Source organism: Hemiscyllium ocellatum, chromosome 48, assembly GCF_020745735.1.
Source record: "Hemiscyllium ocellatum isolate sHemOce1 chromosome 48, sHemOce1.pat.X.cur, whole genome shotgun sequence".
NCBI classification, from domain to species: domain Eukaryota; kingdom Metazoa; phylum Chordata; class Chondrichthyes; order Orectolobiformes; family Hemiscylliidae; genus Hemiscyllium; species Hemiscyllium ocellatum.
The window spans coordinates 9,391,777-9,680,134 of NC_083448.1; the positions used below are offsets into that span (position 1 = coordinate 9,391,777).

General features: G+C 40.8%; 2 protein-coding genes across 3 annotated transcripts; one reads left to right on the forward strand and one right to left on the reverse strand.

Moving 5' to 3' along the window:
- Positions 1–575: 575 nt before the first annotated feature.
- Positions 576–31,366, reverse strand: golga7 (golgin A7). The gene is made up of 6 exons (XM_060856373.1): positions 31,321–31,366; positions 20,149–20,274; positions 18,088–18,240; positions 14,964–15,065; positions 7,778–7,842; positions 576–4,910 (listed from the first exon to the last, which is right to left on the reverse strand). Exons 1-5 carry the CDS (start codon positions 31,327–31,329, stop codon positions 7,795–7,797), a joined length of 438 nt encoding a protein of 145 aa, XP_060712356.1. The 5' UTR covers positions 31,330–31,366; the 3' UTR covers positions 576–4,910; positions 7,778–7,794.
- Positions 31,367–106,986: 75,620 nt separating this feature from the next.
- LOC132836861 (secreted frizzled-related protein 1-like) lies at positions 106,987–214,514 on the forward strand. Of its 2 annotated transcripts, none has more exons than XM_060856406.1 (3): positions 106,987–107,925; positions 123,887–123,964; positions 212,771–214,514. In XM_060856406.1, the coding sequence occupies exons 1-3, from the start codon at positions 107,397–107,399 to the stop codon at positions 213,094–213,096; spliced, it is 933 nt and encodes a 310-aa protein (XP_060712389.1). In that variant the 5' UTR covers positions 106,987–107,396; the 3' UTR covers positions 213,097–214,514. The 2 variants fall into 2 exon arrangements, with proteins under 2 accessions (XP_060712389.1, XP_060712388.1); XM_060856405.1 differs by having other exon boundaries at positions 106,988–107,925; positions 123,884–123,964.
- Positions 214,515–288,358: the final 73,844 nt, after the last annotated feature.

A 288,358-nucleotide genomic window follows, 5' to 3' on the forward strand; every position in this document is an offset into this window, starting at 1 on the left:
CTTATATCTTGTGAGATTGAAAATATATGCATCTGGCCAAAGTTCATGAAAAACAAAACAGGAGGCACAGGCTGTGAAAAATGAAACAAATATTTAAGAAGTCATTCAAGATCCAACAAGTGTACGTGGTTATGAAATTCACAAAATGCAAGGTTAGACCAATATTTAGGCATTTGTTTTGGGTCATTCGATCTACCCAGTGTTGGGCACCATACCTATATGGTAAAATTCAAAAAGGATGCAAATTGATGTGCACATTAAGTAAACATTGAATTGAAATTAACACAAACTCCTCAGTGCATAGCTTGCAGTATAGTCAGTTGCCATTCTAAGTCCTTTGCTTTGTACTATAGTGTCTTTATTATTGACCTGAACACTGAGGCAAACATGTCTCAAAAGAAACTGTAGATGCAAAAACCCCTCCACCACCAGATTGAAACTAAGCAGTGTTTGAAGGAAACGCAATGAGCTTTTGTTGTAATCTTCCTCACCACCAACCCCAAATCAAAAAAAATTGTGGGAAACAGCGAAAGTGACAAGAAGCATTCTTTGTGTCGAAGCTTTTTTATTTCTTTTAATCAATAAAGATAGAAAACAAAAAAACAATATTAACAAGCACGTGAATTTGTATCAAAGGACAGGTTTTAAAAACAGCTTGTTTGACTCCAGCATACAGTAATAAAATAGGTTCCAAAACATTTGAGAGACAGCACACAATATAAAGAGAGATTCTTAGAATAATGGTAGGTTTCAGAAGGTGTTGCACTAATTTTACCCAAGTCATTGAATAAGTGTCGAAGATTTGACAGAGCATTTTCATACACCATAGTTATTCCACGTCAGTATAAATTCAATGCCAGCTGAAGGGGCATCCGTACGGATTATGTTGTATAAATAAATATGATTTTGCTTCCTTGTTTCTGTTAAAATGGTGTCCACTAATCTTTCTTTCAAAACCCCCAAAGCTTCCTCTCTTGATTGGCTTGCCTCTATAACCACCATCCTAGAATCAGGGCTTCAAATCGAACCTGCACTTAAGAAAATTGCTCCCCTATTTTACATTGGTTTCCATTAAAAGCTCCTAGGAATTAGTCCCATCAACTCGTACACGCGATGGATATAAAAATCTGCAATCAGCACATCTGGCTTGGTTGTGTAACTCAAACTGAAGTACTGTCAACTTACCACGTTAACATAAGTGAAGATTACACTTGAACTGAAGCACAAGTTGACAGTGGCCTATTTCTGGAACTGTAATTGTCACCTCCCCTCCTTGGGAAACAAGTTTCAGGTGTGCCCCACAAACAGGTCAAGACAGCAAGCTTTTAAAAAAAAAGGTCCATTTCTCAAAAAAAAGACTAAGCAATAATTTATTGCCCTTTCTCCCATAAGGAGCAGCCCAACAGATTCTAGACAGTGCTAACATCCTCAAAAATAGGAAGTCAGAAATCAGAACAGAGGTTTAAAGTCAGATGTGTTTCAATTTCCAGACCACCACAAGATCAGAAAAAATATCTGTGAAGTTAACTATTTCTGGACTTCTTCAAAGCCAGTATGGTTTCAGACCCGTCGGACATATTAAATCCTGCATGCAGTTTTAATATCTTTGCTGCTTGCTGCTGTCACTTATGGAATGAGTTGCAAGCTGCTTCAATTCTTCTGGGTTCCCTAAAAGACAGTTTGCCTTTTCTTTAATTGAAGAGCCATGACTCGAGGGTAGTAAATTTTAAATGTAGATACACATTAACACCATAACTTGTAAAGGTTCCTGTGAACAACATTCAATATTATCACTGGCAGCTACACCATTTAGCTTACATAAATAGACCAAAGCACGTCAGAAATGCAAAAACTAAGCTTCACATTATTTGATTGTGCACTTCTGAAAATGCTCCCAAAGACTTAAAACAAGTGCCCAAAGACACGCAGCCTTCAACTCCTATGGAACACCATCTTTCAAAAATTGATGTGTCAGGATAAACAGGCTAAATACAAATGAGCCATCAATTCGGCCATGATGTTTGTACTTTATTTTCAGTGAACTTTCTTTTGTAATAAAGAAGGTTTAAAAGCATAAGGGATATCAGTTATGTAGAGGAAAGTTAGTCTTCCAGATATATTTTCCCAAGTTCCCAAGCTGAGGTAATGAAAACATTCTGACACACTAGCCACAAACCAAGTCCCATCATCCTCAAAGTAGTGCAGAGATTTCTACTTCCCACATCACCTCCGCTCTCCTCTGGGTCGTCACTAAGACGAGACTTTGTCAAAGATCAAATTTTCCACCAGCCAACACTAGTAGCCTAAGTTAAACCATTTTATGAAATAACAAAACCTGATAAGACTTTTGTTAATAGTATTTCCAGAGTCAAAACATGTTAGGGTTGGGGCAAATAATTCATAGCAATCATCAAATGCCTGGGAAGTTATGAAAAGCTCAAACAAAGTCAAAACTGAATCCAGATCATTATTTAGTGGGAAAAATAATTAACACAGTGAGTAATGGCTGCTTTGGCTCTTTCACTAGGTTATATAACATTTTTGAAAATAAGAACGTGAAAAAGAGTACACACCAATGGGGAGTTAAATTGAAAAGTCCTGTAGAATTTTAAACAAAAATCTCCTGTTGATTTCTGCTGACCCTGCCTGTGGCCTCTCAGAGTGAGATTGCCCAATTAGTGCCAGTCAAATTACAGCCAGTTTTGTACTGTGGACATGTGTCCACTGGGAACAAGATCCACACCATCCCCCCTCAACCAAACTAGCTTCCCCTTCACAGTCACCCTGAAGAGACCTCCAGTCTGCCTGTCTGAGCTGGATTGAAATGCAGGTTTGTGCAACCACAAAGGTCAACATTTTGTTCGTTCTACTCCACTGCACAACTCAAACCTCTTCCCTTTTGCGCTCCTGAGGTCATACAAGGTCAGATTTAGTGTCAGACATGATTGACAGCGAATTGTCTCAGATTCTGTTTAAATTATTTGCCCGGGATCAAGGTCAGGCTTTGTATTTTTCTTTAGATGCACTAACAAGCAGCAAAACTGCTCAGAACTGCCTGCACGACGCAGAACAGTTCGGTTTGTGACAAAGCACAACTCACATTTTCGCACTTCTTACATTCTCTGAAAAACCTAAATGACTGTTTAAAAAAAAGTCATTAATATCAAATGTTTATAAACTCAGTAGATTTAGAAGTTGTTGAAATTGTCACATACTACATTATTTTATTGCAAGAGAAACACAAGGACACTAACATGGAAATTAGCTAATCTTACAAAAGCCACAAGGGAACCCTGGGAAATAAGCCCAAGTAGCCAAAAGCTACACATAATGACAGTGCACGGCGAAGTTATTAACCACTAAGAGTACTGAATTCTCCTTTCTCAAATTTTTGAAATGCATCTGTGTGGTTCTGTGACTGCCCTTGGTCAGCAAAACTCCACTTTGTGATGATCTTGCAAATTGCTGCTGGAATCCCTCGTTGTTTTGGCCATGAGCATGATCGATGGTGGTCGGGAGGTGATCAGGGACATGAGGAGCAAAATATCTTGCTCAGCAAAGTAAAATTCGAGCTGCCAAAGTGTCTGTTTCTGCAGTAAAGCTTTCAACTTTTCATTTCATAGACACAGTCAAGTTTGAAAATCGTCAGTAAAGCATTATTTCTCTGTAAACTCATACTTTCCTAGCACTGCACCCATATCAGCCAACCTAATCATGTAATGCAAAAGCCCCTTGTGGTGGTGTCGCTAGCATTTGCCAACATGGAATCTTATATTAAGAACACTCCCAGAATGTTTTATTTTAAAAATCTGAATTGCATGCATCACTAAAGAAACCACAACTGGGGTCTGTGCCAACACGATTTTGGTGACTGAAGATATTGCTGAACATTTTATATTTGTAGTTGGGATGCTGCTTGAATACTTTTATTGTCTTCGCTGTTTTAAAGCATGCTCCTTCCCAGTTTCTACTTGGACTGAACAACGTACTGTTACAAATATCCTGAAGTAACCCAAATTCTCTTTTTTTTTTCCCCAATCGTATAAGGCACCTTCTTTCACTTGCTGCTGTCTTCAGTCTGTTCCGTGCACTTCTCAGCAGGCTTCACCTCACGCTCAACCATAGGATCACTGAGCTCAGTTGCTAAATGTTGCAAGGCTTTCATCATCTCTCAAATTAACCTGATCTGATCCAAAACTTGGACAAGCAGGTCCATCAGGGACAGAGATCCAGGAATCCAAACCAACTAACATTGGATACTGCTTTCTGCCCCTACTGAAGCCTCAGCTGCAACTCCCCAGATATCCCGAGACCTCCTAGATTTGACAGCATGATATACATGGCAGTGACACTGTCTATCAAGCCAATTGGACATAGCTTGGTGGAATTAAACATCAGGTAAACCAAATGAGAGTTTTGATTTAGGCATCAAAAATCTCCAGTACTCTTAGGGCTAAATGTATTGTGCTGGCACATTCACTTGTCCCAACACAGCAAGAAACAAAAGCATCTTCAATTCGTCCTGGAAAAATATCCAAGGCTTCTGACAGCAATTAACTTATGCTCCCAGAGAGTATCATGACCATATACCTCTAAACATTTCCTTCAACTCTTTCTTGTGGTCTTCTAGTGATGTTAATTTAGAAATTCTTTTGATTTTTTTTGAAGAAAACATTTCAGAAAGAAAATACTAATTTGATCACAATAGTTAGTTGCTTACCCCCACCTACCCCTCACATAGCATACATTATTTGAGGATACAGCAGATTACAAAACATCCAATGTTTAAAGTGGCACCAAGGTCCTCAAGAGTTTGTGGAATGATAGTCCAGAGACGAGGTAGGGTACTTGTTTGGTACAGAAATGATACCCAGCAGAATTGGCCTGTATCCTTTACAGCCTTGGTCCCACTGTAAATAAAACAAAATAAAATGAAATTTATTAGAATTTGCCTGAACATCATAACACAATTCTGGTCCATGGTGAGGAGTAATATGCATGGACTAGATTAATAAGTGGAAGAAACTGAGCTATTTGGACACTTTGGATTAAAGAAAGATCTTTAAATCACTATTTCTTGGAAATGAAGTCAACACCTTAATGTGTGCTATGATCAACTTGCTGATTACATAAAATCAAACTACTTTGGAAAAAGAAAAACAAGTCTTTTCAGGAGACAAGAGATGATTTGACTGAACTTCTGCAAAAGCTGTCTTTTGAACAGATTATGGGGATCTCTCTGCTGATGGTTGTTTAGCAATCCTTTCTGGATTTGATTTGGGTGTTCAGAAAACTAGGTAAGCATAAAGGAAGAAAATCCAGAACCCTCTTCGCAGACTTGGAAATATGACAGTGTTGAACTATGACAAGTTTCCAAATCTTGGGCCCAGCTTGATTTTCATCCAAGCCAAAGATCCTCCCCATCTGTCTATCGGTGTCAGTAATCTGACTTTGTCAACAAGAAACACAGTGGGTTATGAGTTTTCATCCAATCATTTATTATAAGCAAAAGGTCATCTCTGCACAGTTTGTTGGATTGTGTTGCATGATTATGTCTATTTTGGAGTAAAAGGAGAGCATTTGTAATTCAATTTAGATGCTAGCCACTTCATTTTGGAGGGAGCTTTGCTTTCTAAAAACAGATTAAGTCCATTTAAAAAGCATGGTGTAAGTTTGTGCATTCAAGACAGTAAAAGAAAAATTGAAGTTGGCCATTTTGGTGATTCAAACGGAACACTTATACTGATGGTGCAACTGGTGATTGTCAGCCTGTCATTATTTTCCTTTTTCCAACAGAGTTAATCCCAAAACACATGATCAATAGCTGCAATATCCTTCTGGGTAGGGTAGAGTATCAATGCTCGCAGGAACTGTTGGGCTAAGTGGCTCTTTTCTGTGTTGTGTATTCGATGAAAGAGAATAAAATATCCATACATTTTTCTGAATGGAATAGCAAAGCAATGAAGGGCCTTACTCATCTGTAATTACCCTGTGAAACTAAGTCCAAGTTTCTGCGAAATGCAGGCACAAATCATAATTTGTTCAAAGCGCAATGCACAAACCCATTAAGCAATGCTTGTAAAACAAGGAGCCACCTTTTCATACCCTGTATAAATGTAATTACTTAATCACGTTTGCAAATCTCACTGTGTTGCTGAGCCAAACTATCAGAAGGATATATCAGCACTTGGTGAAGCAGTCTAAAGTCCCTGTGAATACACTTCCAAATCAAACAATGGAACAGTGAGTGGGCTGAATGTTAAGAAAAACCTAGAACAGCAGACTTCAACACAATCACGCTGAAAACAGATTAGACAGAATTAGTGGTGTTAAACTGAGTCATTGCAACACATGAGAAAATATTACGGAGCCAGCTGCAACTTAAAACAAATTTAAAAGCAGCACGCAAAGGAATTCATGTTCTGCAGGTGTGCTAATCGCTTTCTCTGCCTATGTGCGAATAGGGCGAAAGCACATCTGATGCATCTCTACAAGTTTTTTCCATAAAACACTTTTGTACTCCATGTCTCTTCCCTCAATCCCTCATCTTATCACCATACATCAAATCCTTTCATGGAAAAGGTCTGCATCAACATTCAATGCTACTTCCAAGCTTCAGGCTATACAGATTCCCCCAAGCCCAGCCTCAACCTAAACAGAAGGCCAAGTAGTGCACCTGACAGTTGGACACAAAGATCCCCAAGGCACGTGAACTAATAATCTTGGAGAATGGAGCTGCAACAGGATTTCACCAGTCTTAAAATTAACCTTATAAACTGCAGATGCTCTAGATCAGAAACTAGAACTGAAGTTGCTGGAAAAGCTCGGCAGATCCAGCAGCATCTGTGAAGAGAAATCAGAGTTAACGTTTCTGGTCCGGTGACCCTTCCTCAGACCCGAAACGTTAACTCTGATTTCACTTTGCAGATGCTGCCAGACCAGCTGAGCCTTTCCAGCAACTTCGATTCTTGCTTAAAATAAACTTTATAATTCCAAGACCCAATCACCAACCCAGCACAAGCTGATGGGCTACAAGCCTGGCATCTCACACAGTAACATGGGCTTTTGAGATTCCAAAATGTGATCAGTGACTGATTTCACAGCACCACAACACAAACATCTAAGCTGTGTCATTCAGGGGTCACAAAAATGACACTGCCAGCAGCAGAGTATGCCCTTCTGATTCTGGGGGCTAAGGTTGAACACTGGGGAGAAGGAAGCAGAAATATGAGTAAACAAAAAGAACATGTGTTTACTTGCCCATAGAAAAACTGAAGTTGAGAGACAATAGGCAAATACTGCTTGTATCTATCACTTTATTAAACTCAAAAGTGGTTTGGGTATAGAAATCCAAATTTCTGGTCATTCAGATTTCAAACAGGGTACAGGTTCTATATTGTAGATCGAAGCTAGTGTGAAATCTCATCTCATTGAGGCACATTTTAAGTACTTGAATTTTTCTTTTCACTGTTGTACACTGAAGACGCTTGCTTTTCTTCCCCCTAATTACCAGCCTGAACAATTTATAACAATCAAGATAAATGGAATTTGACAACAGATGAAACGAAACGGATTCTGTTTTGTATCGCTTCTATACTATATCAAGTGGCTTTTCAAAAATCCGTGGGAGAGATACTCCATATTTGATCATGAAATGACAGGTTGATGTTGGCAATGTTCCATGATCATGGAGCTTCCGGGATCTTTAATGAGAAATTAGTATCCTACGTGTTGCTGCTTCAGACAGAGATGTGACCACAGTCCAGCAAGTTCATACCTTAGCTTCTCTGCACATCATCTTCCACTGCTGAAATTTCTGTCTTCATAAATGGAGATCTCAATCTGTCGAATCAGAGTTAAGTACAAAACATGCAATTCAAAGCATCTCTGACATGGTGTAACACATTTCCTTTGCAGACATTTGTGTAAATACATAAACACATGACAATTTGTTGGTAAAGATATGAATGAACTTTGTCATTTAATCAGTATATGCTAGCCCTGGTTCAGACCATAATTCTAGCTTTTCTACTTGTCCTAACCACAGACCTCAAAAGACAACTAATTGCTTGCTACCTCCCTAAAACATAAATGATAAGGATAATTGATTTAAAGAACGGCCGAATCTATTCTCCGCTCTCAGAAGTTATGTGCACCAATTAAGTGTTAATGATACAAATCAGCAATTCAGTGCCTGATCAATGATTAGGTGCAGTTTCAATACTTTCTCAGCAAGAACACAAAAAACATCCCAGGGCCCTAACAATGACAATGATCACTTGAGGATGCTGGGTGAGGACTGAAGTCTTTGACAATGGAATTCCCCATTGATCCAAACAGAAAAACCATTTGAATGAAGCATCAAGGACTGCAGATACAAGGTGAACTACCTGCCAATTCATTCAGTACCTCAACAGGTTGGCAAAAGTGAAATGCTAACAAATAAATGCACTCCACATAAATTAGTGTAACTGTGACCACAGACATTTCCTGCAGAGTGCGATTCTTCAGATTATCAAGCATTTTTCAAATATTGAAGGACAACAGACATTCAAAAATAAAATTTGGATGTCAACAAAACTTTACCCAGAAAATTATAATTGATTCAATTATGCTTTTTTCACAAACTTAAAAAAGCCAGTAAATATGAGACTGCCTGGGAATACCAGATGCAGAATGCATCTCCTCCTCGCTCTTGTAGCACTGTGGTAGTCTCCCTAGCTCTGAACCAGGAAGACTGGGTTCAACTCCCACATGATCCAGTGGTGTGTCATAATCTCTGTGAAAAGACTGATTAGTAAATATCCAACTGCTCAGTTGGCTGTAGAATGTACCGATTAAGAGAAAGAGCCCCAAGTCGAGTCTGATTTCCTAAGCAGTTTTGCATTTGTATGCTTCTTACTGACAGCTGCAAATAGTGGGTAACCCATGTGGTTAGGCCAAAGTAACTGACAAAATCCTGTGCTCTTCACTGCAGATAGAAATAAAGCCAACAAACACACAACTACAGAAGTTATGACAGCGAGGAGGAGAGACAGAGCGAGGAGGAGAGAGATCATATTTCAAACCAAACACTGTCCACAAGGTAAAACTTGAATTCTGGTGTCACTCTACAGATGCTCACAAATCTGCTTTAAAATGAGCATGACTAAGAGCAAATAAGTGAAGTCAACGGACACAAAATTAGGTAGTTTCAGGTAAGGAGATACTCGTAAACTTAAGCTTCTAGCAAGAAACATGTACTAACCCTCTCCAAACCTGTGCAAACACAATTAACTCCAGATGCAGAACAAAACTAACTCAAAGGATATATCATCACTTTTTAAAGTCTGCAGACAATTGCCTCTGAACTTGCCTTTTAAGTTGTGCTGATAAAAGCATTAGGTCACAATGGAAAACAGGCAGACTAACTGAGTGGATGAAACAATGGCATTTGAGAAAAATGGCAAGATCTTTCAATCAATAAACGCAAGGTCAACAATTTTCCTAATTGGTGAGACATCAGAAATTATTCACAAGCCAAGGGATTTAGCTCACCATGTACACAACTTGCAATGATAAGCAGTCATTAAACTTGTGAGCATCAAGTTGAGCTTTAGGTTTTGCATCTTGGAATGGTACAGATTTTGCAGCAGTGTAATGAGGTGGAAGGGTCAAATGTGACACCAATTCTGATTGATTTTACATTTGGTGTGCACAAAAGCAACCTAATCAAAATCTCCAACATGACCTTAAGACTCTAAGGGAGACAACACATGCAGAAGAAAAATCAGATGAACTTATTCCAATAAAAAAAAACCTAAACCAAGTGTGAATTTCTCTTCTCCATTCAGCCTTTCCGCATTAGTTACCTCACTGTCAACCAGAGACGAAACTGGGTTCCTAATGATATAATTAAAGTGCAAAAGAATAGCATGTAAAGCCTTCTACAACACATCAAATTCAAGAACAACACAGGCATTTAGATGGTACTCTTTCCACAAACTCAAACACTTCACAACCATATTTTTTTTAAGTTCTTCAAACTTTTGTAATGCTGGATAAACATCAGTCAATTTGCACCAAATCAAGTCCCAAAATAACATTGTATTAAGGACCAGATCATTTCTTTTCTAGCTGCTATTGTAGGGATGAATTTAGGCCTGGACACCAGGAAGGCCGTTTTAAATGGGTCCATTTCATTTTGTTTAGTTTTGAAGTAGGAACAGACGGGACCTCCCTTTTGAAAACTGACACCTCTGACAATGCAGCATTGAAATTCCCAAATCCCTGGATCTTCTAACTCAAGCAAAACTGTGACCTACCAAGCCATGGCTAACAATCTAAACGAAAGGAAGGGTACTTTTTTCCCCACTTCCATTGACAGCTGATCACAATTCAAGCAAAGTTGAGACCTGAATGCCCGAGGTGCAAAGCTCTCCCATTTTTATGAAACGCACCTACATCAATAAAATGCCACCATCAATTACATCAGCCCATTACCCTCAAGAGGTTCTTCTTGCAAATTGCTCAGCTTTTCAGCTAGTTTCTCATTCCTCCTGTATCCGTTGTGCTGTACACGCCCATAACTCAAAACACACCAAGTGAAAGAGCAGAGACCATGAAATTGCTGTGGTATTTTAGTTAAATATTAAATAAATACAATGTGTTGAATGTGTCCCAAGCATCAATCAGCCTGTGCTAACATCTGTGTGACATACACACGCACATACAACACATTTTCATATTCTGACAGCATAAGGCAAACATTTGAATCTAAACCACAAGATGATCCAATTGCTTCAGTCACTTTTCTAACCGTGTCTAATTCAAGTCCAAGAAAATTGAAATTAAAATCCCTGTAGTTACAGGCACATTGCCATAAGTAATTGGCATATCTCAACAAGACCAGCAGGGGCTGCAGAGGTAACTAACCATAGTAAATGCAACAAGTCCATTTCACCAACAATATTTAAAACCACTTACAAAAATCTGCCATTTACAAAAAAAAAAAACGACTAACCTAGATTCTCAGAGGATAAGTCTGAGAATTGAACATTCCTGAACTACAGAGCTTACGAAAGGTCCACTGGGCTGATCACAACCGAGGCTTCACTGCAGCAGACAAAGTAAATGAGTACGAACTTTCTGAAGACAATCAGACTTAACAGTCTTATGTTAACATACAGGACAAAAAATGGTTATTTGAGAAACATCCAGAAGACTTGCTAGCAACTTCACAGAAGTCCAGAGTTTCAGTAATCATCCCCACAAGAGAGTTTTTTTTGAGAGTTGAGCACAGGGGGCAGCAATTTGCTTTTCAAAGTTAGTGAATGGGAAGCTCTTATCTACAACCACGCGAAGACCCTGCAACTCAGAAATCAAAGAGTGATGCCCCCCCTCACTCAGAAACCTCTCTTCAACCATTCCTTTGGTTTCATGCCTTAATTTCTACCCACGTCCTTATTTCATATCAAAAGAAAGGGGTCTCAAAGAGAAAATCCTTCTTCAGGAAAGGAGCAATAAGTTAATAAGTAGTTTCATTGCAGTGCGTGAACACTTTCAAACCAAGGAATTCCAAAAAAAAGGTTAATTTTTTATTATGTTCTCAGGTTTTTAAAGTTACCTTTGGAACATGAATGAAGCAAAGGTACAATTTTAAAAACAACGCTGCTCTTCAGATGGAGGCCAAAACAAGTCACACTTGCTTGTACCTGAGGAACTCTTCCCTAAAACTCACTGTGGGGTATGACAGAAAATGACAGTGAGTTCCATCCCTCTAACACGGTGTTCCTTTTGTAGTACAAAGGCAGTCCATTCACACACTGTAGACAATTGCCTCTTCAATCTAAACATGGAAATCATACATCAGCATAAAAGTGCTCATCTCTGTGCTTCTTTTTACTATAATGATAACGTGACACAGATGGCACAAGCTCTGAGAAAATGACTGATTGTTTTCATTAAGATTGTCAGCACCAAAATAGACAACTGAATTTCATAATGGCTTTTCTGCTTTCTTTAGCGTTGTAGGATTTCCTGGCAGAGTTTTAAAACATTACGTTGAGTCAAGTACAATTCAATTATTACTGAATCCCAGTGGGGTCTAAACTTCTTGCACGACGTTTCATCTGACAGCAATAGCAGTGAGCCCTGTCACTGAACTACATGATCATTTTTAACTCAGGCTGAGTCCCAGAATCCCAGCATTGCACGAATACACCCGCATCCATGAGAGACGAGTGCCACTCTGAATTAATATCCATCAAGAGGATGGACAACAATGTTCGAGAAACAATACATGGTAAAAATCAGGCACCATGGGGGGGGGGGCTTAGCACAAAACTTACATTTTAATCAGGAATCACCCAATGACATTGCAGATCATGGAATACAGACGACCTGCTGAGATCTCCTGTGGTACTTAATGATGCGACTCTGTCTAACAATCGATTCAGAAACCTCAAGAGGGCTTAAATTCAGTTCAGAAGAGCAATTGCAGATAGCTATGCTTTACCACTCGCTTAATCAAAGCAGGGCATCATGAAATTCCCAGACAGGAAGCCAACATTCACACAAGACTACGGTATATTCCACTTATTATCATGAGTACACATACATTTAGCACAACTATTGCTAATTTTATAATTGAGGTTGATCGTTTTTCCATCACATTTACCAGAAGGACTCTCACAGTTCAAGTGATCAAACCAGACAAATGCTTCGATAAGTTTCTGACCACTTATCACACCAAGACTGCTTGTCATTGTAGCAGGTGGTCTGACTGAGCTTTAACTTATAAATAGGTCATTGTATTCAGGCACATTGAAAGGAATTTGATAACTTATTACTTACAGGGTGCCAACAAAGTAATCGACTTAGATTCCCAAATTAATCTTTCACAAAAAACTTCAACAGTGGTTAAAAACAGAGTAGCCAGGGATTTTCGCGTACAATTGCTTCAATACGTGCCAAATTTTTACAGCCGTGCTTTGTCACTTCAATGAACTTGACAAACATAAGATGAAGTTTCTCTCCTTTCAGAGAGACACTTTATACCTTGGCATGTAGGTCACTGAAGGGTACAAATAAACGAGTTTACTGAAGGCTGAGCTTAGTGAAACCAAGAAAGAAAGGAAGAAACAGGAGCAGTTTCTTTATATTCTCCAAAACATTCAAACTGTTGTTCTGCAATGCAGGATGTGGCAACTGAGTGTCAATGTTTGGGTCAGTAATGCGGAGACCCAGGGTCATTCTTTGTGGTCATGGGGCTGGTGGAATTTAAATCGTCTCAGTGAGGGTGATCACAGAACCACCAGTGACAGGAGTTGAACTCCACTTGGTTCTCACACATGTCCTTCAGGGAAGCAAAGCTGTCATTCTTACCCTGTGATGCCAGGACCACAGCAAGTGAGTGGCCAAGCAGACCATTCAGTTCAAGGACAATTTGGAATGGGCAACAATAGTCAGCCATGAAATCAATGCCCACATCCCAGAAAAGATAAAGAAAGAAAATCCAAGACAAGAACAAAAGCACCTTAATGTCCACAAGAAACAGGATCAGTCCCTCAAACCGTTAACATTCAGTAACTAAACTACCACCTCAATTCCACTTTCCCAATGATTACAAATTTGGGACAATTCCCATTTTGAATATACTGCAATATATTTTCAAAGATCCATAACACTCTGAGTGAACATATTTTTCACATCTCAGTGTTAAAAGGCTAAAATTTGATCATTAGATGACTGGTCATTAACCAAAGACTATTTAAGCTGGGCAGACAGCACACTCCACAATAGCGAGGTGGATCAAGCAGGGTGTTCATCTGCTCTCTCAAGAAAACAGTAACTAATGCACAGGGGTTCAACTGGGGAAAATAAGATTTGGAGCAATTAACATGACTTTTGAACTGCTGAAATAACAAAACCAGATACATTCTGTATTCACAAAATTCTAGAGATGATTTTCAGAAGAAAACTTTCAACTTTCTCCAGATCACGTTCAAGACGGAGTAGAACGCTTGAACTGAAGTTAAAATTACAGCAGGAGAGGCAATATTTTTGAGTTCACAACATGCTGGAGGCAGCTTTGTTACAATATTATGAAGCTAAAAATCACACAACACCAGATTATAGTCCAACAGGTTTATTTGGAAGTACAGTAAAACCCCAATTATCTGAACAAGATCTCAAGGTCCTGTAAAAATGCTATCCATTTCCTGAACAATCCGTGATCAAACTCTCAGTTCTGAAGAAAATACTCTCCGCCCGTCTATTTCAGATAATCGAGGTTGTTCTGTATAGCTTTTACAGCGCTGATCCCTCATCAGGTACAAGTCTATAGGATAAATTTGCATTTGCAGAATTGTAATTGCGCATTCTATTTTGGTCAAAAAACACACAATCTGCAGGCAGTCTATCCATGTAACATTTTATAAATTCCTACTTTAGAAATAGAACCAGTCCGACTCAACATTGGGATACAGACAGACTCTAACCTCATGTTTTTGATGCATTGTCTGAGCTGAGAGGTCACTTATTTTTTTGTAAAACCTTAAGTTATCTTGAGAATGTGACTTCGAAGTAGTTCTGGGATTTACACAATAATGAACTGAAACCTGGAATCCATTCTAAAGATGGGAGACTTAACAGCAATCTATGTTTGTTCAATATATCATATTCGTTGCGTGACACTGATCTTTTGCTTTAAATTCTGTGTCTTATCATTCTGCTCCACAGCTAGCTGAAGAAGGAACAGCGCTCCGAAAGCTGGTACTTCCAAATAAACCTGATGGACTATAACCTAGTGTTGGGAGATTTTTAACTTTGTCCACTCCAGTCCAACACCTCCACAAAAATATTATGAAGTCTTGAAGTCTCTTCATATATGGCTACGTGAAGAAGATGGGCAGCATGCAAAGCAGCTAAGCAGATGGATTGAAAAACGGGAGACGTGAAACCAGAGAAAGCAAAAAGGATACAACTCTCAATCCTCTTTCAATTGGATCGACTATAACGAGGCCTCGTGGAGCATAAGTCTTCTCATTCTGTTCCTGGATGTATTTGGCAATCTTTTTCAACACCTGCAGTCAAAATCAAAAGCGGTGATAACATATTAGAGGGCCGATGTCCAGAATTGATTTATTCACATAGATCTCTATAAGCACAATGAATGACCAAACAAAAGTGACCATGCAACACAACTGCAACTACTGACATTTTTATTAATTCTTTCATGAAACGTGGGTTTTGCTGTCAAGCTAGTAACTGTTGCTCATCTTCAAGTCCCTTGAGAAGGCAATAGCAAAAGCATTGGGAACTAAAGACTAAAACAATCAGGAGTGATGTTCTCTCAAATTGTTCAGGATTGGGAAAATGCAAAAACTAGAATCGGGTTCCCAGCAGAGGACAGCATCAGGTGAAGGAAGAAAGAAAACTGCTTAATACAAATCCTGTTGCACATTCTATGTCCAATCATTTGCTCAAAAAAAAAAGTGATTTTCTTTTGTGGTCCAGCTCTATCATCAAACACAAAATATAAAGGACTACACAAATCAACTAATTTAACCCATTTATTTTAGAAATGATGGATACAAAAGGTGGGGCTAATGGACCAAGCATTCACAGCAAACGTTTAAACTTTATTATCTCTTCACTGGTGAAGTAGTGATGGACAGCAAATGATAGAAAAGCAACAGTATCAATTTCTTTCAACTCTCCTCCATATCCTAGATGTGTCAAAAGTGAAACAGAATTGTAGAAATTCTGGTGTGAAAGCAGGCCAATCGGTCCATCATGTCCTCACCAACCCTCCGATACGCCTCCCACCCAGACCCACACCCATCCCTGTAACCCTGCACTTCCCATGGCTAATCTACCTCACCTGCATATTCCAGGACACCATGGACAATTTAGCATGTCCAATCCACCTAACTGCACATCTTTGCACTGTGGAAGGAAATCGACACAGACACAGGGAGAACATGTAAACTTCACACAGACAGTTACCCAAGGGTGAAACCAAACCTGGCTCTCTGGCACTATGAAGCAGCAACGCTAACTACTGAGCTATCTTTAAAATGGTAGAAGCTGGACCATTTTTCAAAATCAATTTGTGATATTCTCGGAGAAGATTATGCCCTGTACACACTCACCAGCTGATAAAGGGAATCTGCATCTCCTATTAAGATCCTGCATATCATTTCACATAATAGGAGATGAGTACCATCAGTCAAGAGCTGCAGCATTCCCAATAATTTTCCAATAACAGTGGAAAACTTATTTTCCATCATGAACCAGAAATTTTAGAAAAAGACAATTTCCATAGATTTCCCATTATAAAAAGAAATGCTTCAGTAACTAACGTTACATTTTCTGGGAAAAACAAAACTTGCATGATAACCAGTAAACTGAGGGACAAGAGAGGTTTTTTTTGAGCACTAGAATGTGAACCGGTTTCACATACAAGAATAGAATATTTCAACTACTGAATGCACTTGAAAACTGCATGCAAAGGCTTTGTTCAAGGCCCGGACCACAGTCACAGACCATCCAACAAACTGATGCAACAAAGCGTGCCCAGAAGTTCTTAAACAGCTATTTTAGTACCACTGACCCACACCATGTGAAGTTAACACAACAAACAAGCCACTGTCTTGGAGCACAACCAGAAGGGTCGGTGAACAACAGATGATAGAAAACACAAACACTAGAACTATATTGCAAGGAGAGAAAACCTGCAGCAGATTAGGCAGAATCTGCAGCGATCAGACTGGCGATTGTTTTTGGTCTGCAACCAAATGTAATCTCTATTTTTTGTTCTCTTTTCATAAATGCAAATAAATTCAACATATACTTACACCTTATCAAATTTATTTTGAAAAGCACAAGTTGGAAGTGACCCAGTTTTCAGTCAACTCAATTAATGATAAGGCTGTAATATTATTACACAACCACCTCTCGTGTAAACAGTAGGTTTTGAAAAAATGTAGACCTGATACAGCAGTTTTCTGACAGGAACACTGCTTTGATAAGCTGCTTATTCAATAATTTAAAAAAATACTGGTGGCTCTGCATTCCAGGCATGAAACATATCTTATCATCTGACCTTACAACCTCTACAATCAATGCCATGGGGCAAGTGGACTTGATACATGCACAATGCAACCTAAATATTTTCCAAGTGCAGAATTAGAATATTTTGATGAATATACTGAATAAATTAAAAACGCAATCCATGACACCAAGAACACATGCAATTATATTTCAAACAATGATGAGACAGAGTACACGAAAGAGAAAGACGGCTTAGTAGCATTTTGACAAGACACCAATCTCTACCTCAATGTTAGGAAAACTAAGGAGCTGGTCATCGACTACAGAAAGCAGAGTGGAGGACATGTTCCTGTCCGTATCGATGGTGTTGAGGTGGAGGTGGTCAAGAGCTTCAAGTTCCTATGAGTTAATATCACAAACCATCTATCCTGACCCAGGACTCTTACCATTTTAACAGATGCACCTTGGAAAGCATCCCATCTCGATGCATCGCAGCATGATATGCTAAGTGCTCTGCCCATGATCGTAAGAAATTAGATTTATATTTGCTGCCCAATCCATCATGTAAACTAACCTTCCTTCCACTGTCTGCCTACACTTTCCATTGCCTCAGTAAAGAAGCCAACTCTGTTGGAGTTCATCTTTCGCTGCACTTCCTCTGCAGCTGTTAACACTATATTCCACATTCTATTGTTTAACCCTGTACAGTATGACTTGTCTGGTTAGCACACAGAACAATACTTTACACTATCTCATCGTACATGTGACAATAATACATCAAATCAAACCTTATAACTGGATCAAATAGGAGAGAATTCAAGTCTTTGAGATTGCTCGCCTCTCTTTCCACCATCCATCATTGCAGCCAATATTTTAAGGATCACTGACATTTCCAGTATGTACTACAACCATAACTGGATGTTGGAATGTCAAAATAAAAGGTTCTAGATTACAACTCCATTCTTGTCATATAAATTGGAGGAGTAAAGTACTGTAATTTGCTGGAAGCAGTCTTATCTTTTTGTGGAGCTATGCTGAAAATCTACTCACCTTCTCGTAATGTGTCTCCATGCACAAGAAGATGGTGTACGCAGTCAAGCATGCCAAACAGCCCTCCACATAGGACTGTCCCCCAACCTTCTCAGCCTCTGCATAAAGGTTGTTTAGTACCCTGATGGTTTCTTCAAACTGCTGCCGATCAATCTGTGGAGATGACAGTGTTTACATGAAAGATCATATGCAATATGATAAAGGCAACTTTTATTCAAGCTCAGCTCCATAACAGGCTGGAAACTGATGCAGATGAAGTGGAGTTCACAGGTTTCTCCCTCAGAATTTACCTCACAAGTAAAACCAGAACCAAAACCCTTATTGCCAAATCCATCACAAAGAAAATAATCAGGAAAAATCAACCAAGTACAGCCGATTTTTCTCATGATACAGGAAGCATTGTGTGCGCGCGTGCGTAATTCTCACTTCTACAAGACTGGATGATTACCAGCATTTGGGAAAAAGCTCACATTGCAGACTCACAACTAGCCCCACATCTGTGACCAGAGAACCAAGTGAAGCAGCCTTTGAAAGTACCACGAGCACACAGCAGAAGACCCACGTGTAAACAGAAATGTTCAGATGGTGAGAGATTGGTATTAATATGCCAGCTCATTCTGTCAATATTATCAAAGCCGATTTCACCATCCAGTGTCAGACCTTATAAAGCAGAATTTTTTAAAAAAAATCAATTCAGCACTATAAACACAGGGAACCAAGGCACTTACGACCCTGAACCAAAAATATTGACCCTGACGAAGCACTATTCATTCCAAATTTTCCCCCCACTACTTCCTAAATTATTCATTCAGTTTGCTATAGTAAGACTGTGTTAAGAGTTGAGAGCTATCCTGAACCTACTGTGTCCACACCCACCTCTGTAGCCTGTGGGGACTAACGAGTGAGTAGGAGAGCCTAGAATTGTCTAAATTGTACTTTGTGGCATAACTACTTTGTTTAGGAGCTGGCAGAAGGCAACAGCACCAAATATTGCCATTTGATTTTACTATTAACAGAAAGCAAGGTATGCTAAGAATGATCCTTACTAGAGAGGGATCAGTTTCCCCAAATAGTATTTCATGCAGCTGCGAAAAATATTCCTGTTTGCACACAAGTGAAACATTTGAATGAGGAAAAACGCAAATACGAAATTGGAACTGAAAACAAGAAACTCAGCAGGAATTCTGACAAAACTTCACACACATGAAATGCTATCGTTTTTTTCTCAGCAGGTGCCACTCAATCTGTTAAGTATTTCCAGCAATTTCTATTCTTACAACTAATCAAGATACGAACTGTGGAGATGAGTGGGACAGTGCAAACACTACCGCTAACTACAATCCTCAGCTGTGACATAGATGTATCTCTACCAGGTCTTGGTAGCCTCCCTCTTCCAGTGCATGGACATTGATTTAGTCATGTCATTAAAGCAGCACGGTTAGTCCACAGGAAGTTAATTTTTCCTGCAAAAGACATGACCAGTTTTTCATTAAGTCGTCAAAGTCATACTACAGCACAGTTCAACTGCATACCAATCCTATTGGTTTAGTTGTCTTTATAAAGTAAAACAACAATATTTGGCACCACACAGGACACACACTGTCTCTCAGATTTAAATACCTACAATTTTTGCAACCTCTATTTTAGTACATTCTTCCAACTACCTTTCTACTAAATACAAGTAGAATGGTTTGCAGCCTTTGCATACAGTAGGCAGAGGGGAAAAATGCTTATCATCAAGAGAGCATGATGAATATAAAATAGTTGTGTTGGTCACCATGGAAAAAGTTTTGGGTTCCAGTGAAGACAGATTAATGAATGAGAACATTATTTTGACATAACTTTCTCCAAAAACCAAGCTAAAACAGATTTAGAGCACAAGATGACAGGAACAAAAGGAAGGTACAAGACCTAACACAATAGAAACAAAAGAGATAACAGAAATTTCACAGGAGAGTAGTGATCAAGAAATAGGAAAATAAAAGCTATGGGCTTTACTGTGGCCCGCACCTATTGTGAAACATCAATGTATCTTGAAACAAAGTTATGGTTCCAGCTTACCCTGTTCTCCAACTCCGAAGGGAATTTAGTCTGAAACTGGCACACGGTCCCACTGGAGTAGTCTCTCTGAATGAAGACTTTCGATGTCAATGCTGTGTTCTGTCTCAGGTCTTGCAAGCAGTGGGTCTACAAAGCAGCAAACAGAGTTATGGAACAACAGATTAGGTCTGTAAACTCCATAAAAATAAGCCATTTCAAAAATATGACTAAGCCCCAAAACAGAGACGTAATGCTTTCACAAAATCAGGTACCATTCTTGAAGTAGCACACAAAGAAATAACGCATCTTGTCTCACAGACTTTCACATTCCCAGCAGTCCTCAAGTTTGTCAGCTGGACATTTTGACTAGCTCGATAGTAATCAGTTAGAAAATTACCCAACACCAGATTACAGTCCAACAGGTTTATTTGGAAGCACTAGTTTTTGGAGTGCTGTCCTTCATCTCCACATCCACCTGATGAAGGAGCAGCACTCCGAAAACTAGCGCTTCCAAATAAACCTGTTAACTATAATCTGGTTGTTGGATGATTTTTAACTTGGTACACCCTGGTCCGACACCGACACCTCCAATTCATCGACAGTAATCAACATGTATAGCCTCACAATGAAAACAAGAAATGGCTAGGTTGGTTGATGTTGCTCGAGTTATTCAAAATTGATACAAGAAAAAAGCTAACAACAAGAGTGAACTCTGTAGCATTTGTATGTGGTATCATTGAAGGCTGAACTTGCTATGAAATGCAACCCAACCGACCACACAAACTCATACATCACATCAAAGAAATATTTGCATCCTTGTACATTTTGTACGCAGATTAAATCTAAACTTTGCTACTTGCAGAACACTCAGTTATGTCCAGGGTTTGAAGATGACCAACTCCTGCCAACTTACATGATGAAAATAATAGTGCAACGCAAGATCAGCAGGTTCCACTGGAACTTGAAGTCAATGGACATTTAGGGCAAGAGAACTGAACTCCTGTGGTCCACAAGCTGATAACACCACATGAAGTGCAGAATGTGCCCTTTTCCCACAGGCAATTGGCACATACAACTGCGGCCTTGCCAGAGATGAATACAAGTTTGCAGTGCCCCACAAAATCACCTTAACCAAATTCTTTGCAAATGCACTTTCGTACCATTTCTGATTTGATCACATCGATACTTCTGTGCTAAATTCCCTTCACGATGGCAAATTTGTATCCACTTGAAATTGGAACACAGGGTGCAAACCAACCAATTCTCAGAACCAAAAGGGATATTTCCAGTCCATAATTTTTCTACAAGTCACATGAAGTTCACTGAACCCAGAGGCGGCACATGTTAGTTTCACAAGCCTACTTCCAAATTCTGCAGAGATCGCTTGCACTTCAGAAAATCAAAGTTCAGCCGTGTTATTGCTTTAAATTCACGAAGGTGTAGTCAGTGCAACCAAGAGACTGAAATTTACACTAACAGATCCAGTCACAATTCCTGACCTTTTACCTGACCCGCTAGGGCCACTTACAGTATAGAAATACTAAAAGCTTCAGGGAGGCTACCTCCCTACTATTGAGCTCAACCGCCAGAAGCAATGTTTGCCTCACGCTGGCTAAACAGGGAGTTCTGCATTGAATGCAAAAGTGTCATATGTGAAATTTACTCAAATTAGAATGTTTTCTCAAAGAATGGAATATGAAGCTTCAGGAATCTCAGCTATTCAAAAAGTTCCTCATCTTCTTCAAAGCAATCATTTAGAAAGGTTTCAGTTAAAAATATGAATCTCTGAACAAAGTAAACGAGAAAGTACAAAACTGAAGTAGTAGAAACTTGTGATTGAGATTTCATGGAAATCAATATTTCCAGGAGTTAGGGACACAAACATTTCATTTCGCCAAGTGTCACTGGATTCATACATTCTTGGGACCACAATCCAACACGAGTCTTTCTCAGGCACAGTACAGTGGATAACGCACAGCTGAATAGTTTGATCATGCAATTGCAAATGAATTGTTAATAAGATGACTGTTGTGTAACATAATGTCAACTATCTTCAAATCGGAGGACAAATAATTTCAAAAGAATATCATGTGGACATTATAAGATGGTCGCCACAAGATATCGGCAAACGGGAGCTAAGTATATCTAAAGCAGACGATCCCCAAACCAACATAATCACTCAAATGCAACAAAAATCACCACATTTCATGACAATTCAGATATCAGTGAAAAACCACTAAGTCACATAGTGTCTACTCATACCTAACCCTTCAGCAATAAATGAACACCAAACATATGCATGAAGTTTAAACAAAACATATTCAAAATGTATGATGTAGGCTTCTTTCTTTGATCCATTTCTTACACTGCCAAATGCACAGAACACTCATCTCACCAGGAAGAACTACAATGCAATCAGTTGCTGACATTTGAGGGTGGAAGAGCAGAAAGCACAGGTAATTTCGGGTCAAGTGAGATTTCAAAAATCCATAGATTTTAAATTCAACCCAACCCCACACTCTGAGTTGTAACAGAAGTCAGATTCAGAGCAATTCTGTCATGACATGAATTAGTAGACCACTTGCCTAAGCGAAGGAACGTGATGATTCCAAATGGAGAATTCTCCCTTTGGCAGGTGAATTAGTGACGCGCTATGCTCCCTATCCTTCCCATGCCCCAACTCCAGAACAAAATGATGACACACCAAGTTACAGATTTCCCACCAACGCAAAGTGACCCTTGCAATCTTCCAGACATTAAGCCTGGTACCTTGGTGCCACAGACACTCCCAGGCATCTAACCAATCCAACTGATTGAAAAGCCAATTGAAAAACAAAGAGAAAACACGTGTTAATCAGATTTTGCTGCTAAGCTTAACATTATCAGAGTAACTGATAACTGACAAGCAATTAGATTAAATTAGATTACTTACAGTGTGGAAACAGGCCCTTCGGCCCAACAAGTCCACATCGACCCGCCGAAGCGGAACCCACCATTCCCCTACATTTACCCCTTTACCTAACACTACGGGCAATTTAGCTTGGCCAATTCACCTGACCTGCACATTTTTGGACTGTGGGAGGAAACCAGAACACCCGGAGGAAACCCACGCAGACACGGGGAGAGTATCAGTCGCCTGAGTCGGGAATTGAACCCGGGTCTCTAGCTCTATGAGGCAGCAGTGCTAACCACTGTGCCACCGTGCCGCCCACTAATTGTTAAGCCTCACCAAGACTTGGTATTTGACCTTTGACCATTTGGTTAAAATACCACCCCAGAGAGCTGCCTGGAATGTCAGCACAGGAAGAGAGAACACTCCACAGCAGAGCTATGAAGGGAATGAGGTACATGAGCATCTCATGGTGACTCATGGAAAATTACTATCAGTTATCAATCTGATCCAACAGTGTTAAAGAAAACATTCTATTGTCAATGTACATGGACTCATGATTATTATTTTTTTTAACAGGATAATTGATTGCCTACATTTCAGATTTTATTTTTAATCATCCATGGGATGTGGGCAACCATTTATTGCCGAACCCTAATTCCCCAGAGGGCAGTTCAGAATCAACCATATTGGAGTGATGCATTGGCCAGACTAATTAAGAACAGCAGATGTCCTTCCTTAAAGGACAAAGAACCAGATGGACATTTTCAACAATCGGCAACAGTTTCGTGGTCATGTGAGACTCTCAATTACAGAAATTCCAACATTTGCCGACGCAGGATTTGAACCCACATTCCCAAAACATGACCTGGATCTCTGGGTTAACAGTGGCGTGACCATCACCTCCTCTCGGAAATATAAAACTGAGAAGACGTTTAGCTAGATAAATTACCACTCTAAAAGGCTAAAAGAAATTCATGGAAGAAAGCAGGCTTAAAGTGACCTCATTCTGGATTGTGCAGCCAATTAAACAACAACACAGTTTTGACAGGATTGTTGGGTGCAGTTACAAGAAAGTTATTACAAAATATGTTCTGATGAAACATTCACATTGTCACAGTTGCACAAAGTTAGCATGAGAACAACAGACCAAAAGTAGAAGCCTTCCAGTCAATTCCTTTTTCTTCTTGCCAATAACATACCCAAGGATGATGGGGTCCAATCCCAGATGTGGCCTCTGGTAACAAAAGCAATGTGTTAGCTAGATATTGGAACATGAAGAGATAAAGGGGGGGGGGGGGAGCTCACAGATGACGGCTCCCCACCCTTGGCTTTTTCAGCATGGTCACTGGCTAGTGATCAGGAATCACATCCTTGGCATACTTTCAACTCCTGACTATCCCATCCCATTTGTTGCCTCTGATTGAGTTCAGATAAGAATCAAGCCTGGGGCCTTCTCATCTGCACAGCTTCACCACATGTTGCTTTCGCCAAATTAAACATCCCAAGAGCCCAAGCCAAGGCAAATATTTCTTTCCTCGATTTTTTTTTCAAAAGATAGAACATTTGGACCCACTAGCAGTACTTTCTGCTCTCAGCACTGGAAGGAAGGCCTACCATCATAAAAGATTTCTCATTCAACACAGTTTCATATCATAGTGGCAGAGGTGCACAATTCTGGAACAGCCACAGAACAATTGAATATACAAAGGATTAGGCAGTATCTGTGCAAAAAGGAACTGATGCTTTTTCAGAAATTTCAGAGCCAGGCAAAGGGGTTGAGGTTCAAAGCAATAAAGCGAACGTCCATGATTGATGCCAGGACATTAAGTGACAACAGGGCTGAGGTTTCAACACAAAGGGATTTGATTATGGGACGAATAAAGAAACAAAAGATGGGTCTGGGAAATGTAAACAGGCATAGCTGAATCATACACAGCTGCAATTCATAGAAACCCAAAAACAGAGGTTACAAGCTGTAACTTGAACTGTAAAATGAATTTGCAATTTTCAAAAAGTGTTCCATAATGAGATGAAGTCTCGCCCAAGATTACATCAAGTTTGGTTTAAACAAGGAACATAGAAGGAGGAAGTGTGTTGGGTGGCTAATTAAAATTGTGAGTAACCAGAAGTTCAAGGTCATTCCAACAAACTGAACTGAGGTAAATGGCAATGTATTCACACGGTCTGCATTTCACCTTCTGAATATGGAGGAAAGAACCTATCCTCTCATGGTAGCTTCGCATGTGTGCACTAGAAATACAATGCCCACCATTGTGACCTCTACCCTGCCATCATCCAGGGACCGAAACAGCTCTTACGGGTGACACAGTAATTCATGTGTATTTCTGTACGGCTGCACTGAAGGCTCACAATACAAGTATTGGGTGCAATTAAGGAATAGATTAGGGTGCTGCAGAAGGAAAAGCTCCCACGAAAAACTAAACAGGGAAGGAATGATCTGCTTACATTTGCACATTACCTTGTATCTGTTGCAATACCTTGGTGGGGGAAATCATGGTGTTTTCTTTTCATGAATGCAACTGGGCTGATCACATTGCAAAGAAGTGAAGAAACCTAGTAAAAAACCACTTTCAGGAACTTACTGAACACCCAAATCCCTGTGGAAGTGCAAACGGGCAGCTTCAATAAGTTATCATCTCTGAGAGAGTTGACATGTTGCAGTTTAAAGCAGTGGTTAACACAAGCGACGGAATCCTCCTCCGAACTTGATCACAACTAGTTCATCTTTGTGAATATGTTTAAACCATTTCTCATTGGTTCAAATTTGTAGGAATGGAAGCAGTTTCATTTCCTCCTGTCCACCCTGCCTAAAAGGTGAGACAACCTGTAACTTTGCTTCTGCCAGCAGCTGCTGTCTTGTTGGAGATGATGTTTCTATTGTGTAGGTACCTCAGTGAGAACATCACATTATAAAGTGGGAAAAAGATCAAAATGCTGTTTCACGAATACCAAAACAATTAAAAGTACATTACCGTCTGAGCCAGAGGCTGCAAGCTCAAACCATATGACCAACCTTCAACATATAAACTAAAACTAACACTCCAGTGCAATATGAAGTGAATTTGACATTATTGAAATTGTTACAACAGGAGGTAAACTCTGCTGCTTAAAACTTAAAACCAGCAACACAGAAAAGATTTATCCCGTGCAGTAATGCGTAAAAGTTCGTGTGGTCAAGAACGATTTAAAGTAAAAATTAGCAACTTTATTTCTTAAAGTATAACAAAGAATAATCAACTAACAACTATGTACAAGTCCTTACTCTAATCTATCTTTTACCTCTCCTTCTGTAATATTAATCCGATACAACTCCCAATTAAGATTTACAAAACAAGACATCTCAAAACCAGGCAGCTTTCAGTTCTTCTGCTTGGATCTTCCTAGGTCTTCTTTTCGTCTTAGGGATTCTGCTTCACAGGTTATTGACTAAAAAGTACTTTTTAAAAGAGCTACTTTTCAGGCAGTTTTTTTACCCGCTGGGACCCAACTGTTCAATTTTTCCACGGTCTTCTACCCCACGGCATCGGATTGTGTCATCGGCTTTTATGATCGTCAATATTCTCCTTTCAAACTTGATTGGAAATTGGTATTTTTTCCAGGGCATATTTTAACCTGGCCTGTTTTTTGTCATTTCCAGGCAACCAGCTACTCCAGTCAGTGGAGCACGTTATATTGTGTCTTATTGAGAACACTTGTTGCGGTCACTGTTAGCTTTTAACTCTCTTAAAAGGGATAGTTCACCGACATCTTCAGAACAGAATTAACAGTCTTGCACTTCGTTTTTCCATTTTGCCCATTTGTTCAGTAAACCAAACAAAAATCCTTCAATACTATTCCAAGAAGATCCAAACAGTACTCACTACATCATGACATTATTTATCCCTCAACTGCAACACAAAATTACTTTTTCTTCAGATCGTGGAGTATTATAAACTGGCTGCTGCATTTACTGGAAAAGTAGCAACTATCAAAGTACTCGTTTTTGAGAAGTACTTTGAGATCTGTCAAGGTAAGGTCCCAGGCAGTGTTGCTGAACAAAGAGACCTTGGAGTACAGGTTCATAGCTCCTTGAAAGTAGAGTTGCAGGTAGATTGGATAGTGAAGGTGTTTGGTATACTTCCCTTTATTATTCAGAGTATTGAGTACAGGAGTTGGGAGGTCATGTTGCGGCTGTACAGGACATTAGTTAGACCACTGTTGGAATATTGCGTGCAATTCTGGTGTCCTTCCTATCAGAATGATGTTGTGAAACTTGAAAGGGTTCAGAAAAGATTTACAAGGATGTTGCCAGGGTTGGAGGATTTGAGATATAGGGAGAGGCTAGGGCTGTTTTCCCTGAGCATCGGAGGCTGAGAGTGACCGTATAGAGGTTTACAAAATCATGAGAGGCATGGATAGGATAAATAGACAAAGCCTTTTTCCTGGGGTGGGGGGGGAGTCCAGAACTAGAGAACATGGGTTTATGGTGAGGGGGGAAAGATTTAAAATGGCAACTTTTTCACTCAGAGGTTGGTATATGAATGGAATGAGCTGCCAGAGGAAGTGGTGGAGGCTAGTACATTTTTAAATGTTGCAATTGTATCTGGATGGATAGATGAATAGGAAGGGTTTGGAGGGATATGGGCCAGGTGCTGGCAGGTGGGACTAGATCGGGTTTGGATATCTGGTCGGCATGGAGAAGTTGGACCAAAGGGTCTGTTTCCATGCTGTACGTCTCTATGACTATGTTTCTATCATACAATGCATGAAACATCTCTACTAAATATTGCCTCAAATTGCAATAAAAGTGGACTAAAATCCAAAAGAACTGTACAGCTAGAAATCAGAAGCAAAACCAGAAATTGTTGGAAAAGCTCAGCACATCTGGCAGCATCTGTGGAGAGAAACAGAGTTAACGTTTCAGGTCCATAGAACCTTCCTCAATGTTCCTCAGAACTGTTCTAAGGATGGGGCAGTAGACCTGAAACATTAACTCTGATTTCTCTTCACAGATGTTGCCAGTCCCGCTGATATTTTACAGCGATTTTACTTTTGTTTGCAATAAAAATGGTTTGACTACTCAAGTACGTTCAAAATAATCATGCGTGACAATTTGAACTCCTGAAAATTAGCAGGTGCTATCCATTTTCTCAACACCATGTTTAATTTGAACAAGCAAATGTCAACAGTGGATAGAAGCCAGGAGCTCAACCAAGGTGACATCACAACCTTCAAAAGTGGAACTTCAACAATTTCTTAATGTTTGACAAACACATGAGACTGATTCACGTCCTGCTGATGACTAAATACCATGCTTGATACCAGATCCCCCTCACTCTTCAGCTGCGGCATCTAAGGAAGGAAATGTAGCTAAGGGGAGATAGATGATGTCATAGACCTGATACCCTCCCTCTATTCCCAGTTTGCCCACAGTTCCTTTTGCTTTCTTGGAGGGAAAAAGATACCGGATATCAAATGCAACATACAATGCAGGTAAGAATTGACAGCGGGTCAAGATATCAGCAGAAGAGGGAGGGAAAAAAATTAGAATTTATCGGAATGATTTAAAGGACATCGGCGACTTTAAAACAAGGTTCCCCACTTATTCAATTGAATTATTAAAACAGAACTTGAAAAGGGAGATCATATTTTCTTTTGAAATTCTCTGATTAGTCCAAGTTGAGTCAGGTGGTTTAAAGTGACACCAGATTTTTATGTTATACTGAAGGAGAGGTAACAGAGCTTACCAAGGTAAATAACAATAGCCAGTAGCTATAGGTTTTAGCACATCTAAATATCCTGTGATGCTTCACAGAAATGTCCGATCAAATTTAGCATGGAGCCACATATGGAGATATTAATACTGACAACCAAAAGCTTTGTTGAGGAGGTAGGTTTCAGGAATTGTTTTCAACGAATGGGATTTAAGTAGGTGGAGAAGAATAGAAGTGAATTACAGAACAGACAGCCTCAGGTATTCCAAGTGCCATCATTGAAATGCCAAACACGCAATGTGCAGGAGGGCAGCAATCTAAGAGTTGACAGCTTGGGCAGATGATCACATTACAGAATTAAGCAAACAACAAAATCAAGTCTACAGTACAAGTTCAGACCATTTCCTGTGAACATAGAATGCACTCAAAAGTATCAACACCAAAACATGACTTGGTGGGTGCAGACTACAAAATCTTACAGAGCTGTGGCCTAATATTTCACAAGGTTCCAAGTAATCTTTAGGTGAGTTACTTTAAATCTATGACTGCTGGTATTCACAGTACAGAAGGACCTATGAAGAATGGTGCTATGAACACATTACAAAAACAGTCATGTCTGAAGGCAACAATACCATGATTGTTGACTAGATATACGAAGGATGGCATGCGGCCAGCAAATGAATGCATGCCCAACAAATCTCAGCCTTGAGTGTTTGGTGCGTCTGGCAGTTAAAAGGTCAGAATTCTGCTGGAAGTGAGGGAGAGGGGGGAATGTAGAAATGCAGAAGGGACTGGACAATTACAATTGCACATCCTTTGAGCAGATTATAACATCTGATTCAGTTGCAAGATGCAACACTCTTCAAAACAGGATGCATTGGACCAACAGTCAGTGTTCAAGTGGCATCTGAATCCATCTCTAAATCCAAAGAGAAAGTCAGGAATCCACTTGGGTTAAGATTGAATGAGTCTAAATAATTCAAAGATAAATAAATACATCTAATAAACACATTTTCTGACATGAAGTACAGCATCTTCAGCACAAAACAATTTTTTGAGCAGAAATATGATGGATATAAAACAGGAACAAAATGTAAGTCAAGCTTTTTCGCTAAAAAACCTCTGAATTAAATATCAGCATCTGGAATCCACTGCTGCCAGTGACTGTTGAAACAACTGTAACCTCAAAGTTGATTAACATGAGGAAAACTTCTTGTCTACTTTTCCTTCTGGTGCTCCTATTTTTAAAATTAAAATCTTGTGATATGACACTCAGTGACCTCACACATGTTCCATCCTTATAAATGCATACAAAACAAGAAAGTTACTAATGACGGGGGAAAAAGGCTGGCAGAACGCAAATGTTAGTAGATGAGTAATCCAGACTCCAAGTGAAGAGAGTGGCAACCGGAGGAATTTACCTTCAATGTAAAAAATAAAGATCTGCCATGAAAAGCTCATCTTCAGACTGAAAAAAAAATAAACATGAAGTGTTGTCAAAATCCACCTCATTCATCAACGTCCTTTAGAAAAGGAAATCTACGAATCTCACTCAGTCTGGCCTGGTGATCCCATACCTACAGCAATGTAGTTGTTTCTTAGCTGCCCACTGAATGGCCCAGCAATCCACTCAGTTCAAGAGCAATTAGGGTCTGACAACAAATACTGGCCTTGCCCATAGTACATAAAAGAATTACGTAACAAAAAGGAAAAGAGCGCATTCCACAAACTTGAGCCACTCGTGCCACTTCACAGTCAATGAAGCACTTTCAAAGTGAAGTTATTTCGATAATTCTTAAAATGATACCAGCCAATTTACACACAGCAAGCTTCCAAGGACAACCAAAAAGTAACAAACAGCTATGTTTGCTTTCAAGGAATACTAGCTGAGAGACTAGTGATGTCCGGCTTTATGGGTTCAGGGCTCTACACTTCTTGAACATGTGACCATGGAATGTGGGTTATCCACTGGAAGGCAGTCTCTGGTTTATATCTCAGCCAAAAGGCTTTGGGGGGGGGGGGGGGGAGGGGAGAGAGGAGGAAAGAGTTCAATGCTCAAGTTGTGATGACGGATGTGATTGGAAACACACAGCCCCTCCCCTCAGCGACCTCAAACCAATGTCCAAACATCCCCCCCCGCCACAGACACTCCCCCTTTCTTCCACACCCAACCGAATCCTTTCTGTTCCGCCAAACCCTCTTCCCCTCCCTCGCCCCTTGTCAGTCTCTCCCCTCCCCCCCCCCTCAAAAAGCCCCTGCACCCCGTCCCTTTCCCAGAAAACCCTCGGAATGTATCGGTGAGTGAAGTAAGCAGCCCTGTCCTGTGACAGGCAGACAAGACACAAATAAACAAATCGCCTCCTGGAGGGGGGGGGGGGGCAGTGGAGGCGGACAGGTTTCCCGGGGGAACCACCGGCATCCGAGCGGGCACCAGGTCGCGGCCACCTCCCCGTTCCCAAACAGACAACCCTTTCTCGGCCTCGCCCGGAACCGCTCTCGCCAGCCCCCAGCTCCCAAAGCGCCCCCCTTCCCTCAGTCGCAGAGCCCGAGAAGCCTTTCCTCCGATCCGCCGCCGCCTCCTCCTACCTCCGCCATCTTGTGCCGCCGCCTGCTTCCGGGTTGCTGGGTCCCACGATCCGAGTTCCGCCTGGAACAAAAGGTCCCTCCCCAACCCCCTTCTCTCTCTCTCTCAGAGAACCCACAACCTTTGTGCAGTCTGCACGGTTTAAACCTTCATATCACAAAGTTCATCAATGAGATGGTCGTTCTCACTCTGTCACCTTATTTTATTTACATTTTGTATCAGGAAAATAGTCTGGAGGAAGATAATCACGCAAAACTCTTCAAAAACCTATGCAGCCCATTTTAGAAAACCCTAACCCCCAAACTTTTTGCAGATTATATCATTAACATTGTTCTCAGTTTTCACTCCAGATTGGTACAAATTGTTCAAACATGTTCACTTTCACACACTTTCCTACATGAGTGACAACATACACAACATTTTTCTGAGCAGCACTGAAACAGACCATTCAGCGTGACTGTCTCGAGGGAAAAAAACCTCATGAAAAATAGTTGCATATTGAAGGAAAATTCTTGTTTGTGGAACTGCTTGCTGACATCTCGTTAATATTCAACTTTCTATCTTCTCTAATGCACCATACAATCGAGACATTGAGAAAACATGACATGGAAATCAGAGCAGGTACCTGGTGGATTTTAATCCCTGTTTGCTCCAAAGGGCCTCCAGGTTGCTTATGTAGGAGCATATAAAGTAGGAGGTCATTTGACCATGGAAACCTGCTCCCTCATTTAACATGATCATAGCTGATCATTGAGCTCAACACCTTGATTCCACCTTGCATGTAACCTGTCTAGACCTGTTATAGCCAATCTGCATCTCAGGGCATGATTCACAAGCATCATCCACACCCAAACTTCACCCATGACCACTTACCAACTACCCACAGCCATTAGTGCAACTCCCTCTGAGACACTAGCTGGCACACACTTCCATTGTAAGGTGGACTGGAAACTAGCCTTGCATATCTGCAGCAAGGAAACGTTTGCAGGCATACAGCTCAACAGTTGGACCAGGCTGCATCTCAGGACTGCTTGCTTGCTCTTATTATATCCCATCACTTAGCACCTACCTGCATGCTTGCACCATCATCCCTTGCAGTACCTTGACATTTCCATTATTGTTAGACTGCTTGGTGGTCAGCCAGGACCAAAGGCTGTCAGGACTGCCCTATTGAGGTACTCTAGAGCACACATACATGCACAGAGACAGTTAGTCACACTTACAAGTAGGAAACTAGGGAGGCAGGGGGTTGGGGGCATCTTGATGTATGGCAAACCACGACAGCCATAGTTTTTGCCAGCTGTCTACTTGGTATACATGTGATCCATTTATTCAACCAAAAGATTCTCAGTTCAGTCAAGGAGGGGGTCACTATTGGCCAGTCAGTCAATCAGTCAGTGGCTCAATCCACACACACTCCAGGGGCTCGGGACATTCGCAGTCTTGGAATCTGTCGCAGTACATTTCGGGGAGTGGGCAGCAGTCAGTCCTGTAGGACCATCATGAGCTGTTAGGCACTGTAATTCAGAGAGCTGTAAGGACTGCACTCAGGACCCTGGCTAGTGACATCTCGGAACTGCTAGTTAAAGTTGGTCAGATGTCTGGAGCAACTGAAACCCACGGCATCATTCGTTGATGCTTCAGAAGGGTCTAAGGGGGCTCTGTGGGCTCTGCCAAAAGAAGTGGGAGAGTCAAGGCTAGCAAGGGAAAGCAAAAACACTTATAGTGGTGTGGATGCGGATGCTGATGGGGAAAAACATGAAGTGAATGGTGGGGGAGATGTGGAACAGCATTGGAAGGCAAGGTAGGACAGCAATAATGGCATTGCAAAATGCCAAAACTGTTTGAAGGGGAACAACATACAAAATATTGCTTCATCATCTGTCATGTACGCATAAAAATGTTCTGTACTGGATAGTGAAAAGTTCAATGTTGGATGTCGGTCTGGGATAGATAGCAATGCAAGAGCTCTCTTCCAATGATATTGGGTGCTCACTCAAAAAGTGTGGCATCTTCACCAAGTTGCTAAGCCTGGAGCTGGATGGATGATGGAGATGTATTATCAGAGGGTAGGGAAAATCATGACCAGCCCCACCTCTGTTTCCAGGGATGAGTGAGGCACAGTGTCAACATGGGCTTCATATGTTCCAGGGCATAATAATGGAACTGTGCCAGATGCTGGAGTGGGAACTGAGCAGTATGAGACCACCCTCTCCCACAGGCTGTGAAAGTGACTGCCGCTCTGAACTTCTGTGCGACTGGCTCCTTTCTGGGTTCAACCAGTGAGCTGTGTGGGATCTCTCAGTCGTACACCCACAGCGATGACCGATGCATCTGTGCGAAATCAGAATGGTGCATTTTCTTTCCCAATGACCCCAGGACAGTGCTATAGCCTGTGCAGTCAGATTCAGAGATGTAGCTGGATTTCCCCAGATGTAGGGTGTCATTGACTGTACTGAGAGTGCTGGATCTCAACAATGTGGAATTCATCAGCAGCAAGAAGTCCCATTTGATGTTTGTTCACATCATGTGAACGTTGTCCTTACCTTCTGAGGTATTTGTCCAGGATTCCGACATACTGGAGAACTGTTATGTACCTGGTGCGTTTGAGGATGGTTTGCAAGGCTGGTTACTGGGGAACAAGGGTTACCACTGAGTCCATGGCTCATGATACCATTGCACATTCCTGATGAAGAGCTGACGCTCGAAACATCGACCCTCCTGCTCCTCGAAAGCTGCCTGACTGCTGTGCTTTTCCAGTACACTTTCTGAGTCTGATCTCCAGCATCTGCAGTCCTCACTTTCTCTACCATTGCGCAGTGCCCTGACTGATGTGAAGTACGAATACAGCGCTGCCCATGCCTTGACCAAAGCCATCGATGTAGCAGAGTATCGAACTGTTGAAGAAGTGGTTCCACTGCTTGGCCCCTGTTTTGGTTGGGGAGGGTGGTGTAGGTGTACAGTCAGGACAGAGTGTGTCCACAACATCCTCACTCTGTTCTGTCCTTCACACAACTGGAACTGGCAATAAGTTGTCAGGGAACTGGGATGCAGGGCATGTCATAGAATCAAAAAGTCATAGAGATGTACAGCATCGAAACAGACCCTTTGGTCCAACCCGTCCATGTCGACCAGATATCCCAACCCAATCTAGTCCCACCTGCCAGCACCCGGCCCATATCCCTCCAAACCCTTCCTATTCATATATCCATCCAAATGCCTCTTAAATGTTACAATTGTACCAGTCTCCACCACATCCTCTGGCAGCTCATTCCATACACGTACCACCCTCTGCATGAAAAAGTTGCCCCTTGGGTCTCTTTTATATCTTTCCCCTCTCACCCTAAGCCTAAGCCCTTCAGTTCTGGACTCCCCGACCCCAGCGAAAAGACTTTGTCTATTTTTCCTATCTATGCCCCTCATAATTTTGTAAACCTCTATAAGGTCACCCCTCAGCCTCCGACGCTGTCTACTAAACCTCCAATTTTGGTGTCATCTGCAAACTTATTAACTGTACCTCTTATGCTCGCATCCAAATCATTTATGTACATGACAAAAAGTAGTGGGCCCAGCACCGATCCTTGTGGCACTCTATTAGTCATAGGCCTCCAGTCTGAAAAACAGCCCTCCACCACCACCCTCTGTCTTCTACCTTTGAGCCAGTTCTGTATCCAAATGGCTAGTTCTCCCTGTATTCCATGAGATTTAACCTTGCTAATCAATCAGTGGTGCCAACTGCTACCCATAATATCAACTAATTGTTGATGGTAAATGTGAGCAAGAGAATTGTGGGGTTGTGCGAAATAGGACATCATGTCAACTGTTCTATGCACACCTCGCCCATATTCAGTTTGATCAAAGTCAAATCACGTATTGATTGAACAGTAGTCTGAGCAATAGATGCCCAAGGCGGATTTCTATCCAAATGTCTGTCAACACAGAACTGCTGTAATTAGCTGTGCTCCCATCATTATCAAAGAGCTTGCAAAGTTTGCTGGCTTGGCTAACACAACTGTCCAACTGGACAACATGGCAGAGCTGAGATCCAATGAACCAATGCACACACTGAGACAGCTGCTTCTGGTTGAATTGGATTAGTTCTAATGGAGAAGATATTGCTCCACAATGCAAGGATGACCTTGGACACTCCACAAAAGCTGTAGATTGTTGATGCTGGGAAGGATAGGTTAGTTAACCAGAACACCACATACTGGTTGTTATACTGGCATACTCATGGGCTACCCATTGCAACCCCGTCTCATGACTGCATTGTGTAATTCACTGGCTGATGCAGAGCACAGATTTACATCGGTGTGGCCTTGTTGGGTCAAATAGCCTGGATCCACACTGTTGGTATTGTATAATTCTACATGTCACTTACTATCATGTTGTGTCCTCTGGATGATTGAGAAACAGACAAAATACAGGGTTCCCACTTTACAACATGGACTACATTTGCTATGGAGGGTTGGGTGGGAAAGCAAGGGAACTGGTTCAATTAACAGCTGTATCTAAAAGGTGGCAAAGACACAATGGGCTGAATGACCTCCACTAGGGTGACAAGGTGGCTCAGTTGTTAGCACTGCTGCCTCACAGCATCAGGGTCCCAGGTTTGATTCTAGCCTCAGGTGACTGACTGTGTGGAGTTTGCACATTCTCCCTGTGTCTGAGTGGGTTTCCTCCCACAGTCCAAAAGATGTGCAAGCCAGGTGAATTGGTCATGCCAAATTGTCTATAGTATTAGGTGCATTAGTCAGAGGGAAATGGGTCTGGATGGGTTATTCTTCAGAGGATTGGTTGGGCCGAAGGGCCTGTTTCCACACTGTAGGGAATCTAATCTCATCTTATGATATATAATTCAACCACAACACTTGAAAAAAAATTTGTTTACTGCAAAGTCCTTTGGGATATTCTTAATTCATAAAAGGCACCATCTAAATCCATGTCTTTCTTTCCAAAAACACAAAGGAGTCTATATTAATGATCACTTACATCAGTTTTAAACTTTTGTGGACAACTTAAAATTCATGGAATTTGATCCCTCGACATTAATACAAATTCCTGGCTGTATGTAACAAAAACACAATGTCTTGTTCAGTCACCATGAACCAGTACTTCTGATAATACATTGCATGTGACCTGACACAATACCCCTGTTGTTGTAAAGCAACCTTTCCTCCAGGGCCATTTTAACTTCAGGAGGGAGCAGATGGTGATCATGCATGGGAGCCATGTCCAGCTGATCCCCGTCGATAAATTACAACAAATACTTCATTTATAGCTGTAATCGCAGATCATAAATTGAAATTAAATGAGAAATACACAGGGTAAATTGCTCCAATGCTGATTCACAGGTCTACCATCACAAAGTAGAATGTCCAACATTACAGCAGAAAGAAGGTAAATCAGTGATTTTCAGGCTGCAGCTTCTGACCCCTGGAAATCTGACACAACTCAGTCATCTTTGTGACTTTTTTTTGCTTTGTCCTGTTCGATTTCCATTCAGGTTCGGAAAGGATGCTCTTTCACTTCACTACCTTGGGACAGTTCAAATCATGTACTCGTCCCATTGTACAACAAAGAACAAGACCATTCGGCCCACTGAGCTTTGACTCACAGTTCATTTGCCCATCTCTGTAAACCTGCATTCTCTGATGACAGAACATTCAGCAATTCATTCATGAAGAACTCTTATATTCGACTTTAAACATGAAACTCTGTTTCTTATTCTTCATATGTTGAACACTTTCAGTAATTTCTATTTTTATTTCAGCAATTATAAATTGTATTTTTTACATCTTCTAACTCAACCCTTGCTGACTTTACATGTGTAAAAATACATGCAATTAAAAGGAAAGAATGACAAGATCCTTATTGATTCAATTTTCACTTCCCAAGTCTGGTGGATCACAGGGACTTATGTTTTTGGGGGAACCAGTGTGGTTAATTCATGCAAGGAGAGGTGGGAACTGCACCCAATCCCCCCTACATCAGCTCCTATTATCCAGCAGACTGAACAGTTGATATTGACCTGGGAATCTAATCCATTCTTTTCCCAATTCAATCTAGCTGTCTGCTACTTCAAATTTCAGGTGGCAAGGACACTCACTCCACGTGGTCCTGTGTTAAACTTTGTAGAGGATATCTAATGGAGTCCATTGTGCAATTTTATCCCAAGCCCAGGATGAATCAGAGCATAAAAATGAAGAATCCCTTTTAAGTTGTGGGCACCGCCATGAAATCACATGGTTCCCCAATCCTCACTCTCCAAGGCTTACTGGGTAGCTGGAAAATGTTCCTCCTCAGGTCCTTGGCAGGGTACTCTGGCCTCTGTGATTCCCAGTCCCTACCCACCAGATTAAGCAATAACTCCTGCTGGATCCAGAAGAGATGGGAGGCAGGTGGTGGAAATTGGGGCAAAATGTGTTGAAGTCCAGGTGTGGAAAAGGGCTTGGACTATCTGTCAAAATCTTTCCAGGCCGAAGTGCACACTTTTGTCACTCACACAGCCAACAACCAAAGTCACGCATAGGTTTGGAGGTTCCATTTCACCCATCTCTGTCAAACATTTAAACTAAAACCTCAGTTAAACCAGGAGTGGTTTTTGTTTTATTAAAAAAAAATTGATTCGATATTAAGGTCCAAACTTTTGAAGAGACTTGTAAATGAGACAAGTTGAGCTTGGCTGCATTGAAAATAAAGAGCTTAATGACAGCAAGTTGTCAAAGCAAGCAAGGCCTAAGTAATGATTGCACACACTGGAGCTGACAAAAGGGCATTCATTGATAGCTTCAAATAGCATCATAATTCATTTTGAAGACTCTTCCAACAGCTATTTTATAATTATTATCATTCTCCTCTGTAAAGAATCAACTAGTTTTGCAGCAACTTTGCAATCTCCTTGCTGTTGTGCAATTCCGAGATACCGTCTACACTGCACAGAAAAAGAAGCCCAGCTGACCCATGCCCCCACTGTCTATTCACGAAGTGACTAAGGGCTTGACTGACCCTGGTAATCAAGACACCGTTGTTCCCACGACACCCGTGGGGCCGTGATTGGAAAGCATGTGTCGCACTGTCTGCTTTCCTTTGTCTGTCTGTATATTTTGAAACATTTTTTTCGAAAGAAGTCTGAAGTTGCTGCACATCTCAACTTTTCCAAAAATTTGCTGTTTTACATCCGATAATCTCTCGCTTATATCTGTGTAGGCAGACTTTTCACTTATTCATAGAGCTGAAGATTAGAGGAGCATTTATGCAGGAAAAGGACAGGGGGAGGGGCACAATTTCTTCTGTGATTGAGCAAGTCCTCAACAACAACAGTTTGTAATTATACAGCATCCTCAACACAGTGAAAGAAAATATCCAAGGCACTTCAAAGGAGAAACCTTCAAAGAAAATTAAACATCCAACCCTGTCAGGAATTATTAGGATAGACAGACATAAAGCTTTAGGAAATGAAATTTTATAACTATAAGACGGAGTTTAGCTCTGTGCTGCAGTGTAAAATAGGTAATGGTGAATCATTCAGCTGTTTTATCTCTCTCATTTTTTATTCACATTGCTTTAGATGAATGACTTGCAATTTTGTAGTCCTTTTCATGGCTGAAGACATTTCGAAGTTTTTCACTACCAATGAAGTATGTAGTGAAGGATCTCACTGTTTAAATTCAGGAAAAGCAACAGTCAATTTGCACACACCACACTCCCAGAAACAGCAATCTCACAATTGGCAAATCATCTGCTGTGATGTAGTGAGGGAGAAAGATTGGCTTGGAAGCAGTAGTTGACGTCCCTGGTCTTCTTCAAAATAGCATTATGGGATCTTTTACATCATACAAGAGAATGGAGCCTTCTCTTATCTTAACCAAAGGATGCGCCCAAGACAGGATAACACACAATGTGGTGTGCATGAATCAACCAGAATTACAGTCACAATTTTTAGGGGTGGAACACTGACCCCAGAACCCTACTTATTCGCAGTCAGCTGAGCCATGGCTGAAACCTGTCAAATGAAATAGAAATTAGGAGACATATAGAAAGGGCTATTTTTACGCTATTGAGAAAAGTCAATTTATACTCTGTGTGTTCTTGCATATGACACTCTTGATATGAAACAGCTTATGCTCTGATTCATGGATAGTTCAACTGGGAACCTGTCCATCCTTGAACATGGTCATCCTGAATTTCTGATCTGCTTTTGGAGATGATCTTAAGTCATTTCCTCACTTCTGTTGTATTTTTCTTTGATTAAGAGGAAACCTGTGATATATCCCAGCCTTTGATTGTAAATGTAAAAATCAAGAGTGGAGGTGTGCTTTCTCAGCCTTGAATTTTCAATAATCTGATACTTATGATATTATTCTCATTCAAATAGCCTCTGTGGTAATTTTCCATAAGTTTGGGAATCTGATTTGATGAAAATGGTTTGACCCTTGTCATGTATTTTACCAATGATTTATTTTGTTAATAGACATATCATCAGCACCAACTAATTAACTTCCTGACTCTGTGGGTTCTGTCAGTGCTCAGAGCCCAAAATGCAGCGGAGGTCACTCTGCATGGCAAGTGTGTCAATAGGGGTACACTATTCTGGAAAAAAATAATACCGCTGACAAATTTGAAATACTGTGGCAATAGGAAAACAAGCTAGTGGCTGTTTCCCTGCATAGCTGTATACAATTTTTGTTTCAGTTAATTTATTTACAATTGATCAGAACTGCAGCAAGACACATCCATTACTCTGTTTTAATACTTCTCAGTGACACAGACTGAGTTTAACAAGGCTCTTAAATCACCCAGGCTCCTCCTGAAATCGAAGACTAATATCATGGACATTACTGTGAACAACGTGGAAGGGAAATCATAGGAATTTCTTAAATTACCACTCATCAAAATTATGCTGTCTGTATTTTCCCATTGGTTCCATAGTTCCACACTTTTAAAAAGGGAATAATAATTCAAAGCTTGCAGTTATGTTATGTCTTTCTTGGTCTCAAGATTTCCCAAAGCACTTCACAACCAATAATTTGTCGTCACTGTTGAAATCAGAGAAATACAACAGTCAGTTTGCCATATTCACCAAAGCTCCCACCTACACCACAAATGATAATTACCAAATAAAATGCTTTGTTTGGCTGCAGGTCCCTAACACCTACACCTCCATCGCATCTGCTCCCAGGAGGACCAATTCCACTATGGAATATCCCAGATGGCCTCTTTCTTCAAAGACCACAATTTCCCCTCTCACCCAGTTGAAGATGCCCTCCAATTTATCTCTTCCACTTGCCACACCTCCGTCTTTGAACCCCACCCCTCCAATCGCAACAAGGACTAAACCCCTCCCTGGTCCTCACCTTCCACCCACCAACCTCCAGATACATTGCATCATCTTCCGCCATGTCCGCCACCTACAAACAGACCCCACCACCAGGGATATATTTTCCTCCCCACCCCTATATGTGTTATGGAGAGACCATTCCCTCCATGATTTCCTTGTTAGGTTCACGCCTCCTACCCACACGCCCTCCATTCCTGGCACCTTCCCCTGCCACTGCAAGAATTGTAAAACCAGCACCCACACCTCCCCCCTCACCTCCGTCCAAGGATCCTTCCATATCTGACAAAGATTAACCAGAACTTCCACTGTGTTGGTTGCTCTCGATGTGGTCTCCTCTACATTGGGGAGACAGGACGCCAACTTGCGGAACATTTCAGAGAACACGTCGAAGCCACATGCACGAAACAATACCACCGCCCTGTGGCCGAACACTTTAACTCCCCCTCCCACTCAGCCAAGGACATGGAAGTCCTGGGCCTCCTCCACCACTAAACTCTAGCCACTCGAGCCTGGAGGAAGAGCACCTCATCTTCCACCTTGGGGCCTCCAACCACACAGAATGAATGTGGATTTCAGCAGTTTTCCCTTTTCCTGTTCACCCACCTTATCCCAGATCCAACCCTCCAACTCGGCACCGCCCTCTTGAACTGTCCTACCTGTCCACTTTCTTTCCCATCTATCCACTCCACCCTCCTCTCCGACCTATTACCTTCACCCCCACCTTCGCGTAATTATTGCAATTCCCAGCTACCTTTCCCCCAAGCCCCACCCCCCCCTCCCATTTATCTCTCAGATCCCTTGGGACATCCCCTCATTCCTGACGAAGAGCTTATGCTTGAAACATCGACACTCCTGCTCCTTGGATGCTGCCTACCCAGCTGTGCTTTTCGAGCACCACACTCTTTGAATCAGTGTTAGATATCGACAAAGAAACGAGAGTGAAAAAGAACAACAATTTTTACCTAGTTTGTTGTTAGGATCTGATGTACTGTACAGTGTCTGAAAGAGTTGTGCAAACTGATTGAATAGTATCATTTTAAAGAGCACTGGTTCAATAAATGAAGGAAGAAAACATCACTGGGTGATATGGAAAGAACTGGGAAATGGACAAATTGATCTAAGACAGAGCACAGGCACAATGGACTGAATGCCTTCTTTGCAAACCAGATCATATTTTCATATGAGGGTTTAGATCGTCACTGAATGCCCAGCATCTATGGAACTGATCTGCAATGGTTAGACAATGGAGGGTATAACCAATGATAATTGTCCAAGGTTATCGAACAATTGTGAGACATTGCAACCCTGACCAATCAGACTTTCAACAAGATTAATGGACAGCACCAGAGCAGGAATCATCAGCCCTCCTTTGGCCAGATCAAAGGAGTAAATTACAGCATCTCCGCCATTGTGTAAAAAAAATCTTTTGATCCCATTTTGAATCACTTGAAAATAGGTTTTCTTTGTTGGATAGTACTTCCATCAAAAATTGGCAAGTGATAGGAACAAACCCCTGTAATTTACAAACATAGTTTTGGAAAAAAATGACATTTGGATTACAGTTTATTTGCTCTTGGCAGGTATTTGTCTGAGCCGCTCAGAATGGATTGTTCCTATAATCAACAGCACATTATCACTGGATAAATACAAAGAGATTGTTAAACTTTTGTGTGGGTGTCATTGTGCATCAAATGGACATATCTCCTAATAACTGCTACTAACGCAGAAAATGAAAACACAACAATAGTACCCTGCAGCTTCTAAATGAAGTTCATTCAAACGACATGGTGCTGAGGTAAGAATCTGAAGTTCAGGTTTTGATGACTGATAAATCTGTGTTCTGGTAGTTTATTACCTGGGTATCAAGGTGAGATCACTGCTTTGTAAATACATCCATTGTCATTACTGGTAATTTACAATGAATGAGGCTTTTGTTATTTCACCTTCTGCTTTTTTTAAAGCTTCCTTCATGTCATGTGGGTATTGCTGGCAAGATCAACATTTGTTGCCGTTCCCAATTATCTATTGAGAAATTGGTGATGAGTCACCTTGAAACCACCTCATCTGGTGCAGGTACAGTCACATTGCTGTGAGGAACGGAGTTCTGTGACTTTGATTCAGCAACAGTAAAGGACCAACAAGATATTAGAGTTGTGTGTGGCTTGATAGGAACTTGCAGATGCTGGTGTTGCTCTTTTGTCTGCTGCCCTTATCCTTCTGAGTGGTGGAGGTTACAGATTTGAAATGTTCTGTTCAAGGAGCTTTGCTGAGTTCCTACATTGCATCTTGTATAGATGTACTGTTGCCACTGTGCAACAGTGATGGAGGGATTTTTTTTTAAAGGATTTGAATGGGATACCAATCAATTAATCTGCATCGCCTTGGATGGTGTCAAGCTTCTTGAATGTAGCTGAAGCTGCACTCATTGAGACAAGTGCTGAGTATTCCATCACACTCCTGACCTGTGCCTTATGGATGGCGGACAGGTTTTGGGAGTCAGTAGGTGAGTTCCTTGTTGCTCTTGCAGCCACAATATCCCTTTGGCTGGTCCAAATCAGTTTCTGGTCAGTGGCTACCCGAGGATATTGATGGGACAGGGGGCATAGAGTTAGGGTGATTAGTAGAAGGATGAGCGGGGATGTAAGGAAAAATCTTTCAGGCCCAGTGGCTGGTGGGGTCTGGAACTCACTGCTCAGTTTGGTAGTTGAGACAAAAAAACTGCAGATGCTGGAATCCAGGACCTGAAGAAGGGTTACACCCAAAACTTCGGCTTCTCCACCTCCTGACGCTGCCTGGCCTTCCAGGCTGTGTTCTTCCAGGCTGTGTTCTTATAGGCTTGTTCCTGACTAGTTTGGTGGTTGTGGCAGAAACCTGTTCACTTCAGTGAGGCTGAACACTGCAAAATGCTTGCAAATGTCATGAGAATGGGCAGTGTGCTTATGCAGCCATGATGGGCTGAATGGCCTCTGTTCTGTACTGTAATATTTCCATGGTTATATGAAAAGTTCAGTGTCAATCTGAGAGTTTGCTCAGGGCCCTATTCGTTGTGGCTTCAGAACATCAGAACAGGAAGATGTCATTCAGCTTCTTGACCTTGTTTTGCAAGATTCCTCAAAATCACATTGTGTTGTAATTCCACCTACCTGTCTATGCTCCATAACACTTTATTTTATACCCATGGTTAGCACAAATGCTTCAGTCTTTGATTCAAAATCATTAATTTAACTCACATCAACTACTTTTTGGAGACAGATTTCCACCTTTTTAGCATCTTTTTCTAATTTCTCAATTGAACTACGTGTCTCTGATTTTAAAGTTATATCTTTTATCTTCAGGTTTTCTGATGAGTCAAAGAATATATTTTTGGAACAACCCTATAAACTTATTTTGGAATCTGAAAAGTCTCAATTAAATAATTTCAGAATTATCTGTAAAGGATAAATGTTATGCATTTGTACACAGGTTTTCATGAGCATCATTTGTCTCAAGTGTTTCATTCCAATTTAAGGAGTTGTTTTTTGCTGAGCCGCTGTATAGTTTGACCTAGTACAGCAATAATTTGCACACAGAAAACAAACAACAATGCAATTTGTTTTGTCAAATGAGGAGTAACTACCGTCTTGGAGACAGGAGAATAAGTCCCTTATTTTTCAGGTAAAGAGTACCATCGGATCATTTATAATTACCTGAATGCCATCAGTTAAACATCTCAACAGAAAGACAGCATCTTTTGATATTCATATACTCCCTTTCCAAATGCACTGGATATTTGTAACAATCTCTGGACTGTGGACTTGAACCAAGAACCTTGTAACTTTAACACAGGTGCACTGTCAACTGAGCCCCAAGTGACAAATGAAAATAAGCTCTCCACATAATGTAACCCTTGAAGCCTCAGGTTCGGGAAAGTGTTTATTCACTGGTGTGTTGGAACCCAATAATGTTGGTACAAGGCAGCCATTGTTGCTGGCTGTGTTATATACAGGCATTGGAAGTCTCTTGCTGAAGAAAGAACCATTGAGTGAGCCATTTGTGGCATGTCCCAGTAAAAGGCAGCACTTTCAGGGAGTGGAGAAGTCAGATGCAGGGAAAAATGTGAAGAATGCCAACCATTAAAGTGTGACTTTCACATTTTGTGATCCATTTTAAACAGTGAAAGTGGCTACCTTTTTTAAAATCCTTTTGCTCCAAGCAGAAAAATAATTACAAAGCTTGGTCATCTAATTCATGGAGGGCATGCGCCTTTATTCAATTGCTAAGAATTCCAAATGGACCAGAGAACTGAAAATATTTTTAAGAAAATGGATTGGCCCTAATGTTCTGATTTTAGGAAAGGTAGCCATACCTGGGCATTTGGTTCCATTGACTGGAAACCAACTCAATGGGATTCCAAGCTGTCCCAAGAGGATTTCAAGTCAATAGATCCAAGGAGATCCTGACTATATGTGTTTCGCTGTTGCCATAAGAAAGCCTTGGACTAGTGACTGAAGATAGGTAAGTGATCCTCATGTGGACTTTTAGCCAACTGCTTGCAAAGGAGTGAAGAAACTATATTTTTGTCAATCTTTTCCTGAGTCTCATTCCTAACATCACAGACACAGAGTGTGTTGTGAATATTCTAAAAAGTTGATACAGTATGAACACTCTTGCAAATACAATTCTCCTGTGCAGTCCATTAAAATGACATCCCATCCAAACAACTTAGGTTGGGATTTTCAAAGTAATGTATTGAATGGGGAAAGGCAGCTCTCCTTTGTTCAATTCCAGTTCAAGAATCTTCAGGACATTGATTTCAGGGCACACTTATCCTTCCCTACAAAGGCCGCATTCATGATCTCTCAGTCAGGTCTTGCGTTGTAAAATTTGTTCACTGCAGCTTCCTTCAGAATAAGATACAGATAGCAATTCATTAGGTGCAAACTGTTTGGACACACTCAATGTGTGGAAAGTGATACATAAGCTGAAAATGTGTTGCTGGTTAAAGCACAGCAGGTTAGGCAGCATCTAAGGAACAGGAAATTCGACGTTTCGGGCCAGAGCCCTTCATCAGCATCCTGTTCCTTGGGTGCTGCCTAACCTGCTGTGCTTTAACCAGCAACACATTTTCAGCTCTGATCTCCAGCATCTGCAGACCTCACTTTTTACTCAAAGTGATACATAAGACTAATTTCTTCCTTACTTTTTGCCAAGTGTGCACAGTGTTTAGAAGAGGGTCACTGGACAGGAATCAGGAGTGTGAACTCTGGCCTACCTTCCTCTCCTTGGCTTATGAACGTAAAAGGCTATTGGCTAACACAACCATATTCAGGGTCGGGCATTAATCAAAATCCCTGGGTGCTGCTTGCTTCAGACTAGGAAGCAGCATATTCTCTATTCCTTCATTAAGGTCACAGAATATCCACTGTGGTCAGAGTGCCTGCCAGCAAAGTAAGCTAACACACTGGCTAAAGTGCAAAGTTGACCGTTTTAATCACTTAGTTTATTAAAACAATGCAAACACAGGGTTCATTATAATTCTGTTAATTTGTTCTATTCATAGAGTCATAGAGATATACAGCATGGAAACAGACCCTTCCGTCCAATTCATTCATGCTGACCAGATAGCCCAACCTAATCTAGTCCCACTTGCCAGCACCCAGCCCACATCCCTCCAAACCCTTCCTATTCATACACCCATCCTTTTAAATGTTGCAATCGTACTAGCCTCCAGCACTTCCTCTGGCAGCCCATTCTATACACGCAACACACTCTGCATGAAAACGTTACCCCTTAGGTCTATTTTATATCTTTCCCAACTCACCTTTAACATATTCCCTCTCGTTCTGGACTCACCCACCCCAGGGAAAAGACCTTGTCAATTTACCCTATCATGATTTTATAAACTTTTACAAGGTTACCCCTCACCCTCCAACGCTCCAGGGAAAACAGCCCCACCCTGTTCAGCTGTTAACTATAGCTCAAATCCTCCAACCTTGGCAACATCCTTGGAAATCTTTTCTGAACCCTTTCAAGTTTCACAACACTTTTCCAATAGGAAGGAGACCAGAATTGTATGCAATATTCCAAAAGTGGCCTAACCAATGTCCTGTACAGCCGCAATATGACCTCCAAACTCCTGTTCTTAATACTCTGACCAATAAAGGAAAGCATACCAAACGCCTTTTTCACTATCCTATCTTCCTGCGACTCTACTTTCAAGGAGCTATGAACTTGCACTCCAAGGTCTCTTTGTTCAGCAACACTCCCTAGGACTTTACCATTGAGTGTATAAGTCCGAGTAAGATTTGCTTTCCCACAAAGCAACACCTCGCATTTATCTAAATTAGACTCCATCTGCACTTCTCATCCCATTGGCCCATCTGGTCAAGATCCCATTGTAATCTGAGGTAACCTTCTTTACAGTCCACTACACCTCCAATTTTGGTATCATCTGCAAACTTACTAACTATGCCTTCTATGTTCACATCCAAATCATTTATATATTTGACAAAAAGTAGTGGACCCATAACCATAAAAAATACTGGCCTCCAGTCTGAAAACAATTCTCCACCACCACCTTCTGTCTTCTACCTTTGAGCCAGTTCTGTATCCAAATGGCTAGTTCTGCCTGTATTCCATGAGATCTGATCTTGTTAACCAGTCTTCCATAGGGAACCTTGTCGAATGTCTTCCTGAAGTCCACACAGATCATGTCCACAGCTCTGCCCTGATCAATCTTATTCATTACTTCAAAAAAGTCAATCAACTTGGTGAATCACGATTTCCCATGAACAAAGCCATGTTGACTATTCCTAATCAGCCCTGGCTTTTCCAAATACCTGTAAATCCTGTCCCTCAGGATTCCCTCCAATAACTTGCCCACCACCGATGTCAGGCACATCAGTCTACAGTTCCCTGGCTTGTCCTTACCACCTTTCTCAATAGTGGCACCACGTTTGCCAATCTCCAGTCTTCTGGTACCTCACCTGTGACTATTGATGATAAAAATATCTCAGCAAGGGGCCCAACAATCACTGCCCTCGCTTCGCACAGAGTTCTAGGGTACACCTGATCTGGTCTTGGGGATTTATCCATCTTTATGTGCTTCAAGACATCCAGCATTTCCTCCTCTGTAATGTGGATATTTTCCAAGATGTCACCATCTATTTCCCTACATTCTATATTTTCCAGGTTCTTCTCGACATTAAATACTGACGCAAAGTACTCATTTAGTATCTCCCCCATCTCCTGCAGCTCCACACAAAGGATGCCTTACTGATCTTTGAGGGGCTCTATTCTCTCCCTAGTTACCCTTTTGTCCTTAATATATTTATAAAAACTCTCTGGATTCTCCTTAATCTTATTTGCCAAAGCTATCTCATGTTCCCCTTTTTACCCTCCTGACTTACCTTTTAAAGATACTCTTACTGCCTTTATACTCTTCTAAGGATTCACTAGCTCTCTCCTGTCTATACCTGACATGCTTCCTTCTTTTTCATAACCAAACCCTCAACTTCTTTAGTCATCCAACATTCCCTATACCTACCAGCTTTTCCTTTCACCCTAACAAGAATATACTGTCTCTGAACTCTCGTTATCTCATTTCTGAAGGCTTCCCATTTTCCAGGTATCCCTTTATCTGCGAACATCTTCCCCCAATCAGCTTTTGAAAGTTCTTGCCTAATACCATCAAAATTGGCCTTCCTCCAGTTTAGAACTTCAACTTTTAAATCTGGTCTATGTTTTTCCATCACTATTTTAAAACTAATAGAATTATTATCGCTGGCCCCACTGACACCTCAGTCACCTGCCCTACCTTATTTCCCAAAGCAGGTCAAGTTTTGCACCTTCTCTAGTAGGTACATCCACATACTGAATCAGAAAAGTTTCTTGTATGCACATAACAAATTCACCTCCATCTAAGCCCTTAACACAATGGCAGTCCCAGTCTATGTTTGGAAAGTTAAAACCCCTACCATAATCACCCTATTATTCTTATAGATAACTGAAATCTCCTTATGAACTTGTTTCTCAATTTCCCTCTGACTGTTAGGAGGTCTATAATACAATCCCATTAGGGTGATCATCCCTTTCTTACTTCTCAGTTTTACCCAAATAACTTCCCTGGATGTATTTCTGGGAATACCCCCTCTCAGTACAGCTGTAACGCTATCCTTTACCAAAAACATCATTCCCCCTCCTCTCCTGCCTCCCTTTCTATCCTTCCTGTAGCATTTGTATCCTGGAACATTAAACTGCCAGTCCTGCCCATCCCTGAGCCAGGTTTCTGTAATTGCTATGATATCCCAGTCCCAAGTTCCTAACCATGCCCTGAGTTCATCTGCCTTTCCTGTTAGGCCTCTTGCATTGAAATAAATGCAGTTTAACTTATCAGTCCTACCTTGTTCTCTGCTTTGTCCCTGCCTGCCCTGACTGCTGGACTCACTTCTTTTCCCAAGTGTACCAGTCTCAGATTAATCTCTTTCCTCGCTATCTCCCTGGGCTCCCCTCTCCCAACCTTACTGGTTTAAATCTTCCTGAGGCGCTCTTGGAAATCTCCCTGTCAGTATATTAGTCCCCTTCCAATTCAGGTACAATCCATCTTTCTTGTACAGGTCAGTTCTACCCCAGAAGAGGTTCCAATGATCCAAAAATGATTATCCTTCTCCCGTAAACCAGCTCCTCTGCCATGCATTCATCTGCTCTATCCTCCTATTCCTGCCCTCACTAGCATGTCGCACCAGGAGTAATCCAGAGTAATCCAGGAGTTCCTCGAGGAACTCCTTTTTAAATTCCAGCCAAGCTTTCTATATTCTCCATTCAGAATCTTAACCTTTTCCCTTCCTATGTTGTTGGTTCCAATGTGTACAATGACCTGCTGCTGATCCCTCTCCCCTGTGAGAAGATTCTTCACCCTCTCTGTGACATCCTTGATCCTGGCACCAGGAAGGCAATACACCATTCTGATTTTTTGCTGCTGGCCACAGAAACATCTGTCTGTACGTCTGACGAAAGAGTCCCATAACACATTCAATCACTTGGAACCCAACGTACCCCTCACTACATTATGTCTTGATACCAGAAACTTGTCTGTCTGTGCTACATTCCCCTGAGAATCCACACCCCTACATTTTCTAAAACAGCATACATGTTTGAAATGGGGATAGCCACAGAAGACTCCTGCACTACCTGCCTATCTCTGTTATCTTTCCTGGAGTTAACCCATCGAACTGACTGTATCTGTGGCTTTCCTCCCTTCCTATAACTGCCATCCATCGCACCCCCTTACTCTTGTAAATTCCTCATTGCCTCTCATGCTCCAAAGATCCATCCCATCTGATAGGATTCGCAACTGCATTTGTTGCAGATATAATCCTCACTAACACATAAACTCCCACATCCGACAAGAAGAGCATATCACACTACTAAATACCATTTTTGCTTCTTCCAATCTACAGACCCAGAAAATAGCACCATCCTATTCCTCTACAAAATACTGCTCCAGGTTACTTAACACTTATGACTTCAGAGACATATCTCAATAAAACAGATAATCAATAATGAACCCATTCTATTCACTATTGTCGATTTACAGCAAGGCTATAGTTAAAACCATTCACTTATCTGTTTCTGTGCTGTGACCTCTCCCAAACTGATTCCCCCAAGATCAGTTGTGAATTTTGCAGTTTGTTAGGTTTTCATAATGCACTCTGATGTCCAGCGATGCATGAATTCAAGCAGCAAAGGCAGTAGGTGCGCAGGTTCACTGCTGTGTCAGTCAGCAGTGTGGGTTTTTCTCTCTCTCTGTCTCTCTCTGTCTCTCTTTCCCCCCCTCCCCTGCACTGACCTTGTGCTGCCTTTGTCTGTCCATCTCCTTTTTTAAAAGTGCCGTTATTTTGACTTTCTTTTCTGAAAAGTTCCAAAACAATGCAACAGCATATAACACACTAATTGCTGCTCCTAGAACTCAAGGAAATCATCTCCAACAGCTAACTTAACTCACAAAAGGAACAGCCGGTTACAACCAGAATTTTTTCCTGTCCTCCATTTTGGATTACCCAGAATCCTTTCCTTGATTAAAAGATAATTAATTCTTCTTCAGGAATGCTGTTAAGTTTTAAATCCTTGCTTTAACATAATGTTGACACCTGGAAATTACTGTTTTTTACATCTTTCTGTTTAATGACTAAATGGTGCGTGGAGACATAACAGAAATAAGTGATGTGAGGAAGCCTGGATAAAGACCATTTCTACTTTCCATGGTTCCAGAGCCAGTTCAGGAATGGTGGTAGTAACCTAAGTCAAACTATAAATGGCAATGACCTTGTAATTATGCAATGGAACCCATTTTTCTGGTGAACCGTGCCTATGTTGAGATTTGCCTAAACTTTGCTACAAATGGAAGAGATGAATTGTAAAGTACTGTAATGGAAATCAAAACAGAGAAGGAAAGACCAGTAGTACTCATTAGTTCATGCAGCAGCCTTTACATATATTTGAACAAGGCAATAGCTCAAAGAAGAAAGATTATTCTGCGTCCATGGTGTGTGGTTGGTAGAAGACAAAATTAATCTATATTGTACAGTTGTACAAAAACAATCTCCTCACCTGCTATCTATATGCAAACAATTAATGAATCTAGTCCTGGGCAGTGTTGCTGAACAAAGGAGCCTTGGACTGCAAGTTCATAGGTCCTTGAAAATGGAGTTGCTGGTAGACAGAGCAGGGAAGAAGCCGTTTAATACACTTGCCTTTATTGGTCAGTGTATTGAGCATGGAAGTTGGGAGGTCATGTTTCGGCAATACAGGACATCGGCAATATCGGTTAGGCCATTTCTGGAATACTGTATTCTGTTTTGATCTCCTTGCTACAGGAAATACGTTGTTAAATTTGAAATGGTTCAGAAAAGATTTTCAAGGATGTTGCCAGGTTTTGGAGGGTTTGAACTATCGGGAGAGGCTGAATAGGCTGGGACTACTTTCCCTGGAGTGTCAGAGGCTGAGGGTGACCCTATGAAGGTTTATAAATTTATGAGGGGCATGGATAGGGTGAATAGTCAAGGTCTTTTACCAAACAGGGGAGTTCAAAATGAAAGAGCATTGGTGTAAGGTGAGAGGGACAAGATTTGAAAAGGACCTAAGGGGCAACCTTTTCATGCAGAGGGTGGTGCGTGTCTGGGATGAATTGGGAGGAAGTGATGTAGGCTGGTACAATTGTAACATGTAAAAGGCATCAGGATGGTTATATGAATAGGAAGGGTTTAGTGGAATATGGGTGAAATGCTGGTAACTGGGACTTGATGAATCTAGGATATCATGGTAGACTGAAGGGTCTGTTTCCATGCTGTAAATCTCTTTGACGCTATGACTCTAAGAGAGGAACTCTCCGCCCACAGACATGTAAACAGTGGTTACAGCAGAAACAAATTTGTGTGACATCTTAATATATTCCCAAATCCTCCACAGCCAATGAATTACTTTTGAAATGTCTTGACTGTGGATATGCTGACTAATGTAGAGCCAACTTGTGCACAGCAGATGCCTTGATTCACTTTATTTTTATCACAGTTAGACAACTTCCAGCCTTGAAATGAACATTTACCATCAGACGTAACAAGTTTTGGTCTGTAATAAATTAATCCTGTTCCCAAAGAGCAATTATAACTTTCAACCGAAGTGTAAGTTCTTTCTAAGTCATGAGGAGTTTTATTGAAGCGATAAATAACAATATTGCTGTAGTGGGGGATATTAGACACACAAGCGAAGCAGCTCAGCAACATGATTGAGGGAGAAAACCAGGGATCCTACTGAAACAAATATGCACTAATGAGCTTGCAGTTGCAACAAGATGCCCTGAAGAACTGAATGCAAAGCTATTCGGAATCTCTAGCGTTCATCAATGACAAAAGACGCCTGTTTAAAAAGAGTACACCCCTCTGCTGTCTCAGTTCTATTAGTTCAGTTAGCTGGGTTGCTAGTTTGCAATGTAGAGTAAGACCAGTAGTGTGGGTTTAGTTCCCGTATTGGCTAAAGTTACCATGAAGGATCCTCCTAGTTAACCTCTCCCCTTGCCTGAGGCAGTGTGACCTTCAGGTTAAACCACCACCAGAAATCTCTCTCTAATGAGAGAGCAGCCCTATGGTCCATATTAGATTACGATGACTCTATCTCAGTTCCCCTTTACAACAGTCCACCCGAGATAAAAATATTCTTAAATAAAACAAAAGACCTGAAACAAAAGCATAAATTGCTGGAGAAACTCAGCAGCATCTGTGAAGGGAAAGAAAACACAGTAAATATTTCAAATCCAGTGATCCTTCTTCAGAACAAAAAGCCAGACTTGCTGATTTTCTCTAGAAATTTCTGTGTCTGCATTAAAAATATTATTACCTAAATCAGAAGGTTATGGGAGAAAATCTTATCCCGCAATTTAGCATATAAGCTGGATCAGTGCTGCATTTCTGTGGCAAGGGTGAACCACTAGCTGAGCAAAAGCCAACTTAAAAATTGCTGGAAAAGCTCACAAAGTCTGGCACCCTCTGTGGAGAGAAATCAGAATTCATATTTCGGGTTCTGAATTGTTCTGAGGAAAGTCACTCGACCCAAAACTTAACTCTGATTTCTCTTCATAAATGCTACCCGGTCTCCTGACCTTTTCCAGCAATTTCTATTTTTGTTTCTGACTTACAGCATCTGCAGTTCATTGGTTTTTAACTAATGTTCAAACTATCTGAAACAGGAAGATAGAATCATAGAAATGTACATCATAGAAACAGACCCTTCAATCCAACTCATTCATGCCAACCTGATATACCGAATTAATCTAGTCCCATTTGCCAGCACTTGGCCTATATCCCTCTAAACTCTTCCTATTCATATACCCACCCAAATGCCTTTTAAATGTTGTCATTGTACCAGCCTCAACCATGACAAAGATTTCCTATCATTTTTCAAGAAAGAGGACAGTTGTCTGAATAACATTTTCCCCTCAAAGTACAGCACCATAAACATAATAATTAGCCATTCATCTCATTTCGGTTTTGAGATCTTGCCACAACATAAAATAATTACCCTTTCTGCTCCCATAACAATTTCTGCACATCAAAGCAAATCAATGCATATGAGAAGTTTGCAATGAATAGGGCGGATAAAATAAGATACTATGTATAAGATAGTCCAGTCTGATGATAAATTAATACACCATACAATGGTTCTAATGTTTCTGCAGATACTATCTCCTGGTTTGACTCATTATCCCCACCGCCACTGCCAGTAATGAGCTGACAAAAGGAGTCTGAAACTGAATTTAGAAATTCAGGTGACAGAATTATCAAATGAATCTCACCACTCAGATTACACAGACAGTGCTGGAGTTCATTCAATCTGCTAAATTTTTCTAAAATCCATTATGCTGCACTGAGGTAAGGTTTGCAGGAACGTACTCCTCCACATCTATTTAGCAGGACATAATTTAGCTCTCTGACAGGTGTCTTGGGTCAAAATGAAGGATAAGAAATCAGGGATTTAGATCTTCAAGGGATTGCTACCACTGTTCCCAGTTGTGATATTGTAAGCCCTCATTGCATGGTTAAAAAGCTACATTTAGGATGGAAAATAAATTCTCAAGTTTAATGCAACACAGCCTCTTGACAGTAATCTCTGTGTTTACAAACAACTCATTATTCCATACATAAAGCATTAATGCAAATATTGAAAGTGAATCAATCCACTCTCAAGTCATGTGATGGTCTCACAGATGGATAATGCAGACTGAATGCAGCAGTTACATTTTTCTCAATTCTCAGTATGTGGACATGGCTGGCACTGTTATATAAGTCACTTAATTCTAGGGTGGATCATGACTGAATGTAATCTCTATCTAAGAAGAAAGAAACATATGTACAACATTTCATTAATGAACATGAAAACAAAAAAAAATCATCAGGAACATATTTGCTAGCATGAGGAAAAACGTTCATTCATTCATTCATTCATACATAGGTCACCATGATGAATAAGAGAAAGTCTTTTCAGCAAAATCAATTGCTTAAAAAAAGGCAAAAAGGCACAAAGTTTGTGAACCAGAATCCAATGGAAAAGAGGAAATGTGATGGTTTTCTCACAATTTTCTTTGGCTTTTGTCAATAACATCATATTGGGGAATGAAGATGTACCAGAGGGCTCAAGTAGAGAATCAATTTGTCTAACACAAAGAAACAAAGTTGTGCAATGTCATTGGTCAGTGTAATCTGTAGATCACCCAGAATTGGGAAGGATGTTCCGGAACAAATCTACAAGGAAATTTCAGATTGGGACAAACATTGCAGTGTAGTAATTAAAGGGGATTTGAATTGCCCAAAGATAGACTGGATTAGGGATAGTACATCAGCCAACAAAGGGCAATTGTGTTTCAGAGAATTTATGACAGTAAGGGGAGGTGCTGGATAAGTGATATTATTGCTGGGCTGTTAATCCAGAGACCCAGGTAATGTTCTGTGGACCCGGGTTCGAATCCCAACATGATTTACGGTGGAATTTGAATTCAATCAAAATCTGGAATTAAGAATCTACTGATGACCATGGATCCATTGAAAATTGTCAGAAAAACCCATCTGGTTCACTAATGTCCTTTAGGGAGGGAAACTGCTATCCTCACCTGGTCTGGCTTCAATGTGACTCCAAACCCACAGCAATGTACTGAATCTTAACTGCCAATTAGGGATTGACAATAAATGCTGGCCTACCCAATGATGCCCTCAACTGGTTGTTGGAAATGAAGCGGGCAATGTTGATCATGTCTCAGTGTGAGTTCTTTTAGGGGACAATAAACATTGTATCATCGGGTTAGGACGTTGGTGGAAAACGACAATGAACCATCTTGAGTATGAATAATAAGCTGGCGGAGAGCTGACATCAAACAAGCTCGCACCAAGCTGGGCTAGATAGACTAGGACCAACGGTTGGTGAGAGAATCATTCATTGAGCAACAGATTAAATTCAAAAAGGAGATGGACTGGACAAAGTCAATACCTATTCCTTTGAAAGGAAAAGGTAGGACAATTAAATCCAGAGCTGACTGGATGAGATGGAGATCGAAATTAAAGAAGAAAAATATGCTTGGAACAGATGTCAAGGAAGAAGTACCATGCTGAAGAGAGTAACTTCGGAAGAGACTCACTTCAGAAGCAAAGAAGAGAAATGAGATGGCACTATGGGATTCAACATAAAGATAAATCCCAGTCTTCTATCGGTACAACAATAAGAAAAGAATGGTAAAAAGAAGTAAGGTCGATTAAGGACCAAAAATGGAGGGTTTGTGCATAGAGACGGGAGGCATGAAAAGAATGTTAAATGAATAGTTTGCAGCTGTCTTTATCTGTGAGGTGGCTACTGCCATGCCGTGACGAAGGAGGAGGGAACTCAACTACTAGAAGAACTTAAAATTGCTAATGAAGAGGTGTCGGCTAAACTGTCAGTATTTAAGATTTATAAAGCACCAGATGAAATGCATCCAAAAACATTGAAAAAAGTGAAAGTGGAAATTGCAGAGGCACTGGCAATAATCTTTCAACCTTTCCTGGAATTGGGGTGATGTCAGAGGACTACAGAATTGACAAATAAGACCACAAGAAATATTATGTTTCGTTCAAAAAGATTTGCAAGCAGAGGCCCAACGATTACAAATCAAATAGTTTAACTTTGTTAGTTGGGAGAACTTTGAGAACCAATTATTTGGGACAGAATTAATAACCACACAGAAAAATAGGGATTAATTTGGAAAAGTTAGCATGAATTTGTTCAGAAAAAAAATCATGTCTCACAGACTTGCTGGAGTTTTTTGATGAGGTAACTGAGAGACTAGGTGAGGCTGTTGAAATCCTGATGATGTAATGTACATAGACAGACCAAAGGCATTTGATAAAGTGCCACACGATAGACCTGTTAGGAAACTTATAGATCAATGAATGAAAAAGACATTAGCAGCACAGATACAAAACTGGCTAAGGGATGAAAAAAAGAAAGTCATGTTTCATGAGTATTTTCTCGGCTGGGGAAACTTTGTAGCGGAGTTCTCCACAGGGCAACATTGGACACGCTTTTACTGATGCATGTAAATGATCTAGACTTTAGTGTGCATGGGACAATTTCACAGTTTGTGGATGACTCAAAAATAAGGAGCATTGTACACTTTGAGGAGGGCAGTGCAGATAAGTAGCAGATGAAGTTCAAAGTAGAGAAGTGTGAAGTGGCACATTTTGGTTCAAAAGAACATGGAAAGTCAATATAAAAAAACTGAGTGTATTTGAAAAGTGAGCAGGAGTAGAGAGACCTGGGTTTATACATGCAAAAGCATATAACTATGGTAAAACAGGTTTACAGAGCACAAGACATACAGTATTCTTGGATGCATTAATGAGGCAGGATAGTACAAGAGCATTCTGAACTTGTAATTAACATGAGTTTTAGAATTTGATTTTATTGTCACCGAGTGAAAAGTGTGCAAAGTCACCATTTTCCAGCACCATCTTAGTTGCAAAAGCAGAATTTTTAAAAAAAACCTCAGTTGGATTATTGGGTACAGTTCTAGGTCCTACACTTCTGTAGGATGTGAACACATTGGAGAGAGCACAGAAGGGGTTGACAAGAATGATTCCTGGGATAACAAATTTCAGTTAGGAGAAAGTGAGGATTGCAGATGCTGGAGACCAGAGTTGAAAAATGTGGTGCTGGAAAAGCGCAGCAGGCCAGGCAGCATCCGAGGAGCAGGAGAATCGACGTTTCGGGCATAAGCCCTTCTTCAGGAATGAGGCTCATTCCTGAAGAAGGGCTTATGCCCGAAACATCGATTCTCCTGCTCCTAGGATGCTGCCTGGCCTGCTGTGCTTTTCCAGCACCGCACTTTTCAACTAACAAATTTCAGTCATGAGTAGAGATTAAGGAAGATGGAACCATTTCTCTTTGAGAGAAGAAAGCGAAGGACAGATCTCTGGAAAGGTTTCGAAATCATGAAGGGTCTGGACACACTAGACAAGGGAAAATTTATCCTGCTAGTAAGAAGACTGAGAACCAGAAAGCACAGATTAAATGTGTTTTACAAAAATCCTAAGTGTGAGGGGAGAAAAGCTAGTATTTAGCGACTGATTAGGGTCTGGAATGGAATGCCTGGCAGTATGGTGGAGACTATTCAAGTCAGGTATTTAAGGGGGTATTAAATAATTAAGCTCAGAGAGCTGGAGTGGGCAGGATAGGCCAAATAGCTTCTTTCTGAAGTAAAACAATTCTGCGATGACATTGCAAAATGATTTTATTTGCTGTGTGGCCCTTTGAGACATCCTGAAGTCGTGAAAAGTACGGCACAAAACTAAGTTATTTCTTTCCATCCACAAGCCTTTGCTGGTAGTCCACACACATATACATGTGAAGAAAAAAAAGATTCCTTTGTCATGACACATCATGTAAGGAAAACCACTGAGGTAAAGTGGCAGAAGACCAGAAAAAGCAGCAGTCATCTGGGAGAGCAGCTCAGAGCTAGAACTTTCAAGCAGACAATCATAGGCGCAGCTAGCTGTGATTGCAGGGGAATAAGCTCTGTCTGCCAGCCCTCCTAGAACGTGCCTTTTCAAAGAATCTCTGGAATGAGGTTCAGTGCCTTTTTTTGGGTTAGGTGCTACTTTGGAACTCAGAATCCTATCCTCTATGTGCTGTTCAGGGGACAGGCACCAAGGTGAACATCAATTGACCCTGGTGGATTGTTAACTTTGGTGAAAGACATTCTTCAGTGTGCTCAAAACCTGTTGGTTATGAAGGAAAAAAAATGTCTAAGACTGCCATGCGCCAGTCTGCAACATGCAATGTCTAGGTTGACATGATGAGGGATGCACTAAAGCTTGAGGCAGCTTCTTCAAAGGCTCAGTGGGGAAAGGCTACAATCTAAAATTCTCAATCACCATGACATATGACGGGGCAGAGGATCTGGAACATGTGTAAAACCTCTTGGGCTCTATAAGTTTTTACAACAACAGGACTTCTGCAAAACATCATGACTTCAGTATATTTTTGTGAAAAAATGCTTGGGTACGTCCTGCAGAAGAACAAATTAAGTTAGTAGTGAAAAGATACAGAATGTGGCTGAGCTGCCTAATCCCAGTGTTATTTAACCTCAGTCTTACAGGGACTGAAAAATGAAAACAATAGGAACAGCAATAACATTTCCGGTAATTTAAGAAACCCCGCAAGATATTCATCTAAAACTGAACACATATACATTACACTAGCACGTCACCATGATTCAAGAATTAACTTCAATACAATACGATAATAATTGTATTAAGATATTATTCTGGTATTAATCAGGGGATTTACTATTATTTTCATAAGGTTTGAATGTTTTTCTTGGACTTCGCCTTATTTTCACATTTAATACATAATTATGGCACATAGTTTGTAAGTCTCCGGACTGTTTCTGTTCTGGAGTGCAGCTCCTATATTAAGGGAATGGCACGCTCTTGGAAAATTATTCCCAGAGACTTTTGTTCGCACAGTCTTTAAATGTGGAAGTGCTTAACCTCTTCTCGTAGAGGATGCAGCAATCTGTGCACATTCCACAGTGAGGCACATTTTTTGTTTAGGTTCTGATTTTTACTTGTTGTTGTTCCTATTCTGATCTCTCAAAAAAGACTGACAGTGGAACCAAGCCAGAGACTATTAAATGGCCAGTAACCAAACGGACTACCTCCCAACCTTCACAGGCATGCCCTGCCTGTTTTTCTTGCCTTTTTTACATCAGAAAGCTAAGTGAACAAATTGTTTATCACATTCTTTCTTTTGGCACTCCCTGGCACCTCCATCTGAGTTACTTTATCACCTACCAGCAGATGATGAGGGTTGAAGGGGAAGATTACAAAATCAAAGCCACCCACTCTCCCCCGCCTCCTGACAAAAGCAAGGAGGGGTCTCAGCCAGGGTGGGAGAGGGGGCTGGTGTCTGAGGACAATCGGGAACACCATGACTGACTCTGGGACAGAAGTCAATGAAGTCAGCGCAAGATGCCGATGCTTTTAATCTGGGTGCCCTCAGTGACTGACAGGGCTGGCAAAGTAGCTGCAGCTTGTTGTGGGCTGCAAACATTGCATGTGCAGTGTTGCAGGGGACACATTCATGGCCCCAGTACCAAAAGGACTCATCAAGCAGATTGCTCTCCTTCTGTGCTATTGAGCTTCTGGAATGCTGCTATCCCTGCGCTCATCAAGGCCCATGCTCATTGAGAGTTTTGATGTAAACCATATGGAACCCTGTGGAGGAGTCGTGGGGAGAGTTAATCGTCATGTAGTATTGAATTGGGTGTTGGTGCATAGATTTTATTCAACTTCCAGCAATGGTGGCCATTGGCAAGAATATGAGTGGGAGCTTTGCTGACACATTGGAAAGTGAGGCATTATCACTGGGCTTCATCTTGCTAAAGTCTGTGCATGATGTGCCATGAAAATGACTTGACACTTTTACCTTATTCCAAATTCTGCTCTTTGGGAATGGAACTCCAACCGCATCCTTGATGTTACGGTGAAGGAGGAAAATTGAGAAAGGAAGAACCCGGAGGGCAGGAGTTAGAGATGGGGGGCCATTTCACCAGGATGTCCCATTTATAGAAGAATGCAGAGAGGGTAACGTGTTGCCCGAAAGGCATCAGCAGTGTGACTCAACGTGAACTAAATGGGAATAAGCCACTCCACCAAGATATGTTTGGAAAACTTCAGGGTCCCCTTTAACGAGCAGTCAAAGGAAGCTCACACAAATACAACTTTGCACATCGCAATATCACAAACATGACTGACCAAGCCATCAGTCCTGATGAAGGGCTTATGCCTGAAATGTCGACTCTCCTGCTCCTCAGATGCTGCCTGACCTGCTGTGCTTTTCCAGTGCGACACTCTTCGACTCTGACCAAGCCTGATACCTGACTAACGTATATGATTGAATACAGTATTCCAGCCCAGAGACACATCAGAAACATGTGACAGCTTCCCAAAAAGTTTCCAGTGTGTTGTCATTTTCCAGCTTCATTCCATTCAGGAGATCCTTCCAGTCAGATAGTCCCTGCACTATCTCTCCAGGATTAAGATTCCGTTGGAACTTCTTCCTAAACGTTCAAGAATTTTGTTCCTTCTTTCACGGGCTGCCCATCTGTTTTCACAAGCAGGTGGATAATCAAGGCAAATTTAGACCAAAAGAAAACCTCCCTCTGTAATTAATGAGCAACTTGTAATCAGAGGAATGCACTGCTTCCAGACAGGACTTTTGAGAAGATTGTTTTGTGATCAGGTTTTCATTACAAAGAAACATGCTCGTCTCTCCTGGTTTTCATTAAAACAGTCCACCCCTGTTGTCATTCCGTCCAGCAGTTGGAATCCATTGGTTTTTGTGCTGGCTTCACTTGCTGACTTGCTCAAGTCCAATTCCTCTGTGTCTTGTTTCAGGAAAATGTATTTTAATTGGGTTAAGTGAGAGGATGGTGGCTGGTGACTACTGGAGTTCTGCATGTTGGGACCATAGCTATTCACATTATACATTAGTTATCTGGACGAAGGAACTGAGGACATAGATGCTAAATTTGCCGATGACACAAGATAGGTGGAAGGACAGGTTGGGAGACTGCAGAAAGACTTGGACAGGCTAGTAAAGTGGGCAAGGAAGTGGGAGGTGGAATATAATGTGGGAAGGTGTGAGGTTGTGCACTTTGATAGGAAGAAACGTGTAGATTATTTTCTAAATGGGAAAGAATGCTGAAGAAATCAGAAGCAGAAAGAAACTTAAAATTCCTAGTTCAGGATATTCTTAATGTTAACATGCACGTTTAATGGTCAGTTAGGAAGGTAAGTGCAATGTTTGCATTCATTTCAAGAGGACTCGGATACAAGAATAGGAATGTACTGCTGAGGCTGTGTAAGGCTCTGGTCAGATGGCATTTGGAATATTGTGAGCAGTTTTGGACCTAGTATGGAGAGAAGGATATGCAGAACTTGGAGGGGATCCAGTGGAGATTTCCAAGAATGATCCAGGGGATGAGGGCTTGTCATATGAGAACTCTGGGTCTGTACTGGATGGAGTTTAGAAAAATTAAGGGTGATCCAATTGAAACTTATAGAATATTGAGAGGTGTGGGATGGAGTGAATGTGAAGAAGACCTTTTCACTCATAAAAGAAACAAAGACCCGAGGGGACAGCCTCAGAGAGAAGGAAGGACCTTGTACAACTGAGATGAGGAGGCATTTCATCAGCCAGAGGGTAGGGAATCTGTGGAACTCATTGCTACAGATGGCTGTGGAGGCCAAGTCATCAGTGTATTTAAGACAGAGATAGGTTGGATCTTGACTTGTGAGGAGGTTACCAGGAGAAGGCAGAAGAATGGGGCTCAGAAACATATCAGCCAAGTTGGAGTAGAGAAGCAGATTCAGTGGGACGATGGCAAGAAACACAGCCTACAAAGTAACTGTGTAACTGCAAATGACAGCATTCCAGCTGATTTGTAACACCCATGGGCTGAAACAAAAACCATTTGACTGCAAATCTCACAATCCGGAAATGTGAAATTACAAGGAGACCCTAAAGCGCATGGGACTGTTCACTGAGTCTCTTGACTGACTAGAGACAGGAGTGGGTCTTCTCATTTTCACCCGAACTTCACTCGACCAGCAGTGATTGCAAGTGTTGCTTGTGTGACCTGACAGGCAGAGAGCACAAGATCACACCCTGTACTTATTTTTTCCACAAATGCTGTCAAGGAAAAAGGAAGAAATGAACTGCATCAACACGCCACCAATCGATTTTATTTACAAATAAAACCTCTTGTATACGTTTGCTGAATGCAATATGGAATCCAACAAGAAACTCAATACATATCCTTTACTTACAACATGTTCTCCCACATGGGGGTTCTGCTGCTCCAGAGGAGTATGGTGGTTGTCTTAATCATGCAAGGATGTGAGGAAGCTCTCTGGTTTCCCACCAGTGTCAGCCGAGTGCTTGAGAAAACTGTGCTCACAGAGAAAAACCAATTTGAAACCGCGGAGCATTTTCCAATTCCATGACTGCTGATTGATCTGTGGTGCTATCATGTTTTCTGAGCGTTGACTCAATGCAGCCTCTATATTTCGTGCATCTCTAACCCTGACTCTTGTCCTTTCATTGTGAGTGAAAGGCAAAGAGGCTCTTTTGAGCTGTCAGTCAGGCTGATAGGTTAAGGATTGTGCACGCAATTTTCTGAGCAGCGCAGACAGAAGTCAGTGTATTTTGTTACAAGCAATTGAGGGTGGACGGGCAGTCCTGCTTTAGCCATTATACACACATTTTTCATTGGCAGCTTTCACTACTGTTCACTCCACTCCAAACCTCGTCCATCTTTACCCTTTCATAAGCACTCAGCTTATTACCCGAGACAACTAGATGAGTGAATTGAGCTGGCTTCATTACGGACTGTAGTAACAATGCAGTGCGGCCTATTCAAGGTCAGATGACTAGTGCCCAAGAAGGGCAATAGACTAACTCAATTTTTTTTTTGCATTGATTCTCATTTGATTGTAGAGTCAGTTCGGTGAGGGTAACGAAGCCGAGGCAAAAATATAACATTCATGTGCCAGTGAAAACCATAGGTCTCACCCCTTCCTTTCTGCAGACTTCTGCACAAAATGTAGGCTGATATCCAGAGCACCATGCCACAGTGCTGCATCTGCACCATCAGGCTGCCAGGGATCAGAAACGTCTAGATGTGTTGTGACTGGGAATGTACATGATGTACTTCATGCCAGAGTAAAAGGCACCAACAAACATGGCATCTGCCTTTTGGGGGAGTGATGTGAGCAGGCAGTGAAAACAACTCAATATGGGTTCCATTTGGTCAGGATGCAGAGAGATAGCCAAAATAACTAATTCAAGCAAGCAAGTGTTAACTGTGTGGGAATTAAGACATTTAAAGGCAAAAGGGAATTAAAATCTCTGGCCATGTGAAGTGAGATCATTTGGACTCAAGCAGATTTTGGCTTACTTGTGACATAATAAGAAACTGTTTCTCCTGGGTGGCTGATCAGTCAGCTTCGACAGGTCACAGTGTTAAATTGCTGCTCTCATAGGGAAGAGGAGAGGTACTCTAATGCTAAGGATAGTAAACTGTTCGAAAACAGTTCTGAGACATAAATTTCAATGCAATTATGAATGATGTGGATGAACTTGTACTTTGGCTGACTGATGGTTTCCAAGTGCAGGAGTAGGACTAGTAATTAGAAACTGGGTCATAGAGTCATAGAGATGTACAGCATGGAAACAGACCCTTCAGTCCAACCCATCCATGCCGACCAGGTATCCCAGCACCCGGCCCATATCCCTCCAAAACCTTCCTATTCACATACCCATCCAAATGCCTCTTAAATGTTGCAATTGTACCAGCCTTCACCACATCCTCTGGCAGCTCATTCCATACACGTACCAACCTCTGCGTGAAAAAGTTGCCCCTGAGGTCCCTTTTATACCTTTCCCCTCTCACCCTAAACCTGTGCCCTCTAGTTCTGGACTCCCCGACCCCAGGGAAAAGACTTTGCCTATTTATCCTAAGCATGCCCCTCATAATTTTGTAAACTCTATAAGGTCACCCCTCAGCCTCCGATACTCCAGGGAAAACAGCCCCAGCCTGTTCAGCCTCTCCATGTAGCTGAGATTCACCAACCCTGGCAATATCCTTGTAAATCTTTTCCGAACCCTTTCAAGTTTCACAACATCTTTCCAATAGGAAGGAGACCAGAATTGTACGCAATAGCAACTGTGCACCTTTTCTCTTTCTCTCTCTCTCCTGCACTGTCCTCACCATGTGCTTCCTTTGTCTGCTCTTCTCCCTTTAAAACTGCTGTTGTTTTGACGTTTTTTTCCCAAAGTTCCAAAACAATGCAACAGCATATAAAACAACAATTGCTGCTCCTGGAATTTGAGGAAATCACCTCCAACACCTACAATACCTCAAAAAAGAAGCAGCTCTTACAGCCAGAAATTTTCCCTCCATCTTGGATTACCCAGAATCCTAAGAAAATTACTGCGTGCCCATGTGGTGCTTCTGTATTCACAGACACCTCACACCAAACAGTCAATCTTGACATTGCACTTCTGCAGGTGAGGTAGCCATGTGGTGAGTTATTCCTGGAGTCAGCTGAGTCCAATGTTCTCCTTTGCCTAAATATGAGACAACCAGTGTTTCTGATTCTCACACTAGCCCCCACTTTTGGTCTTTTTGTGTGAAAAATACGGTCTATAGATGGGTAATTTTCCACTGAAGGCTTGCACACAACAGCAGTCTTGTTAGTGCTAACCAAATTAGTGCTATACGACACAAGAGAAAATAATCTGCCAAAGGTTACTGATCATTCTGAGGCACAGTTGATGGCACTTTCGGAAACTCCTACGGCTGTACTGGGGAATGCTGCTGTCTTGGAAGTGCCATCTTTCACTTAAGGTGTTAAGCCAAGGTCTTGTCTGTCCCCTCAGCTGGCTGCAATAGACCTCATTGGAAGAAGAGCCCTCAAGCAACATCTCAAAAACAGGCTAGCTGATCAGTAGCTCATTGCTGTCTGTGGTAACTTGCTAGACATAAAGTGGATGCTGAATTTTCCAAGTTATAATGGTGACTGCAGCTCAAGGTGGACATAATTGGCAGTAGAGTATTTTTGGATGTCCTATGTTATGAAAATTGCTCTATAAATACACTGCTTTCTTTCCAATATTTCAAAGGGTCAACATTCACAACATCTAGTAAATCCTGTTTGCTATCTGTATCTGCTAAGTGCGTGGTTTCTTTCTGGGTTTATGTGATCTAGTGAATTTGAACGTATTCACCTTCAGGTTTAATGTGAAGAGGATTGTAGAGTAAACAGCATGTAGTCTTATACTTCTCTGAGATTATTTAAAGGGAGCATGAATAGGCTCTACATTACTTCAAAGACCATCGGGATTAGCGAGCCTGAGATCTGTCTCTCACATAATGTGAAGTATTCTTTCACAAAGACCTCATGAAACCTTTATAATGGATGCTACTTATTGCTCTAAGTCAAATGTTAACTGTTTCAGACTCTTCCAAACACTTTTAACAAAGTTCTGCATGCTGAACATATCTTGGAGACAATATCTAAACTTCTGCTTGTAGCTTTAAATTGTTCTTATTAGCTCAAAATTACTGGCTGCCATTTTACCCTTTCTTCACAGCTAACCCATGAATTTTCTGTTCAGTAACATAAGTTAAGTAAAAAAGTTGTGGGCTGAGAAATAGGCAATGAGAACATTTCAGACACAATTTGCTTTAGCATCATGTTTGGCATTTATTCTGACTGGGTCCTCAGGGGAGAGTCCACAAATCATTACAACTGGTTCACTCCCAGGTGATAAACTGGCCCCCTTGTTTAACTCCAACCAATGGTTGCCTGCAACAAAGTTTGCTTAATAAAACAATCCTCTCCATGGTGGATCCCTTTCCTGAGCTAAAATGTAAGCTTTAAAAGAAAATAATTCAATCAAGACTTCTTGAGTTAAAGGAAGGTTGAATTTCTTCGTGAGTTAAATGTGAGGGGAAGTTATAAAGTGTGACAATCATACATGCAGATTATAAATGAGAGCTTAGTCCAAAAAGTAAAAGTTAAAGAAAGTACTAATTTGTGGATTATCATTAGATTAGATTAGACTTACAGTGTGGAAACAGGCCCTTCGGCCCAACAAGTCCACACCGACCCGCCGAAGCGCAACCCACCCATACCCTTACATTTACCCCTTACCTAACACTACGGGCAATTTAGCATGGCCAATTCACCTGACCCGCACATCTTTGTGACTGTGGGAGGAAACCGGAGCACCCGGAGGAAACCCACGCAGACACGGGGAGAAAGTGCAAACTCCACACAGTCAGTCGCCTGAGTCGGGAATTGAACCCGGGTCTCTGGTGCTGTGAGGCAGCAGTGCTAACCAGTGTGCCACCGTGCCGCCCTTTTGCCAGAAAGCCAAATAACGATGAATGGTCTCACCGCAGGACTTTGTTTCACAACAGCGATGAAATAACAGTCTCCATTCGGTTCCAGTAAAAACTCAACTTGCCTGCAATGTAAAGCGAGAGTCGAGGCGATCACCATCACGACAGCAGAGAAGCGTTGCAATAGTCAGCACGTTTCCTTACCACAGTAAAACCCCCAGGCACATCCATGCAGCGGGGATCGAAGCAGCATCTTAACAAGTTGACCCGCTGAAACGGGATCCGAACACACGAGTCTTCCGGGACTGGAACCTGGATCCAGCACCTTAGACCGCTCGGTCACACTTCCATCATGATGAATACTTTGTGAAATGTTCTTGCTGTTAAAATGGGTGATTCTTGCAATGCTGAGATGGTCAGTTGAGTTGTTGTGTTGAGGTTCTTGATGATGCAGTTAGCTGAAAGGAGTCTTTCTGTTTTCTTTAACAGCAAGTCTATGGACTTGGCTTGTTTCCAGCACTGAGAAAGAGAGAAAAACTTTATTTCTTTCGGAGCTGTGAGGTCATGTTGTGGCTGTACAGGTCATTGGTTAGGCCACTGTTCGAATATTGCATGCAATTCTGGTCTCCCACCTATCGGAAAAATGTTGTGAAACTTGAAAGGGTTCAGAAAAGATTTACAAGGATGTTGCCAGGGTTGGAGGGTTTGAATCATAGGGAGGCGCTGAACAGGTTGGGGCTGTTTTCCCTGGAGCATCGGAGGCTGAGGGGTGACCTTATAGAGTTTACAAAATTATGAGGGGCATGGATAGGATAAATAGACAAATTCTTTTCCCTCGGTTGAGGGAGTCCAGAACTAGAGGGCATAGGTTTAGGGTGAGAGGGGAAAGATATAAAAGGGACCTAACGGGCAACTTTTTCACGCAGCGAGTGGTACATGTATGGAATGAGCTGCCAGAGGAAGTGGTGGAGGCTGGTACAACGGCAACATTTACAAGGCATTTGGATGGGTATAAGAACAGGAAGGGTTTGGAGGGATATGGGCCGGGTGCTGGCAGGTAGGACCAGATTGAGTTGGGATAACTGGTCGGCATAGACGGGTTGGACCAAAGGGTCTGTGTCTGTGCTGCACATCTCTATGACTCTATGACTTGCACATCCAGGGATTTCCAGTGTAAATTCTCAACTCTGTCCCTTCAGAGCATGCAACAGCAGAGTGGGACTTGAAGCTCAAGCTTGCACATTAGCACAATAAAATTTCAACACATAGATCAGGGATTACAATTGGCTTTCAAGCCCATTTCTTGTGAATTCCTGCAAACACGTCTTCTAGCAATCGCTGCCTTTCTTTCAATTCATACTTTGACTACAGTCTAGAATAAAACCCAAAGTCGGTTTATTTGTTGAGAAGGTGTAGTCAGCTCCTCACGATCTTGGAAGTCTCAAGAGATCACAGATCAAATTGTTTGGATGGAATATGCAGTCAAAAGTTCCTCTTGGAAGTTGATGTAATCCTCAGAGGATTTTTCAGACTGCCACTGAATTTACTTTCTCAGCCATCTATTGGCTCGTATGTCTTTTTTTTTAAAAATACCTATTGTGATTAAAAGGTCAACATATCCCAATGTAATTTATGGTTATGATCCATTGTCATAACAAATCATTAAATTACACAGTGATCTTCTTCTTTGGAACTGGCTGAAACCAAATGTGATTTTCTGCCTCTCTGGAGTGAGCCCCTGCTACCTTGTGGGGTTTGAAGAGATATGTGGGTGGTTTCGTCAAAGTTTGTATGCTGCATTCATTATTTGCACTTGGCCTGTACTTGGGGACAGCACAAATAAAGGCCATTTGATCACGGAAGTCTGAGCTGGTCCTTTCAAAGAAACACCCAGCTGGTGGTACTCTTGCTCTTTGGATTTTCTCTATAACCTGCAGCATTTATTCATTGAATAGTTTATTATTTACTTACTCAATGAATATTTATCTAATTTCCTTTTGAAAGTGAATATCAAATCCATATCACCATGTGATTCGGCAGCTTCTTCCAAGTCATAACTATTCATTGACTCGAACAACCTGAATTATATCATTTAAACCCTTCTTCAAACAATGCAAGCCCAAAGTATCAAATCAATCAATGGTCACAGGATAGGGATCGTGTCTGTTGCCTTAATTAAATGGAGATGAAAACTTGCCTGCTGGAATCAAGATTGTACATTCTGTCAGTTTTTTTTTCATTTGAAAAGAAGTATAGACAGCCAAATTTTCGCAAGCTCACTCATGCCATAATCAGAGAAATTCATATTCTATGGAGTTTCAATTTGCTTTGCATGAAGCAGGTTCAGGTGCAACATTTTCAAATGTATATGGCAGACAATCAACTTGATGTTGTTCTCCCATCTCCATCTGTGCCGTGTCTGAAGCTGAACGTCTGCTCAAACATGTTAAATTTTAGCATGATAAATTATGGGACAGCAGAGATGTGAAAGAGTGGATTTGAATTGCTTAAGAACTTCCCTGCAGTTTTGCTCATTGTCGCACTTATGTGCAGTTGTCACACATTAACAGCTAAATCCAACTTGCTTTGCTGAGGTTTCAAACTTCCACGGCTGCAATTCCAGGATTATTAGGGTTGCCTTGTGTGAATTTTTGTTTTGTTTGGAGGTCATTCAATGTTCAATTGGGAAAGAAGCCTGTTGAGGAAAAGACTCCACAATTCATCTCCCTTCTGTTTCTGAACCAGTCTTTTGCTGTGGCTGATGGGAAACCTGACCACCCTCTCAAACAGCATCAGGATGATTTAGAGTCATAGAGTTATACAGCATGGAAACAGATCCTTTGGTCCACCTTGTCCATGCTGATGAGATAGCCTAAATAAATCGAGTCTCATTTGGCAGTATTTGGTCCATATCCCTCTAAATTCTTCCTATTCATATACCCATCCAAATGCCTTTTAAATATTGCAATTCTATGAGCGTCCACCAATTATTCTGGCAGCTCATTCCATGCATGCACCACCCTCTCAGTGCAAAAGTTGCCCCTCAGGTCGCTTTTCAAACTTTCTCCTCGCACCTTAAACTTATAGCTTCTAGTTTTTGACTCCGCCAGCCCAGGAAAAAGACCTTAACTATTTACCCAATCCATGCCCCTCTTGATTTTATAAACATCTATCAGGTCACCCCTCAGTCTCCGATGCTCCATAGAAAATAGCCTTAGTCTAGTTAGCTTTTCCCAATAGCTGAAACCCTCCAACCCCGGCAACTTCCTTAAAAGTCTTTTCTGAAACCTTTCAAGTTTCACAACATCCTCCCTATAGGAAAGAGACCAGAATTGCACGCGGTAGTCCAATAGTGGCCCAAACAATGTCCTATACAGCTGCAACATGACCTCCCAAATCCTATACTTAGAGCATTGACCAAAAAGGCAAAATATACCAAATGTCTTCTTCACTATCCTATCTCCGTGTGATTCCACTTTCAAGGAACTATGAACTTGCGCGTCAAAATCTCTGTTCAGCAACATTTCCCAGGACCTTACCGTAAGGGTGTAAGTCCTACCCTGATGTGCCTTTCCAAATGCAGCACCTCACATTTATCTACATTAAACTCCATTTGCCATTCCTTGGTCCATTGGCTAATCTGATCAAGATCCCGTTGTACTCTGAGGTAACCTTCTTCGTTGTCCATTACACATTCAATTTTGGTGTCAGCTACAAACTTACTAAGCATACCTCCTTTGTTCACATCCAAATCATTTATATAAATGATGAAAAGCTGTGGACGCAGCACCGATTCTTTACAGGCCTCCAGTCTGAAAAGCAACCCTCCATCACCATCCTCTGTCTACTACCGTCGAGCCAGCATCAACATACCAGATTGAGAGCCGTCTGAACATTCCACACCATATCCTGCTTTCCTTCAAGAACTAAACCCAACTGACTGAAACTGTTTTTCCCAAGGTGAATTTCTGCAGACAGAGCCCTTTTTACTTGAGTGCATGCATGTTCTAGGTTATTTAGAAAAGCAAACATTCATAATTTCACTTGACAAACTCATGAGTTAACCAGTTTTGCAACTTTGTTGAATAAGGCTTTTCCTTTAATTAATCTATAACTTGTTAAGGAAGCCTGGTTAATGGATCATTCTATTTTAAGTCTAATGCAGAGAAAGCATATGGTAAGTCATATTGAAGTCTGGATAAAGCAATTAAAATTATGTTGTGCCCTGTGATATAGTGGGACTGGAGAAAGACAGAGTCCTCCTCATAGCTCAGTCATAACAATGTGAACAAAAAATATTTCTCCAGTAAAGGTATAAAATGTTGCCACTGTGGAAATGTTAATCAATGCTTTCTCCATTATCTTAGCTTACTGTCTATTTACTTTTCTAATGCATTCAATATTAATGGTATACTTCAATGTTTCCATGGCTATAATAGTGGAAGATGTTATAATTCATTCGCCATCACCGTCTGTCCCTCCTGAGGATAAAACAACTATATTTTTATACCTTCAGTTATGGAGTGCATAAAACACACTCCAAGCAAGGCATTGATGAAGTTTTTCTCATTTAACTAATTACAGACATCTCTCACTAACTATAACCATCTCTGATTAGCTGCCAATAAAAGTACTGATTGTACATCATTAAAACTATATGGCGTAAATCTCATCTTAACACATCCAGATATGTTGAGGTTAAAATTGGTATCAGTTTGTACCCAAACCATACAACTGTATGAGTGGGTTGGCCTGTGCCCAGTCTTTGCTGGTGTTGGATTCACTGCTATTCTTGTGGGTCGATTTTGTCAGCAGGACAGTATTGAAAGTTGTCGCTTTGGTGGTTGGAAAGCCTGTCTTCATTCAATACATGGAGGTGCCAGTGTTGGACTGGGGTGTACAAAGTTAAAAATCATGCAACACCAGGTTATAGTCCAACAGGTTTGTTTGGAAGCACTATCTTTCAGAATGCTGCTCCTTCATCAGATAGTTGACAACTTAAAGCTAGTGCTTCCAAATAAATATGCTGGACTATAACCTGGTGTTGCATGATTTTTAACTTCATACAATAGCAATGGCTTCTTGGATTAAGTGTTAGAGAGCCCCTGACAGACATGGACCTGTAACCCATCAAGGAGTTGACACTTTCAAGACAGGAGGGGATGAAGCCAATGTCGGAGTAAATACTCTGGCACAGCATAACAAAGAACACAACCTTTATGGATTCCATCTGGAGTAGCAATGTCACAAAGTTTACAAGACTTTTTTTTTTAAAAAGAGATTTTCCTGTGTTTGCTTATTTAAGACTCCTGATCTGTACTTTCAACAAAAGAAAAATATTTTGAGTAATGCAAGCACTCGGGAGTGTAAAGGGATTAAATAGAGATGGGGTTTGTCAGAGAATCAATACCATCTGGGAGATCATCTTTCAATATTGACTAGGCTAGCATTCAAATCAGTCTAGTGTCAGTTCCCTTCCACTCTGTTTCTCAAATATTGTTACAGTATTTCTGTTTTACGAAACAGTGGTAGAAGAAGATTCAGTAGCTGCTTTCAAAAGGGATTTGGGCATATACTTGAAATATATTACAAGGCAGTGAGAAAAGAGCAGCACTTGAAAATAGCCTAAATAATTCGAGTCTCATTTGGCAGTATTTGGTCCATATCCCTCTAAATTCTTCCTATTCATATACCCATCCAAATGCCTTTTAAATATTGCAATTCTATGAGCGTCCACCAATTACTCTGGCAGCTCATTCCATGCATGCACCACCCTCTCAGTGCAAAAGTTGCCCCTCAGGTCGCTTTTCAAACTTTCTCCTCGCACCTTAAACTTATAGCCTCTAGTTTTTGCTATTCTTTCAAACAAGGGGTTGCACATGGGATTGATGAGCTGTGCAATACAAAACCCTAGCCCACAGACCCACCTCACCAGTATCACACTGAAGTTCAACCTGGACTATCGGCTTTAAGTCCCTCTAGTCAGACTTGAACCTACAACCAGATGACTGAGAAAGTGACAGTACTGTCGTTGAGTCAAGGCTCATGAAAAGCTTCATGTGTAGAACAAGGAAAGTGGCTGAGAGATATTGATCACTTCAACAACACTATGAAAAGAAGCCTTGCTGCTTCGGGTACTACTGTGTGCAAACTAACCCCCACATTTTCTCACTTTGGAGCAATCACAATTGACAACTAATGTGCAGAACATTGCATTTTTCTGAGGGAATACTTTATAAATGCAAACTGTTTCTCAACTATTTCCTTGAGAAACAGGAATAGTTTCTGTTTCAATGAGGAAATCAAGTTCTGAAGCTTTTGAGTGCATTCACTGCAATGTAATGGGAATTAACCCCCATTCAGGAAAAAGCACAAGGAATGGAGAAAGGTCAAATCAACTGTGATGATTATGAGCTACATCAGTAAATTGTCACGAACCTTTAATGCATTTTGTAATTAAATTCATAAAGTATTCCTCAAGAGCAGTGGATCATTGCTGATAACTACAACTCAATATTCTTGAGAAACTTTAAAACTATCAGTGGACTGTCCTAAAACAATTTGCAGAAAAAAAGTCTCACAGCTGAGAGAGAATGGCAGGGTGCCCCAAGTCACCAGCTTCACTTTGCTGGTGGTTGCATGACTCAGAGGAGCCTAATTAATTTATTTTTAATGAACTTCCTAAATAGTGGCCTGCTCACCCTAGCCCTCTTGGCCCCTGACAGTTTGAATCCATTAAAATGTTGTTAAAGTAAGGGGTGCCCTTAATCACTCCTCATCAAATGTTAAGATAAGTGCTTCCAGCCAATCATATGTTAGTTGTTCACTCAAGCATGATGGATTGGTTAATTAGTCACATGTTGTTGCCATGTTAAGATGGGGAAGGAACCTGCAGTTGCAAAACTGCCACTGAAAAGCCTCAAAATGGAGAGAATTACCTTCTGAATTTTGTGATATTCTTCTTAACAAAAATCAAAGTTCATTGCCATTTCAGCACAGACCACAATATTAAAGGTAATGATTGTAGTGTTTGGAATGAGGCCAACCAGCTGAACTTCATAAAAGCCTAACTCCTAGACCGGGGCTGTTAATTTGGTCCAATCAGGGAGCCCTGGATGACAGATAAGAACAGGAGCGTTCCTGTTCACTCTGAGAGCTGGCTCTGAAAAAGCCAGACCAGTGTCAAGTACTATGCACATGTAAATAAAGGGTGGCTTGGTGACAGGATACCGGCCTCATAGAGTTATTTCAATGATGTAATGCAGAAAGGAATTTCTTCCAATTAGGTCAGATTTTATAGCATAATTTCAAGACACTAACACCACTGACACTGTGAAAGAAAGTGCTCTTGATAAATGGTGATACGCAGGCAAAAACCAATGTTTTAGTTTAAGCTATGTGTTGAACTAGAAGCTATTACTAAGCATCATGTCCAGTTTGACATATTTTGTTTAAGTCAGCAAAGAAAAGCCTTTCCCAGTAACTGATGTTACAAGATAAAGGGAATACAGATTCAAAGGTTTTAGGTAAGAGATAGAGGAGGAATACAAGGATGAGATGCTGTATGCAGTGAGTGGTAATAACCAGAAACTCTCTTGCTATGAGTGTGCTGGAAATAAAGAGAATTGATGCTTTCAACAGCGAATTGGAAACTGAATTGTTGGAAATGTATTTGCAAGGCTACAAGAATAGAATAGGGTATCTGATCTTACCGGACAGCTCATCAAACAGCTGGCATGGACACAAAGGACTAAAAGCTATGCTTTTGTGTTATTATAACCACAGGATTGTATAGATGCCCTTCTGTTTTTGAATAACACAGATACATAAGGTCTATCAATAGAACTTCAATCTTAAATCAACTCAGACCATGGTAGGGAATTGAGAAATGGCCTTAGGATCAATAGACCTGGGAAGAGGAAAGAAATCATCTTTAGTTCCTGTTCCTGATTAGTATATGCATGGAACAGAAACCATGTTTGTTACAGGGTTTGATTCAATTGGCTGGGGAATGGAGCGGTTGCAGTCTCATGTTACTCTCAGTTGCTACTTGGATCATTAGCACACAGCAAGCAACATGCCATTCAGGACAGGTTGATTTGTGGGCACTGTTTCTTCACCATGGTATTAGAGAGGAGTCTGATGAGCTCCCAGGGTGCTGACACGATGCAAGAAAATGACCCTGCTGCGAGAAGCATGGCTGGCCATGCTGCTTCCCAATAATATCAGCATTTGGGACAAGATGAAGGTAAAGGAATCTTTTAGGCATGGTCTGGTTTTGATTTTCAGAAAGTAACAAATCAAATACACCCCTTTCAGTTGTGCAGTAGGTTGCAAATGTAATTGTAAACTGAATGTTTAACCTATTCATTACCTATTCAGAAAGACTTGCAATTCTATCATGTCCTCTAATGTCATAGACATCTTGAAGCATTTTACTCTATGTGGAGAATTTGTGTAATCCCCCAGTTACATGTTACTGACGTGTGGGCTGGATTACCTTGTTAACATGTTACTGACATGCATCCATTCAACTCCTCTTTTTGTGGTTCTTTAGAATTTGACTTACAACATGAGAGGCTAACATCAGAATTTGGTTTTGATTTTGTTCTCAATGCTCTTTATTGAGTAAAACGAAAAAAGAGAAAATTTACAGACAGTCTTCAGCTGTACTCACTTTGGCTTGCCCAGTCAGTCTTTCATTGGTGATTGTAGGATTGTAACAAGGTCAGCCAGATGGACCCCATACAATCTGGGTTCCCTAACTAGAGGTGTTAATCTGGTCCAATTGTGGAGCCCTGGCTGACAGATTAAAAACATGAAGGTGGCCATCCGGGTGCTTTCCTATCTTCCTGGTGATGGAAATTGAATAAAGATTCATGCACATTGTGTCTCTCACTGTGTCTCACACCTGCACACACACACCATGTATGCTGGGGTAAAAAAAAGGAAAAAAAAAATAAACAGGAGGGTCAGAGTTAACATTCACTCTGAGAGCTGTTCTGAGGGAGCTGGATCAGTGTGTGCGCAAGGACTCTCCTCCTTGAAGGTGTTAGAACAAATAAAACAAAAAGAAAAAAAAACCCATGAAGGTGGCCACGCGGGTGCTTTCCTATCTTCCTGGTGGTGGAAACTGAATAAAGATTTGTGCACTTTGTGTCTCTCACTGTTTCTCACACCTGCACATACACACCATGGATGCTGGGGAAAAATAAGCACTACCACAGTTAGGTGGTAGTGTGGGGGTTAACTTATTTTATAAAAAAAGAAAAAATAAACAGGGAATTATCACACAGCATTGCCCTTTGATGTGAAGGGCACTGCTTGTCAAAAAAGAAAAAGAAAAAAAATAAATAAAAACATGAAGGTCAGACATCCTGCCACTCTGAGAGCTGGTTCTGAGGGAGCTAGATCAGTGTCAAGGACTTCCACATGTAAATAAAGGGTGACTTGGTGATGTGAAACCAGCCTCTGTGGAGTTATGTCAGTGATCAGCCAAATATCTTTTCCTCCATTTGTTTATAGATCAACTGTATTGTTCCTTCTTCTTCTCATGGTTTAAAGCCACCTTTTGTGTAGTTAGGAGTTTGCGTGACCACGGTTATCTATCCATTTGTGAGTGATCTTGTCCATTGCAGCCAAAATTCAAAGTGATCTAATTAGTTCAATACTTTAGCAATTTATACCCTGGCCTTAAGTTTTGGAGAGGAATGACTATTTAGTATAACACGGTACAGTTTGGCAAAGTTAAATGGATTAGCAATGTCCTTTGCATGTCAAAGTTCCTTCTATAGTTTGCTGAGGTCAACTAAACTGACACCAGATTTAAGTAGTTTATAAACATTGGCATAGGTTCATTGAAAATACAATGCTTTAGATAATGCACACACAATTAATTTAGAAATGTATCAATAGTTTAAGGCAGGTAAAAGGCACTTGTGCATAGTACATCAACAAAACAGAAATGAGATAAAGGATGAATGTTAATTTGTTTTGGATCGTGTTGTTTTCAGATGTTGTACAGCCAAGCCACCAAAAAAGGACCTACTTCATTTGCAACAGGGTCATGGAATCATTAATAATGGATCTATGTGAGAAGGCTTTGGTCAAACACTTTATCTGAAGTACGGCATCTCTGACTGTGCCTCTTGGCAATTCATTGGTATTGTACCCTCAGCCATAGATTATAGTGACAATGTCTTGGAATGGAGTTTCAACCTACAAACCTTCGGACACCAAAGAAGAGGTCCTTTCAACTGTCTCAAGTTAATGTTTGCAAAAGTATTCTTGTTCAGATGCAACCTCATTTAGAAAAGTTACATTATCACAATGAAACATGCTTACGAATTCTATTTTTATTGTGCTCAGCAATAGTCCACATCTGCAGAGTGAAAATGAAAGAAGAACTGCAAATGAGAAATGTTCTTCATTAAGTTTGTTTTGCTTCATTTATGTTTTCACTAGATGGGTACAAGTTGAAGAAAAGCTATTCAGCTCCACTAACTCACTGACCTCGACGCAATGTTCCGCATCTCTAATCTCTTTCTCAAAAGATTTCAAGTCAATTGTCTCATTGTGCTGTCCAATAGTTTGTAAGTGTTAATCATGTGTGATTGATTAGCATTATCAACTTGCCTTGCATTAGTTTGAAGTTGGGCTTCATTAATACATTCTTAGACTTTTAGTTTGAAATCACAATCTCTCTTAGACGCCCTTTTAATAACTATGTTGCTCTTTGCCCCTCTGAGCTGCTTCAAGTTGAAGCTGAATGATAGAAAACTTTTGAGAAAGCATTTTAAAGACAGATTACTTCTACATTGTAATCTCTTTGAGCTGTTAAAATTGCAATGTCCGATATGACAAGACAAAGCTTTTCACTGTGCCTCTGTGCACATGACAATAAATTCAATTCAATTCAATTCAATGATGAAGGAATCTTTTTTTCAATGTGAGCAGTGTCAGGAACTGGCATTGAATCTTTAAATTAGTTCTGTTATTGATTTGTTTTATTACTGGAAATCTATATCTCTTGTTGGAAAATAGTGCATTGTTCTATCTTTGGGAAACGTGAGACTGCTTTTGAGATCCTAAATCAAATCTTTCAGGCCTCAGATTAAGAATGTAAGAATATAAGAACTCGCAGCAGGAGTAAGTCTTCAATATTGAATGACGGAGTAGGCTCAAGAGGCCAGAAGACCTACTGATCAGTGCATGGACTCAGCTCCACTTACCTGCCCTCTCACCATAGCCCTTAATTCCTTTACTGTTCAAAACTCTGTCTATCTTTGCCTTAAAAACATTCAAAAATCTAACCTCAACTGCTTCACAGGGCTGGGAATTCCACAGATTCACAACCCTCTGCATGAAAAAGATCCTCCTCAACTCAGTCCTAAATCTGCTCCCGCCTATTTTGAGGCTATTTCCACGAGTTCTGGTTTCACCTGCCATTGGAAACAAGCTTCCTGCTTCCATTTGATCGATTCCCTTAATAATTTTATATGTTACTATCAGGTCCCCCTCATTCTTCTAAATTCCAATGACTATAGTCCCAGTCTACTCAATCTCTCTTGGTAAGCCAACCTTTCATTTCCAGAATCAACCTAGTGAACCTCCTTTGCACCCACAGCAGTGCCAGTACATCCTTTATCAAGTAAGGAGACCAAAACTGTACAGAGTACTCCAGGTGTTACCTTATCAGCCGCAGAGCAATCTCCCTGTTTTTAAATAACCTTCCTCCCAGAATGAAGGACAACATTCTATTTGCCTTCTGTATTACCTGCTGCAACTGCAAACCAACCTTTAGTGATTTGTGCACAAGGACACTCAGGTCCCTCTGCACAGCAGTCTGCTGCTATTTTTTCACCATTTAAATAATAGTCCATTGATTGATTTCACTCAAGGTGGTGCAGATCACTTGGTGTGAATCATTGTTTTGTATAATTCAACTAAATGGTTTGGGAAATGCTTTTCTGCTCTGATTGGATATCAAATCGGGACTCTCTGAAGATGGTCAGACAGGAAACCTGAGTAAAGTGTGTGTCGTGTCACGTACATAATGGCTGCCACAATCTAAAGTGAAACCATTTGTAAGAGAGGTAGTGGCAGCATGGCTATGGGCAGCCAGTGAGTATCCCATGTACCAGAGCATTTCTCCAAGCATCCCCTTTTCATAAAGTAATCAATGCCTTATCATTTACCATCAAAAATTACCAAAGTTACTCAGCATATGTAGTCAACAAGGAAAAATTATTCATGAACAAAACTGTGATAATTCTAGTCTAATCTTCTTTCGTCAGGCTCTGTGTCTGCTTTTTATCCATTATCTACCTGCAGTTCAAGAACAGTAGTGGTTCAAGAAGGTAGCACATCACCATCTCCTTAAAGGCGACGAGCTACAGGCAATCAACACTGGCCAGCCAGATGTCTATGTCCCACCTGTGAATTTAAAAAAATAAATGCGGCACGGTGGCACAGTGGTTAGCACTGCTGCCTCACAGCGCCAGGGACCCGGATTTAATTCCCGCCTCAGGCGACTGTCTGTGTGGAGTTTGCACATTCTCCCCGTGTCTGCGTGGGTTTCCTTCGGGTGCTCCGGTTTCCTCCCACAGTCCAAAAATGTGCAGGTTAGGTGAATTGGCCATGGTAAATTACCCGTAGTATTCGGTGAACGGGTAAATGTAGGGGAATGGGTCTGGGTGGGTTGCTCTTCGGAGTGTCAGTGTGGGCTTGCTGGGTCGAAGGGCCTGTTTCCACACTGTAAGTAATCTAGCCTAATCATTCGGGTCTTTTAAGGACATATGTGCGAGTTGCTGTTGTCAGTTTGTGCGGTATATGGTCACTCCTGGGATGATGTTCCTTTCCTGGGGAGTGTTGCTTCCATGGTGTTTGTTTAACCAGAGCAAGATTCATTTTCTCTTTTGTGTTGATGACTTCCAGACCATGTCGAGCTGTTGTTGCCACTTTTTGGATTTGAGTGAAAGTTGCTCCTTATTCTGTGAACCAATACTGCTGCAAATCCTTAGCAATGAACCTGTGCAGATGTTCACACACAGATAACAAATTCAGCAACTCTGCCGGATGGTTCATGAATCCAACGAATAATTGTACCATTTTCACATCTATTGGTTGTTACACCTCTGCTACAACTGTTTCCTTGTCAGGATCAGAGCTAAGTCCTTTTGTTGGAAATAGATGACCTACATCTGCTGTTGTGTGATGATTGCCTCTCCTACTTTCACTCGGAGAACAATTTCTCAACCTACTCATCTTTTATCCCCTATGGTTAGGACCTCCTGAGTTATGAAGCCGCCGATTCTTCCAGCTTGACTTCTCAGTTGTAGTCAATGCCAGCTGGAACTCTCCTTGGGTAGGCACTAAGCTTGTCACACTCTGTCATCAACTTTGAAATTCGGTTAATCAGGAAAGCATTCAAGACCTCTAAGAATAATTTTGTAAATGTCTTAGATCTGTTGATCATGAAATGGGTTGGCATGGAAGGTCACTCGCTACTAATCAGTCCAAGCCTGATTGCTGTCTGGGTTTTATTGCAAGTGAACAAGAACTGCCTCAGTACTGGATAAAGTCAGGAATAGTGTCAAACACTCTGCAATGATCAGTAAACATCTCCACATCTGACCATATGATGGAGAAGAGGTCCTTGATGAAGCAATTGAAGATGACTGGGCCGAGGACGTGATCATGAAGAACTCCAGTAGTGGCATTCTCTGTCCTATGCATAACCCCATACAAGTCCACTAACAGTTCACAGAGTTGGAGTATTGAGTTGGCTTGAATTATCTAGGCCAAATTTGATTATTGTATTGGCATTTCCTGTTTGGGCATTTGAGTCCTTTGAAAACAGTTCTTTACTTGCTTCCTGTTTTCAAGTGCAAGATGTTCACACTGCTGTAAATCAGAAGACTCAGTGTCAAGTTTACCCCGAAGGTAACCAGTTGGTTTAAGTTACAGCAGCTCTGGGATTTAAGGCAGCAACTGTTAATCTGGGATGCTTTGCTCTTTGCTTTGCCATTTACGGTCCCCCTTCTGTAATTATGAAGACAACAAGATTCACACAGACTTTTTTTTTAGATTACTTACAGTGTGGAAACAGGCCCTTCAGCCCAACAATTCCACACCGACCCGCCAAAGCGCAACCCACCCAGACCCATTCCCCTACATTTACCCCTTCACCGTGCTGCCCACTGCCACCGTGCCGCCCATTTTCTATGGTGTTTTCAAGTGACTCACAGCAATTAGTTTTCATAGAAGGAGAAGAGGAGATTGGTGATGTTGCTGGCAGTCGGGATGAAAACGAGAACAGAAGGCCAGCAAACAAAATAAACCCAGCAGGCTGGAAAGGTACTAAAGATGTTAAAACCTGAGGAAACAGTGGCGGGGGGAGTAATTATTATTTACAGAAAGCCAGGAGCTTTTTGAACTCAAAGAAAGACAAATTCTCACTTGGAATGTGCCAGCACTCATCCTGTTTATTATCAGGATAAATCACACAAAACAGCCAAGCTTTTATTCACATTACCAGAGGAAGGAACATCACTTAGGGGCGAACCACTGAGGTTGCGCTTTCTTAACCTTGGGGTGCCATCAGCTAGATGTTGGGAATGGCCATATGTTCAAAGTCATTATTCACTGTCTGAATTAATGCTTTTCTGTTTGTGCTTGACCCACTGTTTATTTTAAAACTGTTTATCCATTTAGATTCCTGAAGTCTGTCAGTGCTTGTTTCCCAAACCAAACATTGCTTGTTTTTGAAATTATCATTCATTATAGAAGGTGCTGGGGAGGAGGTTAATGACTTCAGGCTGTGTGAGGATATGTGCTTCTCTAGTGTCCAGTTTCCCACAGTTCAGAAAAGGGCTTCTTCATCTGTGGTATTTTAAGTAGTCCCAGGTTAGGTTAATATTTTAAGGAGCTGTTAATTCCGTCATTCCAAGGTGAGCAATTTCAGGAGAGTAACCTCCAGGAACTGGAAGCCTTACAGTCATTTGGACATGTTCTGCTGATAAATTAGATTGTGAATGATCTGCAAATCACAGATCTATTTACCTGTCTTTGCTCCACATTCCATAACACCCAATAAATATCTGTCAATATCGAGCTTGAAAACTCCAATTGTCCCAGCATTCATGACAGAGACAAGGAAAACTCTCCAAACCAGGCGAATTCTTGATTTCTTCTATCTGTGGCTTTAAGAGCCCCCCACCGTCCACCCGCCCCACTCTTGAATGATTTTGCTCTAACTTCAGAACTAGAGTGTCTCTGCAGTCCGCTCTCACTTTTGCATGTGAGTTTTCAAAGGAATGCCAACTCCATTTTAAAGTCTCACATTCAGCAAATGCACATAAACTTATCATTATGTAACTCTGATAAAAACAATGTCCCTGTTCAGAAGGTGGTATCATCATCCTATATTGTCATGGATTTAAATTTTGCTGTAATAAAAACATTGGGCTTAGTTGTAGAAAAAGAAAGAAATGTATTTTGCAAAGAATCTTTCACACTCTCACTACATCTCACAATGATTTGCAGCTAATAATGTCCTTTTGACTCGCAGTCACTATTACAATGAAGAGTAATGTGACAGTTGCTTTGGTCAGCCCAAGCTCCCAGAAATGGCAAAGCCTTTTAAAATGGTGAGGAATACATTCTGGCCAGAATGTCATGAACAACTCATACACTTCTTCAAAATAGAGCCAGAAGAACTTTATTTTGAAAGACATACTGGAACGGAAGGCCTTGGTTTAATATCTCATCTATAGCCTTGCCTCAATCCAAGAGTGGAACTATCAGGTGAGATAATATGGTAAGCTATCAGGAGTGACACTAAGAACCCACAACATTTTAGCTGAAAGACCATAGTGCTTTACACTGAGTCAGACTGGCTATTTTATACATTTGGCAGATTATATCATGGTACAGATGTAATATTGCGAATGCAGCAATTGTCAGCTGAGAGCACTTCAAAGAGAGGATACAGAGCAGCTTGCCACTGTTGCTGCTGATGCCACCATGTGCAAGCAATCGGTTAGCTTCTGTAGATCCATATTTTGTTTCCCTAATTTCCTTATTGTCACCTCTTGTTTCTTTGCACCATTCTTGACCTACCATTTCATCATCAGCTGCCCTCCAGTAAAAGACCTTTCTGACTTTTTTTTATCTCCACTTCCCTTTTCCCTTGGCTCTGTGCTTACTTTAAAGGTGCTTGTCCCTAAACCTTTTCCAGGTCTGAGGAAAGGTAATTGACTAGTTTAGTTTAGGTTTATGATCAGGAAGGTCTAGTTGGATTGAAGGGTCTGTTTCCGTGCTGTATGGCTCTATGACTCTAACGACATTACCTGCCCGGAGTTGCTTATGCTTCTAATATCTCTCAATCTGACATCTAAAGTTGTGTCATCAATCAACAGAACCAGAAGCACCAATCAATCTTTTTTGAGGCTGAGTGAAAATGCCCATGAATGGACTGACAGGGATATGGTAAAAGGTTAACAAAGATGACCATACAAACTGGTTTCATAGCATTGATTTATTGCTTGCAGCCTCAAGTAGCAATTTGGTTTTACGATGAACAATTTTGAAGGATGCTGAATTTGGGATGTTTACTTCCATGAAAACGTAAACTAGTCTGCCTGGGGAAGTGAAAGCAGACTGATTAGTTTTGAGACACAATGTAGTTTCTCTGCTGATTGCAGTGATTTTTGAAGTCTTGGTATGCGAATACTTTTGCTCCCCCTCAAATACCAGCCGTAAATCTCCTACAACTGAGAGCTGGCAGGAATGCAGGCTTGACTTGGATTAAACTCAGGAGAAAGGAGTATTGTCGCTTATGTCCTGGTACAGCTCGCTCTTTGGTAGAGTTGCTGTGCTATCTGTAGCTGTCTGTTCTTTCAACTTTGTGTCAGGAACACTACTGTTTGGTCTAACTTGTTCTTTGTTTAATTGAACTGAATTTGTTTTTAATGTTGGTTAATGTTGGAAATTGCATTAAATTCACCCAATCTGATAACTGCACGCAGTCTTGGGTGGAGATATTGAAAGAGTTGCTCGGAAAGACAAGGGGACAGATGTATCTCCTGGTAGTCTTAACAAAAAAGACTAACAAGCTAAGGTCTTTTGTACAAATTGCTATCAGGCAATGAATTACATCTTGTTAAGACTACCAGGAGCTTTTTTTTTTCGTTTAGGCTCACTTGTGGCTGTTCCAGTCAGACTATAAGCCAAATCAGCCCTGAGATTCAGTCAAGGGAAGATGAATGGCAACAACATCCTTCTATCCACAAATACCACAAACATTACTTCCAGATTCTTGGTTGCACTCTTCCAATAATTTCATATGTTTTGGTTTTTGCATCCTGGTATTGTACTTCCCAGATTTTGGCCAGCTTAGGCTTTGTGTTAACATGTGAATGCTGAAGTGATGCAATGCAATTGGCCCTTGGAAAACTTGTCTTCTGTCTACTACCTCTGGAAAACACTCCTGTTTGTTTTTTTTAAGCAGTCGAGACCTCATTTTGCAGAAGTTCTCTTTTCCTCAAACAAAAATAAAGAAGAATAGTACTGAATAAATTGGCAGATGAATTTTAGTTATGACCAGGGTATACTATTATACAAGCTGTCTTAAGTAAGTATGTGACATTGTTGCACCTCATACTTTACTGGCAAGCTTTCTGCAACTCTTCACCACTACTGAGTGTTCTGAAAATCCCATGTCACAGTGAATTAACTCATGCGGGGACAGAAAACACTCCAAACCAAACAAAGCTTTTGCACAACAATTGCCTGTTGAACTTGTTTCCTTAACAGAGTTGCAAGATTTACATTCGTTTGAGCCAGATGTATTCAGTGAACAACACAATTCTTACAGACAACTTCTGTGTTTAAGATACGGCGTCTGAGAAAATCTAGATCGTAAGGGACTGTAGTTTGACTGCCTACATTGGAACCCCGTGATCTAACAGTTACTTGAAATGAAAACGTGCCTCTCAACCTTGCCACTTGAGATAGAATACACTTTTCCAGAGTAGGTTAGATAGATGACTGATATGGATATTCATGCAATCTCTCCAAAGCCATAAACTTTGCTTCAGCATTTTCCTAACCAAAGCTCTCACCTTCCTGACTGAACCTTTCCAAATTTGTCTGGTCACAGGCCAGGCACTCTCCACAGCTGGTGGGGATATTTGCTCTCTCAGGGATAACTTGAGAACATCCTTAAAACGGTTCTTGGGAGACTCCTGTCACAATCCAGTTCTGAGTAAGAAACTTGTTTCAGGCGTTTGGTGTTGGACATGCAACCAACATGCCTCACCAACTAAGCTTCTGGTCAGCAGTGACCCCCCCCCCCCCACTAGAATATTGAAAGTGGGTAATTCAGCAATGACAGTGCTGTTGAATGTCAATGGTTAGATTTGTTTCCTGTTGCATATATTTACTGTCCAACCTTTAAGTGGCACAAATGTGACTCGTTACTTGTGAATCCAAACCTCAATGTCCAAGTCTTTCTGAATATGTACATAAACTGCTTCTATATCAAAGGAATCACAAATGGCACTCCACACTGTGCAGTCACCATTAAATATCTCCAATTCTGACTTTACCACAGACAGAACAGTTAAAATGGTTGTGCTTAGAACTCTATGCAGTGGAAGATTTGAGGCATTTGAGGCCACAATGGCAAGGTCTCATCTGCTCCAGACGTGTATCGTAACAAATATGAACAGGTTGATGAGGAAAATATCCACCAAGTGAAATTCCTTATGTGGTGTCCTAGAGAGATGTTTGGCCTGCAATAATCACAGTCATCTGCTTTCAAATGAGGTATGGCTGCAATCAATTTTGTCAATCAATCTGTTTAAGGGAACTCCAAAATCAACTGCAGGAGTCTAAGATGGAGGAGCCCAGTGTCAACATTCTGTTCCTTGTTTTCTGTCTTTCATGGGGAATTATCTATACTCCAGATATTGTCTCTGCTTGAAGGCACAGGCTTCAGCAAAAGCTTAGCTAAAGCTAAAGAAGGTAAAATGATGTGAAAACTGGGTAAAATGGACATGAATATTTTCAGATATCAAAATTCAAGAGCATTTCACAACAAGTACTAAGTGAGACTTTTCATTTAGTTACAATATCCTCAAGCGTTCGGTTCAAGGTTCTTTTTGTGTTCTTCAATGGACTAATCTGATTACGATGTGAATGAAGCAGAGGAGGCATTTGGAATCATATTCTTTTGAGCCCTGACCAAACTGCTCTTGAACTGCTTTTATTGTGCAATTTTTGCTAAAATAACAAACCACCAATCAAGTAGCACATGATGGAATCGGTCAATGGTTTAGTAATGTGGTCATTGGATTCAACTTTGGAAGAAACAGATGTCTGCAATTATTGTTCTTGACTTAATGCTGATAATGACAATTATCATTATCTCATCAATTTATTTGGTATTTTTTCTCAATGTGCTTTTGGCACTTCAGCTGTGAAACTATGTGCCAATTTGTTCACGGAGAAACCTTTCCCCTCTCACATCAAAGTTGAAAGAGTCCTTTAGCCCGTCCAAAGCTTTAAAGATTTAAAGATTATGACACTCAAATTGCATAAGCAACCTCACTCAGCAGTGTACCTCAAGACAAAAAAAAATCTCTTTAATGGTTCTGTGGTTAAAGAGGTTACTCCTAAAATCTGAAAGGGTATCAAGAGAATTAACTTCAAAACAAATTTGCACAAGAGATGGCTGTCAGCAAACTCAGTTCAAGTACAATTGTTGTTATTAGCTGAGTGACAGTTTAATGAATATCGCATGTGTGTCCTAATTTGAAAAATAAGCAAGGAAATTACTGGAGGAGAGAAGATGTGGTGAACAATTGGAAGTCCTTCCTTTGACTGTTTCATGTGTAAATTGTCTGCACGGTATGGTACTGTGCAACAAAATGTTACATTCGAATTTAACAACAGGTGCCAATATGGACAGCAAAGGGAGAAATAAGCATTGGGCTTAACAACATTGATGAAGGGATAGCAAAATCAAAGGAGGTGTTCCCATTTCTCTCAGAGAATTTAAGACTGTGGACTTTGGCTGATGAAAGGATCAAAACTTGACTGCAATGTACATCATGATTGAACTGCTGGTTAACAATCGCATTCAGTTTGACACACTGGAGTATCTGGGAGAAAGTGAGGTCTGCAGATGCTGGAGATCAGAGCTGAAAATGTGTTGCTGGAAAAGCGCAGCAGGTCAGGCAGCATCCAAGGAGAGTCGACGTTGCTGAAACGTCGACTCTCCTGCTCCTTGGATGCTGTCTGACCTGCTGCGTTTTTCCAGCAAGACATTTTCAACACTGGAGTATCTGAGTAAAGTCAGGTTGTCCTTCCTCCTTGTGAGCTCAAGTGGAGACCTCAGGGGCAACAGACTAAAAGCATCTGCATAATTGAATCAATTACTTCAGCAGAACACAAATTTAGAAAGAAAATCAAAGAGCAAAATTGCCAACTGAGCATTAGCTGAAGGGAACAAGGGAGTCTTACTTTGAGAAAGCTGTTGAAACCAATTGCCTTAACATAGGTCATTGTAATCAATAAGCTAGGTGGGTATGAAAACCCCTCTCAAGGTATTATTTGTGATCCTGCAGAGAAAGATGGGATTGTACAACACATGTGACCTGAGCTTATATTCTCTGAATCTGCAGAACAGTGGAATGACAGTAAACAAGCCAAACAAAACAATTCTCTGCTATTAGCTTCCCATACACCCATATAGGTAAAATAAAATACAAACTCCTGCACATAAAACTTCCCTGAAACTGGCTATAAAAGCTGTTGCTATATCCCAATATGAATAAATCATAGACAAGTGTTCCATGCCACGATTAAAATGAAGATGCTGAGTCACATGTATGTGCCTGACTTTGTCCTGACCTCAGCTGGAATAGCAATTCAGGCACACTGACCCTGAGGGGAGCCAGCAATAAGCTTTACTGCAAGTTTGCTCATGGATGTCAGATCTAAGACTTGTCCATGAAGCATTCTGCAGTCAAAACAGTTTGCAAAAGTTAAGAGTGGGTGTGGGTTAGTGGAAAGTATTCATTGCCTATGAGACTGCACCCACACTGAAAAATCCCAGAAGGGAGGCAAGGGGGAGACAAGAGGCAGAAAGAACAGATAGAGAAGTGTCTGTGATGTCAATTTTATTTTTAAAATGACCTTGAGAGTAGTACCTGAGGCATGAGTCTGCAAATGAAAGAGAATGAATTATTTGTAAGGGACAATAGATATTTACTTGTTGGTAACCATCCTCCGCAAGACCTTGACATTCTCCCAAGAATTTAAGACCCAGATTTGGAGACACAATGCCAGTTGGGACCTAACCAGTCATTCATAATGAATGACTTTTATCTTTTTGTCCTCCATGCCTTTATTAATAGACAGGAAAATGGTAAATTGAAAATACAAAGTGATAAGAAAGTGATACATTTCAACATAAACATGAACAGCATATTATACAGAGTGATCCAAGGCAAAATGCATTTGGAGACCTATCCAACATCATCTCAATGCATTTATATATGACTGCCTTATCACATACTCTTCCGGCTCTGCTATCTTCTGTGCGGTACAGAAAAGGAAAATGAGACATGGTTCCCACTACTTCTCACCCTTCATGAGCAAACTCAATGTATTGGCCACTTGGGTAGAAAGAGTGTTCCAAACAGATTCAAGCCGGCAGAGGAGTAATAACAAGCTGGAGGAGGTGGCACCTGAATGCAGGCCTCCTGGCTCTCAGGTTGGGACACTAACACCGCAACACAAGTACCCTTCATAATGTTAAATAAATCTTTAAAACTTTTTTCTAAACAATCTGTTTAGACATGTTATGACATTCCTCTGTGTTAGTTTGGATAGGAACCCAGATTCTCTGGGTGGAGGTAGGGACACGACCCAGATGCTGGAACAGCCCTATAAACAATGGGTTTATTCTCTATTTAAAGGATTTGTGCACCTGGGAAAGGGTCAAATCCTGAAAATTTCTCCTGATAGTGATTTTTTCCTTACAAATCAGTAAGCGTGTGGATGGATATTGGGTCATAATATGGTTTTGCTTCACTGTAACAGGTTCCTTGGTTGAGAACGTTGTCAACACTCTTGTGTGCTCACATGCATAATAGCAACCTGCTTCAGATATCAGAGTCTGAAGGATGGGGCCACAGTCGCCGAGTTGGTGTCAGGACCTGTGGGGACACAGGCAAGTGAGGAGCTGAAAATAAACATAAAACTAAAGGGTCATAAGATCTAGCAGCTGCATTCAAACCTCTGAGGAATTTTTAGATTAAATATGGAGAATCTGTTTCCACTAGCTGCAGGATCAATAACCTGCTGACCATTGGTTTATGATTATTAGCAAAATAAATAGAAGGTGAGAAGAATCTGTTTTTGAAATGTAACAAGTTGTTACTATTTATCATACACTGCCTGAAAAGCTTGTAGAAGCAGATTCAATACTAACTTACAAAAGGGAATTTGATAAAGTGTTGAAAAGGAAGAAAATCTTTGCAGGACAAAGAGGGAAGGAGAAGGGAAGTGGGAACTAATAGGACAGCTCTTTTAAAGAACAGAAGCGTCATAGGCCAAAGGGCTCCCTCTGTGCTCAATGATTCAATGCAGCCTGTTTTGAAGGGAGTTGTGATCTCACTCAGCACTGTACTTGTCTATTTCAATCTTCCATGTCTCAACATTAAAGTATCAAAAAGGTCACACTGATGGGAATTTGAGTATACAGAAAGAAAGTAGAAGATATTGTCATTATTTTTCATGTTGTCACGTGACTACTGCTTACAACAATCATCAGACAATCTATTCTGCAGTCTAGTTACAGACTCCTCAATTAGTGCAACAGGCAGCTGAATAGGAAGGCTTGGTGCATTTTTGCTATGAAAGGGATAACAAAGGTGCCATTTTCTCTGCTAATGTGGCTAGACAAGCAGACTAAAAAAAACATGTGCAGATTTACTGAATAGGGTCAGCGTTGACTGACAGACAATTGAAGTGACAAATTGTTTAATTGTCTTTTGCCAAGAGGGCAGTATTCTGCAATTATGGTGAGCAGAGAAACAAAAGGTTAAAGGTCAGAAGACATGTCTGACCCACCCCACTCCCCGAACCCACCCCCACCCCATGCCTTGTTGCTGAGAACACAGATTTAGCAGAGGCAAACTGAGACATATTGAGGCCCACTAACCACTACACCAACCCCAAGGATTGCATAGTTGAAGACCCAGAGTAAAGTACAATCCATTCTTTCTTTCGAGTTTCATGGTACTCGTGTGAAATGCCCTGGAATATTTTTCCTAAATTGAAGGCTCCAATAAATGCAGATGATTGTTGTGCTGTTGGTGTTACGACTTGCACAGCACATCGGTCCTTTAGTACCTTTGTCTATTTGCAGTCTTTGCAGAAGCTTCAGAGAGACAAGATTCATAGCCACAGGGAATTGGGGCAGGGGGAGGTCCATTAAGTGTGAACAATCCAAAAAAAGAATGGGAGAAAAAAATGCTTTGGCAAGAAGTCCTTCCCCCGCAAGGTGAAAATCATGTCAGATTCTATGATACACCGATCTTTACAGGCCATGGAAAATGGAAGCCTTGATCAACACTGAGCTGAACAGACCTGGCAGCTGTCTATGAGCTGCTTCATTTCCCTAGTAATTCTATTTGTCTCATCATTATGAAGCATTTTGGGATGCTCTGACGATGTGGTAAGCAACCACGTAAATGCATGTGTTCCCTTGACTGAAATTGCTGCCAATTGAAATGTGTTTCAATTCCAATGTATTCAAAGTGCGATATTTTAATGCGTGCATCAGCTTTGTGACAGTGCAGAAGGAGCAAGCACAACAGGGGGTATTTACATAGTGCTATTTTTAGAGATATTATGCAATCTACTTTGAAAAAACTTCTTCAGTTTTTGCTGGCAAGAACAGGAATTCACCTGCCTCTACCACCACCCTGCCCTATGTTTTATTTAGCCCACTGCTCTAAATTGTCAGGAGATTATGTCTTTTGGGTGAGACTTCATAACAAGTCTCTAACTGCCCTGTCAAATTGATGTCAAAGATGCAATGGCACAATTTAATAGAAGAGTAGGCAAGTTATCTCCAGTGTTCTAACCAGTATCTGTCTCTTGATTAACATCACAAAAATAGATTATCTGGTCAGTATCACATTACTATCTGTGGTACCTTCATTGCACAACCTGGCTATTATGGTAAATCATGGATAACAACCCCTGTTGGATACTAAAGTTCTTCTTTGGCTGAGAAATGTTTTGCATACCCTGAGGTTGTGCAAGGTGCTATGTGAATGAAAATCTTTTGTTCTTTTGTTTTCTATAGAAGTGACTGAAAACAACAGGCAGGGTTCTCTGATTCAAGGGATGTATCTAATGCCTGGAATCTCCAATCTATTATTTCCAACAGAAGCGAAAAAAGAAAGATGGAATAAAATTCTGTGTTCTGTTCATGTACAATTATTTCCTCATTATTGGTGGTATAGTGAATTCCACAGAGCGATATCCATGGTGTTCTGAGAGCTGTAGTACAGGGCAACTCAAACAGTGCAGCACTACCTCAGTACTGGAGTGTCAGCCAAGATTTTGTGCTCAAGTCTCTGGAGTGGGAGGGTTGATCCACCATCTCTGATACAAAAGCAAGGATGCTACGCATTAAGTCATGGTTAAAGAGAAAAATTCAACCTTTTGCATCATTTAAAATATGAAAAATCATCATGCAAAACCATACCCAGAAGGATTTCACGGTATTACTCTGCTGTTATACACAATTGTACACTGCCTGAATATTCCAATTCAATACATTCTTTGTGATGATTTCAAAGGCTGATTCTACGTGTTGAAGCTTTTCTGGGCAGTTTCAATTATTAAAACAACCTGATTCCTGAATTCCCTGAGTGTTCTTAATGTTACTAGTTTGCAGGTAGATAAACACTTGCAAAAGCCTTTAAAAATATAAAAGTGTACTGTGTAATTTCCTGCTGTGAATGAAGCTGCTTATTCAACAAATTTGTCACGTCAAATTAGCAAACACACTAGAGTGTTATTATTGCTATACTGCAAACCACCAGGTCTTGAACTGTTCCTTATCAGCTTGGCTGGAGTATGTAACCACATTCTGCTGCAGTTGAATTGTGGGCAAATGGTGACAGAATTGTCCAGACCTTCAAATCTTTTGTGAAGGATGGTGGATTTGACAAGTGATTAAGCAATGTTTACATAACAATGACTTGCTCGCTGACACTCAGCCTGGGTTCTACAAAGGTAACTCCACACCTGACCTGACTAAAATCTTGGACATGGACAAAAGACCTAAGTTCATGATGTGAGGTGTGAGTGATCACCCTTGACATCAAGGCTGCATTTGAATGATTATTTCCAATCAAAGACAGAAGGAAGCAAAACAAAATGAACAATGGGCTCCTCCATCATATACTTTCAGAGTTTATTTGGGAGTCACCTTCAGTGGAGGCAGACAACAGTGGTAGAAGTAATATCTAGCTTGAAGGAAAATTGTTCTGGTTGTTGCAGATCAGTCATCTTAATACCAGAATATCACTACATGAATTCCTGAGGACTGAGTCCATGGCCCAATTATCCTCAGCTATTTTAGCATTGCTTCATCAAAAGTTCAGGAGCGGAGGTATTGGCTAATGATTGCACAATGTCCAGCACCACTCATGACCACTCAAGTTACTGAAGCAATCTGTGTTTGCATGCAGTAAGGCCTGGAGAACATTAAGGCTTGGGCTGATAAGTGGCAGCTCATTATCACAGCAAGAAGTTCCTGGCAATGACCATCTCCAAAAAGGGAGAGGTTACTCATTGCTCCTTGATATTCAACGGTACTACTGTCAGTGAATCTCCCACTAACAATGACCTGAGGGCTACCATTGACCACAATCTAAACTAGATTTTTTTAAATCAATACTGACGCTATAAGAGCAGGTCAGAGGCTAGCATTGAGTAATTCATCTGTCTTCCAAAACCCTTCCCTCAAACTAAGGCAGAAGTTAGGAGTGTGTTGGAATACTCTCCACGTACTTACCTGAATGGGTGCAGTTCCAGCGTCACACACCATCCAAGGCAAAGCTTGTTCATCAAGCTCTCCACAACCTTGAATGCTTCCTCCCTACACCACCACCTCAGCAGAATGTGCGAGATGAATTGCATGAAGTGGAAAACTAGTGAATATAGGTATACGTGAAAATGAATGTGTGACAGTGACTGTGAGAGTGCATTTATTTGGTTTTGTGTGTATATGCATGCGAGTGTGAACTTGAGCGATGTGTACAAGACAACAAGAGAAATCTGAGTCTGGAACTGAACCAGCCCCTTCCTTGTTTCTTCTACCACCTTCCTCAAAAGCTCTTTGTGCACAAACATTCCTATGTGTGCACTTTTACGTAAGAATTAGCTCATTTAAATCAAACATCCATTCTTAAGTCAAGGCAAAGAACCAGAGAGATTTATTTCCAGTGTTCCCTCAGCCTGGTTTGTCAATTTCACATTTAAATGGACTGTAATTGAATCTTCACATTGTAATATCTCAGGCATCATATTCCATTAATCACCAATAGTCACGCAGTTGAGTATGTTGGCAACCTACCAGACAGGGTCTCTGGTGGTCAAGTGGTAGTGCCCTACATCTGAGCCAGAAGATCCGAGCTTCAAATCCTACCTAGTGTCGAGGTGCGTGATAACACATCTGAACAAGTTGATTAAAATCAAAAAAACTGTGATAAATAAGTCAACCTTGCTCACTCTCAGTGGTAAAGGCTAATGTCTTTTACTCAGGGCCAATGTATCAGCTGTAATATTCTAGACTGGGCAGAACTGAACAGACTGGGTCTAACTTTATCTGTTTGGGGACACATCTATTTGTTCTGATACAGGTTAGCAAGATATTTTTAAAAATGATTTTGCTTTTATGCTGCTTTAAAAAAAGAAAGGGAAAGCTTACCCTACCTGAGACAAGGCTTTTCAATAATGATAATCACATATTAGAGCAGACACATAGTCAAATAAGAATAGAATATTAGATATTGGGGAATTAAATTTCTCAAGACAGTTAGCCTTGGATGCAGAGACTGGTTTCAATAAATACCCTTGAAGAAATTTTTTCTCTGTCAGCTTGAAGTTTAGAACAACAAGAAGGTATAAACAAGATAATTTCATATGAGTTCCAAGAGACGAATAACGTAGGAAGGGGGGGCTGAACCAGTTTTGAAACAGGGTCACTAAAACTAATAGAATAACCAACTACCACTTCACGAGTCAGATAAGAGGGAAGCTGTTCCTAAAATTGTTAGGAGAAAGTGAGGACTGCAGATGCTGGAGATCAGAGCTTAAAAATGTGTTACTGGAATCATTCCTGAAGAAGGGCTTATGCCTGAAACGTCGATTTTCCTCTCCTTTAATGCTGTCTGACCTGCTGCGCTTTTCCAGCAACACATTTTTAAACCTAAAATTATTAGCTTTGTCACAGTATCATGGTATTAGATTTAACCATATATAACTTTATGTGGAGCTGATGTTACAAATATTAGAAAATGAACATCCTTTTTAATCTTCTGTACTAAGGTCAGCAAGGGATAGGATTTGCATGACTAAATTTGAAAAGTTATTAGTCATCAGCAAGTAATCAATGTGCCTGGCAAATGTCTAGGAAGAGACACAACACTTGCTGTTGGAATGCGGTCAATAATCATAAGAACGCAAGGACAGGTGATAGGGGATCTGGCAAACATCACGAGATGATGAGTGGACATAGGCGGACCAAGAAGTGTCCATCATTGATCATCTATTCACAGAATTGGATGTGTAGTCCAGAGAAGATGTGGCAAGCACTGATGTCAATGCTACATGTAACCATTGTAAGGCAGTATGAATAAATATCATGTATTTTAATTGGAAAAAGAGAGTGTTACTGACCTTTGATCTGAGCAGTGATTGAAAGCAAGTGGGCCCCAAGTAAAAGCCAGATTCCCAGTGGTCTCTTGCCTCTCCCACACATGTGGTAAAGGAGCTCCCAATAAAAATTGATTTGTGCTGCTGAACACAGGATTCAGACCCCTTTTTTAAAATCCCTCTCCCACAGTTTTGCTGGGATATTAGCCAAACACTAATTGCAATTCTGTAAAACATGGGGTGAATACTTAAAATCTGCTGCAATTTTGGAAGTTAAAATCTAAAGCAAGATGAAATGGTTCCCATTTTACTACATTCTTTCGAACACTTGGAGTCACAGAGTCATAGAGATGTACAGCATGGAAACAGACCCTTCGGTCCAACCTGTCCATGCTGACCAGATATCCCAACCCAATCTAGTCCCACCTGCCAGCACCCAACCCATATCCCTCCAAACCCTTCCTATTCATATACCCATCCAAATGCCTCTTAAATGTTGCAATTGTACCAGCCTCCACCACATCCTCTGGCAGCTCATTCCATACACGTACCACCCTCTGCGTGAAAAAGTTGCCCCTTAGGTCTCTTTTATATCTTTCCCCCCTCACCCTAAACCAATGCCCCCTAGTTCTGGACTCCCTGACCCCAGAGAAAAGACTTTGCCTATTTATCCTATCCATGCCCCTCATAATTTTGTAAATCTCTATCAGCTCACCCCTCAGTCTCTGATGCTCCAGGGAAAACAACCCCAGCCTGTTCAGCCTCTCCCTGTAACTCAAATCCTCCAACCCTGGTAACATCCTTGTAAGTCTTTTCTGAAACCTTTCAAATTTCACAATATCTTTCCTATAGGAAGGAGACCAGAATTGCACGTAATATTCCAACAGTGGCCTAACCAATGTCCTGTACAGCCGCAGCATGACCTCCCAATTCCAGTACTCAATATTCTGACCAATAGAGGAAAGCATACCACCTGCGACTCCACTTTCAAGGAGCTATAAACCTGCACTTCAAGGTCTCTTTGTTCAACAACACTCCCTAGGACCTTACACCTTTAAGTGTATAAGTCCTGCTAAGATTTGCTTTCCCAAAATGCAGCACCTCACATTTATCTGAATTAAACTCAATCTGCCACTTCTCAGCCCATTGGCCAATCTGGTCTAGATCCTGTTGTAATCTGAGGTAACCCCCTTCGCTGTCCACTACATCTCCAATTTTGGTGTCATCTGCAAACTTACTAACTGTACCTCTTACGCTCGCATCAAAATCATTTATGTAAATGACAAAAAGTAGAGGACCCAGCACCAATCCTTGTGGCACTCCACTGGTCACAGGCCTCCAATTTGAAAAACAACCCTCCACCAACAGCCTGTGTGTTCTACCTTTGAGCCAGTTCTGTATTCAAATGGCTGGTTCTCCCTGTATTCAGTGAGATCAAACTTGGCTCATCAGTCTCCCATGGGGAACCTTGTTGAATGCCTTACTGAAGTCCATATAGATCACATCTACCACTCTGCCGTCATCAATCATCTTTGTTACCTCTTCAAAAAACTCAATCAAGTTTGTGAGACATGATTTCCCATGCACAAAGCCATGTTGACTATCCCTAATCAGTCCTTGCCTTTCCAAATACATGTACATCCTGTCCCTCAGGATTCCCTACAACAACTCGTCCACCACCGAGGTCAGGCTCACTGGTCTATAGTTCCCTGGCTTGTCTTTACCGCCCTTCCTAAACAGTGGCACCACGTTTGCCAACCTTCAGTCTTCCGGCACCTCACCTGTGACTATCGCTGATATAAATATCTCAGCAAGAGGCCCAGCAATCACTTCTCTGGCTTCCCACAGAGTTCTCGGGTACACCTGATGAGGTCCTGGGGATTTATCTACCTTTAACCGTTTCAAGACATCCAGTATTTTCTCCTCTGTAATCTGGACATTTTGCAAGATGTCACCATCTATTTCCCTATAGTCTATATCTTCCATATCCTTTTCCACATTAAATACTGATGCAAAATATTCATTTAGAATCTCCCCCATTTTCCATGGCTCCACACAAAGGCCGCCTTGCTGATCTTTGAGGGGCCCTATTCTCTCCCTAGTTACCCTTTCGTCCTTAATATATTTGTAAAAACCCTTTGGATTCTCCTTAATTCCACTTGCCAAAGCTATCTCATGTCCCCTTTTTGCCCTCCTGATTTCCCTCTTAAGTATACTCCGACTTCCTTTATACTCTTCTAAGGATTCACTCGATCTATCCTGTCTATACCTGACATATGCTTCCTTCTTTTTCTTAACCAAACCCTCAATTTCTTTAGTCATCCAGCATTCCCTGTACCTACCAGCCTTCCCTTTCACTCTGACAGGAATATACTTTCTCTGGATTCTTGTTATCTAATTTATGAAGGCTTCCCTTTCCTGGTATTTGTCATGGGTTTCCACAAAGATTTGCCCAACAGTGCTTGTCATTATTTAATCTCATGCTTTGTGAATTCCATGAGAAAGTTTGGCCTCAGGGTTCAACTGACAAGCTCACGTTGCTGACAGAAATCAGCTATTTTAGTCCCAGAACCTTACCATTGCCTTTCTGAGCTGCACACCCCATCAAACTCCTGGCGGGACAGTGGAAGCTGGAAGCTAGGGAGCATGTGGTAGGGAGTTACGGGTAGGATGGTAATCTCAGGTAATTGTATGGAGAGATCCTTCATCATTTATTAGATTATATTACTTACAGTGTGGAAACAGGCCCTTCGGCCTATCAAGTCCACACCGACCCGCCGAAGCGCAACCCACCCAAACCCCTACATTTACCCCTTACCTAACACTACAGGCAATTTAGTGTGGCCAATTTACCTGACCTGCATATCTTTGGACTGTGGGAGGAAACCGGAGCACCCGGAGGAAACCCACGCAGACACGGGGAGAATGTGCAAACTCCACACAGTCGGGAATTGAACCCGGGTCTCAGGCGGGTATTTCTTCTATTCTATTATATTTCTTCTATTCTCACAGCTGAGTAAAGTGACCATCTTCCAGGCCAGAAAGCAAAGGCAAGGGCCTATGAAAGGTAGTGAGGAGGCTCAGTTGACATTCAGGGGGGAAACCAGGAGGGATGGTGGGCCAGAGGTTGGGAGGAATGCAGGGTGCAGAGCCAATCGCAATGGGAGGCAAGTCTGTTCTTCCTTGTTCTGGCCTCACAAGCAGTGCTTTAAAAGGAATACTACATCTGTAATTTACTGCCAAGTTTTCCCAAATCCTGGAAAGCCCAACTGGGAGCAGTTCCATATGAATTGGAATCCCTATTGAATTATAAGTGTTATGGACTTTAATATAATGGTCAATAGAATGGCGACGCTCAAGATCCATATCCATTCCCTTAAAACAGACAGCAGGAGATGGTGCATTGGTTGGGTTTAAAATGTGATCTTGTTTCCATTCCCCTGTCACACTGGAAAATGTCCACCAAAAATTGATTTGGGAAGATGTCCAACACGTTTCGGCTCTCAGCTCCCTCCAAACGTAGAGGTTAACGCGGAAGGATACAAGAGCTGCAGGGAAATCTCAGTTGTTACCTTTCACGCGTTGGCACTTTCACTCTTCAAAGGAACCAGTCAGAAAGACACGCCTGCAATCACTCTTTACTCCTACCAATCACTCCAAAACCCATACAGAAAGGCAAAGCTGGTGGTACTCTCCAGGTAAAAAATGAGGTCTGCAGATGCTGGAGATCACAGCTGCAAATGTGTTGCTGGTCAAAGCACAGCAGGTTAGGCAGCATCTCAGGAATAGAGAATTCGACGTTTCGAGCATAAGCCCTTCATCAGGAAGCCCCAGTCACCGTGCCCCGATCAGTGAGGAACAAAGGGTCTTTTCCCTACACCCTGACATTCATTGTTCAATTTTTCCACACAAAGCAATTATTGTTGGGAGTAATTTCGTTCTCAGAATGAGTATGGATTGAAGTAGCTGCAGGCTTTGGGAGTTAGACTATTCCTGGCAGGGGACTAAACATTTTTTTAAAAAATTTCCTTAAAAATGCAACCTAGCTGACATAATTTAAAATTATGAGCAGTTCTCCTGCAGGTCTTAGTAATGGATTCATATAATTTCTGAAGCGGCGGTTATGTCTATGCGCATTGCAATTCGGGTGTACACGCAACATCTGCTTTGAGTTTAGCCAAAATCCATAGATTTAACAGATTAGAGGTGGCCGAGGCGCAAGAGTTCTATGGAATGACTTCTATTTCCCAAACATCTCCATCAAAACCACTGCTCAAAGCTGCAGTAAAGTTCACCATTTTTGGCCATTGGATTGTGTTCTGAGCGCTTTCACAAAGCAGCGTTCTATCAGCCGCAATTTCATTCAAAAGCGAAAGCGACTTGGCATTCAGTTCCCTCAACGACCTGCAGAGCTTCTGTCCTGAACAGTTCGCTCCCGAAACAAAAGAGGTTGCTGAGTCATGTTCGCCTGCAAAAAAAATCAGCCCATTTTTATTTTACCCCAAAGAGGCTCGTTATATCACCAGACTGCTGACAAGCATCATCCCGTGAGGTGGGCCACACAATACCGCCTCTCTCTTGCTTTCACAAAACCTGCACTGTTTCAGACTGCCAAATCCAAATCACCAATATTAATTTCCAGTGTGATAATGCTGATTGGCCTGTAGAAAGGCTGATGTGAGCTGCTATTGAGAGGCTTAGCTTTATTCACTAGGTTCTGAAGACTGGACTTTTCTCTAAATTACTTATATTTCTTGATTTAATCTGACATGGGAACATCTGGAGTGCAAATTTTGACTGTGAACTGTCTGCTGTGTGACAATGCAATGAAAATGACACAATCAACACAGACTGAGGTCATTTGGCCTGTCAATCTGTGCTGATTCTTTGAAAAAAATCTCTAATTGGTCCCACTGTCAGTTCATTCTCCAAATCTCGGAATTTTACTTTCAAATATACACCTATGGCCTTTTGCAAGTGACTATTAAACCTATTTCCAAACCCAACTTCCCCCCAAGTCAGGAAGCACATCTGAGATCATTAAGGGCGGTTATGTCAAGAACATTTGTTCATTATCTTAATTCTGTATCCTCTTGGTACTCATTCTTTTGCGATTGGAAACAGGTCCTACTTATGACCAAAGCCCTTCATAATTTTTAATATACTGAGCACACCTCCCCTGAACCTCTGAGTTTTTGTGGCTCTTCATTTTTGGTATCCCATCTTTTTCAATATCACTCTGTCAATTTAACCCTTGTTCATGTCACTAACAACTCTACACATTTTCTTTTGAAAGAATATGATGTTGCCATGCAGCAGGCTTGGTATCCCACACCACTGAGTTCAGTCCTTGCTGTCTCACTTTTGTCCAAGGCTGAACTGTTGCCAACTGGGAGATAAGGGCATTCTGAGGGAGTCTCCTTGTCAAGTCCCAGAGTCCTTGAACAGGCAATTCTGTCATTCTGTTCATCGTAGATATAATACAGTCAGGCAGACTAGGAATTATGGAGAAAAGGTGGGAGGAGGAAGTTTGCCTTCACAGCTTAATAGAAGCCATATAGCAGAGAATTCCCACTAAATGACTGCCACCTCTGTTCGCTCCATAATATACTAACAAGACACCAACAATCCTTTCACAACAAACGTACTGTTTTCTCTTTACAGCTCATGTAAGCCAAGCTTGACACATAAACTTGACGGGAGGATTGCTTCAATTATTTTCAAACACACATTATTAAGGTCACACTACTGTCAGATACCCAACTTGCATGATTCATTCTTGAGTTCTAGATGGAAAACACACCTATTGGAAGTGAAGTGAAGTTGAATTCCTGCTGCACACCTGGATGCCAAGCAAGATCTCCATTCAAAATAGATTCAAAACACCTTACCATGTAGTCAGACGCAATTCAGCCCTTCCTGCTGAAGACCTAACCAATTAGTCCTATTCCTCTATTCTTTTACCAGAGGGTTCTATTTTAATTGGACATCAAATGTCCTTTTGAAAGAGGTGGATGTTTTCCTGGCATAAGAGTAATCAAGTTTTTTTTAGGATACTCCCAAGCAAGGCCAGCAGATGGGCTGCAGCAGGGAATTCCAGATATTATGACCTAGGCCAGTGAAGGCATAGCTGGGAATGGTGAGGTAAAACAGACAATGTGAGGGATATGAAGTCTGTCAGGAAATAGAGAATTTGTGGAGGGTTGTGCATGGTTATAGTAACAAAGAATGGATCAAGGAGATCCTCAAAGACAAAAGGTTAGAGAATAACCATGCAGAAATGAGAGAGGTTCAGGTTAGATCCCAATTTACACTCCACCTGATTTTATACTCCACTAAAGTCAATGATGAGTAAATTTGAACAGATTGTAACACAGGCTTCCAACCTGAACCAGGGCCATTCAGGCCAAGATGAATTAAAATTGGTAGCAGATTTCTCTATGTTCTACCCCTATGTCAACAGAGGATTCACAATCAGGTTTTGAGAATTGTCCAACATAAACTTTTGGATGACAGCTATTTGAAATGACAGTCATTTCTGCTGTATTTCAATTCAACATGGACATTTTTTTGCTAATTTACTCACAACATGTTGGCCTCACTGGCTGGGCAGCCTTTATTGGGAATCTCTAATGACCTTGCGAATGTACCTTCTTGAACTGCTGCTACCCATGTGGTACAGATACGACCACAGTGTTGTTAGGAAGTGAGTTCACGTTTTTGACTGAGTGACATTGAAGAGATGGTGATCTTGTTCCAGCAATGGAGAACATATAGCAGACGTATGAGTTGCTTGCTTTACCATAGGTTTCCATTGGGCATTGTACCATATTGTGTGCTATGGTAGAGATGCCCTACATTTGATCGAGATTCTGCTCAGTCTCAGTCGTGTAGGTTTAAACTTTGGAAATCTTTACAGACTAGGGCAAATTGACATATTATTAAAATCAGATTCCGAACAGTAATGAGAAAGTGAGGAGATAATTCTTCACACTGACATACTGAAGACCAGATGTGCAGCATTCAAGTTGGATGTCATAGATTTGTACACAAAATCCAGATATGACCTCTGCAAAGCCATCAGAGATGCCAAGATGCAAGGTTAGAGGCTCAAACCAACCATAGAGATTCCCATCGCCTGTGGCAAGGCCTAAACAAAATTATTGGATACTAAATGAAGCAGAGCAACAGAGTAGACAAAGGCACATTGCTTCCTCATGCGTTCAATGCTTCTGATGCTTGGTTCAAGCAGAATGCCAGTAGCATAGTGTCACCTGCCCTGACAGCCCAGGAAGCACCTGTGCCCATTGCCACCACTGCCAATATCAGGAAAGCGATGGGCCTGGACGGAATCCCCGGCGATGGATTTAGATCCTGTACAGTCCAACTGGCGGAGGTATTCATTGACATCTTCAACCTTTCCCTCCTACAAGTCAAAGTCCCCACCTGCTTCAAGAAGACCACCACCACTGTACCTAATAAAGCACATGCAATGTGCCTTAATGACTACTGCCCAGTGGCTTTGACCTCAGCAATCATAAAGTTCTTTGAGAGGCTGATCATAGCCCACATCAACTCTAATCTCCCAGCTTGCCTCGATCCTCTACAATTGATGACTGATGTCAAAACTCCCAGACCCAGGTCTTGGCTCCACCCTCTGCAACTGGATCCTCAGCTTTCTGACCCACAGACCACAATCAGTGAAGATAGACAACAGCACCTCCTCCAAGATAACTCAACACTGGAGCCCCCCAAGGATGTGTTCTCAGCCCCATATTATACTCCCTGTACTCACGACTGTGCTACCAAATTCCAAACAAACACCATCTACAAGTTTGCTGATGAAATCACCAATGTAGGATGGATATCTAACAATGATAAGTCAGAGTACAGAAAGCAGGTAGACAGTGATGTCATGTAATGAGAACAATCTCTCCCTCAACATCGGAAAACTAAAGAATTGATCATTGACTTTGGAAAGAAAGCAGGAGAACAAGCCTCCATCTACATTAGAGTTGAAGTTGAGAGGGTGGAGAAAGTCAAGTTCCTTAGAGTGATGATAACTGACAAACTGTCCTGGACCACCCATATAGATGTGATGGTCAAGAAGACATAACAATGCCTCTTCTTCCTCAGGTGGCTCAGAAATTTGGCATGTCCACAAGGTTCCTCACCAATTTTTACAGGCACACCATTGAAAGCGTACTGTCTGGGTGCATAATAGCCTGGTATGGCAACTGCTCTGCCCAGGACTGGAAGAAACTACAGAAAGTTGTGTACACAGCCCAGGTGATCACAGAAGACAATCTTCCATCCACAGACTCCATTTACATGGCTCATTGCTATGGAAAGACTGCCAATATCATCAAAGGCACATTGTGCCAAAACAATGCTCTCTTACAGCTTCTTCTGTCAGGCAGAAGATGCAGAAGCTTGAACACAGGCACTAGCAGGTTCAAGAACAATCCCTTTCCTAGATGGATGAATTATTAGACGGATGAATTGATTCACTCACTTCAAAAAATGTTGATCTTGTTAATGTTGATCTTGCCTAGCGCATGCTCTGTGCGATGTAACCTGTATGCCTCTGTCCAAGTATTTTTCACCCTATGATCTGTATGTCTCTGTTTACTATGATCTGCCTGTACAGCTCATAAACAAAGCTTTTCACTTAGGTTCATGCAGCAATATATCATTTCAAATCCAACATCAGACTCTTGTCCACAAAAATCAAATAGTGTTATCTAAATTAATTATTGTATAAATATAGGTTGGCTGGATTATGCGTTAAAAAGAATTGGAGTCAAAGCAGATAAATAGAGTTAGAACACTGATTATTCACCATTCCATTGATTGGTGGAATAGGCTTCTCCCTGTTCCTATGTTTATATCAGTCAAGCTTTCCATTTACATTCGCTTGTCAGGATGTCTTTATGTAGCTGTCAGGCCTGGGGATGGAAACACATCAACCGTACCCATAACATACAGAAGAATAGTTTGCATTTATACAGCACCTTTAATGCCAGAAAACATCCCAAGGTGCTTTGTAGCAAACAAAATTTGACACAAACATATAAGGCAATATGACAACACAGATAAATGAGGAAGTAAAGGTAAAACTGTTTGGTGGGGAGGTTCAGGAGGTTGTTAACAAGTTTAAGGCCTGGGTAACTGAAGGAATGGCCAGCAGTGGTGGCATGTTTAAAATTGGGAATGGGCAAAAAGTCAAAATTAGAGGACCACAGTACTGTTAGATGGTTGTATAGCTGGTGGAAACTAGAGAAATAGGGAGGAGTGAACCAATTGAAACTTGTATTAGCAAGAAAAACTTCTTAAAATTAATGTACTGTTGGACCGACGCCAATGTCAGCGATTGAACACAGGGTTGATGGGTGAACAGGACCTGGTATTGATTAGGATAAAAGCAGCACGATTTTGAATGAAATATCTTTGAGTTTCTTAGTCTTTATCCTCAACCTCAAAGACCAGAGATGCTCAAATCACTAAGTGCACAGAGATTATTCTAGATAAATGCAACTGCTTTATAGGAAAGCAAGACCAAAACTTTAACTTGACACAATTTCTTTTTACAAACAGATACTGTTTCTATTTCCTTATGCTCCCTAATGACTTGTCTGCACTCAATCACAGAAGGGACGAAATATTACACATGGAGTTGCTAGCAGAATCAGAAGTATGTGATAGCTGATATATGTTAGCTAAAATAAGACAAGCAAATGTAATACATAAGTAAAAGCCATGCATACCGCAAAACATTTTAATATATATTCATAGTAAATCTTTGATCAAGGTTCATGAACTGATATAGCAGTGAAAGATTACATCAACACAAAGACATTGAGATCTTTGTCAGCACCCCAACATTCTCCCAATTACTTCTATCTGAAGAAAAGCCTTGAATTGTTACTTGGACTCATTTACATTGTTCATTCCAATAATCTTGCCTAATTGTTCAACAGCTATCCTGTTGTTCAGGTGAAAACTGACAGATACTGCCCATATTTTTCACATGAGTGTTTCTAACTATTGAAACAACTGGAGCCAATTTTGTTCAATGCTTGGCAGATTTTGGCCATCAAGTGTACAGTTGACTGTAGAGCAAATGTTTATCAAATTCTAATTGTGTGTGCTTGGAGTGATTTGCACCCAACCTGAAAAAGGAAAAATGGTAATTGATAAACAATGTGCAAACATGAATGATCATTGAGGGATATAAAGTATTATTTAAACTGATGAGATAAATCCTCATTATCACTTCAATGGAAGCAAGAATGTGTTACTAAAATCCTTAAATGTGAACTTGTGAAAATCAAATTGAGAACAGGTAGATTCAAAAATAACTTCTGTATTTGTCAACTGTGGCTTACTTGGTAGTGCATTCTCCCCTACATCACTGAGCTAAAGGCACACTCCTGGGCTTCAATACAAACACTGGACATTCCAGTGCAGTGTTAAGGAAGTGCTGCACTGTTGAGGTGCGATCTTTGGAATTAGATATTAAGATCAAGGCCCCATATATGATGGTGTAAAAGATTCTATAATATAATTTGAAGGAAGAACAGGAGAGTTTCACCAGGAGCTGATATTTATTGTTATATCCACCAACACAAAAGCACATTATTAGACTCCTATTTGTGAGAGCTGGTGAGAAATTAACTGCAATGGTTCTTAAATTACACCAGAGACTAGATTTTAAAAAGTAATTTACTGGTGCAAAATGATTTGAGAAATCTTCTGGTTATGCAAACTGCTATGCTCCTTTCTTACTCCAAGAATGAGAAATGTTTAGAATGAGCTGACTGACAGGAAAGAGAAATAACATGATATTCAAAATAACATTTGATGAAACACAGGTTCACTGTGGATTGATTAAATCTGCATGAGCAATAATGGGGCCAAATGGCCCTTTCTATTCCATGAATACTCGTTGATTCTTCCAAATGATGGCCACACATCCAGCAGAGAAATATAGCTCTAACAAAAGCAAATATGTTACTGTTCCTTCATTGTCACTGGGCAAATGTCCTGGATATCTCTACCCGACAACAATAAGTGCCAGTATTTCATTGAACCATTGCCAATCCTCAGAACATACGAGTACGTTGCTCCAACAGCCAGTCAGGACTGATCTTCCTGCTTCGAGCCTGGGGTTGACATGGCCACTTTGTGCTGCCCCCTGCTGCCTTCGCTTGGATGGACCGATCCCGAACAGAATTGGAATCAAGAACGGTACTTCTTCTCCTCTTCAGTTTTAGGTTCCGGCTTCGCTTCAGTCTTCCTAGTCAGTAGTCCTAACTAGTGAAGGAGTAGATAAATGTGGCATTGTCTATGTAATAGTTGTTTAGAAGTGAATGATGGCTGTCAGACACTCAGCCGTTATGTTAAGTGAAGCTGCTCACAAGAGTGAGCTTATTCTCAGTTTGTCTGAATACTGCTGACTATTTTAATGACAGTGTTACCGGTGATGCGAGTTGACCTTCCCTGCATTCTGCAACTCACCCAACTACCTGCAAAGTAAAATTTCCTCTCGCCACCCAAACCTGTAGCGTTCATACACACACACACACACACACACACAATAAAGTGATAAAAACATTGACTTTTGCCAGAATCTTGACAGTTGTTTGAGTCGAAGAAAATGGCCCCAATTAAGCTGCTGGCAAGGTACATGGCGTTTCATCGTAACTTTGGCTGCGAAATTCAGGGGTAAGTGAGTCATTCGCCCTAAAGTTGGTCAGAAGTGCAACTTCTGCCAAACAAACTTGGTGACGTTGATTCTGATTTAATCCTTCCTGAAAAAATCCGCACCAACTGTCCTGAGGATGTGTACTTTATGAGAAGTTACCCTTGGCAGTTGGATTTCAGATTTCGGTATTCCTTGACTGCTTCAGAGAGTTGGCTAAGGGGCTGCAGCTCGACCAAGTGCTGAAGTGGACTGTTCCTGTTTTGTTGGGTTTCTGAAACTGGCCTAAAGCTGACAAGTAGGTCATTGGGAAAAGCAAATGCCAGGAATTCAAACTGACGGAAGGAAATGATGTGATACTTTTTCTGAATCGCATGTTAAAACGTGTTTTGCGACTCCTGGGGACTCGAAAAATTCATAAGAAAAAAAAATCTTACTACTCTTTGAAATATTTCTGTTTCGATTGGCAAAACAATCAGAATTTGAAAGGATGAAATGAAAGCTCGGATCTGGCTGAGTGGTGGGGAAGTTGGGGGATGGGGCTGGAGGTGGAGGTGGAGAGACGGGGGGTGGGGGGGGGGGTGGATGTGCCTGTCACTTCCTTCCCAAAAAGCTGATTGGTAAATTAAGGCTGGGACTGACACTTGCAGAGGAGTGTAATAGGGGATGGTCACAGGCTGATTGGTCGGTCTTGCGAGGTTGTGATGAAGACTGAAAGCTGCACATACCCGGCAGAACAAACTTGTGTTCGGAAGCTGGATGCTGAGACCAGTGGGGCCAGTTTCACAAATCAGCCCTCCCTTCAACACATTATGTGCACGGTGGACTGAAAGAGAGGTGGACTGAGTTAGCGAGCGAGCCAGAGAAAAGCCCGGCTCGGCTGGATAATGAAAAAACAGAGACAGGTACTGATATCTTCGAGGCGTTCCTGTTTCTAAAGCAGAGGGCAGAACAAAATCTAATCCCCGCGCTGCTGTTTTCTGCTCAGGCTGATTATCACAGTGAAGCTTAAAGACCAACTGTGCAAACCGAAGGGAAGTAACCTTGCCAGCTCCAGACAGGACTTTGCAGCAACAAAGTAACCAAAGGAAAAATGGGACAGAGAGGTATTTCCGGCAAGACTTACTGGAAGTTTTATACCGTGTTTCTGCCACTCAGCATGGGGCTGTTCGCCTGGTGTGTTGCGATGGAAGTAGAGGAATCCAGCTGGCAAGCGGACAGCCGCTTTTACATTAAGCCACCGCACTGCGTGGATATTCCTTTCGCCTTGAGACTTTGCAACAACGTCGGGTACCACAAGATGAGCTTGCCCAACTTGCTGGACCACGAGACCATGGAGGAGGTGCAGCAACAGGCGAGCAGCTGGGTGCCGCTGCTGAACAAGAACTGTCACCCCAACACCCAGCTCTTTCTCTGCTCACTGTACGCTCCCATCTGCCTGGACAGACCCATCTACCCGTGCCGCTCACTCTGCACGGCAGTGCGGGACGCCTGCACACCTGTTATGGAGTTCTTTGGCTTCCCTTGGCCGGACATGTTAAAGTGCGACAAGTTCCCACTGGACAATGACCTGTGCATCGTCTTTCCCAACCCGAACGCCACTCTCTCGACCAGCTCGCAAGGTAATATTTGCTCTCGGCCCAATTTGAAAATGTAACACACTTAGAAACTTCAGGAGAGGGAGATAACATGACTGACAGCAGAGAAATGGCCCGGACAGGTTTTCCATCGAATGCCCGCTTCACCCCACCGGTTAGGCTTTTGTCTGAAACTTGCTTGAGCTCAATTCTTGTTTGAGCTGTGTTTAGGTAGATGTTCATGGGTGCAGGGAACATAGGAAAACGTCACTTATTCCTCGATCCTTTGAACCGGCGCTAAATTGTGATGCCAATGTCTGCGAACACAAGAACGGCTCAATCAGAAAGAACAGATTGGTCCATTTTTGTTTGTCACTGGGGGGTAAATGAAAATTAGAAGGCGTGGATGTTTGTGTGTGTGTTGAGGTGGTGACGGAGAGTTTGTTGCAGTCAATCTGCTGTGGGTGAGACTGTTCGGGCTCAAGTCGGTCTGAATGGCTTCAACCACCGTTTTTGATGGGTATCTGACAAAGTCGGTCAGACACATCGCTCAGTCCGACAGTTCTTTTCGGGGAGAACTTTAACGCTGCAGTTTCCTCCAAATATTGTCACTGTGCAGAGTTCTCTGGTTTGGAGATACAACTTCTTTCAGCGGTAGAGCAGAAATTGAGCTCCAACGTTCTTCGCTGGCCCCTTCAGGAAGCGAGACACTTTGTGAAATAGATTCTCTCTTAGTATTGGCAATGACTTAATAAGTGGTTTCAAAGTCCTTAAGATCTTGAGCAATCTGTTTGGACAACCTGAAACCTGTGATTATATCAATGCTGTCTGTGAACTTCTCCAAGTCATAGTCAAAATATTTTGCACGCTGTCGATCATTTTATTTGTTAAAGGGACATTAGCATTTGTATGATAAGGGTCGTAAGTCGAAGCAAATTTCTATTTACTCAGTGTAATCATCATTGCAGAATCTTTTTTTATTGGGGTCGTTGTTTCTGGTTGTTGGTTTGAGCTTATTTTATGAACACGTGCAGACAACAAAGTTTGAAGTTGTTATATTTATACCTTGCTCAGTTAGCAGATTTCAGACCATAACAAATTGGAAAAGGGATAGGCTGTTCGGCCCCTCGATCCTGCTTCCCCAGACTAATCCGGGACTTATTGATTTGGTATGATGACTCTCCGTCGCCTTCCCCTGGGACATTCTCAAGGGTGGTGGGTGGGGGAGGCGCACACTGCAGCCGACATTCACTCAAACTAGAGAGAAATTAAGCGGATTTTTATTGAATGAATCGTTGGGTGGAGGAGGAGTTGGGACTGGGAGTATCAAGACAGCTGTTCCTGTCGACAGGGAAATGCATGTTCTTAGTCTTCCCAGCGACATGTGGGCAATGCGAGTTCTCAGTCCAAGTCTATGCCTTCCGGGACGAAAGACTTTGCCGCTGAATATTCAGTGGAACTTGATCAGAAGACCATAAGATATAGGAAGAGGCTTAGACTATTCGGCCCATCGAGTCTGCATAGCCATAGCTGACATGTTTCCCATGCTAATGTCCTGCCTCCTCCCCCGACAATAATGAACAATGAAACGCTGTTGGCTTTCCAATCAGTGCCCCTGCTGGTCAGTGAAAACACTGGCGTTTCCGCCTTGCTGCGCACTTTGCAAAACGTGCAGGAAATTAGGATGTGTGGAAACCCATACGTCTTGGAGGGACAACTGTTGGTACCGGCCTTCATTTAGCTCACAACAAAGTTTATCTGAGCCTGAAAAAAAGAACACACCCAATGAAACGGATGTTTGTTTTGGTTTGGCTTCTCAATAAATGCTGTTGGACAATCGCTGTTCAGTAGTTAGTATTCAATTCAGATTTTCTAACCTTCTCCGTTTTCCCTCTGCTGAAGGTATTGGCTTCTTGCAAGGAGACGGGCTGGACGGCAATTGCATTCACTCCAGCCAAATGCCCATTGTGAGACTGGCTCATATCTATGCAGGCGATTCTGCGTTTGACAGGCGTGCCTTCATTTGCCTAAGCCTGGGAATCCCTGCCTCGCCCCGCTTCTCTCCATTTTTGAGATGCTCTTTCCAACCTAACATTTTCGACCAAACGCTGGCCCACCTGTTCTCATCCCTTAAAGTCTGCCCGATTGCCCTCTGTAAAGCACCGTGGCACTTTCTAATATCAAAGGAGTTGCAAAACTGCTCACGGCACGAATTGGGCGTAGCAAAGTTACCGACTGTAGTTTATTTCCATTGTAATATGCAGTTGGAAAACTGGAATTTAGGTGGCCGACGTTTTAAAGCAAAAAGTAAGTCACGGTCGAGAGCCAAGTTTAAAAAAAACCCTCAATTTGATCTTATGAATTTGGTCTAGTCGAAGTGTAACATTTATACTGAACCAAAATATATTCTTTGCAAGTTTTGTAGAAACCCTGACATGTAATTGAAATTGACGACGGTGATGAAGAATGCGATGGTACAAGATGTCATGCAGTCAGAAGAATGTTGTTTATATTTCACACAAAGTGACAGCTTGAACTGCTTAGCAGTCTGCAAGCGGAATGTTTATCTTGGCCGGGTTATGAAAGACGAATGAATAATTATTTACAGATTAGAATTTGGGTCCGTGAATGGGAGTGATAGCTGTAAATTAAACAGGGGCTTTATTGTTGATGCTTCACAGAACAAACTTTTGTGGGCATTAATGAAAGGGTGGAGTTTCTGAGCTGAATGCAATGGGTGAAGTGGGCGAAAATTACACCTATTTCATAAAATGCTTTTTGGAATGAAACTTTTATTCCAATGAATTTGCATATCAATGAATGCTAAATTGCTGGGAACCAAAACATTTAGGTGGTATTTGAGGAGACCTCTTCATCAATTATTTTTTAGAAGTAACCTTGATGCAATCATGAAGATGAATTGATACCAAAGTGGCTTTATTGCTAAAATAAAGCATTTTAAATCACAATGTCAATTCCGTTCTTGCGAGCAATCTCGTTGTTAAACAACTAAAATGCCTGCTGGAAAGCTGATGATTCCTAATTTTGGAGAATACTTCTCATTTAGAGCCATAGAGCATGGAAACAGCCCCTTCTGGTCAACACGTCCTTGCCGACCAGAAACTCCAATCCAATCTAGTCCCATTTGCCAGCACTTGGCTCATATCCCTCTAAACCCTTCCTATTCATATACCCATCCAAATGCCTTTTAAATGCTGCAATTTTACCAGCCTCTACCACTTCATCTGGCAGCTCATTCCATGCACGCACCACCCTCTGTGTGAAAAAGTTGCCCCTTAGGTCCCTTTTATATCTTTCCCTTCTCACCCTATACCTATACCCTCTAGTTCTGGACTCCCCCACCCCAGGGGAAAGACTTTGTCTCTTTACCCTATCCATTCCCTTCATGATTTTAGAAACCTCTATAAGGTCACCCATCAGCCTCCAACGCTCCAGGGAAAACAGCTCCAGCCTATTCAGCCTCTTCCTATAGCTCAAATTCTCCAACCCTGGCAACATTCTTGTAAATCTTTGCTGAACCCTTTCAAGTTTCACAACATCCTTCCAATAGAAAGGAGGTCAGAACTGCACACAATATTTCAAAAATGGCCTAACAAATGTCCTGTATAGCCGCAACATGACCTCCCAACTCTGTGGCAAGTCTAAGAATATAATTTAAATAAAACTTTTCAAAACATACTGATTAGTATCTTTACATCCAAAAGATTAGTTTTCAAAGCAAGCTCTCAATTCTGATTAGTTATCTTGGGTTGCGAGCACTTTTGGGTTGAGTCAAGCTTTGAGCACAATGCATTTTTAACCTTGTTAACTCCTTTTGACACAAACCCTGTCTGTTTTTCTTTGCATTAAAATTCCCTCCTACATTACATCAGAAGAAACTTGTCTGGAGTTGACGTTTTCTTTTCACTTTTTCCTTTGCAAATGATATCCAGCAAAGAATGCTGAGTTAAAGTTCCATGGAGACTGGGCACTGTTATTCATCTTGGAATATTGCATGCAATTCTGGTCTCATTCCTATCTCAAAGATGTTGTGAAACTTGAAAGGGCTCAGAAAAGATTTACAAGGATGTTGCCAGGGTTGGAGGATTTGAGCTATAGGGAGAAGCTGAACAGGCTGGGGCTGTTTTCCCTAGAGTGTCGGAGGCTGAGGGGTGACCTTATAAAGGTTTACAAATTATGAGGGGCATGGATAGGATAATTAGACAAAGTATTTTCCCTGGGGAATCCAGACCTAGAAGGCATAGGTTTAGGGTGAGGGGGAAAGCTATACAAGAGTCTTAAGGGGCAACCTTTTCACACAGAGGGTGGTACGTGTATGGAATGAGCTGCCAGAGGAAATGGTGGAGGCTGGTACAATTGCAACATTTAAGAGGCATTTGGATGGGTATATGAATAGGAAGGGTATGGAGGGATATGGGCCGGGTGCTGGCAGGTGGGACTAGATTGGGTTGAGATATCTGGTCGGCATTATGGGTTGGACCAAAGGATCTGCTTCCATGCTGTACATATCTATAGCTCCTTGACTCACGTCACATTGGAGGTGCGGAGGTGCGAGAACTGGGGAAATCTGTTTCAATTCTTGAGCTGTCAACTGCATAAGGTACTGAGACCAACTGGAGCTCCATTCCAGTTGAGATCAGACAATGAATAAAAAATGGAGCGCATCTTGAAATGCATAATCTGTAAATTATAGCTCCCCAATGAATTGAACAATTGACAACTGAGCTATTGGGTTTTTCCATTGATACCATGGAAATGGCTGTTTCAGGCTGTCAGTGCCATGTAAAATCCTGAGTTGTGGTTATGGGAAATGGCAAAGGCAGTGATCCAATTATTTGACATTTGTTACTTATTTCCAGATGATGTGAGCCAATCCAGTTGGATTAAATCCTGGTACAAGCTGCTTGAAACATTAAATGAGTTCTCCCTCCTTCACTGGACACCAGCAGCAGTTTCCCAACAAGAAACTGATTATGGTTAAAAATATGACAACAGAGGAACTGTCATCTTCCATTTGCAGACTTGTTCAGTTCAGTGCAAAGTCACAAACAGGGTCAGCTACAACCAAAGCTTTTTTGAAGAAATCAATGAGGAGTCTCAATAAAATTTGGGCTAAGAATCTGTATTTCAAAATCCTTAAAATGTAGAAGTTGAAGTTTGTCTGTTTGCAGGCAGTGAATGCAATTTTTAAACGGGTCAAGGAGAATGAATTGTATTTCTTTTGCTTACTCGTCTTGTTAATTTGTTTATGTGTCACTTTTGATTTGACCAGCATAGCACAGTTTACGCATTAGGCATAAATATGTGTTCACATACATGCTGATGAATATACACTTGTATATTCATTAGCAAAATGTATACAGTACTTATAAAGACATATCCATTCACTAACATAGCAATGAATGTAGATAACATACATATGCACACAGAAAGATCAATCTTATACAAAGACATACAGACACATGTACAGTTGTATAACACATTTGTAATCTATGATTTCCTTGTGTTTCTTTCTCAGCAATGAATATTTTGCATATTCCTTTTTATGATTTCTAAATTACCTATAAAGTACATTGGGGGAAGGGGAATAATTATGTTCAATTTGGGTAGAGAAGGCAGCGTCTTACAGCCATACCACAAAAGTACTAAGGTTCTGGTTTTAATCAAAGTGCAATGAGTGGATGTTCTGTTCATCAACTGACCTGCCTTAAGGTACTGTATAGAAAACAGTCTCACTTCTCAATGATAGTGTGTGGTTTGAAATAAAAACATTTGCAGAGATGTGGAAGCTTGGAGTGAATAGAAGTTAAAAAAAAATGCAAAAGGCAAGTTGGTCTTCAAATTAAGAATCTTGCCCTCGAGTCTATTTTCATAGTTGAATTTCCTGACTCTGGGTTGTTTATTTGTGGAATAGGGAAACAGAGTGTGATTGAAAGGCTAAATGAAAATATGACAAATATACAAGCTCAGTATGGAAGGTGTTTTCAAGGTAGTGGAAACCTGGAACACGTCCCTTGAAAGAATGTGGATTCTGGGACTGTTGGAGTTTTCGAGACTGAGGTAGATTTTTGTACAAGAAAAGTTATTGGGATATGAAGTAATTCTGAGACAATGGAACAAATCAAGTAAGGTCTGGATGAATGGTCAAACTAGTCTCAGGGACTGAATGACCTACTCTTGTTCTTAATGTTCCAGCATTGACAAGTCAGTCTGCTGTGGTGGGTTTGGGTTGGGTCAATGATGTGGTTGCATGCAAGAGAGAGCGCTGCTATGCCCTTGTATTCACTATTGGCAGAGAGTATCTAGTTAGGTGCATCATCTCAAACCTCAGAATCATAGAGATGTACAGAACGAATTCAGTCATTCATATTATTCAAATTGGCTTCTTGTTAAAACATTGCAAGACAGAGTGCACTATATTTGCTGTCACAAAATGGTTATGACAAAAGATGATGAAAGATGAGGTCAGGGTGAGGGAAACGGAGGGAGAAAGATTATAAGTCGAAAGTGTGGTGCTGGAAAAGCACAGCAGGTCAGGCAGCATCCAAGGAGCAGGAAAATCAATGTCTTAGGCATAAGCTCTTCATTAGGAATGGCTTGATCATGGGCTTGATGAAGTCCTGACAAAGGGCTTGTACCTGAGAAGTCAATTCTCCTGCTCCTCGGATACTGCCTGATCTGCTGTGCTTTTCCAGCACCACACTCTTGACTCTGCTTTCCAGCAACTGCAGCCCTCACTTTCTTTTAGGAGAAAGATTATCAGGCAGAGACTGTTGGCGGATAAATCCATCTGAGCGGAAGGGTAAGAAGAGAAATCCTTGTTGCATTGTTGATGATATTTGAGACACAGCATAAATGAACGTTGCTTAGCCCAGGCAGAAGTCATCACCTTCTTGGATTGACTTCTTGTTAAAACATTGCAAGACACAGTTCACTGCATTTGCCCTCACAAAAATATGATCAGAACAGATGAGGAAGATGATGATTGTATCACCAGTTGAGTTCCTTGTGTTGTTATGGAGGCTGTGAAATTTCTGTGCTGTCTGCTCTGGCATAAGCTATCCAAATTAGTTTTGATGATGTTTCATATCTACTTCGAAATAGTTGCAAGATCCTACTGCTGATTTAGACAATGTAATTCCCTTAGACAAGGAGTGTTATTTGTGCACAAGCATTGAAGAATGTGTGATTGACAAACACCAAATTACTTTTACACGCTCTTTTCTTGTTACACTGCACAAATTTCTTCTCTCCTGAACTTTTAACCTCACAGCTCATGTCTGAAGAGTGATGTTAAGATCAGCTCTGAGCATCACTCTTGCCAATTTATGTTTATCAGCTTCTCACCAGCTCACTGAAGGTGAGTCTAATTAGAAAACCTTAAAGTAGGATGACGTGTGGAATACACATCACACCCTTAATGACATAGCATCAGAGGTGGTAAATCTGACAGGTCATCAAACAGAGAAGTAAATGTATCAGCATTCGTGATAAAACGTTGAAATGTGTACTCAGATAGGAAACTACCTACTGAATCTTAGCACCCAAAACAGATGAATTGGGTTAAGTCAGATGTTAACATTCTTGAAATTGCAAACCTGAACCCAATCATTTCTGGCCTCTCACTGCCATGATTAATGGAATTCAGTCAAGGAACTGGAGGAGGTAGAAAGGCTGCTTAAATATTTAAAAAGGTTGGCAGTCACTTATCAGTAATTCACAAACTGTTTCCCAATGTGATGCTATTTTAATGCCTCAGTCATCATACAACATCAGGGTCAAAATTGGGGACGTAATTTTGGCAAGTGGGGAGGCGAGGAGTGTTGGACGATGAGGGCTGTTGAACAGTTTCTAGAATTTTAAAAAATTTATTCATGGGATGTGGGCAGCATTGATAAATTGATGAGCATTTGTTGCCCATCCTACATTTTAATGGAGAAGCAGGTGGTGAGCTGCAATCTTGGACTGTAATAGTCAAGGGTGAGTAGGTATACTTACTATGCTGTCAGGATGCAAGTTCCAGCATTCAGATCCAATGACAGCGAAGGAGTACCAATATTGCACCAAATCAGGATGTTGCAAGTGCTGATGTTCCCAAGCAACTGCTGCCCTTCCATGTTATAGGTTGTAGAGGTCATGGCTTTGGGAGGTCCTGCCACAGGAGCCGTGGTGACTGGTTGCACTGCATTTGCAGTGGGTACACACTACTGCAATTGTGCATCAGTGGTGATGGGAGTAAAAGCTGAAGGTGGTAATAGGGTACTCATCATGCAGGTTGCCTTGTCCTGGATGGTGTTGAGATTCTTGAGTGTTTTTGGAGTTGCACCTGCCAGGCAAGTAGGGAGTATTCCATCGCACTCCTGACTTGTGCCTTATCAATGGTGGATGGGCTTTGGGAGTCAGAAGGTGAGTTACTCACTAAGATTCTTAGCTTCTCACCTGCTCTTGCAGTCACTATAGTTATCTGGCTAGTCCCGTACAGTTTCTGGTAGCTAGAGACCTGTCAACTATGAGTGGGCTTGAGAGTTTCTAACCAGGGTGAATGTTTCAAACTGCTGTGGATGCCTTGAGAAAAAGTGAAGAAACACAATTTTTAAATGTCGTACTTCTAAGTTGAGAGTGTAGTGCTGGAAAAGCATAGCAGATCAGCCAGCATCCAAGAAGCAGGAGAATCAACATGTCAGGCATAAGCACATCAGGAAGGGCTGATGAAAGGCTTATGCCCGAAACATCGATTCTCCTGCTCCTCAGATGCTGCCTGACCTTCTGTGCTTTTCCAGCACCATACTCTCGACTCTGATCCTCAGCATCTGCAGTCCGCACTTTCTCCTATGCTGTGGTTCAAGCAGCAATGGAGCTTCAGAAATTCTCCACAGAATCAAGTCATGTTGACCAGTTGGGGGAGATGAAAAAAATACATTTAAAGAGACCTTAAAGTTGCAAAAACTCTGTCTAAGTTCTAGAGCTGCAATTAATGCAATTCAGTGAGCAGACTGTTGCCTTTTACAGCATTGCAAGATGGCTATGAAGAGAAGAAATTGACCGAGCACAATGGTCAGAGGGCCTCCTTCTGTCCTGTCTGAATCCACAGAAATGTTCAAACAAACTTGTTCAGGAGTGTTATGAAGCATCTCTGAAGCAGCTACTGAAATAATAAGTTTTTAGTTCCTGTTATAATGCACTGAGGAAGCAGAGTAACAGGCAGAGTGATTCAACTCAAGGATTTTATTTTGAAAATTAATTCCTTTGTTTGACCTACAATCTTCCTCACTCAAAGGTCATAGAGATCTGCAGCTCAGACAAAGGCCCTTCGGTCAATCAAGTTTGTAGCTGGTCAAAAACAAGCAACTAACTGTGCTCATTTCATTTTCCAGCACATGTCTCCTTGCTTTGCAAACCTTGGCATTGCAAGTGCACATCTAAATGGCTCTTAAATATTACAAGGGTTTCTGCCCCTACTACACTTATACAGGCAATGAGTTCCAAACATCTACTAGCCTTTGAGTGAAAAAGACTTCTTCATTTCCTCTCTCAGCCTCCTGTCCCTTATCTAAAATGCATGCCCCCAGTCATTGATCTCTATCTCAAGGGGAAAAGTTCCTTCCTGTCAAGGCTATCTATGTCCCTCGTAATTTTAAACAATACTATCATGTCCTCCCTCAGTTCTCTGTTCTAAGGAAAACAACCACTGTGTTTCCAATCTTTCTTCATAATTAAAATTCTTGAGACCAGATACATCCTGGTAAATCTTCTCTCCACCCTTTTCATTTCCATCATTCTCAAATAATGTGGATTCTAGAACTGCAAACAATAGTTTAGCTGTGGCGTAACTAATATTTTACACAATTCCAATGCAACCTGCATGCTCTTAAACTCTATGCCTCAGCTTATAAAGGCCAGTATCGCATGTGCCTTATTTACTACTTTATCCATGTATTCTACTACCTAAAGGACAAGTGTACACAAACAGCAAAGTCCCTCTGATCCTCAGTGCTTCCCAGGGTCCAACTGTTTGTCATTCTATCATATCTTGTTTGTCCTGCTCAAGTGCACCTCCTCTCATTTATCCAGATTGAATCTTATTTGCCACTGATCAGCTCATCTGACCATATCCAGTAAATTAAGGCTATCCTCCTTATTGTTCCACCACCTAACCAATTATAGCATCATTCACAAAGTTACTGATCAGGCCTCCCACAGTCAAGTCTAAATGATTTATACATACCACAAACAGCAAGGGCCACAACTCCAATTTCTGCAGCACCCCACTGGACACAGGGTTCCAGTCACAAAAACAGACTTTGACCATAATCCTCTGATTCCTGCCAACCGCCTCAACCGATCTGATCCAATTCACCAAATTTCCTTTGATTCCCTAGGCTCTTACCTTTGCTCTTAGTCTCCCATGTGAGACCTTATCAAAAGCCTTGCTGACATCCAAGTATGCATTCCCTACATCTACACACCTGGTTACCACTTTGAAAAATTCAATCAAGTTGGAAAACATAATCTCCCCTGAACAAAAACATGCTGACTGCTCCTGATTAATCCCTCTCTCTTTACATGCAGATGAATTCTGTCCCTCAGAATTGTTTTCAAGAGTTTCCCCATCACTGAAGTTAGACTGACTGGCCTGTAGTTTCCTACTCTTCTCTTTGCTGCCTTCCTAAATGTCAGCACCACATTGGCTGTCCTCCAGTCCTCTGGCATCTCTTCTGTGGTCAGAGAGGAATTGAAAATCATGGCCTGTGCCCCTGTTATTTCCTCCCTTGCTTCACTCCACAGCTTCATAGGTGCATTGGGAGAGAAAAAATGGGGAATTGTGCATTTGAAAACATAAGCAGTCATGCACTGTTTCAGACATAACGTGTATTGCCGTAATCTCACGGTGACCATCTGTTTGTTGTAGCATACAAAACAGTTTCATTTCGATGACATTTAATAAGCTGTGGAGTGGAGATGGGTTGCCATAATGAGCAAATGTGCCGTAATGTAAGTGAGTGGGTGGGAAATGGGGATAGTATTTACATATCAAGACATCTTAATGGCCAAAGGATTTGAAATATCTGAAAGTAGAAATACCTTTCATGAAATGAAATTAAATGAGTTTAAATTATGTTCAAAAAATTGACATAACAATTGTATCATAGTTTTAAAAATTACATTCATGGTAAATAATGTCAGAACTATTCTATACATGAATGTCATCCAACATAAGTGACATATGCTAGAGTCCACCACTTGTATAGAAACAAAGCCACCATGTTAGCTGTGAATGAATATGTCAAATAGTAGACTCTGGGGAGTTGACATCGAGTGACCAATCTGATCCGTCGCTTCAGATATTGATTATCCAGCACCAAAGCTGAACAAAAAAAAACTGGAAGAACTGCAGATAATGGAAATTTGAAACAAAAACAGAAATTGCTGGAAAATCTCAGCAGGTGTGACAGCATCTGTGGAGAGAAATCAGGGTTAACATTTTTGTCCAGTGACCCTTCAGGATTCAAAAGCTACACGTTTGTGGATATTAATGATATTTGAACGCCTTAGTTGGTTGAAAGCTTGACAATAGTTCATGGTTTCTAAAAGATGTTTGTGTTGTATCTCAAATTAACCTTCAAACTTCTTCAAAGTGTTGCATATGTTCAACATCTTTCATAATCTCATGACAACGCAAAGCATGATTGAGCTAATGAAGTGACTGTGGTCACTGTTGTAACGTAGATAACTTAGAGGTTGCAATCTACAATTGCAGCATCCATCTTTACAAACTGCAATGATGTTCGCAAATGTGAGCAGCACATCTTGAATGCACTGCAGGGTTTCAGGTTACCTTGTAAATTGTTAAGAATAATTGAAGTACATGAATAATGGTTCAGAGAATGTAAAGCTGCTTTCAATATACATACAAACACAGCCAATATTTGCTTATCATCAGCTACTTTGTAGCCTGTATTTTACTGCCCCTCCTCCCATTCCTGTACACTGGCCTGCAGATGGTGCACCCATCATTTTATAAAGCCAGACTGCACTGCAGGGCTTGTGGTTTTTATGGGTGCAGATTTATGACCCAAGAGAGAGGCAGGTAAAAGAAACTAACATGTACCCTCATCGTACATTCCATGTCATCAGTATAGCCTATAGAGTCTGTCGGCAGGCGAATGGCTTTGATAATAAACCACACTTAAGTAACAAATGTGGCAGCAATATGCAGAGTAAGATATCACATGTGGCATACTGCTAGTGGCCTTATCAAACAAAAAAAAATTGCTTCTAACTTGACAAGTTTTATCTAAAATCTTTTCAGAGATATGGCATTTTAGACTTCCCATAGTTTGTATGACAAAGTACTTCCGCCTTTCATCCCTCAGTGATCTAACTCAAAAACCCCTCCACCACAGGAACTGGTTGAATTTGCTAGGGCGATGACCAAGACATATCATCCTGGCTTCAGATATCCTGGACAAATGTTACATTATGCATGGCAAGCTGCCACAAACAGCAATGAATAACTGACCACATCTTACATTTTTGGTATTATTCAAGAAATTGAATCTTGCAATGATACCAGGCACAACTCTCCCCCTTTTTAAAAAATAACACAATGAGATAACAAAACCCTCTTGAGAATGCAAACAGGTCCTTGGTTTCATGTATTTGCCTGTAACAGGACACAGCTGACAGTGTAGCTTGCCCTTCGTATGGCATGGACTGTCGGCAAAAAATCTTCAAGTGCGCTTCTGAAATTCTACAGTGATTTTGCCATGCAAAACAGAGGTTTGTATTTCCCAGGTGCAAACCATCCTAACCAATGGAAGCAGTCAATAATAGCACATGATAGAAACTGCTCTTTCTGGAAAGGTTTAGGCATTTCTGAGAGACAGAGTAAAGTCTAGATTAAGCCTGTCTTCCACAAGTCTTACACAAGCCTTCCTGATAAACATTCATGTTAACCCAGCAATCTCCAGCTGGCAAAGCAACAGAAATCCTGCACCTCCATTGAAAATGGGCTGTGGCTTATTATTCAAGCAGTTGAGTATATTACTAGTTAATGACAGAACTCATGATAGTAGATGAGGAGCTGGATTAATGCTAAAGGGGTGAAACCTCATGCCACTATCTGTCAGGTCTTTGTGGGAATCCTTATCTGAGACCTAGCAAAATGGAATGTGTGCAAGATTATTTGAAGCACAATGTTTGGAGAGAGGGCTGGCAACTGGACTGACTGCTCACAAAAGAGAAGTTCATCTTTCCCCTTTGTGTCAATTGCTTTGAGCACAACATCCACAGAAACAAAACCACAGGGAATTTCCTCAAGACCAGCACAAACCTGATAGCGGATAAATGTCTTTGCCAGGATTTGCCCCATTTGTCACCTGAGCTTTGGTCAATGAGTGGCACACCTCTCACAGGTTTTCAGCCAACATTATGGTGTGCACTGAAGAAAGAAAGATGTGCATTTAAGTCACACTTGCCATCACAATCAGAATGCTCAAAGCAATTCACCTGAAGTGCTTTTCAGAAATTAAGCCATTTTGAAATGAATGCCAGGTTGCAATCACAGCAGCTAACATGCATCAATCAGGTTCCACTATTAACAATGTGATCGTGATCAGATAACGTTTTAGTAGGATGTTGTTTGGCGATTACATTTTTGCCGAGGATTGGAATGCATTGCCTGGGAGAGTGATGGAAGCAGATTCCATAGGAGATTTAAAAAGGGAGCTGGATGTCCATTTGAAATTGATGAAGTTAGAGGGCAATGGAGATAGGGCTGGGGAGTGGGACTGGCTGGGTGCCTCTTTCAGGAGCCTGTGCAAACATAATGGCCACCATTTGTGGCCACCATTAATTGTAAGATTCCATGATTCTTTGACATCAGGAAAGTTCACCTGCTGTGCTTCAAAAGAAAGATGGAGCCTTGGTTTAACATTACTGCAAAATCATTTCTCCAACACTGGAATTCTCCTGCACTACTGCCAAGCAGTGTCAGTCTGGAGTGTCAGCTTTCTGTATGTTTTGCAACTTGAATCCAATCAGTCTTCTGACTCAGAATTCTAACCCACTGAACCGTATTACCTTACAAATAGCAGACAGGCAAACTGGGTGAAGCTGAGAGCCCAGCATGCAGACATGGATCAGACTCAGTGGAACCACTCTGTTTGACAGGTACGACAAGTGTATACACAGGTGGTTCATACAAGGCTCTGTAATGGCTCCATCAACTGGTGTGTAGTGAAAGATGGATTGTGCTGAAGTGCAGGATTGCAGTTCTTCTGACAGACACTGCTCAGAGTTATTTATGTCACATGCTGATTCAGCAGACCCAGCCTCTCACTGCATGCTGCTGTTTATTTTACTTGTCATGGACAATTTCACACTGAAGAAAGCAAAACTTACTTCAACATTTTTTTAATTCCCCACATCCCCACCAACGCTACCCTTAGGCGATTTTGTTATTTCTATCAACTGATGAAAAACATTTTCTCTTTGGTTTTCTTTTTTCAATGTTTTCAATTTTCCCCAGAATTAGATTGTTTTTCTTTGCCCTTCTCCTATGTATGATGAGGAAAATTCTTCATGATAATTTTCAAAGGATCATTTTAATATGACCAAGCAGACAGAGGGGTTAATAAGCAAAAACAATGAAAGTGAGCCAGGAAAATGGTTCCAGACTAAAATTCCAGGTTTTCCTTGGTTAGGACAAGGGATGGGTGGTTAATACACTCTCAGGTGGTGGGTTAGCAATCCAGCTATGTTTATGAACTGGAAGGCTCAGATTTAAACAGTATTATAAAGACTTAAAACTGTCTAGATTGAATTTCCAACAAATGCAAAAACCCAAAAATCATTGTGTGGCTCCAACATTACAATTCAATTATATCTCACTGGCTGCCAAGTACTTTGAGATGTCCCAGGGTCATGAACAATGCTCACTAAGTGCAAGCCTTTCCATTGTACTCCAGGATGAATGCATCACTATACTGTCCTGAAACATAAATACCAGGAGAATCCTCACTCCCATCATCTACATGTGCTCACTATTCTCCTTCATAAGTGAAGCGGGGAAAGTCACCATAATTGCCTTTGGACTGTTTTGTTTTAATTTGTTCGTGGAATCTGAAATGGCTGGATGTGCCAAGATTGATGCCCATTTTTCATTCCGAGAGGGCACTTAACAATCAACTACATTGCTGTGCATCTGGCATCACGTGGGCCAGACGAGGTAGGGAAGCTAGATTTCATCCTCTGACAGGGGATCAGTGAATGCAATGATTTTTTACAACAAGCAACAGAGATTTCATGGATATTATTAGATGAGCTTTTTACCCTTGATTGTTTTTAGTTAAGTCCAAAGTTTACCATGTGCCTCGGTGGGATTCAAACCCATTCTCCAGAACATGAGCCTGAGGCTCATTAATTATTACTCAAACGACATTACCAGGACACTAATGCCTCCCCAAAGTTTAGGCAGTGATCCTTGTTGAGAAGTTCAAGTCAGGTGAGCAGAGAACGCCCTGATCTGAGCAGTCCTTGTGTTCAAACATGACATCTTGGCTGCCAAGGACAGCCAGAAATTTAGTGAGGTGCTTACATTCAGAATTCCAGGGAGTGGGGTCCTTGAGGAAATTGGAATGAGGTAAAAAAAAATTCCAAGCAATAGGACAACTTCAGCTCTGCTTAATAGTGACAAATGTTGTCTTTCAGTTTGTATTGAAAATCTCCTGGACGTTGTACTGCTTCAGAACTGACTCCCTGTGAAGTAGAACCATTTCTTTTTGAACATGCTTTTTTTCATTGTTTGTTACCTTTATCCAAAAATACTGCTTCGAATCACATTGGAAAACGGATGTTTTAAAATGAGATATATAAATGCAGATGATTTTATTGTATGAATGCCTCTGTGTACTAAAGAGTTCCTGTTGTTTCTCACCCAATCTGTTCTTACTGACAAAAACATTGGTTTGCTTCTTTCCAGCAGCATCAGAAGTGTGTCCACCGTGTGACAATCAGATGAATACAGACATTATTCTGGATCACCTCTGTGCAAGTGAATTTGGTAAGTTGCATCCACCTTTATTGGACTCAAACAAATCTGAGAGTAACCTTTTCTCAGATGCATTTTTATTTCACCAAGTTAGTGTCAGAATTTGTCCGGTGTCAACAATTTTGAAAAACTTTCCAAATGAGTTCCATCTTGCCTTTACCACTTTGAGGAGTGAATTTCAGAATTTTTTTTTACAGTTTTGGTCTGCAGGAATCAATGAAGATATATTTCTGGCAGGTAAAAGGGTGTTTATCCTTTTTAAGTCTCCAGTGAATAAGCGCATATTTAGGGACAGTGGCTGTGCTTTTTGCCTGGAGCACTGAGGTGAATGAACATCCCCTACTTTATCTGCTTGGGTGCAGCCTCCACTATTGACTCAACTGTCCTTCCTTGCAAAGATCATTTCATAGAAGATCCAGACCAGGATTTTACCTATTAGTGTCTTGGTGCAGCTCTCCTTACATGCAGCAGCATGGTGTTAATAGATCTTGCCATGTTGCCAGCAATCTGGAGACATCCAAGATTGGAATGTGAGTAGGTGTTTTGAATCTTTCCATTTCTAAGAATTTTTTTTGAATGCGAGCTCTCAGCGAGCATTATAGCAGGTATTTGAGGGAAACATGGCGTGGGACTTCTTCTGGGCACAAATTGCGGGAGCATTTCAAAGCGCTTCATGACTAGTTTGACTAGTTTGACATTTAAGAGTGAAGGGCTTATGCCCGAAACATTGATTCTCCTGCTCCTCGGATGCTCCCTGACCTGCTGTGCTTTTCCAGGACAACACTCTCGACTCTGATCTCCAGCATCTGCAGTCCTCACTTTCTCCTGGTTTGAAATTCAATCCCTGTTGTTACAAAGATAAATCCAGCAGCTATTTTAAACTGTCAAGGACAACAGGCAGCAATGAATGAAAAGGAATATAAATGAACAAAAGAAAGGTAAATGAGCAAGGCTCCAGGAGATCTCATGTATTTCTTCACATCATGACACAGGATTACTACCAATGATCCAAACAGAGAGCAGGGCCTCAGTTAATGCCTCTGAGATTGCAATACACCATCAGACTCAATTTCTGATGTTGTGTTTAAACTCACAAGAGATGATTCAGACACAATTATGCTTCCAACAGAGACAAACGGACACCTGGACAACTACTGAGAGAATGTCCTTGATTCCTGAAGCAGTAATGGGAATTAGGAGCACTGAAAGGTTGGCTTGGGGCTTGCAAACTTAAGGCAAGTTCCATTTCCGTTGCCTTCTAGATGAGGGATGGTTGAGGATCATGAAAGAAGTTATTGGCAATTCTTATCCATTTTGAAAGATTTATCATTGCTTCAATAGCTTTATAAATTCCCGACGGTGATCTAATGTTCCTCCTGTCTGTTGTACTGTTAATCTTTTCTCTTTTGTCATCCCTTCCTGTGTCTGATATTTGTAGTTTTTGCTGCAGATGTCCATCACACTCTCACAGCTTCTGCTGTCTGTAGAAATCCCTGGACAACCACAACAATGTCCTTCAGGAACTTGCTCTGGTTCACTAGTCCTCGAGTAATGTATCGTGATAGAACCAGCGCCCGTGACTGAGTGAAAAGTTGTGAGAATGGGGAGGGCAGCAATGGACCAAGAGGGATTGGGGAAATCAGAACGCAAGCATCTTTGACCCTTAGCACATGTTGAATGTGAAGGGATGCAACAAGGCATGTTGGTTTAGTTATTTATTTATCAATTCTTAGGATGCGGGAAACAATGTGACCCTTAAGCTGCATGGTCATGCAGCTGTTCCAATGCATTGACTTGAGGTTTCAATGCCACACATCGACTTCCAAGGTTCATGTACCAAAAAAAATGAATGCGAGTATTGGTGGGAAATGTTGCCCTTCAGAATATGAGATTTTTTTTTTGAATGGCTGCTTTCTAGGTCATAATGATGGCTCAAAACACATTATTGTTATTTGGGAAAGTGAATACTAAAGCGGAGGGACAACGAATTTTAGTTTTCTGTGGTCTGACTTGTTATTTTATAAAAACTCAGAAGGCCATTTGAAAACAATGTTTACAATATGTTAAATGACTTTAGCTAAATGACCAGCAAGTCACCAGGGGTGACAATTACTACAATGTTTGCTGAATTAGGTTTTATGAGAGACGGAAGGGGGTCAGAAACAAATGTGAAAAGGGGCCAGTTATTACAGCACAGGTGTTGTTTTATCAGTTTCCAAGAGGTCAAATCTGTGGAAGACATGAGCTGAGGAATCCATTATACATAATAGTGAGTTTGCAGATTGGTTTTGGAGAGTCTTGAGGACAAGCATTAACTGAAGAAAATAAGATTAAGTGAACATGGAGTATTTGCTGAAAGGAAACTTATGACAGCATATGAATTGAATAAAAAGTTTTAGCAATTCATTACTGAGATTTGAGCATCTTTAAGGAAATTGCAGGGATAAAAGGCATGAATATTTCATTCTGACATTTAGAATGAGATCAGTCCAATTTATATTATTGAGTCTCATGAAGTTTGTAATTTTGTTTTATGTAATGAACTGCTTTCCTTTTTTGTTAAATGTCTCTTGTGAATGTCCTCAGCGACTGACTTCAATAGTAAACAAAAAAAAACAAAAACATATTATCCATCAAGCAGCTTTTGATCTGGGATCTCACTTATCCATTATTGCTATCAGCTGGGATCCTAGCTACATGCCCACAATACTGTGAGGCAAGAACTTTGACCCAGCGATGATGAAGAAACAGCAGTATTATTTGAAGTGAGCACATGCGTAATTTAGAGAAGATGGTGTTCCCATGCACCTTTTCTGAGCATATGTGTATGTGGGTGTCATTGTGGAGTGTGGAGGGGGAAATGGTATTGGAGAGTGAAAGAAGCATGACTGATGAGCAGGTATGTTCATATGCAGTCAAGCTAATTGTGGTCCTTGTGGCTGATGGAAATTATATTCCACTGACATTTCATTTTCTTATCTGCAGTTCAGAGGCTTACTTTGCTGCAATTTGATTGGGTAGATTTCACCTTTCATGCTACAGAATGAGTCCTGTTAGGAAAAGTAAGTAATTATGAAACAGAAAAAGTGTTGTTAGAACTAATAAGAAAACTGTCAAATATTCATGCTAGCTTGAACTCAACAAAATTGCATAGTTTGTGATTAGAAAGAAAATGATCACATTTCAGCTGAAGAAAATGGACTGAAACATCCAAATCTCTGTTGGTACCAGTGTTATCTGATTAGGCTGATGCAGAAGATAATCTGTGCAGTTTGTTAAATCTCTCTGCTTTGCTAATATCTTGACAGATTTTCCGACTCATAACATGAAGATTTTGTTAACCAAAGGGTACTAAATGAGGTAGGGGAAAGTTGAGTCTGTGGAGTGAGTTTGCACATTGCCCATGGCCTAGAAAGATAGTAGAAGAGCCTCAAGGAGCTGGCTTGCTTCCTCCTATTCTGATGTTCATCACCTCTGACACTCAGACCAATGTTACAAAAGGTAGTACTAGTCTGAATCATAGCTTTCTTTCTTTATTTGCTCACGTAAATGACCAATATTTTTAAACAAAACTAATGCACTGCCAAGAGCTTCCTGAAATCTATTTTTGATATTTAAAGTGGTATTTAACAGAGCTAAATGTTTGTTTGCAGAAATCAGAAGTGTCACTTCAATTAAAATGGTGCTGCAGGAATCACATCTGTCTAACAATAAACCATTTCTGTTTGGCAGAGCCTCAGAGACCGAGGTTTATTAAAGTGTGATTTTAACAGTTTGGTAGCCGATTGCATCAGACAGATTGCATTTATTTTGGCCCTGCGTTTCTTTATTCACTGACAGCAAATAGGTTTTGCAGGTTTTGCCTGTGAACTCTGCACACAGTTTTCAGATATTGGCTGCCTCCACAATTCTATCACCATGAGTTTTCCCTGAAAGAACTCATCTGTCACCAAATTCTATTTTACGCTGAAAGACTGACAATATTCTGCAATTTGGCTAAAGATTTATGACGTTGAAAATGAATTCTATCTTAGCTGCTGATTTCTTTATTGATCAATATCAGTTCGCTCCCCATCTCCTTTTGAAGAGGTGCAGGAATTGACCGCACTCCAGTACCTTGCTCAAGTGGATATACACATGAGCCAAGCTGGTGACAACAAACTTTTATTTCACACTTTCTCATGTGCAAGGTTCAACAAAGTCTTCCAGAAAAAAGGAAGTAAAGGAATTGGATGCTGGTCCCTCGAAAAGCAGTTAAGATGAATGACTGAAGATCAACAAAATGGATGGTAAAGAAATAAGGAAAGGTTTAAGTGATTTGAGTGACTGAAATCTCTCAACAATGATACGGAGAAATGAGAGAAGGATTCACACAGAACCAGTGTTTAATGATTGAGGGATGCATTCATTGAAGTGAGTGCACATGGCGGAATAGATTAATAGATTCCAGTGAATGTAGTGCAAGTTGAAATTAAATTTACAACAATCTGAATGAGAGAATGCGCATTGCTTGATGACATTTGTTTCAGAGCTTTGCATTGTATGTTTAAAAGCAGACATGTGCCAAATGTTTCAGTGCACCCTAGATAGGGTCATTTTATGGAGATTGGCTTTCCAGTTATGGAGGGGTAAGATTTAAGACTTAAACTTGTGGGTGACACCCTCTAACAGATGTTTTAATGACCACTGGTCTGGATACAGTGTGCCTGAAGTAATGTAGGAGTCAATCTAGTCCAATTTTGCAAATGAATCTGAGATAGATGTTGAGCTATAATTAAAATATGCAATAAGCCTAAGATCAGTTTCCTGCCTTTACATTTATAGGGAGAACAATAATGACTGTGCTGGGCAACACGAGTGACAGAGAATGAGCATGAACCTTCATGGTCACACGAGACAGACAGATCCGATTTCATACCTATAACTACTATATAGGAAAGTGATCCAGACTTGAATGCTCCTTGTTTCAGAATGCCTGTTTCTGATCTCAGCCAGCATTGAGCTGCTACAGTTAAATAGAACCTCATAAGCCCACCATCCCCAACATGTTAAACATTTCAAATGTCCAGACCCGGTGAACAACCCACACTGCAGCAAAGAGCAGTATGTCAGGTCCCTGGCATCTTTATGGCGGTCCAGCTCTGGTCAACAGGGGTTGAGAGCAGGATATATCTGGTCTGGGACTCAAGTCAAATCAAGTTGACCATCGTCCATGAATTGAACATGCAAGGAAGAAAGACCAGAGAAAGAGGAACTACTGCAACCCTCAAAAAAAGCCAGCTCTCCATTGCTGCACTTTCAGTTCTTATTGAGGGATGTGGGGATTTGGATAAATCAAAAGTGTGGCAGCAGTTTCTTCATAGTCAAAGTAATTAAATCCAACCCAAGCAAGTGACTGCAATTTTGACAAATTAATCTGGACCAATTGTGCTGCATACAGTTTGTAACCATGGAAAACTGTTCACACTGAACAATATTAAACATTTTTCTTCTGTTCTTTTACTCATGCTGGATTTGAAAAAAAAAGAAAAATTCAGTTTAAAACCCACAATGTTTTATTTATCTCAGACACAGTTTAGAGTAGTTCATAAATCACTCTTGGATCTTGTAACAGCGCCAATGTATGTTTAGCTGAGAACAAGTAACACTCTTCCTTTCAAGACCTTCTGTCTTATCTTTGTCTAAACAGGGACGAACTGGCAGCTGTCTGCAAACAATGGCCAATCTGGCTTCGGTACAAGTTGTGGCACCAGCTTATTCGGTTGAAATCAATTCTTTCCTACTCCCACCACTGGAATTATTTTTACACACTCATGGGGCGTGAATGTCATTGGCTGGGCCAACATTTGTTGCTCATCCCTTGTGAAGATGGTGGTGAGTTGCCTCCTTGAACAAATACAGGCAGTGTCTACTGGCCTTGAACATATTTATCAAGCTCAGCGTAAAATGGGAAATCAATATTGAACCTCCTTATCTCAATCTCCCTGGGGTACAGTGCCAAAGGCATCATCAATAGCCATGATTGGTTTTGGCGTGATTGATCATTGGTGGTGCATTCTGCACCAAGGTGTGGTTTGTCCTGAATGTAAGGCTTGGTTTGTTCCTACCCTCATCATGTTGAACTAATTGGCTGTCTTGATCTGCTCTCCAATTGCAATAGTTCTGATGTCGGCATGGTAAAGTCATTTCAAATCTTCATTTACATTATAAAGGTTATTCCAGTCTAATATAGAGGGCTACAGCTCTAATATTTCCTCTTGAGACACTTTCATTTAAAGTTCTGCATACGTCATGATAGACAATAGATAATAGGTGCAGGAGTAGGCCATTTTGCCCTTCGAGCCTGCACCACCATTCAATATGATCATGGCTGATCATCCTTAATCAGTATCCTGTTCCTGCCTTATCTCCATAACCCTTGATTCCACAATCCTTGAGAGTTCTATCCAACTCTTTCTTAAATGAATCTAGAGACTGGGCCTCCACTGCCCTCCAGGGGCAGAGCATTCCACACAGCCACCGCTCTCTGGGTGAAGAGGTTTCTCCTCATCTCTGTCCTAAGCTGTGTCCTCTGGTTCGGCACTCACCCATCAGCGGAAACATGTTTCCTGCCTCCAGAGTGACCAATCCTTTAATAATCTTATATGTCTCAATCAGATCCCCTCTCAGTCTTCTAAACTCAAGGGTATACAAGCCCGGTCGCTCCAGTCTTTCAGCGTAAGGTAGTCCAGCCATTCCAGGAATTGACCTCGTGAACCTACGCTGCACTCCCTCAATAGCCAGATGTTTTTCCTCAAATTTGGAGACCAGAACTGTACACAGTACTCCAGGTGTGGTCTCACCAGGGCCCTGAACAGCTGCAGAAAAACCTCTTTGTTTCTATACTCAATCCCACTTGTTATGAAGGCCAGCATGCTATTAGCCTTCTTCACTACCTGTTGTACTTGCATGCTTACCTTCATTGAGTGGTGTACAAGAATACCCAGATCTCTTTGTACTGCCCCTTTACCTAAATTGATTCCAGTTAGGTAGTAATCTGCCTTCCTGTTCTTGCCACCAAAGTGGATAACCATACATTTATCCAAATTTAACGGCATCTGCCGTGCATCTTTCCACTACAAAGATCATACCAGAAAACTGCCTCTCAAATGTTCCACAAATCAACTGAAAGAGAAAGGAATCTGGAATTTTTAGAAATGTTTGTGTTGACTTTTTCAACACCTTTTCCTCTCTCAAAGCACAAAAATTGTCCAGATCTTAGATTACTTTTAGTCCCAACTTATTAAAACTTCAGATTGCAATGTGAAACAGTGTTGACGTCCATGAATTTGAGTGCCCCGATATCAGTTGTTTGATCTCTCATAGCAGTGATGCAAAGTCCCACTGTTTTGCAATGACCTCTTGGCGAAGAGGGTCAGTTCAGGCTGTGTTCTTGACTGTGAAACAGAAAATACTGGAAATACCCAGGAGATCAGATTGGACCTGTTGTTGGAGGGTATGAGCTACAGAGAGAGGCTGAATAGGCTGGGGCTATTACTCTTGGAGTATCGAAAGCTGAGGGGTAACCATTTAGAGGTTTATTAAAATCATGAGGGGCATGGCTAGAGTGAATAGTCAAGGTCTTTTTCCTTGGGTGGATGAGTCCAAAAGTAGACGGCATAGGTTCAAGGTGTCAGGAGAAAGGTTTAAAAGGGACCTAAGGGACAACTGTGTGAAGAGGGTGGTGTGTGTATGGAATGAGCTGCCAGAGGAAGTGGTGGAGTCTGTTACAATTTCAACATTTAAAAGGCATCTGGCTGGATAGATAAATGAATAGGAAGTGTTTAGAGGGATGTGGCCAACTGCTGGCAAATGGGACTAGATTACTTTGGAATATCTGGTTGGCATGGACGAATTGCTGTACATCTCCATGACTCTATGGTAGATCCTGACTGACTTTCTGAGCAATAGCAGCATGTTCTATTCATATTCCAAATTCCCAGCATTCGCATTATTGCTTCCTGACCGTTGCTCAGCAAAGGACTGTTTGTGGGTGTGGACCATGAAGAAAGAAATGGCTCTGGCTCAGTCTGGATTCCCAACATCCCCAATTTGGGTTCAGACATGAGGATTGGCACCATATCCCAGCATTAGGCTCACCCTACCAAAAACCAATCACTTTATGAGTGAGAGTGGAAATTACAAGAGTTTGATTGTATTTTGCCTGGAGGAGTTGGGTACAAGAGTGAGAGACATTCAGCCCTTCAAACCTCTTTTATCAGTCAGTTTGATTTTGTCTGATCTGTACTTCAAATGTATTCTTCTATCTTTGTTCCTTTTTTCTTGACAAGTGAGTATGTCCTGTTAATAATGTGTATAATTTGAGTAAAGTGTCATTCTTAAAGCAGTTCCACATAGTATTCAACTAACAGTGATGAGCTCTGAGGGTGCGGACACTAAGGGTTTGTGATTTTTATGCAAAGTCATTGATACACTCAGGGAGAGAATGTTCTCAGAAAATAGGTATTGGAATCAAGAGAGAAATGTTGAGTGGAAAGCTGTGCTCAGGCCCATCTGAATAATATGTACACCCAAGACAATGAAAAGAATGAGCCACACACCAGGTAGGTTTAGGTCAACAGGTTAGGACTGGACAGGTGCAGTGTACAAGCACCCATCTGCTTAGTGACCAGGACCTGATTCATGCCCAAAGCAAAGGCATCAAGCTCTTCACTGTAGCCCATGAATGTTATTTTCCCTTTCATTTTCCAGTTAGGTGTGAAAGTGGGGCACTGTCTGTTTTCTCAAGTGGGACTGTTTCAGGTGAGCTTTCCCTGTGCCTTGACCAGTATTTGTCACACAACCAACAAATACAAAAAAGTAGATTTTCTGGTGGTCATTATCTCTTTGCAGTTATTTGGGAGTTTACTGTGTGCAAATTGGTTGGCTTAGGTCTCCATCACAGCAGTGACGCTAGGTTGATTGTGAATCATTCTGGGATGTCTGAAAGCATTGGTAATGCTAGGTAAGTGCAAATTCATTCTTTCTTGCCTTCTACCGAGAATAGCCTTTGCTCAACCACAGTTCACACAAGCAAAATTTCCAACTCGTGACATGGTCGGAGACAAGAACTGTGAATAGGCACAGAGTGTGAAGTGTTTCAGAGACAAGGAGTGTTGTGGCTGAACAAACATTGAGCAGTGGAATGAAGAAGAAAACTGGTGATGAGGTTAACAGGGGCAGAGGAAGGCCAGAAGATAACAAACTAAATTGAAATAACTGGACAAAAGATGTCAATTTTTAAAGATCCTTTCAATCACAATGAGTGAATAGTTGTATCCACAAGATCTGGACAAAGACCTGCCAATAGAGGCTAATAAAACCTTTTTACCATTCATTTATTCTGTAGGTTTCAAAAAAGAATTAAGTATTTCCTTTCACCAAGAATTCAGATTGCAATTTAGTCTTTGAGCAGTAGACTGATAAGGCAGGCAACTTGATCATTCAACAATTTTTCCAGACACAAAAGTGAAACAGTTCAGCAAGATTGAAAGTGCTATCTGTATGTCGTTTGAAAAGAGCACTCAGTTAAACTGGGCAAGCACATAATAAAACCACTTTTGTTTCTGCCACAGTCTCATTTGTGATGAGTGTTCCTGTCAGCTAGTTTATTACTTGTCTACCTCTCTCTTTCAGTCAAACATACCAGGAGGCGAAACCTGCTGCCTCAGTCAGATTTAACACAATGCAATTCCACATCTTGAATTTATTGCCTTCTGTGATTTCTGATCATTTTAAGGGACGCTGAACCCCAAGAGAGAGATTGCTGCGGCCATCTTATTTTGAGAAGGAACTAATGTGAAATGGCTAAGAGCAACTACAGTACACAGCCAAGTGAAAAAAGAGGCATAAATTTAAGAGACACACATCACAGATGCCAGCTTGGGATTCATCTTTCCAGGTATGGCATCTTGAGGAGATGCTGCAATCAAGTTTCAGTTGTGACACAGGGGTAGTAAACCCAATCTCAGAGGTGCATTTCAAGTTTAACATACTGAAAGCACAGTCCAGAAGGAAAGCATCAGCCACTAACCACACTGCAAAGCCTTAACTATGCCGGTTGAGAGTGTGTTCAAGTATACTCCATGCAGAACAACAAGCATCATTCATAAATCCTCCATTCATTTCCTGGAAAAATATTTCTGGAATTTTAATCAAAATTTCAAGTTCTTCAGTTTTAATGTTTGTGCAATCTTATATCCTTTTGCACTGTATTCTGCTGAAGGCACATTGGTAGCCTCCCAGCACCGTTCGCTGACTGGGTACAAGGAGGCACACTTAAATGGGCAAGCTGGTCAACTCCTTTCTCATGTTTTCAGAGTTAGGAACAGGTCTGGTACTTCATCACCTTCCTTGTCTAATTCATTGCTGATGGGGGAAGTCAGTAAGAGGGAAAGGGTAGAACGTTCACTTGTTTACTTTCCAAGGACAACAGAAATATTATAGCGATCAAAAGCTTTCTATACTTTTGGTTAGGTTTATCTCAGTAATTGAAAATGAAAGTTCTTCTTTAGAAAGCTGTTGCAGTCCAAAGGCTTCTTAAAAAGTGTAGTTCTGACAAGATAATTCACCAAATAAAATGTGACCAACAGAAGTATTTTCTTCCCCTCCCAGATATTAGACCAGCTTTGGTAATGGAAAAATATGCACAACCTCGTCCATGGATGAATTGCATGCATTGAGCTATCAATCATCTTTCCCTTCTTGAGTTTACTCAAGCTCTGGGAATTGATTTAGCAAACACTTGCCATTGCTTTTTTATGACTGACTGCTTGAGAAATATGCAACTGGTTCCATGTACTTATTCAGCTGATGTCTTGACATCTGAATGTATTTGTTTCAGCTGCAATAACCCAAGGATTGTTCCTGCTTTACTTTGGTGGTTTGGGGGGTGGGGAGAGTAAGTAAAGAGTATTTGTTTTTCCAGCTTTAAAATTGCATCGAGGTGGAACCTGATATGTTTATACTGGCTTCTCCATGACTGACACCACTTCTTTAACTCCTCCAATTTTGGTTATAAGCCAGAATACACTCAAGACTGACTGCTTGGTGCCTGTCCGTCACAGACAAAATTTTACCATGTGTGTTAGATGTTGTTTTGATACTGAAAACAAAATGACATGTATTTATACAACATGACCTCACAATGTCACAAAGTGCCTAATAACCAATTATATATTTTTTAAATGTAATAATTCTTCCAATGTAAAAATTGAGAAAGTGACTATGTACTCAACAAACTTCCACAGTCATATAATAAAGGCTAGGCAGTCCAATTCAGAGGTGCTCGTTAAAAGTTATACTGAACCAGTTAATTGGGAACAATTCCTCTGTTCTTGTTTGAGATGATGCAGTTGAATCTTTTCCTTCACGTGAGTGTGGATTTAATCTTTCTCCCGAAAGTTTGCATTTCTAGCAGTGCAGAGCTCCCTGGGTACTGGCACTGAAAAGATCAATCTGGAAATGGTGCTAAAATCTGAGTGGAACTTGAACCAACAAGCCTTTAACTTGGTCAAGCTGGTTATCGAGATCTTACCTTACGATAAGTTTGTAAATTGTTCTTTTTAATCTGGTTGACATTTCTGACACAAAGAGGAGAGGTTATAAAGTTTCTCCATGCTATTATCTCTGGATATGGAAAGTCCTGGGTAACTTTGAAACAACTTAAAGAGGAATATGCTGACTGATGAATATTCCATGTTTTAAAACATCACGTGTATGGATCATAATTTTAAAACACAAAAAGTAAGTCAAGGCAATAGTTGAGAAGACAAACCACAGGCATACGACATTTCCTGTAAACCCACGATTAGAATCTCATGCTCAAAGCAGAAACTTTTTTGAAATAGCCTTTTATTTATTTTGTGCAAGCATTGATAAGGACCACAGCGACTGCCACACTCTTAATTGATGCTGTCGGGCCAAACTGTTGACACTCAGGAATTGATGCGTGCGATCATAGTGTTGGAAAATATGGCAAAATGATTGCAATTGAGCACCAGGATGCAATCATTTGAACGTGGACCATAAACAATGATTCTTGAATGAATCTGCCTTGTCACAAGTAGCAAAGGAATCTCTTTTCGAATCAAAGTAAGCTGAGCATTACTTCTAGAGCAAATTGGGAATGGAATGATGGGATTTTAGACCTTTTTACAGACCAGCTTGAGCTTCTCTGAACTAGTTTCAGTGACATGACCCAACCCACCCACTCATAACCATCTTAATGCCTCATCAACCAGCTCCTTGTAGTCACAAATGATTATGGAACAGAATTGCATGAGGTGCCTGTCCCGAATGGGTGGTTATCATGTGATAACAGGCACGTAGTGCAGGAGTCTCCTCTGGCTATTCCCCTCTCCAACAAGTATACTGTTTTGAATACTGTTGGGGGAAGACCCTCTCAGGCTTGTGAGACCACAACTGACTCTGCTGTATAGCATACTTGAATAAGATCCAAGTGAGTAATAGTGATTGGAGACTTGCTAGTTAGCGGCACTGACAGGCATTTCTGTGGTCACATTTGAGATCCAGGATGGTGTGTTGCCTCCCTGGTGCCAGGGTTAAGGACATCTCTGAATGGTTGCATGAACTTCTTAAGGGGGAGGGCGAGCAGCCAGTGGTGGTGCACATTGGTACCAACAACATTGGTAGAAAGAGGGATGAGGTCCTGCAGAGTGAGTACCGGGAGTTAGGGAAGAGGCTGAAAAGCAGGATGTCAAGGGTTACTGGATTACTGGCCAGTGCCATGTGCTAGTGAAGCAAGGTACAGAAAGTTAGGACAGATGAATACGTAGTTAAGGAGCTGGTGCAGAGGGATGGGTTTCAGGTTCTTGGATCATTGGGACCTTTTCTGGGATGGGGGTGACTTGTACAAGAGGGATGGGTTGCACACTTAAACTGGAGGGGAATCAATATCCTCGGAGGAAGGTTCGCTAGTGCGATTTAGGAAAGTTAAAACTAGAGTGACAGGGGACTGGGAACCAGAACAACAGGTCAGCAAGTGGAGGGATTGAGGGCTAGGTAGATGTTTGGACCAGAAAATCAGAAAGAAAGGCCAGGCAGAGACAGGTAAACAAACACAATGGTAGTAATGGAATGAAATGTGTTTATTTCAATGCAGGGAGTTTTATAGGTAAGAGAGTATGATGTTGTGGCCATTACACAGACTTGGTTGAGACTGCCCTTTCATTATTCCAGGGTTTCATTGCTTTAGATGAGAAAGAGGGGAAGGTGTTAGAGGTGGAGGAGTTGCATCTGCACTGAAAGAGGACATAATGGATGGCTTATCCAGTGAGGCAATATGGGTAGAGCTCAAAAGTAAGTTGGATGCAATCACTCAGATAGGATAATATGATCACACCCCTCCCCCACCTCCCCACTGTCCCCCCAACAGCTACTGAAAGACTGAGGGACAAATATGTAGCCAGATTATGGAAAATGCAATAACAGAGCGATAACTTCCCCAATAGTGACTGGGACTCCCTAAAAGCAAAAGGCTTAGACGGGGCATAATTTGGTAGGTACATCCAAAAAGATTTATTGAAACAGGACATGGATTGCCCAACATACTGGATGTTGTATTGGCTTGTATTGGCTAATGAGCCTGGCCGGGCAACTTACCTTTCTGTGGGACAGCATTTTGGAAACCACGATCTCAACTCCTGAAGTTTTAAGTTTTAGCTTTGAACAAGGATAAGTCAGAACCTTGCGGAAAATTGGGGAAGGTAAATTAAATCAGTATTATGCAGGAGCCAGGGAGGAACTCTTATCATGCAAGTCCATATTTGACATGTGCGAATTGTCTCAAAACCTGTTGATGAGAGTTCAAGATTGGCATGTTCCAGTAAGGAGAAAGGGTAAGGATGGCAAGGTAAGGGACACTTGGATAACAAGGACGGTTCTGAATTTAGTTAAAAGGAAAAAGGTACATGTAAGGTTTAGGAAACTAAAATCAGACAGGATCCATGAAGAAAAAAGGGAAAACAGAAAAGTCCTCGAGCAGGGAATTAGGTGAGCAAGAAAGAACCAGGAAAGGACATTGCCAAGTAGGGTTGAAGAGAATCCCAAGGCATTTTATAGATACATTAAAAACAAGATGATAACTAGGGAGAAGGTAGAACCACTCAAGGATAAAGGAGGGAACTTACGCTTGGAGGCAGAGGATGGCCAATGGGCTGAGGAGTGGCAAAATGGAGTTTAGTTTAGATAAACGTGAGGTATTGCATTTTGAAAAGGCAAATCAGAGCAGGACTAAATAAATAAGGTTTTTTTCCCCTGGGGTAGGGGAGTCCAGAACTAGAGGGCATAGGTTTAAGGTGAGAAGAGAAAGATTTAAAAAGGACCTAAGGGGCAACTTTTTCAAGCAAATAGTGTGTGTATGGAATGAACTGCCAATGGAGGTGGTGGAACCTGGTAAAATTACAACATTTAAAAAGCAGCTGGATGGGCAATGAATAAAAAGCTTTAGAGGGATATGGGCCAAGTGCTGGAAAATGGGACTAGATCAATTCAGGGTATCTGTTTGGCGTGGATGAGTTGGACTGAAGGGCCTGTTTCCAGGCTGTACATCTCTGTGACTCTGTGTGGACGAGATCATTAATGTATTTTGCATCGGTATTCACCCAGGAGAAGGACATGGAGGATACTGAGATTTGAGTGGAGCATACTCATATGCTCAGGCATTTTGAGATCAATAAAGAAGTGGTGTTGGATCTCTTGAAGAGCATTAAGTTTGATAAGTCCCCAGTGCCCGATGGTATCTACCCCAGGTTACTGAGAGAGGCAAGAGAGGAGATTGCTGGGGCCATGACCAAGATCTTTGTATCCTCATTTGCCACTAGAGAGGTCCCAACAAGTAGCTAATGTTGTTTCTCTGTTCAAGAAGGGAAATTGGAATAATACAGGAAACTATAGACCGGTGAGTCTCACATTGGTGGTTGGGAAACTATGGGAAAAAATTCTTATGTTTAGGATTTACGCACATTTTGAAAAGCATAGCCTACTTAGGGACAGTCAGCATAGCTTTGTGCAGAACAGGTCATGTCTTGCAAATTGATCAAATTTGTCCAGGTGATCAATGAAGGTAGAATGGTGGATGGTATTTACATGGATTTTAGTAAGGCTATTGAAAAGGTCCCTCATGGTAGGTTCATCCAGAAGACTAAGATGCATGTTGGCTTGGCTGCATAGATTCAGAGTTTGCTTGCCTATAGAAAGCAGAAGGTAGTGGTGGAAGAGTGTTTTCAGACTGGAGGCCATGATGAGTGGTGTTCCCCAGGGATCTATATTGTGTCCTCTACAGTTTGTGATATATATGAAAATGCAGATGGGTGAGTTAGTAAGTTTGCAGATGATACAAAGATGAGTGGAGTTTTGGGTAGTGTAGAAGATTGTCAAAGGATACAACAGGATTGAGCTCAGTTGCAGGTATGGGCAGAGAAATGGCATATGGAGTTTAATCTGGGTAAGTGTAAGGTGCTGCTCTTTGAGAGTTCAAATGTTAAGGAAAAATATACAATTAATGGCAGGACTCTGAACAGCATTGATGTATGGAAAGATCTTGGGGTTCGAGTCCAGAGTTCCCTGAAAATGGCCAAGCAAATATCTAGGATGGTAAAGAAGGCAAATGGCCTACTTGCCTTTATTAGCCAGGGAATTGAGTACAAGAGTCAAGGTGTCATGTTGCAGGTTTATAATACCTTGGCTAGACTACACTTAGAGTATTGCGTTCAGTTCTGGTCACCATATTACAGGAAGGATGTGGAGGCTTTCGAAAGGTTGCAGAAGAAGTTTACAAGGATGCTACCTGGATTAAAAGGTATAAGCTATAAGGAGAGGCAAGAAAAACTTGGGTTGTTTTCTCTTGAGGGCAGAGGCTGATGGTAACCTTTATAGAAGTCTATAAAATTATGAGTGGCATGGATAGGGTTGATGGTCAGAGTCTTTTTCCCACAGTTGAAATGTCTAATACTAAGGGGTCTGCATTTAAGGTGAGGGGGCAAAGTTCAAAGGAGACACGAGAAGCAAATTTTTACAGAGAGTGGTAGGAGTTGGAAACACACTGCCAAGGGTAGTGATTGATATGATAAAAGAATTTAAGCGGCTTTTAGATCAGCACATGACTATGGACAAGGGCAGGCAGACGGGATTAGCTTCATTTGTCATCGTGTTCCAACAACATTGTGGGCTGAAAGGCCCATTCCTGTGCTTGTGCTGTTCTATGTTCTAATAGTGAATGGTGGTGTGCACTTCAACATTTGTGGCTTTACAGACCTCCTCACTCCTGTTCTCATCTAGTATTTGCAAATTATTGAAAGGATTTGGGAGGGTATGATTGGATCAGCAGGAAATCTGACAGAATAACTATTACCTGATTAAAAATAACCCCAGTTGACTCAGAGGTGGTTTGTATAGTTGGGGAGAAAATATTGTGCAGTGGATAGCATTCCAGCCTCTGAGTCAGAAGTCTGAGTTCGCGTCCAGGATGTGATGGCATATAAGATGCATTCAAAACAGAGACAAGCAGGCTTATTATTTGCCCGAATATCCTCCCAATATGCCTGTGGAGGTGGTAAGATTAGGCTGGGCTCTCCTTATTAGCCATGCTTGATGTCGAGTGGCATATGTATGGCAAAACATTAGAAAACCATTGGACAATTTATGAGACATCATGTCTTTCCATGAGAAAACAATTCTTCCTCTTCAAGCTTGAATGCATCACTGACTTTCTGGAAGTTTTGATGGTAAAATGTGAATAATTTTATATTCACTTCACTTGTTATGTTTTTTGCAGCTCTATTTATTGAATGTGGAAGAAAGGATTGGCTATGATCCTAAATTTCACCACAACTATCTCTTCATGTGCTCGTGACCCACAGCTCAATGAATGATAATGTGCACATGAAAAAAGTTTAGCTTGTTTCTTGCTCCTTTTCCTTGCTCTTCTGCACCTTCTTTGTTGATCTGCATGCTGATGTAACCCCACTCTATTGTTACACCCAGAGTCTCTTTAAAATTGAGTCCAAGAAGTGAGTTCATGTTTCAACAGCTCTTTCGGGCCATCACAGTTGAGCTCTTACTCTGTCACCAAGTATGATGTATCTCCAGGAAAAGTTGTCTCTGACTTACCTGCCTAAGCTAGCAAATGACAAGACTAACTGTGGCCCTTGATTGTGAATTCCAAGAGTAGCTGACTTAGCACTAGGGAGACCAGATTCATAAAGTCAAAGCTGGAATGATTGAAAAGCCTTGAGAAGGCAGGACTCCCTGATGATTAATGTGTTGGGTGACCAATGGCAGAAGTCCTGGGAGACACAGTTGGAAGGTAAGCGAGCATAGGGTGAAAACTCCTGGATGGCAACTTTAGTATGACACCCGAACTGGCAGTAATAGACAAGCAAACTAGAAGGGTAGAGGGGTCAAATTTGGAAAGATTTGATAAATCAAAGCGTAGAGTCAACAAAAGAGAACTGCATTGACACAGAAAATGATATACCATAAACCACCATTCTCCACTATGATACCAGCCAATAGCTGAGATTAAGTCATTGACTGGAGACTGGGCGAATCCACTGCTGTTGACCTTCATATTATTGTATTGAACAGGATGCAATGCTCCAATTTATTGAAATCCAGGGGAAAATAACTTCCAGACTATCCATGTAGCTATCTCCAGAAAGAACCCTTCATGGCCAATTGTTATTAGAATGCCTGGTGACAAATGATAAATGTGAAAGGCTTCACTTGGGAGACAGTCTGTGTCGAGACAATAAACACTGCTGGAATAATATGGTGACAATTGACGTTTTCCCAGTATAGGTCAGAGTTATTTTAAAGCCCTCCTTAAATCTCAGACCCCTCCCAAGTCACATTTCAGATCAGAACGGAGGGTTGAAGTAATGTAGATCTTTTTCAATCTGGCAGTAAATAGATGGGCAGCTTGTAATTGCTGGGGCATAGAAATTATATGAAACAGTAAAGGAGAAGTTACCGTTTCCTCTTAATCGCCCAACTCTAAAAGATCAGGATAAGCAATTTAATTACAACACAACACAATAGTCCATGAGACTGCAGTCTCCACAAACTCTTGCCTCAGTCACACACAAACTTGCAGGCAACACACACAAGGTATTTGTGATGCAATCTCTTTGTATGCCATTCCTGTCTGACCCACGCACATTCTCTAAAACAACACAAGGCATCCATTTATTTCTTTAAATTATTCATCAACTGATTTGCAGGACAATCCACATTTGCTAATCGGACAGAAGATCAGTGAAGTGCTTATGTTCATTAAACCAAAAATATATCAGCACCTTTTTGAGGCACTGAAATTTGCAATAATTTAAACTAAGAAGTTACAGCGCAGTATTCAACATTTAAGAGCAATTGGCAAAAAGATGGCAGGGCAGCACTGTTAATAATGGGTGCAATCAGAACATGGGTGAGAGAAGATCTTGGATCAGATGATCAAGATGATGATTTAGTTTGGATGACGCTAAGAAACATAAAAGGGCAGCAAACATTGGTTGAGGTTGTTTAGAGGCCATCAAACAATAGTGGACATTAAAAATGCATGTAACAAGGATAGTGCAATAATCAACATCCACATATACCATTCAGGTTTTGGAGGATGATTTCCTGGAATGTATATGAGATGGTTTTCTAAAACAGAACATTGAGGAACCGACAAGAGAGTAAGGATCAGTGCATCAGTCCCAGCAAAGCAAAATCTATATCAATTAATTGGATTTCAGGGCCAAATGTAATATTAAAAAAATTGCAGAAACTCTAAAAATAAGTCGGAAGGTGAATTATAAGGAGGATGCAAAGGGGCCTCAATCACATTTAGACAGGCTAAATGAATGAGCAAGAACACAGCAGATGAAATGCAATATGGAAAAATATGATGTTATCCACTTCCGTCAGAAACATAGAAATAAATATGGGAGTTTGGTTCGTACATGTCCAAAGGAACCTCAGTGTGCTTGTTAATGAATTACTGAAAGCTAACATGCAATTGCAGTAAGTAATTAGAATGGCAAACGCTATGTTGGTATTTATTGTGAGAGGACAGGAGTGCAGGTGCCTTGCTACAATTGTATACAACTTTAGTGTGACCATGCCTGGATCATTGAATGCGGTTTAGTTACAGATATTGAAATGAATTGAATCACAATAAACAAATAAATAGTGAAAAATGTAATATGTTACCATGCTCTTGTACCATTTTGAGTTACAGAAGATATTAAGAAATGACTAGAATATAACTAGTAACAGAGTTCTTCCTCCCTTCTTGTGCTCTGCTGGACATTAAGGAATGGGGTTCATGGGATGGGGGTTTTCCACGATGGGCTCCAGGTCCACCAACGTCCCCCGCATCACAGCTCACTCCAGGAATCCCACTCCAGGACCCCCATCACCACTACTATATTCCAAGAGTACCACACCGGGTCTACCACACCACGACTGATGCCACCTCCACTTCCGTCGATCTGCCAGGAGTACCAATTCAGGCCTACTACATTGCTGCAGCTGAAGCCCATAATCTCAGTTCTGATACCAACTGCAGAGGCCTCCCTGCTGCCGCCACTTGAGCCCTCTGCTGGTGGGCCCACCAACGTGAAAGTCGCCATGTTCTGGGGGCTATCGCTTGCCACCAGGCCGACACTCGCTGCCGTCGTGAGCTCCCTGACAGCACACTCTCCCCGATGAAACGAGTCTTGCCACACATGCTCACTCCTGCCCTGCTGAAGATGCTGGGTTTTTCATGAGAAAAAGAAGAGAGAGAGAGAAAGAAAAGCAAAGGTAAAAAGCAAGAGTAAAAAGGAAAAAAGAGAAACAAAAAAAGCAGATGGAAGCCGACAAGCCCTGGGCCAGGAGCTTGGAAGCAGCGTTGCAAATCCACTGCCATCTTCTTCTTACCTAAGGAAGGATAAACTTGTCACAAAAGGAATGCAACAAACGCAGGGTAACAGAATGGTCCCATGAGGGGAGGTTAAGGAGAATGGTCCAGAATTTAGAAGAATGAGAGGTGATCTGATTAAAGCATAGAAAATTATTAAAGAGCTTGATAGGTTAGGAGGATGTAGAACCAGGAGGTACAATCTCAGAACAAGTGGTAGATGATTTTGGTCTAAGATGAGGAGAAATTTCTTCACACAAAGGGTTGCGCATTTTGGGAATTCTCTACCCTGGAGGACTGTCGAGGCTCATACATTATGTTCAAAGCAGAGATCAATTGATTTCTCGACATTAAAGATATGCTGCGATATGCAAGAAAATGGCATTTACGTGGAAAAGTGAGCATGATTAGTAGAATGATGGAGGAAGCTCAAATGGCTGAAGGGCCCACTATGCTCCACTTTGAAGATTGGGGTAAAATGAAAGAACTTTCCCATAAAAGATTATGTGGACAGTTCGGAAATGAAAGCATCAAGCATCATGAGAGTTTGCAGAAATAAATGTGTGAAAAGTCTGCAACAAAGAGAAAATGCTGCCAACGTACAGCAGAATGATCACACCTAGCTATTTACCTGATTTTAAATGCTGTGGACATGCAATCAAAATCAAGCCCTGCTTTTGATGGAGTTGTCACAAAACTAAAAGACTTTCTAAAAGTTACATACCTTTCAAACATAGGTTGACAGAAATCCAAGTTTTGCACTTAACAAGAATTTTTATCTATCCCAAATATATTGATTCAACCTACAGACAGACAGTTATGATTGATTGACGTGTCACTTCGCAAGTTAAAACTTTAACCACCTTATAAAACTCACCCTACATACAATTATATGGCATAATTTCCAAAGATCATTTAATATTGCTTCGGCTCTCCATGAGAGACAGTGTTCAATAACTCAAGAACTGCACAATCCATCCAGGCCTGATGGACATATCCAGTTAGCTTGGCTCACTGATTTTGCCTGAGTCAAAACTTCCAGGCCTTTTCTGCCTCCTGACTTCAACTGAGATTCTTTGGGGTTGTTACCATAATGATATGACTTGGAAGAGCTTGTGCCTTTGCTTTGAGAGATGGTTAGAGGCTAACCAATTGGAAAAGTTATCTTTTTTATTGAACACCATGCCCACAATTTCCACAATGAAGTACAGCTGTACACAGACTTCTCTCTCACCACTGTATTTGCTGTAATGTGACTCTTCCATCACCACTCCAGCTGGCTGACTCTTTACATAGAGAGAGCAGAACCCCCAAAACTCCGGTTTCTGGTTAACAGCCCCAATCAGGGAACTCAAATTCTATGAGGCCCACTGGTCTGACTTTGTTAGTACAATTTTAAATATTATTGTCATGTTAAAGTCAATTTCTAGAAGGTTCCCCCAGGGAAAGCAGACATCAAATGGGCTGTGCCTGGTTGGCAGGGGTGTAGCGCAGCATGAGGGTTAATTGCCCGAGATGGGCAGGGACTCGGCAGAGGAGAAAACCTGAACATTTCTGCACTCTGGAGAAAACTCTCAGAACACAGGGAGTCCTAAGAAAAGCCTTGCAGTCCCTGTATAACTGGGACTTTTGGTCAGTGCAGGCCTGGTTGGAAGCCTTTTTTTCATCTGTCTAGTTCACCAATTGACCCGGTTCAATCAGTTGAGTCTTTGAGTCAGCCAAAGAGAAAAGCAATAAAAAAGACAATCATTCTTGTAAATGAATGTACTGGAGGTCCATTTAAGTTATGGAGAAGAGTTGGACCAGCAAGCATCATTTGCAATCTTAATGGTTTTTCCTTCTGGGTGAGCCGCTGATGTGATTTGCAAACAGCAGGGACAAGGCCTTCAGATTCAAAAGCAACAGTTGCACAACCAGTGTCCACTGAAACCAGCATTGGATTGCAGATAAAAATCATGGTTCATAAATGAACCTGCAACTTTTCCAAAATTGGGAGATTTCATTTCTTCTGTTATCTTTCTGGCTTAAAATTGATATGCATTGCTAGCTGCAACAAAGCAGTCAGAATGTGGCAAAAGTTGTCCCTTCAGTTTTACACCGTGAGATGATAACTGGCTGAGTAGGCTGCTTTTGCTGTATGCACAGAATTGAAAACTGCATTGTGACAATGTTACAGCAGCTGCTCCCTTCAAGTCAGGTTCCTAGCTCAGATGCGTGGGTTGGATCTTAATCCACAATGAAAACAGGGTGGAAGGCTGGGAAAGAGTGTGAGTGAGGAGTGAATGCAGTTCCATTGCCCAGAGCCTGAACGCACTTTGATAATTTTGCTCTGGTTAAGATTCTTGTGTACATTAGCTGTAGGTCTCATTGACTGGCCTGAGGTGGCACTGTTGATGCAGAGTCTGCTGCTTTGCTCCTGCTCATGCTGAGCTTAGTGCTTAAGTAGAATTAGTTACAGTAAGTTATATATGAATGCCCTAGGGTGTGCCTAAACTGTTCAAATTTACTTTATCATGTTTATATTGATAACATTTTCCCAGTCCTGTGCAACATAATTTCGAAGGACAAATAATAAGCATTGAAATGCTGATAAGAATCAATTTGGAACAGCAATTGATAAATTTTCTTGCCGTTAAGCTGTACTTTATATTCACTTTGCCCTTTGTTCCACTGTCAGTCTCACATCTGTTCATCTTGCATTGTCAACTTATAACCCCTCAGTGCTTTAGTTGGTAAGGACACCACACAGTCTCGTCCTAAGTGATACGAACCAAGGAAGTCCCAGCCCTGATCGAGGGTTGCGTGCAGAATATAGCAGACTCATCTACTGTTGGATGTGGGGTGGGGGAGCTGGGGAGAGATGGGGAATCAACTGCATTTGGTGGGCCAGGGAGGGTGGGGTGGGTTCTGCTCTGACTGATTATCGAGTGGCCTTAAGTCACCAGAGGAATAATTGGATGTCAGAATCTAAATAGAAAAGCTTTTATCTGTTTAATGCCTTTAACACATCAAAACATATTAGGGCACCACAAAGGAGTGCTATCAGATGGGATTTGACACACAGATAAAGAGCACAGCTGAGGAAACTGTAAAGGAGCTTGACAAAGGCTCAGAGGAAGATTTGAAAGGAGAATTTAAGAGCCTGAAGCCCAGGTATTAAAGATATGGTTGCCTAGGTGGGTATGGGAAATCAGGGATGTGCAGTAGCTAGAACTGGAGGAGCATAGAATTCCAACTCCTCAAGCTGTACATACAGGATAATCATTTCACTGATGTACCAGTGGGTCTGCTGGGAATACAGTAGGAAGCAGGAAATTCAGGCAAGGAACATACTTTCTTACTTCCTCTTTGGTTCAGTGTAAGCCGCTGAGCTGGACACATTCAAGTCCCAAAATGTAGTCCCAGTTCCTACATGGTCTCTCCTGAAGCAGCAAACAGTATCACTGAAATTGGACATTTTCTTCCCCTGGGGTAGGAAGGAAAATTAGCCAGTTTCTAAAAAAAGCATTTTCAGCCATTGCCAGAAGTTGGTGTGAATGGTCATTATGTGAGGACAGATTCACATTTGTTTAAACCGGCTGTCAAAGTATGCATGAATAACTGGCATTTGCATGCATTACCAGAGGCTCTGAGTTTTCTTTCAATTTGATGCTCAAAATATCTGATCCAAAAATGCAAGAGTCTTTATCCAAAAACCTGACCAAAATGATTTTTCTTGAGAAGAAATGATGTCTTATTTTTGCTTCATGTTTTTTTGTCGAGTGTCTGCATTTTGTGCTGTTACTGTGTCACTGTGGGAAGCCAGGGGGCATCTCAGAATTGCAACTGAGGTCATGCAGCTTTTGGAAATGCTGCTACAGGGAGATTATTTTACTGAAAGTTGATATTGGATGAACACACTTGGATGTCAGGCCATCAAGGGACGGCAATGTCAATAAGGCCATAAAACACCGACAAATGGTGCACACTAGTCGGCGACAGATTGGTCAATGTCACTTAATCCCACTCTTTTTTCTATTTGGGTCTGACGCCAATTATGAAATGCCTTGGAACATTATCCTCCATTCAAAATGCTGTATAATCTAAGTTACTGTTGCTGGTGGTGGTGAGGTGTTTGTGGAGAGAGAGAAATCCATTCTAATAATCAAAGGACATCAAAAATTATTGAATCTCAGTAAATAAAGTTTACTTTATGAATTTGTCCTGATTTTTCTCATGGGTGTGTCTGTGATATTCCTGCAAATGATTTACAGCAAAAGCATCTTTTTTTCTTTCATTGTGGAAGCATTAGCTGTGTATCTTTCGTGTTGCCACAAAATGACACGTCCACTCCTTCCAATGAGAGTCCAAATGCTCTTGTTCAGTATCGATGTTGGGTTTTGCCTTGAATGTGTATCCTTGCAAAATGTCCTTCTGAGAACAAGATGAAAAGGTTTGGCAAAACGCGCCTTGTATCAGTAATACTCACATTCTGTTCTACCGACTGATTATTTATTTTATTTTTGTTCAGGCAAATTTCTTGTGTCCTTCCCACATCAATCCCCAATGATAAGGAATGTAAGTACAAATCCAATTTCAGTGTGAGTAACCCCTGTGAAATGTCAAATGCGTTCGCTTCCAGTTGTCTTTCCAAATAGAGAGACCGCACCCTTCTTGACTCATGTCAGGACGTGCTTTGAAGTTAACTGCATATGGAACCATCACTTTACACATTGTGAGAACTTCATTCTGCACAATGATGATTTATGAATGAACCTAATTTCACATCCATCATTCTTTAAGAAATCAGGAACCTAACTAGAGAGGTGTTTGGGCAATATGTCTTGAAGCAAAAGCTTTTTAACATTGTTTGGACTTCTGGGAAGGGAAGAATGTTTCAACTTGTTCAACAATATTGATCAGCATCTTGTAATAACGAGTCTCTATCTGTCAGCCTTTTAGTTTAATATGTAATTTTCAAATGTTGGTGAAGTTACAAGGAAGACACAATGATTATGATAATGGTCCTATTGACTTTAATGATTTAAACCAAATAATATGTTGTTATAAAATTTGAAAATAATAGTCGGCTGCTGTTAAGGGGTTACAAACAGGCAAATTGCTTGAAATAATTTCCTCTACTACATCAGTCTCAGAATGTTGCTGCTTGGAAGTCTCTAAGCGTTCCATATCTATTCATCAGTCTGGCATGTGATGAAGCATAACAGTCAGATTAAATGATAATGGATGTTTCACTATTAAATTCAGGTTACCTCAAATACTTGTACAGAATGGTGACCAGACTAAAATTTATCAAAGTTCATCATTTAGTCTCTATTTTTAGGAAAATATATACTTGCATTGAAGGCAACAAAGAGAGTTGTCCTATGATGACAGATTGGCTGAAATGGGTCTAATTCTTTGTAGTTGAGAAGAATGAGAGTTCATCTCATTGTCTGTCCCTTTCATTATCTTGAATATTTCAGATATGATGTTGAAATGTTTCTTCCTCTGGATGGAAGAGGTATACAGAAAAAGGGGCACAGTTGCAGGATATGGGACTAATCATAAAAGACTGAGATGAATAACTGCTTCACTGAAAGGGTTATGAACATTTGGAACTCTATTCCAAGACTCGTGGAAGCTCACGTTTGTGTATGTTTAAGGCCGAGACAGAGAGATTTGAGGATTATGGCGAGCAAGACAGGAAAAGATATTTGAACCACAAGAGCAGTCATGATCATACTGAATGGTGGATTGTGTCTTTGCATTGTGTGCTCTTCTCCTGCTCCTCTCTATCACAATGCTGTCTCAGGTTCAACACTCAAGAGTGTGGTACTGGAAAAGCACAACTGGTCAGGCAGCATCCGAGAAGTAGGAAAATCGATGTTTCGAGCATAAGCTCTTCTTTGTGAACCTGATTTCGGATGAAGAGTTATGCATGAAATGTTGATTCTCCTGCTCTTCAGGTGCTACCTGACTGTCTGTGCTTTTCCAGCAGCACACTCTCAACTCTGATCTCTAGCATCTGCAGTCCTCACTTTCTCCTCATGTTCAACACTGTCTGACTGCTGAGACAATCCTCATCAATAAAAAGAGGTACTCATTTTAATATTTACCAGCATGACCATGGAACTCTTCACCAGAGTTTCTTGCTATTTTTCAAGAAGTAGAAACATGTAATCACTGGAGACTTATGAAACCCTGAATAATGTCAAACCCTATCTTCCAAGACAGTCAACCTTTGCTTTATAACAATTGGGATCAATGTGACATGAGCTGTATGCAATTGCAGTGGAGGTGAAAAAATCAATGAGGCACTCTCTTATGAGAACAATGCATGGAATCCAGAATCATCATGGATAAAATTTACTGATAGAAGGAGCATCTTGACAAATTTGTGATTCTGGATTTCTTTTTTCTTTGCTATAAACCATCATAATCCTTCTAATCAGGTCTCAACCCCGCTATTGTTCTGAGCAAATAAGACACAAATGGCATCCTGTGCAAGTGATAAATGGAAACAATTCCTCCTCAGACTTCCCCAAGTTTGCATCCTCTGACACAGTTGGCCCAAGGATCATCCTGCACTGAGGCCTAGTTGATTGGGACAACTAACACTCTTCTCCATCCAGTCACAACCAATGATTTGCCTGTACTGCCTTCTCTTGCCTTTCCTGCATTGTTTGCTTTGATGTTCCCCAAAGACCTGCCCTTTGTCCTCTGCAATTTGGATGGAAAATGGAAAAAGAACCACTGATGACATGCAGCTCTTTTTCACCATTACCCTTCTTAAACCTTCCACTGTCTCTAAACTTTCAGACTATTTGTGTAATGCTCAGAACTGAATGAGCAGACATGCCCTCCAACATCGTCACTGGTCTCCTTCACAAAATTCATCCCCCTTTCACAAACTCTGTCCCGCTTCCACAAACACTATCCCTAAGTACTATCTCCATACACCTCCCTGCCAACTGCCTGAAGGTGAATCAGACTATCCACAACTTTATCTGATCCTAAGATGAGCTTGCAACAATGTATCATACCATCACTGAGACCAACTAATTTCACCATGGCAGCATCATTGACTGTGCATCTATTGTTGAAGCCCTCATCTGTTACTCATACATCTGGACCTGACTATTTCAGTGCACTCCAGATTGTGCATCTTTAGGCACACTAGGTGTTGACTGTATGCAGCACACTGGTTTACACACAAGTATGATTCACAAAGTCTTCTGTCAACGATCAGTACTACATGAGAGCTATGAGGAAGGTAGTTGCAGGATTTTGGCCCAGTGAATAACAGTAATATCGCTCTGAGTCAGGATGGTGCTTAGCTCAGAGGGTAACTTCCTCCATCAGTAAACAAGTAACAAATAGATTTGAAGTGATGCTTAGGATTATTTTTACCCATCAGTACCATTCTGCTGTACTGAGATCAGATATATGAGTCTATTGTGGTCTCCATGGATATGATGTTGGAAGTAGATGACAGAATAATTGATGGAATATGATTGGGCAGAATGTTGGTCCTGTATTACTTCACAAAACCTGTCCCGGCACCTTCCTGTTCAAATATATACTGACCAGGCTCAGAGACTCAAACTCATTGTGAAAAATGAAATATTTTGTGGTCTAGCAAATGAGCTGTAAAGCGATTGGAGATAATAGGAGGATGTAGGTTTGGAGCATAGCTATTTTGCAGTAAATGCAATGGAAATGCTTCCTTATATGTGTGTTTGTGTATGTATGTATGTATGTACGTATTCCTGCTATATTTTAATTGGAACAATATTTGAAGGGGAAATTTTTCAGGGCTATGAGGAGAAAGCCCTCAGACTAACCAGATACCTCCACTGGAGAGTTGGCACAAGCAAATGGACCAAAGACCAGCCCTGCTGCATTTGTTATCACTCACTAATTCAATGAATGGAAAAATAGTGTTTGTAGTAAAGCAACAGAAATATATAATTGAATTAACACAATGCGCTAAAGACAGATTATAGATAGAATAAGTGATGAAAATGACAGATGGGATTTGGGGTCTTGACACTGTGGAAGCCATAAATACAAAAGTAGGAATGAATGTTAAATCAATGCAAGCTGAGTTTGGGCCACATATGGAATATATTGAATACAGTTTTAAGCACCTTTTCTATACTTTTATCATCTCTCGACTTGGCAATACCAGTTCTCTTCCATGCTGACTTATGATGCTGGCCAAAGTTCTATTCATTAAGCTGGAGAGAAGATCGTTCAGCTAACTTTGCTGCTCCTGATCATTTTACGATGCATTCTCATGGGAAAGAGAGGTGTCTAAATGTGTTGTGAACAGGCTGGAATTTGATTATGATACACCTCAGGATCAAACAGCCAATCTGAACTAGCATGCAAAGACTGACCACTTAGTGGAGGCTGGGAAGGACATTACCTCAATTTGAGTCAAAAGCACTTAAATTGTTAATAAATATGAAATGGGCAAAATAATGTCAGCTCATGAAGTTTTCAGTCACTCAGTGCATTATGAATCCTTCCACTCCCTCTTGGAGTTCTTATGAATAGCACAGCAACTTCAGCAAGTCGTTAAATGTGGCTCAGGTATAACAACAGAATTAATAGCAAACACAAATCTTCTCTTGCTGATGACATGTGCTTGGTCTGGAGTCAACACCCTCCTCCCACCTAAGTTGGCATGAACAAGATTGAATAAGTAATATTTGCAGAGGTCCAAATCTAAACTTACGCACTTGTTTGCAACAACACAGGACATGACAACTTGAAGGGATTGTCATCATTATCATTCTTAAGGAACTGCAGCTCAGCACGTGTAGCTGAGTGACCTAGGAAATTGATAGAATACAGGGCTTCTTGTTTGATGAGAAATCTTGCGATGAGAAAGTCAATGTATCTGGAGGGATGGAATCTCTGTATTGGCAGGGTGCTGGAAGTGATGGCATCAGTAGCATTTACGCAGCTGTGCTCAGCCAAGAAAATATTGTATAGCTTAAGAGTTCTGTGACTCAGTGTAATGCAATTTTCTACATCCTGTACACAAAACAATCGTTATCAGGAACAGATTTTCACCAAAACAGAGATAAGATGGGGACACGCTGTGCCTGTGGTGATCTACATATTTCCTTTGGAGTTAGACAGATGGGTAAAAGACAATGTTGTGTGTTTGAGGATAACATCTGTGTTTCCTGACATGAGCAGGTTCACATGTTTGGATGAAATATTCTAGCCCCAATTTTCATGGAAGTGCTAAGTCTTCAGTTAAAGTATCAGATAAGTTTTTTTTTGCTGAAGAACTTGTGAAAACAAGGCTGGCTCATACCACAGAGCAAAATTTCACCCAATTTATAACTTAGTTTCAGAAGAGGAAGGTATTGATAAGGCTGCCTCTGCAGCTGAGTGTATAGCTTTTAGATAAGTCAGATAAGTTTTACTTGGACTGTTGAGGAAACTGCTCTTCACATCTGACACCTCCAGTGTTTTTCCCTATCTCCTCTGTCAAAACTCCATAATCTTGAACATTTATTCAACCTGGATTAATCTTCTGTGCTCTGATATCACTCAAGTCCCTACTTCAAGGTGCTGATGACTTTACATGTCCAATCTTCCAGTTTGGCACAAACTCCTGCATTGAAGTTAAATCTGAATTTTTTTTTCATTCTCTAGTTTGATCGGACCAAGTATTCAACATCCGTCCAGGACACCATCATCCCCTGCCCCTTAAATCATAAATTCCTACAGTGTGTAAGCAGGCCATTTGACCCGTCGAGTCCACACCGACCCTCCAAAGAGCAGCCCACTCTCCTGTATTCCCCATGGCTAATCCACACATCCTGCACGGGACAGGAAACTATAGGGCAATTTACCATTGCCAATCCACCTAACCTGCACATCTTTGGACCGTGGGGGGAAACCGAAGCATCCAGAGGAAACCCACACAGACACGTGGAGAATGTGCAAAATCCACACAGACTGGAATTGAACGTAGGTCCCTGCTGCTGCGAGGCAGCAGCATTAACCACTGAGCCAACATGCTGGCCCAATGTGAAATCAAGGACAAGCTTATTAAATTCTTAAATATTTATCACACAACATGATGGTTAGTGCCTTGTAAAATGTAGTCCTAAACACAACAAGCTGAATGTGGTAATGCATTCTATTAAAGATTCATATGGAGTCATACTGCCTGTATATATTAACCTGAAAATTTTTTAAGTTGTTATTTTGTTGCCAATTTTTTCTGTAAACGTGTTCCTCGAGGGTGATTGCGAAAGTCCTGTGTTTTATTTTTGAAAAATGCTGTACATGAATTTCAGTGCCAGAAGGGTAAGATCTGATAAAAGAAATGAATTTACTTCCCAAAGGGTAAAGTAACAGAGTCAGAAGGCAGAACAAATATCAATTCAAGGTGCATGCAAGGGAAAGTTTTTGGGAAAGCTTTATTCCATTCCAGCTGAGCTGCAGCTGCTAAGTATTCTTTGAACAAAACTTGAGAGCTTTTTATTATGAAAAGGCATCTTGTTGCCTCAGCTGATCTCAGTTGAACCACAGAATCCCTGTAGTGTAGAAGCAGGCCATTCTGTCCATTGTTGATCCTCCAAAGAGCATTCTGTGCCCATCCCTGCATTTCACATGGCCAATCCACCTAAACTACACATCTTTGTGGGGTCTGTGAGGAAGCTAGAGCACCCAGAGGAAATCCACACAGACAAGGGAAGAATATGCAAACTCCAAAGCACAAACTTGTCTGAGGCAGGACTCAAACCCTACTCCCTAGCACTGAGAGTCAGCAAGGCTAACCATTTAGTTACTACGCTACCATTTTGGCAATGGCATTTCCAGTCAAGATGTGGAAGTGCCGGTGCTGGACCTGGGGTGGGGTGGGGTGGTGCGGATGGACAAAGTTAAAAATCATACAACACCAGGTTATACTCCAACAGGTTTATCTGGAAGCACGAGCTTTCGGAGCACTGCTCCTTCATCAAGTAGTTGGTGGAGCATTCCCAGTCAAGGGAGGGGAGGGGAAAATCAACCAAGATTCCTCTTCTAATTGACTCTCTCGACGCCATCTATTCCCCTCCACTTTATAGTCATGGCTCTCTTCCAGTTGGAATATTGTGGATGCAAGTACCACCTCAGAGGCTTCAGCACTTAATCTAGGTCGATACTTCAGTGCAGCCCCAAAACAGGACTGTAGGAGGTGCTGCTTGTCAGATGCAACATTAAATCCTTCACATGGCTGCACATGAATTTTTTTTTACATTCGTTCATGGAATGTGGGCATCATTGGACCGGCCAGCATTTATTGCCCATCCCTAATTGCTCAGAGGACAGTTACAAGTCAATTACATTGCTATGGATCTGGAGTCACATGCAGGCCTGATCATTTAAGACAGCAGATTTCCTTCCTTCATGGACACTAGTGCCTTTGCATTCTTCAAAACCTTTTACCATTACCTCCATAATTCCTCGACCACATAAATAAATAACTCAATCATCTTACCCCTATGCTCTTGTTTGTTGGAGTTCGCTGTTTGGAAACTACAGTATTACCTGTGTTACAATGACTGTAGTGAGTGGGCATTTCATGACCTGTAAAGTATTATGCAATGTCCTGAGGGTATGAAAAGCATTGCAGGAAGAAAAATCACCAAAAAGAGAAACTAATATCTGGAAAATACCAAATAGTAATTTGCCAACACAAACATTGCATAGTTTAAAATATATGATTTAAAGATTTATTTAATGAAATAATGCAATAAATTTAACACTTTAACACTAAATCACTGACTACAGCACTTGTACCTTTCACAAAGTTCTTCACCAGAAAGCAAGTGATACTGATGCAGAGTCCAGTCGTCCGCACATCATGACACTTAGTGCTGGGAAAATCACTTAACAGTTCACTTTATAAAGCAAGTCTGCAATTCTGGGGCAGCACAGTGGCTCGGTGGTTAGCACTGCTGCCTCATAGCACCAGGACCCTGAATTTGATTCCTATCTTGGGCAATGGTCTGTGTGGAGTTTTCACATTCTCCGTGTGTCTGTGTTGGTTTCCTCCCACATTCCAAAGATGTGCAGGCCAGGTGAATTGGTCACGCTAAACTTGTTGGATTAAAGGGCCTGTTTCCACACTGTAGGGAATCTAATCCTCAAATTGCGTTTTATAGCCAAATTGCTTAAGAAACACGTGTTATAGCAGAACTACCTGTGGAGTCATGATGACAGCATTAGTTCTATTTTCATACTGTCTGAGATCACCAGGAAGGCCTGCCTTCTCAACCTTGCCTGAGTTATGGTAACCATGAAGTTAAACTCACCAACAGTTGTCTCATTCTTAAGGAGGAAACACTGTCAGTACGTGGCTTCAAAACTGATAAGGATAAATTGTTGGATAGACTGTCAGTACTTAAAGTTGACAAGGCACTAATACTGGATAAGATGCTTCCAAGGATATTGAAAGAAGTGAGAGTGGAAATTGCAGAGGTCCTGGCCAAAGTCATCTTCTCTAGACCTACAGGAAATGTCAAAGTGCTGCAGAATTGCAAACATTACAACATTGTTCAAGAAATGTTGTGAGAATAAACTCAGCAATTGCATAGCAGTCTGTTTAACTTCAGTTGTAGAGAAGCTTCAAGAATTAATTATTCAGCATAGCATTAATGGTCACATAGAAAACAGTCGGTTGATTAGGAAGAGCCAGCATGGATTACTAAAGGCAAAATAACTTGTTGCAGATTTTTGAAGAATTGACAGAAAGAGTTGATGAGGGCATTGGGTTGATATGGAGTGTGTGGACTTTTGAAAGGCATTTGATACCATGCACATGAAATACGTGAGAAAAGTTATAGCTCATGGAAAAAAAGGCAATATGGATACAGGAGTGGCCGACCGTTGGAGAGTATCAATAAGTATTTTTTAGGAGAGAGGAAGGTTTGTCATGGAATTCCTTTGAGGTCAGTGTTGGGACACTTATTTTGTCTGATATATATTCATGATCTCAGTCTTGCTGTGCAGGGGATAGGTCAAAGTTTGCAAATGATACAAATGTTGGAAGCATTATAACCTACCAAAAGGACATTGCAGAATTTCAAAGGACGTAGCTAAGTCAGTGGAAAGGGTAGATGAAGTTTGAGTGAGTGTGAGGTGTTGCATTTTGATTGGAACAGCACAGACTGATAAAATAAAAAAAGGTACAATTCTTAATGAGATGCAGGAACAGAAGGATCTAGCTATTTAGTTGCACAGATTATTCAAAGTGGCAGGGCAAAATGGAGAGGCCAGATGATAAAGTATACAGTGTCCTCAGCTTTAATAATAGGGACATAAAGTACAAGAGTGGTGCTGGTAAAGCACAGCAGGTCAGGCAGCATCCGAGGATCAGGAAAATAGACATTTCAGGCAAAAAGCACTTTATGAGGACAGATTCCTGATGAAGGGCTTTTGCCTGAAATGTCGATTTTCCTGCTCCTCAGATGCTGCCTGTCTTGTGCTTTTCCAGAACCACTCTAATCTTGACTCCAACCTCTAGCATCTGTAGTACGCACTTTTGCCACATAGATTACAAGATGACACTTATGGGACTCAGCACAATTATTGTGACATGAATCCTACATAACGTGCTATAGGAAGTACTTGAACACACAAGAGACAGTACAGAAATGATTTACGAAAATAGTTACAATGATGAGAAACGTAAGTTGTAAGGATAGATTGCAGAGTTTGGGCCTATTCACCTTGGAGGAAAGAAGTTAAGAGGAGATCTGATGGAAATTTTCAAAATCATGAGGGCACTGGATCAAATAGATAGGGCAAAACTGTTCCTGTTTGTACAAGGATCAGGCCAAGAGGACACAGATCTGAAATGTTTGACAAAAGTGGCAAATGTGATGTGAGAAAATATATTTTCACACAATGAGTATTTGGGTCTGGAAGTGTGGCGAAGGCAGGTTTAGTTGAAGACTTCAAGAGGTCACTGGATGAGTATTTGAACATAAACAGTGCAAAGGTCCAAGGAAAAGGCAGAAGTCATAATGTTCATTTGGAGAGCCAGTGCAGACAGGATGGCCAAATAGCCACCTTCTGCAACATAATCCTCTTGTGATTCTACAGATTCTGTATACTCCAATGCTACCACTCACTTAATCTAGCAATATCCTTCACAAATTTCTGCTGCCAACTGCACTACTTAGAGTGCCAATGAATTGTTTTCCAATTGCAATAACACTGTGGCAAGATGGCAAAGCATTGTCATTCTTATTTAAAAAAAGGTTTTAGCCTTTGTATTTCATCTTGTGTATGTATTAAAATATAGACCTGTTGGACTAAATGTTTCAGTGCTATAAAATGTTATAATTTATTGCAGAATAGTTATGAGGATTCTAAGATTTATGAGGTTTTCAACAAGATGCCTCTTTAATGTGATGGTGCAACTTTTCATCTGAATACCCAGTTGTATCGTAAATTTTGAAGTATAAGGTTTCTCTTAGCTACAACAGGTTGAATTATTACTATTGATATTTTGAGTGAGAGCAACAGTGGCAACCTTTTCGGTGATAAGTTTGCTTCAAACTGACCATGCATTTGCAAATTCTAATGATTTGGGCAGTTTAATACATGACAGTACTGTTGGAAGCAACATCATCATTTCATTTTTCAACTGGAAATCTTTTCATCTTTATCTGAAATGAAGATCACTGGGATTTTGAGGCGGTGGGGGTGTTGTGTCCCTTTCACTTTTGCAAGGGTGCAAAACTTTCTTTTTGAATGATTGGTCCTTGATAATTAGATGACAAGCTAATTGAAAATGTGCTACAATTGCACTTTAAATACCACAAACATCCTTCGCTGTTTTAAATTGTTTTGTTGTAAACTACATCTTAGCTTCTTTGTGGGTTTCTCGAATAGCTATAATTGTCACAAGAGGCAATAAATTCAGCATAAATCCTAACCTTTCAGCAAATGTTCCAACCTTCTCTCTTCTTTATTCCGTACCCAAGCACTCCCACACTCTACGAGATGAAGCAACAAAATTACTCACACAACCTGTTTTTGAGTTTTCAAGTCATGTAGAATAATTACAACAGCTTTAAAAAAACATTGTTGATGAAGAAAAGAGCTCTGAGAATTTTGACTCCTCTTCTCTCCCATTAAGGCAAAAACAGGAAAATTCTGTCTGGTAGCTCAACTCCTCAGAAAAATGGTTGCATTATAATTTCCTCCCCTCATACCAGATAATTTTCAGAGAAAAGATAACCAGCGTGTGATCTCCATCACAGAAATGCAGTTCAAATCTCTGCATTGAAGCTGTTCAGTCTTGAGAAGTGAAATGAAATATAATATTAAAGCAAAATGCAGACCAGAGAGAGAAGCACCTTGCTTTTCTATTTCACCGTTCCCTGAGCAATCACAATAGTTTTTATTCTAATGCAAAAATGTTCTTGGCAGAGAGCAGGAGATAGTGAGAGCGGTAAAAATGCCAGTGTGATATTGCTTTTTAATGAACACGCAAAGTCCTGATATCAGACCATCAATTTGCAGCAATGAGGAGTAAAATTGGCTGAACAGGAACAGAGAGTGAAATAGCTTGGCCATTGCTGCATTGCTTCAGAATAGTCTGTTGAGAGCAATTACATTGATAAACCAATTTATGGCACAGTAAGGAACTGCACAGGCTAAGATATAAGACTGCAGAAGGTTACTGAACAACCAAGTGAAGAAAAGTATGTGTGGGCTTTTTATACAAATAAGCCCTAAAATATCAATTCATACTAATTAGATACCCAATGGTGTCATTCTTACTATTGCAACCAACATTTGTCCCTAAGTCCTGCAAAGGGTTTGCACTGCAGATGAGATTTAAATTAACTATGTCATTTGAAATATCAACTCCCTGATGCAATGGAAAAAAATCAGTCTTCCTGGTGCTTCTGTTTTTCTTCCTCATGGAAAATAAACAAAAAATTCACATCGGCTGCTTGGGAATTTTTACAAGTGACGTCAGTCTGAACTAAACAAGGAAGAGAAGGATAGTGCCTTACAATAGCTTTGTTTCACACAGTGCAAACAGAAAGAGAGCAAGATTTACATTTGTATTATACCTCTTCCAATCTTGAGATGTCACAAAGCATGTGATAGAAGTGAAGCGTTTTTAAAATGGAGTCAGGGTAATGTAGAAAGCGTGTTAGCCAATTTATTCAACAAAAAAAAATGTGGTCATGAAGAACTACTCAAGTTTCCTTTTAAATGGTGTTGGTCAGGGGATGACTATTAGAAGGAATACTGGGAGGAAGTCTTCGACTCTTCAAAAGAGTATCTACTGTGGCTGTGCTGAAGTCTCTGAAGTGGGGACTGAACCTTCAAGCACTTTCAATGTACTGACACCAGATAGGTGCAATTCAAAAAGCTCACTACTGGCTTCTTAAGGACAAATAGGGATAGGCAATAAATGCTGGGGCCACCCACATCCTGTGAAAGAATGTTAAAAAGCCATAGCCTTCTGACTCAGTGGCTATTGTCAAGGTCACCACTGGTCATCTCTATTATTTATTTGGATTTGTTTAATCTGGACAATGAGTCAAAGGTTCTGGGATTCTTATAGGAAAGTGGAGCTGACACCATAACCTGATTAGCCAAGATCTTATTGCATCCCAAAGTCAAAAGGCCAAATGGCCTTCTCCTGAGCCTCAGGTCTAAGTTCTTGTGTCAGCATAAAATGTAAAAAGATTATGCATGGTTGAGAAACAGAGAAATTTATACTTAATTACATAAGAAAAGTAAATATGGATAACTACTTCCTGGTATAGCTTCAACATAGCAGTGGATTTGATTTAACCCAGTTAAATGAAAGAAATACTTGAACTGTTTTTCTTCTATAAAGACTGATCTACATTGTTAAGGGATTTTTTGTATTGAATATGTGTCTTCTTGTATTGAGTGCTATCACCTTGTTATTTAAGGAACTGTTGGATCCTGTGTTTATGAGATGGATGAGGCAATTAAAGCCAAAGAGCTTTACTCGTCCATATTAACCTCGAAGTCTTATGAATTACTGGTGTTAATGACTCAGTGTTGAATCTTCCCTGAGCAAATTTGCTTTCTGAATCAAGGGCTTTTCAGTGGAGCTCTTCATAAGAAAGCAGCTAAAATGCAACAGAATAATAGGAACCTCTGGTGAAACAGTAATCTACAGCATTTGAAACATAATAGTATTCAAAGAGGTCAGAAAAATATCACATGAAAACAATCTTTTGATTGGATCTCTACTTGACTCTTCTGCTGTCTTCTTTTCCTTGGATCTTAAAGACAAATATATATTTGGATTTACATGAACATACAGTTAGAGAATTCAGTCAAAGCTTCTCCTTGGCCAACTGGTGAAGGACTACAGTGACATGAAAGCAAGTGCAACTCCTTCGGTCAGTCTGGGCTTTATCCTTGGCACAGCTGAAGATAATGCACCAATGCACCCATCCATACCAAATAGAATACCTCATTTTCATCTCAAACTGATGATAGGGACAATCACTGTGCCAATTAATAGTTTTTCAGTGAGAAAGCAAGCTCATAATGTAGGACATGAGGTGAGTTTGTACAGGAAGAAAGATGAGGCAAATTTAGCAATGGTAGTTGAGTGATGTTAAGCTGACAGTCCAGTGAAGCCTGAAAATTATTGAAGGCATGAGAGAAAGAGAGAGAGAGAGAGCGCTTGAGAGAGCGAGAGAGAGAGAGAGAGAACAAAAGAAAGAGAGACAGAGAGAAGGAAGAAGGCTTCATTATCTGAGATCCTGGGAAACCAGACCACAGAGAAGTTACAGCACTGAAAGAGGTCATTCAACCTATAATGTCAACCTCAGCTAAATAAACTCACTTCCCAGAACCTGGCTTTGCAAGTTACAGTGCTTCAGGTGCAGATCCAGGTTATCTTTAAATGAGTTGAGGGTTTCAAATGAGCAGCAAATTCCAGAAAACCTCCATCCTCTGGGAAAATAAAAATGTCCTTGTGTCCCCTCTAACCATGCTACTATTCACCTTAAATCTGTGATCCCTGGTAATTGACTTTTCCTCAAGAGGCGACAGATCTTTCCTGTCCATTCTATCTCTCCTTACCATGTACACCTCAATTAAGTCACTCCTCAGCCTCTTCTGTTCAAAGAAAAGTAAACAAAGCCTATCTAATCTTTCTTCATATCTGAATTTTTTAAGCTCTAGCAATATTTTTGTCAATCTCCCTTTTACTTTCTCTGGGGCAAATACATCACAGTTGGAGCTGAACATGTCTTTCATATAGTTTCAGCATAACATCCCTGATCTTGTATTCAGTACCCCGCCCATTAAAGGAAAGCTTCCCATATGGAGCCTTTATCTCCTTATTTCCATGTTCTGCCACCTTCACAGACCTATGTGCATGTACTTCAAGATCTTTCAATTCCTCCAAACCTCTCAATACCCTTCCATGTATTATGTATTCCATTTGCCATTCTGAAATGCATAATCTTGCACTTCTCCAGACTGAATTCCATTTGCCATTGTTATGCTGTTTTATCAAACCATTGATGTCAAACTTCACTATCATTGACCTGAGCCCATTTTTATGTAACTTGCAAATTTCCCAAGCATATACCTCCCATATATATCTTGAAATCATTAATATGTCCCACAAATGGCAAGGGCCCTAACACTGAACCCTGTGAACACCTCTGAACACCACGTCCCATTTATAAACATGCTTCTAATCCTTAACATTCTGTCACTGAACCAATGTGGATCCAAATTGCCATGTTCCTCTTTATCCCATGGGCTTTGCTTTTTCTGACCAGTCTACTATGCGAGACATTGTCAAATGTCTCACTAAAATCCATGCAGACAACTTCTGCTATACTACCATCATCAACTCGCCTTGTGATGCCCTGAAAAAAAGGATTAATTTTCGCAAGATGAAGCCTTCCTTTCAAAACCAGGTTGATTATCTTGAATTTATCCATCCTCTCCAAGTAATTGTTTCATCCCATCTCTCAATATTTATTCAGAAATTTGCCCATTACCAAGGCCAAACTGATCAGCCTACAATTATTTGGCCCATCTCATGCACACAAGTTGTCTGCAATGGCAGAGAATGATCATTTGAATGCTGAGGCTGGTGGGATAAAAAGTGAGGACAACAGGACTCACCTGTTGTAAGTGATGGAAAGGGTGGAAGCACGTTGATGGGTTGGATGTGGTTGAAGGCCCTGTCGACCACAGTGGTTGGAAAACCACCATCATGGAAGAAGCAAGCCATGGGCAGCACTATTTTGGAAGGTGTCATCATCGGAACACAGGCGACATAGGCAAAAGAAGGTGAGGCTTCTTCTGGAGTACTGCGACCCCTTCTGGTCGCCCTATTACAGGAAAGATATTATGAAGCTGGAAATGGTTCAGAAAAGATTGACCAGGACGTTGCCTGGAATAGAGGGTTTAAGTTATGAGGAGAGGCTGGGATTTATTTTCACTGGAAAGTAGGAGGTTGAGAGGTGTCTTTACAGAACTTCTTTTAGAAGTTTCTAAAAGCATGAAGAGTATAGATAATGTGGATGGCAGGTGTCTTTTCCCTAAAGTGGGGGATTTCAAGACGAGAGGGCACTTTTTTTTACACAGAGATTGGTTTATGGCTGGAATAAACGTCCAGAAGTGGTGGATGCGGGTATATTTATCCAAAGACATTAGGATAAGTTCACGAATAAGAAATGTTTGGAAGGTGGGACTAGTTGAGTTTGGGGTTATGATTGGCATCGACTGGTTGGACCAACGGGTGTATTTCTGTACTGTATGTCTCTCTGACTTGAAGTTACCGTGTACGTCTCTGGTAGCCCAATCCTTGCTTTAATCATCTTCTTTGACTGATTGTACTGATAAAATATCTTTGGATTTTCCTGAATTTTATGGGCCAATACATTTCCATATCCTCTTTGTGCTTTCCTAACTTCCCTTTTCAATCCAACCCTGTACTTTCTATACTCCATAAAGCTTCCAAACATATTTTTAAGATTGCCTTAAGCTCTATTCTTCTGTTTCACCTGGCTTTGTATGGTTCTGGATAAGCAAGGAACTGTAGGATTGGCAGGACCATTCATTTTCTTTGGGAGAGTATGTCAACACTGTGCATGTAGAATCTCACTTTTGAATGCTTCTCACTGATTTGCCACTGAATTCCTTTCAAGTTATTGTAGCGAGACCATTTTTGCCAGCTTGGTAAAGTTTGCAATGACCCAATTGACAAATTTTACTCCTGTTCTATCTTTGTCTTTTTCCATAATAATACTACACCCAACTGCATTATGTCTCTCTGTGCCCTCAGCTCACTGACTTTATTTACTGTATGCCTTACATATACCTTTTAATATTGTTCACCTTTTGTATTATCTATTTTTTAGCCTCTGCTTCATTTCTCAGAGACACTTGGTTAGTTTCTTCCTTTCATTTTTTGCTCCGGATGTGTCTTCAGGTTCCAATCCCCTGCCAATCTAGTTTAAACCCTTCGCAAAGTCACTCATTTCTTTAAGGGCAATAGCATGTGGGCTTGGAGGTAGTCTTGAGATCTTCATTCCCATTCCTACCTAGGTCATTGGTGCCAACCTGAACCATGACCGCTGGTTGATCACCCACACCTTCAGAAGAATAACCTGTAACATTTACTTGGTACCAGATAGGCAACATGCTATCCTGGAGTCACATTGATGTCCTCAGACTATAACATCACCCAACAGTGAATATCAATTAGCAAGCATGGTAATACTCAGAGGACTCCTGCAATGCCTACCTGATGGTTACCCATCCTCTTGCTGCCTACCATATGATGTAACCAGTTCTCTAAATATACCATCCACAACAGTGAATTCAGCCACTGCTCAAGCTTGAAACATAAAGTTCATGCTTGTGCAGCTGGTGAGATATCCTGCAGATGTGACTGGGACACGGCAGCTCCATAACTTCGCACATACTACATAATGTAAACTGCACTTGGCAGAGCTGATCAACCAATTGACAACTTTAGAACCTATTTACTATAATTAGAGTATGAGGAAAACTTATCCGTACTCACCAATCTGCTTCTGTTCAGTACCTAAACAGATGCCAACTGCAGAAGGCAGCTCCTCTCTTGTGCTGCTTGAAGTCTTTCATCAAAGTGTCAGTCAGAGTATTTTAATTTTCGTCACATTGAGGATGCAGGTATTATTGTGGTTAGAGCTTGAGAGGTAGCAAATAATATTAGCAACATTGATGAAATAAAGTGACAAAAGAGAAATTACAAAGAAAGTTAATTGGATGCTGAAGGTGAAAGAAGAATTTTGTCTCAGAGGTGAGTTGTTTTATTTACATTGTCCTATATTGCAGCCCCTGTCACTTCCATCTGCCTCTAGTCAAAGGGCAAATAAAAGCTCTTGTCTTATATATTCTCGATTTGTAACATGTTGCATGAACAAAAATTGTTATTTTACAGGTTCACTCAGAATTCAGTTAATTTCTTTCAGCAATTGGCACAAACTGCAACTGTTTACTATATCAAGTTATCAGTGAGTGACATTTCTTCTTTTTCATTTGAAATTTTTATTTTAATCAGTAAGAGATGAGAACCAAGTCTGGTTGAATGAGCTTAAGAGAAGAGTAAGCAGACGTGAACAACATGTGGCAGGTCAACACACTGCAGAGATACGGTCCATTAAGTTGGTGGGGCTGTACAGCAGCTCTTTATTTCGCCTGCGCATGTTAATTCTACTCCTCCAGCATGACAGCCTCAGCAGGTGGCACGGCACCAGGAAAAGGACAAACATTTAGTTTATCCAGCTGTGGAGCATGGAAAGCTTCAACAGCTGAGTCCAATAAAAATTTTGAGAGATTCATTTCACAACCAAGACCTGTTACACGAAAGAAGCATGATGCTCAAAAGTCCTGGACTTGACCTGACCCAAATGAAACAATAGTTGTGTGGGCCCTAAAATGACCTTAGATCCATTGGTCAATTCAGACTGATAGTGATCCAACTCACACTTGGAGGTTACTCGTAAAGGGAAGGACTCATAACTTACAAGGTAGCAGCTCTGCATTTGGAAGTGCTGCATGTACACAGCAATGTGATTATGAATGGAACACAGGCATAAGCATTAAAGTGAGGGAAAAAAAGAGTTGATGTCAGTTATCTCAAGTTTTAAAGATGACAGATGCATTTGGAATGTGAAGTTTTAATCATTAGGGTGTTAAAAATGATGTTAATGTTCATGTTCAGTTCTGCAAACTGCTGCTTTGTTGCATTGTGTATTGGTGATTCAATGCTGACATTTATTGTCCTGATGCAAATATGAGCAGTTTCAATTCTTCAACACCAGCTGGACAAATAACAAACTTCAAAAGCATCTGTTGAAAAATCTTCCACCCTAAGTACTGCTCAACATGATTTAAATACAAGATACCATCAAGAAGGTATATTTTTTGTACCAGTGGATTTTCATTTCAGCATTCCAAAAGCCAGACTTTGAATATAAATGTGTCTTCACAATGACTCTGCTGCTCATTGTCTGTTCAAAATCCTTGGCTCTTATCAATGTCTGAATAATTCAGTATGATTTTGCTATGGACACATTTAGCTTTCAAATCTTTCAGCTTCATGCTATACAGTCAGAACATGCTTTGTTTCTGTCACTAAAAATGCATCATAAATTGTTCGTCGGAATTATCCTCTTCCAAAGCAAGTGTACATTTAAATGCAGTTTTAAATTTTATTTTGCTCTCCACACCTAAATTGACTCGTTTTAAAAAATTAATTAATTCTTGTTGAACAAGCATGGGAATGTTTCAGAAGTGACAGGTTCAAAAAAAGAGCAAATGTCTGAGAGTAGTGGACTGTAGAGATGAATTGAGAGGACAAGATTGCACTGGGAAGGTGGGAGTGCATCTTGGGGTTGCCTCTTTGAAAGGTTTTTGCAGTTGAGAACAAGTGTGGTATGTGAAGAAAGAAAACTCAGAATATCGTGAGAAGAATCTGAGGAAGAATCGACCTTGAAGTCCTTGTGTCGGAGGAGCAAATGCAGCATACAGCAGAAGATACAGGGTTTCACCTGAAAAGTACTGTAGGTCGTAGGGATTGCAAGCAGAAGTGGGAATGAGATGATTGATCTGCTGCAGAAAATGAGTACTTGGAGTAGTTCCTTCAGGTGACTCAGGAAATTTAGGGGAAGAGATAGAAGGGTCTTGTTGTGGTTTGGCATATGTTTGGCATTGACTTTGAAAATGGATTTCTGATGATGGGCTTATGCCCGAAACGTTGATTCTCCTGCTCCTCGGATGCTGCCTGACCTGCTGAGCTTTTCCAGCACAACACTCTCAACATTGACATTGAAGATCCCAAGTTTCACAACCAGACTCTGAGTTTGTTCACCCCCAAAGTGCTTCAGGTCTCTGGGTCACGAAGTGAAAACCGGTAACAGTGAGAGACTTGGGAGCTCCTTGCGTGGGATCCCCAGTCCTGATTCTTATTCAGCAAAGGTTGAAACATTTGTGTGACAAGTGGAACAGTCAGGGAAGGTATAATACAAACAGAAAGGACAGGAGAAACTGGACAGCTCTGGCAGCTTCCGCGCACAGTGAACACTTTGAGTCCACTGGCTCTTCTTTGGAACAGCTCTGATACAGTCAGCAGCTGCTTACCACTTGGATGAGAACAACAGGAACAATCACTGATTCTGAACACAATAAAGGTCGGTACCGTCTGGGGAGGAAGAAAGCTGGTTCAGAAAGAAGAGGTGAAATCAGAAAGAGAGAGTTTGGAAAAAAAATAAGAGGAAGAACAAATGCATGTTAGTCATATCAAAGCAAACTATGGCAGATGCTGGAGATCTGAAATAAAAAACAAAAAGCACTGGAGAAACTCAGCAGGTCGAGTTGAATCTTTGGAAGCAGAAGCAGAGTTTACAGGTTGAATCTTACGGGGCCCTGAATGATGTGGGGTGTGGTGAGAAATCTGAGAGAAGTATGTGAGAAGTCCAGCAAGGCTTTTCCTGACGTCGGGAGAGCCTCACTAGAGAAAGGTGAGATGCCTACTATTTATTGCTTGTAATTGGTCTCACTATTTGCACATTAACGTGCTTCATATCCTACTATTCGAGGAAACTGGACGCTGAAAATTCCCAATATAAAACTTAGAGCCTGATGACTCCAGCTCACCATTTGCTCTTCTAGACTGTCATCTAGGACACCTGACAATGACACATCAAAACATGCTCCAGGATCTAGCAGCATTAATCCCCTGCTATGGGGATGCCAGCATCCAACATCGAGCAGTCTCTTATGACCCCAATGGTATCTCTCCCGTCCATTTGCAGGATGCTTCACCTTCTCACCTTTGAGAAGGTGACCAAACAGGTGGATTACGCTAAAACGGTTGATGTGGTGTATATGAATTTCCATAAGGCATTTGATAAGGTTTCCCATGGTAGGCTATTGCACAAAATACGGAGGCTGAGAATGATTAGGGGTTTGGATCAGAAATTGGCTAGCTGAAAGAAGATAGAGGGTGGTGGTTGAGTAGAGAAGATCAATGACTCTCTTGCTCTGCTGCTTGTCATTACTCCAGATAGCGGAGCGGATGTTCCACTTCCAATTTCCCCTTATCTACTACATCTGGTGCCGAAGTTGGGGGTTGTGCAGGGGTGGGCGGACTGTCAGCACTTACCTGAGTGCACAATGGCCTTTGAAAGACAGCGCTGTCAACAGCGATGCTGCTTTGTTCCAGGATATTCTGGCTACGGTGAGTGGCAGAATGAAGCCAGCATTGGATGCGAGGGGTGGGACAGGTAGTTTTGGATGATCGCACAAGACAAGTCCCCAGCTCGTGTGAATGGAAACTGTCCATGAGCTCACCAAAATGGACACTTACGCATAAAAAGGGCAGATTCAGCCCAATGTTTCAAGCATGTTCGCCACAGAGTGGAGGAACTCTCTTGTTTGCTTGCTAAATAGAGAAATTAAGTTGCTGTTATTGAGCTGACAATGGGAGCTAATCTGAATGTAAACTCTGTAAATCCCACAAGAAAGGTGAACAAATGAACAAACTATCATAAGAGGCCTGGAATGCTCGCGTGCGGATTACCAGCAGTAGCAAGCCTTGGAATAAGATGGTCAGATGCCAACTGATGAATTGATGGGTTGAAATATGAGAAAAATAAAGACATGAATCATTACTGATTGTGTATGGATTTGACTACTTCTCCTTAATAGGAACAAAAGATCACATTGACCTTTCCAAGCACACAGAATGTTATAATTTGCTGATTCAGGAAAAGGAGAAACCAACAGAGATAGTTATCAACATACTGTTGGTGATATAGTGCAGAAAAGGCAATATGAAACAGTCTCCAAAGCAGTAGCTAGGCATCCCAATATTACCGAAAATCAATATTTCTGACACCATTCTCTTGCAGACTTCTAAGTGATTCCGACAACAGGACAAAATTTATATCTAAGGGGCTGAAAAGTGATTCCAGATTTCCTCTGAGATGGAAAGAGTCCAAAAGTACCTTGACTACAACAGTTCACTGTCTTGGCCCCTTTCAAGAAATAAGTATTGCAAGGAGTTTGTGATGAACTCTAGCAGCCTTTTTAATATGATTTTATATTTTCAATCACACTTTAAAGGGACACACCAAAATGAAATATTTGGCAGACTACTTCACTTGCTTGCAGGGACTTGAGTTGGATATCACATCAAATTCAATTGGGTTGAAAAGGTTCTCTGCTTCACTGGAAGCAAATCAGTAAATATGACATTTCTGTATCTGCTATCTGAACTTCATCTGATTTATTTACATTCGTTGATGGCCTTTTTCAAAATACAAGGAAGGGAATTTCAAACCAACCCAGAGTGCAGTGGCATCTCTTTTCTGTGTGCCATGGGGCAGTTTGTTACAAATTCTTGTGCCAACTTTTGACGTCACTTCAGTAAAAAAGTGAACTGAGTTTTCCCTAGTGTCAACAAACCACATAAAAAGAATCAGTTTGTTGCTGTGTCGGAAATTATCCTTTGAAATATGTAATTAAAGGGTTGCATCTTTGGGACAGTGTTGGTTGGGAGGGATTATTTAGTATTTCACTATGTGAAGGGATTGCATATACATTCACTGCTGCTGAATTAATTACTTAGTTTTTACAAATGATCATTCACTTGCCCTGACTATTATTTCAAGTCCATACCAGAAGGATCAATCTCCTCTCCTGAAGAATATCCAGTATCTCCTTGCTGTAATACACCACTGTGTGGATGTCAGCTGAGGACATGATTGGACTTGGTTGTGAAGCCCCAGATGCTGAATACTGAATAATCCAACTGATTGTTCAATGTTGGGAATATCTGGCAGGCAATGGACTATGAACAACACCTGTAGAATCAAGCCCCAGCATGAGTCATTGTTCGTGGACCATGAAGAAAGCAAACATAGGTAGAAAATTGATTTTTTAACAAGTTTCAAATTCTTGTACCAAGAGTTCACTTGATCAGCTGAATGAAGGACTGAAAAGGTTTCAGTTGATGACTTTTTCAAGAATGCCAATTTTTGTGTTACGTTTGGAAAATAAAAGTGAAAAGTAATCAACAAATCAATCCTCTTTGTCTCCTCATAATCTATTACTCAGTCCAGGTGAGGGGTGATAGAATGGCTGTCAAATCTGAATTGACTGCAGCTGGTGTCTTTAAAATAATTTGCTTGCCAATTCAATGACTGTTTAAGTGATGAGGTGCTGAGATTTATTTTGTCAGTTCCCAAAGAAAAGGCAATACTATTTGTTGTACTTAACATGACACACACCTGTTACAATGAGGGAGAGTGAGTTAAATTGCGTAAGGCTCACAAAATAAAGCCAACCTGTAGATTGATGATTAGGATAATTACATACCGACTTTGTGATCTTCTGGATTATGCAGCAGAATGATTGGAAAGGTTGATGGATGATCTGTCCTTTGTTACAGAGTCAGCAACTGCTTGCTTAATGTTGAAAATTCAGCCTGGTGGTTAGCTTGCCATAGAGAAGCAGGATACAAACTTTTTAGGATGGTTGCAGAGAGAGTCAACGAGACTGCAAGTGCCCTTTCTGCTGTCACCCACTTGAAGTCTTTCTGGTCTTGACTGTGGAAAAACAGCAGTATCTTAAAACACAAAGAGCTGGCTTATTGTTTCGCATGACATTCATTCACAAATTAGTCAGTTACCAGATACAGTCAGAGCTAGTTGGGAAACCTTCATTTCCGGGCCACAGCGTTTACTTGCAAGTCAGAGTCTGCTGCCCAAGGTGATTGAGTTTAATGGCTTGTTCCTGCCTGTTTCAACAAAAGAATATGTACAGATATTTGTGAATGGTTTCGGGAATGGGCCATTTACATTCAGATAGTTTGACTGTGTCTGTGGATTGATTTGAGAAACTCCGACTCCATTCTGATAGCATTGTAAATTGTCAGGAGAAGTTATGTAAATGTTCAGCCATTTTGAAAACTGCTGCTTCTGAAGTCACTTCCCGCTGAATAAAAATGGTACAGTACCTTCAGTGATGCAATAAGTTGCCATTTTCAATGAATAACTTGTGTAATATTACTGTTGAAAGCTTTCCATCACAGTATGCAACTGTTTTCCATCCACTCGCAATTCAACCTTCATCATAAGTGTTTTTTCATATCACAGAAACATCAATTTGGCATTTTTTCAGATGGATCATACTGCCCTTTTTATTATAATTTTTCTTGTAAATGATCCTCCCCTGCGCACCCTTCCATAACAATTCAGAAATTGCTCAGAGCTCTGAATGAATTGGCAGTGCTTCCTTCTGCCAGGCAACAATTCCATTCAAGAAAGCCACATAAATTGAGATGTGGTGGAGGCTGGTACAATTGCAACATTTAAGAGGCATTTGGATGAGTATATGAATAGGAAGGATTTGGAGGGATATGGGCCAGGTGCTGGCTGGTGGGACTAGATTGGGATGGGATATCTGGTCAGCATGGACGGGTTGGACTGAAGGGTTTGTTTCCATGCTGTACATCTCTATGACTCTATGACTCGAAGTTTGCAGCAGAGAAATACTTCAGAATGCTTATTTTTGTCTGGAAATGCAGCATGCTTTTCCACTTTGTTACAAAAACTACATTGCATATTTGTGAGCAATAAAAATGTATTTTTGGGTGAAACCTGACCTTGGCATGGGTACAAAAACAGCCATTGGTGTGTATTTATATACATCGAGCAAACTGCCCTGTCCATTGACAGCAGTGGAGAAACCAAGTGAGTGAAATTTACAATGGCTGATTGATCTACTTCTGTCATTGAATTTGAAGTTGAATTCTTCTTCCATTTTCTAAATAATAAATAATAGTACTGTAAAGTTTATTAAAAGCATGGCAAGAATGAATCCCTGATATCACTGTGGACTTTAAGTGATTACATCAGGTGAAGTTCACTGAGGATGTGTAACAGAGTATTGAGCCTGACCAAACAGGACTGAGTGTAGTTGAGTGCCAAAGTTAGAGGACACAATTCAACATTCTCCAGTTGCCTGATGATTAAGATGAATCATTAAAATGTTGTCACTTGGTGAATTCTCTTTTCCATAGGCCTGTCAATTGAACTTCAGCACCAGGGGCACCCCCTCATTGATATACCCTTTGTCATGTCCCTGTTGAGTGTCTCCTGGGAAATGCAGGTGTATCAATCAGCATAGAACCAACCCAAGTCTGTGATATTATTGTGGTGTAAATTGTGAGTCTTGTACATAAACGTCAAGATTTCCAACTCAACAAGAAGATAAGTATGTCAATACATTTATGTGTATGTCTCACTCCTAACCTCAGAATACAAGTGTCATGTTGTATGTTACACAGGCAAATGAATAGAAAGCCATGAATGGCACCAGCTTTGGAATCATAGAACAACTCATAAAACAGAATGAGGCCATTATGAACATATAGCAGACAGTACTAGTAGTACTTCAGCAGTGAAGCTTCCACTGTCAAATAGGCTTATTTAATATCTGTCTAAATTCAAAATTGAGGCATGCACATTCAGACAAGGTGTTGGAACCGGGTAGGAGGAAGAAAAGAATCAGTGAATCTGGAGAAGGAGACATACTGGTCTGACTTGTCTTGTATTCTCCATGAGAGATTCAGCACATTATCTGTACATTTATTTCCAATCCCTCTGAGTTAGGCTGGTCTAGAAAAAGTGGATCTAATATTTTTCATTGTGATTCCTGTTCTCTTCCGTTCTTGAGGCATGTGGGAACTGCTCCACTTGTGAAAGCTGTTCTCTAGCCTGGAGTACGATGAAAATCAAAGCTTTGGTAACTTAAAAGCATCTCAATTGGATATTTTTCTCACTTTATCTCAAAAAAGACCATGACACCACAAGACATAGGAGTGAAAGTAAGGCCATTCGGCCCATTGAGTCCACTCCACCATTCAATCATAGCTGATGGGCATTTCAACTCCATTTACCAGCATTCTCCCCGTAGCCCTTGATTCCTTGTGACATCAAGAATTTATCAATATCTGCCTTGAAGACATTTAACGTCCCGCCTTCCACTGCACTCTGCGGCAATGAATTCTACAGGCCTCCCCACTCTCTGGCTGAAGAAATGTCTCCGCATTTCTGTTCTGAATTGACCCCCTCTAATTCTAAGGCTCTGTCCACGGGTCCTAGTCTCCTCGCCTAATGGAAACTAATTCCAAGCATCCACCCTTTCTTAGCTCATTTTCTGATATTCAACAATGCAATCTCACTGTCTTTTCAGTTTCTGAGAGAGTATACCAGGTTCCTTGTTTTCTGGATCGAGTATTAACAATCACACAATGTTCAATGCATGTTGAGCATGTGTTCTATGATCAGATTATTATTTCCAGCAGCTTGCTGTGTGTAAATTGGCTGCTGGAGTGCCAACCAAACAATCTCAAATACATTTACAAAGTCTCCTTTTCTTTTTCTCTCGTAGTTTCTGGTTATTTTCTTTCCATTTCAACAACGGTGCTGTTCACCCTTGCTATCAATGCTTCGACTGAGATGGCGGCTTCAATTTAATAAAGCATGCTTCACAGAAACTTTTGTCACAAAATGTGACTCTGACCCACAAAAGGAGATATCAGCTCTGACAATGAAAAATGAGAAAGTGAAGGAGAGAGGGAGACAATTCCAGATCTTAGAGCCTCAGCAGCTGAAATTACATCCACAAATGCTGCAGCAAGTAGAAATAGGGTTGACAGGGAGAATGAGCATCAATCTTCTGCTCGTTAATAAAAACATTCCAACAGATTGGAATTCACCTCGTTCCTTGCTTGCCAGCATCCTTCCTGCACGTGTAGGTGACAACATCATTGTGAACTGCAACATCAGTTCCAAAGGGAGCAGGGGAAAGGGGAGGGTGAATGGGAGCTCTCATCTATGTTTGTTTGGTCAGCACTTATCCTTAATATAGGCAGCAGACACTGCATGTGCACATCTATTGGTATGTGCCCCCTCAGTGCTTTGCTTATGCTGTCCACGATCACTACTCCCAATTATTTCCCCTTATCGCTCCTTCTCTTATCACTTCCAGGGAAGAAAGATTGCATCATCCATTTCTCATCAAAGTGTTTTTGCACATACCCACTTTTCAAAAAAGTTATTCAGGGAATGGGACATCACTGGCTAGGCCAGCACTTACTGCTTGCCCTAATTGCCAGGAAGGCAGTTAACAGTTTTTTACATTGCTGTGTGCCTGGGGTCATATGTAGAATGGACCAGGTAAACCCACAAGATTTCCTTACCGAATGGCTATTTGTGAGATTCTATGCCATGTGGTTAACTTTTTCTACCAGATTTTTATTGAAAGCAAATTCCACTATCTGCCATGTGGGATTAGACCCATACCCCAGAATATTAAACTTGGGTTCTGGATCACTATTCCAATGAGATTATCACTTTCATCACCACCTCCCTCTGAATTTCTTTGGTGTGTGTTATTTTTCAATACCTCTGCATGACAGCTCTCACTCTGTGGAACAAGGCCTTTTAGCTTCATGTGGAGCCACACACAGGATCAGTTCAATGGGAAGTTGTGACTAAGCAGCCCGATTTGTTGCCCGGTTAATTGCAAAAGCTTGCCATTTTAGGTTGGCAGATTGCATTGTAGTGCCCATTTGGGGGTACAGCCCAGTCTTTAAACTGATGTTCCCAACAGTGGAGGTACTCATGTACACACAAGGTGGCTTTCCCATGATGTTGCTTCCAGGAGTTTCCTGTGACACCATTTCTACCAACATATCCCGGAATATGTCCAGCCAGAGTTGGCAACCTGAGTTAAACAATGGAACTCGTAAGAGGCTAGTTTAAATGAGCATAGGTTTCTCAGGAAGGGGAGCAGCAATGGGGTGATTCAAGATGGAGCCAGAAAGATGAGGCTGTGGAGTGATTTGCAAAAAAGGATAAGAAATTTAAGATCAATTTGTTGATTAACCTAGAGCCAGTATAGGTCATTTACCACATGGATAGAAATAGAAGCTAGAGTAAGTCACTTGGCCCAAAAAGCCCATTCAGCCAGTCAGTGGGATTGTGCCTGATCTTTCTGTCTCAATGTCATATTTCTGCCTTTTGATATCTTTAGCCTGTGGAAATTGATCTTCTGTTTTCTTAAACATACTCAGCGACCTAGCCTATGCAGCCTTCTGTGTGAGAGAATTCCCCAGATTCACCATCACCCAAGTGACGAGATTTCTCGTCATCACAGGCTGAAATGATCTAGACAGGAATTTCATATTGTGACCTCTTGTTCTGGATATCTCCAGCAGGGAGGGACCATATCTTCCCCGCATCCAGTCTGTATGCTGCGGGTTTCAAGAAGCAGAGAAATAGAAAAGCTGGGGGAGCTCAGTGTCCAGATTTCTTAATTTCCTGTTTTACTCTCAAAATTACACCCTTCCTCCCTCATATTCCCCCAGCCAACACATGGAATTTTGGCGTTCCAATTTAACCTTTTGGAACAATTTGGCATGTATTATAGGTTGGTGAGACATGAGTTGGCAGAAGCAACTCAACGTGATTATCCCGCAGCAATGCAAGTATTTTGGGAAGGGATGGGTGCTGGTAACTCTGAAAGAGATGTCTTTAGAGGCTGCAATATAACTGTAAATATTAATTTGAAATAACTTAATTGAATAGAATAACAATCTTCTATATTCTTACACAGCAAGTGTAGTAATTGTAACAAGGTCATGCAGGTTGACCTCACAGAATATGAGGTCCCTGACTGGGGCTGTTAACCCGGTCCAATCATGGAGCCCTAGCCGACAGATTAAAACAAGCCTGACACTCTAAGAGTTGACTCTAAAAAGGCTGTACCATTGTCAAAGACTTTCCATGTGTAAATAAAAGGTGGCTTGGTCATGGGATATTGGCTTCTTTGGAGTTATTTCAGTAAAAGCTCAAATTTGTCAACCGAAGTATCACCAAGTTCAAAAGTTCAGTAATACTTAAATGAAAACAAAACTTGAGAAGCTGCCAAAGAAAGTGGATGCCCATTACATTGATTTTACCAGAGCAATGAGAGTTGTTGCTCCATGGTAACTCTGACAGGTTACAGCACTCTTATAGACTAAGATTTATCTCAGCATAGTCTGTTACTTCCCTATTTATGTCACTAGTTCTTTTCTGGGACATCATTTTGCTGACACGTTATTGAAAAAATGTCCCAGTTGAGGATTAATGCATATGAAGCACCAAGGAATGGAAGGGTTGCAGGAGAATGGCAAAAGACATAGTTAGAGAGGCAGCAGGATTGGGTGCAGTCTAAGTACACCATGGGATCAACACACCGGCCTCTTTCTGTGCTGTACATTGATAAAGTAAAAGATCGCAAAGAATTTGCAATGCTTAAGGAGCGTAATTAAATGTATCTGTTTCTCTGGGTGAAAGATTAATTCACACAACCCAAGTACCATTCTGGTGAATCTGCATTGCAATCCCCCCCAAAGCTCACAGAGGAACATGAAAACGTGAACTGCAACAGCTCTAATTTTGTGCCTAATTGCTGGTGAGTGGTCATGAGAAACTGGTATCTGTGAGCCCTCATCAGTATTTTTCTATCATAATCTAGCCCAACATGTCTCCAGTTCAGGATTTGTGCTACTCTGTGACTTGGTCTGTTATCTATGTGGAGACAGAGAAATGTTGAACGAATGTGAGACAGGGAAATTCTGCCACAACTTCCTCGATTCAGAATTGCAGCTAATTCTCAATGGTTTAATCATCACAGCAAGACATTGCCACAGCCATAAGGAAGCAACCAGTTATTACTTTACTCATCCTATGTTCCTATTAAAAAAATAGATCAATGTACCAAATTCTGATCTGATGAGTTATGTCAAGGAAAATGCCAGTCATTTGTATTGCAGGAAGAAGTTTCCATTAAGCACAAAAATCAACCGAGTCATGATGCAAGTTAGAGAAATGTAATTTCTCCTGAGCTCAGTTGCAGTAGTTAGTCCTAATTCTGGTTCTTTTTGTTGTATTAACATATTTGCAAGTCATCTATGGCTGATATGACTGTCTACAAACAGCCATCATCATTTGTCACAGGCAAATGATGACTGCTCGTAGTTACAGGCAGTGGTCATGTGGTGTGGTAAAGGTTTTGTGTTATTGTGAAACATTGCTTACATGTAGGCTTCCTTGGCTGTTTTTGTTGAATTAGGTCCAAGCTTTATTCATAAAACAACAAACAGATGTGAAATTGTATTAAATAAACGTACGGTACAAATGGTGATTGCAGGGGCTAAACTCAACAGTGCCTAAAAGTGGGGGTGATTAACTCATGACAATTGGTTGCAGTATAGGCAGCATGCTAGTTTGGCAATACCTGCCTGTTTCTATAAGTTCATCCTCCAGACAGCGCTAACTATTCTGTTGATTGGTCCCTGCTGATGCATTTGGCCAACATCAGGATACTTTGGTTGTGGTTGGAGCTGCTGCTCGCAGTTATGCAGAAAGTGGATCAAATCTGCAGAATAGTGAAGGATAGTACAACACGAGAGTCAGCACAGACTCCATGCTTTTCGAACACTACAAAGGAAGCCTTGTGGAAAGAAGTGGAAGGAAGGAAGAATGTCCTGTGCCTGGAGAGAGCCAAAAGATCCTTCCAAAATGAGCTCAGAAAGCACAAGGGATGCATACCTATGGAATTCAGTGGCAGGAACCAAGTCCCAAGGATCTGGATGCAGTGCTGCAAAAGGTTTAATGAACACAGATGAATCATATCATCAGCAGATACTGTTGAAGGGTAGTACTACTGTGGTATTTCAAATGTAAGTGGGATAACAGACAGCTGGATCAAGAAGGAATATTCACATTGACAAGATACTGGCCATTGGGTCTTTATGATTTTCCATTTGTGATCACTCAAGAACTGGAAATTGCAGGAGTTGAATCATTTCAATTTCAGAATAATACAAAGTTAACTTGTCCTCAGAAAGGACAGTGCTTGTGAGGTTAATGCTCATTCCACTATGGAGAAACCTGTAATCTAAACAAAGCAGCGTGCTCACTGTGCCTTGTTCTCTTCAGCAAGAGGGAATGAAATCTACCTTGCTCTCATTCTGCGGACAGCCTCAGTGATCTTGTGTCAACAATGGCGGATGGCAAGCTGTGGGATATATCTGCAGCTCCAGTCTGGAAGAATCCAGCTGCAGAAAAAAAGTACACCATCAGGGTCATTGTCACAAAAACCGGCAATATGTTCCTTGCTTTAAGATTACAGTTGGCCGATTTCAGTGAAGATGTCTTTACTGAGCAATAGATAGCTCACCACAGTGGGGTTCAGCTTGAAGAATTGCTTCCTGAGCATCCTGCGCTGATGCAGCTTTCTGCTGAGACCTTTACTCGTCTTTCTCATCCAACAGCTTGTTTTACACTGTGTGACTTCTGCTCAGACTCCAAATAACTCTGTGCTCCAAGGGGAACGTTTATAAGGTCACCTATGTGTAGGAATAACTGATTTTACAGGAGCTTTGAAGTCAACAAAAATGCTCTTTCCACACCACTCTGAGTATAACTTGCTTAAAAACAAATGGTCTTAGCTAAGGCATGGAATTCCAGAATATCTGCTCCAGTATCAAAAATTGATGACATTCACGCAAACATCCATTGTGACCACTGTCTCACTAATATATGACACCCAGCATCATTTACCCCTTAAATACACCTTCAGAAAGCATTTTGGAATTCTTTGCAGGAGAGTGGGATTTGGGAATAGGATAATGGGCAGTTGTCAGGGAGTAAAGACAATAATCCAATTCCGGAGCTCAGCTGAAGTTACTGGAATCCAAAAGCAAAACCAAGTTTGTCAAAATAGAGGGACTTTCATAAATGAGTCCTGTCTGGTTCTGAAATGCTGAAGAAGGTTCAACTCTCTTCATTGCTGCATTAGAAAGGAAACAGTTTCTACATTCAACCGTAAGAACTGCTCATTAATGGGACTTGATGCATGCTTCACACAAAGGAGAGTTTTCTTTTCTAAACCAAGAGCTCTGTCATGCTAGTACTGCTGCATGGCTTAGCAAGTTTTTGCAACGGGAAGAAAAATAAATTTTCATTGTAACACTGTCTGTGACATTACCTGAGAGTGAAGACACAACCACCTCCCTTCCCAGACAAGTACTGATGTTCACGACTGAATGAGCAATGAAAAGAGATCATCGATGGCTTCACCCTTTTGGAGCGTCATTCAGCCACAAGTGGAAGGAATACACAGATTGGAACAAATTGGCAGAGGGCTCCTTTCAACTATTACAAGCTGTCACTGATTTAACAGTTTAATCCTCCCCAGTACTTCCTGAAGGCAAGGAAGCAACTTAAAGAAAAATGAAGAAAACACAGAGTACACTGGCAACAGTGGGCAGGTTTGGGAGTAGCTGTGAAGAGAAGTAGAGTTAACATTTTTACCTTGGCTTGACTTCTTCAGAATGTTCAAAACATTAACTTTGTTCCTCTCTCCCCAAATTTTATCAGACTTGCTAAGTTTCTTCAGCACAACTGTCATTTGTTTCAGGTTTCTAGCATCTGCAGTACTTTACTTTTAAAGAAAAGTAAATATTTGTTTTTGAAAGTGAGACTGTCTTCAGAAGCTAGTTCTTCATACAACATCTACTGCAAAATCAGTATTTTGCCCAGTTGAAAGCAATTTTGCTGATTCTCCCTTCCAACTAGAAACAGAAACCTGATTCATATTCTGCTTTTTGAAAAACTCACACATCTAAAAGTGGGTGGAAACAATGGGAGCACAAATGTAGTTCAGTACAAATGAGGAAAACTATGTTGCTCTCAGAAATGCCCACGTTTGTGCAATATTTCCGTAAAACTGCTCCGATGCAAATCTGCCTTGGAAGTTGATGGAAGAGGATCGAACCAAATATTTGAGGCAGCCTTTTCCAGGAATTTTACCAATCAAAAAAGCAAGGATGATGAAATTTGCATTGTTTCATCCAGTTCAAAGGAATACTGCTGAGTTCACAAAGGCAAACTCTCTGAAACTACAACATTCTTTCTCATTGTCTTTCTTGGTTTATTTGCTGCAGGATAAAATTTACTCAGGATCTAATGAACTGTGGGGTGCAGTTGGGGGCAGGGCTTAAGAGTTTGGGAATTGTCACCTGGAATTGAGACACCTGGGAGATTGGGATGTGTTGCTGCACCTTCTGATTAATGTTAGTTAGGTGTTCACGCACACGCGTGCGCGGGCACACACTCACTTGTGAATGGCATTGCTCAGCACTGGTTCTCAAAGCAAGGTTGTATCTGAACAGTTGCATGCTGCCTTGTTTTCAATAACTTGCTTTGCTATACTCATAAGATCAAGATGGCTTCAACTCATTCCATACAATATCACAACCCATTCAGTGCTGTCAACGTGGAACTGATTAATTAATGCAGACCGAGATTTGTTGGAGGCCTGTTTTGTTTTACAACAGGGCAATCAGTTCTGGCTGTAACATGTCTCATTGGTACGAAACATGATCTTTGTTTTAGTTGCTATCAAGATGACAAAGGCAGAGGTACTTTGGCAATGTGTCATGTTGCTTTTATTTTCTGTACAGTGAGACAGTATTCTTCATACAAGGATAATATTTGACTGGTTGAAACTTGCACGGTTCTGTTGCAGTAATTATGTTGTCTGGATTTATCTGAATACTCTCCATTAAATGTGAGGAAATCATGAAATAGACTTTGGACAGGAAGTAATGTGTAAATTTTGGTAAATTCTCCTCATGCCATTTGCTCAAAATGAGAGTTTATTATTGATCTTTTAAACACATTTCCAGAAAATAGAAGAGCTTTTGATTGGCATGACTGAACCCACTCCACCTATTGATTTAATTTGATTTGGTTTGATTTATTAATTGTCACATGTACCAAGATACAATGAAAAGTATTTGTTAAGTAAACTAAGTTAGACAAGCAGGAGGCTGGAAGAACACAACAAGCCAGGCAGCATCAGAAGGTGGAGACATCAATGGTTCAGCTATAACTCTTCTTCAGGACTTCAAAGCAAAGTAAGCAACCAACTACTGATGCAACTCACTCTGTTTCTGGACACCAGTTTAAAAAGGTATTTGAACAAACGGCGTGTTTCAAAAAGAATAGTAGAACTGCAAGGAGAGAAAACATAGCTGAATCAAAATCAGCAAAACCAGGAAGCCCAGATTCAAGTCCCACTTGCTCCAGAACTGTGTAATAACATCTCTGAACAGGCTGATTTGAAAAATAGGTCGAATAAAAAAAACTATTTAATTGGAAGTTGTGATACTTATGACTTTCCAACACCAATATCACATTCAGCAAGGAAGATGGAAGACAAATCAGCTGAAAAATATGAATAGAGTATCTTTTCTCTTTGTTGGAAGTATTGCAAGAACACAGGAGCAGGAATAGGCCATTCAGCCCCTCACATTACTAGTTTCCAGTTACTAATAACATAAATGGATATGGGGATAGCATGAGAATGTGATGCATATGGTAGATGATCAATTGTGATCTGGAAATGTACTCCACCATTCCAGATCATAACTGATCATCTACCATATGCATCATATTCCCATGCTCTCCCCATATCCCTCGATGTCATTAGTAACTAGAAATCTGTCAATTTCTCTCCTGATCTTACTCAATGATTGAGTTTCCACAACTCTCTTGTGCAGTGGTTTTCAAACATTCACCACCCTCTGAGTGAAGAAGTGCCTCAACTCAGTCCTAAATGGCTTGTAACTGTAAGTGTGACTGTTGCCTTTGGGCTCCGTCCCCTCACTCTCAATCCCGCTGTGCAAGTTAGAGGAAATATCATTTACCCTGCCTAATACTTCGAATAATTTTGTAAGCTTCAATGAAATTGCCTCTCATTCTTTCAAACTCGAGAGAATATAATTCACTTTCCTCATCGAATAAACCACTCATCTCATGAATGAAACTGGGAGACCTCTGCTGCACTTCATCTATGGTAAGTATATCTTTCGGGACTGCATGGTGATACACCAGGTGCAATGTCATCATAATTCTGTATTATAAAAGCACGGTACCTTTACCCCTTCTCTGAAATCTTTTTTTAATAAAGACATGCAGATCATTTGCTTTTCTAATTGCTTGCTACACTTGCATGTGAGCTTTCAGTATCTTATGAACAAGGACACCTAAGTCCTTTGAATTTAATTCATAGAACATATAAAAGTACAGCACAGCATAGGCCCTTCGGCCCATGATATTGTGCCGAAGATTAAAGGGGCGACACGGTGGCTCAGTGGTTCGCACTGCTGCCTCACAACACCAGGGTCCCAGGTTCGATTCCAGCCTTGGGTGGCTGTCTGTGTGGAGTTTGCACATTCTCCCCATGGGGGAGTTTGCGTGGGTTTCCTCCAGGTGCTCCAGTTTCCTCCGACAGTCCAAAGATGTGCAGGCCAGGTGAATTGGACATGCTAAATTGCCCATAGTATTAGGTGCATTTAGTCAGAGGGAAATGGGTCTGGGTGGGCTACTCTTCGGAGGGTCAGTGTGGACTGGTTGAGCCAAAGGGCTTGTTCCACACTATAGGGAATCTAATCTAATCTAATCATTAATCCTAACCTAAAATAAAATAACCTAACCTATGCTCCCCTCAATTCATTGTTGTCCTTGTGCATGTCCAGCAGTTGCTTAAATGTTCCTAATGACTCTGTTTCCACCACTAAAGTTGGCAACACATTCCATGCGCTCACAACTCTCTGAGTAAAGAACCCACCTCTGATGTCTCTTCTATATCTTCCTCCTAACACCTTATGACCCCTCGTGACAGTCAATCCTGTCCTGAGGAAAAGTCTCTGGCTATCGACTCTATCCATGCCTCTCAGTCCTTGTACACCTTGATCAGGTCACCTCTCTTCCTTCTTCTCTCCAGAGAAAAAAGACTGAGCTCTGTCAACCTCTCCACGTAAGACAAGCCCTCCAGTCCAGGCAGCATCCTGGTAAACCTCCTTTTCACCCTTTCCAAAGCCTCCACATCTTTCCGGTAATAGGGTGACCAGAACTGGACATGATATTCCATGTGTGGTCCCACTAGGGTTTTGTTAGACCTGCAGCAAAACCTCACAGCTCCTAAACTCAATCGCCCTGTTAATGAAAGCCAAAACACCATATGTTTTCTTAACAACCTGATCCCCTTGGGTGGCAACTTTGAGGGGTCTATGCACTTGAACATCAAGATCCCTCTGTTCGTCCACACAGCCAAGAATACTGTTTTTAATCGTATATTCAGTATTTAAGCTCGACCTTCCAAAATGCATCACATATTTATCCAGGTTGAACTCCATCTGCCATTTCTCAGCCCAGCTCTGTATATTGTCAATGTTTTGCTGTAGCCTGCAATACCCCTCGATACTGACAAATTTATTAGCCCACTCCTCAACCGCCTCATCCAAGTCATTTATAAAAACTACCCTGGAGTGTCGGAGGCTGAGGGGTGACGTTATAGAGGTTTACAAAACTATGAGGGGCATGGATACGATAAATAGACAAAGTCTTTTACCTGGGGTCGGCGAGTCCAGAACTAGAGGGCATAGGTTTAGGATGAGAGGGGAAAGATATAAAAAAGACCGAAAGGGCAACTTTTTCATGCAGAGGGTGTTTCGTGTATGGAATGAGCTGCCAGAGGAAGTGGTGGAGGCTGGTACAATTGCAGCATTTAAGAGGCATTTGGAAGGGTATATGAATAGGGAGGGTTTGGAGGGATATGGGCTGGGTGCTGGCAGGTGGGACTAGATTGGGTTGGGATATCTGGTCGGCTTGGATGGGTTGGACCGAAGGGTCTGTTTCCATGCTGTACACCTCTATGACTCTATGACTCTACAAAGAGCAGAGGCTCAAGAACAGATACCATTCACCACTGCCATCCAGGCAGAATACTTTCCATCAACAACCACTCTCTGCCTTCTGTCAGCCAAACAATGCTGAACCTAGATAGCCAAATCTTCCAATATCCTATGCCTCCTCACTTTATGAGTGAGCCTATCATGGGGAACCCTATCAAATGCTTTGCTGAAGTCCATGTACACCACATCCACTGCTCGACCTTCGTCAATCTGTCTCGTCACCTTCTCAATTCAGGACATGTCAAATTTGTCCAATCTCTTGGCGTTAAAGAAATATTTTGCACCCCACCACTAATCCATAATAAATTTCATCTGTCTCATTTTTGCCCTTTTAATTCCCTTGAATTTCTTTGCATTATTTTCACAACATATATCCTCTGCCAGTTTATGCCAGCTGCAAACTTGTAAATATTACTGTTAATTGATGCATCCAAATCATTGATATAGATTGTGAATAGCTGGGATCCAAGTTCTGTGGCACTCCACTGCTTACAGTCTGCCAACCTGAGAATGACATGTTCATCCCAAATCTGTTTTCATTCTGTTAGCCTATCTTCAATCCATGCCAGTACATTATTCCTATCTAATGTGGCCTAATTTGTTTTACTAATCTCTTGTATGGGACCTTATTGTAAGCCTTCTGTAATACACCACATCCACTGGTTCCCCTATACATACACTGTCAGTTCATATTTACAGAAATAGTAAATGTTCATCTTTTTAAAGTAAGGAGTAGGGCTGCTTGGGTTGCAGAAGGAAATTTGGGACATTGAGCTGGCTATTTAGAAGTGGTTATGGAGCATGGGAAATGATAACTGAAAGTAGTTGCAGTCTGCTTGACTAAATTGTTCCTTTTTGTGTTGAAATGCAAACTTTATTATCACAAACAGCGATTAAAAAGACCATTGCAGAACCAAATGCAAACATTTGATTTATGCTGATGAATTCACTATCTGCACTACTGTTGAAGAATGGTATTCCACTCACTTCCATGTGTTCATGCTCTTTAAGTTCACTCCTCTCTCAGAGTATTTGCTATCACATTTTTACAGAACCTCTAGTACTATCCAATACTTACTCAAGTGGCTATTCTCACATGAGATGGGTCAGTATCAGTGAACTTTTGGACAATGACAACTGTGCTGTTATAAGCAGACCTGAGACCAACTCTGAATTGACACCACATGCAAGGTTTGCTGGAAAGTCATTAGCTGAAGGAACCTAGGATGGCCTAATGCTTCCAGCCTTGAAGGCCAAAGGATCTTGTGATAGGCCAGACCAGACCCCCTCGAAATATTTTAAAAAGATAACCTGGACCCTAAATTTTTCTTATTTTAATGGTAGATGTGAAGTGCGTGTTCCAGATGTGAAACAACAGTCAAACTACTCGATGTTAAGCAAATCACAATTTATTTAAACACTATTGTTAAAAAACAAAGAAAAGACAGTGGAGTTCAGATTAACAACTATTGGAAACTCAACTGAATGCTAGAGACAGTTCCTGTACTAATTACCTGTGTTATAGACCAGGGCAGACCCCCTCAAAACATTTCAAGAAGGTAGCCCAGACTCTAACTTTTTATAGTTGTTTTAGGGAGATGTGAGGTGGATATTTCAAGAGTGATGCAGCTGGTCAAACCACTTGGCTTCAAGTAAAACAGAATTTATTTACATACCACTGAATGAAACACAAGCAAAGGAAACAGAATTTAGAATAACACTTACCAACCAACATGATATCCTTGCAACTTAACAAAGGAGCTGTTCCAATTTCCTGCAACATCCCCATAAACAACTCTTGGAAAGAAAAGGTAAATTCAAACACAGATTCTTGCAAGAAAGATGTTAGAGAGAGACTCAGCCAAAAACATCTATTGATTCGGTGAACCTTTTCTCCCAGCAGCTTCCTTTGACCAGTCACTTTGAACAGACTGCTTGCTAAAACACTGAACTGGGAGAACTGGTCACTCTCCTTTCATGGTACAAGTGCTTAAAAAAAAACCTACAAGCCTTTCCCCTGATTGTTGCCGTCGGCAGTATCTATTAGCCTTTAGTGAAGTCCCTTATCCCAGAACTTCTGCCTTTTACAAGCCCTCTTGAAAACATAACTCTGCTAAAGGAGCAGCATCATCACAACTATTCCAATATAGTAACATCCTATAAACTCTTGGCAAAAACATAAATTCAGACACAGATTCTTACCTGCAGTTCTCCAATCAAGGAGGAAACAACATCAAGAGAGATTTTAGAGAAAGTAACAGCTGGGAATCATTTACTGAAGCCCCAGCTCTTCTGAGACCCCAAACAGATTCTGACTGCTGCAGCTAAAATAAACTAGAAAACCTGCTCTATGAGAACTGGGAATTTGTGTTGCAGATGTTTCGTCCCCTGTTTAGGTGACATCCTCAGTGCTTGGGAGCCTCCTGTGAAGCGCTTCTGTGATGTTTCCTCCCCGGCATTTATAGTGGTTTGTCTCTGCCGCTTCCGGTTGTCAGTTCCAGCTGTTCACTGCAGTGGCCGGTATATTGGGTCCAGGTCGATGTGTTTGTTGATAGAATCTGTGGATGAGTGCCATGCCTCTAGGAATTCCCTGGCTGTTCTCTGTTTGGCTTGTCCTATAATAGTAGTGTTGTCCCAGTCGAACTCATGTTGCTTGTCATCCGCGTGTGTGGCTACTAAGGATAGCTGGTCGTGTCGTTTCGTGGCTAGTTGGTGTTCATGGATACGGATCGTTAGCTGTCTTCCTGTTTGTCCTATGTAGTGTTTTGTAGAAGAACTGGCTACTCCCCTTCCAATCAAACTTGATTGAGTTTTTTGAGGAAGTAACAAAGAGGATTGATGAGGGTAGATCGGTAGATATGATCTACATGAACATCAGTAAAGTATTCAACAAGGTTCCCCATGGGAGACTGATTAGCAAGGTTAGATCTCACGGAATACAGGGAGAACTAGCCATTTGGATACAGAACTGGCTCAAAGGTAGAAGACAGAGGGTGGTGGTAGAGGATTATTATTCAGACTGGAGGCCAGTGACCACAATGATTGATGCTGGGTCCTCTACTTTTTGTCATTTACATAAATGATTTGGATGTGAGCGTAAGAGGTACAGTTAGTAAGTTTGCAAATGACACCAAAATTGGAGGTGTAGTGGACAGCGAAGAGGGTTACCTCAGATTACAACAAGATATTGACCAGATGGGCTAATGGGCTGAGAAGTGGCAGATGGATTTTAATTCAGATTTAATTCAGGATTTTAGGTGCTGCATTTTGGGAAAGCAAATCTTAGTCAGACTTATACACTTAATGGTAAGGTCCTCGGGAGTGTTGCTGAAAACAGAGACCTTGGAGTACAGGTTCATAGCTCCTTGAAAGTGGAGTCACAGATAGATAGGATAATGAAGAAGGTGTTTGGTATGGTTTCCTTTATCGGTCAGAGTATTGAGTACAGGAGTTGGGAGGTCATGTTGCGGCTGTACAGGACATTGGTTGGGCCACTTTTGGAATACTGCATGAAATTCTGGTCACCTTCCTATCAGAAGGATGTTGTGAAACGTGAAAGGGTTCAGAAAAGATTTACAAGGATGTTGCCAGGGTTGGAGGATTTGAGCTATGGGGAGAGGCTGAACAGACTGGGGCTGTTTTCCCTGGAGCGTCAGAGGCTGAGGGGTGACCTTATAGAGGTTTACAAAATTATGAGGGGCATGGATAGGGTAAATAGCCAAAGTCTTTTCCATAGGGAGTCCAGAACTAGAGGGCATAGGTTTAGGGTGAGAGGGGAAAGGCATAAAAGAGACTTAAGGGGCAACGTTTTCACACAGAGGGTGGTGCGTGTATGGAATGAGCTGCCAGAGGAAGTGGTGGAGGCTGGTACAATTGCAACTTTAAAGAGGCATTTGGAATGGTATATGAATAGGAAGGGATTGGAGGGATATGGACCAGGTGCTGGCAGGTGGGACTAGATTGGGTTGTGATATCTGGTCGGCATGGACGGGTTGGACCAAAGGGTCTGTTTCCAAACTGCACATCTCTATGAATCTATGACTCTATAACTGTTTTAAAAACACCTAAAGGCCTTCTAAGTTCCACTTCTGCCTTTTACAACCTCTCTTGAAAAAAAACCCAAGGCAAAATAACCTTTTTAAAGTGACAGCATCATCACAATCTCTTTGACCAAACCTGGCTAAGTGCAGCTCATGAAAGGAACTTGTGATAAAATGCGCAGGTCTTTTCGGTCTGCTTAATATAACCATTTTAATCAGCTGCCATTGCCAGATAAGTTAGTTAGCACGTCATGACAATTAGTTCTTGTGCATCTAATTAATTTATGTAAACAACAAGAACATCAGTGTACTTTCTTGGTCACAGACATATAACAAGTTCAGAATGATGAATCTATTCTTTGGAAGTGATGTTCAATCTACCCAGATATTTGAAGATTTGGGAGATATTTGACACTCAAACAGAACGAGACAAAATGACTGAAGTGTCTCTCCTGACCAGAAGCCCAAGACTGATAAATTAATTTCACTTGATAAGAAGCACCAACATTGTGTATGTCAGTACACATGAATGCAATCAATTTATTAGGGCTATCAATTTGCAACAGCATCAGTTTACATGGCACAAACTCAGAATTAAGTCGAGGCCCTTTGTCCTTCATCTTTGCAGGCTGTCTTCTTGCTCATTAGATGGAAAGTTGAGATGATGTATTATTGCAATAAAATAGCAAGACAATATTTCACTGTGAATGAAAAGCAGCACTGAACAGGCAAAAAAAAATCATTCTGTCAAAGATGAGTGAACTTCTAGTTTCATATGATATTTAACAGAAGTACAACCTTTTCTGAGTAAGAAAGTAATTTACTGTCAATTCTTGAATTCTATCAATGAAAAGATACCATTAAAAAGGATGTTGTCTCAGTTGCCTTATCTTGCTACTTAAAACCATTGTTTTGAGATATCACTGGAATATGTTTTTTATTTATTTCTGGCTACTAGCTTCATTCAAGATTTTGCATTAGTGATTAGAAACTGACTTAGTAAAGAGTATTTTCAACAGGTTTGTCCAGTATTCAGGGTCAACATGGTAGTTGTTATAACGTTATGACGTATGAACTATTAATTTAGAAAATCATTGACTAGACATAGATGGGTCTATGACAAAGCAGCAGAGAAAAATGTGGAACATAAACTTCATGACTCCAGCCACTTAAGTCCACACTGCATCCCAGAGGGGTCACCTGACCCAACTTGTGGCACATACATGAACATAAACTTCATGACTATGGTCACTTAAGTCTACACTGCTTTCCCAGAGGGATCACCTGATCCAACTTGTGAATGGAAGAATGTATTGGATTGGAACACAGATAGTCCAAGGCAACTTGCTTCAAGAGCAATAGTTTTTGTTCTCTTTCTCTCCATTTCATTGAAACTCTCCTCATGTTTGTGAACTGAAAACTCACTGGAAGACCTCATACCAAAAGGAAGGTTTCCAAAATGAGGATTTTGAATCAACATGACTTTCTCCTGGAATAGAGAATGTAACCAGCTGTAGCCTGTCAAGAAAACTCTGGTGCCAAAAGCTGGAGGGCAAAGTGATTTCAGCTGCAGACCGATTGGGAAAATCTGATTCTTTTTCTCCTGAATTTAATTCTACTTGGTTGAAGGAATGTCATATTGTGCAAAATGTTATGCAATTTTCCAAGGCTGCAAGATTGTGTGCATGTGTTATCTTGTGAGAGGGATTACTATATCTTTTTGCACAGTTTCAAAGTTGCTAAAAACATTTACATCTTGTGCTTCAAGAAGTTCTGTTTACCATACACTAGTTATTTATTTGTTACGTTATTAATATGGCTGACTTGATTCTGATCTGGAACTAAATACAATCTCAGATATAATTTTCAGTTCCACCTTCTTTAAAATTCTACATTTGTTGTGACCAGTAGGGATTGAGACAAGGAAAGGAATCAGTTTATTCCCGCCATCCTGATCATAACATAGTTTGGAGGTGAAACCCTCAGTGAGTGTGGCTGCAGAAATGGAGCTAACTCAGAATTACCTATGGAGTCATTAATATCCAGTTAAGTCATGCTAGGAGCAGATTAATGCTACTTCAATTGTAAAAGAATATGTGAAAAGTACTTTCATTTATTTAAAAAAAAAGTTAATCTTCCAGTTCTCTTTTCAAGATTATGGTTGTGTAACACTTGTATCTATTTAGCTTTGATGTTGTCAGCTAGTAATAACGAAGATCACAAATTTTGTTCCAAAAATTTGTGCTGATCCAGGAATACTCGCAATGCTCACTGACAGTGCCAAAGACACACAAAACCTTTGCTACAGCCCTCTATCGTAGTAATTTGTAAAATAATTTATTTTTCCTTTCGGAAGCAATTTAAAAATTCAATGTTTTTAAGTACCAGATGTGTAGGCATAGATTTAGATATGTTAGACACAGGCGATTCATTCTCCAAAGGATGTAATTCCTTGGCTCTAATTTTCCACATGTCACATTTTTCATCTTAATTTTGCTCTCAGAAGAGAAAAGTTCATTTTTGTGGCTCTCCTGCCTCAAATCAGCAACAAGCTAAAACTTACACTTTATCCATGATTTATTTTCAGCAAGTGTAAGTGACATTCAAGCCTCGAAATTACTCAGTGAGAGTGTTAGCCCATAAATGCTGAACTCATTTGCAGAAAAAATTCTTGCCTGCCACTTAATTTAACGAGAATGTTATGATTTGAGCTGTCTCTTCATTCACACTCAAACATCAAACACACACTAGCACTTCATCACCTAAAGCTCATCAATTTACCATGGAGTTGAATAATTAATATTCTGTGGGATTAACTACTATCCTTTGACTTTACAGTTTTGATTGGGTTGTAGTTACAGCTTAGTTGAATGCTTTCGAAGTGCAGTCGCTGGTATAATGTCGGAAGTACAGCAGCATGCTTACACATGTTAACTGTGACCGTTAAAGGAAACATATTGAGCAGAACAGTGGGCGTCACGGTAGCACAGTGGTTAGCACTGCTGTCTCACAGTGCCTGAGACCCGGGTTCAATTCCCGACTCAGGCGACTGACTGTGTGGAGTTTGCACGTTCTCCCCGTGTCTGCGTGGGTTTCCTCCGGGTGCTCTGGTTTCCTCCCACAGTCCAAAGATGTGCAGGTCAGGTGAATTGGCCATGCTAAATTGCCCCTCGTGTTAGGTAAGGGGCAAATGTAGGGGTATGGGTGGGTTGTGCTTCGGCAGGTCAGTGTGGACTTGGGCCGAAGGGCCTGTTTCCACATTGTAAGTAATCTAAAAAAAGTCCACCTAACCTTGGAAATTAGAGCACGGGATCTTTGATACAAAAGATCTCTGATGTATTGTCTCATAGCAAAGATGGCACCGTCAACAGTGTAGCATTCCCTCATCACTGTTCAAGAGATCCTTTGAGCTGAAGCCTTTCGAGCAGCGTTTGAATTACAATGTTCTGATTCTGAATACAGCTGGAATGTTCCCACTGTGTCATGACTGACATAGATCCTGTGCAGTCTCCCTCTACCCCACTACAACAGTCCTGCATCACTGCTAGTACACTCAGAAGGGATTACCTGAGGCACCAATTTGATATCTGACTAAATACCACTGGCTTCTTTCTGCAGTAGTATGGTTTTGTAGTGATATTTCATGACATTAGCAGCATTGCCAATGCGTAAAATAAAATTGATACTCCATTTCATCTTCTTTGTTTCCAGCACTGCATTGGAGACTAACTCAAATAAATGGCATCCAATGCTTGCAATTAACACATTGAAAATCAGTAATAATACAAATCAAGTCCCCTGTGCTACTTCTATGCACATGGTTTACTTTGCCAATTCAGAATAATCTGAAGTGTCTTAGTTGTGAACTGAAACAAAAACATGGAAATTAAACACAAGTACAGCAGATTTCATTTTCTTTTAACTTTCCCCTGTATGTAGAGTCACCACAATGCTGCTTGACCACATGTGAGTCAGCCATCATTTTGCTTCGAGTTGACAGCTAGAGTTACAGTTCAATGCTCTCCATTCCACTAACTGGGGGTGGTAAACTTTGAGGAGCTGTCCAGGAAACCCCACCTCTTCAGAACCTACAGGCAGTTTGCTATGTTACAAATGCTAATATATGCGTAAGCTTGTAGGCCTCTTTAAGGTTCAGACAAAACCACTGTAGAGTTGATCGAGAGGAAGAAATGCTCAATGCACTTTGCATTTTACAGCTGATTTCTTGAGGGCTCTTAGAGTCATAGAGATGTACATCATGGAAACAGACCCTTTGGTCCAACCCGTCCATGCCGACCAGATATCCCAGCGCAATCGAGTCCCACTTGCCAGCACCCGTCCATGCCTCTTAAATGTCGCAATTGTACCGGCCTCCACCACTTCCTCTGGCAGCTCATTCCATTCATGTACCACCCTCTGTGTGAAAAAGTTGCCCCTTAGGTCCCTTTTATATTTTCCCCTCTCACCCTAAACATATGCCCTCCATTTCTGGATTTCCCCACCCCAGAGAAAAGGCTTTGTCTATTTATCCCCCCATGCCCCTCATAATTTTGTAAACCTCTATAAGGTCACCCCCTCAGCCTCCGACACTCCAGAGAAAACAGCCCCAGTCTGTTCAGCTTTTCCACATAGCTCAAACCTGCCAACCCCGGCAACATCCTTGTAAATCTTTTCTGAATCCTTTCAAGTTTCACAACATAGTTCGATAGGAAGGAGACCAGAATTGCACGCAATATTCGAAGAGTAGCCTTACCAATGTCCTGTACAGCCGCAACATGACCTCCTAACTCCTATACTCAATGCTCTGACCAATAAAAAAAAGCATACCAAATGCCTTCTTCACTATCCTATCTACCTGAGACTCCACTTTCAAGGAGCTATGAACCTGCACTCCAAGGTCTCTTTGTTCAGCAACACTCTCTAGGACCTTAACATTAAGTATATAAGTCCTGCTAAGGTTTGCTTTCCCAAAATGCAACACCTCGCATTTATCTGAATTAAACCCTATCTGCCACTTCTCGGCCCATTGGCACATCTGGTTAAGATTCTGTTGTAATGTGAGGTAACCTTCTTCACTGTTCACTACACCTCCAATTTTGGTGTCATCTGCAAACTTACTAACTGTACCTCTTATGCTCGCATCCAAATCATTTATGTAAATGACAAAAAGTAGAGGACCCAGTACCGATCCTTGTGGCACTCCACTGGTCACAGGCCTCCAGTCTGAAAAACAACCCTCCACCACCACTCTTTGCCTTCTACCTTTGAGCCAGTTCCATAGCCAAATGGCTAGTTCTCCGTTTATTCCGTGAGATCTAACCTTGCTAATCAGTCTCCCATGGGGAACTTTGTCGAATGCCTTACTGAAGTCCATATAGATCACATCTACTGCTATGCCCTCATCAATCCTCTTTGTTACTTCCTCAAAAAACTCAATCAAGTTTGTGAGTGGTGCAACTGCTCATGTCCTTACCTCAGGACCAGAAGGTCTCGTTTCAAGTCCATAGATGTATACTAACATGTCTGAATGGCTTGATTAGAAATATTGAGGGCTAAGTTATTTGGGCGCTGTAACAGAGGATGTATATTATTTCCCCCAACTGGCACCGTGGTTCAGTGGCTAGCAGTACTGCCTGTTTTGGACCATGCCAGACCCCCTCAAAACACTTGAAGAAAGTAGCCCAGACTCTAACCTTGCTCATTGTTTTCAGCAGTTATTCCAGGAGAAATGAAGTTGGTCAAACCACTTAGTTTTAAACAAAACAGAATTTATTTACAAGATTACCGAAAGAAACACAAGCAAAAGAGAAGAGAATACCAAATAACTTAACCTGTCCAAAAACTCAGCAGATCATCACAACTTAACAACGCTGTTCCAAATACTTGCAACAATCCCCATAAACACTCCTTGGCACAAAAAGTAAAGTCAAGCACAAGGTCTTACAGAAGAGAGAGATAGAGAGAGAGAGAGAGAGAGAGAGAGAGAGAAAGAGAGAGAGATGGCAGCATGGAACACCCTCTTCCATGTAGCTGTTCCTTGGATCAGCAGCCTCAAACTGAACTAACTACTTTCAGTGTACAAACCAAACCAGAGAAAAGCTGAGCTGGGGGAAATGGCCACTCCCCTTTCGCTGTTTAAGTATTTTCTTATAAAACTTGTTAGCTATTATCAAATTGGCCCTAAATCCCTTCAACCCTAGACTTTTTGGAATCATTGCTTTTATGACCTTTCTGAAAGAAAAGCCAAGGACAACATTGTCTTGTTAAAGGAGGAGCATCATTACATACTTCACAGTGCCAGAGATCTGGGTTTGATTCCACCCTCAGGCAACTGTCTGTGTGGAGTTTGCATATTCTCCCTGTGTCTGCATGGGTGTGCTCTAGTTTCCTCCCACATACGAAGGATGTGCAGGTCAGGGGGAGTGTTTATGCTAAATTGTCCAGTGTCTGGGATGTGCAGGCTAGGTGGATTAGCTATGGGAAATACAGAATTACAGGGATGGGGTAAGTACTGCTCTTTGGAGGGTTGGTATGGGCTGAATGGCCTGCTTCTGCACAGGAGGGATTCTATGAAAACCCATTTTGATTAATACCCCTCTCTTGCACACTGTCTTCTTAACTTTTTGTTCTTGTCACACTGCCCTGGAAATCCAAGTTGATAATTAGTTGAATGGATGTTGGTGGGGAGTAGAAGTTTTAAAATTAAATTTGAAGCTGGTTCTTCTCCAAAGTGGGATTTCGTTTCTGGACAAGGAAAAGCTGCAAAAGGTAAAGGTGGAAACTGGCACTGTGCTAACCTGTAGATTCATCATAAACCCCCAGAAGTCTCTGTAAGTGTTTTGCTGCATCATTCAACATACAGATATTAATCTGTTAAACAATCAGGCCCTGGAGTGAGATTCGAACTGAGATGTTTGTTTTTGAGAAGAAATGCACTGTAACACGAATTGACATGAAGCAGAAATAAAATTTAGAAATGAAATTGGTGCACATCAATTGTTAACTGTACAGCTGTGTTTATTTGTACATTTTGAAGCCTGTACATTGTTTTTGCTCTCCAAAATCTGTTTTCTATCTCGTTCTTAGTTCACCATGAAATACTTTCACAGTGCATCTTACAGATGGAAAAACAAAATGGAATTTAAAACTGTTTATAAAACACTAAATTCAAATCATCTATCACTTTGTTGCAAGCACCCCATTTCTGGAAGAGAATCATTCAATTTTGCAATTTGAACAAAAATGCCTCCTTTGGATGTAAAATGATTTTCTTTGAGCTATTTTGCAATTGCTTTTCTTAGGAATTGAAGAACTGTACTGTTATGTTTCTCCTGCTTGAGAATTTGACATTGTTACAAAGTCAAAGCCACATTGACCAAACATTGCTTCACTCCTATCACACACTTGTAGCAATTATAATTCATTGCTATATATTAAGCATGTCATGACTCATTGGATACTATCACAACAGGCTCCAGAAATTGCGTAATTCTGCCATTTTGTCTATTTTCTTAAAATGTAATGATACTCTTTTCCCTGAACTATGATTTCATATGCTGCATTAAGATGGTTTTCAGTAAGCTACTTACTTGTTCATCAGCTATAATTCTGAAAACTAAGAGATAAGGTGAAATGATGGTGCTTTTGGATCAGCTCCCCTCCATAATCTGCCACATTGTTCTTCATCATAGTGTCAGTGTTTAGAGAGACAGAGTGGGAAATCTGACATTTCTTGGAGAGACAGAAAGTTTGAGAGACCAACTACTTCCAAACTGCTCTTGTACAGCTCTTCAAACTCAGGTTGCAATCTGCGAGGAGTCAACTTTACTATGTCAATTCACTGCTCCAGGACAGGAGAGGACTGGTGAGAAGAGAGGGTTACAGATGTGCCTTGAAAGGGTAAAGTCTTGGGGCAGGATCAAGGAAGCGTATTCACCTCTAAATAATTATGATGAGGTAGACTTGTGCAAGTGTGAAACACAATATTCCCAATGTTGCCAAGAAATCAGATTGGATGCCAATCAATTTGCAGCAATGGAGAGGAGATCAAGGTTCGTTCACGTGAGCTGTTGTCTCAGTCTCCATCCTTCATTCAAGGGGACAACTGACAAATGTTTCCAAAAAGGTTGCCTGCCTGGCTATCACCTCATCAAACGGCTGCAAAGACCCCACTCACAAACCCTCAAGTGCTATCTACTGAAATGGCATGGTGCCTTAGTGTTTAGCACTGCTGCCTCACAGCGCCACAGACCCAGCTTCATGTCCAACCTTAGGGAACTGTCTGTGAGGAGTTTGATGGGCTAAATAGCCCCTTTCTTCATTGTAGGGATTCTATGAAACTAAAATTGATGGGTGGTGACCGACAAATTGCTGCAGTCTGCTCAATAAGTTTATGAAACAATCCATGTTTGTATTTCCATTTTCTGCTGGAGGAAGTTTGTGTTCCCTGATGTTCAATCTCCACATTTACCTCTTTGTAATTGAAGGTTCAAAAACTACTTCTAATCTTTTGATGAAATTAGTGTAAGTCTGGAGGAAAATAATATATTTGAAGAAGCTAAGTTTTTCAGAGTTGGTGCCCCAGCTAGAACATAGTACATTCATATGCATAGATTATAATCAAGACTTGCAAGTAAATACCTTGTTCAGTTATTGAAAGCAATTCACATTTAGGAAATAGAAGTTTTTATAAAGTAATAGTTTTAAGACAATGAATGAAATGAAAAAAAAACTTGCACTTATCTGGTAATTTTCACATCATTGGGAAATCCCTAAGCACTATTAAGTCATTGCTGCAGTGTAAGTCAATGCAACAACCGATATTCTCACGTCGAGGTCCCAGAAAGGACAAATTAGATGAATGATCAATTTCTGATTCCATTTATTTGGTTGAAGCAAATGAGACAAGACACCAGAAGAATTCTTCCTGCTCCACTTCAAATAGTGTTGTCATGTTGATCTACCTTCATATGGGCCAGGGCTTGTTTTAATGCTGTAGTTATTGGAAATAAGACTCAATGCATCACTCCCTCAGCATGACCCAACACTGAACTTCCCTGACGTGGATCTGGCATGATCTTCTGGTTTATGATGAGATGTTTCCCTCTTGGCTCAAGTTGTAAGACCCTTGTTTTGGCTATTCTTAATTTACCTATTTCATTAGTGCCCAAGTAAGTATTTGGTGGCAAAGAAATTAAAAACCCAACACAAAAAGTGCAAAGCAGTGTTCCAGGTTACTCAGTGTGTGTAGCGCAGTATTCCTGTTCTGCTATTCACATAAAAATTTAAACATGTTGTGTATGTGTTCCATGTAATAAAATCCTAATCAGTAAATATTCTGGCAAAACTTCCTGGGCCACCCACCTATTTAAGAATTGCTTTGATATTCAAACAGTCAGTATCCAAGCATCTTTAAGAGCAGTCTAATTTGATGAGGTAAGTTTGTGAGCAAGCTGAATATTTAAAATATATTTAAGGAATATCGAAAATGTTAGGTCATTAATCTGAGAGAGTATTAGTCTCCTTCCTGCAACTGAGTTCAATCTCAGAAGTAATAAAATATTTAATATCATCAAGATAAAAGCCAGAAAAACCCTTTGGTATATCCAAGCACAATTTTGTTGAGCAACATATGGGTCTGGGGAATCAATATATTGTTGATTCAGATAACCTTTTAGACCGTAATGGAAAACCATTCATCAGTCATCCAAATTACATGCTTTGAGACATGTACAAGTTTTTTCAATTTGGATTTAACATCTTTAATTATAATGGTGAGGGTATGAAGTTCATAACCACATGGAGAGTTTAAAATGACTGGCATGGAAAAGGAAGTTAGGTACATGAGGAGAAGAATTAGGAGGATAAGCTGTTAGGGTGAGGTGAATTAATACTGGGACAGGTCTCCTGTGCAGCATTAAAAAAATTGCCATATAGTAAATGGCCTTTTTCTGTACAGTGAAGGTTGTGTAGCTCTTAAGCCTGCCAGCTGAAGCACTGCCACATTATGAAGTCCTAAATTGTGTTCCCATTAATACTTCCAAATATTTCCATTTGGCTTCTCGTCACAAAGTGGGAAGGAGGGAGGTTCTGGTTTATTTTCACACAGGACTGGTTGTGCAATGAACTCAAACTCTTCGATGCCAACTGTTAAATGATTGCACTAAAAGAAAAATCTGCTAATTTACTGAGCGGATGAGACAGGGCATTTTTGCACTCCAGCTTCTCATTAACTATTTTCCTGTATATTGCCAGCTCAGAATAAAATCATTTCTGAAATACAATTTTCCTTTGGTTTTGGGACTAAAGATTTGGAATTTTTCAGTGCCAGCTTCGAAGAGATACAATTTTCAATAACCTCAAAATTTAGGGATAATATTAGAGTCAGTAGGACCAGCTTACAAATCAATTGCTGACCTACAAGGTAGAGGTAGCATGGTGACTCAGTGGTTAGCACTGCTGCCTGACAGCAGCAGGGGCCTGGGTTCGATTCCAACCTTGGGTGAGTGTCTGTGTGGAGTTTGCATGTTTTCCCTGTGTCTGTGTGGGTTTCCAAAGATGTGCAAGTTAGGTGAAATGTCCGTGCTCAATTGTCCATTGTGTTCAGGGATGTGTAGGTTAAGTGCATTTATTGTGGAATGGGGCTGTGTGGGTTAGTCTTTGGAGGGTCGCTGTGAACTTGTTGGGCTGAATGGCCTGTTTCCACACTGTTGGGATTCTATGATCTATTTTCCTAGCATGGAAAATGATTTTAGTCAGTGTAGACATTAACAAATATACCAGAATTCATCTTTAATGCACTATCTTTATTTGATCCACATACTAGTAGCACCATGAATGTGCTTTTGGGATTTGGAAGAGAAAATATCAGACGGGACGCTTTCTATCTCCAGTATGCTACACAGGGATGACTGCTGGAAATTATCTGAGGATGGAATAAGTTCCATCTGGTTCCATAAGACTGTAAGACCAAAAGACATAGGAATGGAAGTGAGGCCATTCGGCCCATCGAGTCCACTCCGCCATTCAATCATGGCTGATGGGCATTTCAACTCCACCTATCCGCATTCTCCCATAGCCCTTGATTCCTCGAGACAACAAGAATCTATTGATCTCTGCCTTGAAGACATTTAGCGTCCCAGCCTCCACGGCACTCTGTGGCAATGAATTCCACAGGCCCACCACTCTCTGGCTGAAGAAATGTCTCCGCATTTCTGTTCTGAATTTACCCCCTCTAATTCTAAGGCTGTGTCCACGGGTCCTAGTCTCCTCGCCTAACGGAAACAACTTCCTAGCGTCCATCCTTTCCAAGCCATGTATTATCTTGTACATCTCTATTAAGTCTCCCCTTAATCTTCTAAACTCCAATGAATACAATCTCAGGATCCTCAGCCGTTCCTCATATGTTAGACCAACCATTCCAGGGATCATCTGTGTGAATCTCCGCTGGACATGCTCCAGTGCCAACAATAGCTTCTCAACATTTGCTACTTCTGGTATCATACCATAGTAAAAATCACTGGAGGAAGTTCTTGCCAGGGACTTGAGCCCAACAAGAGTGCATGCTTGAAGGGAATGTGAGAAGGAAAAGGATTGGGGGAATGAGCAGCAAAAGCCTGTACTCCTTAAGTTAACGTATAGGCCAATTTATTCTGATAACAAAATTGATCTGCAATGCAGCAATCAGTATGGTAGTAGTGCTTACTTGCCTATGTGATTCAGAAACTGTGATGACTCTCCCCACATGACTTCTAATGGTAGTTTGGTGTAGTTTTGCTTTGGAGTCAGACTCATGTACATGACAGAGCTTTGCTCACCAGACTTTGTGGTTTGATTAGTGCATTTGAGGTGAATCCACAATGCTAATCACTTCAATCCTTATAACATGGCTTGGTGTTTTGCTAAAATTCTAAAATGTCAAAATTGTAATAATAGCTGGTTTTATTCAACAGATTCAGCATTCAATATGATCCAAAACAGCATAACCAGGTGAAAAAAATTAAAACCAGAGATCATTGATTTCTTCTAACTAAAAATAGCAAACAACAGAAAAGGGTTATTGTTTACAATCAGTGATTATTTCTAGATTTCAAAAAGCAATATTTGGATGCAAGAAATTACAGCTAATTTACACCATACAGACATAGATTTCAAACTATGCAGCAAAATAGTTGTTCTTTGTGGTTGTGGAAGAGATATGATTCATGGTTCATAGCACAAGTTCACCTGACAAGTCTTAAAGTATGTCAAGTATGCTGCTTGTACATAAAAACTTTTGCCAACTATTTTTTTATGAAGATGCCTTGCTAAATAATTCCTCACTGTTTTTCCATTCATTTATGGAAGTCATAATATAAACACAAACACTTCCTCCACAGATGAAACTTTCAAGCAACTTGGACAATTTACATTGAGGTGCACAGCTGAGTTTTATTATAAAATAAAGAAGCCAATGCATCAGAAATATAAGTGGTTGCAGACAGAGGGTCCAGAAGTTTTTGGTTTATGCCTTGCAAATGTTTCCACAAAATCTACATGTTTGATTGAGCAGAGGTGATATAAAGTATGCACTAAAACAGATGTTGTGGTTACAGTGTGGAAACAAAATGTAATGGCCCCTTATTCCTATCCTTTGCGCTCTGTTTTCTTTCACTCAGACCCTCCATAAGTCCTACTTCTTTTGACCAAGCATTTGGTCAACTATTCATTGGCTTCATGTCAATTTCTATGAAGTTATGTCTGTGTCCTTGGGGCACTTCACTTCATTAAAAGCATGAACCAAATGACAGTTGTTGATGATGTGGACTATTTCCTTGCACATCAGTTGAAGACCTTGGTGAGTCCAGAACAGTGGCATTCCTTTGGAAGTTAACTGGCCAGTTGATACAAGGAGTTGTCTCTGATATCCAGACCTCCACATGCAATACAGAGGTGACAGAAGTGGAATATGGCTTGATGATCTTTTCTTTATATATCTGTGAACTATCAATGATGTTAGTAACTTGTTAGAATATACACAGTTGAGAGCATTGGAAGAAGTAAAGTTTGAGATAATTTGAGACCAAAGGATGCAAGGTGCTGCATTTTGAAAAGGCAAATCAGGGCAGGACTCACACACTTACTGGTAAGATCCTGGGGAGTGTTGCTGAACAAAGAGACTTTGGAGTGCAGGTTCATAATTCTTAAAGTGGAGTCACAGGTCGATAGGATAATGAAGAAGGTGCTTGGTATGCTTGCCTTCATTGATCAGTGCATTGAGTATCGGGGTTGGGCAGTCATGTTGCAGCTGTACAGGACTTTTGGAATACTGCATGCAATTCTGGTCTTCCTGCTATAAAAAAAACTTGTTGCAAAACATGAAGGATTCAGAAAATGTTTACAAGCATGTTGCCAGGGTTGGAGGGTTTCAGCGATAGGGTGAGGATGAAGCTTGGATAGGGTAAATAGACAAGGTCTTTTCCCTGTGGTGGGGGAGTTCAGAACTAGACAGCATAGGTTTAGGGTGAGAGGGGAAAAATTTAAAAGGAAAATAAGAACATAAGAACTAGGAACAGGAGTAGGCCGTCTGGCCCTTCGAGCCTGATCCACTAAGGGAACCTGAGGGGCAACCTTTTTACTCAAAGGATGGTGTGTGTATGGAATGAGCTACCAGAGGAAATGGTGGATGCTGGAACAATTGTAACATTTAAAAGGCATCTGGATGTGTAAATGAATAGGAAGGATTTAGAGAGATATGGGCCAAATGCGAGCAAATAGGACTAGATTGGAGTGGGATATCTGGTCGGTATGTATGGGTTGGACTGAAGTGTCTGTCCCGTGCTGTAAATCTCTTTCTCTCTATGATTGACATCCATATTGCTGACATTCCATTGTGAGTAATGGGATTCGAGTGACTTCTTGAGCATGAAAACCAGGTTCAGAATTAACTTGTGCATGTTGTGGTCTTGTGATACATTTTCAATCAGCTGTATTTTTCCAATAAGTGAAAAACATCCTAACCATCTGCACCATGCACCAATACAACAGAATAAACTGAAAAGTTATGCAGCTGAAGGTTCAGAATGAATTTGAGCTGCTCTGAAGTTTGGACTCCATGAATTTTACAGACAAATTTCAAAGTTCTTGTATTGAAGACATATATCTGGAACTACACTGAAGAAAATGCGACAGGATCAAAAAGTTTGGTTTTCAAAGATTTTGATGTTTCCAACGTCTTCACAGGTGATGGAACTGTGGTCTGATAGACTTCACACTCTTGCTATTTTGCATCATCCGTGGTTTTGACCAAACATGCTGTTGAATTGCATCCAAAATGTGTTCCTAAGTTGTAATCAATCAATCAACAAACATCAAAATTCTGCATTTATTTATGAGGTACAGGAGCACTGTTTGGTCACTTGAGCCTGCTGTGCTCTTTGGTAAGATTGATCTGATTGTGCACTGAGCTCTACTTTAGCAGCTGAAGGTTCAGAATGAATTTGAACTGCTCTGAAGTTTGGACTCCATGAAGAATTTGGCAACCTTGTCAATCAAAAATGTATCTACCTTAGGCTAAAAAACATTCATTTTGCCGTCTGCAAAAGGCAATTTTTCAAACAAAGTACCCTCCAAGAGAAAAAAAATCTCTTCATTTCCATCTTAAATACAAGACTCTTTAATTCCCAAGCTACAAGCTCTTCCCACAAGGGGACACATCCTCTAGACAACTACTTTGTCAACTCCCCTTTGGATCTTAGATGGTTCAATAAGATCACCTCCCATTCTTCTGAACTCTACAGGATACAGACTCAACTGATTCAATCTCTCCTCAGAAGATAACCCCATCCCAATAATGAGGTGAGTGTATCTTTTCTGAACTAATTCTAATGCCATTATAACTTCCCTCCCTAAGGAGACCAAACCTGTATCCGGAACTTCAGATGTGGTCTGTCTCCTTTACATGCTGCATAATTTCTAAAGTTAGGTGCTGAAGCGAAAATTGTCTTTGAAAACACTTGAGTTTCTAAACTCAATGAACTTGTGGGCAATCACAAGAATGAGGGTGATCCAATGTTAATCTGAATGGTGAGAAAGAAATTGTATGTAATGCAGAAACCATAATATACACCAGCGTATTTCCCATGAATACAGACCGAAAAGTGAGCAGAAACTTGCTTTTGAGTCAGGATGGGGAGTGAAATAAGAGCAGAGAGCATGAGGTCAAATTCATGATCACAGGATGGCGGAGTGTTTGGGGTTGAAGGTGTTTTCATGATGATGGAGCCAAGACACATTCTAGAATGAGAAACTCACATGCTGGCAGGCAGCTGTACTCAGTCTTGAGAGTGTGGTGCTGGAAAAGCACGGCAGGTCAGGCAGCATCTGAGGAGTAGGAGAATTGATGTTTCAGGAATAAGCCCTCCTGGTGCAGGGCTTATGCCTTAAATATCAATTCTCCCACTACTCGGATGCTGCCTGACCTGCTGTGCTTTTCCAGCACCACACTCTAAATTTTGATCTCCAGCATTTGCAGTCCTCATTTTCTCCCAGCTGTACTCAGTCTGGCTATTTTTCTAATGTGCTGATCATGTCACAATTTTCCATTGTTAACATAGACCAGGCAGCAGTGATTGATTCTAACAAGAATATCGATGATGCTATGTTTTTTTACATACATATAGACACCAATTGTTTCAGGTAAAAGACATATTTTCAAATATATGATCAATCAACAAGTGCATTTCTCAATATGATGAATTTCTATGTGCAAACATGGGACAGTGGAACACTGGAATACTTCAGGAAGCATAGTGATTTCCTGTGAGCACTCACGCCCATCCCAAGTAAACAAAAAGCACCCATTAGACATTTTCAAATGAAGCCACAGCATGAGAGATGATTACAGTCTGTGTGCTATGAAACTAATCAGGAACATGGATTTTTCTTTTTCTAAACAGTCTATATTTTATTTTAATTCTCCATTCTGTCAATTTGAACATTTTTTTTCTTCCAATAGCAAATGCTTAGTAGTGCCTTGTTCGCTGAAAGTCTCCTCTGTCAGGCACCATCGAGACCACAATGAAGCTGAAGCTCAGTGATTATAGTTCTTTCCAGATTAATTCAATTCTTTCTGTTTCTGTGCTCACTAACTCTTTTAAGTCAGTTGTCTCCAAAGACACCAAAAGTACTAATTATTTCACAATTAAATTGCATGCAAAATCCACAGAAATAGACAGAAGAGCAAGTGTTTAAAGTGAATGAGAATTCATAGTAATTACAAACAATCCTCTTTTTATTCTTCTGCATGGAGTATGTTAAAAGTGATACACAAGTACCAACAATTTGATTGCCTGCAGAAGTAGCTGAAACAGGAGTTGGTCACTTGAGAAAAAACAATTTTAGCTTAAGTGGCTTGCAGTTACAATGCACAACTAGTCAAATTTACACAGGATTGATAAAGTAACTTTATTGGCATTGGTTGAACCAAAATGCTTCACACCCAGTGCTATGAACGTGTGTTCACTTTGCAAAGCTTACAGAAACTATTTCACTGAATAAACAGCAAATTCGATAATCCAGAAAAACTGCATGTTCAGTAGCGGTCCATGATTTCAGGACATTGCCTGACTGCCATTTAATGCCTCCTATGTAGAATACAACAGTGATTTTGCTGTGAAAGTAGAGGCTACTTGTATCTTGAAATCTACCATTGATACACTGGGCAATGAGATTCCATACCATAAAGATAATGGTGAACGACTTAGACATCGTATTCCCTAGAGATGCATGAAGTGGACAAAACAGTTTATTCTCTGCTGTTCCTCCAGCATCGGCTAACCAGCAAAGAGATCTCTCCTGTCTGATGCCAATTCATCATGAATTATCCTTTTCTTCTCTGTCCTTGCACGTGGTACATCCCGTTTAATTCAAGTTACTCAGGAAACATACGTCACCCCATTTCACCTCTTGCTTTTCTGCCCAAACATTTACATCTTGTTTCTTGGATTATTGACATGTCTACCATAGTGGCATAAAAAGCATCCTCCTTTCATGATCTTGAAAATGTCTATTATCGTTCCGTAACCTTGTCTGCTTGAAGCAAAATGTTCCTAGTCTATGGCTTTGCCAGGTAACTTGAAATCTGCATTCCTCATACAAACTGAATAATATTTCTCTTGCACCTTCTCCAAATCTTTGGCTGCATGGCTCCACAAAATGATATGTATTTTAAATGAATGTCAAACTAGTTACTGTTACTTTCAGGATCATGGCTGAAAAATATTTTTACTGGTGTGATTGTAGTGCCTCCTATGTCAACAACACTGGGAAGTTAATATGCCAGTTCCTATAAAGAATTGTCAGGCTTATTGATTGTAAGAGATGTTATTCTTTTTTAGACTTGAAGACTAAAAGGCTGGTTTTCGAAAATTATGCTTCAGTTGGGGAGCCTTGGTTCTCCAAGTCTGAAGTCTATACTGCAAAAGCATGCACAAGATACCCACTCTGTGATTTTCTTTCCATTAAAATTAATCCAGTTATGAACTCCCAGTGAGCAGGTTTCCCCCTCGGAGCACATTTTTTGCAAAGTATGCTGTGGTAATGGCACCACTTAATTAGTCTACTCTGATAATTGATAGCCACTGAAATACAATGTCTGCACTGAAACTGTAGTCGGTCGGTGAGCAGAAAGTAGACCAAAATGAACGAAAACAACAGTGCCAATTAAGGAAGAGCTAACTCTCATTTTTCTGGCATGTTTCATATGCTTAAAATATCAGAAAGAGCATACCATAACCATTAATTACTTTCGGTGCAGTGGTTATTGCTTCATGGGCAAATGGGACCAGTTAGTTCACCATCTGGCCTCGTAGAAAGGAAAGCAGATCAACAAAGCTTTGAGATGGCGTTGGGTGATGGAGAAATGATGTCAGGATACGGACAAAACTCCCTGTTCTTTTGAGAGAACATTTGGCAACTGTTCCACAATCATGGTAATATGGAGACAGTCCATCAGTTTTAACATTTTCATTTCGGGAAAACTATACCAACTATGGGCCCATTGTGATCTTGGATTGCATGACCAAGTTCGACTTTTGAGTTGAGAGCAGGGTGCCTGTCAAAAGGTAGAGATGTCAACCTTTACTGAGGTTCTGTAAATAATTCATCCAGCCATTGGTGATGATGCCCTTCATTATCCCTGTGTGGCACGGTAGCACAGTGGTTAGCATTGCTGCCTCACAGCGCTAAAGACCAAGGTTCAAATCCCACCTTGGGGAACCATCTGTGTGGAGTTTGTACATTCTCCCCGTGTCTGAGTGGGTTTCCTCTGGTTTCCTTCCACAGTCTAAAGATGTGCAGGCTAGGTGAATTGGCCACGCTAAATTGCCTGTGGTATTAGGGGTAAATGTAGGGTAATGGGTCTGGGTGGGTTGCTCTTCAGAGGGTTGGTGTGGACTTGTTGGGATGAAGGGCCTGGTTCCACACTGTAAGTAATCTAATCTATCTCTTGACTGAAGCTATGTTAATCCTCCCGAAATCTCTTTGCCAATCCCTTCTCTCTCATATTTTAAGACACTTGATCAAAGATAACTTGTCGACCAAGCTTTTGGGCCATTTGTCCTAATATCTCCTCACTTGGCTCAGTGTGAAATCTTGTTTAATAACTGTCCTGTGAAGTGTTTTACAACATGGAAGACATGAAAAACATGTACACCATTGTGACAAACTGAAAATATTTCAGCAATCCATCATACGATACTCACAGGTTGTCCCAATTCCAAGAATGCTGAGCATTGGCAATCTTTGTTAATATATTATCGCCATATTTTACTGATGAAAACCAAATTTAATTTGTTACTGTTAGCACCATCTAATGATGACCTTGGCTTTGTTTTAATCTGGATCCAAAGTGCATTTTATTCTCCAACACTTAAGAGATTCAATTTTGGAAAGAATCAAGTTGATTCTAATCATTTTTCATCAATAAGCGCACATGGCTGTGGAATCAGAACTGCATAATGCTGGGTAATTCCTCTCTATGTCATGTTTCATATGCTTAAACACTTCACAGCACTTCCACTGATTTCATTGCTGACTTCAGCCTTCCCCTTCTGTCTGGTCACTACCATACCACATTTGGCATATACCTTGTAAATATGGTTGCCAACCCTATATGACTAGCCTGAAGGCTGCCAGGAATTGAAGCTCTATCACCAGAATGAAAAGGACCAGGATATTAAAAATGACATTTTAAAATCATTTTCTTTGATTTCTCAATAGCAAATTTGAAAACACTAAAAATGGTGGAAAATGGTGTTTGGCCGTCAATCAAGCTTCATTCAATGGGGTAATGAGTCTTTTTGCTTTACATCTGGCAGACAAAGGCAGTGCATCACAAGGCTGCATACATTAGCTAACAATAGCTAAAGTATAAGGAAAAATCATATATTCTCCAGGAGTTCATTTATTCACAGGTGACAAGCCTACATACAAACTTCTAGGGAGCACCCAAAAACTTAACATGTCCAACAAAAAAAGTTTAAAAAAAAGTTGTGAAATTATCTAAAGCACCAATCATGGCAAACCTGAACAACGACATGCAATTCTGACAACATGTAAATATTTCTAAGAGTCAGCTTTTCAGACTGTTAAAGAATCAAGCAAAATATTTCTCCATTAAAACCTAAACAGTAGCCAATATTCCAAAAAAATTTGATAAGTCTGGTGATGGCACCAAAACTTGGAACAAGATCCAATACAGGAATACACAGGACTGTGGTAAAGAACAACTGTTTCCGGTTGTAAGTTTGCTCATTGAGCTGATCAATTTGATCTCAGATGTTTCATCGGCATGCTAGGTAACATCATAAGTGAGCCTCCAATGAAGCGCTGATGTTCTGTCCAGCTTGCTATTTACGTGTCTTGGTCTATTGTGGTGGGTGACATCACTTTTTCTGAGAGGTTGGTAAATGGGGTCCAAGTTGATGTGTTTGCTAATGTCATATGTTAATTTTAAATCTGATGTATAAACATTTTTGTTAAGCAAAGGTATTAAACACAGTGGGCCAAAGCAGGTTTATGGAGTTTGGCCATGGATCAGCCATGATCTCATTCAATGGCAGAACAGATTTGAAGGGCTGAGTGGCCTACTTCTGTTCCTTTGCTTCTAGATTGTGGCATCAACCAACTTAAAGTAAATGGAACAACATCTAAAATAAATCAAATAAGGATGAGTGGCTGCAAACTCCATCCTGACCTAAGGTATTCAGCTTGAACTCAGCATGTCTTTTTAATCATTCTTGGGACATGGGGGACAGTGGAAAAGCCAGTATATTGATCTTAGCTATCTGCCTTTCAAAAAGCAAAGGTTGTTTGCAAAACACTAAGCTTGCATTCTTCAGTATTTTCTGTGTTTGTTTCAACATTCCAGGTGTTTAAATTAGTGGAAATGCTTATTGCCTGGCACTTGTGTGGCACCCAAATTAATTCCCCTAATTTGTTCAATGTGAAGTTATCTCGGTTTTGCCCTGTGAGAGTATAAAATGCTTCATTATCTGAGAACTGGCAAATTGAAAGTTATAATTATCAATAAACAATTTCACCCCTGACTGCTGAAATGGGGGAAGCTCATTAGTGAAGCAGCTGAAGGTAACTGGGCCTCAGATATGGCCCTGAAAAATTCCTGCAATAATGTTCTCTGTATTTAGTTGTGCTAGGAGGATAACTGCACTTCTTTAGATTAGATTATTTACAGAGTAGAAACAGGCCCTTTGGCCCAACAAGTCCATACCGACCCACCACCTTGACCCATTCCCCTACACCTAATACTGCAGGCAATTTAGTATGGCCAATTCAATTAACCTGCACATTTTTGGATTGTGGGAGGAAACCCGCACAGATTTGGGGTGAATGTGCAAACTCCATACAGACAGTTGTCCGAGGCAGGAATTGAACCCAGGTCTCTGGCACTGGGAGGCAGCAGTGCTAACTGCTGTGCCACCATGCTGCAAAGGTAACAGAGCTATAAATCCAAAGCATCAATATTTTGGCTTATTTTGAAATGAAGAAGAGCATGATCAATGATAATTGGACCATGAATGTTTCACTGTTGTTTCAAAATTGTTTCACTGCTTGCATTAAACTTTTGCTTTGCTTTCATAAATGGTATTGAGAAAATGTAAAGATAATGTTTGAAGCTTTGGTGCTGAGCTAATACAGCTGTTCTTGGAGGATGGATTTGCCAGGAAGACAGGAGCAGTTTTCAAAGAAATTGCGTCAAAACTGAACCCACAGACAATTAAAGGCATGAATGCACATTTTAAAATGACTTTTTACAACCACATAATAAAACATGAAGGAGGGAATGGGTCACAATTTCAGGAGATAGGAAACTGACCAAATACAAGAACAACCACAGCACTGCATTGTGTCTATATTACCAGAAGTTCAACAAATCCAAAGAACAGCAAGAGATGAGAAATGAAATGCCAACCTTACCTTCAACTCTTACATCATGAGCAAAGAGTCATTTCTTGGTCTGGACTGCCTGCATATATATTATTTTCTTAAGCATTTCACACCAAATGATATTCTTTCAACTAACCAGTGCATGAAAGAAATGTGAATAGAAAAATCCTTGAAAGTGCATTTTCAAAAGTCAACATAACCTATCTGCAGATGGAATTCAGGGTCATATCAATCATCATTCAGAAAAAGTTCAGTCACTATAAATATTGAATATTATATCTTCGATCAATACTTTTATTGGCAGGAATTGTTTTGTCTCAATTTCTGTTTCATATTTTGAGAGAACATGGAAAAGTGCAGTACAGGTCCTTCAGCCTTTAATGTTGTGCCGATCTTTTATCCTCCTCTCAGATCAAACTAACCTCTCTACCCATGGGCGGCACAGTGGTTAGTACTGCTGCCTCACAGTGCCAGAGACCCAGGTTCAATTCCCACCTCAGGCAACTCTCTGTGTGGAGTTTGCACATTCTCCCCATGTTTGCATGGGTTTGCTCCAGTTTCCTCCCACAATCCAAAAATGTGCAGGGCAGATGAATTGACCATGCTAAATTGCCCATAGTGTTAAGTTAAGGAGTAAATGTAGACAATGTGTCTGGGTGGGTTGCGTTTCGGCAGGTCGGTGTGGACTTGTTGGGCCCAAGGGCCTGTTTCCACACTGTAAGTAATCTAACCCTTCATTTTACTCTCATCAATGTGCCTATCCAAGAGTTGTGGAAATATCCCTAATGTATCTCACTCTACTACCACCACTGGCAATGCATTCCATGCACCCACCACTATGTTTAAAGAACCTACCTCTGACACCTCCCCCAAGCCTTCCTCCAATCAGCTTAAAATATGCCCCCTCGTTATAGCCATTTCTGCCCAAGGAAAAAGTCTCTGGCTATGCACTCTTTGGCTCTCATCATCTTGTACACCTCTATCAAGTCACTCTCATCCTTCTTCGCTCCAATGAGAAAAGCCCTAGTTCCCATAAGCTTTCTTCATTCCGGGCAGAATCCTGATAGATCTCCTCTACATCCTCTCAAAAGCTTCCACATCCTTCCTATAATGAGGCGACAAGAACTGAACACAATATTCCAAGTGTGGTCTAACTAGGGCTTTGTAGAGCTGCAGCATAACTTCACACCTCTTAAACTCAATCCCCCGCTAATGAAAGCCAACGCACAATACACATTCTTAACAACCCTATCAGCTTGGATGGCAGCTTCGAGGGATCTATGGACATGAACCCAAGATTCCTCTGTTCCTCCACACTGCCAAAAATCCTGCCTTTAACCTTGTATTCTGTATTCAAATTCGACCTTCCAAAATGAATTACTTCACACTTTTCCAGGTTGAACTCCATCTGCCACTTCTCAGTCCAACTTTGCATCCAATCAATGTCCTGTTGCAACCTCCACACTATCCACAACTCCATCAACCTTTGTGTCATCAACAAACTTACTAAACTACCCTTCCACTTCCTCATCCAAGTCATTTACAAAAATCACAAAGAGCAGAGGTCTGAGAACAGATACCTGCAGAACACCACTGGTCACTAAATTCAGAGTCTTGGCAGTAGTATAAATGCAATTGAAAATACAATGCTTCCAAAGTCCTTCAGGTCAATAACTATCTCACCAAAGTTAATTAATCTCCTCAGTGTCTTGGGCACAGTACTTCTTTCAAGTCATTATCCATTCCCTGGAGGTCTAGCAACTGCTGGGAATTCCACTGAGGAAATAATATGTCAAAAGTAATTTGTTGCACCATGTCACCCTGATGATGATTTGGTGTCTTCCAGCACAATTGTGTCTTGCTGCTAATTGAGAAATCCACTGGGGTCATGGCTCACATGACCTTCTCAATCGGCAGCATCAACAACAGAACACTCATTCAGTCTTTTGTTATAGCTGAACCTTAATTATCAAATTGACTCAAACATTTTCTTGGTCTTCAATTGTAAAGCAGTTTGGAACTTCCTTGTGTTGTGGAATTGAAAGATTTGTGTTCCTTTGCCAGTTTCTGTTTGAGAATGATAGCCAGGTTTTAAAAGAAAAGCTGGTGCCTGGTGATAGTAAAGTGGCATAAGAAAGGCATGATGCATTGGTTAACAAGGTTCTGAATAACTTTGAGAGAAAATGCAAATGATGTTTGACATTCTATGAAACAAATGACAAGTAGTACATGGCGGATGTATTTCTCAAGCTCAGATTCACAACACAGTGAGGCACAAATCTCATGGCTTTGGTTTTTTATCATCTTCTCCACGTTAGAATACAGCAGAACTAAACTGCCAGAAGCAAAATACTGCAAAATGTTGAAGATGTGAAATAAAAGCAAGGAAAGAAATGGAAATACTCACATGCTGGGCAGCATTTGTGGCAGTGAATTCAACCAAAAACATCAAGTGCATCTGTCTTCACAAATGCTGTCTGACCTGTGAAGTACTTGCAGAAACTTGCCTGTATTTAGCAATTTCGTGGAAAACCTGAGATCTGACATCTATCTTTTGAAGGTTAGGAACCCATGGACAAATTTTAGTCTCAATGCACTTGAAACCAAAGCAGGTTCAACCATGGCGCGCTGTCTTAAATTTAATCAGTTGTGTATTCACTCTGTCTGGATGATAAGGGATGGGGAGTAATATCGAAATTGAAATCTACCCACTCTCCAAGATGTCTGAGGCAGAGTTAGAAAACATGGCAATGTGAGAAAGAAATACCTTAGGGTTTCTTCTGGCAAAACTACATGCTCAATTGCAGCTGTTCAAGTGTATGTTTTTGACAGTAGATCCACAAAACAAGAACAAATACTGTACAGTCTTGGGCTATGGGAGGGAGAGAGATGAACAAGACTTGTTGTCCATTATTCGTAAAAGGTCTCTATTTTTGGCACCTTTAATTAATAACTGTGCTATTTTATTCAAGCTCTCAAGATGAAGATCAAAGAAGTCAAGAAGGAAAATGGAGATCGGAAAATCATTCCACAGAAGAAGAAAAAGCCTCTGAAACTGGGACCGCTCAAGAAAAAGGACCTGAAGAAGCTGACCTTGTACATTAAGAATGGGGCAGACTGCCCTTGCCACCAGCTAGACAATCTCAACAGTAACTTCCTCATCATGGGTCGTAAGGTGAACAAACAGAATCTCCTGACAGTTATTCACAGGTGGGACAAAAAGAGCAAGGAAGTCAAAAAAGCTGTGAAGAAAATGAAGACTCATGTATGTCCCACATTCCAGGGTGTCTTCAAATGATGTTCTGCCTTGTCTTTAATCAATCAAGAGCGGTTGAACTTGCACATGCATTTTTAAAATAAAAGTTAAACTGATTTTTTTCCATAAAATAGGATGTCCCTTTTGAACTATGATTTTCCCCTTTTACTTAGATCCTGTGTGTAATGAAAGTATTTTTTATTTCTTTCTGTTAATCAGTACAATAGCATAGACTATTAAGCCAGAGAGAGGGAAAGAAATTTTAAAGGGAGGTATTTGGATAAAGTCTATGTTTTTTCTGCTAATTAAATATCATCCAGCAATGTTCAGACAGATAAAAACCTCTCTAATGGGCAAGCAGTCCTATGGTCCTCTTGGGCTGTGATAACTTTACCTTTACCTGTAGAAAGGGAGTCATTACTCAGGCCCTTTAAAAGTGCAATTGGATGGAATTTAAATTTAGAAATGATGTTTGGAGTATAACAGAAATTTTTCAGCCTTTATGACCCCATCTCTCATGCCCACGTGATCTCTGAAGAACCACAAGAGGGAAATAAAAGCACAGTTTTGAAAAAAAAGTCACTTGAGTATTGTATTCAGTGAGCACTTGGTTGGATTATATATGTGATTGGCTACCTGGGAAGTTTCAGATCTGCTTAAAGATTCTGGGTACAGACAAAGTTGCCAAAAAACCACTTGGCTTCTGCCCAAAGTGCTGACCTGTAAACACTCACTGTTGCAGATTATAACTAACATCTGACCATCACTTTCTCCCTCGGTATAATTGCAAGATAAAAACTTCTTAAAAGATTCATCAAACATCCATATGGTATTGAACTTGGACTGTTTCCAAAGACTCCCATCTCCTTCTGGCACTGCAGCTTTACAGACTGACAGCTTTGAACAGCTCGAATGTGTTCACATAGAATTAACAAGTAATTTGGAAAAGATGAGCCTTGTGTAATGGACAAATTAGGAAAAGGTTCAGAGAGAACTAAGTTTTGTTCTTTGTAGATTTGAGGACATGAGTTAGGGAGGTTTTCGGTTACAAACTTTTTAAAGTAGAGCTTCACTTCTGTTGGTGTTTACCAAAAGACAAATTTTATACTGGAACAATTATCAGCAGCTTCTTCATTTCCTGCGTTTAGTCTTCTGTGCGTTAATAATCATTTATGATTTCTCTTACAGATTTACCTGCGTTCAGTAAAGCAATGGTACAATGGTGTTTCTGTATCACACTGATATATTTTCATCTCTTTCAATGTGTTATCAACTCATTTAAAGTTCTAAACAAAAAGACTGCACTGTGAATATATCATTCTACCATGACAAAGTATCTGGAGAAGTATTATTTTCACCTGACTTTATTTCACTAATTTCAAACAGTTTGGATAATTGCTCAGAGTAAAGAGCTGCTTCCTTTGTAGTTCCTTGTAATTAGACCTGCTTTTTGAAAATAAATGGGTTCAAAATTTGAATTCTGCTTCATATTTCAAAATCTGCTCTTTATAAAGTTGATCTATCTGCGGGAACAGAGGCACAGAAGGATAACCAAACTGGAAATTTAGCCAAACGACCATCAGATCAGGAACTACCAAGAAGAATGCCAAGAAAGTTGGACATGCCCACCTTATGTTGCTCTAGGTTAATCTCTGATCAGGTTGTTTTCAGATCGAACTGGGATCTATTAGAGGAGGGCATTTGCCTTCTTGGAACTCTAATGATCACACTGTTGGAAGGGAAGGACCATAGTGGCAAATTAACTATCTTGTTCAGATGAGAGAGGACTAAAATATGTTCTCTCTTCTGCACTGAGATATCAGGGCAAAAATAAACTCATCCAAGTCCTTTCATTGCCCTGCAATATTCATTTGTTGATCAATGTGTGATGTGCATAATTCAGCAGCGGTGCTCCCTCACATAACCAAATAGCCCTTGATAACAAGGAGTGGCTACTTGGTTGATAACTAGAGCCACATCTCAACTTGGTTGGAAACAGACCAAGAGAAAGCTGGTTTGTACATGAAAAACCATTTCTGTAAGATTTAAATGCAAATTACAAACTTGCTTTTTTAAATGCAAATTACAAACTTGCTTTTCAGTCACATGACAGGGGAAGGAGGTTGCAGAAATGTTGGTCAACCTGAAAAAGAGTCAAGCAAATTCACAACTAGACCTTTACCTCAGATTGCCAGTCTGTATGCACATGGAAGCATTTGCTCCATCAAGTGATGTCCATATTAAGTGGATCCACATTTGTTTCAGAGCAACTGGTTTTTTTGGGTAATTTGATAATAATGAATTGCATATGTAGTGAACAAAAATGTTAAGAGTTGTTTAATCCTCCGTCTGACATTTGAAGGAAAGGAGATATTCATTTTAAACCATTCAATTCAACACAGCTGAAGAGGAAACAAATGTACACAGTATTAAAGTGGGAGGTAAAATGGCTATCTTCCCACATAGGTAAGCAAAGCACCATCTCATACTTACCTTACATATGTGCAATGTTCACTTCACAGATGTGATCTCAAAATTCAGCCAGAGTTACTTTCCTCTGGGTATAACAAGTTAGAACAAAAAACCCCTTAATTTTACACTTGCCACAAGCAAATATTGACTACCTGATTTTGTAGTAATTCAATCTAAAGAAACATTTACCCTTGTACATGTTGAAACTGCTGCTTCAAAAGTTATTTTTCAACAAGATGTGAAGACACAACATGCAAATGCAATACTGAGCGCAAACACAGAAGGAAAAGAAAGGCACCTCATTATGGGAAATGAATTCATGCTGTACAGCTGAATGATACTGTTGTTATTATTTACTGGAGGAAGTTAAGGGACCTGCAGCAGGGTTGATGCTGAAAGAGATCCTTATACTGACAGGGTGGACACCAATGTGGAATGGTTATCGATGTTGCTAACAATGGGGCAGGGTGGTTTTGCATGTCATCACATCAAATGGTTCTGTATCTGACACTTGATTGACCTTCAGCCAAAAAATATGCCAGCGTTATAATCATAAAGTCATACAGCATGGAAACAGACACTTCAGTCCAACCAGTCCATGCCGACCATAATCCTATACTAAACTAGTTCCACCTGTCTGCTCCTGGCCCATAGCCCTCCAAACCTTTCCTATTTGTCTACTTATCCAAATGTCTTTTAAATGCCGTAATTGTATCTATATTGACCACTTTCTCAGGAAGTTCATTACACACGTAAACACTGTCTGTGTAAGAAATTTGCCCCCAGTGTCTTTTTTAAATCGCTATTCTTTCACCTTAAAAACCCCAAGGATATTTCCCATCCTAGGGAAAAGACACCTACCATTCACCCTTTGTATCCCCTCATTATTTTATATAATTATATAAGGTTGTCTCTCAACGTCCTACACTCCAATGAACAAAATCCCAGCCAATCTAGCCTTTCTTTATAATTTAAACCTTCCATACTCAGCAACATCCTGGTAAATCTCTTCCGAACCCTCTCCAGCTTAATAATATCCTTCCTATAATTAGGCGACCAGAACTGGGCACAGTATTCCAAAAGAGGCCTCATCAATGTAATGTACAACTTCAACATGACTTACCAACTCCTATACTCAAAGCACAGAGCAATGAAGGCAAGCATACTAAATGCTTTTTTAACCATCCAGTCTCTTTGTGACGCAAACTTAAAAGAATTACGTGCCTGAACCCCTAGGTCCCTCTGTTCTACAACACTATCCAAGGCTCTACCATTAACAATGTAAGCCCTCCCCTTAAAATGTAAAATGCACTGATTGAGTGACATCAAAATGTTCTCAGCTTTGCATAGCAGAGGATGCCTGCTCCAGTAGCTTTACGTCCTAGACAAGCCAGGTTGAAATACGCATCTGCATTCAACAGGGAAAAGGGAAGCAGATTGAGCTTTTAAATCACTCAGGATCCAGTCACCAAATGCATGACTCCACGTCCAAAATTGTGTTGGTGCCTTTTGACGACATAGTTGATCATACTGGGGAGCCATACTTTGGAAAGATTCACAGTCACACATCAGTTTGTGCCAAGGTTCAGGGTGGAAGAGTCTTGCAGTTGATCTCATCATCCCATTACTGGGGAATAAATAATCATAAAATGTTTCTAATTAGTTTTGCTCTATATGTATTACTCTTTTAACTGAAAATATCTCCAGTATTAAAAAAAACAGAAATAGCAGGGAAGAGATGCAGAGTGGGGAAGGGTTCCGAGAAGCCACTTTTGATAATACTGGAATAATTCACCACCCACTGGAAAAGTTAACCACAATATCAAATTGTTAAAAAAAAAATTGTGGCAAGAAAGGTGGCACATGAGAAGTTTGGTCTGAATCTAATAAACAGCAAAGAATAAGCACAAAATGAGGATGTAACTGATAGAATAAAAACAGATGTAGTGTATGACGAATTTCAGAGGGCTTTTAGATTAGATTAGATTACTTACAGTGTGAAAACAGGCCCTTCGGCCCAACAAGTCCACACTGACCCGCCGAAGCGCAACCCACCCAGACCCATTCCCCTACACCTAACACGACGGGCAATTTAGCATGGCCAATTCACCTGACCTGCACATTTTTGGACTGTGGGAGGAAACTGGAGCACCCGGAGGAAACCCCACGCAGACACGGGGAGAACGTGCAAACTCCACACAGTCAGTCACCTGAGGAGGGAATTGAACCTGGGTCTCTGGTGCCACCGTGCCGCCCATTTAATAAGATCCAATATAAGAGGTGAATGGGAAAAGGTAAAGCACACATTGGGGATAATATATTGGCATGGATTGAGAATTGTTTGACAGACTGGACACAATGGGAATAAATAGGTCTTTATCCAAGTGTCAGGCAGTGACCTGGAGGTACTGCTTGAGCCTCAGTTGTTCAAGATAAACATGAATGACCTGGATGAGGGAGCTAAAGGCAACATTTTGGTATTTGTTGATCATGTTGGATGGCAGAGCAGGCTCAAAGAGCTGAATGATTACTCCTGCTCGTTCTTTTATGTTTGTAACTTTAAATTAATAAGCTGTGAAAAGTTGGCATGTAAATATGAGATCACATCTGAAGGACTGTGCAAAGAATTGTTACTCTTTTATAAGGAAGGTGTAAATGTGTGAAGGCACATCAGAAAAGGTTTACTCCACAAATGTCAGGAATGAAAGATGCCAGGGTGGGGGCATTGTCTTTTACTTAGTACAGGCAAGGCTTGTATCCAATGGTGCATAGAATGGTCAGAGATGGCTCGATTGAAACATCTAAGATCCTGAGGAAGCTTGACAGTCTAAATGCAGAAAGGATGTTTCCTCTTATGGGAGAATCTAGAATGAAGGGATCACTTGATTTAAAAATCAAGCATTGTTGGTTCAAAACAGAAATGAGGCAACACTTTTTTCTCTCAGAGTGTCATCAGTCTTTGGATCTTTCTTCTGAAAAGGTGGTAGAAGTGGAGCCCCTGAATATTTCTTCGGTCAAGATGGATAGCTTCTTGTTAAGTAAGGATGTGAAAGGTTAGCAGGGATCGGGGAGAGTTGATTTGAGGTTACAATCAGACTAACCATAATCTTAATGCATGGCGGGGCAGGCTCAAAGGTTTGAATGGCTTATACGAAATTTTGCTCAAGCAGCAAGCTGAAATCTACTCTCAGATTCTCAGGATTTATGAGTTTTGAATCAGCAAAGAAGGATGTATGATTCTCTTTGTGCTCTCCTTTTATCCCCTGTTGAGAAGTAGCAGGGCTGTCAGCAAGGACTTTGGTTTGCAGAATTGTTACCACACATTTGCCCATGTTGCCTACTAACAGAGCACATTAGAATTACAAAACTATTTGTCATTGGCTGCCCTGAAACCATTGTTTTTTCTTAAGTTGATTTACTAGAAAACAACAAAAACATGAATTGTTGCTGGCACAATTGATAGCAAGCAATGATTTGCTGAAGCATATATTTCTGGACTTCTTAAAAAATTAAAACTGCAAAAGACACACTTCAAAGCCTGACTTAGGGTACTTATTCAATGTGTCAGACAGCACAGCAGGTTTTCATTAAGCATGGGGGGGAAAAGCATAAGAAAATTCTTCCAACTGTGCAATGTGATAGCATACACAATTGCATTTTCTCCATAGCAGACATTAACAAAAAATTGCAAATTCCCCGTAGCATGCCAATTTTGGAGACTATTTTTCTGAATAAACACTTTCATTGGAACAATTCAACAACATAAGTTGTAATTGTTAGAAGAAATGTGAAATAACTGTCATGTAGATCGCAATGTTTTTCACTCATTATGTAACATCAGCATGCAGCAGAACAGTAATTACTTGTGTTATTTATGTGTGACAATGAAAGGTCACGGAAATCATTTTCAGGCTTTACTATCAGAGAGCATATAATTGGAAAGCAGCCAATGAGTTATAAACATGAAATGGAAAAGAGGCAATTAGACCCATTTTTTTTACAAAAATAGATGGTCTCATCACTGATCCATTACTGAAGGTGATTAAGTCACCAAAACGAGGAGAGTAGGGAAGTTGGAATAAGAAGCTGGATTCAGGAAATTTATTGGTAATACTGTGGGATTGCATCACAGGATTGGAAACCTGCCATGCTTACCTGGTCTGGCCTATATGTAACTTGAGTACCTGAACTAGCTATTTTGCTTTTTAACTACTCTCTGAACTGGCCTAACAGGATGTTCAGTTGAGTCAATTGCACTAACGAGCAGAAAGAATAAAACCGAATTGAGCACTTGGTTGCAACCTGAGTATCAAATCAGGACACAACCAAGGCACTTCCAATCAGGGATAGGGGAGACTTGATTTGAGGTTACAATCAGACTAGCCATAATCTTAATGCATGGCAGAGCAGGCTCAAAGGTTTGAATGGCTTATATGTAATTTTACTCAAGCAGCAAGCTGAAATCTACTCTCAGATTCTCAGGACTATGAGTTTTGAATCAGCAAAGAAGGATGTATGATTCTCTTTGTGCTCTCCCTTTGTCCCCTGTTGAGAAGTAGCAGGGCTGTCAGCAAGGACTCTGGTTTGTGGAATTGTTGCCACACATTTGCCCTTGTTGCCCACTAACAGAGCATATTAGAATTACAAACCTATTTGTCATTGGCTGCCCTGAGACCATTGAATTTTTTCTGAAGTTGATTTACTAGATAGGAACAAAAACATGAATTGTTGCTGGCAATGAAAATACTTCTTCATGCATATTTCAGGACTCATGCCAAAGTTGAGGGTGGTTGCTTACATACGATACTCAAGCAACAGCCGACTTTGTCGAGAGTGGGTGCTGGAAAAGCACAGCAGGTCAGGCAGCATCTGAAGAGCAGGAGAACAGCCTGACTTCGTCAGCCACTGTTAGAGACTCTTCAGTCACTAACACGATATCCTTCTTGTACTCATCTTCACCAACCTCCTTGTCATTGATATATCTCTCCATGATACAATTGGAAAGTATAACCATTAAACAGAGACAAAATTTTGCCTTCACACTGATACCCTCCATTGTGTTTTTGCCATTTGAAAGTTGCTAAATTCACACAACTTCCCTTATGTCATCAATTTCACTGGCTTTAAAACCCTCACCTCCTCCCAAACACATGCATTTGTCCCTATTAAACCTCCCCCAATGGTTTGTGCACTAACCCAAAACAATTGTGATAATAGAAAGGTGGTTTCAACGAACTGAGCTGCTTGTAGTCTGACTCCATTGTCAGAGACTTGCTGATTCATTGGAGGATTCAGGGAAGAATGAAATAAAGAAAATAATTTTTCTGCTTTTAATGAAATAACTGTGAGCCAAACAATTTTTTTTGCCACAGATTGTTCTGTGTAGGATCTGGATAATAGGTCAGTCACATTTTACTAATTATAAGGTATAAGCAGCCTATTGAAATTTGCAAATTTAGTTGTAATTGCTCACTGGAAAACATTTCATTCAGCAGTGTATGCCCTGTGGTAACTGTGGTTTGCTCATTTCTAATGTAAAACAATGAGGAAAAAAATGTCTGGGTTGGAGTTTCAAAGAAGTAACAAACTGTGGGATAATCGAGAAGAGCTGATTTCCTATTGTGTTGTGCTGTTTAGGCTGCGGTGTGTGCTGGTTGCAAAGTAATAAACTCCCAGATTCTGGAACCTAATTAAAATGAACAAGAAATAAACAATGTAAAAAGAAAGATTGATGTCGTCTTTATCACAACCTGGCCATTTGTGCTTCAATATTATTGTGATCGTGACCCGGTAATCATTTTAGCAACTGATTGAGAAATCCAAAAGGTATCAGGGAGAATCCTCCTGCTCTTTCTTTGAAGAGTATCACTGGAAACATCACCCAAAAGAGCTAATTTCAGCCTCAGCTTTATGTCTCAAGCAAAAGACAGCTGTGCAGTTTCCTACCTCAGTACTGCACAGGAGTATCTCCCCAGATCAGATGCTTAACATTCTGGACAGGAACTTGAGTCTTTTGATTCAGAGATTATCAAGAGAGCTATTCATTGAACAAAGATTGACATGAATCATTTAGGCCATGATTTCTCATTCCTCAAAGTGTTGTTCTGGAGCAAGATTGTCCGAATGGAGAATCAAGCTGCAAATCACAGAAAAACCAACAAGTTCAGTGAAAGCTTTACTTTGATAAAATGTTCAACATGGATATAAAATATATCCAACTCGACAATTGAATATATTTATCCTCTGTCAACAGTCAACAGAAACAAAGCACAGCTAAACAATGAGATGTGCATCTTCATGCTGCACTTGCTCAAGTCAACAAAATTCCAAACTATTTAATCTTATAGCTGTATTTTGTTTTAAAAATGGCATGACAGTTATCCAAGTTGCACTTAGTAATGGGCCCAAAGTTGCAGGAACAGTGAGGCCCTGAAATGGGCCAAATCATTAGCCTAGTCAAGTCTCTTAACATCAAAGAATAAAAATTGGTGGTCAAGCCGTTCTAAGTCTCTCCTGTGCACTTATTTAGCTATGCTCTCAGCCGCAAGAGAGACCTAGGTCAGAAAATCCACAAATTAGGACAAAGAAGAAATGTGAGTTATTTTCAGGTATCATTTGGCTCAGATATTTTCCTAACCAATCTACTCAGAGAAGTTATTGCTCATTTCAGGAATTGAGTCCAGGTCTCTTACAACTACTGTCCACAAGGGCTTCTCAGCACACACTGACAAATATCTGCAGATGTGTGCACATTAATGATTCACCTTTGTGAAACAAACATGATAAATGCACCAAAGCTGACAAAAACATGTATGCATATAAATGTGTGAACGAACCAGCTTGATATTGAAAATGTCACAAATTTCTGACGTGTTTTATACACCCTCCAATTGGATCTCCATTTACAACATTGTTCAGTTTCAGAGGCTGCTGGATATTCTGTGAATTTCCAGCTTCTCTGTTCCTAATTTGGGAATTTCTGGATTTCTCTTTCCTTGTCAAAATGCTGGGTCACACAACAGAGTGAATAATCATATGCACACATTGAATCACTTCTGTAAAGGCTAATGGATACATTTGATTAAAAGTAATTATAAAACTTTTCTGCTGTTGCTTGGAGCCGCTTCTGTCAGAATTTACAGCACAGTGTGTCACATATGTCTGTCTTGTGCCAGCATCACACATCCACTATAATTTGCCTGCAACTACTTTTGTGACCTTCATCAACCAATTCTTAATTCTTCATAAATGACCAGTCTTTCCACTTTATGCTGTTTAAGGGATGTGTGCAACTTTTAACCTCTCATCAAATGACCAAAATACTGACATTTGCTTTTCTGGACATCATTTGTTACACTTTTCTTTGTTTTTGCAATATCAAGTGCTACTTCACTTGTCTTGCAAACTGTATCTCAAATTTCTGACATACGACTTAGCATTCAATTTCAAACTCCCCTAATTTCTTTCTCAGATCTCTACTTGCAGTCAAGGTTTCTGAGGCTAGTAGGGACGGAGCATGTTATGAGGTTTCTCCTTGTTATAAATTCAGCTTGTTAACGCATCTTCATCACATTGAGAAGCAAATCAACTCTATATACTGAAGCACGATCCTCTTGTTAAGAGGTAGCGTTAGTATTGTTTTATGAGAAAATTTGCCTGCTCTATGTCTCCATTGAAAAATGAACAGGACCAAGACGGTTTAAAGATTTCAAATAAAAGAAAATCATCTTCCAACATAAAAAGACTTTAGTGCAAGAGGTATTCGTAATTTTATTCTTTACAATGAATAAAAAAAATTGTGGTCACTAATTTGACATCAATCAAAACAGAAATGTATGCTTCTTTCTATTAGCAATGATAAAATAAAAGAGTTCTGAACTAATTGAGACATATTTTAGCAAAGTCATTGGACATAATTCAGGTTCTCCTGCACAGAAATGCTGTTGCTTTGATGTCGCTGGTTTAAAATTCTGGATCTGCCCCCAATCCTAATTGGCATTGTAGGTCAACCTAGGGCATGTGAACTGTAGCGGTTCAAGTAGGCAGCTCACCACTAGCTTCTGAAGGGCAAATAGGGACAGACAATAAATGCTGGACAGCCAGTGACGATGACTAATCACAAATGAATAAAAAAAATTAAAGATGATAGTCCACAACCAACTTCTCAGATCCACCAGGGATGAACAACAATATCCTTCTTGACAGTGCCATCAACATCCCGAGAACAAATTACATCCACTTTCCTGTCTAAAAATAGCATGAATTGTAAGGGGGAGAAATTAACAGAGTATTTCTCACTTTTTGTTCACTCTCACCATGTTATGCCAACCTTCTACCCATTACATGTTGGCCAGAAGCTGTGATAATTCTGCCCTTGAGTTCAATTCCCACCTCATCAGCTGAAAAAGCTCCATACAACTACTGAAATCATTGAATTGAATTTAATTGAATTTATTGTTACATGTACTGAGGAACAGTGAAAAGCTTTGTCTTGTGAGCAATACAAGCAGATCACATAGTTAAGTAGCATAGTTAAGTAAATGATAGGTAAACAATGGCAAAAACAAAAACACAGGTACAGGCGAATGTTAAGAGTTTGAGAGTTCATTCAGTATTCTAACAATAGTACGGTGGAAATGGTTATGAAACTGGCTGGTGTGCAAGTTCAGGCTTCTGTACCTTCTCCCTGATGGTAGAGGTTGTGGAAAGGCATTGCGAGGGTGGGATGGATCTTTGAGAATGCTGGCTGCTTTTCTTTGACAGCGGACCTGGTAGATGGATTCTATAGATGGGAGGTTGGCCTTTGTGATTGTCTGGGCCAAGTTCACTGTAACTGTCTCCGATCTTGAATAGTACAGTTGCCATATCAGGTAGTGATACATCCAGACAGAATGCTCTCAACGGCGCACCTATAAAAGTTGGCAAGGTTATTTGCCGTCATGCCAAATTTCCTCAGCTGCATGAGGAAGACGAGATGTTGTTGGGCCTTTGTAATCAGTGCATCCACATGAAGACTCCAAGAAGGCTTATTGTGGATGACCACTCCCAGGAGCTTGACACTCTCCACTCGTTCCACCTGTGCTGTTAATGTGTAGGGGGACATGAGTAACACCCTGCCGAAAGTAGAGTTCCTCGGTTTTTCTGGCATTGAGAGCTAGATTGATCTCAGTGCACCATTTTTCCAGGTCTTCCACCTCCCATTTGTTGTCTGTTTTGTTGCCATCTGAGATTCGACCGACTGTGGTGATGTCATCAGCGAACTTGTAAATGGCATTAGTCCAGCATAAAAGGCTAATTTCAGTTGGGATGACCAGGAAAGTACCAAACTGTAATAAAATCTAACTGGCTTACTAATGACAGGATATCTGTCATACTTGTTCAGGATATTCACTGAAATTTGGAAGAATGAGAGGTGATATAATTGAAACATTGTGGATTCTGGAGAGGTTTGATAGGGTAAATGCGAAGATGTTTCCTGCCACTGAAGACTCTCAGATCACAGGGCATCGGCTCAGAATAAAGGGGTGAAAATTCATGACTGAGATGAGAAAGAATTTGTTCACTCAGAACTTTGAGAATTTCTGGAACTCCTTGCTACAAAGAGCTGAGGGTGAAGAGTCCTTATGTATATTTAAGACAAACCTAGATAGATTCCTGATCAGCCGGGGAATCAAGAGGTAAGGGGAAAGGGCAGAAAAATGGATGTGAGGAGGCTCGGATCAGCCATCAGCCGACTGTAGGGCAGAGCAAGTTTGAGGGGCTGAATGGCCTACTCCTGCTCCTGTTTCTTCTGGTCTAATGCAAGGTCACATCTAGCCTATTTGTGTCTCCAGACCCACAGCAGTGTGGTTGACTCTAAAGTGGCTTTTCAAGTCATTCAATTGCATTCAGGAAAGTGGCCAGTTTCCCAAGACCAATTCAGGATGGACAATACACACATGCTGTGAATAGTAAGGCAGCTGAACAAAGGTGATTGAAATACAATGTGTCAAGTTTAATTTGAGACCATAGAACTGCTCTAGTTCCTTGTGTGTTACAATTCACGGATTGAGAACGCACTGTGAAATCAAAACATACTTAAATATTAAAGCAGAGATTGTGCTTCAGTGTACTATGACTCACTGTAATAATTAAAAGTTCACAGGAAGCCCTACAGAACCATCACCATAAACATAAATCATGTGTGTCATGGAGAAGAGGCAGTTTTACCAATCATGTACAAAAGAACAGGATGATTTTCTTCAATCAATAAATCTTCAAGATGTAAACAATTATTGTCAATTATGTTTGGAATGGTGAATAGTGTGCTCCTGCATTAAGAATTACTCTTCCGCAATGATGATTTTCACAAGACACAGAAAGGATTATCCATTGTTCTGTCCTGTTCATCCTGAAGACACCTCGTTGTCAGAATACACAGCTGAAACTAGCAATTGCATTTGTTGATTAAAACCATAATCAGAGAGATAAAAGATACATGAAGAAACCACAGAGACAAATATAATTCACAAGTATTTAAACATCAATTTTAGAAAAAAAAATTTTTGTACCATCTTTAAAACTTTTACAGAATTCAAAATGGGTTGTGCCAATGCTCATGGCAACCACAGAGAGTCTTGTTGAAAAACATAAATCACAATTGTCAGGGCATAGGTTTAATCCACCTCCACTCATTTAAACCAGCAATGATTAACCCCATAAGGTAATCTGTGAAAATTTGAGAGGCCAAGAATTACTTAAAGTCAAAATTAGCAACTTTATTTCTTAAAGTATAACAGAGAATAATTAACTAACAACTATTTACAACTCATTCCTCTCACCTATCATTTACTTTCCCTTCTATAATACTAGTCCAATAAAACCCCCAATTACGATTCACCAAAAATTCAGATTTCAATACCTAGCACCAGTCAAATCTTCCCTTTGCATCCTCCTCTGTAGATTTTCTTCTTTGAAGGGATTTATGTTTCACAGGTCATTGACTGATAAAGGTACCTTGAAGAGAGCAGTTTGTACATGCGGGTGACTTGGCAGTTCTCTCTCAACTGTTCAAGTTCTCCCGGCCTTATACCTCAAAGCATCAGATTGTGTCACTGGCTTTTAATATTGTCAATATACTAAATTCAAACATGATTGAGTTTGGTTTTTTTGGGGGTATAATTTAAATTGATTGGTCACATTCAAATTTGTTTTTGTATCCAGGCAAACACATTAATAATCTCATGAACTGAGAAAAATAATTTTCACCTACTAAGAGGAACTTTTCCAGTGCAACTGAACTTACTACAATTACACTGAAAGCTGATTAAACTTGATGCAAAGCAGATTTAAATCTGAACATTAGGAGAAGGATATGTTGCTGGTCCCTGTGGTAGGTTAAAAAAAGTACATAGTCAGAGTCAAATAAATTGTGGTGTTAAGCTCCAGTATTAGCCCCTGATGAAGGTTTCCTGAAGAAGGGCTTTTGCCTGAAACGTCGATTTCGCTGCTCGTTGGATGCTGCCTGAACTGCTGTGCTCTTCCAGCACCACTGATCCAGAATCCAGTATTAGCCAGGCAGCCACAATGTAGTAAGTGAGCAAACTTATTGTTTAAGGATTCATGGTCAGCAGTGCTTCTGACAGGTAGACCTCACAGAATCTGACTTCCATGATGAGGGCTGTTAACCTGGTCCAATCGGAGAGCTGTGGCTGTCAGATATAAACAGGAGCGTAAAAAAAACAGGAATAAAAAATAAACCGAACCCAGGGAAAAAACCTGGCCTATTTACCCTATTCATGCCCCTCATAATTTTGTAAACCTCAAAGGTCACCCCTCATCCTCCGACACTCCAGGGAAAACAGCCTCAGCTTGTTCAGCCTCTCCCTGTAGCTCAAATCCTCCAACCTTGGCAACATCCTTTTCAATTTTTTCTGAAAGTTTGCAAGTTTCACAACATCTTTCCGATAGGAAGGAGACCAGGACTGCACACTGAAGTTGATCTTGAGTGGCTCCCTTACACTGGACTCCATGCGCTTCGAACTTTACCCAGGATTGCACCTTGAGGACAATCAACTCAGTGAATGACACATTTTGGTCTGCCCAAAGCTTGTGCTCTTCCAGTACAGAGAATTGCCCTTGATCGCGTGTGTAGATTTACACAAACCAAAGTCCAGGACTTGGTGCTAACCATTGTGCTAAAGTTTGAGGCAGCTGCTAAAGAAGCACAATAAGGAAAGGTTGCTATGTTAAATCTTTCAGCTTAAGCTATGTTCAGTGTCTCATCACTGTCAGACTTGAATACTCTTCTTATTGACTTCCTGTTCTGCATCTCCATGAACTCCACAAAAAACAAACCCTTCAAAATATACCCTGAATACTTTATTTTCCAACTTGAGCTTTATATGGTTAACATGAAATTTTTACTGGCAGTAGCACTGCATTACACCCTTCCGCTTGCATCAAAAGCCCAAAGAGACAACAAATGAGTGCAGGAAAACAAAATTAAACAATTTGTTCAAACACTTTTTTTTATCCTTCAATGTGAAATGGGCATTGCTGCAAAAACTAGCAGTGGCTGTCCATCCCCAACTACTCTTGAAGACGATGCTGAATCCCTCCCTGAACTGCTGCAGTCTGTGCAGGGAAGCTGGTGAATAGTCCTGTGAGGTGGTGAGCTCTAGGATTTTATTATGGCAATAATGGAACATCAGAACAGAATTCCAAGTCAGATGTTGTGTGGCTTGGAACTCGGAGGTAATGATGTTCCAATAGTGGAAGAAAAGTCACGAAAAACTAAAGCATTTGAAATTGATAAGGGAAATCCAGAGCTCAGTAAAAGAACCAGAAAGGAGCTATCGGGCAATTTATGAAAAAGAATGACTGTACACCTAAGTTATAAACATTAATGAGAAGTCATCTCCAATCTGTTATGAGAGAAGGTGAGAACTTGAGGCTTTTAGACAGTTTAAAGGACAAATTGTCCCAATATGAAAATAATACCTTTTTTGATTTTGAACTGTTTCGAAAGGTGAGAGTTTCCACTTGCTGTCAGGAAATCAAATGCAAAGACCAACTCCACTCTTGGAGCAACTGTGAGTTGATCACCTCAAATTGAACATCAGGATCCAGGGAAATATCCTATCCTGGATTTTGAATGTGCCTGCCACAGCACATGGAGTTCACCATCAGAATCCAGAAAAGAGGCAGCCAGTGATCCAGAAATACTTGTTGCATCTTTTCACAAGCACATCATTGGCATCTCTCAAGTGTGATTTCAATCTTCACACAAAGCTGCATTAAACAATTCAATTCTGCATATCACATCACAACATCTTGAAGAAGTGGGTAAAAACCTAGCTGATACTTCCCTGCTAATCCTGTGGGCATCACAGCCAAATTAACATTTCCTGCTTCCATCCCAGTAGCTTCCACAAAGGCTGAAGACAGAATCACAGATTCCCTCAATTGTGTAGCACTGGCTTCAACGAACAAATGTGTTAACAATTGGAGCAGCAAGAACTTAATAATATACTGTAATTTCATACCAATATGAAAAAAAAGCTGCACTGCCTAAAGCATCAAATGATAAATTGAAAGCACCCCATCAAAGTTCTTCCTTTAATGCAAATATTTAGCAAGTAAGAAAAAGGAAATTCAAGAAGGTAACACATGTTCAGCAGCCAAGTACTTAGATATTGAACTAATAAAATAAAATTAGTGTGGATTTTGTTTTCTTGGACCTGAGCAGAAAATCAATGTCTTTGTCACCACTAGACCAGATGGCCAAAACTCCATTTCTGCAAGGTCACTTGGGTGAGAGTGATGGTGTACCATGACAGTGCCTATCACAAACGGTAACTCCTTACTAAAATGCTGATATTTTCTCAGGGTTCATTAAGTAAGGGTTGAAAAGCTGTCTAAAGCCACCCATTTAGACAAGATAATTGTTCACAGTCTTAACCTTGTGCCATGTTCAAAACAAACAGTGAAATTCCCTGGAAGAATGTGGTGTCTCAGGGATCCTCTATATTTGCTACAAAGATACATTCTCAACAACAGTAAGTGATTGTCTAATTGCTGCCACAAACCATTTGCTAATGATTTAATGCTAAAATGGTACAATCATTAGACACATTTGGCCTGCAGACCTTTGCAATCATGTTTAGTTGGATCACTTTTGATGCAAAGTGACAAGATCACTGAATATTTAAACTGGCTTCAGCTTCTGCGCTTCCCCATCTTCCCTCACCCAACTCAGTTCACGTGCCAGCCAAGATCAAATTACCTAACCCATGGCTGAGCTTAACTTGGAAGAGAATACAACACAAGATGGTTCAGCTCTGCTGATTAGTAACACAAAATTTTATGCGTCCCAGAGAGATGCTGAACCCTATCCTTAAATTGAAAATCACAAGTTAAATGCAGGTAATTCAGCTCAGTTACCCAGGTTTCAATTGCAATGGGCACAATGATGTTGCAAACGAAGATGACAACAATCTTAATGGGGAAGCAATTGGCCAATCAGCAGGAAAATGGACAGGCAAGTGGAAACAGTAGGAGGTCATTCAGTAGGAGGTCATTTAGCCCTTTAAGCCTGTTGTGTCATTGCATCAGATCACACCAACTAAAATTCTAGATGCCCACCTTTGCCACATATTCCACAATATCTTTAAACAACAAAAATCAATCAATGTTGGAAAATATATTATTTTGACCAAAACATTGCACAAAGTATTATTAAAATACAACCTTTTTTGTATATTTCAATAAAACAACAAATATGTTGATTAATGACTGTCAGTAACTCACTTTTCACTGAGTAGTGGAAGTGAGTAGTGTTTCACATAGTAAAATTTAATCATAGTTTAGCTGTTTTAATTCTAAGCAAAGTTCACATGTTACATTTTCACAGTTCAATTTTAGAAATAATTGATTATCTTTAACAATTGTAATGTGATAACCGATTGTCTTCCTCATCCTCCAATCTTATCACCATTTTATAATTTTGGGAAGAATAATTCACACTGCTATCCAGAGCCTGACATGACAACATGTCCATTAAAATGCTGAAGGTAATCACTGGGAGGAACCGGAAAGCTAGATGTCACATTGAATAGCAAATGCAGCTAAATTTCCATCATTACTCGCTGTTATGGTATTTAGTGACTGACTCCTTATCTTATCAGTGTCAGGTTCAGTTGCACATTTATCAATAAAAGCTGAACAATCTTGTCAGTGAGAGGCTGGAGGCTTGGGTTGCTCATGGTAGTCTGAGTACTTATCTGTGCATGGTGAAAATCACATGTTAGAGGCAAAGGTTTGGATGTGCTAATTAAAATGGACAGACTACAGGTTACCAAATAGAGCTGGCAAACTTGGGGATGCAATGCTGGAACAGGACATAGCATACACACACGCACACACAATCTCTTACCTGAACACTGAGACAGAGGTCATGCCAATCTGAGATAATCAATATTTCCTAAAAAAACATCAAATTCACAATCATGAGCAGCTACAGTGAAATCACATAAATTCATAACACCAATAATTGACTAACAGATTTGAAATACATTCTCTCTCTCTCTCTCTCTCTCTTTTATCACTTATGTGAGTTTTGCATGATCTGGTAACTACACACGAGTCAACATCATGAATATATATCAAAAACAGCAGTGGTCTTAATAACTCAAGCCATTGCATCGATCAAGTAAACTCCGCTCTGAAGTCTTTTTTTTGGTATTTTAGCAAACGCTTCTTGAAGGTCAATATCAAAGAACTATACCTTCGATAGTTTACCATTACTTCACAAACTCAACTGAACTTAGTTCAACACAATTTTCTTTCAACATATCTATATTTTTAACAAGTATCCAATAATTTTTTTTCCGTACATTCCTGGCCCCAAATATCTTCCTACCACTGCTGCTAGACTTTTTAAAAAAATTCTTCTTTCCTGGAACATGGGTATTGCTGGCACAACCTACATTTGTTCTGAAAAGACATGTGCCAAGCAGATTGATAGTCTTGAAAATTGTCACCACAACCTTTGAGTGTCTATTGCATCCATCTCATCAACTGAGACCAGCTGTCAATTTAGCACTGTCTGGTTTGTTGCACTTGACACTGCAGCACTCGATCATGCAGAAGATGGTGTTTATTACTGCTCCATGTCTTCAGCTCCAAGTTTCGGAAGACTGCTGCTTCTCTCTGAGCTCTTCCATCACATCCCTCTTTGCCTGTTCAAGTTGCGTAGAGCACAACATGCAAAGATTATGTCCAGAATGTACTCTAAGGCCACCCTTTTTCTCCAACATGACAGATACAAGCATCAGAACCACCTCCTGCCTGCTCCGTGATAACCCTGTTGTTATGTCTGGGCTCCACAGTCATGGAGTTGAATAACGGAGTCATTCCTGGTGAAGGACTTATCTCTGAAATTGGCTGCTGCCTGACCTGCTGTGCTTTTCCCGTGCCACATTTTTCGACTCGAAAGGAGCCATTAGCCAATGTCACAGAGGGCTGCTATCATCACCCAGTTACAAAACTTGTAAGGCACCTGGTCATTGAAATGACCTTAGAAAATTAAAGCTCTCAAGGACCCAGACGTGATGGCAGTTCTTAGAGTACCTGGCACAGAACTCTAAGATGTGGTCCAAATATCTTGCACATTGATGAAATGGAAGCCTTTTCTATTACTGAGGTTAGTTGCATTATGACATGATCTCAATGAAATATACCTATACTCTATAACACTCTGCACTTGGGGGAAGCCAGTTATGTTTCTCAAACCCACACTCCAGGTTGCAGCAATAATCTTGTCACAGGGGAAAGAGAAGAATCCCTGGTTTTCCTAATTTTTGGATCTTGGTATTAAACCTAATACAAGTCATTTTGAATTACCATATCAAGGTTCCCTGCTCCCTGGCCTCGAGTGAATTTTGTAATGGCACCACAAAGACTGAATAACTGAATTATTTGTAAACTCTTCATAGAAGTTACCAAACCCCATAGTCCATTAATTGGAAATCTAAACTCCAAAAATGAATATTTTTAATGTATATGAACATTAAAGACATAGCCTCCACTGTTTCTAATCTTTCCTCCCTCAGATACCTATGTTGAATCCTATCTGAATGATATAACTCTTCTGCTTTGAGTGTTGACAAACTTTTAAGTGCATCCTTGTTATCCAATAAATCATTAAATCATTACATTTCTTTAGATCAACACTCAAACAGTTCTAAGTTTTTGAAATGTCACACTCAAAGTTATGTCTTAACTGTTTCCCAATGACTGTCTGAACACTAATCAGGAATTATTATGGTAATACTTCCAACTGCCAAAAGCAATCCAGAACTTAGATTGATTACAGTCACTACTGCAACTTCATAATTAAACAGGCATATGTGACCACTTAACGTGCTACAAAATTTTCAAAGCTTGGATCTATTATTCATTTTACTATTCCAAGATTGTGTAAAGGAACAACTGGAAATCCACAGGAAGCTCATGCTGTGCAAATAGACACAATCACAATCACAATAGACAACAGCAACAAGTCAACTTGGTCGAGAATCTATGTTGCAGTAACCTTACTGAGTAAACAAATAATATTTGTTGAGGAAAAAGTGGATGAGTGTTATGAAGTAACTGTCAACTTGGTACAGTTTTGGAGCCTGCAGAAGTTCCCTAAATGGATTTCCGAAATGAGACAGCTCTCCAATGTGAAGAGATTGAGTGGGCCTGGTCTTCAGTTTGAAATCTTTCTGGGAGTGTATCATGCTCATCCCAATGCTGTGCATTTTTGTCAGGAGGTGTCGCATGCAATTGAGCTGTGGTACTATCCGCCTTATCTGAAAGTTTCAATGCTCATAAATCTGGATTCAAGCCTGGAGACTTTCAGCATGCATAACAGAAGAACTTGTTATAATTGCATCATCCTAGACCTCTCTGATAGCGGTGACACTGCTGTTTACAGAAAAATTCTGAAGCTTTACCCAGGTATGATGCTTGATTGAAGGACAATAAACTCCTTCTCAGCTTATTATCCCTTGAAATGTTTGCACTCTTACACTTTTTTGTCTGTTCAGTGCAGTTCACCTGCAACACTGCCAGCTTGAGGTTTCTGGAACCTTTTGAAGGGTCTGGTCATTGCCAATAACTGTTGACAGCAGCTGGAACTTCAGAATATCAAGGAATATTGTTTCTCTGTCAGATTGACATCATTAACAGAGTGAGTTCAGTATTCATCGAATTGTCAATACCTCCGTGATTCCTGATCCCCTCTGATGGGTTCATTGGAAGTTTACAAAGTTAAAAATCACATCAAACTAGGTTATAGTCCAACAAGTTTATTTGGAAGCACTAGTTTTCCTTCATCATTAGCTCAAAAAGCTTATGCTTCCAAATAAACCTGTTGAACCATAACCTGGTGTTGTGTGATTTTTTTTTACTTTGTACATCAGTCCAACATTGGCAATTCCAAATCATGACTACCTTGGAAGTTTACCTTTTTGTTCCCATATTCAACAAAATGCACGATATTTATTCCCTCCATTGCGTTCTGTGGAACTGCCATCTTTCTGAATGGGACAGATTTCAAACAGATGTAACATCTCAAGACTGGGCATTCATGAGGTGCCAAAGGCTATCATCAGCAGCAGAATCATACTCCAACACAATCTGCAACCTCTTGGCACAGCATAAACCTCACTCCATATTTATCAACAAAATGCGACATGAATCCTATTTAATGATGAGTGCAGGAGAGCATGCTAGGAGCATCGCTGAACATACCTGCAGATGAAGTGTCTACCTGGTGAAGCTACAGTTCAAGACCACTTGCATATCAACTTGCTTCCTAACAGCACTGTGGGTCTACGTACAACACGTGGACTGCAGGGGTTCAGAAAGGCAGCTCACAACCAACCTTCTCAAGAGCAATTTGGCATTCATAGTAAATGACAGCCAAGTCAGTGATGCCTGCATTCCAGGAATGGATAAAAAAAGAGATAGCGGACACTTCATGAACTGAGGTGCTTGAATCCAAAACTGGTAGAAGATCCAGAACCACTGCTTCTACATCATAAACAACACGAGTGGTCGTTTAATCTGTGCCATCTTGTTCTGAGAGAGCAAATCTAAAGGCTAGAATGCCCTCTTGTGGCTGGTTACCATCCAGTTTTGGTGCCTTTTTCTTCCTGCCTTCTTTAGTCTCAGGTTTGACAGAAATGTAAGATCTGCACGACCTTTCTGCAATCTTTGGGGTAGAAGTTCTAGAATGAATGTTAATTCACAGCATACTGAGTCAAGTTCAATTCCTTCCAAATTTGGGAAATGAAGAAAGTTCAAAGTGACACAAGCATCTCTATCCAGAGTAATGGTTAGAATGACTTACATGGTTGCTAGTTTCACTCTTCTATTGTAATGATTTATGGTGTGTAAGTACCTACCCTTTAATGTTGAGGTTAATATCTCTTGCACCCAAGTCAAATGAGGGTTGGTTGCATCATTGTTGGTCTCAACTGTGGCAATGCCCTGAAATAATGGATACATCTGCCCCTATATCCTACTTAAAATTAGGTTTCTTGCAATGAGCTATCATTTCTGAATATTAGACTTTGTCTTGGGCACCTACGTTATCAAGGAGTCAAAGTCCTTCACTGAGTTTGTTACATTTCCACAGCAAAATTCAACCTGCCCCTACATGTCTAATGTCAAATCAATGGAGATTTAGAAATGAATAGATATCTTTGCAACTTTTACAATTGTACAGTCGGGTTTGTTATAACATACATTTCTTCAATGTGGATTGACGAGAATGCAGTTGAAGAATTGAGACCATTATTTGTAGAACACAAACTTCCTTTACCTGTACTGGCTATAATGGGATTCCAGTCCCATCGGTTTAAATGGTGCTGCTATTACGTGATTTTCTCATAGTATGGGATTACACAGGAACGGAACTATTGCATTACAGTAGAACAGACTGCATGACATTTTCCCTGAGATACTGTTGTGGTGTTTTAATGTTATGCTTTGTTCTTGTCAAGCCAAGATTTAATTCTAGGATCAGATTTGTCCAGTGGCACCAGAAGCTGGAACCATAACAGCAGTGCCATCCAGAATAAAACTGAATTTACTGTAACATGAATCACATTGTGAAATAGAACATCTGAATAATGTGTTAACATGGAAACAGACATAAATACATTGTACTAGGTCAAGAAAATCCATTTCCTATCTTGATATTCTCATGTTTACAATCTAAACAACACAGTGACATTTTACGGTTACATGCCAAGGCTTTGAGCTGACACATTAAAATAAAACTGCAATTCACAGTTTAAGGACACAGAAGACCCTGTGAGACTACTTGAAGAGAGGTTCCTCCAAGTGGCAATAAAATACTTTAAATAGCATAAATAAGAACTGATTAATCATCTCATTTTCTGCATCCGGGACTTTGTTGTATACAATGTGCTGTCATGTTGACTGATCTAAATGCAAAAACTGCATTTCAAATCTAGTGACAAGAAACATATGGAAATACTGCAGGAATCATAAAGCAAGGTCAGAAAGCAGGTGAAAGAAAAAGGCTGCAATGATACTTGGAAAGTAATCAAGAAAACTGGTTGCTTATTGCTGAATGAGAAGATTACAGGTTCGCACTGCTTAGACTGAGAAACACCACTGCAGTCCTAAGGAAACACTGCACTGACAAAAATACAGCTTTTCTATTCAGATCTGAAACTGAGATCCCCATCAACCTACTCCAGTACATGCAAGAGATCCCAAGTATTATTTCAAAGAAGAGCTAGGAAGCTGTGTCTGGTGCACTGGCAAATGTTTCTTCCTCAGCCAACACTCTTAGAAAATACAGTTTCTTTCTCCTGCACTGTTTGTGGGAATTTACTGTGTACTAAATGGCTGCTGCACTTCTTAAAATAAAACAATGACTAGCTTAGAAATGTGGCTCATTGGTTTTATAGAACATTGCGCATCCTTCTTTTCAGGAAGAGATGGTGTTCAGGTTGCCAATTATGATTAAATCTATGCCTGGAGGTTTCATCCCATGTGTTGCCTCAAGCTCTAGTCATCCCATTGACCAACACTTCAATCCTTGCAATGCACTGCACTCTGACACCAATTGGAAAGCAACACAATTTAAGCATATGGGGTTGGGGGAAATGGAACATGGAATACAATGTCAGCAATTGTTTTGGAATCCACTTTGATAGGAGGAATGAAGGTGCAGAGCATATTTGAAATAGTGAGAAACTGGAAGCTGTTGATGATCAAAGGAATTTAGGTTTCCTTGTTCATGAGCCATTGAGAACTGGCATGCAGTTACAACAAGAAATTCAGAAGGCAAACTTTTATTACAAGAAGATTTCAGCACAGGAGCAAAGAAATCTTGTTTTAATTTAATCTTGTTTTATATAACACTGTAGAGACTGCACTTGGATTTCTGGTCCCATTGACTAAGGAAGGATATACTTGCCAGAGGCAGCACAGCGGAGATTCGTCAAACTGATTTCTAGGACTGTGAAACTGTCCTTTGAGGAGAGATTGAATCAACTGGGTTTGAATTATCTGGAGTTTTGAAGAACAAGAGACAATCTCAGAAATGTACGACAGTTTGGAAAAGATCAATCGAGTAGAAACAGAAAAAATGTTTTTCATGGATACAGGCTCAAGAACCAGAAGACAGAGTCTCAGATTAAAAGATAAGTTATCTATGGGTGTGCTAATGAGGGATTTCTTCACTCAGATGATAGTGAATCTTTGAAATTCTCTATCCCAGAGTATTGTGTAAACTCAAACATTGAGTATTGAGTATAGGAGTGGGAGGTCATGTTGCGGCTGTATGGGACATTGGTTAAGGTTAGAGTGGTGCTGGAAAAGCACAGTAGTTCAGGCAGCATCTGAGGAGCTGCCTGAACTGCTATGCTTTTCCAGCACCACTCTAATCTCGACTCTGGTTTCCAGCATCTGCAGTCATTGTTTTTACCTAGGACATTGGTCAGGCCACTTTTAGAATACTGCGTACAATCTGGTCTCCCTCCTATTCGAAGGATATTGTGAAACATTGAAAGAGTTCAGAAAAGATTGACACAAACGTTGCCAGGATTGGAGGGTTTGAGCAACAGGGAGAGGCTGAATAGGATGGGACTGTCTTCCCTGGAGTGTCGGAGGCTGAGGGTGACGTTTAAGAGGTTTATAAAATCATGAGGGGCATGGATAGGGTAAATAGATAAAGTCTTTTCCCTGGGGTGGGGGAGTCCAGATCTAGAGGGCATCTGTTTATGGTGAGAGGGGAAAGATTTAAAATGGCAACTTTTTCACGCAGAGGGTGGTATATGTTTGGAATGAGCTGCCAGAGGAAGTGGTGGAGGCTGGTACAACTACAACATGTAAAAGGCACCTGGATAGGTATATGAGTAGGAAGGGTTGAGAGGGAAATGGGCCAAGTGCTGGCAAATGGGATTAGCTTAATTTAGGATATTTGGTCAGCATGGACGAATTGGACCAAAAGATCTGTTTCCATGCTGTACATCTTTATGACCGTAATAGATGCGTCGTTCCCAAAGACATCAAGGGATATGTGAATGCTGCAGGAATAAGGTGTTGAGCTAAGTGATTACCCAAGATCACTAATGGTGAAGCAAATTCAGGGTGGCTGAATGGGCTACTTTAGCTCCTTTGTTTCTGTGTGACCCAACTGAATGTTGCTAGAATGTCTGCCGAACATCCCTATCCTTTTACTTGACCTGCACCCCCATTTTGATTATTTTTAACATGTGATAAATATAAACATTCAAAGAAAAAGACAAAAAAAGTATTTCTTGTTCCTTACAACTTTCCTCCAGGGTTAGACACAGCAATGTCCTGGAGCTGGGCCTTCAGTTCCTGAGACGTCACACCCATCCCACAGGGTTGTCAATGCTAGGTGTTGGAGACACGGAACACAGCGCTGGATTATCTGCAAAGAAGTAGAAGTGAAAAGAACGAAACTATTTACTTTATCAAGCTAGTTTTGTGATCCCATAAAAGATTACAAAGTCTGGAATGTTACAATTTGATTATATGTTCAAGTATCAAAGATAAAAAGTCCCTGATTGCACAATGTTCAGCACCATTAGCAACTCCTCAGATAGGGAAGCAGCGCATGTTCAAATGTAAGAAGTTGCGAATAATATCTACGTTTGGGCTGACAATTTGCAAATAATATTCATGCCACACAAATGCCAGTCAATGACCGACTCCAATAAGACACAATCTAACCATGGCCTCTTGGTATTTCGTGATGCTACCATCACTGAATCGGCCACTGTCAACATCATTGCGGTTAGCATTGACCAGAAAATCAACGGGATGTGCTACAAGAATGCAGAGACTACAAGAGCATGTCAGAAGCTAGGAATACTGTGGCAAGTAACTCATCTCCTGACGCCCCAAAGCTTGACCACCGGTGACAAGGCACAAGCTAAGAGCATGACTGAATACTCCCCATTTGCCTGGTTGACTGCAGCTCTAATAGCACTCAAGAAGCTTGACTTGCTTGACTGGAATTACATCCACGAGCATCTGTACTGTCCACCACAGACACTTAGTAGCAGTGGTGGTTATGATCTACAAGATGCCTCGCAGAAATTCACCAAAGATCCTAAGATAGCATCTTCCAACCACACAAGTACTTCGATCTGAAGGATAAGGGCAGCAGACACATGGGAATGCTACTCCCTTCAAGTCACTTGCCATCCTAATTTGGAAATACTGCAATGTTCTTTCACTGCCGTTGGAATTTGGTTCCTAATGGCATTGTGGGTAATCTACAGCAAGTGGACTGCAGCGATTCAAGAAGAGAACTCAACACTACCTTCTGAAGGGCAACAAGGGACCAGCAATAAATTGTCAGCCCAGCCAATGATGCCAATATTCCACAATTGAGTTTAAAAAAGTTTAAAATGCTGTGCACCCAGTTCTATTCCTGGCATATTATGTTTTAATTTTGTTTTTAGTTGTTAATCTCACAAAATGCTGACACAGCTGGCTTGCAATTTCTCACACAAACCACCTATAACAAAAACAACATTTTTAATAACATTCCTCGTACTATATGAATAAAGCATAAGACCCAGCAGAGATGGAATTTCAAATCAGAATTTTACGGCTGTAGATAGCTGTTTTACTAAACTCTACTTTCCTTCAAATTCTTGTTTGGAATTTATTGCAATAATATCTTTCATGATTTGAAATGTTGCTGCCAGCAAATCAGTCATGTAGGATCAGACAGAAAAATGCAAGCCCTGAGAATGCTGTTTATTCATAATTATTTTTTATACATTTATTTGTAGTTTCTCCTTTTGTTCTTTTTTACTGTGAATCCTTTCTGACAAGTTTTCTTAAAACACCAAGCAAAAATCAATCATAAAATTCAAAACATCTTACAGCACAGTTGGAGATCATTCAGGATATTATTCTTTTGCAACAGCTCAGCTGTGTTACTCCCCTTTTTGTCCATAGCTCTGCAAACCTTTTATTTTCATCTATATATCAAAGTCTATTTTGATATGATAATTCAGTCTGCTTCAATCATCAATTCATCATGTGAATTTCAGATCACAAAATCTTTTTGCAACTAAAAAAAATCATCTATGTTCTCCTCTTGCCAAACACTTTGAACCTGTGATCACTGTTTGCAATTGTGTGCCAGTGAAAACTTGTATACACTAACAAAGCCCTTTGGAGAGTTGAAGTTTTCAATTAACTCTTCTCTTAATATTCTCTATTCTATGTGAAAAATTAAAGCAGCATCACCAATCCTTTGCATAAGTAAAGACATTTCACCCCAAGTGTAATTCCATTAAATCTTTTCTTTAAGGATTTGACGTCATTCATGAAGTGCTTAGAACTGACTGCAAAATTATTTATTTTAATTTCACATCAGATCTAGACATGACTGCTCGGCGAACATTTATTGTTCATCCCATATTGCCCTTGAGAGTGTGGTGGTGAGCTGGGTTCCTTCAATGCTCCTTGATGTGCGAGTACACCAATAAAGCTGTTGGGAAGGTGGCTCCAGATTTTGACCCACCAAGAGTGAAGGAACAGCAATAATTGGTCCAAATCAGGATGGAGAATGGCTTGGAAGCTACCTTTGAGATGGTGGTATTCCCATATATCTGCTACTTTTAACTTTTGCAGATGGTAAAGATTATAAATTTGGAAGGTACTATTAAAGGAGCCTGGATAAGTTGCTGCAGTGTATCTTGCAGATGGTACATACTGCTGCCACTGTGCATTTGTGATGGAGGGGGTGAATGTTGAAAGTGGTGAATCAGGGGCCAGTCAACTTTGTCCTAGATGGTGTTGAGTTGCTTGAGTGTTTTTGAAAATGCAATCATTCAAGCAAGTGGGGTACATTTCATTATAATCCTGACTTCTGCGATGTAACTGCTGGACAGGTTTTGGGGAGACAGGATGTGAGCTACTTATCGCAGAATTCCAAGGCTCTGACCAGCTAATCAATATATTCCTCACCTGGCTAGTTCAGTTCACTTTCTGGTTAATGATAAGCCCCTAGAATGTTGATAGTTTAAGATTCAGCAATGATAATACCATTGAAAGTCAAGGCACAATGGTCAGATTTTCTTGGAGATGGTCATCGCCAGACACTTGTTCCTCCGTCTGAGGCTTTGCCAATAATTTGGTGGGAAAATTGACTTGATTAAACCTTGCCAGTTTCATAAAATTAACTTCATTTGAAAGATGAATATTTATACTGTGTTATTTTACATACCACAGAAATATCTCCAAGAATTTTATGTTGAATGTATTGTTCTGGAACACAGTGGCTTTCGTTTTGGACTGAGTGCCAATGGCAATCACAAAACTGTTGGAAGTCATGTCAGTTCAGGAGCAAGTGGTTGTCAGGACACTGCGATAGCATTTAACTTTTGTTTGAGATCTTTTGTGTCCTCTAACCCACATGGGCCACATAGGCAGCTGACCTCAGAGGTTACACTCTCAGCTGAATGAACAATTGTAGCTCTCAACATCATAGCACTCCCTCTGGCCTGTGTTTCATGGTGAGTCCTTTACAAGTGACATGAACAAGGCAGTTTATTTTCATACTGACTCACTCCTAAATCTAATCACAGTTCCCTGCATTTAATTACTGTTGCAATATGTCTAACACTTTCTGACCATGACCCTTTGTATTCAGAATTATGTACAAAGGCCCAAGAAGCATATGGAACTGATTAATTACTTGATGGTTCTTTGTTAAATAGCAGAGAACTGCAGAATGTTAAGTGGATAACAAGTACTTCACTAGCCTCTGAAATTATTTGAGCTGTGCACGAAACTTGGAACATAATTCCAAATTCTGCTCAATATTCTGGGTTCAGATAACAAAAGATAATAGAAAGTCGACTCTCTTGTCTGTTCCAACTCAACGGAAATGTGATTGCACATAGATGATCTAAAGACACAAAATATTTTGTACAGTTTAACTGCTACTGGGTTCGACATTTTTTGTGGCGCTTTATGCTTTTACGTTCAATTGAGCGATAACACCCAGTTGTATGGAGCATGAGACATTAAATAGCTTGTGGGCTGGGTAAATGCCAAGATTGCAGGCTGGATTGTTTAAACAAATCATATCAGCCATATAGTAAGAGAAGGTTCTGCACAAGGAAAGGATGCCTGAAATCTTAGTGTTCACTCCGGCATTCCTTTTTGGACTATAGCCTGCAAACTGAATACTTGTGGAAAATGGGCATAGATTTTAATAAAAGACAGAAATTTTTGCCTATTTTATTCCAAGTAATTTCTTCTCATTTTAGGTCTGTCAGAACAATCAATTTAATTTATGTCCTTAAAATAAGGCACCCCAAAAGACAAGCCATTGACTATGTTGTAGTATGCAGTGAATTGTGACTGGTTATCTCTATTTATTCTCTCCCTCCTTCCACTCTCCATAACTGATGGATCAGAATGAAACAAAATCAGTGTGTGAGGCAACGCATTCCAAATGACAAAAAGTCATTTCAAATGTGAGTATTAGTCTAACTCAATGGTAATGATCTTACCCCAAATCAGGACAATTAGCGGCCAGAGAGAGGATGAGGGTTGGGGGGTGGGGTAGAGGTGGAGGTGGAATGGTGTGCAGGAAAGTACAAGTTACCCACCTTGCTAATTAGGCACATTGAGATCATTAGGAAGCTCATTAAACACTCTCCTTCTGACTCACCAAGATTTTCATGGGGGCAGGCAGTAGTTGGGAACTCTACTGATACATTTAACTCACAATAAAAGTTAAAAAGAAACAAACAGGAAAAGATTTTAGTTTCTGTGTGTTACTGTCTGAAATCAACCTTCCTGAACAAGTTGAAACCTAATATGTAATGGGGCTGTTTCTGCAACTGAAGAGTAACTCATCCAGTTCCTATGCCACATGTTAGTTATTGCAAAATGAAAGTGATTATTAAACACAGGAAGGGAGTTATCAGCAAAAGGAACAACTGCAAAATGAGGAAGAGTTACAATATGTGTGGTCCTATAGCACAGTGAACTCCAGCTTTCTGAATCACCGATTTATAATTTAGATTATTTCCTTGTACAGCTGCGGGAAGTATCTCATTAAACAGACTGAGGCATTTCAGACAGCATCAAGTAAAATAGCTGTGCAATAGATTTTCTTGTTGAAATTATTTGTTTTATATTGCTATACATGAGGAAAGAGATTTCATGAAAGTGCCAACACTCATCTTGCAGGGAGAAGGCTGGAGAAAGGGTTAGAAACATATTAGCCATGAGCAAGTGGTCAAGCAGACTCAGTGGGCTGAATGGCCTAATTCTGCTCTGATATCTTATGGTCTTAAGTGTCAGAGAATCATTCTTTCACTGTTGCTCAGTGTGAGGTGGGGAGAATTTTCATATGTGGAAATCTATCACTACGTTGGAAACGTGTGTGTTTGATCACATGGGAAATATGGGACTCCAGACATTGACCACATGTTGAGAGCTTATCCTGACAGCAGGTGTCCAAAGTTGCAGCTGTTTTTCTTCCTCCACAATTCCCCATGCCCCCCCCACTTCAACTCCTCTTCCCACCCATTCCACCTGCCTCACCATTTTCTCCTCACCTTCTTTCGAGACCATTGTATGAACTTTACAACTTGTCTGATGGGCCGAGTAGAATCAGGATCAATCACTCAAGTGTTATTCTAAAAGAGCAGAGAACATTGTCAGTGTATTTTAGAGTCAAACATGTCAGCTGCTTGATGCAGAGCAGCACAGAGACAAGAGAGATAGCATAGCAGCCTAATGTATCTGCTGAGAATCATGCGACAGTGCGTTTCTTCTTTCAATGCTCCTTGACACTCAAGAGCCCGCACTTAAGACTATTCAGCTCCAGTTTTATAGATTTCACAATGATCTCTCTTTTCCAACTCTGTCGGAACTGAACTATCAGAGACTGTGGAAGAGAAATAAGTGAAGGCAATCATTCATTAAGTAGAGCTATTTTCCAGTATTGCCCTCATTGTTCTCTCCTTTTCAGTTCTGCTCAGATGATGGGACAACCACTGATAGGAGAACAAGTGCTCAATCTATTCCAGGAGCAAGCCCTTTTTGACATTTCAGGAATATCCATTGGCCTTTTCTGCCCCACTATGAAAAACAGTTCAGCGGAGCGCTAGAGAGATTACAAACTCAACATCTCACCAAATGAAAAGACTGCATGCTGCTGCTCCAAAGCACTGCACCCACCCAGACGCAAATCAGCAGAGAGATTTTCAAAGCTGAAGTGAACTTTGTAAACTAAATGTACAGACACTCATAATAATGGACTCTGATTGCTGCATCAATTGACACAAACAGTTCTTCAAACTTCATCTGTTTACCTGTTTGGAATGAAAAAAAGTTAACATCATGCAAGATACAGAATTCAATTCAATGGAAGTATAAGAATTATGATGAGTATTATTAAACAACTGAGTTAATCACATGCAGTATTGCATTACATAAAATAATTTTACTTAGATGTTTTTCTGCTGATAATAACCCTGAGCTGCAAATAGTCAACGATGTGAGAGATAACATTGGATTGACTACATCTCAATGGATCATTTTTGAAAAACTCGTGCAGCCAAAGACAATTATTTCTGCGTCGGTAAGTCATTTTTCACTTCAACTACAACTGGAGTTTTGCTGTTACTTGTGAGTGTAGTGATATCTACTTATCGAAGTATAAACTGGGGCCATCAGATTATTGTGAGTGTATTTTAGAGTCAAACATGTCAGCTGCTTGATGCAGAGAAGCACAGAGACAAGGGAGATACATTAGGCTGCTATGCTATCTGCTGAGAATCACCTGCTCATTTCAAGAGCAATACAAAGCTCAGAACACATGTTTCACAGGTAACTCAAAACCTCACAACCGAAGAACTGAGCCTAAGTAAGCATTCAGCATCAACCCCAGGAAAAAGTAGATAATCATGTTCACTGCCAAGATCAGGGCAATTGTGGAACTGCAAATAATTGGTTCTTAAAGTAGTTGTACATCAGTGTTTGGAGAAGTACTTCATCAGTGCAATTATCCTCGTTGTAAAAACAAACCGATAGTGCGTGAGTTGTTGAACTGAAAGCTGGCACCAGCTAATTACAACATCCTGATTTATTTTCTCTCCTACTTTGCTCATTATTATTGGCGCCCTCAGGAGGTACCAAACAGTATATGATTGCAGACAGTGAAGAATCAGAGAATTTGAATTTTCTACTCAGTTTTGAAAGAAAAAGCAAATGTCCTCTTGAATTCAGGTTCTGCACTTTCATTGCAACATTGGATCCAAGCATAAAAGGGTGCACATGGAACTACCTGGAAACATTTTTGGGAAATCACTTCATCTGGAAATAACAAGATGTCATTATCTTTATAGCTCCGTAAATGACAAATATGTTGATTTCTGGAAGATTGGAAGGTTGGATGCCATACTCCACTATCTGAATGCACTCACCTAATCCAGATCTGTCCACCTTAATTCTTTCTCTGAAACTTTTTCGCACAGCTCCATGTGTACTTCCTGCAGTAAAAATTACCTCAACAATAGTACCTGTTGATTTACCCAGTTGAATTTTGCACTATTATTTTGTGTTTGATTCTTCTGGAGACATTGGTTATTTATAAGCTCATTTCAGTTTTGATTATTTAATTTTGCTGGCCTACACATTTGTTTTCATTTTGCAGGACTTTTCATTTTTTGCCAGTAGCATGCACAGTTTAATACCTTTTTAGCAGCTACTGTTTCTGTGTTTCATAAATATGACTAGAGATTTCTGTCCAAATCTTTTGGACTCATCTTTCTTGCCCAATGCCTGGACATTGCGCACACCAACAGGCTACTTGCTCTGCACAGTAAGGACATTATCTCCTCACTGTTGTTAGTCATAGAATCATACATTAGCAACAGGCCCTTTGGGCCCATGTCTACGCTGGCCAACAAAAACAAAACTATACTACAATCCCATTTACCTGCACTAGGTCCATAGCATACCATGTCTTGGCGTTTTAAGTACTCGTCCCAATGCTGCTTAAATGTTCTGAGAATACTTGCCACCATCACCCTCTCAAGCAGCATTTACCTCCCTCTGGGTAAAAAAGCTTTTCCTCAGATCTCCTTCAAACAATTGGCTCCCCACCTGAAACATATGACCTCCGGACTGAGACACTTCTGCCACAGGGGAGAGTTTCGATCTACTCTGTCCACGACTCTCAAAAATTTTGCATGGCTCAATCCGTTCCCCCCTCAGCCTCTTTTGTTCCAAAACCCAGCCTATTCAAGCTCTCCTAATAACTGAGACTTTTCAAGACAGGCAACATCCTGCTGAATCTCCTCTGTAACCTCTATGGTGTTACTATGTCTTTCTGATAGTGTGGCGACCAGAAATATGTATAGTATTCCATCTGTGGCCGAACCAACATTTCATAAAGTTGGAACAAGACATCCCTTGCTACGGCCAGCTAATTAAGCATATTGTATGCTTTCTTCACCACCCTGTCTCCCTATGCTGACACCTATGGATTTGTTCATCAAGATGTCTTTGTTTCTCAGCACTCCCTCGGGACCCACCACTCATGATGCATATCCTTCCCTTTTTAGACACCTTAAAATGCATCAGCTCACACTTACTTGATTTAAATTCATCTGCGATTGTTCTGCCCAATTTACTAGCTGATCAATATCAGACTGCAGCCTGACCATCCCCTTTATTATCATCAACAATGCCAATTTTTATATTACTTGCAAACTTACTAATTATACTTTCTACATTCACATTCAAGTTGTTGATGCAGAGAACAAACAGCAAGGATCCCAGCACCAATCTGAAAAACAACCTTCCACCATCATCCTTTGCCAACTATTTGTCAGCTAATTTTGGATCCACTTTGCCACCATGCCTTGGATCTCAAGGGCTTGTACCTTTTCGACCAGCCTTGATGTGGGACCTTGTTAAAGATCTTCCTGAAATTCATGTAAACCGCACTAACAACATTGCCTTCATCGTACATGGCAAGTACTCATGTGACTTGGCCAACATTGTTTATCTCGTACACTGCAGTCGTTACAACAACGAATAAATGGACACCGCGCAACTACTGCCAGACAGGGATGTTCCCTCCCAGTCAGGGAATATTTCAGCAGTCGGGGATATTTGGCCTCGGATCTTTGGGTGACTGTCCTCCAAGGCGGACTCTGGGACACTCAACAACAAAGAGTGACCGAGCAGAGGCTCATAGCCAAGTTTGTTATCCATTAGGATGGCCTCAACCAGGACCTGGAGTTCATGTCACACTACACTACACATTCTCTCAGATACACACCCCTTCTCTTATACACAAGGTCTCTCTCAGTCACACACACACACACACACACTCTCACAGGCTTGTACTCTGTCATAGGATGCATACAGTCTCTCTCTCTCTCCCTCCCTCACATGCACACACGTACACACAAGTAAGTCTACGGAGTGAATCTGCATTTGCAGAATTGTATTTGCAGATATATTCTATTTAGCTCAAAAGGAACACAATCTGCAGGCAGTCAATCCATGTGACATTTTATAAACTCCGATATTGGAAATCAAACTAGTCTGACTCAAGGTTGGAATACGGACAGACTCTAACCTCATACCTTTAATGCATTGTCTGTGCTGAGATGTCACTTTGTTTTTATAAAACCTTAAGTTATCTTGGGAATGTGATTTGAAAGAAGTTCTGGAATTTACACATTGATGAATCAAAACGTGTAATCTCTCTAAAAGATGAAAGACCTAACAGCAATCTAGGTTTGCTCAGTGCATCACATCAGTTGCATGACACTTTGATCTTTTCCTATAAATTCTGAGTCTTTTGATCCTGCCCCACCAGCTACCTGACGAAGGAGCAATGTTCTGAAAGCTAGTACTTCCAAATAAACCTGTTGGACTAGAACCTGGTATTGTGTGAATTTGACCAAGTCACTTCCAACACCGGCATCTACCAACCACAGAAGTCTGACATATAAAAAGGCCAGATATAACATAGTCCATTATCACAAGCAGCACTTGTACAGCATTAACTCGCTCACTAATGTGCAGCTTGGCCATTACTCAGCTCCTGACTTCACTACATTCTTGTGCCAAATTTGAAATAAAGAGTTGAAATCCAGAGGGAAGATGAGAATTTATCAAACAGCCCTTGCAAAATTGGTGTCAACGGGAATGAAGGTAAAATTTCTGTAATGGTTGGAATCATTCCGAGCACAAAGGAAGACAGTCATGGTTGTGGGAGGTCATTCATCTCAGCTCCAGGAAATTTCTGCACGAGTTCCTCAGTGTTATGCTCTTGGCTCAACCACCTTCAGCTGCACCGTCAATGATGATTTCTCCCTTATAAGCTCAGAAGCAGGGAAGTTCACCAGGGGTTGCACAATGTTCAGCACCACTCACAACTCTTCAAACGCTGAAGCCATCCATGTCCAAATGCAGCAAGACCTAGCATATAAATACTGTGGCTTTAAGGGCAGGTCAGACACTGGGAATCCTGCAGCGAGTAACTCACCTCCCAACTCCCCAAAGCCTGTCCATTATTATCAGGAACAAGTCAAGAATGTCATGGTATACTCCACATCAACCTGGGCGGCACGGTGACACAGTGGTTAGCACTGCTGCCTCACAGCGCCTGAGACCCGGGTTCAATTCCTGACTCAGGCGACTGACTGTGTGAAGTTTGCACGTTCTCCCCATGTCTGCGTGGGTTTCCTCCGGGTGCTCCGGTTTCCTCCCACAGTCCAAAGATGTGCGGGCCAGGTGAATTGGCCATGCTAAATTGCCCGTAGTGTTAGGTAAGGGGTAAATATAGGGGTATGGATGGATTGCACTTCGGCGGGTCGGTGTGGACTTGTTGGGCCGAAGGGCCTGTTTCCACACTGTAAGTCTAATCTAATCTAAAAAACACTCAAAAAGCTTCACACCATCCAAAACAAAGCAACCTGCTTGACTGGCACTCCATTCACAAACATTAAATCACTCCACAATTTGACACCCAGTAGCAGTGTATCCTGTCTGTGAGCCCTTCTCAAAGAACACGATGGCACAGTGGTTAGCACTGCTGCCTCACAGCACCAGAGTCCTGGGTTCAACTCCTGTCTCAGGCAACTGTGGAGTTTGCACATTTTCCCCGTGTCTGCGAGGGTTTGCTCGGTTTCCTCCCACAGTCCAAAAATGTGCAGGTTAGGTGAATTGGCCATGCTAAATTGCCCGTAGTGTTAGGTGAAGGGGTAAATGTAGGGGAATGGGTCTGGGTGGGTTGCTCTTCAGAGGGTCGGTGTGGATTTGTTGGGCTGAAGGGCCTGTTTTCACACTGTAAGTAATCTAATTTAATCTAACACCTTCTTATTCAATGAACAATACCACCACAAGGGCAGGGGGTATTAGGAACATCACCACCTGAAAATTCCCTTCCAAGCCACTCTCCATCCTAACTTGGAAGTGTATCACTGTACTTTTCGTCTTGTTGTCAAACTCCTGGACTCCTTTCCTAAAAGCATTGTTTCAGTTCCTATTCCCAATGGCCTGCACTGCTTCAAAACCTGAGGGGACCACCACTACCAACTCCAGGGCAATAAATGGGGGGAAATAAATGCTGGCTCAGTCAGCAATGAAGCCCACATGTTCTGAAGGAACTGAAACAAAAAAAGGGTTCTACTCCTTGTGACAGGAAGTTTTGATAGAACCACCCAGCGCTCCTGTTTGGCTACCGTCGCGGTAACACTACTTGTGAGAATTTCCAGTTGAACACAGTGGGTACAAGTTGGTTTATGATGGCAGGTAGCTGATGGTCACATTGTGATACCGTGCACCAGAAAGCAGGAGTCTGGCCAATGCCTTTTTTGTCATTCTTTCACTGGTGTGGGCACCGCTGGCGAGGCCCGCATTTATTTCTCATCCCGACCGCCCCTTGAGAAGGCAGTAGTGAGTCACTTCTTCAACACACACAGTCCATGTTCTGTGTTCTCTGGGGTAACATGTGCGATGACAGGCAAAAGGCTGACAAAGAGGACCAGGGAAAGAAAGAAAGAAAAATAAAAACATGAATAATTCAAAATTGTGCCTGCTTTTAAGTCTTGGTACATATTAAATGGCAACGAACCATAAGATGCAGATAGTGGTAAGAGAAGTGTTATAGTATAATGTATAATTTGAGTTATACTTCACTGGCTCCACCAAATGACATAATTAGTATTTAAAACAAAGATAAATAAAATATTATCAAGCTCCAGAAAATCATTGCTGCCGCTGGTGATATGGTCATCCATTAAGGTCATATCTAACTAACCAGAAAGAATCAAACCCATCAGTTCAGTGTTGAGCTAATGGGGAATGCTGGGCATCATTTACACAATTTCCCTTGTCCTGTAAGGCTACTGAGCACTGTGCAATTCTGCCACTTCTTATTACATTTCCAACTTGGAATGTGGAATATTTTCACATTTAGGTGTTTGCACTGGTCGAATGCTCATCATGCTAAGTTGCTATTGCTCAATACAATTCAGTTATCCAGGTATCTTTGTGGTGAGCAGCCACCTTCGTATGTCAGATACTGCACTCCTTAATTCCCTAATGCTTTCCTCCATCAGTTAGCATCTTTATATTCCAACAACTGTCTGCATTAAAACCCGAGCCTGAAGGAGAAATATCCACTACTTTCCAAATCATTTCTCTCAAGTAAAAGACAACTGGATCGGGCATGCGTTTGAGGAAGATTAATTTTCAAGTTTTTGGGAAAGAGGTGAAGTCTGGGACTAAACTAGACAATGCTTTCAAAGAGCCAGCAAAGGGATGAAGGATCAGATAAACACCTTCTCAACTGTGCTAGAGCAGTTGCATATTTTTTGTCAATCAGATAACAGCTGATCTGTTTGTGTTTTAAATTCCATTTTCCATCCACTCCTGATAAGCTTTGCTTCCCTTACCCTACAAGAATCTATCTCTTCCTTTAAAATATTGAATCACCCCACCTCTACAAACTTCTGAGAGAGAAAAAAAACATTCTGCTAACTTCTTCCCTAAAACATTTTTCCGGAGTTCTGGACTCACCCTTCAGAGAAAAAAAGTCCTCTCCCCAACCACTGTTCACGGTCTTGTTTACTTCAACATGCTAGGGACTGGGGAGGCAGAAGGCACCTTTTATCCGCATATTCACAGACTAACTGTGCTGCAAGATGCCCAAGATTGACCAAGGGTCTTGAATTGGAATGCTAGTTTAGACTGTGTCTCATACTGGATGCCATCTGGGAACAATGAGTGGAAGTGGCATGGGACCAGTCATCTGGACCCACACTCAGGGGAAAGATTGTCCTGGAAAATGCCCACTAGCACTCATAAATGTGGTTATATGACATTGCAATGCAAAACAGTTGACTTGGCACTCTCTCCCAAAGAGCAGCCTGCTGCTTTGAAGGTAAGACATCAATGGGGATTTGAAGTTTGACTTAAAGGGATAGCCACACTTTATAACCTCTCATTACTCTTTCCCCATATCACTGTAAATTTTATATTACTGTATTTTCTTTGAAGTTTCTATTTACATGTTTAGCAATAAAGACAACTTGTGCCATGCAAAGGCAATCAACATTTTAATGCATTTTGATCACACAACTTGACGAGAGTAGTCCTTCATATTTCAATTCATCCCAGCTGTCAAACTCACCCACCTCAAAGTTTCAGCAAGAGTTTGACTCAGACATTGTATGATTTCATTAGAAAATTTATTTGTTATCAAACAAGAACAAAAAAGAAACTGAACCAAAGGACTACTTGGAAAAGTAAATAGCTTTGGCATTTATTTAAGTGACATCTTTTTTCTCGAGATAAAAGATTCAACCATTTTATTGGCCGCGAGTTAATCTTAGATGAAAAAATATTCTTGGTTTTTGGAGATGTGAACAAACATAATAAAAGAAGGGTACAAGTATACTCCAGATCCATTGGGCACTCATACAGTGCCGTAGGCCGTCAGTTACGAAATAAGTTATTTCTGCGGAAATGTGTAACCTTTTCTTCAATTCATTTGTGGGACTTGGACATTGCTAGCTGGCCAGCATTGAGGAGGTGATGATGAGCTGACTTCTTGAATCACTGCAGTCCACTTGCTGTGGGTTGACCCACACAGCGCCAGCAGGGAGGGAATTTCAGGATTTTGACCCAACGATTGTGAAGGAATGGCAGTATATTTCCAAGTCAGGATGGTGAGTGGCTTGGAGGGGAACTTGCAGGTGGTGGTGTTCCCAAGTACCTGCTGCCCTTGTCCTTCTAGATGGAAATGGTTGTGGGTTTGGAAGGTGCTGTCTAAGGATCTTTGGTAAATTTCTGCAGTGCACCATGTGGATAGTACACACTGCCGCTAATGTGCACCGGTGTTAGAGGGATTGAATGTTAAGGTTTAATTCTGTAAGAATGACTACGTCAGGCTGTTGCTTCACTCAAAAACTTCCAAAACGATGCCACAGCATATAAAACAGTAATTGCTGCTCCTGGAATTTGAGGAAATCACCTCAAACACCTCAAAAAAGGAGTAGCCTGTTACATCTTGGATTACCCAGAATCCTATGCTGGTTAGGTCACTTTTGGAATATTGCATGCAATTCTGTTTTCCTTCCTATTGGAAGGATGTTGTGAAACTTGAATGGGTTCAGAAAATATTTACAATGATGTTGCCAGGACTGGAGGATTTGAGCTATAGGAAGAGGTTGAATAAGCTGGGGCTGTTTTCCCTGGCTGGGGGGTGACCGCGTAGAGGTTTATAAAATCATGAGGGGCATGGATAGGATAAATAGACAAAACTTTTTCCCTGGGGTCGGGGAGTCCAGAACTGGAGGGCATAGGTTCAGGGTGAGAGGGGAAAAATATAAAACAGACGTAAGGGGCAACTTTTTCAGACAGAGGGTGGTGCGTGTCTGCAATGAGCTGCCAGAAGAAATGGTGAAGGCTGGTACAATTGCATTATTTAAAAGGCATCTGGATGGATATATGAATAGGTAAGGTTTAAAGGGATATGGGCCATGTGCTGGCAAATGGGACTAGATTATTTTGGGATATCTGGTTGGCATGGACGAGTTGAGCCGAAGGGTCTGTTTCCATGCTGTACATCTCTATGACTTGTCTGTGAGACAGCTCTCCCAATTTCAGCACTAGCCCCCAGATGTTGGCAAGAAGGACTTTGCATGATCAACAGGGCTGTTTGTGCTTTTGCCGTTGTCTTTTCCAGTCGCAAGGTCAATGCCAGGTGGTCCGTCCGTTTTCATTACTTTGTTGTGACTTTCTAGCAATTGATACAACTGAGTAGCTAGCTAGGCCATTTCAGAGGGCAGGTGAGAGTTGACCACATTGCAGTGGCTCTGGAGTCATATTTAGGCCTGACTAGGTAAGGAGAGCAGATTTCTTTCCCTAAAAGTCATTAGTGAACCAGATGGGTTTTTCTGACAATCGACAATGGTTTTATGGTCATCAGTTGACTCTTAATTCCAGACATTTATTGCCTTGATGGGATTCAAACCCCAGGTCCCCAGAATATTATTCTGGGTTTCTGATTAATAGTCGAGCGATAATACCACTTGGCCATCGCCTGATATATCTCATGGTATATTTTCCATCAAGCTGGGGGTTCAACCCTGGTTCAATGAAAAGTGCAGGAGGGTATGGATAAGCAGCAGCAACCATACCTAAAAAGGTATTAGTTTGGTGAAACATCAATACAGGACTACTTATGCGTCAAACTGAATATCACTGAAGACTTATGCAACAGAATTTGCTGTGTCCTTAGTCAAACTGTTCCAGTACATTTACAACACTGGCATCTGCCCAATCAAGTGGAAAATTGCCCAGGAATTTTCTGTACACAAAAAGTAGGATAAATCCAACTTATCCAATTACCAACATTTCAGTCTGCTCTCAATTTTCAATTACTTGATAGAAGGGATCAACGACTATGTTATGAAGCAGCTTTTGAAAAGGAACAAGCTTTTCACTGGTGGTCAGTTTGGGTTTTGTCAGGGTCACATAACTCATGCCTTGAGCTGAATTTCAGAGATGAACTGAGAGTGACTGTCATCAAAAGTGCAGGAGGGTATGGATAAGCAGCAGCAACCATACCTAAAAAGGTATTAGTTTGGTGAAACATCAATACAGGACTACTTATGTGTCAAATTGAATATCACTGAAGACTTATGCAACAGAATTTGCTGTGTCCTTAGTCAAACTGTTCCACTACATTTACAACACTGGCATCTACCCAATCAAGTGGAAAGGAGCAACAAGGAGCAAGAGAAAAATTGAAGTCAAGAGGAATCAGGGAAAACTCTCCACTGGTTGGCGTCATACCTGGCACATTGGAAGATATTTGTTGTTGTCGGAAGTCAGTCATGTCAGCCCCAGAACATCTGCACAAGCCTTCCTCATCAGCACAAACTCCACTGCTGCTTTATCAATGACTTTCTCTCCAGCATAAGGTCAGGCATGGAGATCTTTGATGATTTCAGGATGTTAAGCACCATTCGTGACACCTCAAATACTGAAGGAGTCTGTATCTGTATACAGTAACACCTGGAAAACATTCAGGCTTAGGCTGGAATGTGGTACATCACATTCATGCCACACAAATGGCAGGCAATGACCATCTCCAACAAAAGGGGAATCCAACTAATAACATTCTCTGGCTTCAGCATTATTGAATTTCCTCACTCTCAACAGCTCTGAGGTTTATATTGATCAAACATAAATTAGGCTATCTATATAAATAGGAGAAAGTGAGGACTGCAGATGCTGGAGATCAGAGCTGAAAATGTGTTGCTCCAAGGAGCAGGAGAAGCGATGTTTCAGGCATGAGCCCTTCTTCAGGAATGAGGAGAGTGTGCCAAGCAGGCTAAGATAAAAGGTAGGGAGGAGGGACTTGGGGGAGGGGCATTGGGAATACGATAGGTGGAAGGAGGTTAAGGTAAGGGTGATAGGCCGGAGTGGGGGTGGGCACGGAGAGGTCAGGAAGAAGATTGCAGGTTAAGAAGGTGGTGCTGAGTTCGAAGGTTGGGACTGAGACAAGGTGGGAGGAGGGGAAATAAGGAAACTGGAGAAGTCGGAGTTCATCCCTTGTGGTTGGAGGGTTACTAGGCGGAAGATGAGGCACTCTTCCTCTAGCCGTCATGTTGCTATAGTCTGGTGGTGGAGGAGTCCAAGGACCTGCATGTTCTTGGCGGAGTGGGAGGGGGAGTTGAAGTGTTGAGCCACGGGGTGGTTGGGTTGGTTGGTGCGGGTGTCCCAGAGCTGTTCTCTGAAACACTCTACAAGTAGGCGGCCTGTCTCCCCAATATAGAGGAGGCCACATCGGGTGCAGCGGATGCAGTAAATGATGTGTGTGGAGGTGCAGGTGAATTTATGGCGGATATGAATGGATCCCTTGGGGCCTTGGAGGGAAGTAAGGGGGGGGAGGTGTGGGCACATATAAATACAAGAGGCTCAGAAAGAGCGGCACAAGGCCAATTTTAGCTCAATACCACTTATATCAATCCTGACCAATCATTTGTAAACTAAAGAAAGAAAGTCTTACATTTATACAGCATCTTTGATAACCGCAGAACTTCCCAAAGAGTTTTACAGCCAATCACATACATCCAAAGTTTAGTCAGTGTTGTCATGTGAGAAACACAGCAGCTTAGTCACATTCAAATTTTGGAATTTATTTTTGGGGGTGGGAGGGGAGCTTAAGAGTTGGAAGAATGTACCACCAAGTTTAGATTATTCGAATCAGCTGCATTTTATGATAAACCTACCCCAATTGGTGGGAAGCATGTTTTCCTGAATTGCGTATCTCTGTAATGGGACCTCCAGCAGCAGAATTCCTATCACCATCAACGAAATAACAGGAGTGTAATCTATTTTCAGGATGGAATAAATATTAGCCTAAACCTTGGGGATAACTCTCCTGATTGTCTTTGAAATAGTGTCATGAAATCATTGGCCCATGAAAATGAATGCATCCTCCCTTTGACATCTCAGCTAAGAAACAGGACTTCCAACAATGCAGCACTCCCCCTGTACTGTACTATGTTTCAGTTCTTGAGTAGCACTTGAACACAGAACTCTCTGACTGAGAGATGAGGGTGCTAACGCCTGAGCTAAGCAGTTCCATCCAATTACTGTGAAATTGCTTTCAGGATTCCAAAACCACGTTGGCATAGGGAGTATGAAAAGAGTGGCCTTAAAGGCACAAGCTAAATAATGATTTCATTCGCAACACCTAACTTCATATGTGACACCATTAGAGATCAGATAGTACATGTTCATATTCAGAATACATCATATGCCAAAATATTATATTATTGCACAACTGTTGCCCATAATTTGTTACGTATTTCATTTTCTAGTTACAAAAATAGAAATATAAAATAAATTCATCATGCATTGGCAGCTCAGTTGTCAAATTCAGCCACAATATTCATTTCCAATCGTCATTGGGTAACATGATGTCTGAATTAAGGGTTCAGAACAAATCTGCACTTAACAATCTGATGCCTTAGCTGCAAGTTGTTGCCACAAACAGTTTTATGTATATGTTCCCTGTGATTCTTTTTCTAACTGAAGAAATAAAAGGCTTTTTTGACCAACATTTGCGAGAACTTGGAAATGGACATCTCACGACTGGCTAAGATGAATTGCATAAACGTACTGAAATAGAAGAAATAACAAATGGAATGGAAGGATATGTTGATAAAGTGAGGTGAAGCAACGTGACACCATTACAAAGCGGTCAGGTCTGTTCCTCCAGTGTAACTTTTATGTATTTCTGTGCAAAATAGTTTCCTCCTTCATCCTATTCACCGTTTTTGTTCTTATCGATGTATTCGAGAGTTGAATTACTGTCTGTTGCATCATGAGACCTTTAACACAGTTAGAAGGTACAAAGAATGTGCAGCTTTCAGAATCAGCACAACCTCTGAAACAAACCTCTGATGTATGGTCCAATTAGATTGGTAATAAATAGAAGCTGGGGTTTCACAACATTGCTTTCTGAAACAACAAAGTGTTTGCTTCAACTGTAAATGAGTAACATGAGGCTGTGTCATCGAAATACTGAGAGATTTCTTTTTTTTCATTAAAGTCAAAACTCACAAGTAATTCATTTCAATTTAAGCTTGTGCGTTTTGGGTTGATTCTGTAACATTATCACTTAAGTAATTCTTCATAAGTTAATAATGATACGTGTTATATCAAACATTGAAGGAACCCATTGCTCATAATAGGAACGCCCATACCTTGCCAGGGACCTTCTCTTGAAATCAGGTTTTCTTTTCTGTAATCTTTATCAAAAAGAAAACATCACCTTCGCATTTTCATGGGACAGTATACAGCCTAGAAATCTCTGTGACATTAACCTCTAATACAATTGTGAAATATTGTTATATTTATTTCAGTTGAAATTTTAATCAACATCTGTGCACCTAGATAGAATCCCTACAAATTGAAGCCATCTGGCTGATGGAATCTGCACTTACCCTCCACAGAGTGTCCCACACCCCACCATATCCCCTGAATCCCGCATTTGCCACAACTGAACCACCTAACTTGTACAATCCTGGATAGTATGGGCAATTTAGCATGGCCAATCCACCTAAACCACACATCTTTGGACTGTGGGAAGAAACTGGAGAATCTATGCAGACGAGGAATTGAACCCAGGTCCCTGGCACTGTGAGACAACAGTGCTAATGACTGAGCCATTTTGCCACCCATAAGGCTAATTTCCCACACCCTAATTTCCAGTTTGTCATGTCTGATGCCATTTTTAATTTTCTAAACCTTTGGTCGAAATAGCTCAAAAAGCTTCATTTGTCTGGGGATTCTACATAAAGAAACTGTAACCACTAACACAAACAAGCTTTGTAATAAATCTACACATTGCACAGTATGTTACACAGCAGATGGGTTTAATAAAATGGATTTCAGTGAGATACAAGGCAGTAATTGAAGTGAGGAGTCTTTGGCAATCTCTGTTGCTTTGTGTAGTTTGAACTCATTATTCTCCATGTGTTTTGCATTCAAGATATCGGATCTCTGCCGTATAATTGAGGTGTGTAACTGCAGACAATGGATTCAAATGAACAAACAGACTCGGCCATATGCAACACACTCAACTATGACTCAATCCAAGTCATCCGTTTAACAGTCTGAATCTCTTATGCACTGTTGCATATTCCCAATGTTTAGCACTGCACCATTGGGAACTATGCAATCAGTAACTGGTCCCAAATTCTTGAATTTCCTCCCTGAATTCTCCACCCACCTTTAGCTCTCTTTTCCTTGCAAGCATATGTTAAACCCTACTTCTTGGACCAGATTTGTGTTGACCTGTCCAAATATCTCCTTTGGTGTCCCCGTATCAGATTCTGGTCCTAATTATTCTGCAAAATATCTTGGGATCTTTTATGATGGTAAAGGCTCCATAAAAATGCAAACTGTTAGAGGATCTCCCATATCTAATGGTAATTGCTCTTCTACAGTGGGTCTAAAACATGGACATCAGATTGAACCTCTCACCTATTCAATCTTAATTGAGAAGTCAATAAAACCTCTGCAAAGGGCCCCAATGTCTTCAAACAAAGGAAAATGCCAAATGGTAAGGAATTTGCCAAAGTCTAAGTCTGATTACTTTCCTGTCACCAATTCTGGAAATATTTGTGTGTGGACAATGTAAGATGTTGAGCTGTAATGCCTCCCCATGGCAAACATGAGCAGGATACTGGCAAGCTTCCAGCATCATTTCAAATGTGCCCCAGTCTGACTCATTCTCTACATGACAGCAGGTGTGTAGAAATATAATCGAAGAAGAAAAGAACCTTCTTTTCATTTTATTCTAAAAGCTTGTAGACAGTGTGAGAGATGAAGTTGTAAACCATCCTCACTATTTAGGTGCATTGTTTCAAAAGTCTGATGTCAATTTTTTATATGAAAAGCTTCAATACACTTTATCTCCAGTGCAAAAAGACATGTTTAGGTATTCCTGACAAAAGTCAAAGACAGGTATGATAAAAATTGCTTTGCTTCAGCAAGCACAAGCTGTACTAACAAGTTCAATGAATATGGTGAGCATACCATCACGGTTTCTATTGCGCAAATAACAAATAGCCTGAAGGAGAGAGAGAACAGTCAGTGTTGCTTTTTCCACAAAATGAAGAGACATTTAGAATCAGCTTCATGCACAGATGCATAACTTATCAGTTTGGACAGAGACTGGTTTCGACTTAATGTGTGTGTCACAAGGAAAGGAGCATTGAAATGTGAGAGCATTGTTACATGCATAACAGTAATTGTGTACATCAAACCAAAGGAGCTTAGCTGACTACGAAGAAACTGGAACTTAAAACATAATCTCCTTTTTTATATAATTATCTCACTCGTAGGTACTTCTTCAGCACTAATAATTAAACGTATCAATGGCTTTAGAAATTAAAAATTTGATAAGGTGGGGGAGTGAAATGGGTCTTTGTCAACAGTACTGAACGAGTTCATTGGGATTTAACAGCTCACTTTTACATAATCGACCTTCTTTTCCATTTATAAAATTCACCTTCCCAAATCTTGGAAGGAGGGTATGGTAAAAATGGCTTACTGCTGGCAGACCAAAGGTCTGTTCGCTATTAGAGAGAGACAACTGGTGGTGGTGTAAACTGAGGTGGTGGTGTAAACCACACCTCAGGCAAGGGGAGAGGTTGAAAAGGACAGCTGTTAATGGTAATCTTAGCCAGTATAGGAAATGAATCCATGCAACTAGCATTGCTCTGCATTGCAAACCAAGCTAAATAAGCAAATGAGCTTTGAAATAAAACGTTGTACACAAACAGATCTTTCAACACCTATCTGTCACCTCACCAAATTTTTTTGTCATGCTGTAGCTTGACACATTTTGCTTGTGTGACACATCTTGAGATACTTGAAATTACTTGCATTTATATAGTACCTTTGGCATAGTAAAGCATCACAATTTTCTCAGGTGCATTATCAGACGTTGAATCAAAGATTGTGACAATTGCACAGGCGAACACAAACAGGGTCAAAGGTGTAAAATTTCAGAAATCTGGTAAAATCATTCTAGAGCAACATGTAGTCAGCTAAAATGCTGTTTTAAAACCATTTTCTTGAATTTTTCACTTAACTTTTCTAGCTTTTAGGGATGTGTACAAGACCTATAAAATGAAACTGCAGTTAAAGCGAAAACATATCACATCACTTGCTTGACACTGAAATTCTTTTGCATTCAGTTTGCTACATTAAGACTAAAAATGGAATTTGCTTTCCACCAGGGGCCAGGTGAAAGAAAACATTTATCTCTAATACAAAACCCCTTGCTTGCTTCTTCCAAAAGGTGCTTCTCAATTTTCATGAGTTCACAGACATTATGAGGTTCAGTTTCATTTTCCTCCTTTAAGCTCCAAATTCACATCCAGCAAGTACTCTTTTCTACATTGTGATGTTGAAACCAATACAATACTGTACCCTGGCTCGCCCACTCCTTTCCTTGCAAGTGATTAGAAAACTCAGTGTGACTGTTGCAGTGTCTAACCAGAGTCTTGGTCTAAATCATGGCTTTAAAGTCAGAAAAAAGTTGAGGACAGGAGGCAGAAATAAGCCAACGATAATTGTGAACCACGAATAGCAATATCAATTCACTTATCTCCTGTAGCGATAAATCAACATGAGAGTGGTGCTGGAAACGCACAGCAGGTCAGGCAGCATCCGAGGAGCAGGAAAATCGATGTTTCGGGCAAAGCCCTTCATCAGGGATGAGGATGGGAGCCTTGCAGGTGGAGAGATAAATGGGAGGGGTGGGGGGTGGGGGGAGGTAGCTGAGAGTGCAATAGGTGGATGGAGTTGGGGGTGAAGGTGATAGGTTGGACAGGAAGGTGGAGCAGATAGGTGGGAAGGAAGATTGACAGATGGGACGAGTTATGAGCTGGAAGGTTGGAACTGGGGTAAAGTGGGGGGAAGGGGAATGAGGAAGCTGGTTGAAGTGTTCGGAGGTGGACATGAGATGTTCGTCCTCCAGGCGTCAGGTGGTAATGAGTGGCGATGGAGGAAACCTAGGACCTGCATGTCCTTGGCAGAGAAGGAGAGGGAGTTGAAATGTTTGGCCCCGGGTCGGTGGGACTGATTGGAAAGATTATCCTATTCACATCAGCTCTGATGAACAGTCAACTAGATTCGAAACATGCACTGACTGCATGACTTAGAAAAACAATCAACTAACAAACTCAAAGCCTTTGTGCTCTTTTCACAATGGGTTTCTGAGATTTGTTTCCTGGCTGATGAGACCTGTTGCATACTTGCGTTACGTAGTCATGTGCCAGAGCAGCAGCAGGGGTTATTTCAATATGTTCCTCTCTCAATCTTTATAATGTGCCAACTATCCTTCTGAATTACATTTGAACTAAAACTCAAGAATTTCTCTGAGCAGCAGGGCAAAGGAATCTAATCACACATTTGATCCCAGCCGATTTTGCCACAAGGCTTATGGTATAATGGCCCATGTTTTCTTATTTTCAAACATATGTGTAACATTAAATAGGATTAAATGTTGAAAGTCAGGTAATGGCGTTTTTTGTGTTGTTTTCTTCAAAAGATAGGCTCCTGAAGACATTGGAATGGATTTTCAACTTGCTACCCAGACGTAAGTTGGCATTTCAGATCAACCACCTGTTATCTGTTACCAGAACCATCCAATGTTCACTTTCATTAAATAAGTTGAAAATCAACTCCATAATTTCTAAATCTACTACTCACATTTCTATGAAAACTCCATTAAGTCAGCATGCTGAGGAAAATAAATTGCACTCAGCTGTAAGATACAGCATTTCAAGTTGCCTAGAATAATTTACTTGATGTTGCCAAACTACTTTGCTTGAGATATATGAATAGTTCAGAAAAGATGATACATTTTGTTGAGGCTTTTCAACTTGCACTGATCAGAACAATTCTCAAGAATACAGGTGTTCAGGCATCCAACTTGTTCTTTTCCCATGTGAGGAGGAGACGCTGATTCTTTGGCAAGCTAATGTTAAATGATAGAGACATGGCCGTGAAGAATGCACCAATCAGATGATGGCAAATAGTTAACATCAAAGAGTGATCGATGTACGAATTTCACTGACAGTAACATGCAAGTGATGTTGAATGTATACCCCAAAGACCGGAAGATCATACCAACCAAGAAGCTTCTTCAACTGTTCACAACAGACAAGGTACTGATCCTATCCAGAGTCGAAAAGCAAGGCACTGGAAAAGCCTAGCAGTCAGGCAGCATCCAAGGAGCAGGAGCATTGATCTTACCTTAATGATCTTATCCAAACAGGGTGTGCTCACGAAACTCAAAACAGTGTCCAACATTCGATATGATTCTGAGAGTGAACAACATTTGAGAAATTGTCTGACTGCTCCAGAAATTGCACTGACAATCAATTTCAGATTGTCAGTCAGCCTCATAGGAAGCAAAGTACATTAATACACAAGACCCTGTTCTTGGCTGACAGAAGAAAAATATGCATATATTGTACCTTGTTCAACTAAACAAAACAACCATTCTCTGGTTTATTTCTCAGTGGAATGCATGATCAGGATCTTGGTACTTAACTGTCAGGCATCATATAACTGGAGCATTCTCCAAGGCAATACGTCTATCAATCTGACTCCACTTGCCAGCCAATCACATTATACTCCTCAGAGGATAAAAAAACGTTATTCCTTTCATATTGGTCTTCTTACAAATTGTCCCAATGACTGCATGATAAAAGGCTTTGCAAAGTGCGTCTTTTTCAACAATATTCAAGTTCTGTTGGATCAAGTCTCTAATTCAAATACATGAGCATGTTTGATAGTTCATCTGCTGTTAACTAAATCCTCAGTGGTGCAGCACTGTGCATGCCATCATATTGCTCCTGCTGTGTCAGTTCTGCAAGATGCAGGAATATTCAATTTAATGATAAACAATCAGCTTTAAGCTTGTTCCTTTGCGTGGAATTGAAAATCAACAACATCTTTACTATTAAACAGTGTAACATTTTCACATGATTGAAAACTGTTTGGAATGTGCACATTTTAAAATTTAAGATTTGTTATAATTAAATACCATACATGATTTGTGTGATAAAGGAACTGGGTATCCAGTAAAATGGTGTTTATGTCAAGGCACTTGTGCTAAATTCAAGTTGCAGCAGAACAGAGCTTAAGAGATGAACACAACAAAGGTATCATGATGAACAACACATCCCTTCCAGGGATCAGACCTGATCTACATAGTGCAGGAATTCAATTCAGAAAGTTGCAAATGTGAAGAGAGAACAGTTACACTCAATTCCTGCAAAATGAAATAGCAAAATTTATCCCCACTAGTTGATCAAGCAATGATATTTGGGAGATAATTTAATCTGTGAAGTCAGTAGGGCAATGGACAAAGTATGTTGTTACTTTATTCACTGATTTTTAAAAAAAATCCGCTTCCAGGGAAGCAACAGTCAATGACCAGTGATCCATAATGAGAAGAATTTTTTTATTTGTGAGAAATGACTGTGAAGTGAAAAGAAACAGATGAGTTTACATTGGAATGCTGTGGTGAATTATGCAATACAGGCAGAACCCAGGCTGTTGTAGCTGCTGATGGATGGGTCAATGTTCAGACTTCATGATGACTGCATTCCACATATAGAGAAAGTCGAAGTCCCTTAAACTTATAAATGCCATGCTAGCAAGTTCCAGAAATATAAAATATCTACCAAATATTAAATTAGCGAGGTGCAGTTTGCATCATTACCATTTACCTTCAAGAGATTTGACATTGATATGTATTGTTCAAACTTTTCACTGAAGTAGTTCTTCTGCTGAACATCTAACATTACAATAATATTGAAATGATGTGCTTTGTTTTGCAAACCTGTTACCTAGTTGCCATCGAATTTCTCCGTACCACAGAATACTCCAGGCAGCTCAATCTAATTTTAAACAAATAATTTGAATTACACCACATCAATAACACACAGCAATTCTGGTGATCAAGTTGGATAACTCCTCAAAACTGTTGGACAATCCCATGAATATGGATTCGGAGGTCATTCAGCCCCACAAGCCTGCTCAGCTGCTAAATAAAATTATGGCTGATCTGATTATAACCTCAAATTCACATTCCTAACTAATGCATCTAATCATTCACCAAGATTCTGTCGAAGCCCACGTTTAAAATACTCCAATGTTCCACTATTTCTTCAGGAAGAGAGCTTTAAAAACTCATAAGAGTCTGAGTGATGTGGGCAAGATTTGCTGCAGAATTGGACAAGAAGTTGACATGGTATACCTCGACATCAGGGACAACGTACTGCACCTTTTGACTAAACTCTGGACTAAAAGGCAAGTTTCTTCCTAGGCAGTAGCCAGTTGCCTATCAAGGGGATTACTGCTTGCTCTACCTTTTGTTAATGACTTAACTCCCCTAATTAATATTCAGCTTTTTTTTCCCCGATTCGTCAGTGGCCTGGTGTGTTTCTTCCTCAGCCAACCACAGAACTGTTACAATGATGAGCTCACTGGATGATGCTCCCACAATTTCTAATATAAACATCCCCATCGAGGTGTCAGTATCTGGATTGGTGAGTTGGGAGGTTGGTTGGTGGGGGGGGCACGGAATGAAGGAAGACGACCTGCCAAAGTTCCTCTGAGATCTCAGTACTCTTGTTCTCAGAGGTCAAAGATGTGGCCAGCCATATCAATGTACTGGTGCTGGATATGGTAGTGGTACCTGCAAGAAAAAAAAGTGAGAAGTCATCACAGCCATTGCTCGCAAGCAGCATGCAATGAATGAGATTGACAGCAGGGTTAATCGGACAGTTGCAGCGGAATAAAGTGGAATGGTACTTACTCAGTTGGCAGAACATGGATATTTTGGAAGGTTGGTAGGAGCAGTCCCATTTTTCTCCAGCAAGGGCCAGGATTCCCACCCTAGTTATAGATTCTCCCAAAACAGCAAACATCCTCTTCACATGGACTCTGTCAAAACCCTTGCTTTAAGTGCGCCAATCAAGTCACTTCGTAAAATAAGCAGCCCATTCCAGATAATAAACATTCGCTGAACTGCTTTTAACATATTTACATCCTTCCTTTATTAAGGTAACCACGACTGTGCAAAGGGTTCCAGATGTGGCCTTCCCGGTGCCCTGCATAACTGAAGCACAAGCTCCTTACTTTTGTATTCAACTCTCCTCGCAATAAATTATATCATTTTGTGAGTTTTCCCGATTATTTGATATATCTGCAAAGCAACCTTCCTCAATTCATTCACTATGACATTCCCATCTCTGCATTTCAGAGCTCTGTGATCTCATTTCGATGAAATGCCAAAAATGAACAATTTCACATTTTCTCACATCATACTCCATTTGCTAGATCTTTGCTGACTCACTTAAACCTCTTTATATTCCACTGCAGTGTTCCTATATATCGTCTTCACAACTTATGGGTCTACTTATCCTTGAGTCATTGGCAAATTTAGCAACAGTTCATTCATCCAAGCAAATTTATTTAAACTAGGAGAAGGTGAGGATTGCAGATGCTGGCGATCAGAGCTGAAAAATGTGTTGCTGGAAAAGCGCAGCAGGTCAGTCAGCATCCAAGAAGCAGGGGAATCGACGTTAGGGGCATAAGCACTTCTTCAGGAATGAGGAAGGTGTGCCAAGCAGGCCAAGGTAAAAGGTAGGGAGGAGGGACTTGGGGGAGGGCGTTGGGAATGTGATAGATGGAAGAAAGTTAAGGTGAGGGTGATAGGCCGGAGAGGAGGTGTGGGCGGAGAGGTCGGGAAGAAGATTGCAGGTCAAGAAGGTGGTGCTGAGTCTGAGGGTTGGGACTGAGATAAGGTGGGGGGAAGGGAAATGAGAAAGCTGGAGAAATCTGCATTCATCCCTTGTGGTTGGAGGGTACCTAGGCAGAAGATGAGGCGCTCTTCTCAAGGCATCGTGTTGCTATAGTCTGGCGATGGAGGAGGCCAAGGACCTGCATGTCCTTGGCGTAGTGGGAGGAGGAGTTAAAGTGTTCAGCCACGGGGCGGTTGGGTTGGTTGGTGCGGGTGTCCCAGAGGTGTTCTCTGAAACGTTCCGCAAGTAGGCAGCCTGTCTCCCCAATGTAGAGGAGGCCACTTCGGTGCACCCTCGGACTCAGCACCGCCTTCTTGACCTGCAATCTTCTTTTTGACCTCTCTGCCCCCACCCCCTCTCCGGCCTATCACCCTCACCTTAACCTCCTTCCACCTATCGCATTCCCAACGCCCCTCCCCCCTACCTTTTACCTTAGCCTGCTTGGCACACCTTCCTCATTCCTGAAGAAGTTCTTATGCCTGAAACGTCGATTCTCCTGCTCCTTGGATGCTGCCTGACCTGCTGCACTTTTCCAGCAACACATTTTTCAGCTCAATTTATTTAAACTGTAAACAGTTGAGGTCCCACCGATCCTTGCAACATGTCACTCGTTACATCTTGCCATCATGAAAAGGACCCAGTTAGGCTTACTCTGCAGCCCTTGTTTGCCAGCCAATCTCCGGTATATCATGCTTTGGACTTAAATTATGCACAATCATGGTGCTGATGCTCCAGTAAATTTTTGCTGCCTGCTGATCATAATGATTGCTGGCTACACGGTTGATTGTTGCACAGATCAGCGGGGAGCCACACAATGTATGGTGCAACTTAAGACCAATTGGCAACTCTTAAATGTAAGGTGCATCACAACTGCTGGAAGTATTGGCAAGAAAGGATTTGGAAATATTTTAACAATTTGACTCAACGTGCAGGACAGCATCCATCAAAGCTCTCCCAAAGGCCATGGTGGATGAGGTAGACACATGGGGTGACAGGGGTACAGAAAGTTCTAAGGCATCACCTCATTAAGTGGTGGGAGGAGACGGTTAATGCATAAGAGCACCTTTCCAGTACAGAAGGTCATTTCTTGGTCGAACAATGAGTGCTCAAGGTGAGTCAAATCCTCAAACTGAATATCCTAATAACTGCAGTAAGAGCCTTATACACTGCTCAATTTACAGCATTCATCAACGAAAGATTTCAACAATTCAGTACTGAGCACCTCACTTTACACACTTAGCACAATTGCATCCCTCATCCCCACCACTCTCAGATTTCACACACTGGTGAAAGTAAATTGGGGGATTGTACACATATAGCTCAGAGTCTACATTAGCCATGTTAAACATAAGCACCAATCAGCCAAATTTAACCCCTTCAACATATCTGGAAAATGTTCAATGGTCACATAGCACCTTGCTGAATTGAGACTGTCAGCTTGGGGGTGACAGAAAATGGCAACAATTATTGCCCATCATAAGAATCCCTGAGATGCTGTGGTATTCTCATTGACCTGCGTTCATGGCATGACCAGAATTCTAATGGTTTGGAAATTCAATTAAATATTGAAGTGGTTTCCTTCATGTCAGGATGAACAAGACAAATTGCTTCCCAACTATAAACAGCCATGTATTATCATCCAACAGATGCAAAAAAAAGCCGAGTATCCTTTTTGATGTCTGGATCAGGTGAGGTGAACACACATGGAGATTTATTAAGAGAGAGATTCAACCAATTACTTTGATGTATTCAAAAAAAAGCAAAGTGAAGAAATTAATCACCCAGAATTGCAATTAGAAGATGACATAATGGTAAAAAAATTAGCCAAGCCTGAAGGTAAAATGCATAATATTGGAACAGGTACTGAAAAAGATTGATTTAAAGTGAAATGAGTCATTCCCACAAAACATGCTGCATCCTTAAACCTTGGCAAATATGCAACATACCCCAAGATTACCTTCTCGTTTCCAAGTGCAAAACTGGAGCTTGTTCATTCTTTTTTTTTGCCAAACAACAGAAAGAAAATTTATAATCAGAATTTTAGGTTTGTGCAACTTTGGGGCAAGTTAACTGCCTGGTATGACTTCTTTGAGAACAGACAGAGATTGGACAATAAACAGGATTTTAGTTACTGTGGCACTGCCAAGGTCTTTTATAAGTGAGCAAACAGGATTTTTGAATACAGTCTTAGAATGAGGTACTTATGTGTTGGAAATTTCACAGCAGCCTTTTGAAGTACACTATAATTTACAAAGTGCTTTTCTTTTCGACTGAGAAAGGTCATTGCTTTTTATTGTCTGCAAAGGTTTGGAAACTGCACATATATGCATGTTTTTTTTTGGAAGAGAAACACAGTTAAAATTTGGTAGATAGTATATTACAAGATGAGACGTGATTCCAAATGGAATAAAAATTTACCAACCAGGATTGTGGCACTGAGCCCAAATATATCTCAGGATCGCAGAAGAATGAACAGTGTTTTGGTTTTGAAAAGTTCATAAATATTGCACTCGTTGTTGATTAACATTTTTCGAACAATCACATTTCTGCTGCTTGTTTCAAGTCTGCCTGCCGTGGGGGAAATGCATTTTTTTTTGGAAAGTAGATTAATCTAAAACACATGTATCACAAAACTGTAATGCACCACCTCACTAATTCTGCCTAAACAACATTTTATTAGCTTGTGTATTTGTAAGTAAATTGTTCATCGACGTTCTAACGACATGGCACCAAGGAACATAACAGAGGAAATCTCACTATCAGCTGCCCTTTTGTGAGCTTGCCCCAGAAGAAAACGCAGCTTTGGGATGAGACTTGATGTTGCCTCTCAAGTGGGATGGCTGCTTTGGCAAGGTAATAAAGGGATATCATGGGCCAAAAATCATACCCTTGTAAAAGTGAACACTGGAGAGGATGAACAGTTCAAAAATGGTGCACCATCAAACAAATTAAGTTCAAAATTTCTAGGAAACATTTATTTCAATGATGTACACTGTTAAGGGAAAGTAGGGAAGACCTATAAAGTCCCATTGTTTTCGGCGCATGGCATTCTTCAAATATCAAAGCTGATGAATATGGAAGTGTATGATAAAATAGGGCAAAGTCAGAATGGTTTCATCAAGCAGAGGTCACGCCTGACAAATCTGTCAGAATTATTTGAGGAAGTAATGAGTAGACTAAACCAAGGAGAGCCAGTGGATGTTATCTGCCTGGACTTCAAGAAGGCCTTTGATAAGATGCTGCACAGGAAGCTACTGAGTAAGATAAGGGCCCATGGTGTGAGTGGCAAGGTGCTAGCATGGATAGAAGGCAGGATGGCAGCCGGTGACAAGTGGTGTTCTGCAAGGCTCAGTATTGGAACAACGTTTCACTTTATACATTACCAATCCAGATGAAGGAATGGAGGGCATTCTGGCTATGTTTGCAGACCACACAAAGCTAGGTAGAGGGATAGGTAGCACTGAGGTGACGGGGTGGCTGCAGAAGGATTTGGACAGGTTAGGAAAGTGGGCAAAGAAGTGATATCTTCCCAACATCCACTCTGTCCAGGTCATTCAGTGTTCTGTAAGTTTCAATTAGATCCCCCCCCTCATCGCTCGAAACTCTATAGAGTATAAACCCAGAGATCTCAAAATTTCCTCATATGTTAATCTTTTCATTCCTGGAACCATTCTCGTGAACTTCCTCTGAACATGCTCCAGGGCCAGTACATCCATCCTGAGATAGGGGGCCCAAAACTGCCACAATACTCCAAATGTGGTAAGACCAGAGCCTTATAGAGCCTCAGAAGTACATCCCTGTTTGCATATTCAAGTCCTCTCAAAATAAATGCCATAATTGCATTTTCCTTCCTAACTCCAGACTCATCCTGCAAGTTTACTTTGAGAGAATCCTGGACAAGAGCTCCCAAGTCCCTTCGCACTTCAGGTTTATGAATTTTCACCCCATTTAGAAAATAGTCCTTGCTTCTATTCTTCCTACCAAAGTGCATGACCTCATTGCTCTTAAATTTCTCCATTAATCTCAGGGAGTGTTGAACACAGCATGTGATATCAGAGTTCAAGTTTAATTTAGCTTTCGTCTAAAGGCAACTCACTATCCTGACTTGGAAGCATATCGCCATTGCTTAACGTTATTAGGTCAAAATCCTGCAGTTCCCTACTCAACAGAATTGTGGGTCTACCTCCAACAAATAGACAGCAGTGGTTCAAGAAGGCAGCTCACCATCACTTTCTCAGGGACAACTAAGAATGGGCAATATATACGGGTCTATCCAGTGACACGTACATCCCACGAGTAGATAAAAGAAAAAAAACACTACTTTTAACTATTGCTTTCAGTACAAGAGGTTTGATATTTCTGTAACACATAAATGAGATGAAGCAGGATTCTGGATGGAAATTATAGTGGTCAGATTATCTGACAGTGAACAGAATCAGTCAAAAAAGATTTTGATGATGCAGAGCAGACAGAGACCATAACCAAAACCACAAAAATCTCGCATGAAGAGTGGGATTACATCTACTGTTAAATGGACAAAGTAGAAGATACAAACAAAATCAAAAAAACTTATGTATCATCACTTCCAGTCACCTCTAGGTGACTTCATTCTGGTTGCAAGCAGTGTGCTCCAAAGGTAGCCATTTCAAAAGGTGGTCCAAAAAAAATCTCTGGTGACATGCAGGAAAATGGAGACTTGCATCACACAGGACTTAGTATGGGATACACACATCTCACTAAGGCCCTGCATATTTTGTTTCTTGTATTAAGCATCAACAGGAAAATGGTGAAGTGTACAGTTGAAGAGCTCTTGCAACCCATTAGATTTGCTAAATTGAATGGTACAATCTCTCAAAGACAACAAAGATGAAATATCTGCCTCGGAGGAATTTAAATATCATGCTGACCACAGCAGATTTTGAAGCATTCCAATACATGTTTGACTCCTTAAGAGATGGTTTTTCATTGTTCCCGCTCATCCTCAATAAGTGTTTTGTAAAGCTGAGCACCACACAAATTACATTGACATAGCACCTTTAACTCAGCAAAGTTCTCAAGAACTGTATTCGTTCCACTGATATTGCCAGACCTGCCGTGTTGCTCTTGCAATTTCCAATTTTTGCTACAGATTTCCAGTATCCACAGCTCTTTTTTCAGTTCACACTTAATAGAAACACAGTCTGACAAAATTGAACATGGAGACACACAAAGTAATATTTCGATAGATAGCCAACAGTTTTGGTCAAAATCACTGGTTTTAAGCAGCTTCACAATAGAGGATAGTGATGTGAAAAGCCTGAGAGGTGAAAGACAAATCCCCATGACTGAAGATCAACAGTGGGTCTTCAGAACAAATCACGATAATGGTCACCTAAATTAAACAAAGAACCGCAGATGCTGGAGATCTAAAACAAACAGAAAGCGCTGGAGAAACATAGAACGTCTGGAAGGTCAATGGTGACATGAATAAAAGTAGGACGTGCTGGAGGTCAGAATCGGAAAAGCAGAGACCTCAGAGTCCAGAATGCAGTGGCAGCCAAATCTCTGGGGAAATGGGCTCCAATCCAACCGAGGTAACTGATGAAATTTTAATTCAATTAATAAATAAACATTAAAATTTAAAAGCCAGTCTGATTTACGATGACCAGGAATTAATTATTGTAAAACCCCATCTGGTTCACCATTTCTCTCTCGGAAAGAAAACCTGCCACCCTTACTCAGTGTAGCCAACATGTGACTCCTGATCCACTGCAAACTGTCCCCAGTTCAAAGACAACTGGGGAGGATTAACAAAAGTGTTTTGCCAGGAGCACCCTCATTACATGAACCAAATATCAAACAAAATTTGGGTGGGGTTGGATAGTCTCCTTCAATTTTGAATGCTTTGTAGGAAGAGTGATGTTCTTGGTTTTATCAGCTTCATACCTACCCTCTATGCTCTGTTATGGATTCAGCAGCTTAAATTAATAGCAAGTGCACATAACAAATTACAGCATCTTATAGCATTCGTTGAGGCCATCTACTGTTTACTAGTAATAACTACAGAGCTGTTTTTAAGGCCATGAAAGGAACTATGGTGGATGCAGTCAGCTGAAAGTTTATGCAATGAAATGAAGCAGCAAATTTTCAAAAGATTTGCATATGTGCACAAAAAAAACACAAAAAGAAGGGCTATCTGGGCAGAAGGGGTCCACAGGTACCGTCATTCCAAGTGAGGTATGACAGATATAAAAGGGATCCAGAATTGTTGTGGCAACATCCACTTGTACATGCAAGCTGTAGTCCAGATGAAGAATTGTATGAAGGGTCCAATTTTCTTTCAATCACATGGCTGACCAGGAATCTCTCTTCCTCTTATTCTCTGTTCACTGGGATGCCTTGGAAGGATTTGCAGATCAATATCAATCGGTTTGCGTGTGGAATCATTACACCTTTATGCATGTGGTTAGCACTGCTGCCTCACAGCACCAGGGACCCAGGTACCCAGGTTCGATTCCAGCCTCAGGCAATTGTCTGTGTGGAGTTTGCACGTTCTGTCCGCGTCTGTGTAGTTTTCCTCCAGGTGCTCCAGTTTCCTCTCACAATCCAAAGATGTGCAGGTGAATTGGCTATGCTAAATTGCCCATAGTGTTGGGTGCATTAGTCAGAGGGAAATGGGTCTGAGTGCGTTACTCTTTGGAGGGTCAGTGTGGACTGGTTGGGCCGAAGGGCCTGTTTCCAGACTGTCGGGAATCTAATCCAATCCTAGTGTGGTTCAAAAGGTAGAGATGTTAATAACTGCGCCACATACTTCTCATTCCAACTGACTATCTTCCAAATGAATTCACCTCTGACAGTTCATGCTGCTATTAGATTGCGTATGTTAAAAGTCACAACACAAGGTTATAGTCCAACATGTTTACTTGGAAGCACTAGCTTTCATCAGGTGGTTGTGGAGTATAAGATTATCAGACACAGAAGTTATAGCAAAAGTTTCCAGTGTGATGCAACTTAAATTACGTATTGAAAAAGACCTGGATTGGTTTAGTCTCTCATCTTTTAGAATGACCATGTTGGTTTCACTTCTTTCATATGCCAAGCCCAGAATCTTCTTTTAAAGTTACATTCTCAAGTGAACTTTAACAATAGGTGCCATATTGTCTCAGATAATGCAGTGAAGGTGTGAGGTGCCCAGTGGGAGGCTGCCTATGCCTCAATGTTCAGACTGATTCTATTTCTAAAAAAAAGGGATTAAAGGGATTTACAGAATCTTGGATGGATTCATGCAGTTTTTGAGCAAAATAAAATAATTCTGCAAGTACAAACTCATCCCATAAACTGTGTGTGTGTTGCGGTTGGTGGGGGGGGGCCGGTGGGGATGTTATATGACTGTTTGTATGTGTATGTGTATGTCTGAGCATATGACAACTGGGAGGGAGCACTCCTGTCTGTTGATTGTGTGGTGCCCCTTCATCCGTTGCTGTAGCCTGTGTTTGGTCTCACCAATGTACCATGCCTCAGGGCATCCTTGCCTGCAGCGTAAGAGATAGGCAACATTGGCAGAGTCACATGAGTACCTGCTGCGTACATGTTGGGTGGTCTCCCCACGTATAATGATGTTATCCGTGTCGATACCCTGACATGTCTTGCAGGGTCTGCCGTGACAGGGTTGTATGGTATTGTCCTGAAAGCTGGGCAGTTTGCTGTGAACAATGATCTGCTTCAGGTTTAGTGGCTGTTTAAAAGGTGAGAAGTGGAAGCGTGGGGAATGTCTTGGCAAGTGCTCATCCTCATTGATAATGTGTTGAGGCTACGAAGAATATGGTGTAGCTTTTTGGCTCCCAGGAAGTACTGGACAATGAAGGGTACCCTGTCAGTTGCAGCTTGTGTCTATGTCCTGAGAAGGTCATTATGGTTTCTCTTTGTGGCACATCGGAACTAGCAGTTGATGAGTTGAGCATTGTACCCTCTTTGTATGAGGGCATCCTTGAGTACTTCCAAGTGTCTGTCACATTCCTCCTCATCTGAACAGATCCTGTGTGTGCGTATGGATTGTCCGCAAGGGATGACTGTTTTAATATGTTTCGGGTGGAAGCTGGGCAAGTGTAGCATCATGAGGTCATCCATGGGTTTATGGTACCATGTGGTGCTGAGATACCCATTCTTGGTGGAGACGCATGTGTCCAAGAATGAGATAGATATTAACGAGTAGCCCATGGTGAGTTTGATGGTGGGATGAAACTCATTGATGTCACTGTGTAGCTATTTCAGTGACTCCTTGCCATGGGTCCAGAGGAAGAAAATGGTGTTAATGTACCTGGCGTATAGTATGGGTTGGAGGTCCAGCGTAGAGAGGAAGTCTTATTTAAATTTGTGCATGAAACCGTTGGCATATTGGGGTGGAAATTTGGTCTCCATAGCTGTTCAGTGTGTCTGGATGAAGAACTGGTTGACAAAGGTGAAAACACTGTGGTCAAGGAAAAAGGTGGATGAGTTGTAGGACATTGCTCAGAGATTGGCAGTTGTTGGTGTTGAGTAATGAAGCAGTTGCCACCATGCCGTCATTGTGGGGGATGGTGTAGAGTGCTGAAAAGTCCATTGCAGTGAGGAATGTTCCCAGTTCGACTGGTCCATGGGTGCTGAGTTTCTCTAAGAAATCTGGAGTGTAGTGCTAGAACCTGGGGATCCCCTGTACAATGGGTTTCAAGATGCCTTCAACATAGCAAGAGAGGTTCTCACACAGGGTCACATTGCCTGATACGATGTGATGTCCTGGTGTATTCACTTTTTGTATCTTTGGGATGCAGCAGACGTTGCCTACGTGAGAAGTACGTGGGATATGGACACGTAGGGAACTCTGAAGGACTGGATCCAAAGTTCTGATCAATCTAGTTAGTTCATGGGTGTGCTGTTTGGTTGGATCAGTTCCTGGTTGTTCACTTGTAGGTATACTTCCTTGCAGTACTCAGTTCTATTCTGAATGACAATGGCTCCTCCCTTATCTGCTGGCTTGATGACAATGTTGTGATTGCCATCCATCCTCTCAAAACCATTGTGTTGTGATCGGGTGATGGTTTTCTCTACCTTATGGGTGTGGCTGATGAATCCTGACTGTTGTAGCATACATGGTCAAGTCCAGGGCAGCGATCCTCTGGTGGGATTCAAGTTCATGTCACACTGCAGGTGACCCGAATGCACTCCACTGTCTCTCTCTCTCTCTCACACACACACAAACTCATACACAAACACAAAAAATACTGCGGATGTTCGAATTATTATTCAACAGGTTAAAACCTTGTACATTGTAAATTGTGGATTCCTTGAATTTTCCTTTTGCACAGGACACTATCATTTTCAAGTTTATACCTATGCGCATGAATGCTTGACATCACACATCTAGTATTTTTCATGAGAGATGAACATAGAATAAAATTGCTTTCTTTCACTCAAGAAAATATTCTAATTGATTCCCGACTGATGCAGCTACCCAATGTCGATCGTATTTTCATTAGAGAAAGCTAATAGCCTTGTATTAGGACAGACATTTAAACATTTGCAACAACCAACAAAGGCTATTTAAACATAAAGGAGGGGAGCTGGTTCATCTTTCCTTGACTGGTCAGAACAGCATGAAGTGTGTGTTGGCTGGTGACTTCCTGGATGGTACTGCAGAATAATTGTATAGATTTTCATTGCAAACCTCATTATTTTGGAATCAAATCACATGGCACAACAAAGGGAGCAGAAGTTGTGCCAATTGAAAACTAATAAGTTTTATAGATGCTATGTTTTCACCTGCAAAGAACTTCACTTGAAAAATTTACTTTTCAATAAAATTATAAATAACATCATAGGCTTCTTGGAAATTAAGACAATAAAGCAGTCTTCAAATTCCATTAAGTGATTGGAGCTACATTCAGGACAATAATGCCAAGTTTACTCAATTGGAGAATTGTGCAATGGCAAATGCAACATGCACATTCTTGCATTACAAGGCCCAAAAATTAAAGTGGTCATTAAATGACTGGTATGCATGCTTCAGATCCAATGCCATCACGTTCAGCATCAGCACCCAGCTGACATATCTATTATGACAGACTGATGGCAACATCCTATTACAGTATCTTACAGTTGAACAATCTTCATTTTGCTTGCAGCAACATCATTACTGAAGATGGTCACATCTCGTCGTTATTGAAGATGGTTGCATCTGGTCATCTGTTGCACATTCAAATTTGACAGTGGAGCCTAATTTCAGACTTCTTTGTGAGTGATGATAAATTGTCTGACTTGGTCAGGACTTGTCAGTTCAAAACCTTAAATGGAAGAAACCCCACAACTTGGGGTCACCACCAGAGTAGTTCTTTCTTGCACGTTTGTCTCCCAGTCAGAGTAGTTATGTCACATTTCCTTCAGTTAATTATCAAGAGGTTCTTTAATTGTAATCCCAGCCTACCTTGCAGTGATGTTCAAATTTAAATTGTGAATATATGGCTGTCTTAGGGATTTTCAGTGATATGTATTTTATTGCTTTGATGCTAAGTGCATCAATTACAGAAATATTCCATTGATAAAGTAAAATGTCATGGTCAATGTTTCAGACCATAGCGCTGCTCTCTCATTAGAGAGATACTTGATGGTGGTTTAACCACAGGGTCACAATGCCTCAGATGAGGGGAGACATTGAGAAGAATAGCAGCTCACGCGAACCTCAGCCAGAATTGAATCCATGGCGTTGGCATCACTCTGTCACTAACTGACCATCCAGCCAACTGATCTGTGTTGGACAGGTCTTTTCCCATTCGATGCCAATTCCTTAATGGAACCTGTGCACGAATATCATCATGACATTGTATTTCGACCAAACTTTCTGATCAGAATACCATTTAATCAGTTTCAAGAATCAGATTACACAGAACAATTTTGGAAGAGTGTTGTGGGTACAAAGCATAAATTGAGGAGTTCAGGTAATGCACTGCATTATATCTTTGAGCATCAGCATTAATGTATAGAGAAGACAGAAACATACTTCAAGAGGATTAGAACAGGCCACTGGAATGAGCAATTATACATTCAATGGAGCAAAATGTGAGACACTGCAAGAGTACTACATGCCAATATAAGTGTAAGGGTGGACGACAACAGAGGTTGAATGCATATGTGTACAGATCTTTGGAGATGCCATGAAATGTTAATGTAGCAGTTCATAAGCATATCGGATACTGTTCTTAATAAATGGAGGCATAGATTATATTAGTCAGGAGGCTATGACCAATATGACCCAATACAAAACATAAGTTCAGCTTCAACTAGAGTGCAGAGTCCAATTCAAGGCTTCATAATTTATGAGGGGTATGAGTCTTCGAAGTGGATATGGCCCCAGTGATCAAAGAACTACAATTACAAAGACAGACTAAAGATGCCAATGATGATCTCTTTATGCAGGGTAACAAAGAGGAGATTTGATCAAGGCATTTAAAATAACAAAGGCATCAGATAGCATAAATAAACAGGAACTCTTTCGAAAGGCTGAAGGGTGCAGATTTGAGGTGATTCATAAATGAACCGGAAATCATTGGAATAAAGATGTTTTTGCACAGCGCATGCTTCAGATTTGGAATGAGCTGCCTGATTGAATCCATGACTCCACCCAATCAGCTTCAAAATGGATATGGCTAAATATGTGAAACAGAAAATAATTGAAAAGGTATGAAGATAGATTGGGTGAGTAGCATTAACCGTATTTCTTTCAAAAGTAACAGAGCAGGTCTGATGGTCCAAAATGAGCTCCTTCTGTGCAAGATCTGATGAAAGAAAGAATGAAATTCCAAACTTTTCTAACACTAGATGCATTTCAGAGAAGTGTTGATAGTTGTCCCTTGAGCATTTCTCTGGGCACCCCAACCTCAATCACATAGAACCCACCCATGGTCCACCTGGCATGCTGCTAGCCCAACCATCTGACATGCCATTACTTCACCCACCTGGTACTCTGACTCATTTGACATCCTTTTTAACATGCAATTGGCATCGCAACTACCACATCCACCCTGAAATCCCAATCTATCCCTCATATGCCACCTCGACTTCCATCCACCTGGTTTTCTGCTCCCTTATTTGGTTTACACGTATTCCTTATCGCAACAGTTGTGGCAGTGGTGTCAAGGTCTGGCAATCGTGGAACACAAAAGGAATTGTGAAAAAAAGGATGTAAATCTCAACATCAATCTACTTCGCTGTTGACTGAGAGGTTTCCCGTCATGCTGGAGATTAATTCAGCTGAGGGGGGGGGGGGGGTTCCTGGCCCAGAAAGTTTCATGCAGAATCTCTCAAAAGTTAAGTTAATTTCTGTTTTTTGTCTGTGTTTTTTCCTCCTTCTGAACCTTACTGGAAGATTTGGACCAGAAGTACCAGATCCAAAAGACAGCACTCCTAAACAGAGCAATACTCCATCACTGTTCATCTTTATTTTCAAGTCTTGTCTGAGGCACTCTAACCCACAATCTTGTCAAGCAAATAGGTACACGTGCTCCAAACTGAGCCACAGCTGATACCATCACAGACTCTTTATTGCAGGGTTGCAAGCTGGTAGGAATTCAGTGGTTCTGGTGCTTGTAACATTCTCAAACTGTGTTTTGTTTTAATGCACCCATAGCAAGTAATCATGATTACTGCATGCCAGAAACAAAATTTGTCCCCATTTTACCAACAACCTCAGGGAAGTTCTAACAATTACAGAGTGCAGTGTGATGGTGGACCTGCAGGGTATCTGTGGGTGGATGAACTAAGACACAAGCAATCATCCTTTTTCATCTGTAAAGCAAAATTGAATTTTGCGCTGTGCAGCACAGCAAGTGAACAAGTCGGGATTTTCTTTCCCCTTCCAATGTTATACCTGCAATTACTGCCAAAAGTAACAAAGTAAAACTGTGCATCAACATAAATTTCAAAAGTAGTCATTGCTTTTGAAACTCAGTCAGGATGGGTCAAAAAGAGCCAACACGTATAATTGCTAGGATAAAAAGGAAAAACACTGTTTATACTGGAGATCTGAAATAAATCAGTGTATTCTAGAGAAACCCAGGTGTGGCAGCATATATGGTGAGAGAAATAGAGTTAACACTTCTATTTCCATTGATTCTTTTTAAAAACTAAGTCAAGAACAGTTGTAATGGATTTGAAACATTCACTCTATTTCTCTCTGCACAGATGATGTCAAACTGAACGAGTTTCTCCAGCACTTTTTATTTGTATTCATAAATGTACAAAAATGGTGTCTCCATAAACATTGTCGTTTCTTGTTTGAACTTTGAAGAGAGATATTAGAGTCGAGGGATGCATGTTGATGGTGCCTAACATACCACAATAGGAAGGTTTCTGTTTTGCACTGTAACCTTGCATATTTTGAGTTCCTGATCTCAAGCAAGTGTTCTGGACCAGGCCAATTTAAGGAGGTAGCCTAAATCCTAACATTTTCTTATTTTAAAGGCAGATGTGAAGTGGATGTTCTAGGTGTGATGCAGATGGCAAAACAACTCGGCTTTAAGCAGAACAGAACTTATTTCAACACTACAGTTGAAGCATGAACATAAGAAAGTGGAATTTAGAATAACTGAACTATTGGAAACCTTAACCAACCAGATACAGCAACTTAACTAAGGAGCTGTTCCAATCCAGTAACATCCCATAAACACACCCTTAGCAAAAAGATAAACTGAGACACAGATTTTTTTACAGGCAGGAGAGAACAACAGCCAAAGAGATTTCAGAAAGAAAGAAAGATAGACGACAATAGAATAAAAATGGAGGACAATATTCATGCAATTTCCCCTGCCACTGCAGGAACTGTGAAACCTGTGCCCACACCTCCTCCCTCAACTCTATCCAAGGCCCTAAAGGAGCCTTCTACATCCATCAAAGTTTTACCTGCACATCCACTAATATCATTTATTGCATCCATTGCTCCCGATGCGGTCTCCTCTACATTGGGGAGACTGGGCGCCTCCTAGCAGAGCGCTTTAGGGAACATCTCCGGGACACCCGCACCAATCAACCACACTGCCCCGTGGCCCAACATTTCAACTCCCCCTCCCACTCTGCCGAGGACATGGAGGTCCTGAGCCTCCTTCACCGCCGCTCCCTCACCACCAGAGGCCTGGAGGAAGAACGCCTCATCTTCCGCCTAGGAACACTTCAACCCCAGTGCATCAATGTGGAATTCAACAGCTTCCTCATTTCCCCTTCCCCCACCTCATCCTAATTCCAAACTTCCAGCTCAGCACTGTCCCCATGACTTGTCCGAACTGGTCGTATCTGCCTATCTCCTTTTCCACCTATCCACTCCACCCTCTCCTCCCTGACCTATCATCTTCATCCCCTCCCCCACTCACCCATTGTACTCTATGCTACTTTCTCCCCACCCCCACCCTCCCCTAGCTTATCTCTTCACGCTTCAGGCTCTCTGCCTTTATTCCTGATGAAGGGCTTTTGCCCGAAACGTCGATTTCACTGCTCCTTGGATGCTGCCTGAACTGCTGTCCTCTTCCAGCACCACTAATCCAGAATCTGGTTTTCAGCATCTGCAGGCATTGTTTTTACCACCTTTATGCTGTAAAGAGAGTCCAGAGAACCTACAGAAGTGCCTAATCAGAAGGTTGTGCTGGCTTCACTGTTACACCACAGCAGTTGGTGTATTGAAATGGCAAGTGACTGGAAGGTTGAGATCATGCTCATGGACTGAGCAAAGTGGTCACCTAGTGTTCAATTGGTCACCCCAGTGCAGAGGAGATGGCACGATGTGAACAGGATATGCAGCCAACTATTTTAAAGGTAGGACACCTTCAGCAATTGCATGGGATGATGCCAGAGAAAGGGGTGTGCTCTTGGGGGTGATAAAGCAGTGAAGCTGGATCTCATGAGGGAATGACCCTTCAGAAAGCTGACTGTCAAAGAATTGTCTGGTGGTGAGAACATCATGACTTTGTTGCTTTCGTACTCTATCATTAGTCCAAAATCATGTGTGCTACCTTGACCAATGTCTCAACCTTCCCTGCCATCTTCAACAATTCATGGCAAGTACCTGTTAAATGAAAAACAGCAAGACCATAAAATCAGGGAACAAAATATTCAGCTCCTGGTAGTCTTGGTTGGAGACAGTGTGAGCTGCCAAAGCATGCCAAATAAAATGAAATATATGCTGAAATTGCAGTTCAAAGTTCAGTAAGGTCCAGTCTCTTGCTGAAGTTTCCTAAGCCAGTGCAATATTAAAAATATGGTTTGGTCCCTGCTGTGAGAAACTACATTGATTTGGCAGCTCGAATGAGGGGCTCACTGTTGACCACATTTCATTTTTGAAAGGACATCTGTGAAGTCTGCCAGAAGGTAGAGGTTTCTATAGATTCATTGGGATCAGTTTTAATGGTCACCCCCATCCCCATTGCCCAAAAATTGAGAGTTTGAGTCAGGTACAAATATTAAACTTTAAAAATGTCAAACTCAGAAGCAACTTGAAACTTCATACTCCCATTTTTAACAAAGGTGGAACCAGCGGCGTTGACCATCCCATTTGTCAGAGGCAGTTGCTGCTGTTAAATATCTTAAGGTATCTGCTGAATCTTACCCTGTTTCAGCTTAAGCAGGGACTTGAAACTTAAATTGCTTATCCAAATGATGCTTGTTTATACTCTGAACGGTCAGCTTTTCTTACAATGGGAAACAGGTCCCACCTCTGCAAGCATCTCATAATTGGCCATTCCGAATTGCAGTTAACCACGCATACGATCATCGGTGATATTTTAAATGGAATTGGCATCACCAATCCTTCTTACTGGTATTAGTCTGTGGTACCTGTGAGGAAGATGCCCACTCAAGATCTAAAGCAGATTTTCAGCATAATCTTGAAGAGTAAATAGGTTTGTTACATAAGAGCTAGTCCTATCCCTTTAAAATGCATGACTGCTTCTGTGAGATATCAGCCTGAACTGAAGGGAAAACTCACATGCCTTCTTAAGCTGCATAGTGTTTGCACGAAGATTAATCACTGAAGCACACTGGAGATTGCTGCAACACTGGTAAACTCTGTCCAGGAACAGTCCTTTGTCCTGATCGCTCAAGCTTACTTTATGACATCAGTTACCATATTATGTTAACTCTTCCAAGCCTGGACTGCCTCATGCAATAGGCTTGGTCTTGTGTTCAATTCTCAGTACAGAACCTACTTTGTGCTGGCAAAGAAGCCAAGTTACTCCTGTTGGGCAAACCTGACATGGTCAACACATTCAAATGTCACTGCTCAAAAAAAAACAGGCAAGCACTTCCACCAAGTGTGATCAATGAGGAGGACAAATAGGGTGGACAGGAGCCAAACAAAGGGGCTCTCCGTAACATTTCCCAATGCTGAAAAGTGCTGCAAGTACTCAACAGACAGCTGGTCGAAAGGACAGCTTACAGTCTACCATCTGTGATATTTAACTGCACGCATTTTGAGGCAGCCCCAAACCTTCAAAATGGGAAGTAGAGGCAGTGCTGCTATGCAAACTGAAACCTCCCAATTCAACATAAGACACAATTATTTTTCCTCTGCAAAACTTGCCTCAGTAGAGGGTTTTAGTGAACAACAATGTTGCAAAAGATTAGCCAGTGTGACTAGTTTAGAATAATGACTGACAATATTACCCATTTAATAACGTTAGGCGAATATTCTCTTCAAATTTTTAATTACTTAAGCAGATAAATACACATTGGCTCCCCTCTTATCCTATGACAAATAAATCCCACTGCTTAACAGATATCATGTTCGGATTGATTCCTCTTATTTATTGACATGGTGCATTGCCTTTTGATTTCCAATTAGACTGGCATACCGTGTGCTGCCCAGCATGTAAATAGGTTGCTCGAAAGGGCTTAATGAAACTTGATGAGTCGCCTTCAAGTCTGAAGAGAAATAAAAATGGAAAATTTGCCGATATTTTCCGTTGATCAACAGGAGACCAAAATTTGTGGATGATCCTAAGAATTGATATGAACTTAGAAAGATGGGCATTTCATTTTTTCAGAAGGGAGTCATGTCATGCCATGGTCTGCTTTCTTGGAAAAATAATTGTCCAATGTCAATCATATTATGGAGGTGCTGGTGTTGGACTTGGTTGAACAAGATCAACAATCACATGATACCAGGTTAGAGTCCAACTGGTTGATTTGAAAACATAAGCTATTGAAGGAGCAGAGCTCTGAAAGCTCACATTTTCAAATAAACCTTTTGGACTTGCATCTGGTGTTGTGTGATTTTTTTTGACAATGTCATTCATACAGACATATGCTCTGGATGCGAAAGGTGAGGACACAAAAGCAGAAGGATGAAGGAAGAATTCACATTTCACAAACTTCATCAGTGTCACAGAGTCATAGATCCATAGCACAAAAAATGGTCATTCAGCCCACTGCTTCCATGCTGGTCAAAAACTACCACCGAACTATTCTCACCCCATTTTCTAGCACTTGGTCCACAGCCTTGAGTGTCTTGTCTATTCAAATGCTCAAACTAGATTCCGTGCACAGTGTAGAAACACACCATTTAGCCCAACAAGTCCACACTGACCCTCCAAAGACTAACACACGCAGACCCATTCCTTACCCTATTACTTTACATTTACTACTCACTAATGCACCTAAACTGCACATCCCTGAACATTATGGGCAATTTAGCTTGGCCAATTCACCTAACCTGCACACCTTTGGATTGTGGGAGGAAACCGGAGCACCCAGAGGAAACCCACACAGCCACAGGGAGAACAGTGGCCCAAGGCTGGAATTGAACCCAGGCCCCTGGCGCTGTGAGGCAGCAGTACTAACCACTGAGCCACCATGCCTCCCAGAAATAGTTCTTAAATGAGGGTTTCTGCCCCTACCATTCTCATGGGCATCTTGGAACATTGAGCTTCAGAGTTCCACGACCTTCTGGGTGAGAAAAGTCTTTCATCACATCTTCTCGAAACCTTCAGCCCCTTAACTTAAGTCTCTTTCCCCAATCACTAATGCCTCCATTAAAGGTGAAAAGTTAATTCCTAGCTACTTTATCTATTACTCATCTTATTTTAAAAATTATAATTAATGAAGTACTTCCAAAATACAGAACTTGAAAATGGCAGTTTGATTATAAGGCAGAGATGCTACATACAAATGCGAATTGGTAAACTGCGATGGGAATTCATGTTAAGAAGAGACTATGCCATGGCATCCACATAACCACTGTTAATTGTCTGAATGAATTTCAATGTGCAGCATAGAGATGGGAATTTTTTCCATGAGTGCTACTTCTCAGCCCAATGGCCCAGTTGTTCAAGATCTCGTTGTCATCTTCGATAACTTTTTTCACTGTCCATGATACCACCAATTTTGGTGTCATCTGCAAACTTACTAAACACGTTTCCCATATTCTCATCCAAAAGCATTTATATAGATGATGAACTACAGTGGACCTAATACCGATCCCTGCAGAACACCACTCGTCACAGGATTCCTGAAAAACAGGAATCTAAAAAACAACTCTCTATCACCATCCTTTCTCTCCTATCACCAAGCAATTGTAACAATGACAGAAAATGTGGCATGCAGACAACAGTGAGAAACTGTACTGGGCTTGCGTTTATGCTAAAAGGCAAAGCATGGCAAAGTAAGAGTTTGGAAAGTGTGCGATATAGGTAAAGTAGTGGTACTTCTGCAATCATAATTACTTATGCAAGATAAAAGAACTCACACCAGTGTAGAATTGTTTCAACCAAGAGCGAAGTCAACAAGAATGAAAACTATGTGAAGGGAATATATAATTGTTTTGTATTAGCTAAAATGTGCATACAAGAATGAAACGTGCCTGCAAACAATGGTAGATGTTACAGACAAATGGATAATGTGCTGTGAGGATGTAGGTTTAGCCAGATATGCTTGTACAAACAGTAGTTATAAGCATTTGGTTCCCACTTCTGCAAAAACAAAAACAAACCTCAATTAAAAGGCCGTAAGGCTCAATATGGTTGAGGAATGGGAGGAAATGTCACAAGTAAGAGAAACAGAAGGCAGTGAAGGAGGATATACTAACAATGGACCACAGCAGGATGTGGTGAAATGGCCAAGTAAAACTTGTACTTTATTATGCACAACGCCAGATAAGACAAGAGATAAACAAAAGTAATGGGCACCGGATTTAGAGTAGTGGGAGGAGAGAAGGAGAAATGAATCCTATATAAGGTATGTACTTGCTAAACTCTGCGTGTCTATTTTAGGCACCAGGCTTGCAAACGTATAATAAACGATACTGATTGCTTCGGATCTTGTCTCGGACTGAAATTATTGAAGTGAGTGAGCTTCGTTTCTCACAGAGAGCAAAGATGCCACAACCATTCAGATGAGTAAGCTCTAAAATGAGCAAGTGAGTAGCCCTGAGATGGTCTAATCCATGAGCTGGGTGCCTGTCAAGCACCGAGAGTGACCTTGCAGCAATGTTGCAACTGTGTGCTCTCAAATGCAGCATGGCAGTGTCGAACTTTATCTTAAGTGGGTCACAAATGTGCCAAGATGGTGCAGATGCCAGTGTTTGTGGATGTGGTGTGAGTGTGGTTTCTACTTGTTGCATGCCCGATGTTGTTGGCGTGCCCAGAGTTTTACATCACAACATTAATCCAAGCTGAAGAAGCAGCTTCTTTTGACACGTTAACATTTGTTTTGCTAAGTGAAACTGGTGTACAAAAAAAAATCAGAACTTTTGGAAAATAGAAACATTAATGTGTCAGACATTAGCAAATGCAAAACAATTCATAAATTGCTGTGAAGCACTTGATTTCAGCCTGAATTTTCCATTCTAACCCAAAGCCTCCTGTTTCAAGTCTTGCATTACCTTTTCAAAGCAAAGACAAAAAACAGGATTAGAACATCATAAATTAAAGATGAGCCCTTAAACAGCTTACAATGGTTGCACACTAAGACACGGTCAGCTGAGAGGGATCTACATTCGACCAGTGCAATATTTTTTCTATTTTACTTAGCTGACAAAGTTAGCTTGACCTAAAACAGTTTGCAGTCTCTTTAACTGCCCCACACAATTGCCACAGATGTAAAGTCAGTGCTTTCAACTGGAAACATCTGGATTATGAACAATGCAGAAAAGGTGCAGCATTGGACACCTATGTGTTGCCTCAGTCCAAGTTCCTGCATTCTGGAGACTGAATTCCAAGCTTCACATGGTTTTCAACCTTCTGGAACTGATTTTTAAAGAGTTGAAAGGACCTCCCACGGGTGAGACTTTCTCCTCAACAAACATTATGCACAAGGATTGCATTGATATTGAGCAAAGTTTAAATTCCAAGTACTAGGCAATGATGAATGATGATAAGCTCAGATGTTTACCATTACAATGCCTGGCATTATGTGGTGCACTCACAGCCCTCACATCCTATTCTTCATACATATTGTATCAATAAGTTTGGAAAGTATGATTGGATATCTGCCACACTTTGTTCCACTGACCACAGATCACAAGGTCTTTCAGGCTTATTTCAAAAAGCTGCTTCGGGGCTCACATTGGACAGAGTTCCAGTTTTCACCTTCTGCAAAATGATTCATTGAGTATACCACTTGATAATAGGTCTGTGCTTCGCCTGCCTGCTCCCAGGAGCTGTACCTAGCAAATTCTTTGCCTGAATTCTATAAGGTAACGTTAAAAAGAAGTCTGTCAATGGAGAAGCAAATCTTATGATGCAACCCATAAGAAGTTGCAGCTTGGCTTTTCATCCAGTACGTTCCACAGTGATTTTATGTGCTAAAGAAGGGCAGGGGGGTTCTCAATGATACCTGTTGCCCATATTTATTAGTCAACAGCAATAAAACAACACCGTATCAGGTCATTATCACATTGCTGGCTCCAGGTCCTTGCTGTGCACTAATAGACTCACAAGACTGATTAATTCCTGAGTTGTGAAAACGTTTTGTTTTCTTCCTTTTATTCTCTCACAATCAACAGACTATTTTGGAATGCATTACCATCATTGCTGCTTGGAAGAAAAAAAGCAGTCTATGAGCAAGACTGGCTCAGGGTCACATATCTTATCAATTCTCTTGCCATTGCTTATGGCTCCCTGCTCTTGACAAGGCTAAGATAAAATATAGGGAATGGTATAAAAACGGACATTGAAATTGACTTGTTCGCAATTTCTCAAAGCTGGTCATGGCAATGCTTTGGTTATACTCTTCAGTGGTCTTGTCGAAGTATCACACAACAAAAACAGAAGGCGAAAATGAGAGCTGGATGGCCACTTTACAACGTTAATGTACAGTTGTGGAGCATGTGGTTGTAAATGCTGCAGTGTTTTCTGTTAAACTTGTTCGTTTGTGGGGCGTGAGCATCACTGCTGAGGCCAGTATTTATTGTCCATTTCTTTTTGTCATTGATAAGTGGCGATGAGCATACTTTTTGAACAAGTGATCACCCAGACTTTTGACCTGGCAGCAAGTGAAGGAAAGACAGCAGTGTGTGGCTTGAAGACAAATTTGCAGGGAGCGGTGTTCCTTGCACCTGCTGTCCTTGTCCTTCAATGGAGGTCAGAGATTTGGAAGATGCTGTCAAAGGAGCTTTCGTGAGTTCCTAAGTGCCAATGCCCCTTAATTTATTCGTCAACACAGGAAGAACAGCAAAATCTAATGAACTGCAAAATATATTGTGCAATGCCATGTATACTGTAATAGCGCAGCGTACTTGCCTGTATTAATCCAGCAATTGATCACATCATTGTAATGCTGTCCAGGCACTTGTCTATCAGGCACAAATCCAAATGAAAATTGTTCCTGTCAAATAGCAGCTTTCCATTAAATGTATAGCAGTATAACCACATTCTCTTTAACCCAATGTTTCTACTAAAATGGGAATGAATTCCCTGTCTCATATTCTACATTAGCCATGTTACGTTGACAATTTAAGAGTATGCAAACAGGAAGGCTTCCAGTTGCCAGTGAATGATGACTACGGGGTGAAGCCGAGTTCAAAAACAATATTGTACAAAGTAGACAGGCGCTACTTTTGGCATTATGGTTTGATTTTAACTCTGGGAATATTTGGGGATTGACAGAGGTCCAGGTTCATTTGCATTCTAAGGCCTCTTCATTATAATCCATCATGGGCTCCCACTTAAAGCTGGCATGATGACTTTAGACGGTAGCAGAAACCATGAACATTGTTCCAGAGCTCTGGAATGAAAGGAATGAAGTTAAACCAGAGGTCTTGCTGTCCTCATCACTGCCAGAGATGGAGAGGAGAGGCAAGGACTCTTTCCGAGCCTGGGGAAATTGCTTTTGCTCTTTACAGAGCAAACCTTTAAAAAGGTGAAGTGAGTATTCACTTG

Coding starts and splice junctions, on each gene's coding strand:
- golga7 (XM_060856373.1), bottom strand. Junction 15,066..18,087: donor TGGAGACACATTACGAGAAG/GTGAGTAGATTT, acceptor TTTTGACTGCAG/GTGTTGAAAAAGATTGCCAA. Junction 7,843..14,963: donor TTGAAAGAGGATTGAGAGTT/GTATCCTTTTTG, acceptor CTGATTCGACAG/ATTGAGATCTCCATTTATGA.
- LOC132836861 (XM_060856405.1), top strand. CDS start 107,397: ATGGGACAGAGAGGTATTTCCGGCAAGACTTACTGGAAGTTTTATACC. Junction 107,926..123,883: donor TCTCTCGACCAGCTCGCAAG/GTAATATTTGCT, acceptor GCTTCTTTCCAG/CAGCATCAGAAGTGTGTCCA. Junction 123,965..212,770: donor CCTCTGTGCAAGTGAATTTG/GTAAGTTGCATC, acceptor ATTTTATTCAAG/CTCTCAAGATGAAGATCAAA.